We start from the raw sequence: 272,429 nt of genomic DNA, 5'->3' as shown, positions 1-272,429 counted from the left end.
GTCAAAGCTATGGTTTTTCCTGTAGCGATGTATGGAAGTGAGAGTTGGACCATGAAGAAAGCTGACCGCCAAAGAATTGATGCTTTTGAATTGTGATGCTGGAGGAGGCTCTTGAGAGTCCCCTGGACTGCAATGAGAACAAACCTATCTATTCTAAAGGAAATCAATCCTGAGTGCTCACTGGAAGGACAGATCCTGAAGCTGAGGCTCCAGTACTTTGGCCATCTCATGAGAAGAGAAGACTCCCTGGAAAAGACCCTGATGTTGGGAAAGTGTGAAGGCAAGAGGAGAAGGGGATGACGGAGGATGAGATGGTAGGACAGTATCATCGAAGTGACCAACATGAATTTGACCCAACTCTGGGAGGCAGTGGAAGATAGGAGGACCTGGCGTGCTCTGGTCTATGGGGTCACGAAGAGTCGGACACGACTTAACTAAACAACAACAAGATTTTTGACTCAACCTTTACGAAAAGTCTTAAATCCCCCTTCTTACCCCCTCCCATCTTCTCTCATATGTAATGTGGTACACCAGCACTGCCTTTATACACTTTTATTTAAAAAGTGTAAAAAAACCCTTCCTCTACCTCTCCAAAGAGGAGAGGAAGTGTTTAATTTTCCAGTACTGTATTGTAAAGTAGCTTCTTAAGCCATTTTTGTCCCTGATTCTTTGCCATTTGACCCACCAGCCACAAGGGGCACCAGCTGCCTCTGGTTTGTATTCCACAAAAACACCCATTATAATAAATCAATAGGCCTTTACAGTGGCATGATAGCTTAGTTTTTATTTTTGTTATCCTCACCAGGAAAGTGGATCGTCATCTTAAGCAAATGACAGGCTTAAAATAATTCAGCGAACTGCTAACCTTAAAACACTTTTAATTTTGACTTTGGTTTGTAGGTATGTTCAAGAATGAAACCTTAACGCTTTTATTCTTCCTAAAACTGAAAATAATCTCCTTTGAAAGGATGTTCTGGTAGTCTGTGTGTGATCTGCTATCAAAGCAGCAGCCAAGTTACCAACACTTGTAACTTACTCCAAATAGCAGCAAAGTAAATGGTTCTCCAGAAAAGTTGCTGTTTATAGCCATTTTTGCAAGTGTATTTTTATTTATCTTTTGGGTTGTTGTTTTTTTTTTTTGCAAAGAATCCATTGGATATGCAATGGTGATGACAGTAGTACAGTTTATGTAGAACATTAAATTATAAGTAGCTGATACAACTGAGAAACAGTTGTTGCTTTACAGTCATGTTCTGAGACTCTGGTCTGTTTCACCTCCCTTCCTCTTTTCCCCCACCTGCAGTGCCTGTTGAGTGACATTAGATTTTTTTTGTTTTGTTTTGGGTGGAAACCTGCCATGGTTTTCCTGGAGCTGCCTGGTGGTGTCCAGCTGTGCTCGAGTGTGTCAAAGATTTGGAATGTCACTGCATGGCGCATCTGCTAGGTGTGGGTAGCGTTCATCAGCCAAGGTTTTTGGCTCAGTAAGAGGCCAGAGTCCCTCCAACAGACATGCCCAGGGCGGATCATACGTTTGCTGCCAGTCCAAAGGTGGATTCATTCGGAGATGGCTTCTTGCCACACTTTGCCTCTGAGAATATTGGAAATGCTATGCACATTGCACAGGGAACAGCTCAGAGTCCTGGGAAATATACCGGATAAAAGTTACCTTATTTTTGTACTACAATAGAACACAAAGATTCTGGGGGGAATGGGTCCCCTATGGGTACACTTTCCAGTCCGGTAACCCAGCAGGATTTGTGCTTGGAGAAGGGAAACCAATGTATCAAGAAACAAGTTTGATGTCATATATCAATCACTCTGATGCCCACAGATAAAACATGTATGCGTCTTTCACTTCTGTGCTTGTGTTTCTCCATGGAGATAGTTCACACAGTAGCCGAGCCTTCTTAAATAATCATTTAAAGCCTTTTTTTGCTGCACATTTTGAGCAAAAATGGCTATCAGCTGCTTACAGAAGATCAAGAACAAAGAAGAGGAGAGGTCTTTTTAAAAGGTAGGACACAAAAGGAATAAGGAAAGAGGAGGGGAAAGGAAAACAAGCAAACACAAGGACCAGTTCTTAAAGTTGCAAGGTTCGCATAATGATGCACTGCAGGGAAAGTTGGAATTGAGTTGAGCTACTGGCTCAGTGGAGCTCATGAAATGCTTCTGTGGTCCTGTCTCCCCCTTTGTGGCACCCAGATGGAATGGCTGCTGTAGATGGCATTTGACAGAGAGAGGAAGCCAAATGGAGCTTGGTTGATTTTTTTATTTGTTCAGAACTAATGAACAGAGTGTAATGACTGTATACAAATGGGCTTGTTTTTTGGTTACTCATAGTTTTGCCCATTTGTCACTTTTTTTTTGGAGGGGTTTCTACCGGGTTGTGTTCCTCTGGCAACTGATTTCAGCAGCAGCCCCTGAGGACTACCACTTAATTCTTCCAGAATGTATAGACATCCCATCATTGTAAGGCAAGACTTGTAGGAAGACGGCAGCCGCCAGGATGTGACCTCTGAAATAAGCTTGTGGCTACTATTTCCCCAGGGCATGGAAGGCAGGCAGGAAAGAAGGCGTAACAAAATGAATGAAATTAAGGAATGGGCAACCAAAGAAAGAAATGGGGGCATACGGAGAAAGAAACAACGAGGTTATTACAAGAAGATGACAAAATGAAGGTCTCATTCTTGTACACTGCTATTCCCCATTGCTCAGTTATTGTAAACCTGGTAGCAGGTGCTTAATACATGAATTGGCTCCATTCACGAGGGTTGGGTCAAGGCACATGAGGGACAAGGGGAGATCCATCTTTGATCCTGGCAGGGGCTGTTTGTATCTAAGGTGAACAGTCACCAGACACTACAAGGAACATGTGCCTGTGGAGCAGGATGAAGAAGTCCCACCTTACATTAGACAGTTCTCTACGAGCTGTCAGAGGACTGTCCTCATTTTGAAAACATTCTCTATTTGAAGGGCTCACCAGCCTAAATATAGCTTACAAACTGAAGAGCATCAGAAAGGAAAGGGAAGCCTTGAAGCTGCCTACCAGCCTGGAACTCTTGGACAGCAGGCTCAGCAAGAACTCAGGTCAGCTTGTAACACATGTCTTCACTACAGTGAGATTTTTTTCTACTTAAATTAGAGGTTACATCTGTTTTTGCATGTATACATCAACACATGCACCTTTAATGCGCATTTCTGCCTTCTTTGGTCAAGAGCTGGTATAGCTTCTCATGTAGGGATCCTTCAGTCTCGAGAGACTATGGTAACATGATCTGAATAGAGGTCTTGGAACAGCGTCTACTGTGGCTGAGAAGGCCAATTCGAGAGTGACCATCTTTTGCACACTGAAGACAAATCCAATCTGTCCCCTGTCCAGCTCCCTGATTTTGCTGGTTTGGGGACTGCCTCTTTACATTGGCCTGCTGGACAAGGGTCTCTTCAAATAGGGAGAGGCCGTGATGCAATGCCTGCCTCCAGGCTGAACGCTCAGAGGTCAAGGTATCCCATCTGTTGAGGTCCATTTCTAAGGCCTTCAGATCCCACTTGCAGATATCCTTGTATCGCAGCTGTGGGCTCCTTCTGGGGGCGCTTTCCCTGTGCTAATTCTCCATACAGGAGATCTTTTGGAATCCAACCATCAGCCATTCTCATGACATGCCCAAGCCAATGTAGATGTCACTGTTTCAGTAATGTATGCATGCAAAAATTCCAGCTCATTCTAGGACTGCTCTACTTGGAATTTTGTCCTGCCAGGTGATACCAAAAATGTGTCAGAGACAACGCATATGGAACATGGTCAACTTCCTCTCTTGCCATTCCCAAAGGGTCCAGGACTCACTGCAGTACAGGAGTGTGTTCAGGACACAGGCTCTATAGACCTGGATCTTGGTGTATGCAGTCAGCTTCTTATTGAACAATACTCTCTTTGTGAGTCTAGAGAATATAGTAGCTGCTTTGCCAATGCATTTATCCAGCTCGACATCTAGGGAGAGAGTGTCAGAGATCATTGAGCCAAGGTACACAAAGTCATGAACAACCTCCAATTCTTGCGTGGAGATAGTAATAGAGGGAGGTGAGTCCACACCCTGGCCCATGATTTGTGTTTTCTTCTGGTATAGCTTAGTGCATCAGAATATGGGGTTCAGAGTCCAAATCCTCACTGCACTTCCCAGGAGAGGGGCCAGCTGAGATCAAATAGAGCATGTGCGGGTGATGAGGTTTTCTGCCCTGTCACCTAGGTGGCCTTGGACGAGCTGCATGCTCCCAGAACACCACCAGAAGGAGGGACTGGTTAATCACTTCTGAGTACTTTATACCTCAAAACCCTGAGTGGGTTGCCCTAAGCTGACATTGACTTGTTGGCACATAATGTTAGTTACTTGTACTTCTGTTTTGATGCATTTTTTTAAAATCCCTGTGCCACTGTTCTCCCAGGGCTGGGATTCCAGTTGCCATTTCCCCCCACCCCTGCAATGTCTAAGTGGCCAGCTTAGCTAGAGGTGCCAAGAGTCTAGCAGACTATAAGACAGCTCCTGTAAGAGAAAACATTGCTGCAATTTTATATTGGAGATAAATGTCTGACGTAGCAAGGTAACCTTTGAGTTGGCACCTGCTCTTTCCCCTCCACTTTGCAACACCTTGGCAAAAGCGAGGACCTGGCTTTCCTAGTCTGAAGTGTGTCGCATTTCATACAACGATGGTCACACTCGTGCCTCCCAATTCACTCACAAAAAACCCAGCCCCTGCTGTTGGTCCTCTTGAGTCTGCAGCAAATACTTTGGCTCCCAGCGAGTGCCTGCTCAGTAATATTCTTTGTTCAAAATGGCAAACACAAATCTAAATAAAACCCGTGGCCTGCCGCAGCCCCAGCAGTAGCATTCGGCATCAGCTAAATAACATTTTCGAGGGCATATGGTCCTTCGGAAGCCATATGTATAGCTGTTTAGCGATTCTGGCAGAGAGGCGTGGAATGGTGAAATCCAACTGCCAGCATTGCTGAAAACAAAATATGCAAATGCTCCAGTGCTTTTGTTATTCATGACATACCTCTAACACAGCACATACAATATGCTGTCCATTCTGTAACTCGTGCAGCTTCTAAACCACAGTTGCTCCCGTTCTGGTGTTTGTGGGGGAGTTTCTTTGATGAAACATTTGGTATTTCTGGTCATTTGCATTTTAGAAACGCAAATGACAGCACCAAATATTCTGAAATATTCAAGCAAAGGGAAAAGGGGGTTTCATGGCGGGCGAGCACCTGTCTTATGTACCCTAGTCAAGAACAGCTTCTGTGAAAGTGAACTGGTGAGGATGTAATAATGGCTAGACAGATCTATGTTTTAATAATATTAAAGCTCTCGGTGCCTCTCTCAAGCACTGAAAGTGCTTCATGAACATTGCCTGGCTGTTAATACTTTCAACAAGCTTGCACAACAGTGTTATCCAAACCACTACTATATAGATGTGTGTGTGTTCTGTGTTGTCAAGTTGTAACCAACTTACAGAGACCCTTTAAGAGGCTTTCAAAGTACATGAGATATTTAAGGAGTGGTTTTACCAATTCCACTCCCTTAGTGACTTTCCATGGCTGAGCGGGGATTCAAACCCTGGACTCCAGAGTCCTATTCCATCACTCTATCCACTACACCACACTGGGGATACTATACAGAGAATGGACCAATATTCCATCATTCCCAGCTAGCACAAGCCCCCTATTATCCAGGATAGTGGGAGTTGTAGTCCAACAGATCTGAAGGGCGTTGGGTTGGGTGCTGCTGCTGTAGGGTAAACCGGGATTAATGTTCATCCAGAATATCTGTATACTGCTTGTGGTATGAACAAGAGCAAGCATCAGGAGAAGAATGAAAGGCAGCCTCCTCTCAATCCCTCTTGTGCTCATCCTCAGTGCTATGGAGTAAGGATCTTTGTTCCCTGGCTGTGTCCAATAAAAAACAGTGATGTACTTCTGTTATGTACAAAAGATCTAAATGAGTTTGATGCTAACTAGAGTATATAATCTTAGAACTGCAGAGCTGGAAGGGACTCTGTGAATCATCCAGCCCCTATCAAAGAGGCACAGTGAGGAATCGAACGCCCAACCTCCGGCTTCAAAGCCAGATGCCCAAACTACTGAGCTATCCAGCAGTTCATACTGAGCGACCCAGTTTCCTGTCCTAGCAACTATTTTAAAACCACACACCCTGGCATAGACATTTCATTTATTTTATTGATTTAAAATATTTTTACCCCGTCTTTCTCCTTAAGAAGGACACAGGGTGGCTTACGTCATTAAAAGACAATATTTAAAGCTAAAAACAGTAAATGCACAAATACAAAAAAGGGATCAGACAAATAACACTCTAAGAAATGGTAAACAAAAGCAACACCAAAAACACATTAAAAGCAGTAAGGCATAACCTACCATCCATTAAAAAAAACAAAAACCCTACAGAGGCAGCCAGTCACTCAGGGAAAGCTTGCCTAAAGAGAAAGGTCTTCACCTGCTTGCAGAAAAGCAACAAATAGGTGGCGTGCCTGGCTTCTTGTGGGAGGGAGTTCCAAAGTCTGGGAGCAGCAGCAGAGAAGGCCCTCTTCCAAATTATTATAGAAGGAGGGAGGGCCTTTCCATTGTCGTCAATTGAAGCCTCTTCTCCATCCAGTGTGTTGTTAGTTTTTCAAGGAGCAATTTTCTATGGCACTTTCTAACAATATTTCCTGGCAGAATTTTCTAACTGCCTTCACCATGGAAGGACAAAAGCATTAAGTTAGTTGCACCACATTCATCTGCAAATTATTTTATGCCATGCATACATATTTGCAGATCAATGCTAAAAGTAGATGTCTTTCAGGAAAAAAATAAAAAAATGCTTACACACACTCTTGGCCTTTGCATGCAATTCTCTATAAATAGCAGTAGGTGGAGTGAGATGAAAGTTTCAAAATACAGGCCAGGCATCGGATTGGTTGGAAAGTTGCTCCATAATAGCATTTTAAAGATGTTTATGGCTGCAATATTTGTTGTTATGGGTTAAATTTAGAAACACAACCCTCAGTTTTTATGGCTCTGAAAAATGAAAACAGAACAATGAGAATTAAACGTTGCCTTACAGCAGTCATTCCCGGCCTTGGCTCCCCAGATGTTCTCGCACAAAAACTCCCAGAAACCTTCGCCACTAGTTGTCCTGGCCAGGACTTCTGAGAGTTGTCATCCTAGAACATCTGGGGACCCAAGGTTGGGAACCACTGCCTGACAGTCTTGGCTCCATCATGCTGCTGTTGCATATTATAAATTAGGAAACAGGGACCCACCCAAGTGGGAAGGTCATTAGGGTTGTCCTGCAAGCTGCTGCTTGCTTCCATGCTCCCATCATTATTCCTGACTCCTTGCATTTCATATGTGTCAAGGCAGGCACTTTATGTTTCTTTTTTAGTGTTGTGTTGATTGTGAGCTGTGCAAATAGGTCGAGACTGACCTGCTGGAGGGGGCAGGAGGACTAATGGGAGAGCACAGAGAGAGAGAGAGAGAGAGAGAGAGAGAGAGAGACCAAGCAAATTTCAAAACAGCAATTTGAAATATGTGTACTTCATCATTAAAAGCTTCACCCTGTGAAATGCAACGCACACTAGCTTCAAATGAGAGAGAAGTGGTGCATAGGGCTGTCTTAAGTGGCTTTTATAACTTGAATTTCTCCTGCGGAATTTGACCAGGAACAAATAATATATGAGCCCCCCCCCCCAAGGAAACTATATTGGAGTTCAGCTTTGATGCTTGATTGGAAAAGTTTTGATTGGAAAAGCTTTGATGCTTGATTGGAAAAGTTACTCCCAGAATGACCCACTTTTTCTGTCTCCACTAGTTATGGTAGTTGACGGATTCTGGGATTTGTAGTCCAAAAGTAGCTTTTCAGGCTTTGGTCGACATATCTCTCCAAAGGGTAGAGTAACCTTATCTGAGTGGGATTCAAACTTGAAATGGAAAGAAATATTTGTTTCTATCTTCGTTTTCATAGAGATAATAGTGCCTTGATACCCTTGGTGCTTTGGGCGAGTTTATGCTTTTTACTCTTTTTCAGACGCTTACTGTTACACGTCTGTTTTTTTACTTCTTGTCAACCACCCAGAAGGGTGCATTGCACTGATGGGGCTGTAGATTGACCAACCGACCGACCGACTGCAAAATCCTTTTGTTTGCGGATGTTCACACTTTACATATTATTATTTTCAAAAATTGTTTCAGTACTCTTTGGAACAATTTGGGGGAAAAGATTCCTGCCATTATTTACATTAACCTTTTGGATATCTTGAAGATTACTGCTGGAAATTTTTAGTTGATCCATTGCATTATAGATCCAGGCCTAGGTTAAGCATCTGGCTGAAGAGCCAGAGGTTGGCATTCAGTTTCCACACACACACACACACCCCCGTGCATCTCAGAAGAGCCAGCCTGTGTGGCCTTGTGTGCACATTTCTAGGATGCCCATGGAAGAAAAGAATGTTAAATCAGTAGAGCATTCTCTACTTAGAAAATCCTGAAAAGGGTCCCCATCAGTTACTTGACAACACAAAACAACAACAATAGCTCCAGACTTATTTACATACTTTAGAGTAGGCCGATAAGAGCCAATTAGGCTCATCCACAAAGCTTAGTTATCTCACTGATTTCAATGAATTTCTTCTAAGTATGGCTGTGTTTGGATCTAACTCATTATTTACAATGAAGCTAGAGAGTAATGATAATAAGCTTTTGTCAATATTGATGACTTCTTAAAGGTTGCTTCCCGCTTGTCAGATTCGGAGAGCTGTCATAGACAGCCTGACAAAGTTTTGCTGTGATTGCTCAGAAAGTGAGGCAGAAACATCTTGCGCACGTGATGCAGATTGCATATATATTTGTAATTAAGCCTTCTTCTTTGCTCATCCTGTGACATTTCGTGTTGCAACTGTTTCCTTGAACAAAGCATACTTTGACTGGACTGACATGATCAGATAACTTATCAATGGGAGGTACAAGACAGATTGATGGAAATACTTCATCATGGCATATGGAATTCATTTGTGTAGCTGCCGGCTACAATTTTACTGATGCCGTTTAAGATAAGAGAGGACAAGTCTCTCAATGTCTGCTAGTTAAGATGGCTACAGAGCAATGGTTCCCAACCTTGGGTCCCCAGATGTTCTTGGACAACAACTCCCCAGAAATCCTGGCCAGCACAGCTAGTGGTGAAGGCTTCTGGGAGTTTTTGTCCAAGAACATCTGGGAACCACTGCTATAGAAAACAACCAAACTCAAAGGCAGTAACATTAAATAGCACTCATCAGAGGAGCTTGGAAAAATTATATATATATTTTACTACAACTTCCAGAGTCCCCCTACCAGACAATTTGGGCATTGTGATCCAAGAAGCAACTTTTCCAAAGTACAGTCATTGGAAAGAGGACTACAGCATGTGAGTTTACCAGAACCATCTCACTGGATACTGTGATACCTGTGTGCCATGTGCTGTCCAACTGATTCTGACATATAGTGACTCTTATAGTATTTTCAAGGTATTTGAGCTGTTTAAGGAGTGGGTTAACTAGTGCCACACTACCCAGTGACTTTTTATGGCCAAGACAAGATTTGAACTCAGGTCTTCTGAGTCCTAGTTCAATGTTTTATCCATTACTCTACATTGGTCCTACTGTAGTATATAATTGTGGATAAACATACATAGGATTCGTTGGAATGATCGTCGGTAACAAAAGAGGATGTCTATTGATCTGTGTATCTGTCTCTGCTACAGACGTGGATGTCTAGAAAACTGAAATGTGGCATGGATATTGAAGGAATGCTACAGGTGTGCAGCTTCGGGTTATTCTACCTCTGTGCTTTCTAATTGATTAATTCATATTAGTTGACAAAAATCTCGGAGTAGCCAGAAGTACCATCTTCACTCTCTAGGTGGCAGGCTTCTCTAACCTTCCCTAGCCACCAGAGAGGTACCCTTTCAGGGCCCTCCAGACTCTGGAGCAAGAGAAGGAGGCAGGGGGTTGTCTTATCTGGAAGAGGAGTCTGAGCAAAGAGAAATTCTGATTAAAATGTGGGACAGATAGAAAGACCAAAACTAAACTCTTCAAATAGGAGAGAGAGAGAGAGAGAGAGAGAGAGAGAGAGAGAGAGAGAGAGAGGATCCTGCTTCCTGGACATGTGGAGGAGGAGAGTGAGCAGAAGTGAGCACTGAGATAGAGGGAAAGACCAAAAGTGTGTGTGTGTGTGTGTGTGTGTGTGTGTGTGTGTGTGTGTGTGTGTGTGTGTGTGTGTGTGTGTGTGTGTGTGAGAGAGAGAGAGAGAGAGAGAGAGAGAGAGAGAGAGAGAGAGAGAGAGAGAGAACAGACAGCAAGAGTAGATTCCCTGGGGTGTGGTGGAGACTAAGAGGTTTTTAAATGAATATTTGCTGATATCTAATCATTTAAATTAATTTCAGCAAGTATGCTTGCATTTTAAGACAATGATGCGCATCTGGGCAGTGGGAAAGGACAGGACGTCTGCTGTTTCAACTTCAAAATGAGATCTGATGGGAGGCCAGAGATACAACAAGCCATATATTCAAGCTTTGAGGGGCAATCTATTTTTTGGCATGGCTGCTCCACACACCCCTCCTTTCCCAAACACCCCTAAACACACACCCACACCCTCCTGTCATAGTTTCTCCTCTCAGACGGGAAGCTGTACGTGGAAGCGGGGGGTCTTGGTGGGTTGGAGAGAACTGATACGCACCATCTCCACAGAATGGAAACGAAGGCATAACACTTGAATGCCGCAGTAAGTTAGACAGAAGTTCCTCCATGTGTTCAGCTGTGCCTTACTATAGGATGCCCTGTTTATCATTAGTGCAGTCTGTATTGCTCCCCTTCCTCTGCCACCTCCACCCACAGGTTCTCGTATCTAATGCAAATTATGATTTCCCCTTGTTTCATTGGCAAGGCATAGATACTTGCTTTTAAAGAAGGAAATGTAATGAAAGCTGAGAATCTCAATGTACTGAATTTTTCAGTGTATCGTTGCTGTTGGCAGTTTGGTGGGATTCTCCCATCATCCACACAGCTTGCAAACAGCACTTTTGTGCTAAGCTGCTACACAGTGTATAGCATTCCTATAATAGAAACACACTCTGGGTCTACATCTGCTGTGGCTCTTAATGAATCATGCAGGGTTGTTATTGGCTGCCTGAAACCTATTCCCATTGAAAAAGTCTGTGATTTGGCTGGCATTGCCCTTCCCGAAGTACAAGAGGTCCTAGCAAATAATGAACAACATAAGGTAATACAGCACTTCATGGACATCAACCCCCTACATGACAGTTAAATTTGAGGAAAAGTCTTCTGCACACATCTCAAGCTCCACATATCAAACCAGAAGAGGCTCGGCTAAACCTAAGGACAGCAGAAACAACAAACCTTGCCGACTGGATGAATGCTGAAGAGTGTGTCCCACCAGGACAAGGGTCTAGCTTCATTGTCTAATGATGATGGCCACTGGAAAGAGTACGGGGGCTTTTCAATTTTTAAAAGGAACCTTTTGAAAACTGAAAATTTGGAAGGTGGACGGACAGAGCACAGAACAGCCCTCCAAAATTCAAGAGTAGATGTGTGCAGCCCCTGGATCTCTAGAAGCTGTCCACCATGATCTATCCTGTATTTGGTCACTCTGGCTTCAAGAATATCATAGAAGCCCTTCTAGAAAGCCTTGCTGACATCAAGATACATTATATCCACAGCATTCCCCTGATCTACCAATCTTCTAATTCCGCCTTTTTTTAAAGGGATAGAGATGATTAGCCTGGCATGGCTTATTTTGAGAAACTGCTGCTGGCTCTTAGCAATCACTGTGTTCTTTTCTAAATGCTCAGAGATGGACTGTTTACTCATCTGTTCAAGAATTTTTCCTGTGTCAGGATCTGGCATCTGTAGGATCGGGGCCAGCTGACCCAGGAATGGCCCGGTATTTGCAGGGCCAGGCCATGACCTGTGTAGCAGTTGCTGGGACACTCACAAGGCTCACCTGGAAACCTGGAGGGAAAGCCTATTTATGGAGTGGTTCTCCCTCCCAGAACTTGCCTCAACAATAAAGGTCTTCGGTTGAGCTTTGTCTTGCTGCTCCTGAGTTCCAGTGTGCCTTTTCCTGCCTTGGTCCCTCCTCTGGCATCACTGTGTCTAGACTTCAGTGCTCTTTCCTTGGTCCTTTCTTGCTTCTGTTGGTCTTCTGCAATTTGGTGCCTTGTTCTGGCTCTGAGTTCCTGGGACTTGGCTCTCAACCTGGTGCTCCAGCATCTGTTTGGTCAGTGAGTGTCTTTGGACTTGATATTCCTGTGTGGTGGACTGGGTCCTGGTGCTCTGGTCCATGGTGAGAGGCTGCCTGTGATATCTTGGACTTTGATGTCCTGATATTGATGTTAACCCAGTTGGTCAGTGGTCTTTCTGAAAATGGGGACAGTTGCCCATTCCCCATCTTCAGAGACCTCGTTTGTTCTCTAATAATCCTCAACAATTTCAGACAAAGACTGTGGCAGAGACAATTTCAGCTTCCTTTAGGACCCTTTGATGTAGTTCTCATGGCCCTCAAGACATGAATTCCTCTAAGTAACTTGGTGTGTCACAACACTACCTCTTGGGTTGAATTATTGTGTTCCTCCAAAAGTTTTTCATCTACCAACTCCATTGCTCACTGGCTATGCTGTCTAGAATTGATGAGATTTGCAATTCCATGATGTCTGATAGGCTGAGAGTTCTTCTCCCCATCATAAACAAAGCCTCAGCTATTTTCTCCAGTCATGTTTAGGTCATAATTGCTGTTCTCTGCGAACGTTAAGCCTCTTCTTACGCTGTAAGGCATTTCCTGGTTAATCCAGCCCTGATTGCACCATCGTAATACAAAGCAGCAGAACAAGACGAGGAGGCCTCCGATGAGGAAAGGACATTGCCACAACTCTGGTGTAATTAGGAATCATCATCATAATAAAATACAGGAAATTGGCACATCTGCTTTTCAGGCTGTTGATCCAACTGTATTGCTGAATGCACACCCTGGCAAAAAGCTGCAGTTCAATGTGCTCAGCAAAGATGTCTCCACATAAATATTTACATAATTTTCCTCAGATAGCAATGCTAGAAGCAGTGGTTTTCTAAAAAAACCTTCTCTTCCGTCCCCTAATTCTGAGAATGAGGAACTGATCTGATATTCTCTCCTGTTCCTTCGCTCTCTTTCTGTCTTTTTTTTTCTCACTATAGCTGTAGGCCAACTGGGTTGGTATGTGTCATGCACTGGGAAGATCCCTGGTCTTAAAACAGCTGTGAGGGCTTCTAGTTTCCTTTCAGGCCAAGTCAGGGCAGTGATCCTTACCAATAAGAGCCTTAAATGTCTTGGGAACAGGATATTTGAAAGCGTGCCTTTTGCCATAGGAGTCAACTTATCATTTAGATTCTTCAACTGACACCATGTTTCTTGTTAGTAGTTAGTAATAATAATAATAATAATAATAATAATAATAATAATAATAATAATAATAATAATAATAATAATAATAATAATAATAATAATAATAATAATATTGTCTCTAGCTCAGTTTCAGCTACACAAAAGAAGAGTATCTTTTGGAGACATTCTTGGCAGAGCTAAGAAGTAATTAATGACAAGTAACTTACCCATAACTTATTATTTTTGAGCAATTCGCAATGTAGCTAGTAATTAATGTTACTTTTTAGGTATAGCAAGTAACACGGATGTTGAGTCTGAGTCCCAAGTCTTTGGTATCACGTCCCAAATCCTGAATCCCAAGTCTGGGGCATTATTAAAAACAAGATTTTCCCCCAGAAAAAAAGGGGAGAGGTGGGTGGGTTCCGAATTGTGAATTGTTTTTCCAGTCATTGGAAAACAAAAACCCTAAACTGATTTGAGTCCTCATTCCCAACATGTAATACCTGATATTTAGGGACAACAGGTAAGAAATACCCAGTTTCCCTGAAAATAAGACCTAACCTGAAAATAAACCCTAGTATGATTTTTCTTGGAAGACTCCCTGATGTTGGGAAATGTGAAGGCAGGAGGAGAAGGGGACGACAGAGGACGAGATGGCTGGACAGGGTCATCGAAGCGACCAACATGAATTTGATCCAACTCCGGAAGGCAGCGGAAGACAGGAGGGCCTGGCGTGCTCTGGTCCATGGGGTCACGAAGAGTTGGACACGACTTAATGACTAAACAACAACACAATGATTTTTCAGGATGCTCGTCATGTAAGCCATACCCCCCAAAATAAGCCCTAGTTAAGTGAAACCCCTCCCTTCACCCTTGTGCAGCAACCAGAAGATGATGGCACGACTGTATTTGAATAATTGTTGATTTTTGTACATGAAAAAAAAAAATCCCCTGAAAATAAGCCCTAATGCATTTTTGGAGCAAAAATTAATATAAGACCCTGTCTTGTTTTCGGGAAAACATGGTAATTGTGTAAAAAAAAGTTATTTTAAGGGTATTTTACAAGCTTGGATGTGTGATTTACTTACTTTGCTTTTAGCTGTTATCTACCTGGCTGTGTGATAGCATAGGATCTATCCTTCTGACCTGCCCTCAGGATTTGCCTTTCAGGACACGGGATCCTGTTAACCTGGTAGCTCTTGACGTCTCTCCGTCTAATGGCAGGGCTGGCTCCAGGGAAATGGCTACTGTTTTTCTATTCTTGTTTGCCTCCCAAAGGCCTCTGGTGGGCCATGGTACGTAACAGGATGCTTGACGTAGACTGGTGTTTCTCCCAATCCAGCCGGGCTCTTGTTTCTTAGTACAACCCTTCAAAAGGACTGCTGGATGAGTTTATGAACAGATGCTGAACATCTGTTCCAGATGTTAATTCATGCAGCAATCATATTGCTTTTGTTTCCATAGCGGGCTATGGAAAAGTTGTATTGAGAGTGTTTAAATAAAATAGAAAAAGGAGATTATCCTGTCCCAATAGCAATGAATGGGATCTATTTAGGTGCATTTGCAGCCTGATCATAAGCATGTTGACGCTTCAAAGGGAGATTCCAACAAATTCAAACGGACTTCCTTCTAAAGAAGAGCCTAGGATTGGGGTTTTGAATGCAGTCATTTCGATTTAAATATACACCATGCTATTGGGATAAATAACACCTTTTCTGGGGCTTGTCTGTGGAAGTAGATTTGTCCATGAAAGCTCACATTAAAATATAGCAGCTAGTCCTAAGAATGACACCATATTTTTGTCTTCTTAAATTTTCTTTTATTTTTTTCTGGGGCTTTCTCCCTTTCCTTTTCCCCCCTTTTCTTTCTTTCTTTCTTTCTTTCTTTCTTTCTTTCTTTCTTTCTTTCTTTCTTTCTTTCTTTCTTTCTTTCTTTCTTTCTTTCTTTCTTTCTTTCTTTCTTTCTTTCCACATTTCCTTGGTGTAAATCTGTCATGAGCTGCATAGTGATGCTAGTAGCAGATGATGAAGTCAGAGATGGGAACATCCAGAAACAGGCAGAGTAAGCATTTTCTCTCCCCCCCTTCTCTCTTTTGCACTCGCTCTGTATTACATCTCTTGCTGATCATAGTTCTTCCCTGCCCTTGAAGCATGGATAGATCATTCTTAACAGACAACTGGATTAGTCACCTTCTGAGGGTTCTTCCCCCCCCCCCTGCATTCCAGACTTGCAGTAATGCCCTACGAATGTCAGTTCCTTCCAGCACTTTGGGGGATTTTCCTACCTCCCATATTTGATGACTAAATTTAAAAAAAATCATCTAGGTGGGCCAAATTTCTCTTCTGGGAGTATGTGTGGGACTCTTCCTTGTTTTCTAGTATTTCCTATTGGGGCAAATGAGGTTTTACCCAGTTCCCACCCCCAGATACTTTCTTTTATAAATTCTTTTTGGTATTTTTATCCAGAAGTGTTTAGGTTTCAGGGAGTCTGGTATCTGTCTGTGCAGTCAGAGGTTGGGAATTCAGTTCCCTGCTGTGCAACCCAGAGGAGCCAGCCTGTGTGGCCTTGGTCAAGCTGTAGAGTCCAAGCATGCCCCCCAGAAGAAGGGGATGGCAAACCACCTCTTGAGTACTCTGCACCCAGAAAACACTGAAAAAGGTTACCATAAGTCAGAGTCAATTTTTTTGTCTTCAAACTGTGGAGCTAGAAGGGATCCTATAGATCATCAAGTCCAGCCCCCAGTCCAAGGAGCCACAGTGAGGAATTGAACTCCCAGCCTCTGGCTCCAGAGTCAATTGCCTAAACTGCTAAGCTATCCAGCACTTCTATGATGGCACACAATTATTTAAGAAGGCATCCTGCGACAAACCCTCTTACTTTCAACTGTATGGAAAGTAAGCTCCAGTGAGTTCAGTGAAGTTTACTCCCATTTCCTCATACTTGTACTAAAACATCTATGACTAGTGGATTTGCATATGCAATGGCCTTGAGCCATTTGACTGCCCAGACTCCAAATAAGAAAACAAATTAGTGTTAGGTACAGTTTTGTCATATATTACTAAGCATTTACAACTCAATTTCCTCCCATCCATAGTTGGTGGGGACATCCACGTGCTGACTGGAGTTTGTTTTATTATGTTTCCCCCAGTTTTGTGAAATGGTCCACCTTTTGACTTCTGCCAACACAGCTGCTCTTTCAGTGTGTGAGGGGAAGTCTGTCTGGTTTTCTTCCACAGACCAGCTGATAGCCCAACTCCCAGCAGCGGTAGCGGTTGTTGCTGTGTTGTGTAGTGCTTATCACTGGTGTAGTAGCTGCTGCATCAGAAAGGGACCAGGGACACATGGATTTAAATATCTGCTAAGATACGAACTTTAACTGGGTGATTCAGGCTAGTCAACATGCTTATGATCTCTCTTTTTCTGTGAAGGCTGTCCATTTTACTAACAGTGGAAGAAATTCAACGAATGCTTTATAGCCAGCATGGAGATGAGATAGGTATACTTCCCCAGTTGAATTTCTACCTGTCACAGAGCTTTGTAAGATTGTTTTACATCTTGTTCTTGGCTCCCATCTTCATTTCCTCTATCACTACCATGGTACTCTATGCCTTCCCTCAACTCATGAAGCGTGTGGTTTTGCTGTGACATCTGATCTAATACCATTGAACAAACATACTCTCCCCCTGTTTCCTGAATAGCTTCCTCCAGCCTCAGAGAACTGAACCCTATTAAAGCAATATGATACAGCTGCAAAAAGATTAATGTCATTTCAGGCTGCATAAATAGAATCTTCATTTTCCATATCATGGTAGAGAAGTGAACATTCCACTTTATTCTGTACTTTGTTGTTGTTTAGTCGTGTCCAACTCTTCGTGACCCCATGGACCACAGCATGCCAGGCCCACCTGTCTTCCACTGCCTCTCGGAGTTGGGTCAAATTCACGTTGGTGGCTTCGATGACCCTGTCCAACCATCTCGTCCTCTGTCGTCCCCTTCTCCTCCTGCCTTCACACTTTCCTAACATACTAGTTGGATGTAATCTGAATTAGCTACTTCTGGGTCCTTTTGGGGAGGATGGCAGCATACAAATATTTTAATTAAACAAAATAAAATGATTTGTGAACTGGAGCCAATTCTGAATGCTACATGGCTAGTTCAAATTCAGTTTTTAGAGCCATGAATGGCTGGGTTCTCTACAACCCCCAAACTTGGCACAGAGCAAGAGTAGGCTTTCTGCTACATCTGTGCCATATTTGGTGCTCACCTAAACTCCAGTTTCATAGTTACAACTTTTTGTTTAGAGCACCTCTTTTTTCCCTTTGGCTTACAGAATGCTGAATCCTGCTGTCAATGCAATATATTGATGCCCTCCTGGTCACCAATAATGAAGATGGTCAATTGGAAAAGTTACTTTTTTGAACTAGAGCTCCCAGAATCCAGCCAATAGCCATGCTGGCTGGAGTAAAAAAAATGAGCAGTGCAGGAAAAAAATGTAAGAGAAGAGGATGAAGGAATGACAGATGTTTAGCCTGCAGAAAAGAGGAGCCTAGAGGCAGGAATCTGGTGGCATTCTCCAAACGTGAGAAGGATTGCCATATAGAAGAGGACAATTGCCTAGAGAGGCCATGTATTCTCTCTCTCTCTCTCTGGAAGTCTTTACATAGAGGCTGGGAAACTATTTGTGGGTGTGTGAAAAGTTTAGGACTTCCTGTATTGTATAGGATATGCAACTGTACAGTTTACAGGGCCCATTCTACCATTGTGATATGGTAAGGGTGAAAAACAACATACTTTTTGAAAGAGGTGACTTAACAGCATACAACCTCAAGCTTCCTGTCTTTCATATCTCAGTCTTCAAGCATATTTACAATTTCCTTTACCATTTTGTTTTATTTCCAGATCTGCGACACTCCAGTCACACTCACATGGCTAGCTGTCAGCTTAGCAGACATGGCATGTTGCATCCATGAGAGTAAAAAGGAAATGAAAAAGAGAGCCAGACCTTCAAGATGAGTCGGTGATTTGCATACTCTTGAAATTATTCCTGTCCATGACTAAGTATTTGGGCTGGTGAAGTCTCTGGCTCCCCATGAACATCAGAGCAAAGTCACTAGGAGCCTTTAGATGGCCAATCAAATCTGCAATACAGTGGTACCTCGCTTAACGATTGCCTCGTTAAACAACGAAAGCACTTGATGATGAAGTTCTTGCGATTGCAAAACAATGTTCCTATGGGGAAAATTCGCTTAACGATGATTGGTTCCCTGCTTTGGGAACTGATTTTTCGCTAAACGATTTAGAAACAGCTGATTGGCGGTTCTAAAATAGCGGCCTCTGTGCAAAATGGCTCCCTGCTGTGTTTTCAGGATGGATTCCCTGCTTTACAGGCAATGAAAATGGCCACCCTATGGAGGATTCTCACTGGACGGTGAGTTTTCAGCCCATTGGAACACATTGAACCGGTTTCAATGCATTTCAATGGGCTTTTTCATTTCGCAAGACGATGTTTTCATAAGACAGCGATTTTTGTGGAACGAATTAACACCTTTTTGCAAGGCACCACTGTATTAAGATTATAGAATCATAGAAAAGTGAAGTTGGAAGGGGCCTACAAGGCCATCAAGTCCAACCCCCTGCTCAAAGCAGGAATACAGTCAAAGAATATCTGCCAGGTGACTATCTAAGTTTTTCTTGAATGCCACCAGTGTTGGGGCACTCACCAACTCCCGAAGTACGTAACTGGTTACACTTATGTTACAGGCCTGCCTTACAAACTTGTTATAAGGATTCAAATTAGCAGTTTGATAATGTATCAGAGGCCACAGCTCCATCCTATGGCATTTGGGGAGTTGTAGTTTGGTGAGGTGCGAAGTGCTCTCAGCTGAAGTCTGTGGGAATGCAGCAGGATTCTCTAACAAAGAATTCGCAATACTTCTCCAAACTAAAAAAATCCCAGGATTTCATAGAGGTACGGCAGTTAAAGTGATATGAGAATGCTATAAACTGTGCCACGTAGCTACTGCAGAGATGGTGCAGTTCATTTTTCATATTCGGTCACAACTTTAAATTTGTCTGTAAGAAGTTCATATCAAGTCCATCGAAAGCACCTGAACCTTTGTTCTCTTGCTAGCCATTGGGAATGGGTGCAAAGAGGATAAGGGAAAAGGTGGCAAGTGTTCAGTTCAGTGTGATGGCCAACCAACAGATGTCTCTTTTTGGAGCTAGAAAAATCGCAGTGCCTGGGTGTCTTATTTTCCAAAGTTGGTAATGCTGGCAAAGCAAAAATAAATCCATTGTTTCCACTTGCTTGCCTGTGAGGTCAGCAAGGAGTAGAGTCAAGGCAGAACGTCAGTTCGTGACTGCATCAGGAAGTGGAAGAGAGCTCAGTTCATGCAACAGTTGCTTTCTCCACTTCCTGGAAGTCATCTTCACATCCTGGATCAGAGCGATTTCTGTTTGCGTTAGGAATGGCAGAAAGAGCTGTCCTGTGCTTTCTAGGCAAAGGAAGAGCGGCCAACCTTTCTCAGGACAATGTAGACTTCAATTTCTGGAAGAAAAGTTCATGCCAGTGAAATATGATGTAGGGTTTGTTGTGATTGACAGGGGGGGGGGAAGAGCCAGAAGGAAGGTGTTCCTATACAGTGGAACGGTAGCCATCCATTCCATCTTGCAACCCACTGAACATTCAGGCACATCATCTACGATTAGTTGAAAAAAGGGTATACCTCTTTTGAAAATCTGGAAAAATTATCCGCAGTGCCTATGAACACTGTTGACTGGTGATATGGGATTTGTAGTCCAAACAGCAACTTCTCGGGGCTCTGTTTGATCTGTGGCAGGATGAAAAGCAGACCACTTGTAGAGTTGTAAAATCTGGGTCAATGCAATGATGATGTTAATGGATCTGGCCTCAAACCTGCCAATAGAATATTTTACTAGTCGAAGAAACACTGTTCATGTTTTCTAGGCACAAACAAATTTGATATATACCAGGTATTAATCAACACAATAGAGAAAAGGTAGCGTTATACCTCTTTTGCGATATAGAAGGTGTACTTGATTTCTCTTTCCCACTCTTGATTATTCCTGCATTGGCAGGAGTTGGACTAGATGAACCTCAAGATCCCTTCCTGCTCCACAGTATGACATGTCTAACTCACATTAAAGACCTCCTGACTTGAGAAAAGGCTCAAAGGCACTTTTCTAATGGCTGACACAGCCCATTGGATGGCCATTGATTTTCTGGTCCAAGGTGCTCTTTACCCATGTATCCACTGGCTGGGGCTTTGTTCCAGCCACTGCCTTCCAACTTCAGCTCCTTATCATTAGATTGGAAAACAAAAAATAATGTTGGTTTTTGCGAGGATAAACAAATTCGTGTTGCTAAGGACCTCTAGGCAGGAATGGTGCATGGAGAATGAAGAATTGAAAATGAGAAATAAACTCTGAAGTTCTAAAGAGGCACTGAGGATAAATTGGCCAATTTCCTCACTTTAAAAAACAAAAACAGAGTGAAACAGATGCTGCAAATTTGTTAAAACAGAGGAAGTGAGTCAGTGAAGCTAGTCCTCATGAAATTACAAAAATCACCTAAAATGAGGATGAGACTTGTCATCACGCATCTGTTCTGCAGCGGTGGCGGAAGCTGTTTTTTTAAAAAACTAATTTGAGGCAGTCCAAGCTCTTCTACCCACAGAAGGCAGGAAGTGAGCAGCCTTAGCGTGCAGTGGAAGCAACCACATGTCCTTCCAGCACACATCCTCTCTAGTTGGAGGAGGAAGAAAGTGATGCTGACAGCACTACTGGCACCTGCAGCCGCATCTCACCAGAAAAGAAGAATTTAAAAAGAGATAACAGTGTGGCAGGTGGAGGTGCCACCAGGCCCCCCCAAAGGAGGACGATATGGCCTGTCCCACACCCCTGCTGCTCCCAGAGGCTGCCTGTACTGCACAGCGACAGCTAGATATTTTATTAAAATGCCAATCTCTGAAGAGACTTTGGAACCAGATATTTAGGAAATGGGGAATCCAGGGAGCTTTATGCTAAGCAGTTAAGCATGGGAGCAAAGACCCTCGGAGTCCCTCCCAGGTCTGGAGGTGAGGAAGAAGATTAATTCATTGGAATCTCCCATAAATCAGCCACCCGTACCATCCGCTCCTCTTAGTCCATATGGCAAAAATGTGGCCATACTGAGGAAGGCCAAAAAATTGACAAGGAATTTGGCTTTTTCAGTGGTGGCCCCTGTTTCTGCAATAAGTTGCCAATTGTTATACACTGGGTTCTTTCTCTCCTTACGTTCAGGAACTTGATGAGAACAGAATTGTTCAAAGCCACCTTCAACGACTGTTATACTATGATTCTATATATAGCAGGTCATATGGAATCAGTCCTTGCCAATATACAGAACAGGAATACAGAGGATGTGAAATACATGATTAGCACAGGCCAGTCAAAGCAGAGATATAAGTGTGAGAAACTCCCATGAGACTACAGGCTGCTGGAGATATGATTGTACTGTATAATAAAAGCAAGAACATTCTGACCATGGAATTTTTTTTTTTTTTTACAACAACTCCCAAAATCCCCCAGCCAGTGTGGTCTTGGGGAGATGGCAGTTCAGCAAATTGGTGTCCATCAAGTAACATTTTCAAGCTTGGCTAGATGGTGAGATTGGATGGATCGGGATAAAAAGGGTCAGAAGATGGCATAGCGATGCACAATGCCATCCTTGTATCCACATGCAATGGTTGGGTAGTTTTGGGGTCAGGAAACTACACCACACCTTGTTTAGTGACCTCGTTTAGCCTGATCAAGATCTTCTTTCCCTTTAAATGGAAAAGATTTCCCAAGATTTTTATGCAGCTAGCTGGATGTCCCTTTGAACAAGTCTACCCACTTTGAATCAACCTCAGCTGGAATTGAACCAAAACAGAGCAATCCACTTAAAAAACAGTAGCCCTTGACAGGGAGCCAGAAAGGCATGGATAGGAATGCTGTGGGGCTGGATTAGTTCATGGAGACACTTATGTTGTGTGTTGGCTGGAAAAATGAGCAAATCACCCTGTCCCCAGTGTGACCCAAAAGCCTGCAAAGCCAAGCACTTTGAAAAGATTCACAAACCATCATCAGTATATCTAAAGGAAATCAACCCTGAGTGCTCACTGGAAGGACAGATCCTGAAGCTGAGGCTCCAATACTTTGGTCATCTCATGAGAAGAGAAGACTCCCTGGAAAAGACCCTGATGTTGGGAAAGTGTGAAGGCAAGAGGAGAAGGGGACGACAGAGGACGAGAGGGTTGGACAGTGTCATCAAAGTGACCAACATGACTTTGACCAAACTCCAGGAGGCAGTGGAAGACAGGAGGGCCTGGCGTGCTCTGGTCCATGGGGTCATGAAGTTGGACATGACTTAACGATTAAACAACAAATCTATAAGATGTTCATTTATATCTTCCTCCTCTTTGAAAAATAACTAAATGAAAAGCCATTTTCCCTTATTAAATCAAATAACAATGGTAAAAGACATATGTATAGAAGATGTTTTCAACACTGCATTAATTCTCCAGGCAAGTGGCTGTATTTGAAGGCCTGTCATTCCAAACTGCATGATTCTCTCTAAACGGTTGGTTTTGTTCATAAAAACTACATTTGAAGAAAGAGAAATGATGCGTTTGATCTCACAAGAGGAGAATTGGTGTTGCGATCCCCTCGAACAAGCACTTCATTTACAATTCCGTGTGAAGTCCTGGGGTATTGTTTTTCTTTCTTTCTTTTTTTCAACCTGTCAAGTCAGTGCAGGGAGAGTATTTTGCAAGAGGAAATGTCAAGGATGGATGCTAAAGAAATCATCTCTGCTAGCTTATCACAGTTGTGACTGTTGCATCATGATTCTTGTGTTTTATTATGTAGGGACAAGAAAGATGTTAATTCTCGCAGTGGAAGCTTAACATGGGGGAAGGGAGAGAGAGGGTGAATGAGTATCTATAAAGCTGTAGATTTGTCCAGTATAACCTATGGGTTATAGTCCTCTTCCACTGTCAAAACCCCCTTGAATTAGGCCTTCACTTCCAAAAGGATGGTATTTTTCCCTAAGGACTGCTGAGCCATGCTGGCCTTTTGATGCTAGCCAAATTGCAGTGAAGGGAAAAGGGGGGAATGAAATTGTTCTAGGTGAGTAGTGGGCAGTTGGCAGGAGATTCAGCTGCTATGGTGGAGAAGTGACAATCTATCTCCCCATCCCCTCCATCCTTCGTAACACAACTGTATAAATAAAATGCCAAGGCCTCCCTACTGATAGAAGGAAGGCACACCACCATGTCTATGGAGGAAAAGAAGGTAGGAAACGTCATGAAGAAACAACGGGGCAGAAGTACACCTCTTACATGTACACTCACTACTGCTAGCATATTTCTGCTACAAAAGGGAAACACAACTGAGTTTTAAAGGGGAGATCCATTGACCCGGGAAGACAAGAAGTCAAACCACAATGAGCACTGGGAGTGGAAATGGGAATATCAGGAGATAAGGATGATGATGATGATGATGATGATGATGATGATGATGATGATGATGATGATGATGATGATGATGATAATAATAATAATAATAATAATAATAATAATAATAATAATAATAATAATAATAATAATAATAATAATAATAATAATAATAATAATAATAATAATAATAATAATAATTTATTGGCATTGTAAGTATATACACAGTATACCCATACAACGAAATTCACAGACACCCAGAGACCAGACACATGCACACACATAACATTCCCCAAACACTCCCCACCCACTAGAAGGCCCCCACTAAAAATACAAACATCTACACTTGACTTGAGAGGGAGCAATATGGCCACAGTGATTTCTTCCTCCTCCCACACAAGCCCCCAAAGGCTGAGAAAAACCCCTGATCCAGCATGCAGAGTAGATTCTTAAAACAATCACTGGGAAGGGAGTGAGTAAGAGACTTTAAAAGGGCAATGGGCACAGTCATCTTTGATCCCTTCTTAAAGAGGTAAGGTAACAAAGAGCTACAAATAACATAGTTGTGAGCAACCAGTTCTTTACTTGGATAACATGGTTGTAATAATGTTCCATTTTGAAAGCAACATAAAACAATGGGAGCAAAGGTTCTTTCTTTCTTTCTTTCTTTCTTTCTTTCTTTCTTTCTTTCGTTCGTTCGTTCGTTCGTTCGTTCGTTCGTTCGTTAGTTATACTCTGCCTATCTAGTCAAACAACCACTCTAGGCAGCTTTACTGGGGTAACATGTTCTAGTAACTTTCAAAAGTTACTTTTAAAAGTGCACTTTAAGCTATTTTATGGCTGCTATTGCAACAGTGTTTCAACTTTTGTGATATTCTTTAATCACTTCTAGTTTCTTAACACCCCAAAGTGATGGGAAATATAACAGCGACGAGTTAGTTTTCAAGCGCTGCAAAAAGTAAAAGATAAAATAGATTTTTTTAAAAAAATAAATAAATAAATCCACAAGCGCTGCCATTAAGCAGGCAAACACTTGAAGTGTTGATATGCCATGTGAAATTAATGGCCTGATCTTCTTGATTAGCAAGAATGTTCCATTTGCTTGAAGACTTGCTTCCTCCTAAATATATTAAATTTCAACCTACGATGGAGATCTTAAGGTTGCCTATGCAGAACCAATTTCCTTGGCCATCCATGGGTATTGTATTAGTTTACTTCTAAGGACCCTGTGAATTAGGGATGTCCTTCACAGCTCTACTCAGGTCTTGTAAACTAAAGGCTGTAGCTTTGTTTATTGAGTTAATCCATCTTATGATCAGTCACCCTCTATTCCTACTGCCTCCAACTTTCCCCAGCTTTATTGCCTTTTCCAGTGAGTTTTCTCATCCTATGTTATGATGTCCAAAGTACAATAGCCTCTGTTTTTTTTTATTTTAGCTTCTAGTGAGGATTCAAGCTTGGTTTGAATGAGAACCCATTTATGTATATTTCTGGTGACCCATGGTATTCCTACAGTTCTTCCTCCAAACCACTTTTCAAATCAGTTACCATATTTGCCGGCGTACAAGATGACTTTTTGGGCCCAAAAACATGCCTCCAAGTGTGGGGGGGGGTCGTCTTGTATGCTGGGTGCACTGAATGACGCGGGCCCGCACTGGCTGGGGAGGAAGGCAGGCAGTCGGTCTGGATGGAGGGAGGGAAGCACAGCCTGCCATGCCTGAGCGGCCAGAGCCCACCACCGGGCTGCCCGCCGCCCCATGCCACTGAGCCAGCCACGCACTCACTCGCCCGCCCCCCGCCCGTTTCCCTCTTCCTCCTCCTTCTCCTCCTGCCACCGCCAGCTCAGCCTCTTCCACTCTTCCTCGCCCTCTCGCTGCCATACCTGAACCACTGCCGGGCTGCCCGGCGCTCCACGCTGCTGAGCCAGCCGTGCGCTCGCTCGCCCGCCACCCCCCTGTTTCCCCTCTTCCTCCTCCTCCTGTTGGGGGGGGTCATCTTATACGGCCGGTCGCCTTGTGCACTGGCAAATACGGTAATTTTTTTCTGATCAGCTTCCTTCACTGTCCAGCTTTCTTAATGACTGTCATTGCCTTCAAGTACAGATGGGTAGGATTGGAATACTTAGCAGCCTTTAATTGCATTGAAACATGACAGCTGATGGAAGAAAGGGTGTAATAAATCTATTGCAGCCATCTAATTTTTGCATCTCAGAACAGCTGCTACATGTTCATCAACAGCCATCTTACATTAAGTAACACCACATTTTTCTTCTCCAATAGGACAACTGTATTTGTTGACATGAGTTGTTGTTTGTATATGCCAGTGTGCAGAATTTTAACTGGGGATAGTTTTCTTAATTAGTATTAGGCATCTGAAACAAATATAAAAACAATGAAATTTTATGGTCATCATTTGATGTCTAAAAAAATTTGATCTTGATTATTAAATTGCTCAAGCCTGCAATATTAACACAGAGAATTTGTTTTTTCAACTTAAGATCTTTGGTTTTATCCCAAGTTGTGTCTCAGATATTCTCTGGAAATGTCAGATATGATTTTTCAATTTCTTGTCTGCATGGGGAAAATTTTCAGAAAAGTAACTTTTTGGATTACAGCTCACAGAATAACTGAGGCCATGAAAACTGGGCTATAGTCTAAAAAGGAACTTTTCCCCAAGCCCTTTACAAAACTATAGCCCAAAAAGTAATGTTCTCAGGTTCTGGTACATCGGTTACTCTGGCTGGGAACTCCAGTGGTTTCGATTCAATTTTCCTCCCCTCCAGTCTTTGATCCAGGGTTCCATTCATTGTGGGTCACCCCTAGCCCTTCAGTATAATACCTATTTTAAGGAATCTCTGCCTACAAAAGATTAGCTTCCAAATCCAATCAAAGTTCCCACTTCTCACATTAAAAACACAGAAAGCCCAGTTCAGGCACCTGCCATATTAAGTCCGAACTCTCTCTAGATACAAAAATATTAAAACAGAGGCAGTCTTGCTTTGGCACATTATGAGAAGGCAGGATTCTCTGGAAAACACAATAACACTGGGAAAGGTTGAAGGCAGCAGGAAAAGAGGAAGATCAAATGTGAGATGGACTGACTCCTTAAATAAAGTTTGCAAGAGGTGAGCAGGGCTGATGAGGACACAACATTGGGAAGATTGCTCATTCATAGGTTTGCCATCATTTGGAGTTGACTTGATGGCAAATAACAACAAACCGTTAGATTGGGGTTGTGGGGGACGAGAGTGCCACTGCGGGTTGAACCGCCGAACCCCTGGGCTGTTGGTGGAAAGGTTGGCAGTTCTAATCCACACAACAAGATGAACTCCCGTTGCTTGTCCTGCTTGATGAGAAGGTAACGGCATTCCATTTCGGCTTACAATTGGGGATAAGCACCAACCCCTAGAGTTGGACACAACTGGACTTAATTGTCAAGGCTTTACCTATTTAGTTTCAGACCCTTAAAATACGTGAATGTGTCTCTATTTATTATTTATTTACCGTATTTTTCCATGTATAAGACTATACTTTTGTCTAAAACCTTTAGACCAAAAATTGAAGCCCGTATTATACACGGAAGTAAGTTGAGAACAAAAACAAGCGAAGGGGAAAGCAGGGATCAAAGCAATCCTGCAGCGCTTTGATCCCTCTCCCCCTGCACTTGCTAAGCCCCACTTAGATTTCTTAATTTTCGATTAGAAAAATGGGAGGTGTCCTATACATGGGGGTGTCTTATACATGGAAAATATGGTATTTAAAATATTTTTGCCCCGCCTTTTTTCTTAAAAGGACCCAAGGTGGCTTACATCGTGAAAAGGCAATGAGTTAAAAAGTTATCACAACTGAGTTTTAAATCTCAGTTTTAATCAGCAAATGATTTAAATGAGCAGTGGCCTCCTGTGAGGAAGTGATCCAGAGCAGAAACAATATTTAATATTTATTTACATAGTACTTCAACATGTGTAGGAGCTTCATCTTTATTTATTTTTATTTTATTTTATTTATATCCCGCCTATCTAGTCTGTTAAGACCACTCTAGGCGGCTCATCTGTATTTCATGGGCTGCCACAGTCATGAGGCCCGGTCAATGTGGCAGATGATATGGAAAAACGGAAACTGCAGGTCCAAAGTCACAAAGATGACAGACCGGGGGTGGGGCAGCTGTGAGCCCTGCACTCTATGTTAAATCTGTATTATTACGTCCCCATTTTGCAGAATGGCAAAGGGCACAACGAAGCATGATAGAGAGTAACTTAAAGTCACCTACTGAATTCATGACACCAATTGAATTTAAATCCAGGCCTTTTGTTGAAATAAATATATTCAGAAAGAAATGACAGATATGAATCCACAAGTGGGTCTTTTCATTGCTAAGAACTTAATAATATTACAGTTCTTAGAAGCCACGAGTAGAAACTTTAGCTGTGAAGCATATAACCAACATTTCTCTTCTCCAGAGCAAAGAGCAAGCAAACAAAAAGGGGGCTCTCCTGGGCCTAATTTTGCAAAGAAGAACTCTGGACTTATGGATGTTCACATTTTTGCATTCAAATCAACAGCAACATTGCATCCACATGACATTTTTTTGCTTTTGCTGTTGTGACAGTAACTGAACACATTGACCTGGGAAACAGAAGCATCATTTTGAAGTAGAAAAATGCACAGGTACTGGAAGTAGTACAGTACTGGAAGCGAAAACAGTGCTACCAAAAGGCTTATCTGCAATGTTAAAAGTCAGTGTGGTTGTTTGAAAGAAAGGCCACAGAGGCAGAGGTGAATGTACCAGCATGACCTCTGTTTCTTTGTCTGGAGAAGTGGGTTGTTCCACTCAGGCCACAAATGCCTAAAACTGTAACCATAAAACATCAACCAGTCTCCGGATTTCCATCTAAAAGAGAGAGGTCTGGCAATTTCCAACTTTCCAAGAACTTTTTAAACATTACATCAAAGAGCAAAGGGCCTGGCAAAATCCATCCTGCCATGTACTTTTGGACTTTTAAAGTTTTTCACACGGGTACAAACGTGATAAAGCGGTGTTTTAAGCCACGAGAGCTCATGAATTCTATAATGATTTTTTTTTTTGTGTGTGTGTATAAATATATGGCCTATTTTTGCATTTGCGTTTTGTTAAGCGATCTGGAACCCAGATCACAGAGTCGCTTCCTCACTCTAACACGTCAAGAAAAGAAGGGGTGGGGGGAGAAAGACAAGGTACTGCAAGATACAGCACGGGCTCTGGGTTGCCCGGATCCGTCCTCCGGGATGGTCATTTGGTACCCTTCTTAAACCGGGGCGGCCTGGATTTTGGCTGCCTCCCCCCACGATTGGCAGAGGAAAAAGGGGGCGCCTCTCTTTTGCGATGGGGAGGCCCTTGAAATGACAGTTCTCTCTCCCCCCCCCTTCTGCTTCCCCTTGAAGTTTCTGCTCCTTGTCCGGGCAACGGACGCCGACCGCAATCCCCGCCTCCGAGGAGACACTGGAGAAATACGGCGTCGGCGGGCTGAGTCTTCTGGGCCGGGCTTCTCCCCTCAAATCCCTTTTACACACACACACAGACACACACCCCGAGGCATCGATCACTGCCCGCGAGCCACAGCAACCGCAGCGAGCCGCCGCCTTCCCACCGAGCCAGGATCAGGGCCGGCCAAAGAAGGGCGGGCGGCGCGCGTGGGCCAGCAAGCCCAAGAAGGGGCGAGCGCTCGCCCCCCCCCCCCAATTCCCCAGGTCGCCCTTGGCAGCTTCGCCCGGCAATCCAGCAGCAACAGGCGAGCGCGGGAGACAGAGAGAGAGAAAGGCGAGGGCGCGGCCCGGCGCGGGAGGGGACTCTGGCCGACCGCCGCCCCCAGCGCGCCTATTGTGTGCCCGGCGGGCCTGGAGAAGGGCCGGCCGGCCGGCCAGCCAGCCAGCGAGGTCCCCCTCGGGCTGCGGGAGGCGGGTGGGGCGACTCCCCTTTGTCCTCGCCCTGCCCGCCTCGCTGAGAGCGCGCCCCCCCCCCCGCCCGCGCGCAACCCGGCTTCTCCCTCCTTCCCTCTCCCCTCCTCCCTTCCGTCCCTCCGTCCCTCCGTCCGTCCCTCTCTCGCTCGCTCGCTCGCCCGCCGTTTGCTCCACCGCCGCGCCTCGCTCCCCCTCGGCAGAAGGCGGGCCGGCGAGGTCCACTCCAGCCGCTGCGAAGAGGAACCCGGCCGAGAAGGAGGCATGAGCCGAGGCCGCCCCCGCCGCCCCCGCCTGGGGCTGGCCGGGCTGTCGCCGCCGCTGCTGCTGCTGCTGGTGCTGCTGCTCTTGCTTGCCCCGCGCGCCGCCCCGGAGGAGCCTTCCTGCCGCGGAGCCTTCGATCTCTACTTCGTGCTGGACAAGTGAGTGGGGAGGGGGAGGAGGGAAGGGAAGGGAAGGGAAGAGCTCGGATCCTGCTCTCCCCCGTCCCCAAGCCTCCGCCACGGCTTCCAAACTTTCGGGTCCGGATCCCCCCCCCCCAGCCCCTTTGGTCGGATGTCTGTGCGCCTTGCAAAGAAACCGAGGAGAGGTCGCGCGGGGCTCAGCCTCCTCGTGTTGAGCTTTAGTGGAAGGAATGCCCTTTGTGCATGCCCAGAGGTGCCCTTTTTGGGTGAGGCCTTTCTAGCCATGAGTGTTGTTAGGCGCCAGTGTCGGACTGGGAGAAGCCCAAGAGCTTTGAGGGATTAAGGCCAGCAGAGGGAAGGGACAAAACGCCGCATATGAAGCCCACCAGGCTTCCCCCTCCCCAGTGTTTCTGACACAGACCAAAGCAGGAGAGTTTGATACCCAAATAGTTAAGACTAACAATGAGGAATTTTTGTTTGGAAAGGGTTGATTGCTGAAACGGCATTTTAAACATTTGTTGGGGAAGACTTTGCAACAGTCTTGCGAAACCATGAAGAACAACAGTAACCATTTAATTTTACTTATTTATTTAAAACATTTTTACCCCGCCTTTCTCCTTCTACGGCCGGCCGTACAAACATCCAAAAGACATGACAGTGGCAGTAAGATAGTAGCCATAATCAAACCACTTCTCAAAGAGATTGGGGTAAGCCCCATCCAGATATTTTCTGGGACGGGTAATCAGGAGCGCCACCTTAGAAAAGATCCTGCACCCGGTTATCATCCTTCTAACCATTCAAGGCAGGGACACCCAAAATAGGACCCCCAAGAATGATCCTAAGGCCCATTATGTTAATAGGGTAGAAAGGTGTTTAGATCTTGGTATGTTAAAAGCAGCCTCTCGAATTGCATCTGGGACGCATCTAACTTTTAGGTTTAAATACTGTTGTCTTGTGCGTACCAGCTGCCCTCTTTGGAATCACTTGGTGTTCCCCAGGTTTTTCTAGAGACACATCCATGTGGTGCATTGTGGGAGTTGAGCTTAGATGTGGTCAGGGCACAGAAAACGGGCAGAGTTCTGCCTTGTCAAAGCTGGAGTGGGTACAGCTGGAAGAAGAAGTGAAGTTGGTGGAAATTGCTTCATGGTACAGTCATTGCTTGCTCAAGTCTCTGCCTTCAGGACTACGACATGCTGAACACCACCTCTCTGGTCGGATCGGCCACCCACCTGTAGCATCTCTTTGTTTTTCTGAATTGAGCTTCCAGTTTGTTCGCCTTGGGTTCAACCTTGCAAATAAGTCTGGCAAAGCCACTCAGCCTTTGCAATTTTTTTTTTTTTAAGCAGGCCCATCAACAGCCTGAGTAGGGCTAATTTTGCTGCTCAAAGCAAAGGTCAAGGTGGCATCCGAGGTAGAGGAACAGGCCTGGCTGGCAGTTGAATTTATTTCAACAGGATAGCATCCATCATTGTGCTTCTTCGGGGCCTGTGGGGCAAGCTGGGGAGAGGAGTAAGGAAGCTGATCTTCCTACAGTTTAAAAAGTTATATATCTTTGGATCACTCACTTACTTGCAGCAGGCTGGTTAGAATGCTGTTGGATTATTCTCTTATAGACTGTCTTTGTCTTGCAATACATTGGGTTTTAGGAGACTCCTTTAAGCCAATCATGGATCCTTATGTAGCCGAAACGGCACCAAACATCTATAAGAATGATGGGTCAGCAGTTTTGCTGGAACCTGAAGATTTTCAAGGGTAGAGTGAAAAACTATTTAGGTTTGATTGGTCACTCTATCTAGGCTTAGGTCCTGCTGATTATATCTTCAGCTCCTGTGCATGTGGCTCTTTTCTTGGACTAGCAGCTGCTTGGAGGACAGCGAGGAAATGGCCTTGTGAGTTTTTTTCCCCTGCTCCCTAACCGATTAGTCCTCCTGCAATTGAGCTCTTAGGGGTTGTGCTGTTATAGCTCTGCTGACTGGCGAGAGGCCGGAAACTTTGATTACTTAAAACCGACCAGAGGTCTGTTTTATTTCCATGTCATCTGAACGCATAACTGTGCTTGCTTTTTGTGGCTGCGCATCTCTCTGCCTCTTGTGGATTTTGTTTTGATTCTGCACAGTCGAGTTTCATGAAACTCTCTGGAGGGGACCTGGTTTTCCTGCTTAATGCAAAGATGCCAGCATCCTTCCTTACCATGAGTGCCTCTTTTGCTTACAAGGCATAAACATTATTACTTGTCTGGCTTAGCTGCTGAGTGACAATGGAGAATAATGTTAACTTTTCCACTTATGTCAGAGCCTAGTCATAGAGTTTATAGGGTTAGTTCCTCAGAGCCAATTTATTTACAATTTTGTATTTAGAGATGATCATCTGTTTTGTGTGTGTGTGTGTGTGTGTGTGTGTGCGCGCACACACAGACACACAAACAAGACATTCTTATACTTTTCTATTCCTTAACTTGAACTGTCCTCCTCCATTTGAGTTCTTAGAAGGTCTGGGCCTGGGGGCTGAGACTTTTCACATGCTCCAGCAGACCAATTCATTGTTAAAAGTGGCAATTTTAATCACATTGGGACACAGTTTAGTGCTAGACTGTTAGGGCACAGTTTGAAAAACAGAACATTTTAGAACCGTCTTCCATAAACTCTATGTAGTTTAGACTCCAACTCCATATCCCATGATCCCCAGGCAGTCTGGGGATAGTGAGAGTTATTATCAAACCCAAATGCATGGTGCCAGGGGGAGGGCTGCTTTAAAGCAGTGGTTCTCAAACTTTGAATCCCCAGATGTTCTTGGACTGTAACTCCCAGAAATCCTGGCCAGCACAGCTAGTGATGAAGGCTTCTGGGAATTGCAATCCAAAAACATCAGGAGACCCCAGTTTGACAACCACTTCTTTAGAAACTTTCCACCGAAATAAGTTTATTGTGGAGTCTACATGTTTGTTTAAGGGTGTGTGCTTATTAGAACCTTACAAAGTTTCTGGGACATGTTCCAGCAATCCAAACTGTGCAATCAGTTCAAACAAGTATTGGCTGGATTTTTTAGGGCACGTGGTTGCCCTGTGTTAGAAAGCTCCAGACATTTTCCCTCCAGCTGCTACATTTTAGGAAGGCCTCAAATAGAGAGAGGAAGCTTGTTTGCAAATGAACAGTACCCACCATCACTGAAGCTCTTACCAAGGGAAACTTGCTAAGTTTCTGTTGACCTCTATTACCCAGTTATGACAGTTTAATAACGCTTTAGGCTCCATGCTGTCTCCAATTAGTCTCCCAATTTGAAGAGATCCTTGTCCAGCAGGCCGAGGCAAAGAGGCAGTCCCGAAAGCAGCAAAATCAGGGAGCTGGACAGATTGGATTTGTCTTCAGTGTGTAAGGGATTGTCACTCTCGAATTGGCCTTCTCAGCCACACTAGATGCTGTTCCAAGTCTTCCATACGGAGCATGATACCATAGTCTCTTGAGACTGAAGGATGCCTAGTCAAAAAAGGCTCCATGCTGAATACTGGGATTTGTGGTTTGTTGAGATTCTTAAAGGTCTCCATAGAAAGCTCTACTCCTGTAACTCAAGAGAGTTATCTGCAGATTTCTATCAGAGAACAGAGATGGCATGAAACCAAGTTCAGAGGTTTGTGGTGGTTTGTATGCGTGGCACCACAAATGCCATGAGTTCCCATTTCCCTGCCTCCCTTGCTGAATCCCCCACTCACTAGTTGGAGATGCTCCTTTCTTCCTCTACTTCAGCTCTTCATCCAGTCTAAGGCAGGAGAACAGGCTTCCCTGCCCCACCTCCAATGCTGATTGGCCACTCAGACAAGGAGGCAGGACAGGCAAACCTGTGTTCCTGCTGGGGATTGGTCAAAGAGCTGAAGAGGAGGAGGAGAGGAGCACGCTCTGACCGGTGAGTGGACCATTGCCTGGGGAGGCAGAGGAAGGGAAGGTGCCGTGCGTATGAACCTACACGAACCTCTGAACTGAAGTTCGTGCCTGTTTCTTAAGACCCCCACCAAACAATGAAGCCCAGGATCCCCTGCCCCTTTCAGTTGGTTGTGGTATAAAGCTAGTATGAAGTTGCAATATAGATATACCCAGAATTTGAAAGTTGCTCATTGTGTGCTGTTAGTATTCATGTTGCTGAAGAAGGTAAGTGATAAGTGATTTAAAAAACTGCTGCTGTCAACTCTGTATTACCTTACTGTATGTGTCTCTTCTCAGAGAGCCTTTGGTGAATGGGCATGAAATATGGTTGGCTGGCAAGGTGCCTTGGTGGTCTGTGGTGTTGGCCATTCAAGTATGTGGTCAATAAAGAGAGAAAAAAAGGTTTTGTGGGTTGTTGTTGGATTATGTTTTTATGCAGCACATAGAGAACTTGATATGGGAGTATATTAATTCAACTCCTTCCTACTCTTGGATCTCTTTGGTACCAAAGATGGGACTTCTTAAAAGGATCTCCAAAGGGAAGCATAATTACCATAAGTGAAATCCTTCTTAATGAAACACTTCCACCGGCACCATATTTTCTCAAACAGAGATGTACTCTCCAAAGGGAAACACAGCATACTTCGAAAACAATGTTAAGTGTCAAATTCTGTCAGGATATGTGCATGTGGCTGCCACCCCAGAAATCCAGTGGTCATATAAATATGCTCCAGAGAGGCACATACACTCTTTGTTGAATACATGTTATTGACGGATACATCAATTAAACACATTAAAGAATCTAAACAATAATCTGTATTAGGATGACATGGCCGTGATCATATAGTATTAGAATGACACATTGGAAAAAATTATGATCCAACTGTAAACTGTCAGAAGCATCATCTTCAAGGCTGTGGAATGATCTCCCCACCTTGAAGGTGGCATTTCAATTCTTCATTCACCTTTAGAAAGGATTTTTTTTTTAAAGTAAAATAAAATAAAACCTGAATAAGGGAGAAGTCTTTATTCTAGCACATAATTTGTTAAGACAGTTACTGTTGTTACTTTACTTTTGATATTATTTGGATTTTGGGGTGTGTGACTTGTGATTAGAGCTGGAGGCAACCCTTAAAATATGGGCTAGGCACACACACCCCTCCCAGCCCAAGAGCCACCTATGAAATTGATATACACTGGTAGAAGAAAATTAATGTTTTTGAAACTGAATGCATTTGAAAAGAATGGAAAGGGAGAAAGATATATTTCCCAGGAGTATTGTGACTGTTTTAGATAATCTACATTTGCTTCCTTCGACTGTCACACGTTTGCTGCTGTTTTTCTCTGCAGGTCTGGTAGTGTCACAGACCATTGGTTTGAAATTGTTGACTTTGTGAAACAGCTGACAGACCGATTTGTGAGGTGAGTTTCTTTTTTTTACCAGGATTAACTCTGAGGGGAAAAACTGCCAAACAGACCCCAATCTCCACTTGCAAACAGTTCGTGAAGGAGTTAGAAATATAGCTCTGTTCTTATAATACCGTTCTATGAGAGTGTCAAATTCTCCAACACGTAATTTGCATGCAATGTATTGCTTAGTATGTATATTTCTTCTGATTTTTCTGATTATAAATTTGTTTTTCGGTCAGGTTTGGTTTATTGGATCACATGTGTCTTATGGATCTGGCTTTAAAAAAGGGAACTTTTTGACACTCCAATATTTGCTGTTGCCTTTGCTTCATTATTTACTGTTAATGTGTCTATAGGTAATCATTATAAATAAGACCAAAGTGTGTCTGACCCTGAATTATGTTTCCACTAGAGATGGGCATGAATCAGTTTGGCCTATTGCATAAAAATCCATCTGCACAACACCACAGGTGCAGCATGTTCTCTCCCCCTCCACTCACAAGCTGATGCACACTGGCTGGGTCATCCTCCTGCAGCAGCTGTCCAGTCCGACCAGGAGCTTGGGCTTGTGTTCCCTGCCTCCTCTGGCAGCTGACCACTCAGATGAGGAGGAGGAAAAGGGATCCTCAGTGCACAGCCATTGGTTGGTCAGTTGCCTGAGAAGGTGGGAAAAGGAAGCTCAAGCTCCTGGCCGGATTGGACAGCCACTGCAGGAGAATGACCTGGACAGCGTGTGCCAGTTGGTGAGTGAGCCAGCCAACCTGGGGGGGGGGAAAGGGAAGGAACACACAGCACCTGTAGTGTCACACTGATGGATTTTTACAACGTGGGCTGAATCAATTCGTGCCCGTCTCTAGTTTCCACTATGGGCAGCTGTAAATTTTCTTTACCATAGTGATTTGTATGAGGCAAAAGGTGGTGATACCCACCTCTTTTTGTCCCACATGTTTTGAAAACTTGAATTCAGTCAGGCTTTCCATTCTCAAATTCCCGTAGTCGCTAAGCAAGTATGCACATGAACTGGTTGTTATAATAATTATGGTATATTTGTGGCTAGAGATGGTCATGAACCATTTGGTGCTTTGGCCTAGTACGGCATGACACCTGCAAAGGTATTTAGCAGGCACTGTGCGCTTTCCTCCCCCACCCTCTCTGTGTGCTCGCCCATTTCCAGGGTGAAGCACACTTTGCTCCCTGCCTCCTCAGCATGACTGCCCACTCACCAATTGTAGTGTGGGCTTCCCTCCACTGATTTTTCCAGCAGTTACCCACTCAAATGAGGAGGTGGGGCAGGGAAGCCCGCGGTGCTGCCTTTGAATGGGCGGTCACTGGAGGAGGTGGAGAAGGGAAACGTGCACTGCAATGAGTGAGTGGGCAGTTACACTGAGGAGGCGGGGAGGGGAGTGTGTTTTGGGTGGGGAGTGGGTGAGCGTGTAGAGGAAGTGGGAAAAGGGAGTGTGTAGTGGCAGCAGAACATGGGTACAGGTGCTACGCTGAACTGGTCTGAATCGCCGAACTGTGGCTATACAAAGAGCCTTTGTGCAACTACCATATAGGTAATAAGGGAGCTGGTTGATTGCGGCTTAGGAAATAAAGAGTTCTCCCATTTTGTTCACTAGTTTTATTTAACCCTTTCTAATCCCACCAAGTGGAACGTTCAAGGCAACTATGGGAAAAGAAGCATGTAAGTAAGCTGTGCTTCATGTCGCACAGTTGTGCCTTTCTGTGCCTCACCTTTCATCAGATCTCAAATGGCTTTTGGTCTGAGCAAATAAATGGCCAGAATCCTATTAGTCATAAATTCATTCATGACTGTTAATTGCAGCGGAACGTTGCTGACATTAACGGGTTGTTGCTTGTATTCATTGTGCATGAACTCATGTGATGAGGCTACAATCTGTGATTTCTTAAGTTGTGGTGCTTTGGTACTGTGATGTATGCTGTTATGTGTCATTGCCGGTATCTTCTAAGAATGGTAGAGCTAGAAGGGGCCCTTATGGATCTTTTATGCCAGTGTAACTTAACCAACAGGACGATTGCCATTGCATGTCTGCTGGAAACACATGGATAGATGGAATTTATCCCAACAAGGCTCACTTGCAGTTAAACCTACATGTAGAGGGAAGTGCTCTTCACAGTTTGGTAAGGTATTGGGGCAAGTGTAGCATGTTGTTGTTGTTGTTTAGTCGTTTAGTCGTGTCCGTCTCTTCATTACCCCATGAACCACAGCACGCCAGGACCTCCTGTCTTCCACTGCCTTCCGGAGTTTGGTCAAATTCATGTTGGTAGCAAGTGTAGCATAACATAACATAATGGAACAATGTGGACAAAGGAGTTAAAATCACACAAATATTCTCGAGTATTCATATTGTGTGGCGTCTTTCATTTTGGCAGTTTCTAGCACGTCTAATTTAGCTGGGATGCGGTGGCGCTGCGGGTTAAGCCGCAGAAGCCTCTGTGCTGCCAGGTCAGAAGACCAAGCAGTCGTAAGATCGAATCCACGCGATGGAGTGAGCTTCTGTTGCTCGTCCCAGCTCCTGCCAATCTAGCAGTTTGAAAGCATGTAAATGCAAGTAGATAAATAGGTACCACCTCGGTGGGAAGGTAACGGCATTCCGTGTCTAGTCGCGCTGGCCATGTGACCATGGAAACTGTTTACGGACAAACACTGGCTCTACGGCTTGGAAATGGGGATGAGCACTGTGCCCTAGAGTTGGATACGACTGGACTAAATGTCAAGGGGAACCTTTATCTTTACCTAGCACGTCTAATTGCATATTGAAGGCAAGATATGTATCTATGCATATCCAGTAGCATTGCACGCTGGCCAATGTGTGCCTGTTACAGGTTTTATTCTTGACTTTGTAAAAGAAAAAAAATCAAATAAAATGTCTTTTCTCAACCTTATGGTTACAAATATGACTTTGCAAATTTGCAGATGGTGCCTGAGGATGTATCTGAATATCGAGGCTTTCAGTGTTCTGAGTAGCAAAACTCCTTACTTTATTCCTAGCAGAAATGATGTATTCCAACCAAATATATACAAAATTTGAAGCCTCCTTTTGCTCTTCTCAAACATGAACAGAAGTCAGATTAATCTCTGTCTGCTTGCTTGTCTGTTTAGCACAGACTGTGCTAGGCCCTGCTTAAAAAGGCACGACACTGGGAACACAGGAGGAAGTAGATTATTGCAGTTAATTGCTTCCTATGGAAAATGTAATACAGTGGGCAATTGTGAGCTTGACCAGCTGTTGAGAAGTCATGTGAACAAGGCAGGCCGAACTGCATCTGTCTTCCTAAGCCAGAAAAAAAGAGATTTCTGTAGAACCAAGAGAGCAATCCAGTTGAACCCTTTCCCTCCAACAATGTAAGCTAATAAAAAAAAAAGATTCCAATCAGTTTGAGGCCAAGTTCCAGATTTTCAGTTACTGGCAAAAGAGGTATTTACCTCTTCCAAAAGAATTATCTGACTGGCCATTCAGAAGCCTTTCGGTCATCCTTTATTTCAGCCAAGAAACGCCACCCTTCCAATTCTTTCCCCCCTCCCCCCATTTTTTGGGTCATTGAATTGGCTGAAGTAAAAGCGAGCGAGCTAAATCTTTTGATCACCAGTTCTCAACAGCTTATTAAGATTTCTTTCCCTTCCCCCCCTTTTCTTCTTCTTCTTCTTCTTCTTAAAAGAAGGAGGATGGCTTAATGGTTGACAAAAGCTGTTCAGCACAGCATATGGTGAAAACGCAGAGCAGGTTTTATTATAAGAATTAGATCATTCCGGTATGAGTTGTGCATCTGTTTCCCATTTTGCTGAGTCTGAGACACGTAGGGCTGCAGTTAACAACACAGCACACATTTCATTCCTTTTTTAAATGCCTGAAATTTGTAGTGGGCATTAAGAAAAATTAAAGAACTCCTTTGCACTTCTTATCAGGATGGGATTCCTTAGCCGTAGAATTAGGAAATTAGGAAAGCTGGGGAGGGGATACTTGGTAAGAACACTGTCCAGCTTAAAACAGACAAAGCAGGAATGTATTGTAGAAAACGCTTGAGAAAGACCATGCAAATTGAGACAGAAGTCTTTCTCCCCTATTTTTTTTGCAAAACTTCCACTGCCAGTCACATAAATCCATGTTTAAACATAGGTCAGAATCCTGTTGCATAGCTACACCTGCAGAACTCAGAGATGTACATGCCACTACAAAATTTGTGCTAAGATGAAAGTTGTATCCTGTAACCGTTGTTGCAGGCAGAGTTGCACAACTAGTTGCACAGGTGGTTGTGCAAGCAGGCATGCAATGTGAACATTTTGGTTGTAACTTCTGCTGGCATTAACATTATGCTGTGCCAAATGCAATAGGATGTCGGTCATGGAGGGACAAGCTGACATGATTTAGTTTTAGAGAGTGTCTGATATGACAGGAACCTCTACTCCGGTGGCCTTCCCTGGTCTCCTTGCAGGTCCCTCTTTTGAATAATACCGTAAGAGTGCTGTTCAGAGTCCCTGTGGGATGACCTCCTAATAGGGATGAATTTTGCTCGTGAGAGTAGCCAGTACTGCTTATTTATAGGTCAGTGGTCTGACCGGTAGCAGGAGTAAACCCAAACAAACACATTCATTCTTTTAAAGATTTTACCCACAGGAGAGTGTTGTGTGTCAGCGGAAGTACAGAGCTGCTGAATTTACATGCTGGATACTAGATATTTCCTGTGTGGGATTTGTGTTTGTTCAGCTTCTGTCGTAAAGGTCAAGATCCTGAGACTCCAGTTCTGGCACATATCCATTCAAAACGCATGTGGGTGCAGCGTTAGTGATTTATATGCCTGACACAGATGTTTTTCTTTTTGAAAGCCCTCGGATGAGAGTATCCTTCATCGTATTTTCCATGAAACCAAAGATTGTCCTGCCGTTAACCCAAGACAGGTGAGTAAATTAGAACATTGCTTATTTTTAAAACTTAAATGCTGGAAAATCCTTTTGAAAGCACCAAGAATGTGGGGCTCTTTAGGCAATTAAGAACCGTGTAATTTACAGATGGTGGAGAATGAGCTGTTCAGTGCCACGAGCATGATTTCTTGTCTCCATGTCATAGATGGGAATCTATTTGCTTGCTTGTTTATATATTAATTTATTTCATATATTTGCATACTGCGCAGTTAGTACCAGGTTCCACTCTGAATGATTTACAATAAAAAGAAATACTAATATAATATAATATAATATAATATAATATAATATAATATAATATAATATAATATAATATAATATAATATAATATAATATAATATACAGTGGTGCCCCGCATAGCGACGATAATTCATTCCAAAAAAATAGTCGCTATCCAGATTCATCGCTATGCGGAACAAAAAAGCCAATAGGAATGCATTAAAACACGTTTAATGCGTTCCTATGGGCAAAAAACTCACCGTTATGCGGAAATCCTCCATACGGCTGCCATTTTTGCTGCCCGGTAAGTGAGGAAAGGGAGCAAAAACACAGTGGGTGGCAATTTTTTTTACCTGGCGGCCATTTTGGAACAGCCAATCAGCTGTTAGAAAAAACATTGGTAAGCAAAACAGCTTATCGATTGTTGCAAAGCGATGTTTCACCATTTAAAACATCACAATGCAATCACTTTTGCGATCGCAAAAAACACATCGCTATGCGGATTCATCGTTAAACGAATTGCTCGTTAAGCGAGGCACCACTGTAATATAATATAATATAATATAATATAATATAATATAATATAATATAATATAATATAATATAATATAACAAATCATCAATAGTAGAATAATAAATAATCAAAATATAATCTAATAAATTGAACAAAAAACAAACAAACAAAGCTAAACCAGATGATGGCAAGACAGGTGGCATAAATCTGTCGAAGATCAAGAGGATACCCATAACAGCTTCTGTGAACATCCTAGTCATGAGCATCTTCTTAAAAGCTAGGATGAAGGGGGCCTGGCACAGGTATACTGGGAGCCCATTCCATAAAGATGGTGCCACAATCAGTAAGACTCAACTTCTTGTAGATGTCTCCCTGACCTCCCTGGGTATGGCAACCTATAACAGTATGGCCTGAGAGGATGAGTGGTGTGGCCGGATGTTCTTAAGGAAATGCACTCCAATAAGGAACAAGGTCCCAAACACAGAAGTTGCTAATCGGTAGAAGTAATAGCTATGTTGGTTGACTGACTTAAGGAAGGGAAATGCAGCTTCAGTTGATACAATTCTATTTTGTCACTTCATTCTTCTGCAGATACAGACCAGGGCTATTGTACCCACCTTGCATAACTCTTGCAAGAATGGCCAGAGCCATACAAATTAGCACACATCGCACACAGTGTAAAGAGTCGAGTGGCATAATAGTATTAACTGGAGAAGCGAGTGGATTAATTGGATCCGAGCCACGTCCCTCCTCATGTTTGATCACAAGTCTGGAGGACTTGGTGAAACAGTTATGGAGTGGGGTTGGGAAGAAAGACACCAGGCACGATAACTGTGAGGGATAGAAATGTGCCTTTTCTGAAAGGCAGAGGCATGAGATTCATGCACATATGCTACACTGAGAAGAGATGTTCTATTTGTGACCACTCAGAACAAACAGACAGCTGCCAAGTTGCCATCAAATCCTTGCCTTCCCCTCTGTTCAGCTTCAGTTCTCAGTGGGTTTTTATATACCTCCCGTAATTGAGCCCTTGTTATGTGATACCCGTCTCGTAAGAATGTTATTTTATTTTATTTTATTTTATAAAACACCACCTATTGAATAATACAAACTTCTAATTCTATTGCTAAATGTATTTCAATGCATAGGCAGCTGGCCTTAGAAACGGAGATAAAAAGAGAATATATTCTCTCAGAGCCGTTGCTGTGTGAGGGTTGGATTGGAATCGGGAGATTCAGGTGATTGTCTCTGATGAGCTAGGAAGTTGACCAGGTGACCTTGGCTTCTCTCTCAATTCTACCTCACAAGAGCAGTGTAGGTTGCCTGGAGCTCACAACTCTAAATCAACCAAATCTTTTTTAAAACCATGGTTCCAAACCTGAAATAAAAATACAGATCACTTAATGCAATAATACAGTTAGTTAGGCATCCTCCAGTCTCGAGAGACTATGGTCACGTGCTCTGTAGGGAGGACTTGGAACAGCGTCTAGTGTGGCTGAGAAGGCCAATTCGAGAGTGACCATCCCTTCCACACTGAAGACAAATACAATCTGTCCCCTGTTAGTAGCTGGGGACTGCCCAGCTTAAGGCAGGCGGTAGTTGCCTAGTGAGGTGCAATGACCACTCCCACCGTTGGAAGTAGCCCCTGGCGCCATGCTCTACGCCAATCGAGCAAACACTTATAACTGGTAACTTCTACTTTCCGTGTTGTTTCGACGCTGTACGCAAAGCTGGAGTGTCCTCTCCAGAGCACGAAGCCTGGATAAAATAATACGGAGGATAGGCTGTTAGCTAACCAGCAAATCCCCCCTCTCTTTGAACTCTATTAATTTATTCTGAAATGCCTACAGTTTTGATTAGCCTGTTCCGCTTCCACAGTTTGTAGCAGAGCTGAGCATTGCAAATTATTGTCAGCCATTCTTTTAACTTCTGAGATTTCCTTGGACAAGGCTGATACTATTTCTGGAATATTAAGAGGCCTATTGGCTAGATGCTTTTTCTTGTATAAGGCAATGCTGACATTGTTGGGAAGTGTAATTTGGAGCCCAAGCTCATTCCCCCCCCCCCCCCCGTAAAGTACATCTCCTGGAATTGCTACCTTCAGAGAACTAGCCTTTTGGAAGCTGTGTCTTGTCTCATAGCCACTTCTACATAGGAGGCATGTTTATTGATTGGTTGATTTAAAAAAACATGTATCTTCCTCTTTCTCCCTAAGAAGGCTGAGTGCACATTACACTAGATAAAACAGTGTGACAGATAATAGCAAATAATGAAATTTACAGCAGCCATGGGAACATTTGATCTTATGATCATAGGAGATCCAGTATAAGAGGAGCAGCTCTTGGTGAACAGGAAACTATCCATTACAAAGGAGAGTTTTTTGGGGGTTTGTCACTCTAGAGAATGTGGATGATGGAACCTCACCTAACTGACTGGTTTAGAACCATCAAAATAATCTCTTTCACTCACACCTGGACACCCAGTGTCATCTCCTGTCCCCTTTCCTCTCGCCAAAGGAGTCCAGTTTTTAATTCCGTCATTTTACGGGATATTAATGGACGGGTGGTAAACTGCTCTTACCACGGAAGTAGATTCTCCTCCCGTCCAGCCCCTCAGCCCCTTCTGATTCTTCAGGCCCAATAGCTAATGAAGGTCTGGGGATGTCAAAGTTTGCTGAGAGGTCTCGGTTGTGTGCCAGGTAAATAAAACTGAACTGATTGTACAAGAGCTATTTTTTGCACCACGAAAGCTGTTTCAGAAAAAAACTGGAACTTGATTTGTCATTTGTTTCTTGGCAGGAAGGCTGCTGAAGCCTGTGGACATGCTGCCACTCATTCCTGGCAAGCACAGAGTGTCTGCTTTGTAATCTGCATTTGTACATAATCAGTTTCAAGTTGTTTTCAATAGACATGGAGTGTAAAATATTTTGGATTAAACAGATTGCATTGACTTTATGTAACTCTCTCAGCTGCCATCTATAGAGCACAGCATGTCTTCCGTTGTAAGCAGGCACCATCAGTATGGATAGAAATTGATTTAGGCAAGTTTTAAAACTCCTCTTTTTAAGTGGAGATCATTGTGTAGCAATGAGTCACTTCTGCTTATGGCAACCCTATGAATAAATCACTTTCAAAGGGTCATGTCATTAACAGTCCTGTTCAGATCTTGGAAGCTAAAGGCAGTGGTTCATTTACTAAAACAATCCATCTCATTTAAGGCTGTTCTCTTTTCCTACTGCCTTCTGTTTTTTCTAGCATTATAATTTTTTCCAGTGAGCCTTGTCTTCTCATGACCTTCCAAAGTAAGTACTGTAGAAGGTTGGGCATCCTTCAGTCTTGAAAGACTATGGTGACATGCTCTGTATGGAGGACTTGGAACAGCATCTAGTGTGGCTGAAGAGGCCAATTCTAGAGTGACAATCTCTTCCACACTGAAGACAAATCCAATCTGTCCCCTGTCCAGCTCCTTGGTTTTGCTGCTTTTAGCAGAATGTGTAAACTGAGGTATTTCACAAATTTAAGCACATATATCCATTGTTTCAATTAAAAAAAACCCTGCACAGTCATAGAGTATGTTTTTTTATTCTGTCACGTAGGGTTTTTTTTTGTACGTTACAGACAAGTATATTTCTCTTCAGGAATCAGAATTTAGAGCCTCTCCATGAGAAGATATTTTTGTTTAGCAGGAAAATGGTGGAGGATCCACTACCTGGCAGTGGTTAAGGGCAGAACCGAGAAGGCTGCTGGCCATCTTAGCTGGGAGATCCTGAGAGATGTAGCCCAGAAAGTAACTTTTCTGAGGTCTAGCTGTTGGAGAATAACATAAATCCCTGCAGTATCTGGGTTAAGGATCAGCAAGCACTGTTTGTGAGCAACTGGTGTAATTCAAGAATCAAGTGTATCCAGCAAATCCTGGACTGAACCCAATGGAACTGGTCCAGCATTGGTCAAAGGCCTAATGAGGGGCTGAAGTATTGCTGCTTTCCCTTGTTTCCAGTAACCTTTTGTTTCTGCTTTTTGTTATCTCTTAGACAACAAATTGAAAGAGGCATTGAGGAGCTACGCATGGAGAAACCAGGAGGTGAAACGTACATGCACTTAGGATTACAAGAGGTAAGTTTGTTCCTCCAGCCCTCTTTTAAGGAAGCCAACTGCATCATTAGCTATTGTTTAATGCATTGTATTTTCTTCAGTCACTTGTGATGGGATGTTACTTACCTCTTGTATGACTGTTTAGGTTTTTGAGAGGTGTGGAAACTTGAATAGAGATGGACACCAATCACTGGTTTGCTCCCCAGCTGAACAGTTGATCCGTGGTTTGGCACCCTGTCCCTTCCATCGGGTGCCCATTCAGCACCAGTGCCCACCGGAGGGGTCAGGGCACTGAACTGCACATCAGCTGCTCAGCCTGGAAATAAACCACGTTGAACCAGCAGTTCATGCCCATCTCTAAACTGGAACTTATATGGCAGGGCTTAAAGTTAAAGGACCCCATGGTGCCGTTTTATTTTGGTAAGCCCTTGAGCTGCTTTCCCCCACACAGTTTTCAATGTGCAAAGGTGAAATTCCTAATACCATGCCTATTTTAACTTGATGGGTGCTTAGTTTGTCACTGATGATCACTAATAATTTTTATTGCAATCTGATTCTGTTACTTGAAATATTGTTGTTCCCTCCGTGGCCCAAAGTTTGGAAAAGTTAACTTCTCCCCCCCCTACTACCGTTCCCAGAGGGTTGTAGTCCAGAAAGTAACTTTTCCAAACTGCTGGCAATATAATTGAGTTAGGAAACATTCTTTGATTTTTCAGGCAAATAATCAAATTGAAGCAGCAGGTGGCTCAAAATCGAATAGTATCATCATTGCTCTGACAGATGGGAAGCTGGAAGGCCTCATTCCACGATACGCCGAAAAAGAGGTGAGTTTTGAATGAAGTGTGTTCCCTCTGCCTATGCTGAACATCTGTACAGGTTTGTTATATGCCAGCAAATGCATAGACTGTTCTTTTTCTTCCTTCTTTCTGGAACAGGCCAACCATGCTAGAGAGCTGGGAGCGAGGGTTTACTGTGTCGGTGTCCTCAATTTCAACCAAGAGCAGGTAGGACAGTCTCTCTTTCATCATTTATGATGCACTGGATGTACCGTAGCTTATTAGAAGCATCTTTGATATTTGCGGATGGCTATATATATTTGAAGCTATATTTGTGTAAGTTGTAACTTGACATCCCTGGGTTGCCATGGCCAGATGGCAGCAAAAAGACATGTACTTCAAGATGGACGGCTAATACTTGTCATCTGTTATTGAATACTCAAAGGCTCTTAGAGCTTTTTCTGCTTAAAAATATGGATTTTACAGATGACGACATCAAGCAGATTGGGTTGGGGGAACTGGGAAACCTAAGTTGAATATATATAACCCTACCTTTCCCCACACTTTTTTCTCTTCACTCTGTTGCTGCTGAAGTTTAAAATTTACAAAAATCACCATGTCCACATACACATGATAAAGACACAGCTGGTAATAATTGCAGATCTGTTTGGTGTTCTTCTTTGGTCTTATGTTGAGGCATGATCTTTGCAACAAAATGAGGTGATAAGAATTCTTAGACGGTAGTAGTGAATATGCCACTTCTAGTGCTATGTAGGAGATGCCATTTTAATACATTCATGCATGTAGCTCCCCTGAAAATCCCTGACGTATTTAGAAGAAAAAGTTCTTGGCTAGCCTCCTCCCTGTTGGGATAGTTTCTACTTGGCAGTGAACCTCGGTTGCTAGAGAGTGTTTAAAAACTGCAGATCTCTACCTTATAGGTTAAAATGGTCCAGGCAATTCTGTCATATCAGCGCTCTGCTGGGTGTGTAGATGAAGGACCAAACCACACGTTACACTGAATGCGTAGTCTGTACTTACATCTTTGATTTTTTTTTTGTGCAGTGATTTTTTTATTGGATTATTAACAAAAGCCCCTTTTCATCTGCCCTTTTCTTTGCCAGCATGAGTCAAATGCTCCTGCTAGCAGTTAAAGGGGGCGGGGGAAGATACAGATACATGCTACACATTTAGCTTTATATGTACATTCACCCTTTACTTGAAGCTTCCTTATACTGAATCAGGTTGACCTAACCCAGTGTTGTCTCTTCTGGTTCATGGCAGCTCTCGAGGCTCTTGGGCAAAGTTCCTTAAAGGAAAGGGGAACATCTGTCTGCTATAGATAAAGCAAAAATGGTTGGGTCAGGATCCAAGGAAGGAGAAGCATTGCAAAGGCAGCTCCTCCACATTTCTTAAAATGTCATTTCTGCAGTTTGAAAGACAAGCTGCTTTTGATGAGCATCTTGTCTGCTGTGCAGTAAAGTAAAAGTCGGTGGCAAGCAAAGGTGTTTCTCCTCCTTGGGTGCGTTTTCTTGCAGAGTTTTTACAAGCTCTAATTTAAAGGTGAGTTGTCTTATTTCACCAGATGTATTTGTATTTTTCTTCCTTAGCTTGAAAGTATAGCTGATTCGAGCGAGCAAGTGTTCCCCGTCAGGGAAGGATTCAAAGCCCTTCGAGGGATAATTAATTCTGTGAGTATTCTAGAAGCCACATCTTGTCTAACTAGCAGTGTTGGGATTTTGCTTGTTTGCCTGCTCTGTTTATTTGCTTTATCATTTTGTCTTGATGAGAAATTACCAGGGCTTTTTTTAAGCCTGAATTCTGCATTTCGGCTTGATGAGATGCTGGGTGAACTAAAATTGCTTCCCTGATTCGCCAGACCTTCACAGATGTATCCTCCAGAGGAGTCGTTCCCAACCTTGGGGCTCCAGAAGTTCTTGGACTACAGCTCCCAGAAATCCTGGCCAGCAGAGCTAGTGGTGAAGGCTTCTGGGAGTTGTAGTCCTAGAAAATATGAGAGGTCATGGTTGGGAACCCCTGCTCTTGAGTCATGGTCACATGTTCAGTATCACGTGAAAACCTTGTATGGAACATTGATGAGGGATCAGCTGGATGCTCCATGTCTGGTTCCTGATCCCGATGTCATATGAGAATCTCCAGTCCTCAACTGAGCTGGAAGTAGAAATGAATTCTCACCATTAGCATTATTTGGTATTTATTGGCATAGTAGGACTTGTAACTATTGAGCTAGGAGTAAAATCACTCGGGTGGTAACACATACAGAAAGAAAGTTATTGTTTATTGTCTAGGAAATATATTCATGGATAAAAGATAGTGTTCAAGGTGGTTTACAAACTTTTGCAATAGATAAAAATCACATTTAGTTAAAAAAAGAAGAAGAAAATGTTGTAAAATCATATAAACCAGCCTGAATATAAAAACCATAAAAATTAAGCAAATGTTCGTGGTTCATATGAGTGTAGATTTGGCCAAAAGAAAACTAAAGCTGCTATTGGGGTGGGGGCAGCAGCGGCGGATTAATACGATTTTGAGATAACAGTGACATCTCAATTTAAATATGAAATTTCCTCTACAATGAAGAGAGGTGGCATTTGCTTATCTTTTTATGGGGAATCTGTTTTGGAGAGAAAACATGCTGACAGTGTTTAATTCATACAACAGACTCTTTAAATTAGTCCCTGCTTTTGCGCTTGGTAAAATTTTTGTTTTGCAGATGGCAAGTTAAGCAAATCTTTTAGGTCTCTTTGTGTTGAAATATGGAACATTGCTTTGGTTAATGAAGATCTGTAACTGTGTCATTTGAAAAACTGGGGGCTATTGCTTTGTTTTGGCTTGTGATGAAATAAATACTTCTGCATTCTCTCTCTCTCTCTCTCTCTCTCTCTCTCTCTCTCTCTCTCTGTGTGTGTGTGTGTGTGTGAAGTTGATTCCAACTTATGGCGACCCCTTTCAGGGTATTTTAGGTAAAGAATGATCAGAAGTGTTTCAGCATTCACCTCTTCTAGGGGCTCCCTGGGACTATGCAGCTTGCCCAAGGCCACATAGGCTGGCTCTGTTCATAGAAGGCACAGTGGGGAATCAAACTTGAGCCACCACCAGATGCCTAAACTACTTAGCTATCTAGCAGAATTAGTGGAGGATAAACTATGGAACAAATTTTAAGTTTGTGCAGAGCAATTAGTACTTGCATATACAGTGGTACCTCGCTAGACGACGACCTCGCAAAACGATGAATCCGCATAACAATGAGGTTTTGCAATTGTTATAGCAAATTGCAAAACAGTGACTCCAATGGGTGATTTTCACTGGACGATGTTTGGGTCCCTGCTTTGCAAACCGATTTTCGCAGGACGATGATTTTGCCACTGATCGGCACTTCGCAAAACAGGCGTTTTTGGGACAGATGCTTCGCAGGGCAGCCATTTTAACAGCTGATTGGCGCTTTGCAAAATAGCTTCCCTATGAGCGATCTTCGCAAAACGACAACAATTTTTCCTCATTGGAACACATTAAACGGGTTTCAATGCATTCCAATGGTGAAACGGTTTTTGCAAGACGATGTTTTCACTAAACAGCAATTTCTATGGAACAGATTATCATTGTCATGCGGGGCACCACTGTATTTACCCTGCAGTGCAGGGATGAAGAAACCATGGCTCTCTAGATTTTCTTGATCCACGAGTTCCATTAACTCTGAGTCATCCTAGTTAGGATTGATGGAATTTGCCTCCTAAAATCATTTGGAGGGCCACAAGCTGCAGTATTTTATAGCATGTGTTTTATTTTTGCTGATCATTGAGGTTTGAATGGATTTGAAACTGTAGTCAGGTAGGTCTGGGAGTTCCTTGATGATCAGCTGATCCATTAAAAAACCCCAGATACTTCAGTGTCAAATATAAGTTGGCTGTAGTTGTTACATCTGTTATATCGGGTATAATGTAGTGGCTAAGAAGTTATGCTCCAAATCATGAAGTCTCTAGTTTAGATCGACTCTCTGCTGAGAAGTTGTTAGGTCATGTTAGATAAGCCAGTCCTGAAGCCTTAGTCCTTGTGTCTGCAATATGGGGAATAATTATATCGACTATTAGGTTGTTTGTAAATAGTATTAAGAAAGTATGTATTTACCTTATATTGAAAGCAATGTTTCATCTAAACTAGTTCTGTCTGACTGGCCTTTTGTAAGATACCTGATGCCCAGTGACACGAAGCCTGGCTGCTCTTCCATTGCCTCAGTAGTGGAGTTAACAGCCATTAGTAGTGGATTCTGGGAATCCAGAATGGGCATGTTGAACAGATCCTTTTCTCAGGTCTTTCCCATGAGAGCTTCAATCCCAGAGCAGTAAAATACGGTATTAGGCCCACACCACCCTTTCTATCCCTGGTGGTAGCATCTGGACACCTATAGTCTTCTTCAGACAAAACATGTGTGCTCTCCTGAACAGCGTCATTCCAACTTTTATGACTCTCCTCCCTCTCTTACCCCTTTTTGTTGGCTTTAAAAGTGTGTATTACCTGTCAGAAATGTTGGCATAGTTTGGATTGTGCCTGCAAGTTCTAATTCAACATTATATTTGAGCCTGACGTACTCTGAAGGATGACTCGGGAAGGGAGGCATCTTTCGGTGGGCAATATCTGCTAATCTTCCAGCTCAGTGGACATGGATATACTGAATTTGGGAAGATGACCCTTTGGTGCAATCCTCATTGCTTTCCTGTCTTAGGAGCCAACAACTGCAGAAATGGACAGTGTCCCTTCAAAAAGAGACAGGCAGCTCCTCACAGGGGGTGGAGTTAACCGCAGGTCCAAACTAAGTTTCTCCAGGCCTTTGTATGTTGCTGTGACAATAGCTCTATTCTGTGTAGCGGACACAGGCTACCGTGATCTGTCCAGGTTTCTGACAGACTGCACCTAGCGTGACCTTCCAATAAGAGCCCACTGCTTTGAAATCAGCCTCTCCTTGGAGACTATAAAACTAGGACAAGGCAAAGTGTCCCAGCCTCACCTTACCATCTGTGGCAGTTCATATGTTCTATTGAATTGGGATTGTTTAAAGCAAGTCTGCTGTAAAGATTGCTGATGAACGTCTTGGGTCCAGACTAGACATAAATATACGGTTGCTCTCATAAATGGCTAAGGAACATTATTTATTAAAAATATTTTTATCCCTTCTTTCTCCTCAAAAGGGTAACCAAGGTGGGCTTACATCGTTAAAAAGACAACATGTAGAAGCTTAAAAACAATGGGTATACAAATATTAAAAATAATTAAATAAGTATTACATTAAACAAGTTTTAAATTAAAAACAGTAATAAAACCAAAACAAAAACACATTTAAAACAACCAAGCACAACTATTCCTTTAAAAACCCCTCTCAGACCATCAGTCATTAAGAGAAAGCCTGCCTGAAGAGAAAGGCCTTTCCCTTCTTGAGGAAGGACAGCAATGATAGGGCCAAGCTAGCTGGGAGCAGAGTCTGGGAGCAACAACAGAGATGACCCTCTCCTGTTGTGGATGCATCCAAATGCTTCTGTGAAGATGGTGGGACCAAAACACCTTCTGTTCTATTTCCAGTAGATCTTGCTTTATCTCGGACACTGCAGTGTTGTGATGTCTACCATCACTTGTTGCACAGGATGGGTGAGATGAGGAATACAGAAAACTGCAGTGTCCCAATACTAGAGTGGAAGTTGATTGGCCATGCTAAATTGGAGATGTGAGTAAATAGGAGAAAGGGAGGTAAATGGAAGAAGGAAATTAAGGTGTTGGATGGAAGTTAGTGTCTTTAATTAGCATGTGTAGACTAGACTCCTGAGTGGATGATTGTGCTAAGGATGGAGTATTGATTCACTGTCTTTCCTTTATTTTTCAGCAAGGTACAGATTCTCTCCTGTCTTGACTGTCTCCTTCTTGTCTTATCGTTATTAGTCTGCATATAGCTGACAACGTCTGTTTAGAAATAAATCCTGCTGAATTCAGTCGGACAGACAATGCAGTCTCTCAAAGATAAGCCAGCTGTAGTAGGTTTGGGATGTGTCCCCTGGCTTGGTCAACACAGTGCGTATTCAAGAACTAAAAAAAGATTCCAGAGGTGCACCAGTCAAAGGATCTGCATGTGCAACTGCTGTGCTGGCTAAAATCAACCAATAGAGGAGCCAAACAACAACAACAAGGAAACAAAAAAGGTTGGAAGAGAGGCAGGACAAGGGAGGGGCTGAGATGCACCTGATTTAGACCTCTTCCAACCCAGGGACACAGCCACAGTGCCAGCACAGAGGTAGGCCAGGAAAAGGATTCAAAGTAATTTCCAACATTCCAACGTTAGTCAAGGAGGAAGTAGGTTTCAGCACAGTTTCATCTGGTTTAGTGTTAGCATAGCTCCGCCATTTTGTCCTCAGCCATTTTGGCTTATTAGATTGATGCCTTTACTCTTAGTTAGTGCACAGCTGTAGTCTTGAGTTTGCTAGTAGAGTTCCATTGCTAATTTCCATTGTGCGTCCAGTATTGCGGACATGATTTGGGATGGAAAAGATAATGCCTGCTTTGTTTGCATTTTCAAGCATGAACAGCTATGTGTCAGATAATTATTTAGGGCTTTTGAGCATTGGAAAATGAATTCCTGAACGTTTTGGTATGGGAACCTGTACAACATTCAGGATTTGACTGCCATAGAACAATATTATGCTGCTCAGTGTAACCATTCAGAACATGTACATGTAATCCTCTAAGTCTGCCAATGAACTTTTGCAAGCTCCTCTGGCATTGTTAACATCTCCTAACTTTTGCAAAGGATTTAAATGAACACGGACTTGTCAGGATAAATAAATGCAAGTGGGAAGTCGAATGAAGAAATGCTGAAGGCAACTTAGTTATCCGATCAGTAATGGTTTACTGATCTAGTCTGGCTGATAATTGTCTGGAAGTACGGCTTCACAAGCAAGTGCGATAAATGTTCTGGCAATGTGAAATTTCAGGCCTCGTGCACACATAAGTTCCGCCCCATCCCACACAGCAATATTTTAGGACGAAGAGTCATTCTTTATAAAAATGGTGTCCAGGTTAAATTAAGTAAGGTTACTCTGGTGAAGTGATCCTTTTGAGCAAAGGGTGCGTGCTTTGGGAAGGGTTGACTTAGGCTTGAAAGGAAGTATACCTGTGGGGCAAGATGTAATTCCTTTGGCTGATTAGGACACTGGTTCTTAACCTTGGGTTACTCAGGTGTTTTTGGACTGCAACTCCCAGAAGCCTTCACCACCAGCTGTGCTGGCTGGGGTTTCTGGGAGTTGCAGTTCAAAAACACCTGATTAACCCAAGGTTAAGAACCACTGGATTAGGAGACAGAACCATTTGGGTACAGTGAGGAGTTGATTAGATCTAAAGAACTTGGCCTCATTCTAACACTATCTTTCTTAGGGTTATTGAACATATTGTTATTTCTCATGTACATTTATGTTTTGCCTTCCCTCCGTTGACCATAAAGTAACATATGTGGCTTTCCCATCGTTATCCTCCTAACAGTTGTTTGACATGGGTCAGAAGGAGAGAGAGAATGATTGGTCAAAAGTCACCCAGTGAGTTCCATGTCTCTGTTAGAATTTATTTATTTATTTATTTATTTATTTATTTATTTATTTATTTATTTATTTATTTATTTATTTATTTATTTATTTATTTATTTATTTTATTTTATTTTATTTTATTTTATTTTATTTTATTTTATTTTATTTATATCCCGCCTATCTAGTCGATTAAGACCACTCTAGGTGGCTTACAACAGTACATACAACAATATATAAAAAACAATTTTAGATAAAGGGAAAACTTTCAACAAGGTAGGTCAAAGAATAGGGAGAGAAAAAGAAGGGGGGGATCAGGAACTAGATCCCTTATCTTCATAGTCCCAGGCCTAGTCATTACATAAACAGGCAGAGAGTAGCCTGCTTCGCAGACTGATTGCAAATACAAAGTAGTGGTGATGAAACCATGCAAGCCTTTCAGAGGCACTTGGAGGATGGTTGTTGTTGTTGTTGTTGTTGTTGTTGTTGTTGTTGTTGTTGTTGTTGTTGTTGTTGTTGTTGTTGTTGTTATTATTATTATTATTATTATTATTATTATTATTATTATTATTATTATTATTATTATTATTATTATTATTATTATTATTATTATTTTAAGTTGTTACCTTTCCACAGATTGCAGCAGATGTCATGGGACGCTTTGTGCATGTTCTGTGTCCTCCCCCCTCTCATTCAGACATGATAAATGTGTCGAAAATCTGTCTCGGCAGTTTTGAATTTGCAGGCATAAGGCCCTGGATGAATTTTTCTTCTTTCCCATGTCAACAAAAAGCCAAGTACAGTGGTGCCTCGCAAGACGATGTTAATTCGTTCCACGAAAATTGCTGTTTTGCGAAAACATTGTCTTGCAAAATGCAGTTCCCCACTGGAATGCATTGAAATCTATTCAATGCGTTCCAATGGGGAAAATAGGTGTCGTCTTGCGAAAATCACCCATAGGAAAACCGTTTTGTGAAGCGCAGATCAGCTGTCAAAATTGCTGTCTTGAGAAAAACCGTCCCGGAAAAAAAAAATGTTTTGCGAGTTGCGGGCCTAGCTGTCAAAATCATCGTCTTGTGAAAAACGGTCTTGGAAAAAAAAGTCTTGCGAAGCATGGACCAAAACAGTGTCTAGCAAAAATCGCCCATAGAGAAAACCGTTTTGCGAAGCGCTATAGCGATTGCAAAAACTCATCGTCTTGCCAATAAACTGTTTTGCGAGGTAATCGTCTAGCGAGGCACCACTGTATATTTACCAAAGTATGCGTTGTGATCAGCCTCATTTTGCATTTGCAGTTCTGCATACCCAGAGAAGGCACTCAACAAAGAGGCTGTAGTTCTTTCAGGCTTAGACACAGCTAGGCATATGCGGGGGTGGATGCCTTGCAAACCGATTGGCCATTATTGAATGCTGTCAGAGGCATGCATGGGTATCAGAGTTTGGAAAAGTCGCTTTTGTCTATTACAGTTTCTATAATCCAATAGTGGCCAGTGAATTTGGGAGTTGTCATCCAGAATATTGGTTTTCAAGGCTCTGGATGGTCATGCCCAAGATGTGTACAAAATAATTAAGCATACGTCAGTTTCTTTCACTGTTGGTGCTACATTTTCATCCTTTCAGTGAATTCAAGGTAGTATACAAAATTCCTTCCCTTCTGTTTTGTCTTCCTGCCTACTTGGTTATGTAGGGTTGACTGAGACACAGTGGCAAAGTTACTGTGTGAGCACAAAGGATAAGTGATGATATACATTTGAGTGTTCTCAGGCAGGGCACTTCATCCTACTGACTCTCAGTTTGTAATTTCAAGCAACAGAAAAGTACATGCTTCTAAGGTTACTATCTTTTCATTGGGCTAGACATTGCTATCTTGAAAGCTTATACACGTTTTTCTTCTTTTCCTGGACAGATTAATAGAGGAACCATCCCAGTATGGACTTTGGAATTTGTTTTGTAATAATCTGGCTGTTCCTACTTTAATTTCTCAGTGAAAGAGCACACGTGGGTTCGCCCCCCCCATAGAACCTGCAGTGTGTTTCTGCACAATTTTTATTTTTACTTAATAATAATAAAAAGATAGGCAGACAAATAGACTCTTACTGCACCTCTTGAACAGACACTGAATGCCTTTGTTTTCCAAGCTTAATAAATGCTGCTAGGCTTAGTTTAGCACAAAGATGGAGAACGTTCAATTCTTCTGACAGTGGGAACTGCAGCTTCCATCATCCTCAACCCAGTTCTGGCTCACACCAGGATTTCTGAAGCTCCTCCCCCTCTTCCTTCTTTCCCTCTTTTCCGTTTGTACCTAGGATCCAGCTGGCAGAGGCTGTGTCAGGAGGACGTGTGTTTACAACAGGCTTAACAGGGTGGGAAGAAAGGGCAGTTTATGGCACTGAAACCAGTGTGTCACTACCTGCTTGAGAAATGATGTCATCTTAAGCTCAAAGCCCCAATGGGCAAAAGTTGAGCTTTTTCTCCAGGACGGAATGGCAAGAGGCCAGGGGAAGTTGAGGTAGATGTCAGTGAGTAACTTAGGCCTGCATCGGGAGTGATGGAGGTGAACAGCTAGCAGGAGGCCTTTCTGCCTCGTCCTTTATGCTGCACTAAAACTCTCTCACAGCCCCACGGCTCTATCTCCAGTCACCTGCTCTGAGTGCAGCTAAGCAGAAAATACAGATTTCAGCAAGAGACCAGGAGAAAAGGACACCAGCCACCAAGAATATCGTCTCTTTTTCTCTCCTGCTTTGTTATTTTCTTTTATTCATCGCTGGAAAGAAAATCTGTTTATAGGGAGCGTCTGATTATTACCAATTACAAACCTCCTTAATAGGAATGTTTCCTGAATGAAGAGGGGATGGGCATGTTTCTGTTCATGCGCCGGAGCAGGCAGGAAACAAGTTATTAAATGCGTAAATAGTAAGAGGAAGGAGAAGGGGAGGGGGGGAAAAAAAAAAGGAAAGGAAGCACTAAGTGAGCATTGAGGAGAATTATTCCGATTATGTCACTGTGGTCTTTAATCCACATGGATAGCCTAACGCTTCAGCTGCCCTTGCGGTAAGATGTACAATGAACATGTTAGAGGTTTCTGTTTGTACAGCAGGAGTAGCAGAGAGTTGCAGTGTAGAGAAGTGTGTGTGTGTGTGGGGGGGGAGTGATTATGAAGTTGAGTTGTTAAACTGATTCAATGGCCTGGAAATGGAATATTTCTCTGTTCCTACCCTTCAAGATCATATATGGCTTAATTTGACATCTTCTGACATATTACAACTCGTATATTGTTCTGGTGCACAGAGGGAAGCAGCAGCTTAACCAATAAGGTCCCAGATTCTCCATCCTTCCCTTCCTCCTGCTCATCTCTCTCTCTCTGTGCACATTTTCCTTATGATGTAGATTTGCCCTGTCAGGTACTCCTGGATGGCTATCAATTACATTACATAATGGATACAGTAAACTCCACTTAACAGAACCCAATTCCAGAGTACAATTCTTGGTCTACCTTTTCTGCTCCTTACCCAAGTCCCATCTGCTTCTTCTTCATAGTGACCGCTTCCAAGGATTAATCCAGGCCGCAGCTTGCCAGAGATTTTGACCCTGCCCTCTTTTTCAGACTCTTCTTGAACAGGCACTGAATGCTTTTATTTTCCAAGCTTAATAAATGCTGCCAGGCTTAGTTTAGCTCAGAGGTGGAGAACTTTCAATTCTTTCGACAGTGGGGACTGCAGCTTCCATCATCCTCAACCCACTATGGCTACTGGTAAGGGATTGTGGGATCTGCACTCAAAAAAGGAACTTTTTGAACCTCTGAGCTACTCATAGCTTTCACCACATTACTTCTGCTTCATTACTTTACAACCAGGAGAGTTTAAGGCCAGGTCATCCTTGTTCCGCATTGGAACAAAAGAAAGAGAGTATGGTTCTGAAACATGTCAGTGGAAGACTATTTGGTTCATTCTTCTTCTCACTAGAATCCAGTGCAGAAATTTCTGTTTTCAAAGTTACAGCAAAGTGACACCACCATATTATGTAATGCACATTATTGCAAAAACAACTTCCTTTTATTAATTCCTCCCCCACGGTTTTGGAGCCACATTTCCTCTTTCTTCCCTCCTCCCCTCTCCCATCGTCAAGAGCTGGGTTGCTTGTTAAACCCACATTGTTTTGCATCAGAAACGAGACTGAGGTTGTTTTGGCCATGCAGTTTTGACTTTACAAATCAATAGATAGAGTCTGCATGCCATGCTTTTGTGCTTTTGATAGACAGAAGTTTCCCATGATGTAGGAATGTTGCTTAATGTGTTGTGGGTTTACCTCTGTATTTTGCCCAGTGTCTATAACATAATCGGGGCTAACCATATGGGCAGTCTAGCTTCCTACTCTATAAGTAACCGTCTTTGGTTGATTTCTCAGACTTTGACACTAAGGGGAGATAGTGGGCAGGACCTTTGTGAACCAAAAGGAGGAGCCTGCAGAAGGTCAAACCAGAACTTTGAAATGTTAATTTTTAATTCTTAACTCTCAGCATCCCCCACTTGCTGACTTTGTATTTGGGATTCTGGGTATTGAATGGGTCCACGTGATAACCTCCATAATTACACATGTATGGAATACCTTGGCTTCTGAATGGCATTTGTCCTAGGTTGAGGGTGGGAAATTTGTCACCCATCAGATGTTGCTATACTGTGTCTTCTGTTATGCAGGCAGGATTACACATGTTTCTAAAAATTCTGACTTCATCAACAAAAGTGCTGCTGGTCCCCACGTCAAAGGGGGAAAGGAGTGATCTTTGCTAACAGAAAACAAATCCAATCAGTTGGCAAATGAATTTGGCCGATGTTGTTGCTCTTCTTGTATCAAGTCTTGTGCAACTCTGGATCACTTCCTAGTCATCTGAACAATTTGATGGGACCTTTCCCCTCCTTTCTTTTGTGCCGCTTAATTAAAAATGTTCTGTTGGTGTAACCTCAGTAATTGCACTGGCTCCCTCTGAGGCCCCAGCAGTTTCGGAGGAATAGAAGAAAATTCCTCCAGGTTATACAAATCTTGGGCTGCCCTCTTTTTGTTTATTGTATGTGGTTCTTTCTTCTTTCGTTATCAGTGCATTGCACAGTCCAGAAACCATGGATGCAGATGAAATATAGGCAGAATCAAAAACCAATTAAAATGTCAAGACAATCAGACTATTTTTGATGAGAAGCAGTCTGAGCTGGAGATTCTTCCAGAAACTTTTCCTTGACTTCAGCCCTTGTCAAGCCGGGGGAGGGGGGGAGTCAGTGTCCATGAAGTGGGTGGGTTCAGTGCTGTTCCAGTGCAACACTTCTGGAAGTGAAGGATCTGCTGGCTGTTCTCTGTTGCCCAAGGGATGCCAAAGTGTACTCACAATGCCCTCCCGCTCTTTGTAGAGGTGCCTTCCATGCCCCCATATGAGTGTCTGATGCTGCATCACTGTCCTTGCCTGTTTTTTGGACCAGTTTCCAAGGGCTGGCCATGTCAGTGTGATGTATCAATAATGAAATCTTCAAGGTTAACATATTTTATTTGGTACAGCCTTTGGTTGACTGAGAGGGACATGGTGGCGCTGCAGGTTAAATCGCAGAAGCCTCTGTGCTGCAGGGTCAGAAGACCAGCAGGCGCAAGATCGAATCCACACAATGGAGTGAGCTCCCGTCGCTTGTCCCAGCTCCTGCCAACCTAGCAGTTCAAAAGCATGCAAAATGCAAAAATGCAAGTAGATAAATAGGCACCACCTTGGTGGGAAGGTAACGGTGTTCTGTGTCTAGTCGTGCTGGCCATGTGACCATGGAAACTGTCTTCGGACAAACGCTGGCTCTATGGCTTGGAAACGGGGATGAGCACTGCGCTCTAGAGTCAGACACGACTGGACAAATGGTCAAGGGGAACCTTTACCTTTACCTTGGTTGACTGAAGCACACATCATCAGATGTATTTATGGAAGCTTATGCTAAATGAAACATGCTAGTCTTTAAGGCATCAGAGAACTCTTTCTGGGGTGTGTGTACTAGAACTGCCTGGAAGGTTCTAGAATTGTAGTCTCCAGAAGTAATATTTTTTTAAAGCTGTGCCAAAATCCTTGACTCTTATTTTGGAAATGTTCATCTGCCGTATAAATGGCATAGAGAATTGCATGGAGAACTAAAGAAAAGGAGAGTGTGGTTTATACAGAGTCAGAACCCCTAATCGATCCTCTGCAATCAACCGATGTGTTGCTCGCTGGGCTTTTGTGAGGAGAAAGAACTTGTCCGAAGCACAGCCGATGGCGAGATAGTTCACTTCTCAGCTCTAGATTTGAAGCCTAATTTGGCATACAGAGACTCTTGAAGTAAACCCATTTGGGAAATCAGTCAGTGAAGTGAGGACAAATAAGTTATTGTGGATGCAAAAACTGGTGGATGGGTGCTGAGAAAGATGAAGGTCGTTCCATTGCAGTAGGGTAGTTCTGATTCATAGCTCTGATTGTTGGGAAATCAAGCAGTCCTCATTTGGAAAGGCTTCATTCTGCTTCCAACAGGAAAACCCAGCTGAGATGCAAGCAGGTCCTGGGTGATCCTGCATCTTTGCTTAAAAGTTGTGTCAGTTTTGCCTTTCTGCGCAAGTACCTTCATATTTCATCGATCAGCATATAAACCAGTAAAAATGATGGTGAGTAAAAACACTCTTCTTCAATGGCCTCATTTGTAGGCTGCAATGGTAGTTGGCATTTGGGTTGATTTTTCATCAGAAACATATTGTTTCTTATAGGCTGGCATGTTTTACCGTTCTTCATCATCTTATTCAGCTCTTTGGCCAGTTCTGTGTGTCCTGTTAATCCCTAGTGGAATTTTGTGTAATGTTTGTGTTCATAGAAACCAAACAGAAAATAATAATAATAGCATCTGCCTGAGTGTCTTATGGGCCTTTTCCCCCTCCTACAGATGGGGTTGCCAATTTTTGAATCATTGTGTATAGCCATAAAACTGTTAATGTAGTAATATGTGTGTGAGTGTTTGCCATTGCTTTGTCATTTTATTGACACAAGATTATCCAAGCTAAATGTCTGCTGTCAGTGCAAATGAGGCTGGCACGCACAGTAGAAATAGCTAGGCTTCTCACCTTTAGTGTGACGGAAGGAGTTAAAATTTTCTTTAAATAAAGCTTGTCCTTCGGGTATAATTGCAGAGCTAGGAAAAGTGACTTCCTTGAACTACAATCCCCAGAATTACCCAGCAATCATAGCCATGCTAGCTAGAGAATTATTGGAGTTCTGTTTCCAAAATGTTAGTTTTCCAAACTTGGGGGTTTAGTGGCAATGAGTTACAGTGATGTGAGTAGCACATGTAGGCAGAGTTCAGACTTGTGAGATGTACTATCTCTTAAGGGTTGGAAATAAGTCCCTCTTCCTCCTCATATACTGGAATATTCAAGTAAGAAAAATGGAAAAAACTGCTGGGTATCTCAGTAGCTAAGGTCTCCAACCATGGAGCCGGAGGTTGGGAGTTTAATTCCACACTGGATTTCCTTAACACGGGCTGGACTCGATGATCTATAGGATCCCTTCCAGCTGTGCCGTTTGGAAATTATTTTTAAAAATCTACATTTGAGTTACTGTATCTAAAGTGTTATCTACCTATCTGCCTATCTGCCTATCTGCCTATCTGCCTATCTGCCTATCTGCCTACCTGCCTACCTACCTGCCTGCCTGCCTGCCTGCCTGCCTGCCTGCCTGCCTGCCTGCCTGCCTACCTACCTACCTACCTACCTACCTACCTACCTACCTACCTACCTATCTATCTATCTATCTATCTATCTATCTATCTATCTATCTATCTATCTATCTATCTATCTATCTATCTATCTATCTATCTATCTATCTATCTATCTATCTATCTATCTATCTATCTATCTATCTATCTATCTATCTATCTATCTATCTATCTATCTATCTATCTATCTATCTATCTATCTATCTCACCTTCATGGATTGCTGCCTTGTCGTGGCGAAGGGGCTTGAGTAACTCAGAGAAGCTATGGGCTATGCCGTGCAGGGACACCCAAGACGGACAGGACATAGTGGAGAGTTCTGACTAAACGCAATCCACCTGGAGTAGGAAATGGCAAGCCACTCCAGTATCTTTGCCAAGAACGCCCCATGATCAGAAACAAAAGGCTAAAAGATATGACGCTGGAAGATGGGCCCCTCAGGTCGGAAGGCGTCCAACATGCTACTGAGGAAGAGTGGAGGACAAGTACAAGTAGCTCCAGAGCTAATGAAGTGGTTGGGCCAAAGCCGAAAGGACGCTCAGCTGTGGACGTGCCTGGAAGTGAAAGGAAAATCCAATGCTGCAAAGAAAAATACTGCATAGGAACCTGGAATGTAAGATCTATGAACGTTGGGAAGCTGGAGGTGGTCAAACAGGAGATGGCAAGAATAAACATCGACATCCTGGGCATCAGTGAACTAAAATGGACAGGAATGGGCGAATTCAGCTCAGATGATTATTATATCTACTATTGTGGGCAAGAATCCCGTAGAAGGAATGGAGTAGCCCTCATAGTCAACAAAAGAGTGGGAAAAGCTGTAATGGGATACAATCTCAAAAATGATAGAATGATGTCAATACGAATCCAAGGCAGACCATTCAACATCACAATAATCCAAGTTTATGCACCAACCAGCATTGCTGAGGAGACTGAAATTGAACAATTCTATGAAGATTTACAACACCTTCTAGAACTGACACCAAAGAAAGATGTTCTTCTCATTCTAGGGGACTGGAATGCTAAAGTAGGGAGCCAAGAGATAAAAGGAACAACAGGGAAGTTTGGCCTTGGAGTTCAGAACGAAGCAGGACAAAGGCTAATAGAGTTTTGTCAAGAGAATAAGCTGGTCATCACAAACACTCTTTTCCAACAACACAAGAGGCGACTCTATACATGGAAATCACCAGATGGGCAATATCGAAATCAGATTGATTATATTCTCTGCAGCCAAAGATGGAGAAGCTCTATACAGTCAGCAAAAACAAGACCTGGAGCTGACTGCGGTTCTGATCATCAGCTTCTCATAGCAAAATTCAAGCTTAGACTGAAGAGATTAGGAAAAACCACTGGGCCACTCAGGTATAATCTAAACCAAATCCCTTATGAATACACAGTGGAAGTAAAGAACAGATTTAAGGAACTAGATTTGGTGGACAGAGTGCCTGAAGAACTTTGGATAGAGGCTCGTAACATTGTCCAGGAGGCAGCAACGAAAACCATCCCAAAGAAAAGGAAATGCAAGAAAGCAAAGTGGCTGTCCAACGAGGCCTTAGAAATAGCAGCGAGGAGAAGGGAAGCAAAATGCAAGGGAGATAGGGAAAGCTACAGAAAATTGAATGCAGACTTCCAAAGAATAGCAAGGAGAGGCAAGAGGGCCTTCTTAAATGAACAATGCAAAGAAATAGAGGAAGATAACAGAAAAGGAAAGACCAGAGATCTGTTCAGGAAAATTGGACATATTAGAGGAACATTTTGCGCAAAGATGAACATGATAAAAGACAAAAATGGGAAGGACCTAACAGAAGCAGAAGACGTCAAGACGAGGTGGCAAGAATACACAGAGGAATTATATCAGAAAGATTTGGATATCCTGGACAACCCAGACAATGTAGTTGCTGACCTTGAGCCAGACATCCTGGAGAGCGAAGTCAAGTGGGCCTTAGAAAGCCTGGCTAACAACAAGGCCGGTGGAGGTGATGGCATTCCAGCTGAACTATTTAAAATCTTGAAAGATGATGCTGTTAAGGTGCTACATTCAATATGCCAGCAAGTTTGGAAAACTCAACAGTGGCCAGAGGATTGGAAAAGATCAGTCTACATCCCAATCCCAAAGAAAGGCAGTGCCAAAGAATGCTCCAACTACCGTACAATTGCACTCATTTTGCACGCTAGCAAGGTTATGCTCAAAATCCTACAAGGTAGGCTTCAGCAGTATGTGGACCGAGAACTCCCAGAAGTACAAGCTGGATTCCGAAGAGGCAGAGGAACTCGAGACCAAATTGCTAACTTGCGCTGGATTATGGAGAAAGCCAGAGAGTTCCAGAAAAATATCTACTTCTGCTTCATTGACTATGCGAAAGCCTTTGACTGTGTGGACCACAGCAAACTATGGCAAGTTCTTAAAGAAATGGGAGTGCCTGACCACTTTATCTGTCTCCTGAGAAACCTATATGTGGGACAGGAGGCAACAGTTAGAACTGGTCATGGAACAACTGAGTGGTTCAAAATTGGGAAAGGAGTACGGCAAGGCTGTATATTGTCCCCCAGCTTATTTAACTTATATGCGGAATACATCATGCGGAAGGCTGGACTGGAAGAAACCCAAGCCGGAATTAAGATTGCCGGAAGAAATATCAACAACCTCCGATATGCAGATGATACCACTCTGATGGCAGAAAGTGAGGAGGAATTAAAGAACCTTGTAATGAGAGTGAAAGAGGAGAGTGCAAAAAACGGTCTGAAACTCAACATCAAAAAAACTAAGATCATGGCCACTGGTCCCATCACCTCCTGGGAAATAGAAGGGGAAGATATGGAGGCAGTGTCAAATTTTATCTTCCTGGGCTCCATGATCACTGCAGATGGAGACAGCAGCCCTGAAATTAAAAGGCGCCTTCTTCTTGGGAGGAAAGCGATGACAAATCTTGACAGCATCTTGAAAAGCAGAGACATCACCTTGCCAACAAAAGTCCGAATAGTCAAAGCTATGGTTTTTCCTGTCGTGATGTACGGAAATGAGAGCTGGACCATAAAGAAAGCAGACCGCCGAAGAATTGATGCCTTTGAATTGTGGTGCTGGAGGAGGCTCTTGAGAATCCCCTGGACTGCAAGGAGAACAAACCTATCAGTTCTAAAGGAAATCAACCCTGAATGCTCACTTGAAGGACAGATCCTGAAGCTGAGGCTCCAGTACTTTGGCCATCTCATGAGAAGAGAAGACTCCCTGGAAAAGACCTTGATGTTAGGAAGGTGTGATGGCAAGAGGAGAAGGGGACGACCGAGGATGAGATGGCTGGACAGTGTCTGCGAAGCAACCAACATGAACCTGACACAACTCCGGGAGGCAGTAGAAGACAGGAGGGCCTGGCGTGCTCTGGTCCATGGGGTCACGAAGAGTCGGACACGACTAAACGACTAAACACACACACACATCTATCTATCTATCTATCTATCTATCTATCTATCTATCTATCTATCTATCTATCTATCTATCTATCTATCTATCTATCTATCTATCTATCTATCTATCTATCTATCTATCTATCTATCTTCACTTTGCTTTTCTCCTCAAACTGGGTGGCTTGCCACAATTAAAAAAAACAATATAAAAACAGAGAATATACAAATATTAAAACAACCATTAAACAGGTATCAGTATGTCTTTAGATATAATCTAGAAAAAGCTCTACACTGTTGCACAGTAGTGGAATTTAAGCAGCTTATCTGTATGTGTTGCGGCTAGCATTTTTTCTCCATACAGTCATCTTTTCCTTCCTCTCCTCCATCTGTAAAAGAGTCTGTGGAGGATGGCATGTATTAGGAGGATATCTGTGCTTTGCAAAACTCTTGTCGTTTTTAAGATCGTGGTGTTTGGAGTATTTTGCACATGTTCCGTATATTGTTAAAGAGCTTTCAATTTAGTGGGTACCATCCAACAGTCCCTATATTTTCAATTACTAAAACAGTTGTCCCGCTGCATGTTTGATCGATTCCACTAATCTGAAAACCAATAGTTCTTTGGAAAAAAGAGATCCAGTTGTTCTGAAGGCGTGCCCAGAATGACTGAACCTTGTGGGCTGTTTCGCACAAGGAACAGATGCCAGGAGAGTTGTGATTTATGGTAGGAGTGGCTGCCAAAATCTTTTGAACTGCATGCTACAGCTAAGCAAAATCAAATGACACTGTGAAATGAATTGACGCTTAGCATATTTTCCTAATTATTAATGTATAATGTGCATTGGTCAAAAAGTCACCCATCTTGGATACACTATTTTATTTCTGGCCTTTTTTACCTTTGGTAAATGCATTGGGGATGCATTGAAGTAGAATTTTCCAAAAGCCCATTCTTACATAAACAGAGCTGCTAGAAGGGTAACGTCACTTATGCTAAACTGAAAGTATATGAGGGAGTTTGTGTGAGAGTGAGTGCACACTGTGTAACACAACAGCGTATTATTCAATGTCTGCTAATAAGAAACCACTTATTTCACATTCAGTATCTCAGTAATCCTTTCAATGACTTTGTAAGGAAGACCTCTATTATTATCCCTATATTGCAAACGGGATAGTGCAGCTTGAGAGAGCCAGTGACTTACCCTGAAGATAAGGTTGGTGAATGCCCGGCTCTTCAACTGTTAATAGACTGCAAATCATCATCATGATCTTAGAACTGCAAAGCTAGAAAGGATCCTATGGATCATTGAATCTGGCCCCTGTTTAGGATGCCCCATGGGGGAATTGAACACCCAACCTCTTCCTCTCCAGCCAGATGCCTAAACCACTGAGCTATCCAGCCACTAGCCAGATAGTCAATGGAGGGAGATGATAGGACTTGCATTCCAGCAGTATCTGGAGGGCTACACATTCCCCATCTGTGTTGATTCTCAGAATTCCTGGCTCAAGTGTGGCTGGGGATCTTTGAAGCTCTTACTTTATGCTGTTGCTTCACATTACACTAGTGCTTCAGCGCTCTTGCTGGACATTAATTGGGGTATTATTATTCATTATCTTCATTATCTTGCGTGCCAACAGCACACAGAAGATTTGAGCAGCATTGGGAGATGGAGAAAGGATGTTGCTATTTGGACGTAGCATTGACTATAAAGTAGAGCTTGGAAAAGTTACTATTTCTCTGCTCTCCACAATGTGAGGGAACTCATGAATGCCCACTCACAGGTTATTATTATTATTATTTTTAGGGTTCTTGCCCATATCCTTTAAAACAACCTTCCTCGACTTGGCTATGCTGCTTGGGGAGTCTGAAAGTTTTAGACCCACGCGTTGGGGAAGGCTGCTTGCAGGAGATGTCAAGCTCAATTAATGATGATTTGCTCAGTCCGCGTCTTCATTCATCTTGATGGCAAGATGCTTGGAATCTTCTTCATGTTTGAGGCCTCTTCCTGGTCTCCCACTCGAGCTACAGTCCTATGTGAACAAGTCTGAAAAAGAAGTATCTGATTAATTGTTGTTAATCTTACTTGCAAAGTAAAAAAAAAAAGACAGATGAAAGGACAGAGATGAAGGGGGGGGGGAAGGAGAGACGTTGCATCTAAAATGACAAGAATTTCAACTTTTTCAAAGAAAGACTGCTTGCCCAGTGTCTCTGGCTGACATAGCTATCGCAAGCCTTTCTTCCAGATACAGTACTTTAAATAATGATCAGATCATGAATTTTTGCTAGGGGTCCAAGTCCCCGAAGGAAGCAAAATGTTCCTTCTTGTACAGCCTGTTACATGCTCAGCAAAATATTTGAAGAAAAAAAAAGATTAAGGGGATTAAAACATGTCTGCAATCTGGAGAATGAGCACAGATTTGATCTCACGTCTCCAATGTCCTCCTCTGGATGTAGCAACTATACCACTGGCTCCCAGTTTTTCATATCTTAGGTTCTGCTAAGTCGTACTGCCAAAGAACTTGTCACGATAGGGAAAAAAATGCCCACTTTTTCTAAGGAAGACAATTATGTGTTTAGAGGCATTCTGTTATTATATTTACTGGTTATGGTAGGTTTAAAGGCCATCAGAGTCACAGTCGTGTGGTTGAGAGTGAGCATTAACACAAAAGAAGTCAATTTCAGTGGTAATTTGTGATGGCATTGTTGGGTGTAAATTTTACTGATACAATAACTGCAAAACACACAAAGATAAGATTTTTTTTCCCAAGTGCAGTAGTGTTATCAACCATAAATGTTACTGCTATGGCTAACCCTCCAACTTAAAAGTAATAATTCTGTAATGGCATGTTAGGAAGATCTTGTGTCCCACCTAGGCCAACTTCTGCATCCCACTGGTGATATAACCACCAGTAGTTGAATACTACCAAAATATACCATTTTGGTGCTGGCCGACGATCCTGAATTCTATAGGGTAACATATTGGGAAAAAAACCTACATTATATCTTGTGATCTTGGTTGAAAAAACTCATGATGTTTCACACTATGTCTGTGCTTATAAAGAGACTTTTCTGTGAGGTTGCAGCCCGGAAATTCTTGGGAAGTGGAGCCTCAGTGCAAAGACTGAGAATGCCCCACATTTGGCACAAACCCACAGGAAATAAAAGAGATTGCATCAGTACTGTCAATGTCTCTACACTGTTCTAAGGAGGTTTACAGCCCTGTTTAGATTTATAATATATTGTAAGAGTACTTTACACTGGTCTGTCAAGTCCTTATGCAGCAACTAACTTCATGTCTTCTTCTGTTTGCATTTTGTTGTTCTCTTTGCATACTGTTGTTCTCTGGCAAATGTTGGGGATGATATTTCAGAGAGACGTCTGATGATTAATAGGACTGTTCAAACTCTGCTGCTTTGGAGGACTGCACATCCTGTAAACAAAGACAAACACATGTGCCTTCTTCCCCAAAGCTAAGAATCAGGGCAGCATTATATATTGCATGTTACCACCTCACTATTTATGTGCTCCTCTCTTTTGAACATTCTGGCTCTGTAAACATGCCTTCTATGGTATGAAGTTCACTAGGATTCTTGCACTGGCTTTCCCATCCCTATCTCAAATAGCTGTTTCTTGCATGGGGTCTGTTTAATCCCCATTGCAACTGATGACTTTTGGAAGATGGGTAGTTTATTTTTTTTTCTGCTAACAGGTTTGTTTGCTGAACAGTTGACTTATCTGTCAACATTCCATAAGATCCCATCGCTTTGTTCAGACGCTTTATGCCGTTTCCACCGGAGGCTTTATGCCAGAAGCACAGTGGGATGTAGGCAGCCCCTTGTAATATGCAAAGTGTAACACAGTGGAATGTATCAAGTTGAGTAGGGCTTAAGGTCCACTCTTTTCCTCATCCACCCTGATAGAAGTCTAGTTTTATCTCAGTGGATCATAATAATTTCAAAGACACTGCTTAAGATGTAATGCAGAAGGCTGAGAGAGTGGCTAAACTATTGTGAATGTATTTTTAAAATTGTGCAGACCCCAGCAAACCACACTGTTTCCCACATTATGTATATCTGCATATTTACCACTGTATGTTTACAAAGGAAACTGAAATACAGAGAGGTAGAGAAATGTTGTAATTCTGCATCAGGGTTCCTGTTGTTGCAACAGGAATTGGTGACAGGCAGAATGAGGTAATACTTATTAAAATTAAAGTGCTTGTGTTTCCCCAGTGGAACTCAGCATCCGATTCTAGCATGGTTTCATTAGAAATTATTTTAATCAGCAAGGATAAGTGGTAGATGCTTTTGCAGCATTGTAGACCAGTTAGGCTGTGCCTGAGAACTTGTTCTTAAGGAACCTCTTTCTTTTGGTCTTCATATGACAATATGAAATATGAATGTCTTGGAAGCTGTTTATTTGTACCCCAGAATGATTGATAATTGGCCAGCTGCATCCCTATCTTGATGTTGGGGCGCTCATCACTTTGGTCCATGTGCTCGTAATCTCGAGATTACACTACTGCAATGCACTCTACGTGGAGCTACCTTTGAGATTGATGCGGAAGCTTCAAATGGTGTAGGATGCGGTGGCCAGACTTCTCACTGGGGTGAGAAAACATCAGCATATTTCCCCCACTCTGGCTGCCTTGAAAGTGTTAATGATAACATATAAATCCCTAAACAGTTTAGGACCTCAGTATCTAACGGAGTGCCTCCTCCCACCTAGATCTACCCAATATGACATTTTACATTATTAACCCCCCTCCCAAACAAGCAGGTCTCTATTCCAGTGGTTCCCAACACTTGAGTATCCAGATGTTCTTTGACTAAAACTCCCAGAACTCTTCGCCACTAGTTGCGCTGGCCAGGATTTCTGGAAGCTGTAATCCAAGAAAATCTGGGGACTCAAGGTTGGAAACCACTGCCCTATTCATTTCCGCACCCTGTGGAACAGACTTTATAGTATCCTTTAGATCAGGTAATCCAGGTGTTCTTGGACTGCAGTTTCCAGAAACTCCAGCCAGCAGAGCTGGTGGTCAAGGTTTCTGGGAACTGCAATCTAAGTACCCCTGGGTTAACCAAGGTTGGGAAACACTGCTTTGGATGTATTGGGAGACAACCACTTTTATCTTTAATCTGTGTCATACTTGGAGGGCACCAAGTCAGAGAAGACTCATTTGAAGTTCAGTGAGGTGTGTGAACAGAAGAATGGGTGAGGATGAAGCAATAAGTGTTGTGTGATTGAACTATGCAGCTAGCAGTGGGGAATCTTTGGCACTCCACATGTTTTGAGCAGCAGCTTCCACACACCTTTACCATTGACCACGATGGCCTGATGAGATGTGAAGGCCAAAAACATCTGGAATGCCAAAGGTGTTCCATGGTTTGGGTATTTAGGCACAGAGTTCTTGTCAACAGCTAGTATTGTTTTTCTACATATTTTTCAAGCCATACTGATTGTGTGATTCAGGGAGTAATAACTTCCTTACCCCCCAGACAAGTTTTCACATCTGTGATGGCCTGAGTCGAAAGTGGGCTGAACCCCTTGATGGATGGATTGGTATGGTATGGTATGGTATGGTATACTGCCCATCTGGTTACTAAGGCGACTCTCAGCGGTTCACCACAAAAATGAGAACAATAATCAACAACGTTTAATTAACATAAAATGCACATGAAATAATTATAAAAAAACAAAAATTGTTGTAAACGTTATAACTTAAAGACATTATAAACGTAAAAATATAACATGAAGCAATTATATTTAATTTGAAGCTGATAGAGAAAAACTATGAAAAGTAGACAGTTCTGTGCTGTGCTCTGTGCTGTTGATGTTAAGTTCTAGAGAGAGGGCTCTAGAGAAGCCGTTTGAGCTGCTTCCTTTGCTCTGAATCATGGGAGACAAATATTGAGAGATGGCCATCCAAAGAAAACCCATGTCTGAAATCTGTATAACTTCTCTATTTACTCACCTGTTCTGAGTGACGGGAAAAGCCGTTCTCTAGACAATTATTAAATCCATGACAGGTTCCTCCCAGGCCAGGTATTTATGGCTGCTCTCCAGTATAATTTGTCAAAATCACTGCATTTTTCGCCTTGGCAAACTTTGTAACTTTTTTTTTTAATTTTGGAAAATTCTTCCTGTTTCCCCAAAACAGATATTGAAGCAGTCGTGCACGGAGATTTTAAACCTGGAGCCCTCCAGCGTTTGTGTGGGAGGTGAGTTTGCTGGAACTGGAAAACAATGAGCAAATATTGACGATTCTTGGGCAAAATGTGGAACTCAACAGTTCCATATGCTGAGTAGGAAGATGTGAGTCAAAGGTTCTTCCCGCCCTTCTCCATTTTGCCAGCGTCTGCATTACAAATTTAAACAGCCATGCTTTTCCTTAAAGACAACCCGGAGTTGTTTATTTGTAGCAAGGTTTGGTTTGTAATACTGTTTATCGCACTGAGACTGTGCTTCTGAAAATTTCAGAGGAGTCATGCTGAATCATATTAAAGTTCAGCATTGTGTTCCTGATTAAGGACTCACAATTCACATTGTGGCCAGCTGGCTGTCTCTTGAAACAAAGGGTGCCCAGTGGGAAGTGTCCAGTGAGTTCCCACAGGATGTCTGCCTGCAGAACATGAATGAAGTGAAGGCAGCTGCATCTTCTCTCTCATGGTTACTAGTAACTGGTACTGAGAGGCATATAGCTTCTGGTAGGGGATGTGCCATACGCCCACTTTAGCTTGCAAACATTGATGACCCCATCCTCATAAATACAGTCGTGCCCCGCTGGACGATTACACCGCTCTATGACGAATCTGCTTAACGTTGAAGTTTTTCGATCGCTTTTGCGATCGCAAAACGATGGTTTAAATGTTTTTTTTGTTTCACGATGATCAGTTCCCTGCTTCAGGAACCAATTTTCGCTTTACGACGATCAGCAAACAGCTGATTGTCGGGTTTCAGAATGGCCACCAGCTGCAGAAAATGGCCCCCCGCTGTTTTTAGGACGAATTTTTCGCTTAACAGGCACCAGAAAATGGCTGCCATGTGGAGGATCCTCGCTGGAAGAGCAGATATTCAGCCCATTGGAACGCATTGAACGGTTTTCAATGCGTTTCAGTGGGGTTTTTAATTTCATTTGACGACGTTTTCGCTCTACAGCGATTTCACTGGAATGAATTAACGTCGTCAAGCAAGGCACCACTGTATGCTTGTTCACGTTCAGAGCCTTTCACCTTGGCAGCCTCCACAACATCTTGTGGCAATGGGTTCCACCGCTGAGCTGAACATTGTGTGAAAGGGTTCCTCTTTTTATAGGGCGTGTGGCTGAATGATCTTGCCTTATAGGATTTTGAGAGCGGAAGAAAAGCACTGCCCCATCCTTTTTGTCCACAGCATGCATGGTTTTAACCTGCTTCTGAGGGAGGAGCTTACAAAACACTCCTTTGAAACGAGTTTGAGAGGCAAGACCTGAAAGTTGGCGAGAAAGGTTTCTCTTTCTAGCACCGGCACACACCAGTCAAACTCTTGAGTCTTTTCCCCAACTGGTTTACCAGCAGATGTTGGAACTTCGTGATACTTAACGGCTGTCACTGCTACTATATTTCTGACATTCGCCATAAAATATAAAAGCCTTGACCTCCTATTAGATGGGGAAACGGTAATAAAACCCTCAGTTTGCTGGCCTCACTAATTTAGTTCTTTTGAATAAAAAAACCCCACACTATGTATTTTGTTTATTCCTTCAGTTCTAGAGTTTACAAACTTATTTGTTGTTTCTCCATCTGCTTTCAGAGGAATTTCAGGTCGTTCTCAGAGGAAGTGGCTTCAATTTGGGAAGGACAAAGGAGAGTGTCGTTTGTTCCTATGTTGTAAATGGAACAACAATAAGTAAGTATCCATAAAAACACCATAAAATCATGTTGTGAAATACAAAACTTTTTCCTCTCTCTCATTCTATGAATTTTAATTCATCTGGTACCTTTATGATTAGTGCTCCTCTTCCTCCTCCTGTTTCTCATTATTATGTAATATACCCCATCAATGCATGCTAACAATCTGCAGAATAAAACAAGCAACTAGTCAGGTTCGTGACTCAAGACATTTATAATCCAGATGTCAACACAGAAACCTAATAATAATATTTATCCAGCACTTCCAGCATGCGGGGTGTTTAATACGGCTTACTGAAGATGTGAAGATTTTTACACTGATAGTGAAATCCCAGGCTTGCCTACTAGGATATAAACTGTTTTAAGTACAGTGGTGCCTCGCACAATGATTGCTTCATACAACGATGAATTCACACAGCGATGGGTTTCTTTAAGGAATTTCCCCCATCGTTTAACGATGTTCTCTATGGGGGAATTTCACTTAACGATGTCCCTTTTTCGCTCCTGTAAAAGTGTCTTAAACTGTTAGAAACCTGTTTTAAAATGCTTGCAATCGTTAGCCCACCTCCTGAACCCTATGCAAACTTAATTTGGTGTTGTTCTGAGTCGTTGTTAATTTTTGGTGATTTTTTAAATTCTCCATTGAAAGCCTTTGAATGGTCTGTTTAACAACGACTCAGAACAACACCAAATTAAGTTTTGCATAGGGTTCAGGAGGTGGGCTAATGATTGCAAGCATTAATCTGTTCCAATTGGAATGGATTTACCGGTTTTCAATGCATTCCTATGGGAAATGGTGTTTCACTTAACGATGTTTTCACACAACGATTTTTTTAATGGAACCAATTAACATCGTTAAGCGAGGCACCACTGTACAGTAGGCTATACAAGTGATTGTTTGTAGGATTGAGCATGAGACAATCTGTTAATCTGTTGAATGCTGAGATGGAGCGTCTGCCTTCAGTTAGAAGTCTCCAGTAGTGGGGCATCCCATGATCAAAGGTCCTATTGTGAGTCACTCCTGACTGGCAGAAAAAAACTCAGGTTTTTAATAAAAGGGTAATACTTTTTCCAGATTGTCTTCTAATCTGGGGAAGTAATTCCAAGCGTTACGATCGTGCAGTGATTTTGCTTATTTGTTTCAGATGAAAAGCCCAGGAGGGTGGAAGCTGATTTTATGCTGTGTCCAGCACCTATTCTCCATGAAGTTGGCCAGTAAGTAATTCTGTGAAGCCCCTCCCCACCCAAGTATGGAATAAATCCATAGTTCCCATCCTTGGTTCTCCAGATGTTCTTCTATTGAAACTTTCAGAAGCCTTTACCACTATTTGTACTGGCCAGGATGTCCGAGACCTGTAGTCCAAGAACATCTGGGGACCCAAGGTTGGGAACCACTCCAGTAAGTATTAAATAAAAAATGTAAATGCTGTCGTGAGCCCAATGAAACCATTTGTATTGCTGTGTGAGTGACTGGTCTGGCTTTGTAACCATCGTCCGGTCTTTCCTGATTAAGGGAGAATGTGGAATTATTCTGTCCGAAGCACAAAGTTGAAAAGCGACAAAGTTTATTTCTTTTCAGAAGGAATTTTTCAGTTTTTCTAGTGGTAGAATTTTAAAACTGGGGAAAAATTGGAAGAACAATACCATCCTATCAAGGAAAGCTTGTGGCCAGGGTTGAAGGGGGATCTTCCTGTGAAACGTTTGGGGTTAAGAATACCCCATCCTGATCCACAAGCGATTTCTGCCTTTTATCAAGCATATTGAAGCAAGTGAAATAGGGTTGGAGACAAACCTATACAGTGGGGTCTCAACTTACGAACGGCTCGACATACGAACGTTTCGACTTACGAACCACTCTCATAGGAATATACGGACTCGACTTATAAACTTAGATTTGAGTTACGGACTCTTTTTTCCCTTTTTTTAATGCTAAATCATCTTAGGTTAAAAGAAAAAAATATCCCCCTCTAGTGGCAGAAGGCGGAATAGCAGCTTCCCATTGGTTTCTATGGACGAAAAGAGCAGATACGGATTAAATGGTTTTCAATGCATTCCTATGGGAAATGCAGATTCGACTTAAGAACTTTTCAACCTGAGAACTGCCTTCCAATACGGATTAAGTTCGTAAGTCAAGACCCCACTGTAGTCTCATATTTTCATGCAAGTGTGCAGCAACAACAACAAAAACAATGTGCCATCAAGTCGATTCCAACTTTCCAGAGTTTCTAGGTAAGAGAATATTCGGAAGTGGTGGTTTCCCATTTCCTTCTCCTGGGGGCACCCTGGGCCACATAGGTTGGCTCTACTCACAGGAGGGACACTGGGGAATTGAACCCCAACTAATGAACTATCCAGCTATCGGTGCTACATTATTAGAGAAACAAAATTGTTTCTAGCAAGAGTTCAAAACTGGCAACACTGTTGTAAAGTGTCAAATGATTTGCAACTGTGTTACTAATCCTTGCTAACTGTAGTTCTATGAGTATTTTGCAACTATGTTACTATTTTTTTGTAACTGTAGTTCTATGAGTCTTTCACTGTAAACCATCCTTTTATTTTCCACAAAATATGTGATTTCTGTGTTGAGCTATACACTTTTTTTCTTCTGAATTTCAACTGGCAGTAATCATTTCGTTTCGTTTAGTCGTTTAGTCGTGTCCGACTCTTTGTGACCAGAGCACGCCAGGCCCTCCTATCTTCTACTGCCTCCCAGAGTTGTGTCAAATTCATGTTGGTTGCTTCACAGACACTGTCCAGCCATCTCATCCTCGGTCGTCCCCTTCTCCTCTTGCCATCACACTTTCCCATCATCAGGGTCTTTTCCAGGGAGTCTTTTCTTCTCATTAGATGGCCAAAGTACTGGAGCCTCAGCTTCAGGATCTGTCCTTCCAGTGAGCACTCAGAGTTGATTTCCTTTAGAATTGATAGGTTTGTTCTCCTTGCAGTCCAGGGGATTCTGAAGAGTCTCCTCCAGCACCACAATTCAAAGGCATCAATTCTTCGGCAGTCAGCTTTCTTTATGGTCCAGCTCACACTTCCATACATCACGACAGGAAAAACCATAGCTTTGACTATTCGGACTTTTGTTGGCAAGTTGATGTCTCTGCTTTTTAAGATGCTGTCAAGATTTGTCATCGCTTTCCTCCCAAGAAGAAGGCGTCTTTTAATTTCGTGGCTGCTGTCTCCATCTGCAGTGATCATGGAGCCCAGGAAAATAAAATCTGTAACTGCCTCCATATCTTCCCCTTCTATTTCCCAGGAGCTGAAAGGAGCCTGGCAGTAATGCAAGGTTGTAAGCTCCAATCAGCAGAGTGGATCTTATTTCTGAGAAAGTAACTCACAGGAGTTTTGAAGAGGTAAACCTCTTAAGGAGGAATTTAGTCTTAAAATATGGCTTAGAAAACTATATAAGTAAATTTCACTTGTTTTACAAATTTGACTAGGGATAATACATGAAGGGCAGCAGACTTTTTTCTTGACAAAGCAACCAAAGCAACTGAGGGCCTGTATTTACCCTCTAAATTTGCTGAAAATGTGGATGCTTTTGTTCCAAATCAGACCTGTATTCCCCACATGATTTGCTTACAAGTAGAATTTGGCATTTTGGTAGTGACAGGTTTTCATTTTCATTTCCAGTAGGCACAAAAAGGGGTCAGTCCCTGGATATTGTTCATGCCAGTAAGAAAGATTATTTTTTTTGTTGCATGAGCAATAAAATAAGTTTTAGATTTGATCTTTCTTTCTTCATTCCTATCAGAGCATCGCACAATTTAAAATTATGAACATATATGCAATATAGGTAAAATTAAAAATAACTTAAAATGTTAAGATCCTTAGATTGGTTTTTTTTAAACCAGAAGCGGGCTATTGCAATAGCCTTATCTTGGCCATTTGCTAGATTTTTTTTTTAATTAGCAGGTAAATATTGCATATATTACAATCTTCAGGGTTTTTTTTGTAGGGGGAGTCAAGGTTAAAACATTTTAGGAAAGAGTTCTTGGAGGCTCCTTCTCCTCCAGTTAGTAAAAAGCTTAGATCAGTGACTCATGTAGGAAGAAGGAAAGGTTGCCATCCAGTAGTAAGCTGCAACTTGAGTAGGCCCATTGAAGCAATGGAACTTGCAAAGGAGGTGATGGACTGTTTCAGTTGGCCTGTTTTATTTGTTGCTTCCTACTGGGATGCAGCCAGCAAAATTCCTGTGGGAGTGCCAATTTCTCTTTCACCCTTTGGGAGAAAATTGCTTTTTGGGATGTCAGATTAGGCAATGTTTTGAACTCTCAGCGGTTTGCGAAACAGCAATTAAATACTAATGTTCATCTGTGTTGTCGACAGACTTGAATTGTTGAGATTTGCCATGAATGCTGAAATGGAGGGATTTGAAAATGCAAAGGCGGGGCATCAAACTTGGGTTGGGGGAACTTTTTCCACTCATTTTTTTTTTAGGAGGAGGTGAGTTTTTGGGGAGGGAGCAGGAACAACAACAGAAAAAGATATATTCTGATTTTGCTAGATCTTTTGTGTCTTTAAGAGGAAAGATTGAGTAGAAGCTGGCTCTCCTCTCCCTCCCTTCCTCTCTCTCCCTCTGCCCACTTCCCTTTGTGCTCATTCTCTGGAGAAGATTCACCCTATCTGAAATGAGCTTAAAATAGGCAAATGTGACCAAACAGATTTAGACAGCACCTTAAAAATGAATCCGCAGCCAATGTGTTTAACTCTGAAAAGGCCTGGCTTGTCATAAATTGTGCACAGATGAAAATAGGGCACATAACACACTCTCTACTGCGTGGTCCTTGGACTTGTGGCTAAATGTCTCACGTTATCGCTGACACTTACAAGCAATTATTAAAATTGTTTGTCAAGAAGTGTATGGCTGCTGAATATACAGTGACAAAAATAAGGCACTAGTTTAACATCTACAGCTTTATAGCAGTGTAACTAAAGTGCTGTTATGGCCTTATTCTAAGTGTCAGTGGCCTGGGCTGAATATTGTGTCTGTCGTCCTGGAAGCTAATTGTTAATTCCACATTCAGACATGGCCTTAGGCTTTTGCTTTATCATAGGCTTCATTTTTTTTGCCTCTTTAGGAAAGAGTTTTCTCTTCCTTGATAGTATTCAGGTTGGTCAGAAAGCAAGACAGGAAGTGGAAAACAGCAGGAAATGGGAAGTTGATGTGAAGTAAGTGGAAAGCTAGTCTCCCTCCCTCTTTGTACTGGAATCCAGCTTTATTTAATGAAACTGAGTGGTAGATTTAGGAAAGATGAAAGGAAGCACTTGTTTACAAAACATGTAGGCAAATAATGAAGCTTGCTCACACAAAATGACACAATGTTCTCCAACTGGGTCAGCTTTAAAAAGAGAATTAGACAGATTCAATAAAAATAATGCTATCAGAGATTGCTAGCAACTATATCTATATTAATTACCTCCCCTAACAGAGGCAGGATGCCTTTGGATACCGGCTGCTGGGAAGCACTAGCAGTAGAGTCTTATTGTGCCTATAAGAAGAGCAATGGTTAAGATGCAATATGGTAGCCAAAACTCTGCTCATGGTCAACATTCGATACCAATGAATCTGATATTTGGCTCAAGGTTGGCTCAGCCTTCGTTCCTTCTGAGGTTGGTAAAATGAGTATCCACCTCAGCCTGTGCTATCAAAAAATTGTTAACCACCAGAGAGGGTTTTAGTCTCTATGGGGTGGTATATAAGCAGCACACTTTGCTATAACGGCTGATGTGAGCTTCCTAGAGGTTCAGGTTGGCTACTGAAAGCTCAGAATGCTGAGGGCTTTGGTCTGAATGAATGAACACATAACACCTTTTTCCCCCCTTCATAAAAATCTGTTTCAGGAAGCAGAGACTCAGAAGAGTGAGTGGAGAAAGGGCTAAGCACCACTTTATCCCACTATTTTCTATGGATATTTCCTTTATAAAAGAAAGAAGAGACCTGCTGAGATTTGCATATCTGTATTTGAGTGTAGAGCTAGATAGAGTTCAAAGCAGGTCCTGCATTGTTATCTGTTCCTGTAAGGAAGAATGAACCCAACATGAGGCCATTCCATTACAAAGGGTTCCAGAATCACCTTTTGAGTTCTCTCAAAATCGTTATGCAATTCCTCTTGAATCATAAACTTATCGGAAGGCTGTAGATCATAATGTAGCCATTGCTCCCACAGAGGTATAGCCTGGGAGCTCAAAAAGGATAATCAGAAATCCCATGGATCTGTGCTTGGCTGGTACCATTTCATATTGCAGGAAGGCTGGGGGATTCAAAGCTTTGAAAGTTACTAATACAAAATGGGAATGTCAGGGGGAAGGACGTCAGCTCGACAGAGCAACTGCCCTCCTCCTCCTTTGTATGTGCAGAGAAAATTTTATGTGTGAGAGAACAGAGGTTCAACTCCTCCACCCCCAGAGTCTAAAATGGTACAGCCCATTAAAGCAGACGCATCATGTGGGGCTCATCTATTTTAGCTCCAAAATGATCACCACAGTGCATCCTGCTAAATGGCAGCTTATCTTTTAAACCTTGGTGGAAATTAGCAGGACATGTTGTATTTTTATGGGTTTGGGATGAGACTGTCAGCCTGCGAAGCGTTTTTTTTTTTTTTTTTTTGCAGCTGGCAAGGCACTGGATTTAAAAGGGCAAGTCAAGTCAAAGAGTTAGTCGCTCGGCATTTATTTTTGAGTCCTCCTTTCGGAAGGGTCCCCAAGGCCCATTGGGTCATCTGCAGATGTTACATAATGGTGTTGACTTGCAAGATTAATCCCAGTTGTGTTTGGATTTGAGAAAGGTTGCTGTTTTGGAAGGACTTGAGAATCACGACTAGTCTGGCCTAGACGTTGCATGGCAAGTTAGAAAGCTGACAGCTATGAAAGCAAATATACATATTTGAACTTCTGACTTTCCATTGGCACAGCTCGTACTGTTGTTGGATAGCTCCCAAGAATTCCACACAAGTGGAGTGAACTTTAGTTGCTAAGTCAGCAGCAAGCTGCAAATGGCTTCTATCTCCCCCGACCCCAGTTCCCATGGGACCTGAATGTTGTCTGTATTAAGTTGCAATGATCACCATGTCAGATTTTACAGCTATGAGAGATGTCCTCTGCATGTAAAAGAGAGAAGATAGAAATATGCTCTTCTAATAAATGCAAGCAGGCTGACAAGAAAAGGGGCCAAACTATCTAAAATAAATTGGTAAAGCCGGGAAACCACAGGGTTGCACTGAACTCTGTCTCGTATTTCTGTTAGTAGCTCCAGTTCGTGATACTGATGAAATACCATCTCTTAACTTTATGGCCTGTTGTGCCTTCAACAAAGTTCATCAGTTTGGACTTTGGGGGTCCTAAGATTTAGAGCTAGGAGGGTTTGAGTACTTAGCTTGCTGAGATGTAGGAATGTGTAGCCTGCATAATTTCATTGTAAGCCCCTCGAAGAGTGCTTTAAGAACTATGGGGCAATATATAAGTAGTACACATTGCTTTGCTTTTTACTCCCTCCCCATCCGGATAACCCCTGCAATTCCCACTGTCAGTGCAGACTTAGGAGATTTGGGGAGTGGAAAGTCAAAACAAGGAGATTCTCAAATCTCAGGTTTTGTGTAGATGAAACACTAGATGAAGAGGGAGAATGTGGCTTTGTAGGTTCTCAGTTATGATAAAAGTGAAGAGGCTATGACATGCACAAACAATGCAAATTTTATGTCTGTTTTCCCTTATTTTTCATAATTTGCACTACCTGGTTCCCTCCCTACGCCCAATTATTTTTCTGTAATTTATTCAGGTTTGGCTGAAGAGGGGAGGGGAACAGAATTGCAGCTGTCAACTAGTAGAAAAATGCCACCCATTTCATTGGCTTTCAGGATTCAGACGGGCATAGCATGCATGCCATCAGCTGTTTTTTACCCACCTTGGATTTGATACCAGTAGTATGTCTGTCTAGGGAGAAATGCTTCTGGGCTATAGGGTGGAAGGAAGGGGGAAGGGATGAGTTTAGCTCCTAACTTTCTCAGGACCCATTAGATATTTACAAGTCGTTCTCTCTGTGGCTCCATTTGATTATTGCCCATGCCATAAAATATTTTTAACCTGCCTAATCTCCATAAAAGGACCCAAGGTAGCTTTCTAATTGCCTTTTCTGCACCTCATTGTCTTCATTAGGACCGCCCATTCCTCAACAAAATACAGCCTCTGAGAAAATTTTCAGATTTTGTCCCCCAATCCAGAAAAAAAGGACCCTCAAACCTTTGAACGTTTATTAGACCACAGCTGGCAAGTCAAGAAGCAGAACTGAGATTAACCCTCAGTCAGACATTGCCTCCCCTAATCCCTGCCCAATTGGAAAGCTGTGATGCTGGCTTCTGAATGATGAGGATTGGACAAGCTTCAAAAGAGACCAAGGTTTAATCTTGTTGACAGTCTTGAACCAGGTGCTTGAAAGGTATCAGGCAGAGATTCAAACTATGTGTTGTAGCCATCTTGCAGACAAGTTGAGTCCATCTAGATGGCAGTAATCCAGAAGAGTGCAGGCCTCTGTTGTCTGGCCGAGTACCGGCAACCAGTTTATGAACTGATAAGGGTTTCTATCCTAGGCACGGTTTACTTCTCTTTATTGATGAAAATGTAAGTAGCTGGTTGCTTTCTCCCCACAATGTGAAGGTTTAACATCAGAGCCTTTAATTAAGTAGTATATTCCCAGTGTTTGTTATTGTTGTTTAGTCGTTTAGTCGTGTCCGACTCTTTGTGACCCCATGGACCAGAGCATGCCAGGCCCTCCTGTCTTCCACTGCCTCCCGGAGTTGGGTCAAATTCATGTTGGTGGCTTCGATGACACTGTTCAACTATTTCATCCTCTGTCATCCCCTTCTGCTCTTGCCCTCACACTTTCCCAACATCAGGGTCTTTTTCAGGGAGTCTTCCAGGGAATCCCAGTGTTTACTTCTGAATAAATTAGTTGTCTGTAGTCACCTTTCATGGAGAGTTAGATGCTCTCCGATATTTCCAGGGATTGCTGAGGATTTTACCTAAAGGGTCACAAGATTGCAATGTTAATTAGGTAGTAAACACACATAGATTATTGCACTCCTCCCTCCCTCCCTCCCTCCCTTCTTAGGAGGATTGTTTGGGGGGAAAGTCATGTAAGCCCCCCTGAGTTTACTGGACAATACAAATGACTAATACAAATAACACTAAACCACAATTAATGGCTTATTCTTGTCTTGTAACGGCCACTGTACATTCTTCCTCAATGCAGTCCCTCTGACTTTAGGTTGTGAGACCTTTCCACTAGGCCAGACAGCTTTAAATGGGGATGTATTTGTCTTGCAGGTGATACATCATAGCACGGTTCATATCTTGTACTGTGTACATGCCCAAGAGTTCTCTGCAATTTCAGTCTGCCGCTTCTTTTCATGCAAGCGTATTAATGCATATTTTTATCTCTGTGGCTCTGCTTTCAGTAGAAATTTGCACATTCCTTTTTAAGAAGCAGGGTAGATGCTCAAGTGAGATCTGTGTAAGGTTTTGTTTGTTTTGGAACCGCAAACTGATTTTGAAACCTCTCTATGTGTGTGTGTGCTTATTAGCACACAGCAGCATCTGGCTTAGAAGAAGAGCTGTCAGATGCACAAACCAGGCATGCTTTGGGAACATGATTTGTTTTGCAGACACATCTGTCCTCATGTAAGGTCAGAAGAAACTGCTAGCCAGGGGGGGTTTGCAGGGGAGGAAGTGGTTCCACAGAGCAATGCTGTTGGAGCTGGGAATACTTTACTGTTCTGAATTACAGCTCCTTGAATCAGATAGCAGAGTCAGTGGCCATGCTGGGTTGAAATAATGCTTTCAAATTCTGAGTTCTATACAGGTCAACTCAGAAGTAAGGCTCGTTCAATTTAAAGAGACTTACTCCTGGTATATTGGATTGTGGCCATCTGTAGTCTATTTCTGCTCTCATATTTCCTTCTTCCGGTCCTTCTGCTACCCTTCTATAGAGCTTGCCCTTCGTGTTCTCTACTTTTCTGTTTCATTGGCACGGATCTGAAAACCAACATATTAAAGCCTTAATTTGTATTTAGATTGCCTGTGTGACAGAAGCCATTTAAGTTGGATAGGAATGCTAATATAGCTGCCAAGGGGGAAACCGTGCCCATCTCTTGTAGCAGAAAACAGACAAGAGTCTTATGGCACCATAAAGATGGCTTTGGATGCTGGGTTCCAGTTTGTGAAAGCGTATGCTGCCATGAACCTCATTGCTACTCTGGCAAGCAAAGCATTCTGGAGCAAGTTAGGCTCGCTTGTCACAACCAGGGTGAAGAGTGCATGTTTACACATGACCCATGAGGGTAGGGTGCATTGTGTGCGCACTGAGATGCTTTCAGAAATCCTCTCTGATGAAGCTCCTTCAAAAGTCCAGAACCTTGTTGAATTCAAGAAGGCAGTGTAAGAAGCTTGAAGAAGCTTGCAGAACAGACATGCAGCTGAGGAAAAACGACTGGCTTGAGACCACAAAGTGAGTTTGGTTTGAGGCACAAGGATTTTTGGAATTATAGGTCAGCTCTCTTAATTGTTGTGCCACAGTATCTTGACTGCCCCAATCTGTCTCTTTCTGTCCTTTCCTTTTCTTATTGCTTATTTGCTGATGCACCACCAACCCACAGACACATACAGAAAGATAGAGAATTAACTGAGGTTGAGCCAAAAGTGTTAAGAGCTTTTTGGAAAAAATACTAGAATAATGGAGATGGAAGGAGCCTATGAGGCCATCGAGTCTGGCTCCCAGCTCAATGCAGAAATCCAACTCAAAGTATATCTGGCGTATTTGTTGTTAACTTTTTCTAGACGACCTCTAGTGCTGGACCACTGGCCAAATCCAAATCCTTCATGTTGGCACCACCTTTGAAGCCAGTTGTCCACCCAGAATATATTTCATTCCCTTTCTATTCCTCTTCTGAGTACTGATAGGATGCACAAGAAGATGATCTGGGGCCCAAAGACCTTGTGTTTCCATCCCAGAGCTTCAAAGTCTGATGTGATTTCTTCATAGCTCTTCTTGGCTGTGTCATTTGTTCCCACATGGATGGGAAGAAGGGGACATACTTCTGTGGGTCTTTATGAGTGATGACAGTCCTTCCATCACATCCCTAATGTGTCCTTCCAGAGATACATCATCCCTGGCAGGTCCGTGGATCTTCCCAGCATATTTCAATTTCAGTCTCACGCAGTAGAGGTCTCCTTCTACAACTACTCTTCTTGTCTTCTTTTTTGTAGGGTGGGGAGTTCAGTGACTTTGCTTGCCTGAGCCTCTGCGTCTCTCATGCCCTCCTATGGGATGTCTGGTCTGTCTTCCTCTCCAAGCTATCTTCAAGAATCTGAAAGTGGTTTCGCAGTTACGTTGGTGTCAAGTGTCTTCTCCGTCTTTAGCTTCTAAATGTGACAATATCCATTTTTTTTCTGCGACTGGGGTCCTAACTTTTGAATGATAGTGACTTCTATTCAGTAAAACAATATTTAAATAATTCCATTATATTCTACAAGGTAACTTTCAGTTATTTATTTACTTTCCTGTCGGTTTTATTCTTGGTGGTGAGAAATCGCCTCTGAGAACCAATCAAACTTTTGCTTTTTGAAATCTAAAGACAGGCAGGGAATGGGGCCACCATACAAAGTGACGGATGTTGAGTTCGTTTGCCTAATTAACTTTTGGCTAAGGATGCCGAACCCGTTAAGAAGCTAGTTAGTATACATCCCAAATAAACACATCTGGTCCTAAGAACAGTGGGGGTTCTGCCTGGATGTGGGTGACAGATGTGATGATGGTTCCCTCTGTCCTCTCCTTTAAATAATTAACAGCGTGCTGGTGGACGAGCCCTCGAAGCCAGCTGCATCGTCTCTGAGCGCTTATCTGTGGCCATGTGCCCCGTGCTCATTAGTCTGCTCCATCTAGTGCACTTTCTCCTCTTTGCAGCTCCGACAATGGTGTTTCATCCAGGCAGGAGGGGGGGGGAAACCCACCCAAATAGATCACGTTCTTTGAAATAAACCTGGGCTCTTGGCTCCTTGGGTTTGAAAAGGCATCGGTGGGGGTGGGGGGGTGGGCGGTGGGTGGGAGGAATATAGAGCAGACCACCCCTGTGGGAAACATAGCCAAATGTCCATTAGTTTGAGAGATTGATCTCTTCTCCCAAACAAAGGGCATTTCAGCTAGTCCTACCCAGATGTTTCATTATTTGGAGGTGCTGGGATGAGACTGCAAACATCTCTCTTTTGAAAGCAGTGGCATCTTGTCTGAGGACTTGTTTCTTTGGGTGATGTATGGCTACCCAGCCCGGAACAGCTGGGAAGTTGCTGTTAATGGCAGTGATGATGAACGGAGGAGAGGGGCAGAAAGCGCTAAAGAGGAAGGAAGGAAGAAGAGGGAGAGAGAAGAGAAAGACGACAAGTCTCTGTGTTTGCTTGCTTGTTTGTCATATTTATATCCTACTTTTCTTTCCCGCCTGCCTGAGCTCATGGTGACATATGCAGAGACCTTCCATCCCGTTTGCCTTCTCTCAGCAACCCTGCGAACTAGGTTGGTCCGAGAGCCTGGGACCAGCCTAAGGTCACGGTGTGATTTTCATGCTTGAATGACAATTTGAACCCAGTTCTCCTGGAATTGTCGCCCACCAGTCTAACCACGGTGCCTCATTGGCCAAAGCATAAGTTCAAGAAAACCAAACAGAACTGCTGTTCATTTGCACTGTCAGTACTGGGGGGAGGGAATGGCAACGGCACGAGGGTAGATTTGATGTAAATCAAATTGATTTAAACAACAATTTAAATCATGTATTTTTTTTAAAAATTGGTCTTTTTCAACCCTTTAACTAAAAACATTATTATTTAAAAATTTAAATCACGATTTAAATCAATTTGATTTTTTTTTTAAAAAAAATATATCATTGATTTTTATCCATCCTGCCCTCCACTGCTTTTACATATTTAGCAAGTCTCTGCTTTTTCATGGCCTTCCTCTGAGAGCTGAATTTTGTTGTGGTTTAGATATTCTGGCTTGAAGTGGATGTAAGCTAGGAGATATCGCTTGACAGTTTTAAAAAGTCCCAATTCACAGAAATGATTCTTAACAGCAGGCTTAAATGCATACTGCTCATAGGACAAGCCAAAAAAAAGGGAAGAAAAGAAAAGAAAAGAAAAGAAAAGCAAGCTAAAACACAACAAAGCCTGCACAATGGAATACACCCATCATTTATTTTTGCCGGGCTCATTCCGTAGCTATCCAATAATGATTGGTGAAATAGTTGTCATGGACTTCTTGTGGTGATCTGGGCTGCATTTACAGCCTCCTTTTACCCCCTTCATTTTTGCACCACGGTCAACAATAGCGCAGCTGTCTTTCTGTCTAGTTGAGATCTCAAACCTGCAATTTGGCAAGAGGGAACAGAACAAATTGGATAACTACCAGCAAGCCTGTTGCAAAGGAAAGAAAAACAGGACTGAATTGAACTCTACAACTTGTTTGATAGAAATGATTTAAGCAGGCATATGGTACAGTTAAGCGTGCTTTCAAAAACATTGGCCTGCTTTGAGTAAGATATTTATTTATTTAGCTGTTTTAGAAAGGGGGAGCAACTGAGCTTCTTTGTCATGTGGAAGAAGGAAGAATATTATTTGGGGAAATCAGGGATTAAGTTGGGAAATTTGACTAAGGAAATAATGAACACTTAGATTTAGCACCTACGCCAGCATGTACATGTGTGTCTGTGCTGATTTCTTAGAAGTGGAATGGTGAGATCTATACTGTACTCAGTTGGAAATAAGTGATGCCAACCAGGCAGGAACAGACAACCTATTTGAACAAGCCCTCTACTTTACTTTTAGTGTTGCCTTGTTTGGCAGCTAGTTATGCACAAACTCCGAGTGTATGGGAATTTATTACAAGTGGCCCAAATTACCGTATTTTTCGCACCATAAGACACACTTTCCCCCCACAAAACGGGGGGTGGAAAGTCTGTGCGTATTATGGAGTGAAGAAAACAGATTATATTTTCCTGTTTTCTTCTCCTAAAAAATTGGTGCGTCTTATGGAAAGGTACGTCTTATGGAGCGAAAAATACGGTAGCTTAAAAGAGAAAGAAAAGAAAAATAGCATGAGCACTCTGGGTCATAGTCTTAATGTGCAGGTGGGACCTGTAACAAAATGTTGCAGTGTGGACTGCTCTGATTCCGGACAATCATGGGAGCTGTGCATACTACATTTGGGAGGCTCTGTTTGGCCCTCGTATTCTCCTCCCCCTTTTTTTATCCTGCAGCGATCAAATCAGCATTACATTGCTCTATCATTGTGATTTTTTTTTTCAAGAGCTTTTTTAAGGGTTTCCCCTGGTTTTGGAGTTGTATAAATATATAAATGTGGGTTTTTCCTGAGCATACTGGTAACTGCTTCTTGTACATTTTCCCCTTGTTATTGGAAAAGAAGCATTTCAGTGATATCAAAAGATGAGCCTTTGTATTTTTACAATGAAACCACAATGTTAAACTTCCCTCCCTCTTCTTCAACAAATGTTCTTTTCTTCAGTTTTCCTGTCAGTGACCCTGGCTTATGTGCTGCTTTAGATACAGTAACCAACATCCAGAGCAAATGTTTACTTTTACTGCAGCAAACAACTGAAATCACACACACACACACACACACACACACACACACACACACTCGTGTGTACATGGACACACACACAAAGAGAGTACTGATAATCTAGAATAAAACTCACATATCCTGTGTTCTGTTCAGTGGTCTATTTGGGGGGACCACTCTCTTGTCAGTGGTGTGAAATCCCTTGAGGGGCATTTTTTAAATTTCATGTAGGCTAAGGTCATGGTTCCTCTTACTTCAAGGGAATGTTCACAGGAGAAAAAGAGACACCCAGTATACCTTCTAAAATGAAGCTCGTATCTCTTCTCCAACTGCCGCCTTATTTCCCCAAGAGTATGCCAACCTGCCTTGGTAATCCTGGGTCAGACGTGTAGTTTTAGAAGAGGTAGCCAGCTGTTGTTGGTTTGTGCAGGCATATCAGGCAAAATCCAGAGAAACAAAACGAAAAAGACAAAAACATGTGGCACCTTAAAGACTTAACTTTTATATTTCAGTGTGAGCTTTCATGGACAAACCCACTTTGTCAGACATATGGGGAAAAAAAGAAATGCTGGATGAAATACTAATTACACAAGTAAAACACCCTAAATATTCATTGGCTCTAAGAGTGTCGGGTATTTGGTTACATCTCTCATGGCTACATTTGGTGTTAGGTTGTAAATATTTCTTCAGGAGACAGAAAACAGATTCAGACTATTGACCAACTACATCTAGGATTAGAACTGCTGTGGGTCTGCCACGCAGAGGCTGTCTGCCGTTCCTCTAATGGTGATCATTTTATTCCACTGGAGCAGCCAAGGTTTGGATCTGGGACTTCGCTATGAAAGCCACATATCCTCCCATGATCTCAGCTTTTTTCTAATTTTTAGTTGAGAAAAATTGTGGCGTAGTGGATAGTGTCAGACTAGGACTCAGGAAGCTTGGGTTCAAATTCTACTTTGCTATGGAAATTACCATAATTGGAGGGTGGCGAGTGCGAAATCACTTAGGAAACATCACACGTACCTTAACATGGCTTTTAGAGACACTATAAATTGGAAGTAACTTGACAGCACTTAATAACAATTACCACCAAGTTACTTTCCAAGCTCTGTTGTTCTGTTATTGTGGGCTCTCAAAACTCCCACTTTAAACCAAGGTTGTTAATCCAGTTGGCTAGGGTGAGTATAGATTAGCTCCAAGTGACCAGCCTTCAATCTTTTGTAAACTGGAAAAGAATTTATTTCCATTTCTCTCCATCCTTCTACAGCTATGGCAAAAGTGCAAATAATTGCTACTTCTTCTTCCTTTTTATTACAAGCATATTTGTGTCTGTATTTATGAAGAAATACGGTAAAGAAGAAGGTACCATCAGGAAGTCCTGTGAAATTCCATGATTGAGACATGGTGATTGCGAAAGCAAAGCTTTGTGTGGAAGCATCTTTAGCTAGTGTGCATAAACAGGGGAGGCAATTAAATATTTTTTATGGGCTCATGACTTCAGCGGACTTGTTTACAGGGTTGAACTGGTCGAAAGACCCAAGATTAGTGGCTGAGCAGCAGTTAACGAATCAGCATAGTTGAAAATTGGCTAATATCTGCTCTGTGCACTTTAAACCTCTCCTCCAACCTCATCTTCAGGCTGCATGACTGCTGTATACTGTGGATTTCATGCAGCATATTTCTGATTTATTTATTTATTTTAGTAAGCTCAGATTTCTCCATGAAAACCCAAACTGTAACTCAACAGGGTGTTTGCTAAGGTGACTTACACAAAATCAATTTTTTTTAAAAAATTGTAAAATGTCCCAAATCCTGAAGCCTTGTTACAATATTTTAAGGTGAAACCTGTCTGCATGAATGACCCTGTTTAATTCTGTGGAATATAGTTTTGGGTATGCATGCATAGACTCTATTATTTCTCCCCCCTGACCCAAACACTTATTTTCTTGTGAAAAAAATGTTGGTACCTCCATTCCAAAAGCCTCTTTAGTCACCTTCACTTCAATAGCTTTTTGAGCAGTTGCCAGTTTAATCTTCACTGCGTGGAAATTGGAGGTAAATTATTTATTACTTCCAACAAAATGTCTTCCTTGGTTTTTATTTAATTTTCCCCTATCTTTTTTTAATGGGTAATAAAATGGCAATCTTTTATTAGATCCCCATAAAGAAAGAAGCAAAATGAATACTTTGCAAATAGGTTACAGTGGATTGAAATGTCAGCTGTATTTCATAAGATGGCAAAGCCCTTCTTAGACCAAAAAAAGAGTAAGACAGGTGGCAGGAGGCCAGATTCCATCTCTTGCATTTTTGAGAAGCCAATCCAGGCGCAAAATGACTAGCGCAACCACTGATGACTGAGATTCGTTTGTAGTTGCCAGTGTTGGTGCTTACCAGAAACGGATTCACCATTGAGAGGATACAGTTTGAAAACAGAAATTTGGTTTGGCACAAAATCGTTCGTTCGTTCGTTCGTTCGTTCATTCGTTCGTTCGTTCGTTCGTTCGTTCCTTCCTTCCTTCCTTCCTTCCTTCCTTCCTTCCTTCCTACCTTCCTTCCTTCCTTCCTTCCTTTTAGTTCACAGATAGTGTTAGGCATGAACCAGAGACTTTGCTTGGGCTTAGTCACATGCTCTCATACACACATTATGTAGCAAAGTTTGGAAAAGTTACTACAGAAGATCACATTCCACAATTCCTCTACTGTATGGGAGATTGTAGGAGCTGTAATCCAAAAAAGTAACTTTCCAAGCTTTTTGAGGCATCTCTGCACGTAGCTTACATGTTCTATGCCGCACGCGAGAACAGTTTTGCGATCTGCTTGGCCCACAACCCCCTAGTTTAAAAAATGTTTCTTAAGTACATATTTTTCAGCCACAAGGCAGCTTTTTCACTATTTAGCTTTTTAATTGAATCTGTTTTTCAGTTGAGAAAAATATGTATAGCAATCTTTATAGTACATAAACACAGCATTGATTTTTAAAAAGAAAATTAAAATATGCAAGTTAGCTTGTTTGGTTCATTTCCTTCCCTTTAATCCTGCAACTTTCTGAATGTATCACTTGGACTGCCAGCAAATCTGAAAAACGGTCCTTGATCCTCCTGAAATCACTCACTCCTGATACAGATACATTACTGGGTGCCTCACGTGCAAATATATGTAATGCATATTGAACTGACATAGAGTTTCAGTGATTTCCTCTCCTGCAAAAAAGGCTGCCATCCTATATCCATTTCCTTTGACATAGCCCCTTTGAACTCATTGGGGCAGTTCTGAATAGATGTGCATAGGATTGGGTGGTTAATTATGAAACATGTTGCTTATCTCCCCTAGAAGCTTTGCTGAATAGTAGTATAAATTTCATGTGAGAATTTTAAAACAACAACACCCAGGTGTGTATACATTGGGGTAGATTTTTCTAACAATGGATTCAACAACTTCGATCAAATTACTGAATCATAAAGGCACTGGTTAGGCCTCCTCTAGAGTATGGTCCCCAGTTCTGGATACCACACTTTAAGAAGGCTGGTGATAAACTGGAGGAAGAGGAAGGCAACAGGGATGATCAGGGGACTGGAAACCAAGCCGTATGAGTAAAAACTGAAAGAACTGGACAAGAAGACAAAGGGGAGATGCGACAACACTTTTCAGATACTTGAAAGGTAGTTCTACAGAGGAGGAACAGGATCTGTACACAAGAATCCCAGAGTGCAGGACATGTAACAATGGGCTCAAGCTACAGGAAGCCAGATTATCAGGAAAAACGTCTTAACTGTTAGAGCAGTACAAAAATGGAACCAACTGCCCCAGGAGGTGATGAGTGCTCCAGTGCTGGAGGCATTTCAGAGATAGTTGGGCAAATCATCTGTTAGATCTACTTTGATTTGGGTTCCACAATTGAACAGAGGGTTGGACCTAATGACTTATAGGCCCCTTCCAACTCAGTTATTCTATGACCGTATGGGATGGAAGGCCATAAGAAGATACAAAACATGCTGGGTTGGATCAAAAACCTATCTAGTCCAGAGTTCTATGCACACTACAGATGCTTTAAGGATCTGTGCGGATACCTACTGCAACATCCTGTTCTGTCCACAGCCTCGTGTAAGCTGCATCAATACCATCACTGACAGATTATTGTCCACTCTGATTAATATCCCCAACGAAAGGGGAAACAACACTTCCTGATACATTGTTTTCTGCTGTCAAGTACACCATCCTCTTAGCAATTCTTATTAAAACTGTTATGGGACTTTTAAAAACAACAACAACAACACTGTCTTCGTATACATATGTTTTCTACAAAGAACTGAGTCGCTGGACTTATTTCCTAGAGGTGCTGATGGGGCTTCCTGTCGAAAGAAGGTTTAATTCACTGAGGTATGATGGCACTTCCAGAGGCTTGGAAATTAACTTTTTTGGACTACAGCTTCTTGAATACCCCAGACAGTGTGACTGTTGGTATCATTATTTGAGTAGATTTAGTGCTTAGAGAAATTATTTCTTTAGACTACAGTTCCCAGGATGCTTTGTGGTCCAGAAGAGGAACATTTTCAAGCTCCTGAAATCTATTTCAGCAGTTGTACCAATAGTGTGATGCAAATTAAAGAGTTTTCCATATTTCATATCTTCTGCAATCCATTTTCAATTTTGCTCTGCTGAATACACAACCCTTTATATTTCTCCCATGTGATATCATCCAAGGTAACCTGTAAAATAAGCACAGGGTTTCCCCCACACAGTTTCTTGATTCAGGATGCTTATTAAAAAGTTTTTATTCATCAAATATATATCTCACATTTCCCTTGCAAATAGTGCTCAAGGGGCTTAGCAGCAATAAAAAGATCAAGTACAGAAGTCTGATTGAAGCATAAACACAAATAAATTAAAATGCCATTAATGAAAAGAATAGCATCCTTCAGTAAAAACCTTCTTCAGCAAACAAGTCAGCTTTAAGTCATAAAGCCTGACTGAAATTAATCTGAACTGTACAGTAGGTAGATCCACGCCAATGAAATAAAGAAAAGAGTTGCCTACACCTCTGAAACAGGACATTAGCAGAGATGGTATGATTATTGTGCGCCTTGAAATGTTTATCTTCATGAAGACGATCAGGGTGACGGGACTACAGCACCTCTCTGACAAACCCTGCATCTTTCAATCCAGGCACTATTATTATTATTATTATCTTTAGCTTGACGTGTTCACCAAATCTGTAGTTTGAGATGTTTGTCAGATAGCCCGGCAGCTGAAGACACACACACACAGAGAGATTGTGCTTAGTAGAAGCATATTTGGTTGGCAGAAGTTGGATTTTTGCAGAAACTTAGCTGGCATTTTGCCCACTGGCCATAGTTTAGAGGCAGGTTAGATTAACGGATGTCTCCACTACAGGTGTAAATTGAGGCTGAACGAGTCTTTAAAGCTACAGTCCTCTATGTACATTCCTGGGAGGGAAGCCCACTGAATTTAGTAGCATTTGCTTCAATCCTTAAAAAAACACTTACTAGGGGATCAGCCTCATTAAACATGGTAGGACCCTCTTCTACACAAATGTGTGTCCAGCGTCCCATTGTGTAAGTTCACTCACGTAATGGGAGTGATGTCATCATCATCAGCAGATTGATTAGCTTTTGACTTCTAAACCATCTTTCTCCAACTTGATGCCCTTCAAAATTCTTGAACTACAACTCCTATTATCCTCAGCCAATATAGCCATGTTGGGAATGATGGCTGTTGCAGTGAAACACATCTAGAGGATACTAGACTGAAGGAGGCTAATCTAAAACTGTGATATTTTGTACACCCAAATCAAATATGAATACATATTATCTCTAAATTCTGTGACAAGAAAAACATCTGGAGCCTCCAGAAAATTTGGATTACAATCTCAGTGGGTGTGTTGATTGTGAGATACATAGAGTTGTGATCTAAAGAAAGCACTAAAGTTGGGGGTGACTATAATATGCAAAAAGCTTTAATTTTCAAAGAGTTCAAGGGTTAACACTGGATTGTGCCTAAAATGAAGCTTGGGTTCTGGACAAGTAGCAGGCACCTCTTGGATAGTATCTGTGATGTCCTTGATATGGAAATAGGACATTATTTCTTTGGCTAACGAACCAATTTTGTTTTGCTTAACATTTGGGGTACCCTGGACTTTTGTAAAGGATACATCGTCTAAACAATCCTTTGTGCTTCTTAGGGAAAATTTTGCATGGTGTTACAGCAATAAATTTCCATTTAGATCTGAAACTTGCAATGAGTACCATATCTGGAGTATTGTCAATTTTTAAAATCTGCTCATATACACAGCAAAGTAAACTAAACTTTGTGTTTGGATACATGAGACGTTCGAGAATGCTGAAAGGATTCAGGAAATAATTGCATCCAGCTTTTTTCCCAAATAGGCTCCATGCTCCAGGAAGAATCTATAATCCTTGCTAGCTGGAGATACTTGCTACCTGGAAATTCAGTTTAGCATTTCATATAGTCCAGTGGTTGGGGTCTCAGATGTTCTGAGGACACAACTTTGAGAGTCCCTAGCCCACACAACTGGTGATCAAGGCTTCTGGAAAATGTATTCCTAGAATATCTGGAGGGGTGGCACATTAGGGAACTACTGATTTAGGGAAACATTGCTATTGTTCTATAGCAGGGCTTGAAGATTTGTGGTTCATCAGGCTTAATTAAGGTCCAGCTGTCATAAGCCGTAGGCAGTACAGCCCACAGGACTGTTGATGTTTGTTGTTCGGTAACATTTCTCAGCCTTGTTCTGTGGGTTTCCCTCCTATCAGAGTGTATGTTTCAACAAGAAGTGTATGGGATCAAAATTTAAAACCTGTAAAGTCTATGTATTTCCCTAGGCAGAACCTTGTTCTTTGACTATGAGGGTCAAAGAAGTCAAAAGCTAGAACAGTGGTTCCCAACCTTGGGCCATCACATGTTGCTGAATGGTATTGATCAGAATTCCCAGTCAGCATGAGCCATGCCCCAGAGGATTATCATTCAGTAACATGTAGGGATCTAAATTTGGGAAATACCAATCCAAGCAAGAAAAACAACCAGCTTGGAAAGCTGATGAATACATTAGACCTCTCCTGGGAAAGTGTGAATTGGAATTCAAACTCAGTAAACACAACACAAAGAGGAGACCTTTGGTCTAGATGGGTGGGATAGAAATCCAACCCACCCACCCACCCACCCACTCACTCACTCACTCCCAGAATCCCTGAGTTAACACTTGTTCAAATTTCCACTTCCCTAAGGAACTCTGTGTTACACCCAGTTTTGACTTAAGCTGATTCCTAGGTTTGATTTTGGGGTTGTTGTTTTCCCCAGGATAAAACAGAGGAAGCCCCATTGTGTTGTTTCAGGGAAAGGATGTGATTTAAATGGGACAGACAGATGATCATATTTGTCTATACACATGGAAGCCTGTTATCTGATCTCATAGTTGAGCATTAAGCGTTGCTAGAAACTGAGCGAACCTTTTGTGGAAGGAATGGAGGCGGAGAGCTTCTGATTTATAATCCAGGCCATATGTTTGGGGTTTTCCAGGGTTATTTGAAGAAACAAGAAACCACTTTATTATTTATGTTTCTTTGATTCCTCCCTGCTCTTAGCAGAAAGCCTCAACTCTATATAATTAGTGGGTTTTATGCTGTATATCTGTTGTTAGAGTAGTAATTAGTGTGTTTATTGGCATTCCTGACTTTTTCATATATGTGAGTGAATACTTCACAGCTACGCGTAGAGCTTCGGGTCTGGCGATTCCACAAATCTTCACTGAAAGCTTAAAACTTAAAAAGTTTGCTTTGAGATCAAAAGCCATTCTTTTATCTACTTCAACATTAGCACAAAAAACAAAGCAAAAACTTCACATCATCAAATTGGACTTGCCTTGGATAGCTGAGTGGGTTAGTTCTCTGGCTGCAGAGTTGGATTCTCTCTAGGGAGAAGAGCCAGCCTGTGTGGCCTTGGGCAAGCTGCACAGTCCCAGAGCACACACCCCCCCGCCCCCCCCCCAGAAGAAGGGAATGGTAAACCACTTCTGAGTTTTCGCTGCCTGGAAAAACTTGAAAAGGGTCACCACGAATCAGAAGTGACTTGATGGCACAGGATTATTGTGACAAACCCAGACCTACTGGGATCTGCCACACAGTTACACTAAGCTGCCACCAACCATTCCCTATAAAAAGTCACACAGACCAGGGATGGATTTTCAAACAATAAAAGAATAAGGTTTATTTTAAATACAAACAGGGTAAATAAACAATCAGGTGAATAAAATAAAGTAACGTGGCTTATTCTCACACACACAAGCATACAGTTTGGTTCACCTAGAACCTTTAACTTAAAGCACAGACCCTGAACCCATCAGTTCTGGCTAACCCACAGACACCTGAACTTATCAGGTTGGTACTCTGACACACAGTAGTACCCTGTCAGACACCCAGACTCCCACAACAGCTTCTTCTTCCCCAGCTGCTGCTTCGTCCCAACCCAGTGTCTCACAGTCTGTCTCAGCATCTCCCTCACCACACAGGCATCACATATTTATACAGTACAGCCCCTCCTCCTGATGTCCCGCCTTCCACTCCCCATAGGATGGAACTTTCCCTCCAAACCCATGACAGACAGGTAACATCAGTGCTGTTATGTAACACCTCCCCTCTTTATAAGTTGTTTTGTAGGGGGAAAGCTAAGGTGCTTTTCACCAAAAAACAACCTAGGTAAAATACACAAAAACAGTTATACATACCATATAATACTTACTTATCCTTACACTCTAAGTTAACCATAGCAATTATGCATTTAAACATTTACCATATATACAATACATCCATTTACCTTTATTCATACAAACCAATTCAAAAACAGGTACATTTTACTTTTTGTCATCATATATACACATAGTCCATGTTCTTTCGCCGTCTTCATTCTTCAGGTCTTCTTGACAAGGCGTCAGCAACACAGTTCACTGACCCTCTGACCACCTTCACTTCAAAGTCATAGTCCTGTAAGTTCAAAGCCCACCTCATAAGTTTGCTATTGTGGCTTTTCATTGTCTTTAACCATTGCAATGGTGAATGGTCAGTGCACAGAATAAAATGTCTTCCCCAGATGTAAGGCTTGGCCTTCTGGATCGCGTAGACTATGGCCAAACACTCCTTCTCCACGGTTGCCAAATGTCTCTCACCTTTTTGAAGTTTCCTACTCAGGTAGGACACCGGATGTTGGTCACCATTCTCATCCTCCTGGCACAGAACTGCTCCTACCCCGCTGTTAGACGCGTCGGTGTAGATGATAAACTCCCGGTCGAAGTCTGGAGCACGCAGGACTGGATAGTTGATTAACGCCTCCTTCAACCTCTGGAACGCCGCCTCACAGTCGCTGGTCCACGGGATGCGGTCATCAGCCTTCTTCCTCGTCAGATCGGTCAGCGGAGCCGCCATCTCGCTAAACCTCGGGATGAACTTTCTGTAGTAGCCCACCAACCCAAGAAATGATTTGACCTTTTTCTTGGTGTTGGGTCTAGGCCAATCACGAACAGCTTCTATTTTGGCCTCCAGGGGTTTTATCATTCCTCCCCCTACCATGTGACCCAAGTATTTTATTTCTGGGCTACCCAGCTGACACTTGCTGGCCTTTACTGTTAGCCCTGCTGCACTTAACCTCTGCAGCACTAACTCCAGGTGTATCAGGTGATCTTCCCAGGTATTACTGAAGATCCCTATGTCGTCAATGTAGGCCACTGTAAAGTCACTGAGCCCTGCCAAGGTCTGGTCCATCAGCCTTTGGAATGTGGCTGGTGCATTTCTGAGACCAAAGCTCAGGACTCGAAACTCATAGAGACCAAAAGGGCTGCAAAAGGCAGTCTTTTCTTGATCCCTGGGATCAATTCTTAATTGCCAATATCCCTTTACCAGGTCCAATGATGAGATGAACCGACAACCCCCTATGGTTTCAATCAGGTTGTCTAGCCTGGGCATTGGGTAGGCATCAGGAGTGGTTACACGGTTTAATTTCCTGTAATCAACACAAAACCTAATGCTCCCATCAGGCTTGTCCACAAGGACTATCGGAGAGGACCAAGGACTAGAAGAGGGGACGATTATGTTCTCCCTCAGCATTTCGTCCAGCTCCTTCCGCACCTTGTCCCTATAGGGTCCCGTTACTCGGTATGGGGATACTGCCTGCGGGGGTGCATCCCCTGTGTGGATCCGATGCATCACTCCCTTCACTATCCCCGGCTTGTTGGAAAACACCTGTTGATATTTACTAAGCAGCATTTTTAGTTCTTGCTGCTGGTCTTGGGTGAGTGCAGGACTGACCTTTACCTCCTCTGGGTTGTATTTTACTTCCCCTCTACCCTCCCAGAAGGGTAATTCAGCTTCCTCACTTTCAGCTGCTTTTATCGCGAATAAAACCCTCTGTTCCCCTCTGTAGTAGGGTTTTAGGGCATTCACATGAACCACCCTCCTTGCTTGGTTCTCCTCCTGCTCTATTAGGTAGTTCAGGTCTGACATCTTGGAAATGACCCTATATGGTCCTGCCCATTTGAGCTGCAGTTTATTCTCTCTGCAGGGCCTAAGCCAAAGCACTTCCTCCCCTGGGTCAAAGTGCCTCTCTCTAGCTTTATGGTCATACCATGTTTTCTGTCTGACCTTCTGAGCTTGCAGGTTTTCTGCTGCCAGCTCTAGATTTCTCCTTAGGTCATTCATCAAGGTGTCTATGTATGTCACAACGTCTTGTGGGTCATCCTGGGTGATCTGCTCCCAATTTTGTTTGATCAACTCAAGGGGCCCTTTCACCCCTAAGTGTGCAGCAGACATGTCAGAGTGACCCCTTTGTAAGATCATGGGGCGATACTTTTCAGGTACCACCAGCTGACTTCTGATCCCATCTCCCCCTTTTGAGATATTCCCCAGGGTTTCTCTATATAAAATCCCCTTTTTCTCCAGAAATCTCACTGGGGTTTCAGGTGTTAGCTGGGCGTCAGTCACCTGTTCAAAACACTTTTGGAGAGTGGCGTCTGCCTTCTGCTCCTGTCCAAATCTGCTGTCTGTGGTTAAGGTTTCCACCACAGCTTCTGAACTTCCCCCACCTGCTTCCGTCTCTGGCTCATCATTACCCCCCTGAACTGTCCCTGTGGTGGCTTGTGAGCGTGTAATCACTAGCACCCGTTTCACATGTTCAGCCAGGTCATTTCCCACGAGCACGGCTGCTGGCAGAGTCGATGAAATCGCTATCCGCCAATCTCCCCTCCAGCCTTGAAAGTTGACAGGTACCTCTGCTACTGGCAGAGAGATTATCTGCCCCTCAATCCCTGCCACCTTCATGCTCTCATTTGGGATTATAAACTCCCTAGGAATAATATCTGGATGGCACAGGGTTACCTGGGAACAAGTGTCCCGCAGCCCCCTATACTGACGGTCAAGTATTCCTACGTCCACCCCTGCTGTCTCAAACAACGGAGAATCTGTTTTCACCAGCAAGCAGCGCTTTACCTCTATAAGAGGACCATTTTCCTCAGCCTGCTCAGCATAGGTAGCTGTTCCAGACTGAGTAGCCATGGCAACAGGCTCCCTCTGTGACACTGAGCCTTGCTCTTTCTGGACACAGAACACAGCTTTTGGCTTGGTTCCACTAGACTCCTGAGGCACCATTCCTTTTAGCTGCTTTAATTTCTCACAATCTGAGATTAGATGACCCTTTCCCTGACAGAAATAACATTTTCTGGTGTATTTTGATTCTCTCTCATCTTGTTTTGGTTTTCCCTCCAAAATCTGAGGTCTTAGTTTCATGTCTGAGGGCTTCCCTTCACCATGGGCCCCTCCCCCTTGCTGGCTTTTCCCTTTTATTCTCAAGTCCAGCTCCTTTTGCTTGGCCTCAAACTCAGCCCTGATCTGTAAAATTTCTTCCTCAGCCCTTGCTTTTATCTCTTTTACTTTTTCTTCAGTCTTATCTCTGATTTCTTTTAATTTAATGTCTTTTTGCTGAGTATATTTTTCAAGATCTTGCTCACTTTGTCTGACCTGAGCCTCATACTTTTCCTTCTTTGACATTTCTTCCCCTGATAAATTGTTAATAAACTTATTTAGGAACTTCAATTCCAATTGTACCAGTCTAATTTGGTGTTTCAGTTCCATCTCTTTTATCCTCATGGCCATTCCCCTTTTCTTGGCATCTGCCTCTGCCTGACAGATTTCAGCTCTTTCTTTTCTTCTGATTTCCATTTCCCTCACCCTCAGTTCATGCTGTTGGGCTAGGAGTATTTTTCTGAGTTCTGGGTTCTGCTCTCCTGTGCTATCACCTTGCACTGAGCCAAATTCATCCTCAGAACCTTGGTCAATCTGGGGGTCTTTCACGTCCCTCATGTCTGCTACTTGGCTTCGAGTCAAGGGCATACCCCCCCCTCAGAACAGGCTGCTTTAAAAAGTCAAGCCTCAGAATAAAACGACCACTTTTTTCCTTTTTGCCTCAGAACCAGCTCTCCCTAGAGATTGCTGCTGTTCTTCAGCACTAAACTTGCAACAGTATCGAGTCAGAGCCTACCCCCCTCTGCTGGGCCTCTCAGCTGGCAAGCTAGCTCGCTGTTGCTACGCAGTTTTTCCTCAGCTTTTTCCCGCCAAAATCAGGCTGCCTCAGAGCACCTTAATCTAAGTCTCCCCAGTTGGCACGTTCTTCTACTAGTGCACCTCCCCGTGAGGTACACCTAGAAGATTACCTACGCGCCTCAGACTGTCCCTGACTAGACCCCCCTTGCTCTGGGCACACCTGCCAAGGCTTTGCTGGACCGCTGGACAACTGGACCAGTCGTATCCCACACGCTGGACACCAATCAATGTGACAAACCCAGACCTACTGGGATCTGCCACACAGTTACACTAAGCTGCCACCAACCATTCCCTATAAAAAGTCACACAGACCAGGGATGGATTTTCAAACAATAAAAGAATAAGGTTTATTTTAAATACAAACAGGGTAAATAAACAATCAGGTGAATAAAATAAAGTAACGTGGCTTATTCTCACACACACAAGCATACAGTTTGGTTCACCTAGAACCTTTAACTTAAAGCACAGACCCTGAACCCATCAGTTCTGGCTAACCCACAGACACCTGAACTTATCAGGTTGGTACTCTGACACACAGTAGTACCCTGTCAGACACCCAGACTCCCACAACAGCTTCTTCTTCCCCAGCTGCTGCTTCGTCCCAACCCAGTGTCTCACAGTCTGTCTCAGCATCTCCCTCACCACACAGGCATCACATATTTATACAGTACAGCCCCTCCTCCTGATGTCCCGCCTTCCACTCCCCATAGGATGGAACTTTCCCTCCAAACCCATGACAGACAGGTAACATCAGTGCTGTTATGTAACAATTATATATATATATATTATTGTGGGTGTGTCTACACCACACAATGATATTAGTTCCATACCACTGTAATGGTTGTGGCTTCGTTCAACAACATCTGTTGTTGTTGTTGGTTGTTTTTTTGTTTTGTTTTGTTTTTTTGCTTTTGTTCACAAGGCCTGTTTGGCAGAGAATTCTACGTATTTCACCAAACTCTTAAGTCCCAGGGTTACACAGGTTGGATCCATGACAGTGAAACTAGTGTCAGACTGATATAAACTGTGCAATGTAGACACATAAAGATCCAGTCCCTACCTTAATGGTTAAACTCGCTGTACTTAGAGCAGGGTGTCCAGCTTGGTAGTTGCTTTCTACACATTGAAAGTGATGCGTATGCGGTGAAGACATTGGTGCTCTGTTCATAGAGAAGAATGCCAGTTTTCCAAGGTCCTTGGTTACATGTAGAGCCTGCATAGGAGCATTAACGTTTCTGCTGCAGATTCTAGCAAGCAGTGACAGAAAACAGCATATGAGTGAATCCCCATGTTTCCTAGCTCTGTAGATGTATTCCGAGGGGGGATTCCAGAATACAGGAGGCTGGGGCTGGTTATGTGTTCAGGACCGTAAATGGTGGAAAGTGCTTCTGATAAAATTCCCTGTAAGTAGAAAATCAGATGTCGGGGCAGAGTGATCTCTCTTGATATTATTTTTTTAAAAAAACATGGAAAAATTTTCCCCATGTAGGAACTATTCAATTAGGCACTCCTCTGTTTTTATCCTGATGTAGAAGTTGATGTAGTACAGAAAAAGTTCTGTCATCTCTGTCTGGTCTCTGAGCAGCAATTTGAAGCTTGGCTTCCCCATGCATAATGAGTACTACACCCTAGCCATTACCACCCACCCCACGGTGCTGGACTTCGAGACCTCATAATCAAGCTGTGTAGCAAATTAGTCACACCCACAATCTCTGGCTTGCCTCCTACATTCCCTGTTGTATTTTCACTGCCTCTGGCCAGACAACTGAGCAAATGTACTGTCAAAATGTGTGTATAGGATTCCCCCCCCATGTGTGTGTGTGTGTGTGTGTGTGTGTGTGTGTGTGTGTGTGTGTGTGTGTGTGTGTGTGTGTGTGTGTGTGTGTGTGTGTGTGTGTGTGTGTGTGTGTGTGTGTGTGTGTGTGTGTGTGTGTGGGCGCGCGCTGTTTTATTTCCGGACTATTGTATTTCTCTTGTTTTTAATGTCCTCTTAGAATTGCTTTTAATTACACATTTTAATATAATATTTGTTTAATTCTTTAATATTGTAAAATGTATTGTTTTTATACCATTTATACTGTTTTTTTTTTAAATATTGTCAAGTTGTCTTGGATCCTTTTCTAGAAGAAAGGCAAAAAGGCAAAACTATTTTATTCGATTTTTCCCCCTCAGAACACTGGACGTCTTTGTCAGTTTGAACCAAGGACAGTCTCTCATCTCCAGTTCTTTGACCATTACTGCAACAACATGTGTAAGTACATGTCTGACAAGAGTCAGGATTAAATTATGATGATCTGGGAGGTGATGCTTCCTTTCTAAAATGGATTGTTCACAGGGATTGTCTACAGCAGTGGTTCTTAACCTTGGGTGACTCAGGTGTTTTTGGACTGCAACTCCCAGAAGCCTTCACCACCAGCTGTGCTGGCTGGGGGTTCTGGGAGTTGCAGTTCAAAAATACCTGAGTAACCCAAGGTTAAGAACCACTGGTCTACAGAGCTGGCTTTACCATTAGGCCTAAGACACACTGACCACATCCCTGCTGTTCATCCCTGTTAGAATAGACCCGTGGACATAGTGGCAATTGATAATCAGTGAATTCAGTAGGTCCGTTCTCTGTTTTAGACCAGCAAGAGTAAACTGGCCACTAGCTGTTATATACATATGAGGTCAATTTGCTAGGAAGTTGTGCAGCTGTCCATGGAGGTCTCCCTGCTGAAATATATCTCCGTTGCTTTAAAGATAGCAACACCTGTGTTGGCCAGTGGAACAAAGTACAGAGGTTTCCTATAATCTTGGCCTTACAGAACAAGACCCCTAAATGTATTGTGGTAGAAAAAGTCCAGCCAAAAGTTTAGGTTCTGCATCTGAAAAAAGGAAAATGTCGTACGAATTATCAAATAAAATAAATAAATAAATAAACAAACAAACTCCTGTTCCTCTGAAGATGCCGGCCACAGAGACTGGCGTAATGTCAGGAAGGACCACCTTCAGAACACGGCCAAACAGCCCAGAAAACCTACAACAACCACTGGATCCCGGCCGTGAAAGCCTTCAAGAATATATATATAAAGAAGAAATGGGACTTACCTGTTTTTAGTAGAAGCTAGCTCAGTGAGTTAGCTATCTGGTGGCAGAGCCAGAGGTTGGGAATTGAGTTGCCGTGGTGCCTAGTTTGCATGGCCCTGGGCAAGCTGCACTGTGCCAGGACGCCCTCAGAAGAAGGGAATGGTAAACCACTTCTGCATTGCCTGAGAAGGGTTGCCATGTCAAAATTCACTTGACAGCAATTTTTGGTAGCAAGGTGGAAATTGTGTTAGGATTTTCAGTCAAATCCTGTGCTTGTCTTTGTACATTTTGATGACTGAAAAAAAAATGGAAAGGAATATGTCCCGTTTATTTTTGTGAACTCCCACGTTTCCAAATATATAACATGAAACGAATCCCTTGGTGACCAGAATCAGCAATCTAACTTTTGGTTAAGCATCCTTATTCATTTGGTGTTTCACTGTGGTTTCTTTCATTCATGAACAAGAAACATGTTTGGAGATTTTCACTGGCACAAGGGAAGGGAAGGGAAGGGAAGGGAAGGGAAGGGAAGGGAAGGGAAGGAAGGAAGGAAGGAAGGAGGGAAGGAAGGAAGGAAGGAAGGAAGGAAGGAAGGAAGGAAGGAAGGAAGGAAGGAAGGAAGGAAGGAAGGAAGGAAGGAAGGAAGGAAGGAAGGAAGGAAGGAAGGAAGGAAGGAAGGAAGGAAAAGAACCAACCAACCAACCAAACAAACAAACAAACAAAACACCACCAGCAGTTCTATTGTTGGACATATGATGGTGAAATAGCTCCCACAAATTTCAGGCACCCAATACCTTAAAAAAAGAGGCTTTCTAATTATTTAAAGATTGTGCACAAATGAGTATTTAGCAAAATCCTATCCACATGTACTCGGAAGAAAACCCCCTCAGGTTTGGTATGACAGGTTGAGATTAGAGATGGGGATATGCGCATTCATAAATGAATATGAATATCCCCGTCCCAGTTGGACCTAATGAGGTTCCAGCCCCCGGGACCATCCTGTCCACTCACATGTCGCAGCATCGTGAAGGTCCCGCTCTTCCTACCAATGTCACCTAGAGCTGCTCTGTCTCCCTGCTCGGCTGGCCACTCCAGGCGGAGGGTGGGAGAATGAGTCTCCCTGCGTGACTGCTGAGTGGCCAGCTGAGCAAGGAGAGAGTGGAGCTCCATTGGTGGTAAGAGCAGGACCTTTGCAACGCTGGGATGCATGATTGGACAGGCCAGTCCCGGGGCCGGCCCTTATTAAGTCCAGCCGGGATGGGGATATTCGTATTTATTTACGAATATCCCCATCTCTAGTTGAGATTCAGTGTGTAAAGACTTACCTCCTGTACCAGTAAGATGTACAGACACTGCTAAGAGCAAATAAAAATTACATGAGGGAGGAGACAAATGTAGGCTGTTTATTCATACTTTTGAAATTGGTTTGTAAGCATTTCATTCGTGGTATTCTGAAATTGATTGCCTCAGGGCCAGACTGCAAGTAAACATAGAACCTCATTCTTTTAAAAACAAAAATCATTATTTCCTGAGTTCTAGCAGATTCACACAATTATGCCAGATTCTGGTGTATTCTCACAGCCTGACAGTTCAGATTTCTCAGTCTGAAAAGCTCAACATCAGTGTTATGGAGTTAGCTTTTTACCCCATAAATTAGAATCCTGAAATGCAGATGCTTGTTTTGAAGTTTATAATACAAACAGAATATTACCAATTTTTTCCTACCATTTTTTTTGTATGGTACATATTTGGTATATCTTCCAGTCTTGAAGAACTATTTCTTGTTCAGTGCTAGAAGAGAGCACAGTGCATAAAGAAAGAGACAGACTGAAAGGGAGATCAGTAACTTATAATTGCCACAAATAAGATTGTAATGATTATCTCTGCCTCTTTTTTTTCCATAGGCAAATGGCATTGTGGCCTTGATCGTAATACTTGTATTGTTACTCTTGGTAGCTCTTGGCCTTATGTGGTGGTTCTGGCCTCTGTGTTGCAAAGTGGTGAGTGAAATAAATTCATAAACATAGGAGTCACCGTGGAAATCCTGACAACAGATTTCGGAATTTTTTTTTTTTAAAAAAAAACATTTCTGTGTGGGGATAATTTATGATACTCTCTAGGTCACTGTTTCCCAGCTTTGGGGTCACCGGATGTTCCTGGACCAGAGTACTGTAGTGAATCAATACTGCCAATTTCTGGACTACAGATTCCATAATGCTTCATTTTGGGACCTCCACCTGAAAGACAAACATCTAAATGTACTTCACCTGGGAGAAAGGCCTGAGCTTGGAGGCTGTGCAGCCTAGTCCACCTAAGCTTCCCCTTCAGAAAGGACATTTCTTTCCTGAGGGCCTGTTTGTGAGGCAAATAATATTCTCATTCAGCAAGTAAAATTGATTAGTGAAGGCCTCTCTTCAGTTATCCTGTGCTGCAAAGCTAAACCAAGGGAAACCTGTTGTAAAGTCTAAACAATTTAATAGTAACAACAACAACAACAACAACAACAACAATGACGACGACGATGATGATAACAATGTGTTTCCCCAAAAATAAGGCAGGGTCTTATATTAATTTTTGCTCCAAAAATGCACTAGGGCTTATATTCAGGGGATGTTTTATTTTTTTTCATGTACAACAATCTACATTTGTTCAAATACAGTGGTGTCATCTTCTTCTGGTCACTTGTTGTTGTTGTTTAAGCATTAAGTCATGTCAGACTCTTCGTGACCCCATGGACCAGAGCACGCCAGGCCCTCCTGTCTTCCACTGCCTCCCGGAGTTGGGTTAAACATAGTCTGATCACTTAAGTAGGGCATATTTTGAGGGTAGGGCTTATATTATGAGCATCCTGAAAAACCATACTAGGGCTTATTTTCAGGTTATAATGATAATGATGATGATGATGATGATGATGATGATGATGATGATGATGATGATGATGATGATGATAATAATAATAATAATAATAATAATAATAATAATAATAATAATAATAATAATAATAATAATAATAATAATAATAATAATGCATTCCCTCCCCTTCCATTCTGCCTTTTTTTTTTGGCAGGCATCAGTTTTGGCTTCTAGTGTGTCAAATGAATTGGACATGCTGTTTAATTGTTGGCAGGAGCCAGTTGGTAATTTTTTTTTAATTTTTTGCTTGATCTGGAGTCCATATACACCACCAGGTTGTGGGTTTTCAGTTTTTCTTCTCTCTCTCTCAATCTCTCTCTCAAAGAGGGTTCACTGTTGACAGTTCCTTCTCTCTTCCCTGAATGTTAGAACATATGAGTGTGGCAGGCTGGCTCCCGACTCTGGTGCTGACATTTCTTAATGCCCATCTCGTTCAAACATTTGAAAAGTGTTAATGAGCAGATCAAAGGGACTGTTGCCTGAAGCGACTCATTTTTTTGGGTTTTTTTGTTTTAAGAAATAATAATAATATTTTTTTTTTTAAAAAAAGAGGAGAAATCGGCTGTTCTCCAAAATTAAGCCCTAGGGGTTTTTTTTGCTGTTAAGCCAACGCCAACAGCTCGTTCCTGACAATGATTTTAATAAAGCCAAACTAAATAAAATTGGAGATGGCTCAAACTCTGCATATGGTAAACAAAATGGAGATTTGGTCTCCGGAGCTCTTGGGACAGTATTTAAGGAATCTGAATTAAACACAGAAAGCTGGCTGTATTGCAATATTATGTCTTTTAACATCTGCAAGCTCTCGTGTTGCAGAAGCTGTGCGCACTCTTTTCTACCCAACAGATAAGGACGGGTCCCTTTACATCTTTTAAATTTGGAAGAAAAACTAGATCCGTATGAGTTCATAGGACAGTTCCTTCCATCTAGGCATGTGTGCCATTAGGAATTACGTGCCATAATGCTAAAATGAATTGGCTAAGGCAAAGCTTGGAAAACTAACAATTTTTGTATTACATCACCTAGAATCTCCTAGGCAGCATGACTGTTTGGGGAATTCTGCCTGGAAGGATACTGGGAGCAGTCTAAAGAAAAGCAACTGGGAAAAAGAAATCCTGATGCCATTTTGTCCCCAAGTTAAGGAAGTTATGCTTGAATTCCTTGGGCACACGAGGCCACTGAAGGAATTGAGAGCATGCTAGGCCACTTTTTAGAGCACAGGTGGATGGCTGGCAACTGATTGGACATGTGACCTTGACCTCCATTGTTGCAGCTCCCTCGCCAATTGCGACTGACACAAGCCACACCAACAAAATCATGGCAGCCTCCAACGGCAGCGTGTCGGATTGCTTGGGGAAATGTTCTTTTCCTGTGGTGGAATCCTGTGAGGTGTCCTTATCTGTGATCTCGAATGACTCTGGGGGTACAAGAAAGTGCTCCAGGACTTACCTGCCCCCATAGAACCATTTGAGGGTCTTAGATTTTTAGTGCTATTCATTTTCATTTGTGAGGATGGCAGTGGCTTTGGTGCCCGTGGGGAGGAAGGCAGGGTGCTGCTGCTGAAGGGTTGCAGGGCAGACATTGCATTCTTCCAGCAGCCCAAGGAAGTCAGGAGTGGGCTCGGGTTGTTATTACTGCGTTTATTTAGTTACACAACGTATATGCCGCCTTTCTTCCATTATTGACATCTAGTGGTTAAGATATATTGGGTACCAATCCATCAATAAACCAGGGTGGACAACATGGAGCTTGTGGACTGCATGTAGCCTTCCTAGCATACTTGGCACACACCCCAGCATCCCTATGTCTCACTTTATAAATGTTTTGGCTCAAGAAGTTCTCTAGGGAGCATGGGGAGCAATTTTGCCACTTTAGGTGGGGCATCCACACCCCACCAAAAGTTACTGTTTTTAAAATTGGCCACTAAATGGTACAAGGGGTGTTTTTCAATAGAGAAAATGTCAACCCATATTTCTAAGCATATAATGGGAGAGGGGAGGAATTGTGGGAGCAGCTGTGGCTCAAGATCCAGGGATGGGCATGTGTGGTCCCTGGACCTCTAGCAGTTGCCCAGTAGAGATGGACACGAATTGCTTTGTGCCAGGTCATCATTTGCATTCCCTTCTCCCACTCACCCTGGCTGGCTTCCCTACTCACCAGCTGGTGTGTTGCAGCAGGAGCTCATGCTTCCCTTCTCTGCCTCCTCCAGCAGCCACCCACTCATGAGGGGGCAGGGCAGGGATTTCTGCAGCACTAGCTTGGAGTGGCCAACTACTGGAGCAAGGAAGCAAGAGTGCCTGCTGTGATCGGATGGTCACACGAAGAGCAGGGGAGAAGCAGCACGTGTTGGCTAGTGAGTCGTGAATCTGGCCGGGGTTGTGGGAGAAGGGAACATGTGCCACCTGTGGTGCCATGCCCATGATGCATAATGACCCAGCATGAAGTGATTCATGTCCATCTCTATTGCCTAGCCCTGTAGTAAACACTAGAAACACTTGGGAAGAGACGACAGCTTGTAATGGAATGGCAATGGAAAAAGCGAAAGCTGATAGCCGAACCCAGAACATGAAGTTCTTAAAGGACAAATCAGAGGATATCAAGTTCAGGATCAAGGCAGCCGAGGAGCAGCTTTCTGCAAGTGGGCTGGATGCTTCCCTGACTCATGAGTCTCTAGTGAAGCTTTTGGAGAAATTGGCTGAAATAAAGAAGCAGGCTGTACCTTTGAAGAAGAAAGTGGAATCTTACCTGGACCTTACACCTGTAATTTTCTTCCTTCCTCATCCCTTCTGTGTCATATCATTCTGCAACTTCTTGATGGGCTGAAGAAAGATCTACTGGGATGGAAAGGAAGAGAAGGGAAGACCACTGGGGTGGGGGAGTGTGGGAATATTCAAACAGGGAACGGAGTGGTAAGGCACTGAGTTTTAAGAAAGTGTCCCTTTTCCCCATTTGATTATTGTTCTCTGTGCCTTTTTCCCATCTGATTATTGTGGTTTCCTCTTTTTTTTTTTAGTGAAATGTTGTTATGATTTCAAATTGTATTAGATCTGATCTGTTATTACCCACCCAGAGTAGTCGGTACGACTAGATGGACGGGCTATAAATGTAACAAATAAATAAATAAAAATAAATAAATAGCTTTGTGGTAGAGCAGCTTATCTTTCACTTACGGACAGTCATTTAAGATGCCCAGGAAATATGTCTTCTCCTAAGATGCTGGAGAGCCAATATTGGGTTAAGTGGACAAAGGCAGATCCATGTTTTCCTGCCAAAGGAACTCTTAAGGTTGACACATAGGCAGTCACACAAGGATTCAGTAACTAAAAATGGTAGAGGAAACACCCTGCAATTTCCTTTTAAGTATCCCCTTTGCTGTAGCTTCACACATTGCCAGTACTTTCTCTATATGCCACTGCTTCTATAAATAGGATAGGGTTGCGCTCACATTTTAATGATGGCTGGTTTCCTCCAGCAGCACAGTTTACTTGGGTATAGTGTGCAGAATGTTTAAGGAATAAAGTTAGCCCATAATACAGTGGTCACCAAACTGGAAAAGCTAATCCATAACTGGCAGAGTGGGGAAAATGTACACTTGCTCTAGTTTGGGGTGGGGGAGAAGCAAAATGAGATTCCCATTACAAGTCATCGTGTAGGCTTCTTTGCTTGTATTCTATGGAGCAGTGGTCCCTAACCTTGGGCCTCCAGATGTTCTTGGAATTCCTGATGCCCTTTTTCTTTCCTCTTTTATTGTCTCTTTTATTTTGTGTAAGGCTTTTACTATTTAAATTGTCTATATATTTTTAATTGTACTATTTTATGATTGTTAGCTGCCTAGAGTGGTCCTGACCCGACCAGATAGGCGGGATATAAATAAAATAAAATAAAATAATATTAAACAAACAAACAAACAAACAAACAAACAAACAAACAAACAAACTCCCAGAAGCCTTCACCACCACCTTTGCTGGCCAGGATTTCTGGGAGTTGAAGTTCAAGAACATCTGGAGGCCCAAGGTTGGGGACCACTGCTATAGAGTATCTGAAACATCTGTTATATTCTGGAAGAATAGGTGGGCTTGTAGCAAGATTTGCTGCCAGGATGTTCTGTTTCCATATAACTTCAAAAGATCTTTGCCATCTCTTCCTTATTCTCTGATTTGTTTCTTGCTCAACAGGTCATTAAGGATCCTCCTCCACCACCAAAACCAGCCCCACCAGTTGAGGTATGTTACATATTATGAAACTGCTCAAAAATGGTTTCTTAGGCATTTTTGTGCTTATTGTAACTATGGACTCGGAGATGAGTGAGGCCACAGCCATTTGCCCCATCTACCATCTATAGTAAACTATAGGTTTTATTTATTTATTCCTGCTGCAAGAATGTGTTGGTAGACCACTTCTTACATTATAACGAAGAGATAATTCAGTTGAGGGCAGCCAATGTCAGCGATGTGTATTTCTGCCTGAAGATGGTGTCCTTCACTGCAGCTTTTCCCATCCTGGCATCTTCTGAGATGTTGTACTATAGTTCTCATCATCCCTAATGAGTTGGCATAGCTTTCTGAGGATAAAAGAAATTGCAGTAACTTATAGGGATGGCCTCTGGTTACAGAAGGCTACTCTGTTATATCATCATGATGTTTTGGTGATGGCATACTTATGGCTTTTCCTTAAACTGAATGCATCTCTGCGTAGTGGAGACTCCTATGTATTAGCTCAGCTCTTTTTTGCACTGTGATCACAGCTGTGCTGACCTCCAGAGCCCTGTTGCTCTTTGGCTTCTCACACAAACATCTGTAATCATATATTTTAGATATTTGAACAAGTAGCAATAAATCAGAAGTTGATAGTGGGGGTGGTGCAACATTCCTGGATACATGGCATACTCCATTAGACAGATTGGTTCTGCAGAAGTATGCAGGTGAAGTGGCTATGTTGCTCGCCTGGGAATTGGATTGTAATAGACACTTCAAAGTGCATTCCGCTGCAAATTGATTTTCTTTGCACATAACCAGAATGCTAGGTTTATGTATTCTCTGGGTGAAGGCGACAGTAAGTGGCGGGGAGAGATGACTTTCTAATTCAGAGAACATCTTATTCCCTCTTTTTTCCTGAGCTTTACATGTCGAAGCATCTTCTGATCATACCCAATATCTCACACATCTATATTTTTTCTTACATTCCATTTTTAAAGAAAGCTTACTTCCAAATTGCAAGAAATACACTACTTAGTCATGTACACTCTCAGAGTAGTTTAGGCGGCCCTAAAACTAGAAGGACTTCAGCAGGCTTCACTATCCCAGCAACTTCCAGATATGTTTGGCTCTGATTTCTGTCATCTTACAACCCTTATGGCCAGTGGTCAAGGATAATGACACGATCTATAGGATTATAGCTTTGCAACACTTGATTCAAATTGAAGGGTTGCAGGATGAACTTGCAGCCGCAACCATGACGGCTGGTTCAGAAATATGGGATGAATGGAGAAGAAGGTGTTCTCTCTTAGAGGAACAGAGGCAGAACTTGGGAACATTGCTTTCTGGGGCTCTTAACTCCCTTTGTCACGACAAGGCAGCAATCTCTGAAGGGGAGATCCATGGGGTACGGAACTGAAATTGAATGGGGTGAAGTGAATAGGAATGCAAAAATAAAAATAAAAATAAAAATAAAAATCTACCCATCTGATTAGTCCCAATTAGAGTAGGTGTATTGAATCAGTAGGATTTACATAGATGTTGATTTACCATTCAACACTCGTTTTAGTGGCTTTGCTGTAGTTGACACTAGCAAGTGGGCACAGTTCTAACAGACAAATACAACTATTACCTGGAAATGTATTCTTAAGCTCTGTTCTGTTCTTTGTGTGTGACAATTTTCAAACTATTTTTACCTTTTTTAAAATCATCATCACCATCTTAGAACTACCGAGCTGGGATCATTGAATCCAGCCCCTGATATTTGGGAATCAAATTCCCAACCTCTGGCTTCTTGGCCAGATACCCAAATAATAAAGAGTTCAGCAGATTCTGTTCACTGTTATATTTAAAGACCTGCACAGCTGACAGAAGGTTGCATTACATAAATGAAAGAGAATGCATTTTATTCCTCCAACCAACCATGTGTTTCGAAAATGGTGTGTGGTTTGAGGAGGTTCCTCAAAAGCCACTGAGATGCCACGTATATCATTAACGAGTGTTCCACTTCCTCTAGATTGCTCATCCCGTGTCAGTTCTTTTTTGTTCCATATCCCCTTTCCTAATAAAAAACTTGGTTTCGGGGGACTTGAACTTTAGATATCTGCCCTAAGAGCAATTTGGTTCCCTTTCAAAAACCCAAATGTAAGCCCAAATCTATGTTGGATTTTTGCCTAGGAAGAAGAGGATCCTTTACCTTCAAAGAAATGGCCAACGGTGGATGCATCCTATTACGGTGGGCGAGGAGTTGGAGGAATTAAAAGGATGGAGGTTGGTATCTCAGAGCGTTAAACACCACTGCAATAGGATCAAAAACATGGAAGAATGGCTCAGCTTTGCATTTAGAACATGCTGTATTGTTATTGTCACATAGCATGTTGTGAGTTGCACTGGGTAAATGGGTGTGGCTGGACCAGAGTCTTTGATGGAAATTTTGGTGTTTGGTGCTTTGCTGCTCCATAAGTTAAGCTTGGTTCACATGAGAGTAGCATAAGCAGAAAGAAGAGATTGGAATTCCTGGGTCTTGTTCACACTGAGCTCTGTTTCATTCTGCCCGGGAAATGTGGTTGAAGGCACTATATGTGCTTGAGGTAGGTGTGTTCATGCTCAGTTGTTTTTCACCTTTCCAGCAGCAAAGTTTTGTACCCTGTAAGTGCGGTGCCCTTGGTCAAAGTGATGATTGTCCTCAACTTGTCACAGTTCTAATTTGGGCTACTGTGAGTCCATCACAAGCACAGATGCAGGTTTTATGTCATCATTGGTTTTGGGAAATCTTCTTTATGGAAAGGGATCTAAAGCCAATCCCTGAAATTCCCTCCCTCTAAACTAGAACTGGGGAACTTCTGACCCACTAGATGTTTTGGCCTTCAACTCACCTAATTCTTTGCCTCTGATGGTAATGTAGTGGGCTTCTGTCTGACACATTAGCCAGAATCCTATTAGCTGTGTCCACCAGCATAACTTTGTTGGCTGTCAATCCCGGCAAGTTAAGAATGTAATGCGAGTTCCTTGAAAAATGTAGTGGATCTACAGAATAAACGTATACCATTTTGACCAGTTTAACTGCAGTGGCTCTAACCTCTCAAACCTTGAGGGTTCATAGTTTGCACTTCTCTGGACTACAGCTGATAATTCTGTGTTGCCCAGGAATTTTTTTTTTTTTTTTTGGGGTGGAATGATGCCAGTTAAAGTCGTATCAGTCTACTATAGCTATGCAGAGTAGTTGCATCCAAGGGTGGAAATTCCTTTGAGTGTCCTTCTGATTATTAGGTACTATGGATAATTAGTTGAAATAGGCTACTGCTTTTATGTCCTATTTGTTGGTTTTGTTGGGGATCCACTAATAGAAACAGGTTGCAACAATTAGAATTTGGGAAAAGTAGGTTTTTTGGACAATAGGGTGCTATCATTCAGTTTTTTAAAAAGCTTTTTTGAGTTCTGCCATGGACTGGTGAACCATTAGTACATTTCAGTTGGGCTCAAGGATAAATGAACTATTTTTTTTTTAATTTGTAGATCATGCTTGCTTTGATTTTTACAGACATTGATACTTGTACCATTTGATAAGACCGTATTCAACAGCATGGATGGCAGTACGAAATTTTGAAGCCTGAAAAGAGGTTTGGTTTAGAAAGAGGTCCCTCTGTACACCAGTCTGATGTATTTCCCATGATTTCAGCCTTCAAAGAATGTCTCTTTTTAATCTACTTAATAATTTTAGGCACCTCCCAAAAGATATGGGGAAAAAATGAGTTCATCTGCTTAATTTCATCAGAACTTTGGAGTGAGGAGAAAAAGAGAAGGGCCTCTTTCAGCAACTGGAAATGCAAAAGAGAACAAGGCTTTTCATAGCAATTTTTATTTTTATCCTTTTGGAGAAGATTGCATTGTTTGAAGACTGTTCTCATAGTGGTCCAGCCAAGTGTTCTTACAAGGATGACATTTGTACCAGATGCTTTCCCTCTTCTGCAATGTGGTTTAGTAGTCAAAAACATGACAACATCAGCCCTTTGCCATATACGGATTTCTGTAAATAGTCCCAAAATTTCCACTGCTTGTGGACATTGGAGTACTTGTTTTGTCCCAGCGTTGTATCCTTGTAACACCCCGTGTTCTTTTTTTGATGAACCATGATGCAGAAGCAGAAGAGAGATGTTGGCCCGAACCCTAGTGCTGTTCCTGTGAGGTCTGTGTAACTTGTCACAGACAATTGTGGCTAATTGGCAAGATGCTGGGGTTTGTCTTAGTCCCACACCTGATCATGTGTCTGATAGTGGAAGTGAGATGCATCCTGACATCTTGTCAGTGAGTTACAATTAGCCATTGGAAATGATGCAAACCTTATATAAACACCGATATGATCTTGATTGATTGATTGATTTGATTTGATTTATATACCACCCATCTGGCAGTCAAGGCCCCTCTGGGTGGTTCATTGTGATTGTTTGTAGGCTGGCCTCACTGGAATGCTTATGGTTATGCTTATTAAATACAATAAGTATACACTAAACTCTAGACCCATCCCTAATCATTGTGTTGATGATAAAATCGCTAATTTTAGTACATGGATCGTCATGGACTACAATTATTGGCCAGTTTTTTTCTAAAATCCTGGTGCTTGAAGGTTGAAGAGGATTATTCTTGATAACAATAGAAGGTATTCTATGTGTTTTTTAATTCCCTTGGTTATCACATGACACTGCCAACTTCTAGGTGTACAGATTCTAGAAGGATTATTGAGCATAGTATTTTGGCTTTTACCCATACGTAGTAGTTCAGCTGAGAGGACATTGTCAGTAAAGTAGAATACTGTATGGTAAGCCTGTTTTAATCCCCTGGTGTCCCAGTCAGAACAAAATGGTTTACTAAACTGAGAGTTTCAAGATGTAATTGTGCCTGCATGTACCTGGGAATATGTCTGATTGAACTCAGTGAGACCTTCTAGTAGACATGCATAGGCTTGCACTGTCTGTGGGAATTATCAGATAAATGATAATTGACTCAGATAAATGACTTCAGTTATAAAGTTAATTCTACATAACAAGTGGATTGAGAGTATCTTGCACTCTAAGGCTGCTTGGATAACGGTTTTGCTTTCTACAGGTTCGTTGGGGTGACAAAGGGTCCACTGAAGAAGGTGCCCGGCTAGAGAAAGCCAAAAATGCTGTGGTAACCATTCCTGAAGAGACTGAAGAGCCATTTCAACCTAGACCACCCAAACCGAAGCCTACTTTGCCGCCACCTCAGGAAAAGTGGTATACGCCAATTAAGGTACCGTGGCATCTTCCCTCATTGAACACAATGTTTGCATCAGAAAAGAGAGATAAGAAACTCTTCAGGAAAGGGGTGGCTTGCCTCCAGATGTGGTTGGAGTCCAGTTTCCAAAAGGTTTGACCTGCATGGCAAGTGTTCAGGAATAATAAGGGTTCAACAGCATATGGAGGACCACAGTTCCTGGCCCCTGATTTGGACAAAGGCTCAAAGATCTTTACAGTGGTGCCTCACTTAACGACGTTAATTCGTTCCAGCGAAATCGCTGTAGAATGAAAACGTCATAAAGCGAAAATAAAAAACCCATTGAAACACATTAAAACCTGGTTAATGCATTCCAATGGGCTAAAAACTCACTGTCCAGCGAAGATCCTCCATACAGTGGCCATTTTCAGTGCCTGTATAGTGAGGAATTCGTCCCTAAGCACAGCAGGGAGCCATTTTGAGCACCCGGGGGCCATTTTGAAAACCCAATGATCAGCTGTTTTGATTGTCGTAATGCGAAGAATCAGTTCCCGAAACAGGGAACCGATCATTGCGCAGCAAAATTCCCCCATTTAAAACATCGTTTTGCGATCGCGATTGCGATTGCAAAAACATCATCGTGAAGTGGATTCATCGTAAAGTGGGGTAATCGTTAAGCAGGGCACAACTCTATTCTTTATTTGATCTTCATCTCTCCTCTCTATGTCCTCCCCCTCTCTCTTCGTATATGGGTGTTTTAAAAGCCTTTCAACTTAAAAAAAAGGTAAAACACCAGAACTCAGAATTTCCCACTTGTTTAACACATTGTGAAGAACCATTTACTTAATCACACCTCGCTGGCTCAATGTGTTCCCATTAAGCAGAATTTATGCCTAATAGCATCCCATTTAAGGATCTCTCATTGTCCTACAGTGTCGTTTGGCTGACAGTAATCCCCAAGACATACAGTAGCCAAGGACGGTTAATGGGTTTAAAGAACTGCTTCTGTGTGTATGCCAGCTCATCAAAAGTCTTCCTGGCCTTCTCTTTACAGGGTCGACTGGATGCACTATGGGCTCTGCTGAGGCGGCAGTATGACAGAGTGTCTTTAATGCGACCGCAGCAAGGAGATGAGGTTTGTGCAATTGTTAATGTCTGAGGCTGCATTGCCATGATCAGAAGTCTCTGACTGGCAAACATGAACAGCAGAACTTCATGGGCTTCATTTTAAGATATTAAAGGTAACGGGTAGAGTCTTCTAGCAATGGAAGGATGGGTGGGCATTTTCCAGAAATGAGATTTTTTTTCTTGGACTACAACTCCCAGGGCTGTGTTAACTGTGATACTGTTGGAACTGCAATCCCCCCCCCCAAAATGTGTGACTTTTCTCATCTCTGGCATCTTCCTCACCACTATGTAGATATCATGTATGAAGTGGGTGCTGTGCTTAGGTACCAAATTGCCATACATATACTTTATTTTTTAAGAGGAAATGTGGCAGTTGCGATGACCCACCTCACGGAAGACAGGCATATCACATTCATGTTTTGAGCATAGTGAAGAGGAGCAGAGTCAAGAGAAGAACTCATTTCTCCACTGAATGCCACTGTACACGGCTCTCTTACCTGATTCTGGAAGCTAAGCAGGGTTGGACCTGATTAGTACTCAAGTTGGAGACAGAATACCTGGGATCTCCAGGTATGGCTCTGAAAGAATCTTGTCTGAAACCCTTGTAAGTAGCTGCCAATCAGAATTGACAGTATTGGCCAAGTGGACCAATGGTCTGGAACATTGGTAGGCAGCTTCATCTGTTCCTACAGATTCTCCCATGTTGGTTGACATCACATGCTGCTTTTTGAAACACTTTTATCTTCTTCCTCATTTATTTGATGTCTAACTTGCCATTCACCCAAAAGTGGGATTCCAGTGACTTGCAAATATTTTTAAAAATAAATACAAATTAAAATACAGAGATCTAGACAGTTAAAACACAATTAAACAAACTAAACACACATTAAGAGCTTAACAAGTCTAAGAAGCAGTCCCCTGAGTTTTTGGTGTCTGCCATTTTGAACAGCTACCAGTGGGACTTCCATAAAAGCAGAGACCAGGCCTTCTTATGCTCTTACGTTGTAGGCAGAGAGTAATTAGTGGGGTCCTAAAAGTAAACATTCAGTTCTGCACTTGGAGCCCGTGTTCCTGAATCTGAGATTTCAAAGAAGGCTATGGAAAACCCATTAAATGGAAGACTATTGTAGGTACGATATTACACATACATGCAGGGAATATTAATCAGGAGGGTTGGAGTTAATTATCTGAAATTTTTATTACTTGGACTTCACATAGCAACACTTTTGAAGGACACCTGGTGGATATTATTGCACCTTGCTGTTTTTATAATGTTTAATTTTCTCTGAAACCTGTAGTAGTAGTATAACGTTTTGGTAAAAACTGAAGGCACTAGGGTGGGGGTGGGGTGGGGAGCTGAAAATACTGTAAGAAAGTAGAAATATCCCCAGCATTTCATTGGTGGGCTGAGGTTAAACTTGATTGTGTCATTTGGCTCATAGGGAGGGTGACAGGAGCATTCAATTCAAATTCAGAAGGAACTAAGCATGCAAATACAGAGTGCACTCAGATTTCTGGGAGAGTACTGTACATTTTTCCTCATTAAAGATTTGGTGTTTAGTAGAACTGTTCTTTAATTTGAAACTACTAAAGAATTGTTGATTTTTTTCAATGTTTGGATTTAAAATAAGAATATCCTGCAGAAAACTGCTTGAAATTAAAAAAAAAACACCCAAAATTTAAAAGCTCTCCTATTCTAGCTTTTTTTGGTCTGACGGTGTGTTTAATGAGATCTAAGCTCCAGTGCCAACCTAGCAGTTTGAAAGCATGCAAATATGAGTAGATAAATAGGTACCACCTCAATGGAAAGGATATGGCATTCCGTGTCTAGTCGCACTGGCAACGTGACCACTGAAACTGTCTTCGGACAAACGCTGGCTCTACGGCTTGGAAATGGGGATGAGCACCAGCCCCTGGAGTTGGATACGACTGGACAAATTGTCAAGGGGAATCTTTACCTAAGCGCCAGTGTTTAGTTTCCTCCCTGCTAGAGGTGCCAAAGTGAAAGGACTTTCTTTAGACCATATCTGATAAACTTCTAAACCAGCACAGTGTTGGTTGTCTTGAAGTGAATTCCAATGTATAGCGGCCCTATGGTGTCTGATGTCTGCGACATATACAGGGAGCGGCTTTACCACTGCTACACCTCGGTCAGTTTCCGTTGCCAAGTGGAGATAGGAACGGAGCTTTCCTCAATCCCAGATCTGCATTAAGCAAGCATCAGCTTGTGTTTAGTTTGGCTTGAAAAATTGGAGGTGGGAGAGATGTAGGGAATATATAATTGAATGTACAAGTCGGTTGTTTGGCTTCGGGGCGAAGTGTTGAAGTCACTTACTGTGTTTTGGGTGCATCTTATGGTATTGTAGATGAACAATTCCTATCTGTTCAGGGTGGAGGGAAAGCATGTTTTATTCATCAGTTCCATGATTCAGGGAAAGCTGCAGAACCTCCTGTGTGTATGATTGAACAAAAACCCCACCTAGACACCCCTGTCATGTTCAAAAGCAATTGAAACAGAGGGTGGTGTGTTGTTGTTGTTGTTTTTGGCATGTTGTTTGTATTTGTGGAAAGATCCACATTTGTATTCAAGATCTTGATCCCGTGAAACTGAGTTAGGGAGAATGAGAGAAAGACCCCTTTTCTCCTAATTTCCTTACTGCCACTCTTCTCTGAGAAATGCCAACTCCTGATAGCAAAGCTGGCCCTGTTTGAGGGCCACCTGCCGTTGTTCAGAGAAGCTTTGATTGTGGATGGAACCCCTCGGAGTCATCAATTTTTCAGCCAGCATTCGGCGAGGTGAGGGAGGTGTGTACAGGTGCAAGCTAGCAGGTTGTCATAGACATCTGTTCCGAACAGAGGCCTAGCTCCACACCAGCCTGCAGCGAACCTTCTGGATTGTCAGCAGATGTAGTTAAGGCTGGAAGAACTATGTTTTTTTGGTCTCGCATTCGCTGCCCGAGGGGGGGGGGCTGAAACACGAAAGGTAGAGTGGGGGGACGGACACAGCTGCACTCCCAAACATGCCTCAGGCACAAATAGAAGAGATCTAATGCAGTTTGACTCTGTGGTGGTGGGGAGGCGAGCAGAGAGAACCACTTCAGAGACAACTTAACGGGGCAACATCTGCCACCAAGTTTCCCCGGGAGTGACGGGGGACAGGAGGCGCGGATCGAAGTCCCCACATCAACAGCCCGCATTACACCGTGAACTCTTTTGAAGGCCTTCCATCAAACGTGCCGGAGTTCTCAGCAGGAGGAGTTTGTGTTTTTGTGGTGTTGTTTTTTCTTTTCTTTCAAAGCAGCATTTTGTGGTGGGTGTTGATAGGGTTGGGCTTTGTTACGGGAGGGGGCACATTAACAAGGTAATTTATAAATGATGCATCACCGCACACTCTTGCTGTTTGTTTAAAGTTGAGAGAGAAAGAGGGAAGAAGAAAGAGCAGCAATACTTTTGGGGTTGTTTTGCTAGAAAAAGCTAGTCAATCCTCCGAAGTGCTTCTTGAATTTAATGGAGGTTATGTTAACCTTCAGACCCCATCAGTACACTGAGGCAGATGCTAGAGTGCTCAAACGCAAGGACACCTTGTTGTGCTGCTGCTGAAGTGAGGCATAGGATGTGCTTTCTTCTCTCATTTAACATTTCTTTCAGGGTTTGTACAGCCCTCATAGACAGAAACTTGGCGCAGACTTTATGGCACTCCCTTATCTAAGCTGATTTGTACATTTCAATCTACGAGGCTGAGATTGGCACACGGACTCACAAAAAGATACCAGATTTTTCCAGGGCCTTGTTTGTTTTCTATTTCTCTGTCCGTCTGTTTCCTTTTTTTTTCGTCATTGGGCTTTGCCTGTGTTTGAAACTTATAAACCCTTATGATCTGAACGAATAGATGATTTTTAAAATAATGTCAAAAAAAAAAAAAAACCCACACCACCTTTAGCTGTGCTTTGAACTCAAAATGGATGTACTCTATACGCTTGCATAGTGTCACATAGGGGACTTGTTGTATCCTCACAGAAGGAGTGTTAGAATTAGAGTTACATAAGAGCTGGCTCTCGGAGGCATCCACATAGGTACGCACCCCGATAGTTTTAACTCAGGTAACCTACTCAGAAGAAAACAACATGGCAACAGCCATGCTGGTAAGCATGAGATTTTTGAACTACAAATCCCATAACCCTCCAATTCAAGTTACCCCTGACAGACCCACATCTTATGCCTTATATATATATATGGTGGGTGTTTTTTTTTAAACTGCTTGAATGCTGGCTGGGTGTTTTATTGTTGTGTTTATAATTGTGTTGTTACTTGTTGCAGTTTTTATGTTAGGTCTTAATCACTTTTTTCCATTCTTAATCTATATTTTGTTGTTTTTAGCTGCCTTGGCTATCATTTTAGGTATCAGAAAAATATGTTTTGTGGATGAATGAATGTTTTTCCATATCCTTTTGCAAAGTATTCTGGGTTGTTGAGTTCAGATGGAATAGAGCACAGTGGAGGATAAGGTGTTAGTGTTAAAGAACAAACTCCTTATTGTATTTTTTTTTTTTAAAACATGAACATAAAAAGAAGATTTGACAAATTATAACCCTGTCATTGGTACCTCCAGATAATAACTTGTTAGTATAAGTCCCAGATTCAATCATGCCTGTTGATTACTGTGTTCACAGATTATTATTTTGTTTTGTTTTTACTATTGAACTCAACCGCACACATAATATCCAAAGGCTGTCCAAGCATTTATGTGATTGTGAATCACAGATGGAGTGAGACAATTCAACTTTTCAAAAATCATCCATTCCCTTATTTTACCTCTCCCCACACTCCAACTAGTTCTCTCATTCCACCTTCTGGATTTTGAAAAACAGGAGAGCCACACAAGGAGTGGTTGCCTCAATGCAAAGTTTGCAAATAGCTTTTTATCATCGCTTCTCTGATGGGACATCACAAGGTGGTGTATAAAAATTCCTTTTGTTCTGGATGCTGAAGCATTCTGGAGATGACCAAGAAAAGAAAAGTGTGCTGCTTATCATCCCATAGTGCTTCAAGCACTCTCTGGGTGGTTTACAAGTTAATTATGCAGGCTACATATTTCCCTCCCCCCAGCAAGCTGGGTACTTACTAACCTCGGAAGGATAGAAGGCTGAGTCAGCCTTGAGCCGGCTACCTGGGATTGAACCCCAGGTTGTGAGCAGAGTTTTGGCTGCAGTACTGCAGTTTAACCACTGCGCCGCGAGGCTCTTCTGACAGAGAGAGCTTCTGGGGAAATACTGTATGGAGAAGTGTTAATTTAGGATTCATCTATCCATCCATCCATCCATCCATCCATCCATCCATCCATCCATCCATCCATCCATCCATCCATCCATCCATCCATCCATCCATCCATCCATCCATCCATCCATCCATTCATTGGTTGATTTCATTTTATTTCATTTCTATACTATCCCATCAGTTCCATGCACTATTCCGGGCAGATTACAGAAGTTAAAACAAACAACAATAATGTATTAAATGAGCAATTAACAAATGTACACAATGATTGCAGGGTAAGTGCCAGCTGTACGATGATGCAGATGGGCAATGATCTACAGAATGACCTGGAATAATAAATTATGGGAACCTCTGCTTCTATTTCTGTGTAAGTGGCTGATTTAGAATAAGAATTGGTTTAGGATTCAGCCTTGCAGCCACTTCCTATGAGGTTTTATCCTGGCACTGTTGGGCAGCTTGTCTTTTGGTTCTGTTTTGGGGACCATCCACAGCTGTAAGCAGTCTTTGTCATTGGCATCATGCTCCCATCCTCTTCCACCTATCTCTACATGCTGAATCGTACAGCCAGTTGGCCTCCAGCAGGGTGGACTCAATACATTTTGCTGGCAGAGACAGGGCAGCAGATGGGCATATATAGAGAGAGCTATTAACTTAGTATATAGTAATATCAATACTATGGGTCTAAGCTGCATCATATTGTTAGGATATCCTTAAGCATCTTAAGCTAGCCAAGTGATTTTGACACATGAAGCAGAACAATCTCACAAACACTTCTCATCCCTGGCACTTGAACATCTAATACAAGTTAAGCAACTTGCAAATTAAACTATTTACTGCCTTTTCATAACACTTAAACTCTGATACCTGAGATGGCTGCCACAATCTGCCCAGAGGTAGAAGTAGCCTTGAATTCAAGTTTGGCCATGGATGCCCTCTGGTGAGTTCATAAGCAGTCCCCCATGGGAGAATCTTCTATCATTTATCCTTTTTGTTCCCTGTCCTTAATTTGTGACATGCCAGGTAGTTAGTATCCATTAGGGTTATCCCATGTTATCTTTTTTACAATGGTGAAGAGTTCATTAGGCTAAGATGGAGTGGTTGAAAACCCAGTAACTTGATAGCTGACAGGGAGTTCAGAATAATTGATGTGACTACCGGTGAAGCTTTTCTTTATTTACTATTTATTTACATGCGTCCCACCTTTTCCCCTTGAGGGACCCAAAGCAGCTTTTACTCCATGTGTCCAGCCAGTGGAGAGAGAGAAAAAAGGCTGAATGCATTTGCTAATCCCAATTAAAGCAGACTCATTTAATCAATGGGGCTTAAATAGGTGATGTTGTAACAAATTCCTATTGATTCAATACGTCTGTTCTAGCTGGCACTAGAGATTTAAAATTTCTGAAAGTTTTGAAGCCACATTATTTTTCCTATTTAAAAACAGATATTTTGGAAAATATGAGCAATGTTTGTCTTCCTGTGAACCCTAGATTTATTTTGCTGCTTTAGCAATATCAAATGCTTCATTCATAACTTCCATAGAATTTAATCCTGTACTGTTTGTTGTATTTATGAAATTTTAAAAACACAGACTCCTTAGAATTCCATAAGCAAGTCTGTGCATATGTCTTATATTAAAGAAAGAAGTGTAATGTGCTGTGCCCAATCTTATCTAAGGAAATGTATTCCACTTTTCATCATCTGAAAAATAAGGGGCGGGGCACATTGGAACAAAAACCCACACAATTTGTAATAATTGGCAGATTAGACGAAAATGCTTGCATTTAATTGGTATGAGGCTCCCAGGGAGTGAAATGCATGCTATATCTATATAAATAGGCTCCATCATAAAATGCAAGCTCGCTGATTTCAACACAGTGATTATGACCTGTTGGGGGGGAACTGATGTGGTTTATGTTAATACTGTGTATGTCATTAGTCCAGTTTACAGAAGGGCTTTGCTACCCTTCCAGAAACAGCAAGTAGAAAACTGACAGTTTAATTCCGTTGCTCCTCTCCAGAGGAGACGTGACAGCTTTAACTGTCTTGTGCACCCAGATTTATGAACTAGTCCTACGCTCTTAACCAGATTAGTTCCTTTTCCATTAACTGTGGAAAATAGGGCATCTGTCCGAGCGGCTGGTTGTAAATTCGATAATGTCTGCTGTGTTAATCTCTAAGCTTTTCAGATGGAGAAGGCAACAGATAACAGGATTATAGTTTCACGAACGAGGGTTTTCACAGCCTGAGATGAGGGTCCCGGGCTAAGAAGTAGGGGCTGAGGAGGAGAGGGACGGATGTGCTTATAGAGAATGGAAAACGGCTTCTGCCATTAATCTTAATTGATTGCCAAGAGGTTTTAATCTGGGTTATTAATTAGGAAAGTCCTTTAATGCACTGTCCGTATAGGAACATCAGATGCTCTTTTGTGAATTATGATGTGTTTATGTAGATACAGAATTTATTGACTGACAATATAATAAGAGCTCATGTTGCCTATGAAGATTTTTGTTGATTACAGACAGACAGACCCTTGCAAGTGTATAGCTGCTCACATGCAAATAGCGAACAGCAAATTTGGTGGATGTTGACATTCACAGGCGAATGCTGACAAGCCCAGATGAATTTCATGAATGTCTGAAAATAAATATGTCTCTTTACTTTTGGGACACATTCCAAGCAAATGTTGGCAATTTCTGTGATTGCAATTGTTAAAATTCACTGGTGTAGTTCTTGAGTTGTCAGAGCGCAGAACACAAAATGCACATATATAGAGGATAGAATTGTATAAAGAATAAATAATTTTTGGGGTTCTTCCAGGTTTCAGGTACTCATACGCAGAGCTGTTCAGTCATAGCTAAACGGAGATAGTAGCAAAAATGTTTCAATGTGATTATAATTGCAAACAAAAAAAAATCAATTTTAATAGGGAACTTGATGCATTTCCTTCCTTCCTTCCTTCCTTCCTTCCTTCCTTCCTTCCTTCCTTCCTTCCTTCCTTCCTTCCTTCCTTCCTTCCTTCCTTCCTTCCTTCCTTCCTTCCACCTACTCACAATATAAGCAGCTCTATGCAAACACATGGTCAAGCGATTTGAACAAAATACATGTTCTCTTTATGTATGGATGGAAGGGAGCACATATATTTGCAAAGCCATCAACAACCCTTGTGAAATAGAGTCATTTACATAAATATCCATATTTATTTCTCTGTCAGTAGCTCACAGTAACATAACTTGGCACAGTTACGAGTATACAGAACACTGCATGGAGCATCTTGGGTCCCAGATTGGGCACATCAGCTTTGCTAATTCAAAATGTTCTGTTGCAATGTCTTGGCATTCAGATTTTCTCCTAGAACCAGAGCAGTCTCAGGGCAACTGAATATCGCCCTTTAACTGAAATATTTCTTCTATCTATATCTTAAGAGACTTCAGAGATGGATAATCTCTAATATCCAAATGATAATCGCAGGTAGATTTCCAAGGAACAGAAAGTTACTTCTCTGTTTCTGAAAGATAAGTGTTTATTTTACTTATTATTTTAAAAAATGGAATCACTATAAATTAAGTACTTGTAGTATAAAAATTAAGATTGCCGGAAGAAATATCAACAACCTCAGATATGCAGATGATACTCCTCTGATGGCAAAAAATGAGGAGGAATTAAGGAACCTCATAATGAGGGTGAAAGACGAGGGCTGAAAAAAATGGTCTGAAGCTCAACATCAAAAAAACTAAGATCACGGCCACTGGTCCCATCACCTCCTGGCAAATTGAAGGGGAAGATGTGGAGGCAGTGACAGATTTTAGCTATTTGGGCTCCATGATCACTGCAGATGGTGACAGCAGCCACGAAATTAAAAGACACCTGCTTCTTGTGAGGATAGTGATGACAAACGTAGGCAGCATCTTAAAAAGCAGAGACATCACCTTGGTGACAAAGATCCACATTGTCAAAGCTATGGTTTTTCCAGTAGCAATGTATGGAAGTGAGAGCTGGACCATAAAGAAGGCTGACCGCCAAAGAATTGATGCTTTTGAATTGTGGTGCTGGAGAAGGCTCTTGAGAGTCCCCTGGACTGCACGGAAAACAAACCTATCCATTTTGAAGGAAATCAACCCTGAGTGCTCACTGGAAGGACAGTTCCTGGAGCTGAGGCTCCAATACTTTGGCCATCTCATGAGAAGAGATGACTCCCTGGAAAAGACCCTGATGCTGGGAAAGTGTGAAGGCAGGAGGAGAAGCGGACGACAGAAGACGAGATGGACAATGTCATTGAAGTGACCAACATGAGTTTGACCCAACTCTGGGAGGCAGTGGAAGACAGGAGGGCCTGGCGTGCTCTGGTCCATGGGATCACAAAGAATTGGACATGACTTAATCACTAAACAAAAACAAAAGTATAAAACACATTTCACTTTGGTCCATTTTGTCATTATCCCCACCCACCTATGACAGAGCACCTGGGACCAGCACCATCCCTGTGATATTCCTCTTCCCCCACTTAGGAAGACTCCCTTCCTAAAGGTATAAAAAGCTACTATAAATTATAGTTACACAGTGAAAGTAGTAGAGTTATCTTTCATTGGCTGGCATCTTGTTGCATACTTCACATGGGCAGTAACCCCTTATCAGCAGTGGCAAACCACCACTGATTAAAGGTCTCCTTCAGAGATTTTGGGATGCACACCACGTCGTGTACGAGTCAGAGGAACCCCTCAAATCATCATTATTCTGATGCAATTGCCATTGAGGATGACATCATCACCGATGCACACAGCTGCAAAGCATGTAAGGCTATTGAGAATTTGAGCTTGATAACATGTTTTGGTAGTCATCTGGGTGAATCAGGTGGCAGGTATTTCCTCCTCCTGTCCCATAGGTCTCATGGCTTGAAACATGTCAACAGATCATTCGTGACTTGGACAAGTCACAAGTAAAGCTTGTAATTATTGAATTTCCCCCCTAGTTGTTGATATCATTGCCTTTCCAAAAGCAGAATTGGTGCCATGGATTTTCAGTCGGTTTCTGATATCCATCATTTTTTTAAGTCGAGCCCAGTACCTTAGAGTCCTGCAAGATGGAAGTGGGTGATAAACCTGTTTATCTATAGTTCTTCACACGCAGTCTCTGAAGGAGAACTATATAGCAAGAACACATTTCAGAAAGAGGAAAGTTTTACAAGTGAACTAAATGGAAGTAGTTTGTTTCAGGTAGGCACTTCATTAAAAAGCATTGCAATTTTACTTCCTCTTCTCCTTTTATTGGATGCCTATAACTCTCTGTGATTTTATTATTTTCACAATTATTTTTGCATGCTCATAGCCCATATTAATGAAGTACGGTTTCATTAAGATATTAAAAGTTGTGGGTGGAGGAGAAATATTAGGGTTGAGTTATTAACGTTTCAAAATTACTGAGTGTGCTCATTAAGTATGATTTTTTTTTAAAAAAAATCTAGAAATACCTCTTAACTTTTAGAGGATTCATTCTTAGATTGTTCTTCAAATATTCCTTTTGTGTCTTCCAGGAGTAATTGAGGCATATTTTGTAAATCTGCTTTTGTAAATATGAATATACTTTTTTTAAAAAAAGAGAGAAAAGAAAAGCTGCCAAAAATGCCAAAATGTTGTGAAGGAAGACATCAGAGCTGGAATGTTCCTGGAGAACTAGACTTTATTTTCACCAGAAACTGGGCACTGTGATGGGATTTGTGCTGATTTAAAATTTACCCTTAACAGTTAAAACTAACCCCCAATGGTTAAGGAACTGAAACGTCCATTGTCTTAAATCCTGTTGCACAGCTTTGCCTGCAGAATGGGAGTGATGTTATCGACAGATTACTACGGTTAGAAATCTTCTCTTTTTTGCGCCTTCAGGATGCACACAGGTATCAACAAAGCTGTACATGCCCGAAAATGACAGAAGGAAGACTTCAATCAGTGGTAATTTGTCACTCCTAGTGACTTAATTTCTGTTGTGTGGGCAAACTCAGCCTAACAGGATTTTGAACACTGGTTGATCTACCAGTTCAGGCTCTGTTGCCTTATTTGATAACTGGTGAGCTCACCTGCCGAGGCAGAACCAGGCACCAATACATGTCTGCCTCACATCCTCCTCTTTCCATCCTCAACACAGGCAGCAAAACACAAGCATGTGTGAAGAATGGGTTATGACAGATCTTCATGTCCATCTTTTTATCTTTATTTAAGCGTGTCACTGTTCTTAGTGCTTAGATTCTAACCATGCTCCTTCTTGACAGATCATGTCACTAACTTAATGCAATTTAAATGTAAGATGTGCTTTTTATTTAAACAAAGAGAAGAGAGAATGAGTGTATTAATTCAATTACAGGTGGTGCAGCATTAATGCTGCTGTCTCTTGTCACTAAATATATATAGATACATATGACTCATCTCGTGTTAGGTCACCCTGAAATGGATTTTTTCCCCCAACAATGGCTTGGCAGTGGTGGACAAATGCTAAATGAAAATCAATTGCTTCCATTTAAATGGGCGAGCCCTGGTGTCTTTATTAAATAGTCTGTAGCAGGCAGCTAACCTGATGATAAGGAACAGCTTAACCTTTAGCCTTTGAATGCTGTTTAACATAACCCTCTGAGGGCTGTGACCTCATTATTCTTCCTCATTTTTTTTAAATAGGAGTCTGTGATGAAAGGACTGCCCTATGAGAAATGAATATTGTGATGTTTCCATATGCTTACTGGATCATTTTTATTTATTTTATTTTATTTTATTTACAGTTATTCATTCTTTTTTTTAACCCACCAGAGGTTCCAAAGAGATGTACAATAATATAACAAACGAGAAGCCATTTTATTAAAAATTCAGTTTTAAGGATCAGAGATTTACAGAACAATGCCATCTCAGCTGCTCTTCTGGAGAGGCTCAGGGATATGGGCAAAATGTGTCACGGAAGTAGAAAGACTGGAAAGGCTCAAAGGGGAGACTTTATTTAATTTACTTTCTTGGAAAAGGAGATGTTAGTGTTTTATTAGGGAATAGAATTCTCTTCTATTAAAAAACAGCAACAATGGGAACTGCTGCAATCAATTCAGTACAGAGTAGACCTTGAGCCTTTTGGTGTGGTTTCAAATTTGGCTCGCTGTGTCATCAGCCAAGACATCTTGTCGGTTTCTGGAAATGTGAATAACAACAGCTGACCTCACAAGAACGCAGAAAGGGTGAGGGAGGTACACAATACTGTATCTGAAATGAAAGCAAAACCTCAGCATAACATTTTTAATATAGTGTTATTTACTCTTTTAAATATTTCAGCAGTTTAGCTGTTTTTAGCTTTTGATAACATGTGGGGTCCTTTTTCAGGAAATAAATAAATAAATAAATGCATGTTTTAGTTTTAGCAAGTATTGATAAGGTATACCCCGTTCTTCTCCAAATTGCCTAGGAGGATTGGGACATCCTATTTACCTGCTCACTTTGAGCCTCCATCTTTAGGATCACATCTCCCTTGATGGGCCTGCCCGGGTATCTCTGCCACTGCTCCCAGACTCTGGAACTCCCTCCCACAGGAGGCCAGGCTGGCCCCATCTTTGCTGTCCTTCTGCAAGCAGACAAAGACCTTTCTCCCCAAACAGGATTTCTCTCAGTGACTGGCTGTCTGAGAAGAGTTTTATATCTCTGTAAGACTCCTGGGGAGGTCAAACACCCTATTTAGGGGGTCCGACACTCGGACATGCAACAAAATGTTGCAGTGTTTCATATTTCTGTTTCTGGCCATCCAGGATAATCAGTTACCTTTTTTAATCTCCCCATCATTTTTCCCCCACCTCCTCCAATCAAGAGTCAGCTGGCACATCCTTCCTTCTGTTCATGCTCAGATTTACTGGATTGCCTCATCCCCGGTCTTCATTTAATGCTGCTTCTTTGCAATTGTCACCCCTGAACATTTTGGTATTGCCCTATTCCTGCCTATATCTCCTCCTTGTGCATAGATGGCGAACATATCCACACATTAAGAACAAGTTCGATAGCACATGCGACAGATACTCACGAATCAAAAGGATCTAATCAACGGCTTGGCAGCACCAATAAATAAATAAATAAATAAATAAATAAATAAATAAATAAATACTGTCCTGTTTCACTCGAAAAGAAGGCAACCAGTGCTGTTATGCTCAGTGGGTTGGAGTGCAGGGCTGCAGAGCAGTGGGCTGCTTTGAATCCTCAGTATGCCTTCTAGAAGAGGGGCCAGCGGAGGTTACCTGGTAGGGTTACTGGAAACTGCACAGTCTTGGGCAATTGGCACAGTCTCAGCATGGCAGCAGAAAAAGAAAGAGGCAGCCTGTTTTTACGTAGTGGCGTGGTGGCGCTGTGGGCTAAACCGCAGAAGCCTGTGCTGCAGGGTCAGAAGACCAAGCAGCCGTAAGATCGAATCCATACAACGGAGTGAGCGCCCGTCGCTTGTCCCAGCTCCTCGCCAACCTAGTAATTCAAAAGCATGTAAAAAAATGTGAGTAGATAAATAGGTACCACCTCGGTGGGAAGGTAACAGCGTTCCGTGTCTAAGTCGCACTGGCCATGTGACCACGGAAGATTGTCTTCGGACAAAACGCTGGCTCTATGGCTTGGAAACGGGGATGAGCACCGCCCCCTAGAGTCGAACACGACTGGACAAAAATTGTCAAGGGGAACCTTTACCTTTACCTTTTACATACCTATACATCTCCGGGAGGAGCAATATAAGGAGGAATCAGCTGGATATTAGTAATTAGTTAAATTATTGACTGGATATGAAAGCATGTTTTGCTTTAAAAACAGACTCCCTGTTTATCTTATACAACTGCTAGCGTGAGGGTCGCTAATGTATGTGGACAACAAATTCAGTGGTAGGAAAGCCAGTAAAGTAGCTGATAATTCATGTAACCCACAGCACATAACCTGCCCTTTCTTTCAGTCCATGCTCAGATAAGATAAGTAGCCTCACTCAGAATACAACACAGTTCGTATTTTGCTTATCTTGGAAGTTTAATATCTGAAACCTCTTCAAGTGATGAAGTTTAGTCCTGCTTATCTTGGAAGTTTAATATCTTTAGTCCTGCTTATCTTGGAAGTTTAATATCTGAAACCTCTTGAAGTGATGAGAGGGTTTTGTGAGATTCCTGGTTTTGCTGCACTTTATTGTATCCTGAATTTTTGAGAATCAAAGTAGTGTCATCTGTTAAGGTTGCTAAAGCATTACAGAGGAGCAAAAAGGCCATTCAATATTGCTGATTTCTGCTTCAGACCAGCGTCACATTAGCAAAGGTAGACACTAAGTCTCTTCAAGTTCAGCTTATCAGGAAACAGGCTGTGTACATTAGGGGCAAAATCTTCTTTTGTTCCTCCTGTTCATGCAAGGGCCCTTTCTGTGAGCTGTTAAACAGTTTTCAGGCTGGTACAAGAATACCTCTTGGCACAAGCTTCATGCAACAGATTGTTAAATGAGAGAAGGAGAAGGCATGAACAAGATTCTGCCCTTTGGTGGAAATCTGCAGCACAAAAGCCCCTTGCATGATTTTAACACTCTTCCGGGAGAAGAATGAGAATCAGAGCTGGGTAATATAACTTTTCTGGACTACAGCTCTCAGAATATCTCAGCCAGCACGTGGACTGGAGGATCCAGCGAGCCATTGTCCAAAAACTAACATTTCCAAGCCCTAATAAAAATAGCTACATGTAAAATATGAACTACTTAAGAGCAATGGAGGATGAAGCCATCAGGAAATAGGATGTGCAAAGCAAAGGAGCAATAGACAGGTTTATGTCATGTTGCACCAATGTAGGAAGGAAGGTAGTTTTATGTGGCATTATAGTCTAACATAAAACATGCTTCAGGTTGGAAGGATAATAAAATGATGGGCAGGTAATGCTGGAGATGTGCAGATAAATGATCTCCAACGGTTGGAGCTTTATATCAGAGAATGATCATACAAGCAAAACTGCCATGGGGTTTTAGTGTAATCACCAGACTTATAATTACTGAAGCATGCATGCTCAGTGCTTTGCAATGTTTCCATTAGTAAGCTGCTTTAACACCACTTTGAAAGTGCTGATAGCAATTACTACTATAGAATCATTTATCTCAGTTAACATATGGATATAAATTGTGCCCCTTTATGTGTGGGCAGCCAATTGGGCCAAGAGTGGGCAGAGGAAGGCATACAAACCACATGGGACCCCACATGGGACACACACAGAGGTCCTTCTGTAGGGTAAAAACTTTCTTTTTAAATGAAAAGATGCCTCCAAACCTTGAAAAATTCAAGACAGAAGTAGGTTTTCATCCCATGTCTTAAAATCAATTACAGAACTGCTGTGAGTATCCTGGAATACTAAGGTAGAATATTTCTCTCCCCCCCCCCGGTAGCACTGCAGACACTCCAATTAGGCAATTAGTTCTGTAGTTATGCATTTTGAAATGTGTGTTTGCGTGTGTTTAATAGAACTAATTGTGTATAGCTGTTGGTAGTTCTGTCAATCACATTATTGCATTCTTGTCATTGTCTAATACCATCTTCCTTCAGTGGATCTTCTTTTATGTGTACCTGTACAAACACTTGTGTGAATTTGACTGTTCCATAAAGTTAAATAGGGACATGGTGGCGCTGTGGGCTAAACCGCAGAAGCCTGTGCTGCAGGGTCAGAAGACCAAGCAGTTGTAAGATCGAATCCACGCGATGGAGTGAGCTCCCGTCGCTTGTCCCAACTCCTGCCAACCTAGTAGTTCGAAAGCATGTAAAAATGCAAGTAGATAAATAGGGACCACCTCGGTGGGACGGTAACTGCGTTCCGTGTAAGTCGTACTAGCCATGTGACCACAGAAGATTGTCTTCGGACAAACGCTGGCTCTATGGCTTGGAAACGGGGATGAGCACCGCCCCCTAGAGTTGAACACGACTGGACAAAAATTGTCAAGGGGAACCTTTACCTTTACCTATAAAGTTAAATGGTTTTGCACCTTCAAACTTTATTGACTAAGAAACGGTTGTAAATTGTCTTGCTCTGTTTACACGGATACTGAGAAGAGGCGTCATTCCATCTGCCAACGTTTGCATCAGGAGAAGGGTTGATGGGTGGGTGATCTTTCATTAATGCCACCATTTTCAAATTCCTGTTCAGAGGTCAGAGTTAAAAGCGTTGGGTCATTGTGTTAATAGACACCAGGTCCCAATGATAATGTGACATAAATATATCTGAGCAAATGGAGAAAGGTTGCCTGTGATTGATACACTGGTTGGAGTGTTCCAGAAAGCAGAAAATGGCAGTTCCTATTATGTTTTCTGCTGTTGCCAAAAATGCAGCCCATAATCAGTGAATGTTTTGTAGAGGTTACTGGGAAGTCTGTGATACAATATTTCTTTCCTCAGAACTGCTAGAGAGAGAGGCATGTCTTAAAATTCCTTAAAGCACTTCAGCATCAAAGTACTGTCTAATAAAGAAAAAGCAAGACGTTCTCTACAGAGGCTTATATTCTACGAGTCCAGAAATATAGGAGAAAGGGAACAGAGGAGAGATGGGGGAAAGTGACAGGCGCACGTCCACCTCTGGCATTTCTTAACATTTTGCCCCTTCTGTAGAATGTACAGTATGTACCAAACATATGCATTGTTTTTCCATCCTCTATACCAACCTGTAATATACAGTATTTCTGGCACTTTAGGATGCCAGGAAGGTCCTGTTTCACATGTCTCTGCCCAAACTTTTCAGCCTTTTAGATGTCAATTTGGCCATCGCGCCAAACTGCGGTTACTGGTAACCACTGTGAAGAACCCACATTACATTCTGAGCTTCCAATCATAATGCGAGGCAAACTGTAGTTTACAGCTGTCTCTGTATTTCCATTTCATTCACCTTGACAAGCTGACTCCTGTCTCCATGCTAGTAATGGCTTTGGTTGAAGTTTATCTGTGGCTTGTTAATGGCTGATAAATGTCAGGTTCTCTTGCCAATTGGTCCACTTCTTGTCTATGGTTCTTCTGCCATGCAAGGGACATTGTTACGAACTCTGGAATTGGAGAAATTGGAGATGGAAACAGCAGCAGTTGTTAACTTTGAAACCACACTTGGGGAAGCTGTTTTTCTTTTTTGTTCCGTTCCGCCTCTTCCCAACGGCTGGACCAAAGCTATAGATAACACACTTGCAGGTTGACTAAATGCGAGCTTTCCGCTCCCCCTGTCGAAGGACCCCGGCTTTCCTAAAGTGACAGTGGTAGCAATTAAGACACAAAAGGAAGAGGCAGCAGGTTCGTTCGGGTTGCGTTGCCTGACTAGGAGGAAGTGAGAAGCAATGAAGTCAGTGATGGCATGTGACATTTTCAGAAAAATGATGCAAACACCAACTAATGAAGGTTAAAGAGCCCAGGAGAGGGTGCTAGGAATAGGAAGAAGGGAGGATTTGCAAACAGGATCTTAGAACAGAAGCTTATTAGTTCAGATAGGTTTCCCCAGATATTTTTTTACAAGGGAGAGCAGGAGGAAGCTTAAGTGGAGGCACATAAATGTATCTGTTTTCTCACATTCTGTTATGCATGTAGAAGGGTAGTGATCATGTTGACAAACAGTGGATGTGTAAGTCCTGACCTGCTTCATGCAGGTCTGGCAGTAAACAAGACAATGTGAGAATTCTTGTGTTTGCAAGGTAGTGAGATTTTTTTTTTAAAAAAAGCAGCAAGCAAACAAACACAATGCATCTCTGTTAGGGACTGACAGCAGTGATTTTTGGATATTTGAGATTCTCACCCTGTTCTGCAGACCCAAAAAAGGCTTCCCCAGGACAGAAGAGATCCTAAGGGAGCCTAGGAAGCTGGAGGCAGAGTGGATAGGAAACCTATTACCAGAATATGGCCACAGGTGATGATATCATTAGACTTGAATGGTGTAACTGAAATCATTGGATTTTAGTGGAAATAAAGATGTGAGGTGCACAAAACTTTCTTTCTTTCTTTCTTTCTATAAAGGTGGTTTATAACATTTAAAAACAGGCATATAAAATATAATAAGTAAATTATTTTTAAAAGCTGAGACAAACAAGAAGACAAACCTATTGAAACACTAGACAGACAGACAGACAGACAGACAGACAGACAGACAGACAGACAGACAGACAGACAGATAGATAGATAGATAGATAGATAGATAGATAGATAGATAGATAGATAGATAGATAGATAGATAGATATGAAGAAATCTAGCTCTATTATCCTGCAAAGTGTCCAAATTTAAATGCCCAATGCCTGCTTAAAAAGGAATAATTTTGTCTGCTGTTGGGAAAGATGAGAGAACTTCCCCTGGCTGCGACTCAGGCTAAAAGAGATTAAAGAGTATTGCCCAGAGTAATGAATCCATCAGAGACTGGAAGAGAGCAGGAGCAGGGATGAGAAAATAATACGGTGATTCCTCATTTCTATATGAAAATATGCATTTTACACCTCTCGGACCTGGCCGCAAGGTAACATGTATTTTGGTTCAGAAAGCTGTTCATTTCAAAGGTTCACATGCACTTTGGCAATGGAAAAATGTGTGTGAAACCATATGTACAGTTGACAGATGTGCCTGAGTAATGTGCATATGTCTTTGGAAAATGTATCAAATATGTGCTGTTCCAGATGATTCATTACCATGCATGGAAAAATGCATACTCTGGGAAAAAATGTGTGGCAAAATAGTTCATGCAGGAGGGAAAACGAAGCCTCCCATCCCAACACAGAATAGAGATGCAACATGAATAACCGAAGAACTGAGCTTCATGCTCAGAAGTGGAGTGTGGAGGAGTTAAGAGAGAATGGGGGGAAGGGAGGAAACATCCCCCCCCCCACCATGCAGAGAATTAAATGGTGCCATTCTCTGCCACAAGGTGTGGGGACAACTGCCAGCTTGGTTGGCTTTAACAGGGGTTAGATGAGTTTGCAGAGGTTAGAACCATCAGTGGCTAGTTGTCAAGATGGCCGTATATTTCTCCTCAGTTAATCGGTTATATATCATTACTGGAGGCTGTGATGGGGAGTGAGGGGGTGGAGAATACAGTTGTGCTCATGTCCTACTGATACCTTTCCATGGGCAACTGATTGGCCATTGTATGGACTGAATGCTGGCCTACGTAGACCTTCAGTCATACACAGCGTATGTTTTGATCTTTTGAGATAGAATTCAGAGAAAAACAACAGAAGCGAGACTGCTAATGTGGGGGCTGCCAGCCCTCCTTCCCATAGTGTTTAGTGGGCATACCCTTCTAGGAAGTCCAGGGACCATTCATGAAGGTGGTAGAACCTTTGCTGTTTCTCCCCCACAGATGGTATTCTGGTTCACACCACCTCTGGATTTGTTTAAACTTTTGCTCAAGCCATCTAAGAAAGATGCCTTCACCACATCTCGTGTCAGGGGATTCTGGATCCTTAACTAACACTGCTGTGTGAGGATGTATTCTTCCCCCCAACTGCTTGATGGTCCATTGGGTCTCTTCCAGCTCTGCCGTTCTAAGGTTCATATGACATGGCATGGCATGATATTGTATGATATCGTATGATATGATATTTATCTGAAAAGAAGTGTGAAGGGCATATTGGCTTTCTTAAGGTGCTGAATTCAAAAGAGTACTTTTCATTGCTGGGAAAGGTTTCTTTATTGGAATACAACTCCAAGAATTCCCTTATGCAACGTGTTCCCGTGTCAAGGAAACCCAGTGATCACCCTGGCTGGGAGATTTGGGAAAGTGTCATCTCCCACTCCAAATCTCCCCAAAAAAACCACTCTTTAAAAAGGCCAAGCTATGATGCTTTCTGTAGCATCTTATATTCCAGGAGAGCCGGATCCAGATATATATATCATACTGGGAAGCCATATGGGCTATAAAGGGACATTGGGCATCCCAGGGTAAGGTTTGAAAGGTTTTGTTCTCTCCCCCCCTCCCCTTTCTTTCTAAAGAGCAATTAATATTATGCAATTTCTTTTTTTTCCCTGGCTGTCCTGAGCTTAAACTATGCCTGGTTAGGCCTCGGTGGAGATGGGATTATGGCAGGCAGGGTCAACGCTGCTGGGAGAGAGACAGCTGCTAGAGCCGACTCCAGCCTTGTCAGCATTAATGACCTGCTTTTGACACCTCATCTCAGCCGTCCTTGTTTCACGTGCGATCTACTGTTTTCTAGTAATTACTACCTGTCATCCTCCATTTAACGGACATCCTCCTCTTAAGTCAGCCCGGACAGGTAAGTGACATGTGATAGTAGCTAAAACAATGTCCGTTAATTTAACAGGCTGAAGGGAATTTCTACTTGGTCATTTATTGCAGTAGTTGCTTTTTCTCCTACCATTTATCATGTACAGATCTTAATTTTGAACCAGCGAATTGCTTTACAGTCAATGGCAAGATCTCATTCTCTTCACTACATCCTATTCTGTCTTTACATACAGGACATGAATGCTGGACAGTGATGCACCACCTGTGACCATATATTGCATACATTGGTAGCTCGACTTACGGACTTAATCTGTTTTGCAACGGCGTTCATACGTCAAAAAGTTCGTAAGTCGAAGTACCATTTCCCACTGAAATGCATGGGAATGGAAGTAATCTGTTCCAGCATTTCAAAAAATTACCTTCGGAGGTCTCAAAGGGCTTTCCCCCCCGACATTGTAGGAAGCCGTTTGAGACCTCTGAAGGTAAAAAGGCAGGGAGAAAGGGTGGGAAATTTGAATTTCCCACCCTTTCTCCCTGCCTTTTTGCCTTTGGAGGTCTCAAAGGGCTTTCCCCCCGACGTCGGGGGGAAAGTCCTTTGAGACCTCCAAAGGTGACAAATGGCCCCGTTCGCAAAAAATGGCATTGACTTGCGAACAGAGCCTCAACCTCGTTCGTAGGTCGCGGCTCCGTTCGCAAGTCGATGCCAATTTTTGCGAATGGAGCCATTCGTAAATCGAAAAGTTTGTATGTAGGGACGTTCGTAAGTCGAGGGTTGACTGTATATGGCTCCGTAGGAGAGACCCAAACTCGGTTCTCCCTAAAAGGGTTGACCCACAGTGGTCAGGCAGCTGTTCAGATGGCAGGCTTAGTTACACAATTCTTATTATATTGAGTGGTACAATAATGGTGGTGGTGATGATGATGTGCATGATTCTGTACCTCTGTGATGATCTTCCTGTTGGTAGTATGCAAAGGGAAACAAGGTTTCTCTCATTGCACCCTTAGGGGATGAAAAATTTTGTGTGCAAGCTTGCCTATAAGTTCTTTGTCCAAAGAGGGGGGAATAGGACTGCAGTCAAAGTATAGAAAAGTTACTTTGATCAGCTGCGACTCCCAGAATCCTACCACCAGCATGGCGACCAGCTGCTAGATAACTCTGTGGTGGCATTGATGTGGATCAAGTGGGAATCAGGCACTGTGTGTTTGAGGAGGAGAGTGGAACTAAAGGTCACGTCTGGTTATAAGGAGCCAGACCTACGGCTGTGAGAAGGGCAGATTTGTAAAGGAGAATCCGTCTGCTCATGAGATGCCTGCATTCTGGGACATGGGAGCTGCGAGCTACTTTACTGCCTGGGCTGGACCACAAGCTGGTCTCTCAGAAGGGATTGTTGATGCCATGGTTGTCTCTCTTGCAGATTGGTTCAGTTTGAGCAGAAGGGAAGGTTGAGTAAACAGGAAATGAATCATTTGGGTTCCTGTCATGGACTAGCACTGTGAGGACTAAGTGCCTGAAATCTAGTAGTTTGTGGCTCACAACTTGTTTTCTCCAGGAGCAGGAAAGCAGGATGGATGCAATCTTTCCTTCCTTTCTCCTCAGTGATCTATGAGAACTTAAGGACATCTTGTTGGGACCACATTACAATGCTCAGGTCTGCTAGATCACACCACTCAGTCTGTCAGGGATCCACTACCCGCCAGATATTTTGTGGTCAGTTTTCCTTTATCCTGGCCACTGGCCAAGGGATGGCTTGATTTGTTTTTCAGTAGCATCTTGAGGTTTCCTCACCCCCAAATCATACCAGAAAGCAATGATTTTGGAGGACTTTTAAAGGGAGAGAGCAGTGTTCCACAGTCAACATTTCACATCAAGAGAAGAGTGTTTTCTTTCAGTTTCCTTATTGAGAGGTGCAAGAAGAAAGTAACCATTACCAAATTCCCTCACACTTTGAGCTTATCAAAATCCGGAACATTTTTTTATTTAGACTTAAAAGTGTGACTCATCTCAGAGGCTAATCAAGGAAAGCGTATCCCCGAAAGGCTGCCGACACACTTTTAATTAAGAGCACTATGATGTACCTCATAGATGCAGGATGCTACTGGTGTCCAGAAAGAATCCTTGTTCAAAAATTTTTAAAGATAGTTCAAGAAGAAATTACTGGTATCTATTAATTATCAAACTACTTTGCAGCCTAGCAAAGTAGCGGAACCACTAGAAAGTGACCTTGCTTAAAAGAGGGAGAGGGGGAAGAGAGAGAGAGAGAGAGAGAGACATTGGTGCCTCTTGAGATCAAGTGGAGTGATGCGTATCAGGAGAAGACACTAAAGATTTATTGTCTGTGGCAAAAGAAACACAGATCTCTGCTTGTGCCGTAAGTGTTTTTGACATCATGTGCGGCAAAGAATGATTGGATAGTGTAGGTTATGAACTGTTTGGCTGAAGGAAAATAACAGGCATTTTCATACTGGTTCCCTCACTCTCCACCTCCAGGATTATCTTACTGTTTAGTCATTTCAGGATCCAGAAATGTTATTATTTCATAGTAGTAGTGGTTTCTTACCCATCTTTTCATTCACAATGACAGTAGAATTCTTAGGCTTTAAAATGATGTAGATGAAAAGCCAACATTACGTATATTTAAGCAACACACTTAACAAATCAAGGTGGTATGAAAGAAGAGAGAATGCCGTGAGCTAATCTTCATCATCATCTTAGAACTGCAGAGCTGGAAGGGACCCTGTGGATCATTGAGTCGAACCCCTCTCAAGGAGGCACAGTGGGGAATCGAACTCCCAACCTATGGTTCCATAGTCAGACATCCCAACTGAATCTCTGGCTCCACAGCCAGATACCTAAAGTTTTCGAAAGTCCACAGACATAAGATACCTTCAAGAAAATCTATTACAGTCCACAGTATCCGTGTTAAAAAGAATAACAATAATAACAAGTCCTGTTCCAGAAGGCTTTTAATTGAAATAATATCAACTGTGGGTCCTGATGGCAATTTCAGAGTATATATTTTAATAGTGTTTTAATTGTTTTATCTTTTTTATTGCATTTTAATTGCTGTAAGCCGCCCAGAGAACTTTGGGTAGTGTGGGTGGCATATAAGTTAAATAAATAAATAAAATAAGTCAATTCTGACTAAAAGCAACCCTTTCCAGAGTTTTCTAGGTAGATAGTACTCAGAAGGGGTTTACTATTCACTTCTTCTGGGGCTACCCTGGGGATTGTACAGCTGGCCCAAGGCCACCCAGGCTGGCTCTTCTCCCTGTAGGTACAAGTGGGGAATCAAACTCCCAACCTCTGGCTCTGCAGCCAGAAATCCAACTCTCTGAGCTATCCAGCCAGTTTTGTTCTAAGAACAAAAGGCCAAATTGCACCTCTTCACCACCATCATCTCCACTATCATCATCTCAATTTATTAGATGTCCTTCTAAACAAAGAAGACTCAAAAATACTTCAGATACACAGAAGATAGAAAAAAGATTTAAAACAATATGTCTGAACTGTGGAACGATAGGTTTCCCCTACAGAATAGCAAATCATCAGCATAACCAATTGGCATAATGCCTTTCTTAGACAAACTAACGACCGCTAATCATATCCCAGTCTGGATATAGAGAAATATCTTAATGTGGTTCTGAAAGAATGATGACAATGGAGCCAGGCTGTGGGATCCAATGTGGTCTTCCTCGGATCTGAATCTGGCCCTTTAGCGTTTCCCACATGACCATGCACTATACTCTATCATACAATTTTGTGTAGGGGGTGGGTGAGTGGGGTTTCCTGTAGGGCTTTTTGATTGTTTGGGGTTTTTTTTTAGTGTGCAATTAGATGCAAGGTGGAGCAGCTGGAAATTGACAGATGAGACTTTGTAGAAGTAGAGGGGGAACATCTCTGAAATTGAGTCTGGTTTTTGAGTGAAGCTCCATAGCTGAAAGTCTTTATTATGCTAAGAGTGTGTGGCTACCTCAGGTTTTTAAAAATATATATTTTTAAATTAACAGTAGGTAGAATTGTCATTCTGTCTCAGAACCTAAATACACAAAGTCTCAGAAGTCTTTCATTAAGGTCTTCATGTTATATAGTTTGAATAGCATGTCATAGACATATTATTTATCATTGCAAAATAACATATTCCACACTCTGTATTTTTTTTTCAATGTCTCTGAGGGGTCGAAAACAGGTTTGGAAAAAAAATTGGGGAGGGGACTGTTTCCCCCAATTTTTCCAGATTTTTTCCCCCGGATCTTCTCCTCTCTACCCCTGTCACAATCCTGACCAGTCAAGTAGTTGGAAGGGGAAATATTTCTCTGTTTTTCGAACTACCACTCTCAGAATTCCCCAGCCACTGTGGGAGTGGTAGACCAAATAATGTAACATTTCTAGGCTCTGAAAAATAAAGGGAAGAAGGTCCTCCAGGTGTTAATAGAAGCTCCTCCTTCAACCTTGACTGGTTATGAGAGAAAGTACGAAGCCTCCACGAATTTGAAACCCAAATGAATCTGTGTACGACACAGTAAACATAGTACGTTGTTTGATCTTTAATTAAGAGGTGACTCCACAGTTTCTGAGGCTATGGTTCTTTCAGCTAGATTTTCAAAGTTAAAGCAAATTGTCATGAAATTAGGCTGCAGATCCCTAACTCAGTTAAAACAACATACTTGGAAGTTAAGTTTGAGAAACGGTTCGAGCCAAAACATCTCTACTTAGAAGAAAGCACTACGGATCTGATTCCCTAGCAAGTGTTTTAGGATGACCTCCTTAGCCTTGCAAGTAAAGTCAGTGCGGCTCTGGCTTAACAAACTTATAACTTGTGGGTCTTAAAGGGTGTTCAGAATAAATTATAACCTTATTAATATAACAGTCAATTATTTTTCTAGTCCTGTGAGCATGCAAAGTTGGATATAATAATATGATTGATTGCAGGGATACGGGGGGGGGATTTATTTTCCAATACATGTAAATTTATCTCCCCTAGATTTGTTCAGTGGATTCTTCTTGCCATTTTAGCCACTGCTTAATTTTTAAAAAATGAACCATGAGGTTTATAAGTTTGCCACACATTTTCCCTGAATTTTTACTGCTGGATACCTTTCTGGAGAAAACAAAACAAAACCTGAGAGTGTACATACTTTCTAAGCAGGTAGCTTCACCAGCTGTATCCAGTTTGGTTTCTTAAATGCAGTGGGAATTAAGCAACTTTATTGCAAGCAGGATTATAGATCTGCACCTCCCCAGACGTTTAAGAAGAGAGGCTTGTGTCACACACACTGTTCCGTGCTTGCTTGCTTGCTTGCTGTCTTGTACTTATATCCCCCCCTTCCCTCAAATGAACTCAAGGTGGCAAACCCAGTTCTGCTCTTCCATACTTCATGTTCATAACAGTTCAGTGAGGTTGGTCAAATTAAGCTGCTCAGTGCATATTGTGGCTCCTTGGGGATGAAAAGTTGGATTTCTTATAACCTATTGCAGTGATGGTGAACCTTTCTGAGCCCGAGTGCCCAAACTGCAACACAAAATCAACTTATGTATTTCAAAGTGCCAACACTGCAATTAAAACCCGAATACTAAGGTTTTAGTTTAGAAAAAAAAACTGCTCCTGCACAGCAAGTGTTAAATGCTTGTCTGTTTTTTCCTATGGGCGGTATTAACAAAGAAATACTTACCGGTCCTCCAATCCCCCATTGAGCTAGACCAGTAATGGTTGTCATTGCACCCCTCTGCTGGACCACTGCACCAGCAGATGGGAGTGCCGAAATCTGGGACAGGAGGATGAATAAGTATTCCTTGATGGTGACTTATGGCTCCTGTGCCCACAGAGAGGGCTCTGTGTGCCAGCTGTGGCACGCGTGCCATAGGTTCGCCATCACTGACCTATTTGAATCCTCCAAACAATGCCAAGCCAGGATCCAGTTTTAGAAAGATTTTATTCGATTTTAATGAACAAGACTGGAGCTAGTTGTGCGTGAAAATCCAGTTCATACCAAGAGCTCTTGCCTAGAGAATTATTTTTGTGGATTACAAAACACCCCAAATGGCCATGCAGGTTGGGGAAAGTTGTGGTCCAAAAATGTAACTTTTCCAAGCCCTCCTTATAAGCTCTTGACTGGCCACAGCTGCAAACAGAATTGTACAGAGATCTTTCATCAATTAGAATTCTTCTTTGTTCCATTAATGGATCAGTCCTGATTTCTTAGCTGCAGCAGTAGAGCTGCATCATCTATAGTTCGCTGTTCAAATTGTGTTGCCTCTTGCTTTGGAAAAATGCAAAAGCCTGCAGATTTCAACCAAAACAACTTAATTTCAATAAAGGGACAGAGATAATTAAGGAATATAAATCTTTACTTAAGTAAATGGATAATTTGAAAGCAACCAAGAGAGTATTCTCGAAGGCTTTCACTGCCGGGATCTGATGGCTGTTGTGGGTTTTTTGGGCTCTTTCTTATAACAAAGAGCCCAAAAAAACCACAACAGCCATCAAACCAAGAGAGGTTTAAAATTTATCCTAATTACTCAACACATGCAACTCCATCTAAATTTAGGCACACAATTAAGCAGTTAATTATGCTGAAAATGCAGTTGAACTAGCTGCATCCCTCGGCCCAATTAGTTGTTTTGCGATCATGGAAATACCTGAAAATGCCCCACAATCTCCCATTTGGGGAACATTGCACGGCAGACAAGTGAAGTAATGTAGGGCCATTCCTTCAGCTTCCAGTGTTCCGGTACAAGAATGAAGTAAATTGGTCAAATTTCAGAGGTTTGTATTCTAAACACTTCTAGATTTTGCTTTAAAAGACTGGAACAATTCCTGCTCCATCTGATTTGATTGGTGATCTGGATCCAGATCAGTTTGCAGTTTGCTTCACTTGGTTCAGGAACCAAATCTGGCTTTTCAGCCTTGATCCAGACCTCATATAGAAATTGGAATGAAAATGCAAAACACTTAATAGTGAGCTCATGGTTCCTGCACATGGAAAAATAAAATGAAACAAAGAAATAAAAAAAGACAAAAAAACTCCTCACCCTTAAAGTGCAAAGGCTTATAGTAAACTTCTTGTTTTTTAATTTATGTTTTAATGCAAAAAGAAGGCAATATAAGAAGGAGACATATATATTCTTCTTATGAACAGAACCACCATGGGGGCTATACTTTAGCCAATGACCCTCCAGATCAATATTCCCTCTGGAGGTTTCAGCGTTGAGAGAGATGGATGGCAGTCTTGTGCCCGCACAAAAACAGAAGAATCAAAAGCCTAGAGGATTCTCCCCAGAGCAATGGATATGCTTAATGTATTTAAGAGCTTAAGAGCCATATTGAGTCTAAATTGCAAATGGATCCCATCCTTGTGGATAAAAAGTTTCATCTATGGCTTTTGACAAGTCATGAGAAATAGCATTTCAAGCCCCCTTTTCTTCTCCTGTCTTCCTAGCAATTAGTAGAGTGCAAAATCTGAAAAAAAAGAAGTTTACAAAATAAGAAAGTCTCCCTGAATTGACTGCACAAAAAAAGAGAGAGAGAATAGAACTTTGTGAAGCCAAGAGACCTCATTATTCTGCTGAAAGTTCCCTTGCAATTCGGTATTGTTTCAAATCTGAACTTTTTCTCATACTCCAGCATTATTTTAATGTCCGTGTGATTTAATCATCTTTTTCATTAATGATTGCAGTCAGAGTAATTATTCCTGCAAGATGCTAAATCTTTTAACTCCCTTCATGCCATTCAAGCTTTGTGTGTGTGCAATAAATGCATCGTTGCTTCCCAATTGCTTTGTGTGATCTGTTCTTCTGAGAAAGAGGCATCAGTTTGTATTGGTTTGTGAAATTCTCAAAGGCATCATGTTTCTTGCCTGGATGAATGAGATGGTTTTTGTACCTGTGGCCCTTCCAGTTGGCGCACTGCCTGTTGGACATGTGTGCTTCTGAGACAGGGGTGAGTCTTGAACTTCTGAGTATACAGCAGAAATGAAGTTGAAGTGGGGACTCCAAGAGCTTGCAAAAGTTTATCTTTTTTGGACAGCACCTCACCAAGGTCCGGCGATGGCGAACCTATGGCACGCATGTCACAGCTGGCACGCAGAGCCCTTTCTGTGGGCACACGAGCCGTAAATTGCCATCAATGTTCCTGGATTTTGACACGCCCCTCTGCTGGTGCAGTGGTCCAGCGGAAGGGTGCAATGATGGCCATTACCAGTCTAGCCCGATGGGGGATTGGAGGACTGGTATTTCTCTGTTAATACCATCCTGCGGGTGGGGGGGGGGAGAGAGAGAGAGAAGCATTTAACCCTTGCAGCACAGGGCTAGTTGTTTTTTTCCCCCTAAACTAAAACCTCAATATTCAGGTTTAACTGCAGTGTTGGCACTTTGAAATAAAGAAGTTGGTTTTGTGTTGCAGTTTGGGCACTTGGGCTCAAAAAGGTTTGCCATCGCCGCGTCTAGTTAGTGTGGCCACCATCCATGTTGGCAGGAGCATGGTGGGAGCAAAATGAAAACTTTCCCAAGCCATCGGCGGGGTTGAGCACCAGGCTTCACCCCCAGGCTTCTTTTATTTTTAAGTTTCCACCCCACTGTGCATAAAGAGTTTCATTTTTCTGTGCATAATGCAATGTTTCTCTCTCTCCCATTTTTATAAAGTGTGACGACAGAGTTTATCCCACCTTGCCCCCCCTTCTTAGGGGGCTTCTCTCTGTTGTGCTTTTAACACACAGGTTTATATTTAAGCCTCCCATCTAGGGGCTGCTCACCGGAAAACGTTTGAAGGCGCCTCCTGCTCTGGTCACAAACTGTCTGTGCTCCTGCTTGATATTTGTGCAGAGATTTCTTACTTGGCAAAGATGCCAATAGAAGAATGGACGCTCCTTCAGCAGAAGCCAAACATATTTATTGAACAACAACAACAAAAAAATTGTTCCCCATTTTATAGTCCTGACAGGGCTGTCAAAGTGCCTTACTGAATGAAATTCCGCTTACACTCCACAATTTAAAAAAAACACAATTGCCAGCAAAAGTGGAGGAAGCCTTTTGAAACAGCTTGTGTTTTGCAAGCATCATCCAAAGCAATTTTTTTTCCCACGTTAACCTCATCATTGGAGTTTAATCTGTGCTGCCCTTTGGGGAGGGCAAGGGTGTCGGGCATGTGGCTGTTTTTATGTCCAAATGGCAGATTTTCAAAGAAGTGAGCCCGTCCCTGTTCTGACAGCTTACGTCAATTATAGCTGATCAGCCTACCCTTAACTCATTCCCCTTGTACTGAGGTATGGCTGTGCATATGGTGAGCTGCTAGAGGCACAGCTGGAGAAACTATTTCCCTGTACCTAGGCTCAAGAGAGAAGTGGTGGAAGGTTTGGTTTTGGTTCGGCTTGATCTATGTTTTCCACTCAACGGCTGGAATGCTGTTAGCGTACGTTCCACAGTGTTGAGGTGATGTTGTCATCAGCCTTATGCCACAAACTTATATAAACAAGATTTCAATCATTGCATTAAATGATGGTGATGATGGCTGGATTTAGCTCCTTGAATACCAGGTCACTCCAAAGGACCCCGGATATTCATAACATTTCATTAGAACATGTGCTTTTCCAATTACACCTATCCTATATGGGTCACTCCTGTCCAGAAGTCATTTCTAGAGAGGAGCTCCAGAATATTGATCATGAGCTCCGTCAACTTGTTTCAAAATCAGTACAGTGCGACCTGTTTTCAGGTTTCCTCGTGTGTACCAGATGTGCACAGATTCTGGTTCCAGGGTGCTGAATTAGTTGCCGAGCCTTCATTGGCTTGAACTGGAGCCAGGCTGGAATGAATATAGTCATAATGGAATAGCAAACAAACTAAATACACTCATTTTAATGGCTGGACTGCCTGCTCAGATGCACACAATTGCCCTTCCCAAATGTTCTTCCTGTAAAGGTGCAGTTGTGCCGTTTTAATGAAGAAGAAAAATACTACTTATTAAAACAAGGAAAACTGTTATCTCTTGAGCCTGCAGTGCTGGGAAGAGGAAGGGTGAATGGAAGAAAACATTTCAGTGGCTTGTTTTGAGTTGTAACAGCATCAATTTTACACCCTGTTAGGCTACTGGCGCCTCGTGGCACGGTGGTTAAACTGCCATACTGCAGTCAGGACCTTGTTCCCAACCTGAGTTCAATCTTGATTTTGACTCAACCTTCCATCCTTCCGAGGTCGGTAAGCTCGTTGGAGGTGGGGACAATGTGTAGCCTTTATAATTTAATTGTGAACTGCCCAAAGAGTGCTTTAAGCAGTATGGGGTGGTATCTAAATGATTCTTACAGCCTGTAAGAATGACAGGAATCATTCATCCCAGATTTTTTTTCTAGAGGTTATATAAAGTGAGAGATGCTACTGGAAATTGCAGCTCTACGTACTGGCTCTCCTTGACATGCTTTTAGCCTGAGGTCCAGGGATCTCCAACCTTCTCCAACAGCATGACAAGGAGGAGCGCAAGTCCACTGCCAAAAAGGTTGTACCCTCTTCTTGAATTTTTCATGAAAGTCAAAGAATATGAGAGTTGGGCTAGGGTTCATATCTTCCTTCTTGTGATGTAGCTCTCCAAAAGTCTGTCCTCTAAATGTTATTAGCAAGCACCCAGGGAGAACCAAGGTTTAAGAAAAGCAGGTGGAGAACATGCAGATTTGCATGGAAGTCCAGTCTTTCTTGAAGAACCTTTTCTAGGCACGCATGAAAGAAGTAGTGAGATAAGAGGATTCCTTTCAGGCATACGTAACTGTTCTCAGAAACTAGGAGAAAGAAAGGGGAATCGTGTCAAGGGACCCAATCCTTCACTCTACCTTCTTGTAGTCAGGCACCAAGGCAGAGAGACCAAGCAGCTGGTGAGTGCAATGATCAATGTGTTCTCTCCTCCACTGTCGTTTTCTTTGCTTTAACACAGAAGCTTTAAAAACTTAGCAAGGACTGAGCTTTGGAGAAGGTGCGAAGCTGTGTAAGCATTAGTCATGAACCAAGGCTGCTATATTGGACTACACGGCTATGACATTTTGGATGCTTCCTTCCAAGTGAGCCATGCTGAAGATGCAGTTTCCTTCTGGAATCCTGAGTAGGATTAAGCTTTGAATGCTAAAAACGCTTCTCTATTAAATGCTTGTGGGTAGGTGGCCCATTCCATATCCTTGCATAGAACTAAGTGCCACCGAAATTGTGGTAGAATTGTGCAGCTGGCTATTAGACAATGAAAATTGGCTAGTAGTGAGTCCAGCCACAGTTTGATGACTCTGTTCAGGTCTAGCTGTCAATACCCTAAGCATTTTCCACATTCTGTCCACAGTACTGGGCATGCAGTACACTGAAGTAGGTATTAAAGTGGTAAAGTGAGAATGTTGACATAGGATTCTTGTTTCTGATACTAGATATGTGTTTTAATGAGTAGCTCCACCTATGCAATGCTTTTGTCCCACAGGCTTCTTTTAAACAGGATATTTAATAGTATAGCTAATACTTTTTCTGCTCTGTCTCCTGTTCAGGCACAGGTTTAATACATTTTTTCTTGTCCACTCCCACTGACACGCAAAACCCATCTTCTGCTTAAGAATCTGTCACATATACTCCACCTTGTATTTAACCTTTTCGCTAGTTCAATGGTTCCCAGCCTTGGGTAACTCAGGTGTTCTTGGACTGCAACTCCCAGAACCCCCAACCAGCACAGCTGGTGGTGAAGGCCTTCTGGGAATTGCAGTCCAAGAACACCTGGGTTACCCAACATTGGACACCACTGAGCTAGCTGTATATGTTGACCAGCAACTATCTGAAACATATTGTATAGAATGCCATAGAGGTGAGCAACGAAGTTGTCATCAGAAGGTGGAGTGCACCCTGTTGGGTGGGTGGGTGTTTGGGATGTCTTCTTCTTCTGCCATCCCCAGGCAGATGAGTTAAAAAAAAGTGGGCTAGTTACTTTTGGGGGTAAACGGAAATGCCCGTTTCGTCTTAGAACTTGGTTTGTTGATTTGGGAGCAGCTAGCTCATGCAAATCTCGACATTAACCTCACCAGTCGCGCTATATATTTCTGCAAATGCACTGCAGCTATTTGGAACCTCTTCTGGGTTGGCGTTGGCATCTTTTTGCTAGATTACATTTATGCATTAGTACCATCTGTGCCTCCTGCACCTTCTGTGAGTCAGCCTTGGCCAAATGACTGGCATTTATCTGGAAGTGCACTTCAGATAAAAAGGGGAGGGGGAGGGGGAAGAGGGTATCTCGAGTCTTAAAAAAAAAAAAAGCTGGCCGGCTGGTGGCACACACTTAATGGATCTCAGGGAAAGAATGTGCTGGTGAGCACAAAACAGCTGCAGCTGGTGTCCCATACTTTAGTTGCACTTTGCCATTGTGTGCCTACATACCCAGACGATCCCAAGCTATTTATTTTTAATACGATGCAAACAAAGGCAACAGTCTTCCCTTCATACGCCTTGCATATTTGCTTGAAGGAATAGCACTGGCAAGGATACATTGTCCTGTGTGTCAAATGGTATCTTAGGCACCGGTGGCGGTCCTTTGCCCGGTTTCTTGTGGTCTGTTTGACAGCAGTGAATGTAATGGAGGGAAGCACTGAAGAGCCAGATGTTTCTTTGTTGCTTCTGATGCTTGCCAAAGAGGCTAGCCGCTGCTTTGCTCAAAGTGGAAGAAAAAGCTTGCCCCTCGGTGATGCAGGGGATACGGGACCGCTTGTCCAATCATATGGCACAGTCCCAGGGTACCACGGGTGTAACTTTATATTACACCAGCAGGAACAGGATACCAGCCATTGTGTTGTGTGGGTACAGTCTAAATTCTGTTCTACATTAGTCCATAAGCTGTTAGTTTATCTAACAGGATTAAGTCATAACCTAGTTAGTTTCTCTTAGAATTCACTAAGACTGAACTGCTCAGGTTTCACTAAACAATCCCCTGGATTATTGCCCTGTGTTCATTTCAAAGCATCCTTAGGTACAGCATCAGTAGGATGAAAGGGGGAAGCCGTATTTCCCGAAGAAGTGGAATTTTGCACAAAGCTGTATTTTGCACAAAACATAGAAAATATTTAACTCACAGTGCAATTTTTTTTCCCATAAGTCATATATTAAAAATAAATGAAGCACATTACTTACATTACATCTGGGTTGCTGAAGATGCAAAATCTAGATGGGATTTGAGTTCCCTTGCAATCTGCCTACCGGTTTTACTCTAGAAACTATATAGGCCTTTATTAAAAAGCAAACATCTCTCAATGGTTTAGTTGTGTGGCTGTGAGTTTGACAGGGGCTAGACTTGGTAATCCATTGGGTCCCTTCCAGTTCTGTAGTTCTAAGTTTATATATTGCAATGGGATACACTCTGTTGTCATCTGGGTGATCTAAGAGAATTTGAAGGTGGTTCTAAGCCTATTTTAAAGACCTTTTAAGATCACCAGTGTACAAAAAGCAAGCAAGATGATCAGAGGGCTGCAACGACGACCATATCAATAAATGGTATGAAAAAAGGGAATGTGCATGAAAAGGGCACAGAGTAGCAACTGGTGTGAAGGCAATTGTTAGGGGAAAGTTTTTGTTCTCTCTTGAGAACAATGTCCACTGAAGTGGAGCTGTAGGAGGTTGAATATGGTCAAAAGAAAGTGCTTCTTCACACACCACGTGGTCGGTTCACTGATTGAAGATGACATGGTGACCGCCAACAGATTTATGAAGGATCAGGGTGTCATTTGTAACTAGTCAAGATGACTGTATGTCATCACTGTGCACTTCTTGAGTTCCAGTTGCTGGGGTGCATGAACAGGAAGATGCTGTTGATTTTGTGCCCTGGTTATGCACTTCACATATGTTTGGCCTCTCTGGGAAGAGAGTTATTAGACTTTATAAGCCCTTGGTCTAATTCAAGAAAGCCTCTCTTTCACTCTTTTCTGCTTTTGTTATGTATTTATTTTTATTGTAGCTGATTTTATTTCGTCTACATAGTCCTTTGGTAGGCATTTGACATCATTTTGGTGTTTAGGTTTTAGAGTTTGAAGGTTTGAAGTTTTCTAAAGGCTTTCCCAGTGTCGGGGTTAGTGCGATGGACTAGGACTCTGGAGATCGGGGTTCAAATCCCCACTTGGCCGTGGAAACTCACTGGGAGAATGGAACTGGTAAAGCCACTCCTTAAATATCTCACTTACCTTGAAAGCCCTGGTCGAGTTGCTATAAGTCAGTTCTGACTTGACAACAGAACACACAAAGGCTGTCCACATCTGTGTTTCCCATCATTTCTCCTGCTATGCAAAGGACCTTTGATTTCAAAGGACTTTATTGAATGGTGTGTTAATGTAGACTATATATTGTATGCAATGATTCTATAAACTGTAGATTCTGAACAGGCTTCTGAGTTTGAGCACCCCATGAAAGGTTGAGTAGCACTTAGATTATTCATCCTTAATTGCCTCCGGATTATTCAGTTTAACAGATGGGAAATTTTTGGCCTGGACACTGTCATAGCATTATTGGTAAGAGCAGTAAAAGGGCCTCTAAAGCAGTTATTTTCAACCTTTCATCCTTCAGATATTTTAGACTCCAACTTCCAATCTTTGATCACTGACCATCTTTGGCTGAAGCTTGTGGGATTTTATTTAATTTTTTATTTCTAAAGTTTCTCCCAGTATAGGGCCCCAAGGCAGCATGCAAATAGTTTTAAAAGTACAGTTTTTTTTTAAATATGAAGTTAAAAAAAGAATGAGACATATAAGCCAAAATCTAGTTGCTTAACGTAGTAACTTGCAATGTTGAATCAGTGGGGATTTGGCAAGTCAAATTATTTTTTAAATACAATTGATTCAAATAGACCTACTCTAATTGCAATTACTGTGCTAAACTAAATCACAGTTAAAGTAGGTCCATTTGAATCAATGGAACCTATGAAGGAATTGACTCATTGACCCCCCCCCATTGATTCATAGTGCGATTTGCTACACTAAGCAACTAGATTTTAGCTGCTATATAATATTCAAAACTGCAAATAAATACAATTTGAAAACTTGCAGCAAAACAGAGATTCATGTAGGAAGGAAAAAAGGTATTGCATCCTGCAGTAAAGCTCAACTGTGTTCAGCTGTCAAAAGCCTGCCCCAAAAGGGAGGTTGCCACCTGAATGGCAATAGGGAGAGAGCCATTCCTGCCTTCAAAATATGTATGAAGTTCAGGACATCTGGAGGACCCAAGAGTGAGAAATGCTTTTGATGCTGGAAAGTGATGTGTATGAGTGTGATAGAGCCCAGGCAAAGATGGTTGTGTGGAGACTGAGTCGTAAGGAAATACAGTGGTGTCCCGCATAGCGACGATTGTCCGTTCCAGAAAAATCTTCGCTATCCGGATTTGTCGCTGTGCAAAAAGAAAAAGCCCATAGGAATGCATTAAAACCCATTTAATGCGTTCCTATGGGCAAAAAACTCACCGTTATGTGAAAATCCTCCATACGGCTGCCATTTTCGCTGCCCAGTATGCGAGGAATGGGCGCAAAAACACAGCGGGCGGCCATTTTTTCTGGGGGCCATTTTGGAACTGCCGATCAGCTGTTTTTAAAACATTGCTATGTGAAAATCAGTAAGCGAAACAGCTTACTGATCATCGCAAAGCGATTTTTTGCCATTAAAAAGATCGCAATGTGATCGCAAAAACCAAATTGCTATGCGGATTCGTCGTTAAACGGGGCACTCATTAAGCGAGGCACCACTGTATAACAGTATTTTGAAACTGTGAAACATGTTTGCTGTTAACATGGTTCAAAGATTATGGGCAGATATCTTAGGCTGCGCCGTGCCCTCTGGTACCCAGTTCTTCTCTCAGAGCGAAGCAGTTTTGATTCTAGAGTCAAGATGGTTCTCTTACAAGGCCACGCCCCTTGAGGCCTACCTTTCGTAACAGGAGTCCATTTTGAGGTCAGTCAAGATGGCACCCAGATTTGTTGAGGCTCTGGTGGTTTTTTTGCGAGTCAGCTCCTGCTTCACCTCGCCCTTCTGAAATGAGAACAACCTCACAACTATCCTTTCTGGCAAAGCTCGAATTCTGACAATGTTCCAATAATAAATTCGTTGTTGTGTGCCATAAATTCCCAAGCTTCTGAACCGTCGTCCTTGCCTTGGAGAGGAAAATGGTTTGTGATTTATACATCAGGCCTGATCCTTAGACCCTTCCATCTTATTCCCCCATGAGTGACATCTGCTTCACACTGTTTATGTGTCCACGTATGCACCTGCAAGCGCGTCTCCTGCTGAGCAAGTCAGCTTTTCATTTTGCAGGGCACCGTGCAAGCATTCATTTCCTGTCAGTGAAGCTGCTTTTAAAACAAAAAGGTGTTTTTATTACAGCTGGATTTATTCTTCTCTTTTGATATTCCATCGCAGAAAGTGCTAAGTGGTGTGATTTACACCAGTGGTTCTTAACCTTTGTTACTCGGATGTTTTTGAACTGCAACTCCCAGAAACCCCAGCCAGCAGAGTTGCTGGTGAAGGCTTCTGGGAGTTGCAGTCCAAAACTCCTGAGTAACCCAAGGTTAAGAACCAGTGATTTACACAACCATTGGGGCGTTTTGCTGGGAACCTGTGTAATTTCTCTTTGGATCTCTTCAGTCTGAGCTGAAATACAGTTGTGTGTCTCCTGAAGGGTGTGAACCAAATTTCCCCAGCTCTCTCTCTCTCTCTCTCTCTCTCTCTCTCTCTCTCTCTCACACACACACACACACACACACACACACACACACACACACACACACACACCAGGGCTTACACGGGTGCAGGGGCAGCTTCCTGAATGGGAAACCAAGCTCCAGATTTTGGGAGTGAAGGCTCATTTAAAGGCCACAACCCAACTTCATGTGAGCATCCAACAATTACCTGGAAATCCATGAGGGCCCCTCAATGAAAAGATGGACATTGGAGAGAGAACTTGCCTGCTACTGTTAAACTCATCTCACAAAATGCAAGTTCTAGGTATGAACGTTTATCCCTTCCCGGTGCTTCATATACCAGCTCCCTGAACTGCTAACCCTTGGCTACACTGTCTAGAACTTCTGGGACTGGAAGTCTGAAAACATTTGGAGGCCAAAAGCTAAGAGCCACTAGGACATACTTTCAGTTGCAGAATTAGGCTGTGTCCAACGGAAGGCTGGAACTAGGAGGAATGGCACCAACTCATTAAGTCAGGTCTAGATCTTTGAAAAATTACTAGACCAGAGGAATTGTAGTTGCTGGGAACTGTAGTTCGAAAAGTAGCTTTTCCAAGCTCCACGTAAGACCAAGGAACAAGTCAGAACCAAAGGACATGGTGAGAGAAATGAGAAGCACATTGTTCACAATGTTCTAACTGTGATTACACGCCAGATTTGATGCTCACTGTGGGAACAGAATGCTGGACAAGAGGGGCCTTCTCTGAGATTCAGCGCAGCTCTTGTGCTTAGCAGGACTGAAGTTTCATTCTCTATACAGTACCAGCCTGATCTCAAAAACTAAGCATGGCTTATGGTCATGGGCTATTGGAAAATCTGAAGGACCATTACTGTCAGTTAGATTTGCCAGGGCTGAGCGACACAGTCCAACATAGTGTGAGGCACCTTTCCATATTCCTGTGTCTGTCTGCTCCAGCGTCCTCTTTTTAACCACGTCCAAACAAATGCCTCTGGGGAAGCTACACACAACACCAGGTGACAGCTTTTCGCTATTATATATCACCCACATTTGGTATTTTATTTACCTGTTTGTATGACTTACAGCCCATTTTGCTTCTAATACTGAAAGTGAACTTGTTTATAATGATATTTTTAAAAGGTACAAAATAAAACCACAAAACGTATAATACAAGTGGTGCCTCGCTAGACGCTGGTAATCCGTTCCACTGAAATCACTGTTTAGCGAAATCATTGTCTAGCAAAAAGCATTTCCCCATTGGAATGTATTGAAACCTGTTTAATGCGTTCCAATGGGGAAGAATCGTCGCTGTCTAGCGAAAATTGGCCATAGGAAAGCCGCTTTGCAAACCGCTGATCAGCTGTTTAAATCGCTATCTTACGAAGCTTAGGTCCCAAAAACACCTGTTTTGCGAGCGTGGGGGAAGCTGTCAAAATCGCCATCTAGCGAAAATCGGTTTGCGAAGCAGGGACCAAAAATTGTCCAGCGAAATTACCCAATAGGAATCACTGTTTTGCGAATCGCTATAGCGATCGCAAAAAGTCAATGTCTAGCGGAAAAACTGTCATGCGGGGTAACTGTCTAGCGAGGCACCGCTGTAATACAATTTTTTTGAAGGGTAAGTTTAAACTGTGACTGAAATAAAAAGTAGTTCAAAAGCACCTCAGTGAAATATGTTCGGTACTTAGCATTAAAAGTCCCTTCCTTAGTAAGTAGTCTCTTCTCAGAAACCCACCTTAATAAAACAGTCTACCTGTTGGTGGAGGGGCAACAGGGAGGGGACCAGCCTAGCTTCCCTTGGCAAGGAGTTCCACAGCCTCACAGAAACACTGTCTCTAAGCGTATCGGCTTCATCTATCTTTCATGGCTAAAAGCTGCTGAAATTGTCTAACCCCTTATGTTACACTGACACTTTTTGCACGGTGGCGGCTACAGCACTAAGAATATTTTGCCTGAGAATCAAGACTTGCTTTCTTCTTTTCCCATATGCTCTATGCTAAACATATGCTCCAGTGTATATTTAAAACTAGCAAAGCACTCAGGGAAAAAAAAATCCACCATCAAAATATGTTTGCTTCATTATTGAAAGCTGCCATGTCCTCGTCTACTTCGGCAAAAGAAACATTTTATAAAGGGAGGAAAAAAATGATTCTTGACAGGAATTTGTGGATATTAAAAACCCAGCAACCCCCATCCCCCCACAGTCTTTTAATAGCTGCAGAGAAAATGAAATCAGAAACCCTCATTCCATCTTATCAGAATGAGCTGTACAGAATAAATGGATAAAGCTGTCTGGTTGGTGAGTCGGTAGAGTTGCCACCGGACTGCACAAAATGACGTGCTCTTGTGCGTTGAACAACCAATGGTTCTTCAAAAAGTCAGCAGATGAATCTGGGCATTAGCATCTTGCAGATGTCTGCCCATAAGCTATTATAAAAATAAAAGATTTAAGGGTCAGCTCTAAACTGGCCAGCCATGCACATGGGACATCTGGAATATAGCTGCAGAAGTGACTTTGCTGGATTACACTCCCAGAATCTCCCAGATAGCTTGCCCACTAGGCACGCTGGCTGGAAAACGATAGAATTCATACTACAAAGCAATCTCTTGTCGAGGTTTTGATGAATATATTGGTGTTGTGTCTCTCCCACACACAGAGTCATGCTTAGTATACAAGCTTTTTAAACCGGAGAAACCTAAGTTCGGATATCTTGGCTAATTTATGTCCCACTGATTTCATTGGGTCTCCTTCTGGATCTTCCCAAAGTAGACCTTATGATGAGAACAATTCATAAAGCTGTAGCTGTACTGCAGCAAATAGAACAATAAATGTAACATTAAATAGTAAAGCAAAACATCAGGATCAAATGCAACCACAGGAAAACAGTATCAACAAAAGACAAGGAAGAATTCGTTATCTTTGATTACAGTGGACCCTCGACTTACAGATGGCCCCACTTACAGACTTTTTGAGTTACAGACTTCGCTGGCCGCAAAATTTAGGCTCAACTTGCAGCCGTAGAATCCACCTACAGACCAGGAAAAAAACCAAAATGGAATAAAAACAGCCAGTTACGAATTAATCGGTTTTCAATGCATTGTAGGTCAATGGAACCTTGACCTACAGACTTTTCGACCTGCAGCCACCATTCCAATATGGATTAATTCCGTAAATTGAAGGTCCACTGTATTAAGACACAAGCGAGATTGCTTTCCAAATTTAAACTTTGGTTTATTTCATGAAAAACAATAGGTAAGTGTAGAGAGGCATCTCCTTATGAGCCATTTCTCACCAAATCCTGGCCACCATTCTCTCTTGAATTGTTCTGATAGTTCTTAATCATCTCATAGGCATCCTTCAGTCTTGAGAGACTATGGTAGCATGGTCTGTATGGAGGACTTGGAACAACGTCTAGTGTTTCGACGCTGTACGTGAAGCTGGAGTGTCCTCTCCAGGGCATGAAGCCTGGGTAGAATAACATGGAGGATAGGCTGTTACCCAAGCAGCAAATCCCACCCTCTCCACGTCACTGAAATAGTCCAATGGAGAGGCAAGAGCCAATACAACTGGTCCCAGTGACATTGCAGGAGTTCAGACATCTTGGCTAATTTATGTCTCACTGATTTCATTGGGTTTCCTTCTGGATCTTCCCAAAATAGACCTTATGATGAAAACAGTTCTTTCATCTTATATGGGGAAATGCATAAATGAGGCTGTTGGTTTTAAATGGCAAATGCGGACAAAAGCTTCTGATTTTAAAAGTCTCAGGGAGAAGAATATGTGGTAGGTAGTCTGATACCCTTCAGATTTTTGCATTGCAATGCCCAGCAGTCCCAATCAGCATTGCCAGTGGCCAGAGATGATGGACCTTGTTGTCAAGAATATCTGGAAGATCCCACATTAACCAACCTTACCCTGAGGTATCAGAGCCAGTTTCAGAATTCAGGTTGGTCAAAAATCACAGCACCCTTGCAACTGCAACATCAAACCCTTGACAACATCTGGGAACTGAAATAGGAAAATTGTTTGTCAGGGATGTCATCCAAAGGCGAAGGGAGCACATTTAGCTGTCATTTCTGATCTATTCTCCAAGTGTCCACCCCACTAAGACTGCAGGTTGGCGTGATGGGTCAGTTTGGTTGTTCCTGTGGCATTGTGCTGCGTCCACAGTTGTAGCTGATGAGGTGCTGACATTACGCTTTTCCCGAATAGATGTGTATATAATAATAATAATAAAAAATAGGGCACGCCAGAGGCTTTGTGTACAGAGATAGACTGCCTGTGTGTCTACAGCTTTATATGCTGCCATAAGGAGAGAGAAGGGAAATGGTGGGTTGCCTGAAATTTCTAATAACCTTCAGCTGTATTCTGCACAGTTTGGCTAGTAACGTGACTTAAAGTCTTAAATTAACAGAGCATGGTTTTCTCCTGCCCCTTCATTAAAAAGCAGTTGGCAGTTAAGTAATTATGTGTAGTGCCAAGAAGACCAGTATCACATTGTTTGTGGGATTGCTTGACCACAGCTGGCTGAATTGACCCAAACATGGATATAGTGTGGGATGAGATAGTCCTTTGGAGTGTATGTATACTACACAGTTATTATAGTTGGATTCTGTCATATGGAATTCAACATCATCATCATCATCATCATCATCATCATCATCATCATCATCATCTTAGAACTGCAGAGCTGGAAGAGACCCTATGGGCCATCAAGTCCAGCCACTGTCAAGAATGAACAGGGGGAAATTGAACTTCTGGCCGCTGACTCTGTAGCCAGATGCCTAAACCACTGAGCTGTCCAGCGGTTCTCTGGGATATGTAGGGACTTAGAATTCACTGTCAGGAATCTCTAACGCACTTCGCCAAACAACGAATCCCAGAATTTCAGTAAAAGATACGTATTTGCCGGCCTACAAGGCGACCGGCCGTATAAAACAACCCCCCCAACAGGAAGAGCCTGGGCGGGCGGAGGCAGGAGGAGGAGGAAGAGGGGAAATGGGGGGTGGCGGGCGAGCGCGCGCACCGCTGGCTCAGCGTGCGCAGGGTGGTAGGCTCTGGCCGAGGGCGAGGAAAAGGGCAAGAGGCTGAGGGGGGCGGCAGGAGGAGGAGGAAGAAGAAGAAGAGGGGAAATGGGTGGGGTGGCGGGCGAGCGAGCCCAAATGAAGTGCACCCGGTGTACAAGATGACCCCCCCACTTTGAGGCATGTTTTTTGGGCCCAAAAAGTCATCTTGTACACAGGCAAATACGGTAAATGGTTATAACTTGGGGAGTGAAGCTGCCACCAGAATTATTTCTGGTAGAATTGTTTTCTCACCTTCAACCCGAACAACAAGAGGAGAAGCAGGAGACATCTGCCAAACTTCTGTTGCTTAGTGTAGTGAATGACATTAGAGTAGGCCCATTGAATCAATGGGGATTTAGTGAGTCGTCTCCTCCATAAGTTCCATTGATGCAAATAGGCTGACTCTAGTTGTAACTTCCTTTAGCATAGCACGTCAAAGTGAGAGTAGGCCCATTTGAATCAACAGAACTTATGGAGGAGATTACTCATTAAATTCCCATTCACTCAATTGCCCTACTCTAATGTCATTTACTACCCTAAGCGAAAAGATTTTGGTCATCAGTTTTGAATCTTGGCAGTAATACAGCCGCACCAATGAGTAAAGAGGAACCAAAGAAGCAAAGAAAGAAGTAGATGCTCATGTTTTCAGCAGAACCTTTAAAAAATGCAGAACCTCATATTCAGTCTTCCTAGTACAGTTAAGTTATATTAAGTTTTGAAAAATCGAGAACACAAGACTTAGGCTATGCATGTGCTATACCAAAGTAAATCCCATACTTCACACTTCAGTCAAGACTTTAAAAAAACCCTACAAGGGACTATAGAGCCCAGTGTCCACAAAGACCACCCCTAACATCTCCATGATTGTAGTGTAAGGATGAGGGAAGCTGTGAAGCTCATTCTCCATTGCCTGTTCAGTGTCTTCCTTAGTACTGATATGTTTGATGTCCCCTTTCCCATGTTTAATCACACTGCCTTGCTTTATTATAATATTTTTACTTCCAGAAAATACTGTATTTTATATGTAGGGTCCGTGATGGGGACTGCTCTATCCCATGGAATCCCAGCCTCTTTGCTTCACCCTATAGTTATCCTGGAAATACACCAACAGCCGCAATTTAGTTTGCATTTTAGTGTGTGGTCCAATGTTCTGCACAGCCCTAGTTAAATTTATTATAGAGTTAGATATATCTACATTCCATTTTTTTTTCTGCAATAAGCTCAAGGCGATGCATGTAGGTCTCCACATCTCCATTTTATCCTAAGAACAACACTTGGAGGCAGAATCAGGCAGAGAGAGAATGTGTGCCCCAAGGTCAGATAATGAATGTTGTGGCTGAGTGTGAAATACAACCTGACATTCCCAAGTACCAGTGAAGCATTCCCATCACTATTCTACACTGATAGACAAGGACTGTCTAGAGCAGCGGTTTCCAACCTTGGGGTCCCCAGGTTCTTAGAATAGAACTTCAAGAAATCCAGGTCAGCACAGCTAGTGGTGAAGGTTTCTGGGAGTTTTAGCCCCAGAATATCAGGGGCCCAAGGTTGGAAACCACAGATCTAGAGCATTAGGGTGTACCTGATCTTCAATCATGCCAGTTACAACAACTGCCCTGCGGATACTGAACAAGCATTGGGTTTTCCTGGAAGCTGTTCCCAGTGTTGTTGTTTTTTCTTGCACATACGCTGGACTTTACAATATTTTTTTGGATTACTGCTCCCAGAACACAGTTCTGTGTAGATAGATAGATAGATAGATAGATAGATAGATAGATAGATAGATAGATAGATAGATAGATAGATAGATAGATAGATAGATAGATAGATAGATAGATAGATAGATAGAGGGACGGACGGACGGACGGACGGACGGACGGACGGACGGAGATAGATAGATAGATAGATAGATAGATAGATAGATAGATAGATAGATAGATAGATAGATAGATAGATAGATAGATAGATAGATAGATAGATAGATAGATAGATAGATAGATAGATAGATAGATAGATAGATAGATAGATTTCCCAAGGCACCAAAGAAATTGATAACCCATGCCCAAGTCATCTCCCCTTGATGACAAAACCAGGATGGAGAGATGGTTAGTAAAAATCATGACATGCTGGAAAGAAATGTCAAATCTTGTTTGTTATGACAGAATAATGGTGAACAACAAAACAAAATACGTGTAATTTGGGAGGGAGGTATTTGGCACTTACTGTAAGATTCTTTTTTGGAGGTATGTGAGATAGAGGATAAGTCATTGAAAGAACAATGTATCTCTGGTAACATAAGAACAGCTTTTGTTGGTGAAGTGACAGCTGGATGACAGTGGCATCTAGAGGGCTGTTGTGTGCAGAAGCTGCTCAGAGGTGTCTGTTTCTCTTTCCTCCTTCAAAGAGTAACCCAAATTAAAGCTGTTCACTGTACAGTATTGTATACAGTACTTCCTTCTCCCACTGGATTTAAAAATCCTGCTCCTATTAAGGATCCCTTAACTAGTTCAGGTGCAAAGCTATTGTCATCTTCCTTCATAATACTACTGTGTTCAACAATCATCTACTGAGAGTGTTTTCTGCCTTTTTCATTTGTCATTATTTCGTTGCATTTACAAAATAGTAATTCAATCTTGGTTTGCTGGGTTGCAGGCATACAGAAAAAGTTAACTTCCAAAAGGCAGATTTGCCTTTTTCTAGGGGGTAGAAACGTGAAAATTGGAGGACTGGCAAATAAATATAAAGTACAATAGGTTATATTGTAGTTGCTAGTCAATCCCATTGTCTGTGCTATCCTAAGTGTAATTGTATAAGTTGTGGCAGTGAATTGGCAATAATTATTGAGTTGCTTCTCACATTTCCAATCATGTACCAAGTTGCACAACTAGCACATGACTGGGAAAATGAGTGTCAACTTGTAATTTAGCAATAGTTCACAGCCATGATTTATGCAATTAAACTGATGTCAATGTAACTCCATAGTAGAATGACATCCTTGCCATTTTACAATCCTGTTCCTCTCACCAGCAGTGGCTTGATTTTTTTCCAGGTAATTGAGGGGATAAGAATACTTCCCAGTAGATGGGATGACTAGTGATAGGTCTGTGAAACTTGTACTTCTAAATACAAAGGTACAACATCTGTGACATTACTGCATATTACTGTTACTGATCTTCGTCTTATTATCATTGTAGTTATTATTAGTTTCCCTGGGGGTGCTAGAAAACGCTGCAAAAATGCCCTCAAAATAAATTTGCAGACCCCCCAAAAAGCATTGAGGAAAAAGTAAAGTAACATGTTAATGTCACTTACTGCATGGAAAAAAGTATTGGTGTTACCAGTTGTTGAAGTATTTGCAAAAGGAATGTTATTACTGTATATCCTTATTAACCTCCAAAAATGACAGATGACAAGTAGCATAGCTGCTTGGAATAGCAGTGGCGCTGCAGATTAAACTGCAGAAGCCTCTGTGCTGCAAGGTCAGAAGACCTGCAGTCATAAGATCGAATCCATGTGACGGAGTGAGCTCCCGTCGCTTGTCCCAGCTCCTGCCAACCTAGCCGTTCGAAAGCATGGAAAATGTGAGTAGATAAATAGATACTACCTCGGTGGGAAGGTAACTGTGTTTTGTGTCTAGTCACACTGGCCACGTGACCACGGAAGATTGTCTTCGGACAAAACGCTAGTTCTATGGGTTGGAAATGGAGATGACCAGCGCCCCCTAGAGTCGGACACGACTGGATAAATTGTCAAGGGCAACCTTTTCCTTTACCTAAGTTCTTATATAAACAATGACTTGATCTATGCATCTCTGGGAAGGATCAGTTTTGAGTAAAATAGCAAGTGGTTAATCTTAGATACAAAAAGAGGTAGTTCATGAACATTTTCTGTTTAAGAATAGGAAGAAATACATATTGCTTCTTTCCACCCCACTACTCAACCACCCATCCTTACAGTGAAACATTTTGAGTACAAATGTATAGAGCCTGCCATTTTAAATAATCCTGTTTTATTTTTCTTTGCCCTTTGCATGTTGGGAGAGCTTGGCAAAAGATCCAATGCTATGGCTTTGGTGCGTACGGCCCGTGTTCCCTCAGCAGCCCTGGCATTCACAAGGTTAAATCACTGATCAACATGCACTAGAGGGCTTCTGCTCTGTGGCAACGGGGTTGATGCCTCCATATGTCCAGTTACAAAATAAGCACTATTAGCGGGGATCAAAGAGCTGCCCATAATAGCATTTTCTAAAAGCAGCCTGTGAACTAAAAACCTTGGCGAGAACAGTCAGTTGGCATTCTTGAGCCAGAGCAGACCCAACACATTCCTGCTTTTCATTACCCTTTCATGCTCTCAAACTGTGGTATCAACTTCAGAATCCTGGGGTATTCAGCCACTGTAGCTTTTGTAAACCCAACTTTTCCAAGCTTTCTGTGTAATAATTATAGGATGTTAAACACCTCAGTTTCGTCCGTTCTGTTCACCTTGTCCCTCCAAATGTTTCCATACTCAGACCCAGTGGAATCGAAAAATTCTCTAGCCAAAGGTGTATTAATATTGCTTTTTTCCCCTTCACTTTCATTTTCACACACTTTCTACTTCCTTTCCCTCGGGCCTTTGTTTGTTTGTTTTATATTTGACAAGGAAATGTGACTTCTGTGAAAAAAAATGCTAACAGTAGCCACATCAGCTGGGAAATTCTGAGAGACATTTCTGGATTGGGCAGGGCAAAAGTCTTCCTTCTGAAGCGCTGGACTGACCTTCCATGAACAATCCTGTTTCTTTCTTCTTGTGTCAATCATGTTGTGAAACAATAGGGCAAAAAAACAAACATCAACACCCCCCCCCTGCTCTTAAGGACACTTGCAGACAGTTTCAGCCCCATATATTCCTGAGAGCATTTTTTTTCCTTCTGGGCAAAGAATATGTAGGAAGAAATGTCCATTCAAAACTTTGGGCATGTTTCAAAGTTGTAGAAGCATTGCCATTGACTTATCCCTTTCCCAAATAAATATATCAATCCACTCCCTGTGTTTAAATACATATATATAGTGTTTAAACTAAACTTCAGGTGTCCATGGATATTTACGAGGTGAATCCAATATTTTAAAAGTTATAGCCATGAAATACATCCTGTGGAAAGAGTCAGCCAAAGCTCAAGGTATTGTTAATGCCTCCAGAATGTTAACGTTGCCTTCACTGGAAAACATGACGCATACTTAAGTTCAGAAATAGGTTGGTGTTGCCAGTTTCTAGATACTGAAAGCACACGTTAAGGAGAAAATGCTGGCTCGTAAATCTTAGAAATACAGTTTTTATTGATGCAACACTGTTATGCTGACAGTACTTCGTTCTTTACTACCGTATTTGCCGGTGTATAAGGCGACTGGGCGTATAAGACCACCCCCCAACATTCCCACTCAGAATGTAGAGTTTGTTATATACTTGCTGTATAAGACTACTCCCTCTTCCGCCTGCGTGATTCTGCTTTGGCTGCATCATGGGGAGAGTTCTTTTTGCTTCTTTTGGTTCTTTTTCGGAGAGAGCCAGGGTTTGCTGGAAGAAGGAACAGCAGCGAGGTGGCAGCCATTTTGGAGAGGCGGCAGCCATTTTGAGAGGTAGCAGCCATGTGGTCGCATCTCAAAATGGCTGCCGCCTCTCTGCTGTTCTGACAGTCAGCTGTTTGGCGCTAGAGTCAGGCTGTTCCCAGGCTAGGAGCGGGGTTCTACTCGGTCTTACTACCAGGTAAGTGACTTCGCTGGGAAAGAGGGAGGGTTTGCTGGACATGCACCCTGCGTACAAGACGACCCCCCCACTTGGAGGGATGTCTTTCAGGGCCAAAAAGTCATCTTGTACGCGGGCAAATAGGTACTAGTAAACTGTCCTGAAAGTGTGGGTTCTGGCCATGCAGTGTTGTTAGTGGGCTTGAGAGATACAGCTTCAAGAACATTGCTCGTGAATCCTGCACTGCATGCAATCTGCTTGGGCTCTTACAGTGCATTTAAATTCAATTGGATTTGCTTTTGAGTAGTCACATGCAATTGCACTGTTTTGTGTCTATACAAAAGAAGGAACTGGAGTAGACCCAGCAGATCAACTGTTGATAAGCCAACACTTACATAAACCCCATGGAGTCAATGGGTTTACTCTAGTTAGGATTAGCAATAGGACATTGGCCAAAGAATGCTGCGGGCATCTTAAAAGCTAAAATGTCTTATTTGGCTTACGTTGTTGTGGTTGACAGTCTGCTTCATCAGATGCAAGTAAGCTATTATCCATGAAAGCTTGTGCTAATTTTAGGTGCCCTGAAGATTCAGTTTTGTTTTAATATAATAGTGTGTATTCCACAGAATTAACCTTGATTTTCAGCAAGACAAGCAAAATGTTGTCTTTCAAAATAGTAAAAACAACATTTTTAAGTGTGTGTTTTTTCACAGGCAAATGTATAGCAAGTAATTTGAATTTTATAGGCATCTTTATTGCTATTCCAATTAAGGCTGTAGTGCTATGCCCACATAACATAAAGCACATCAGAAATGAGCTAAATTGAATGGAATTGGACTCACTTCTGAGTAGACATGCATTAGATTGCAACCTGGAAAAAAATGCAACCTTGTGTTTATATAACAAAGTATATAAACAGATGAATCCAACATTAGAAGAGAGAAATCCTTTAATACTAAAAACATCTGATTGTCAAAGCAGATGCTGCTCATGGTTCTCATAGTTTCCTCAGTTTTGTAACTGATCATCGGCAGCTAAGCATCTCCTTTTTTTTAACGTTAGTGTACTTGCTTAGTCACGAGGATCTGCCTGGATCACATTTCACATCACATCTCCAGTGGATTTCAAGGGAAGTGGTATACCTCAGTTGGGTTGGAGCAGCTGTCTGCCAAAGACAGATAGTGCTTCCTAGAACAGGGATCAACTGAAATCATCCAGAGCATGTGTAGTTAATGAAGTTATATGTCCTGCCCACATGGGTATATTGAAGAGTCCTTATGAAGACGAGAAAGAAATTGAGAGCACATAGTTATTCCTCATTGCTGGATTTTGGTTCCTAATTTGGCCTCTTGATGGCATTAGAAAGATTAATAATAGTAATTCTATTGTTTATACCAGTGGTTCTTAACCTTGGGTTACTCAGGAGTTTTGGACTGCAACTCCCAGAAGCCTTCACCACTAGCTGTGCTGACTGGGGTTTCTGGGAGTTGCAGTTCAAAAGCATCTGAGTAACAAAGGTTAAGAACCACTGGTATATACAGTACATCTAAGAGAGAACCTGTAAGTACAGTATCATAATAAGTATCATAGGAGTATGCTTTCTGAAGACAGAGAAGGACTAAAGCTGTTTTGAAGACATCAGTTGATACACCTTACTTTCTTTTTTCCTTTTTTCTCCTTTCTGGTCTTCTTAAATGTTTGTAATATCATACGATTCTGCCAGAAAAGAATATTTGTCTTCTGAAACGTATTTGGCCCTTCCAAGCTACCCTGATCCGTCACAAGATTATCATGGGATGGTTGCATAACTCATGTTTTAATTACTGTAGCCCTAAGACACTAATTTAGTTCAGTTTTATCCTGACTACATATTGGTATTGTTAAGGTTTATGACCCAGTGATTTACAAGGCACAATGCATCTGAATTCAAATTGGATGCATTGATTGTTTAATTGAGTACGAGGGAATGCATGTAATTTTAAGCCATCACATTGTTAGAGTGTGGTAATGCACTTGAGAAGATAACCCAGTTTTTCTCAGGTTTTTCTGTTAATGCTGACTTTTGGGAAATCAAAAAGAGAGGATTTATCAGTTTCTAAAAAACATTTTTAAATGCTTTTAAGAATTTAAAAAGTACAGTGGTGCCTCGCTTAATAGGCGCCCCATTTAATGATGAAATCGCATAGCGACAAACTTTTTGCGATCACATTGCGATGTTTTAAATAGGAAAAAATCGCTTTGCGATGATCGGTACCCTGTTTCGCTTACCAATCATTGCAAAGCGATGATTTTCTAACAGCTGATCGGCGGTTCCAAAATGGCCACCGGGAAAAAATGGTTGCCTGCTATTTTCTGGGATGGATTCCTCGCTTACCGGGCAGCGAAAATGGCCGCCGTATGGAGGATTTTCGCTTTAAGGTGAATTTTAAGCCCATAGGAACGCATTGAAGGGGTTTCAACGCATTCCTATGGGCTTTTTAATATCACATAGCAACGAAATCGCTTTGCAGCTATTTTTGCTGCACTGATTATCGTCGCTATACAATGATCAGTAACTGTATCTGTTAATGGCTCTTCAGTCCTGCTTTGCAAACCTGTTTTAGAAAAGATAGAATGAGGAGTTTCGTGGCATTGGAAAACTTGCTGTCAGGCACCAAGGAAGTAGAGAGGGTTGTGAGATGTTCAGCTACAGTATAATAATTTTCTGCTTATCTACTCTCTGCTGATATTTACGTTTGTTTGTTTACCTATTTGCTTATTTGTTTATTCCTTACCTGATAACCAAAGATCTCTGGATGGAGTACAGACAATAAAACAACATAGAAAAATGTACAGAAGTTTAAATCCCACTATGTCAGAGTCAACCCATGGTCATTGGGTTCCAAAGCTCAAGTGAAGGGCAAAGATTTAATGGTTTCTTACATCTAGACAGCTGTTGCTGGAAAATGATGCTCCATTAGATTGATGCTTGCTTTGATGCAGTATTCTTATACTTAAAAAAAGACAAGTATGAATATCAAACGTCGTACACTGAATATAGTGCCTCTGTTATAGTTACATTGGAACCTAGAGCAGTGGATTCTAGGTAGGGTTTGGGAAAATAAATTAACTGCATCATTAGAAGTTGCTCTGGCTTTCTATGGCAACTTTTAATGTGCCTTATGCAAGTGTGCATTATAAGCTGCACACCTTGTCACATTCTATTACCTACACATGCAACTTGTTCTTTACTTTGCTGGCATAGAATCTTGTTACATCCATGGTGATACAGCATCCGTGACCTTCAAAGTTAATTAGCACTTTCAGTGTGTTTCCCAACATTCTGCTTTCTGCGGAACTGGCTCGCAGCTCAGGAAAAGATAGCCTCATCTACGTACATTTTGATTTAATGTCACTCATCTCCAAGCCCATTAATGGGAAGAGGAAAAAATAAAAGTTGAGAGTGCATAAACAGAATCCTGTGTTCCCATCTCATAAACTTTTCAGTCAGTTCTTAGGGAAGGTTGCTATTTTGAACAGTTCTCCTAAGAACACCCCAATGGCTAGTGACCAGACATACTTTTTCAAGGTCTGCTCACTACTTTATCTGGTAGCTTGATAATGGAAAGTGGTAAATCTGTGGAGGTTTTCAGAGGGCATGTAACTCAGTGGTAGAGCATATACTTGCACAGAACAAATTCCAGTTTCAGTTTGTTTGTTGATTTATGAGCACTTATAAACCATTAGGGATTTCAAAGTGATGTGCCATAATGAAATAAACAGCAGAAAACAACACATGAAGTCAATTTACAGTGGCCTCAATCCAACAACTAGTTCCAGATGGAGTAGACCCATTAAATCAAATGCTGAGTGGTTAATCAACACTCAATAATTCCACTGATTCAGTTGATCTCCTCTAGTTGAGACTAGCAGTTGAACTTAGACCAATATTTACAGATAAAATACATCTTAGGCTAAACTACATTAACTACCCTATTAATTTTAGTGGGTCTGCTCTATGTAAGACTGACAACTGGAATTATCCCTGATAGCATGTTGAAATCAGTTCCATCTCTTGCATTTCCTGGCACCTTCCTCAATTGCCAAATGAAAAGAAGATAGGCAGATTTTTGTTCACTTAGTTTCTTATCCAAAGTTGGCATTTTTGGCATTTGGGGGACAATGTTAAAAAACCTCTTAGCAAATGGGCTCCATCATGCATTCAGATGAAGCTGTAAATGTTTGCAGATTCATAGAATTATAGCACTGGAAGGTACCACAAGTGTCATCAAGTCCAATTGCCTGCTGATGCAGGAGGTCTACAACTGAAGCATCTCTAACAGATGGCATGCAAGGAAAGAAAGTCTATCACCCTCCAAGCATGGACTGGTCACTGTCTCTCATTTTGGCCTACCTCAAAGGGTTGTTGTAAGGCTAGAGAGAGAAGAAAGAATCATGTATGATTTTTGAGACATTGGAGGAACCGTGGGCTAGACATGTACAGTACATAATTTAGAGCTGTGCAGATTTGTATTTTTAGACTATGACCCAAGAGAATTCCCCAGGCAGAACGGTTAGTGGGAATTGCCTACGAATCCTGGACAGTTCTATAGTAAATCATATATAAGAATATAGATTTAACAAATACATACAGGTGAAACAAAAGCCAGGAATGCATGAGCTCAAGGCTGCTCTTTGATTGTAAAAGCAAATCATGGTTTAATGTTATATTCGAATGCAGCTAACCATTATCAATATTCGGGCACATTCCATCAATGTTAAGATGTGTTGTTTTAGTATCAACAGTAACAAGAACAGCTGTATATTGTATATGCGTCTCTGGCCTTCGGTAAACCTCTGTGATAGCACATGAATACTGGCTAGCTGAGATGATTTTTTTTCTGAATCCAGATATACCACAGAGAGTCTTGTGGCACTTTAAAGACTGACAGGTTTCACTAGACATAAGCTTTTGTGGATCATAGCCCACTTCTTCACGGCTACCCCTCTGAAAATGCACAATACATTTATGTATCTCCCTACTTTTATGACATACACAAGTGGATGCTGACAATCACATCTAGATGACTGTCAACAGTTGCTGTGGTGTCTTTGCTTTGTAAAGGCCTTGACAGGATTCTGAAATTGTCAACATTCACATGTAAATGTCAGCCCTTGCCAACTTTCAAGCATACACTGTCACGTTGGCAACTCAAAATCTGAAGAGCTCAAAAGAGAATCTGAAGAACTCAGACTTTGTCTCCTTCACTTGCTCCACATGCTATTCAGAATCAAACTTCAGATTAGATTAGGGTTTCCAGCTTCCAGAAAATATAGACCAAACATATGTTTATTCATATATGAATATTCATTATACATTTGCTTTGCTAATTTGGAAAGCTCTACTCACTTCAGCTTAATGCTGTACATTCCCCAGTTAACGTGTGAAAATGGAAAGAGGCATTTCTACCAAAGCACTCAAGAGCTCTTGTCTGTAGAAATCAAGCACAGAAAGATGTGATGTATGACAATGTTTTTAAAAGGCTTTTGGGCAAGGGGATATGACCAGCTCAGTTTCAAAAGTGGTTTGCTACATAACATGGAAGATAACTGGCCATAATCGTGTTGTATAAGTTTTGCTTGTGGAACAGTGATGACATTGACAGCAGGGGGAGATTTTTGGTAACTAAAGACTTCCTCCTTCTGCCCCATGATCCCCACAGCTTCTATGCCATGAAGGACGGAAGGAGAAGGTGTTTAGTTTCCAAAGTTCTCCCCCGTCAGTGACATAATCACTGTTCAGCAGACGGAACTTGTGCAACAGGAATTTGACTGTTGTTTCAGGAACCTTGGGACCAAAGGCCACTTAAGGAAAACTAGGTGTTATGCAGTTCTTTGGATCTTGGCTTAGAGTGAGGCTTTCCACCTACATTTGCTAGCACACCAAGCAAAGCAATTACCCCGAGACTTTAGGAATGTAAATTGAGACCAACATTGAAAACTGTGGGCAGAGTATGTCCTTTGAGGCATTGCTGAACTGCAACTCCCAGCATTCCCTACCAGTGGCTTTGCTGGCTTCTGTATGACTGATGGGAGGGACAGTCTAGCAGTTGCTGCCCTGGGAGTCACTCTGCCCACCTCATTTGTGATGAAGTCCTCTCAGTTCTGTTGAAAAGATGTTTGAACTTTTCGTGGCTGATTCTCAGTGACACCTCCATTTAGGTTGTCCTGAACGGAAAGACAAGATACAGCCCGCTCCCTGCTTTTAGAAAAGGAAACCACAGGGTGGATTAAAAACTGATGGTCCCAATTCTCTTATTCTCCTTAAAAGTACTTCACACAAAATTCTTTATTCTCCTTAAAAGTACTTCACACAAAATTCTGTGCATGAAAGTTGCACTGAGAGACAGTTGAGAGTTTGATACCCACACACACCTATGTTCAGAACCGAGATCTCCTCTTCTGTCTGAGCACAGTAATCCATAACTTGGAAATAATTGGTTAAAAATTATTCAATGCCAATAATTTTTGACTGCAGTTTTGAAAATTGTCAGTTTATCAGTTGCGAACCGTACTATATTTAGGCGAGTTGATCAATGTGCATTATTATAAATTGTTCCTTTTATATTGTTGTAATTTTTTAAATTAACAAATAATTGTCAACTTCTTTCGATCAGTGATTTGGGTAACAAACTGATTCAATATTTTTTTTCTTAATGTTTGAAAAATAAGAATGCAACGCTCTGTAATAATTTCATATCACAGTCTTAACAGCAATGCTGGTGTTACGGAGATCTGAGCTAGTCTCAGAAAATAATTTCTCTTGGAGAAATTATTTTTTGGACTACAGCTCATCATTTCTGAGAATTCTGGAAGCTATCATTCAAAAAAAGTTTTGAATGTTCTGCTTATTTTATTTTATTGAGCTATAGCTGTTGTTTTCGCATGTGCAGATATTTTCACATAAGAGCAGATACACTTTTCTCATTTGAATTGACTGCAGTGGTGCCTCACTTGATGAGGATAATCCGTTCCAGCAAAATCGCTGTAGAGCAAAATCTTCGTCAAGTGAAATAAAAAAGCCCATTGAAACGCATTGAAAACTGCTCAATGGGCTAAATACCTCAGTGTCCAGTGAAGATCCTCTTCATTTTCCGATGCCTGTGCAGCAAAAAATCCATCCTAAAGCACAGCGGGGAGCCATTTTACACAGTGGGCGGGCATTTTGAAACCCGATTATCAGCTGTTTTGATCGTCGTAATGCGAATAATCGGTTCCTGAAGCAGGGAACCGATCATCGGGAAGCGAACTTTACCCATTAAAACATCGCTTTGCGGTCGCTTTTCCTCATTGTCAAGCAGATTTGTCGTTTAACGAGGTACTCATTAAGTGAGGCACCACTGTATTTGGGTTTATGTGGACCATGGAATGCAGCTTTGGGGTGTATATTAAAAAATGGAGCAGTAGTTCTGTATTCTGTTTTTGTCTGTGCACATTTGAGATGTAAACTCTAAAAAGGAAAATGTATCAGTTGAACAGACAGAGAAGGCAGAAAACTTGTGCAGTTTTCTCTACATGCGGGATTTTTCTCAATAAGAGTTTGTCCAATAATTCAAATGTGACTTAAAGCCATGGTTCCCAAATGTGGAATCCCAGATGTTCTAGGACTATAACTCCCAGAAGCCCTAACCACCATATTCGTACTTATAAGTCAAGGTTTATAAGTAATGGTATTCCAAGAACTTCTGGGGCTTAATTGTGGCAGCCACTGACATAACGTGTTCAAGACTTATGGAAATGGACTTAGACTTAAAAGGGAAACCAGAGAGATGAAGTACAGTAGTTCCAGCTGTAGGTTGGCACTAGCCATGTTCCAGAAAGTGATGTGCAAATTATGTTAATTGTATGCAACTAATAAATGCAAATCAGCCACATTTTCCTCAGCACATGATACATGCTCATTGTGGCTTTCACTGCTCAGCAAGCTGCTTATCCCCCTGATTTTAATCAAGGCCTTCTGCTGGGTGATGATGCAAATCATGATTATATTAATCTGTCTACCTTAGAAGATATGTTTAAAGAGACATACCCATTTGGGTTACTCTAGTGAAATAGGTATTAGAATTGCTATCAGAGACATTGGGTGGCAAAGATTCTGTCAGTGTGTTATACCCTTGAAGCTGCTGAAAGACTGGAAGATATACATTACTTTAAAAAAAACTTTTGTAGGCAAGAACATGCTTCATTGGATGCATGAGAGTACTTGTGTGAACCTGTTTCATTATTCCAGGATTCAAAGAGAAATCCTACAATATATTTTGCTGGATCACGTTGATATGGACAATGACTGTGTCAATCCAATACAACTATCCTCAGACTTGCTTTGACGGCACATAACAACAACAAAGTCACAATAGCATATTAGACCTGCTCTCCTGCCATTAACCAGAAAAAATACATTGGACTCAACACGAGTTCGAGTTTGGAGAGTGTCTCATTGTTCATTGTGGATCCTAGGTAGTTAAAGTTCCCAGAATATGCTGGCCATGCAAGCTAGAGGATTCTGGACATTGTAGTCCAAAAAGTAACTTTCCCAAGAACTGATAATCCAGTAGTGTGTAGAAAACAATAGGAGGAAGACAGTGATTAATAATAGATACTTAAATTGTCTTAGTCATGATTTGCAGAGAAGCAGTTGTGATCAACTACGGCAACAAAAAACAACAGTGAGTCTTGTAACACCTTAAAAGACTAAAAGATTTATTACAGCAGATGTTTTCATGGAATAGAGCCACTTCATACACCTGGTGTAAGTGGACTCTAATTCAGGGGGAAAAAAATCAGTAACTATACATTTGCTAGGTCAAAATCCTGTTGAATCTATTTCAACTAGAATAGAACTGTTGATTAAATCAGTGTGATTCCTGTAAGTGTTGAGTGACCCTTTTAGCAGTTGATTCCATGGAACTGGTACCTGGATTTAGGCCTTAGTCTGTAAGATGCGACAAGTCTCTTTGTTGCGTTTTCTCTGCATTGTTATGGCTTCATATGGAGTCCTGTGATGCCAAAGAAGAACTGCTGGATAGCTCAGTGGTTTAGGTCTCTGGCTGGAGAGCCAGAGGTTGGGAGTTCGATTCCCTGCTGGGCATCCTTGGAAAATGGCTGGACCTCAATGATCCATAGTCCCTTCCAGCTCTGCAGTTCTGAGATTATGATGATTGTTACTGAATGTCTGTTATTTCCACCATAAGTGACAGAAATCTCTTGTAACTCCTGTAGATAGTCTAATCGGTCATGGTGTTTTTAAGAGCCAATCAAAGACTTGGCTCTTTAGGCAGGCCTTCCCTCCTGTCAATATTTAACTTTTACTTCTTACTTTACCTTTTCCTCGCATGGCCCATCTTGAACAATACTAATACAGTGATGCCTCGCTTAGTGAATCCATCGCTAAGTGAAATAAAAAAGCCCATAGGAACGTATTAAAACTGATTTAATACATTCCTATGGGCTTAAAACTCACCCTTCTGTGAGTTTCCTCCATTGCGGTGGCCATTTTGGATGCCTCGTTAGCGAGGCAAAACAGCTGTCGCCATTTTGTTTTAGCGGCGGCCATTTTGGAACCGCCGATCAGCTGTTCGCTATGCTTTGATCCCGTCCGCGCAATCATCGCATAGCGAAAAAAGCCCATAGGGGCCATCGCTGAACGAACACTCCAGCGATGGCTCGGGACCCCTCGTTGTGCGGTTTCATCGCATAGCGAAGCACTCGTTATGCGAGGCACCACTGTACTATTGATTTAAATTGTTTTAATTGTTTTACAATGTGTTTTCTTGTAAGCCTCCCTGAGTAGACTCTGTCTAGAAGGGCGGGATATAAATCGAATAAACAAATAAATGGTCTAGAAAGAAAAAAAACTACATTGTTTTGTTATTGCATTGTTACATGTATTTCATTTGGATGGACTCAATAAGCACTGTATTGTTTTCTGTCTTTCTAGGGACGATGCATGAACTTCACCCGAGTGCAGTCTCAGTGAAGGAAGGAAAAAAAGCAGTGGGGAAAAAAAATCTACCCCTTCTATATTGAAACCAAAGGAAGACAATGAAACACTTCTGTGAGAACCCGCAAAAGAACTTCAGTCTCTCAGACTGGGCCTTGGGTCCATTTGGTTCCACCACAAGCCACCTAACTGCTGCACTAAACTCTTCTGTCCGCCATTTTGTTTTCAAGCTTGTGACCTCACATTATATTCCTTACAGTATTATTCAATTCGTGGTGGAGACACAAAGAACGTTGGCTTCTCATGCCCAGAGTTCCCTGGGAAATCCAGTACTGAAGCTGCAAGCGAATCGCCAAAGACCCGGCTTTGGTTGTTCCGCTAGTTGAACTATGGCTCCTCAAGCCTTTATGTGACTCAAGTCAGGAGCTGCTTTGTTTCTTGGATGTGAAGACGGCACTTGTTATTTAAATAGGAAAGTATTTGCCACAGGCATAAGACTGAAATTCCCACCAGGCTTGAAAAAAATGTAAGAGTTCATTGCCTTGCAGCGATGTCATATCACTAAATCCTTCCGAGTCCCATCTTCTCTCCCGCCTCCATCGGGTTGTGCCTTACGGGAAACTTCTGACTAAAAATCTTGTCACTTTAACACTGAGCCGTGCGCATGCATGACAAAATGTAGACACAGCGCCTCAAGGTATTGGTGGCAAGCAAGACTTTGCCCTTTAGTTTCTGAAGACACCTTTCTTTCATTATGCACCCAGGACAGGATGAAAAATTAATAGAGCGTTATTCTCCAGGAAGACAGCCTGAAACCAGAGGTCTTGAGTGGAGATCGAGAGAACTAGTGCTTCAGGGTCTTGGCACTGTGGCTAATATTCCCCCCCCCTTCTCAGTGTCCAGCATTCAGTAGTGCATAGAAATATTACCCTCTGTAAACATATCTAGCAGTTCTATTATTATTATTATTATGAAATTGGAGGGGGGAAGGGAAACCCAGCCCCACAAAGCTGGTATCTCAGGGTCCGTCTCTTTCTCCTCCTCCCTCTCCATATCTCCAAGGGCTTTCAGCCTCACAAACCAGCAACTCTCTTTGCATGAGAATTTCAAAGTTTAATTAATATAATTAAAGGCAACAGCAAGCAGCAGCCTGTGAAGGTTTTGCTCATCTTTTTTATGCCTTTTGACATTGAATGACCTATTACTGTATGCGCATTACTCAGTTTTTGAGGGGGTACCATGCCTTTGGTGGAGATTTAGCACTGGGGCCAATGAAGAAAAGAGGGAGGGAGGGAAGAAAAGGCAGGAGACCTCCTTCCCTCAATTTATAAATTAAATATACAGGATTGCCGGCCATCAGAAAACGTTGACAAAGTATGTATTATAATAATTTTTTTTTTTAGAAAAAACCAGCGTTGTGTCACGTCGGCGGTGCCAAATTATGTTAGCGTGAGTGGAAACACTGTGGGGGAGGAAGGAGGCAGCAGCTGAAGAAAAAAGCTCAAATGATCCAGTCACTTTCGATACTGTACTTCAGATGCAAAATGGATATTCGAGTCGAAACCTGACAAAGTGCGCCTACTTTGATGGCAACCGGTATAGACAATGACCAGTGGCTGGGTCAGTGGGATGTCTCTCTGCGAGCAGGGAGGCTTATCAAATGACACTAAAAATAAGTTCAGCAACCATCACGTTTGAGGGGAAAAGGCGAACATTTCACGTTTGGTGGGCATGCATGTGCGCAAAACGGGAAAGAGCGAGAGGGGGATGAGTGCTGGTCTAATTATCTCCTTTGTTGTTTTTCATTGAAATCTCAAGGGACTTGAAATCATTCCCTTGGTCGATGGCCAAATTTACGGCTCTTCCCAACCAGGACTTCCACCACGACGCCTCTCGCTTGCATCTGTTATTGGCTTGAGATTATTTACGCTACCAGTAGCAATGTCGACACCCCCCATGAGAGCTCGCATGAATAAAACCCTCTACCTTAGGTTCTATTACAGGTCATTTCTCTCTTTTATTTACACCCCTCTTTCCATTGCCATTGCACCAGTCGACTGGAATTGCATTCTCCTCTAGCTGCTGGCTGCAGCCAGTAGACACACCTTCCATCACATGTGTTCCAAGAAGGCATGTCACAGGCTAACTCAGGGGATTTCTGCTCGTACAATTATTTAAATTCGTCAGATGCTACAGCATGGGAAATACGCAGTGTTAGCAATGTGAATAAAACGGGAAAAGGTACCACCACCATGCTTTCCTGCACACTGTAGCAGGAGAGAATTCTACTTTTAAGACAGGATCTTCAGACCATCAGGAAAGGAATGTAATGTCATCCGTTTCACGTACACAGAAGTTGCACACATGTAATTTCTCCGCAAGTGAATATTTAGTTTACTGCAAATCCTTGGTTAAGTCTGTGTGGAACCTGATATACATATTTTTTTTGCTCATGGTGAAAAGCAAATAATGTACACTTTGCTAATTTGCTGCTCTGAATTTATCTGCATAGATGATACTTTAGATCTAGATACTGAACAGTCCACTACTGCATTAGAAATAAATTCACATTCCATATATATAAAAAAATATTTGAACCAAGATGTTTAGAAAGACAGTTAACTTTGTACTTTCCTTTAAAACAGTATATTAGATACTTTTTTAAAAGGGGGAAAACAGTAGCTATGGCACTTGTGAGAGCAAAGAGTTTCATAAAATTAACATTTAAAAGAAAGTGGTAATATATTTGTAGAATTAAAAAGACCATATTTAAATTTGACCGTATAGTTCAATTTTTTAAATGTAAGAAATAAAAGACTCAACTTTTTGATAATTTATTATTATAGTGATTTATGCAGAACAGCAACAAAGGTTTCTCAGGGTCTAACATTGCTTTGATTTCATTATTTTATGAAACTCTTGTTCACTGAAAATAATAATTTCACAGATACATATATTTGAATGTTGGTTAAAACGGGACATAATGTAAGGGAAGACCTACTTTTCAATGCCTCTGGTTTAACAATAGCACAGCAGTGTTTACCAAATTTATGCTTCCACACAAATGAACCAAAGTATTGTTAATTTAAAATGTTTATTAAAGTTATATGTTTATTAAAGTTATATGTTTACAAAATTACAAGTTGTCTTTATTACTATTCGGATTTCACAGAATAGTTATTGGGATCATAATACTTTGGGAAAGTAAATATGGACTTCAATCCTGCAGCATCAGAAGGTGATTCTGAAAGCTGAATTTGGGGAAATAAATAGCCATTGATTTTTCAGCACATTCTCAGACTTGCACAAGAGAGACCTGAATGTGACAGAACTAAAAACATCAGAAGGGACCTTATCCTGTGTGTGCATTGGTCTGTGTATGTAGTTTTGTACTGATGCCTCAGTTTAGTTCCAGTCTCTATCATGGTATTCCAAACTCCATACTGTGGATTTGCCTATGTAATATGTGGAGTTTTTATGCAGAGTTGTTGCTATGTGCCATTAAATTGAAAACGATTTATAGTGACCCGGATGGGTCTTTCAAAGTAAGTGTGATATTTAAGGAGTGTTTTTTTTACCAGTTCCACTTTCCTAGTAAGTGTCCATTGTTGAGTGGGGAATCAAACCCTGGAATAAATTTGTTAAGGTTGTCCCAATACTTTTTTTCTGTGTTAATTATAAAGTTAAGTTTAAATCCAAAGATATGTGATTATTCCATTCTCATGTAAACGTAATGGTCACAAAAGATCTAAAAGGTGTCCTTACTTAAATTCTGCTGAAAGCAGTACAATACTAGTGTGTGTATCCATATAACTAACATGAATCATTATTCATATTTGCTGCATAGTACTGATTCTTGGAAGAGAAATGAAGGGTAATAAAAGCTAGCTGCTTCCTTCTCTGTCTTAAACACCTTATTTTACTTCCCCATTTTTTGTAACATATAATCTTATTATAACAATATGAAAGCTCATCAAAACATTTCAAATGTTTCATTTTTCTCTTTACGCTAATAGTCACCATAGCTTGGTAAATCTGACAGATATTTTGAAATGAACACAATATTATTTATCCTGTCAGTTGTAACTTAGAATATATGCTGTTAAAATGCTTTCATTGTTAAACACTATCATGTTCACTGTGGAAAGAAGAGTTTAGTTTTGACATTTCGGTCACAATGTCCAACTGGTTACAGAAGACTCTACATATAATACAGCTTTGTAATCAATTATTTAGGGTTATCCTATGAAGAACATAAAGGGATGACTGGGTACTTTTAAATATGAGGTGTATTGTGTTGCTTTGGCATTATGTACATTTTAAAAAGAAACAGATGAAAAATAGGGATGGCTAGAGAGTGAATTCCATGAATCCACCTACCATGTGTGGCTTCTCATGATGCCATGTTTAAAACTGCCGTCCTGCCATCAAGTCTCTGTTCACGACTTGGTTTCGACCCCAACAGGCTCAGGTAGCTGGTTCAAAACCGACTCAACCTTCTGTCTTTCCAAGGTCAATAAAATGAGTACACAGCTCACGGGGGGGTGGTGGTGGTGGTGGTGTTACTCTGCATAATTAAAATTATAAACAGCCCAGAGAGTGTTTTAAGTGCTAAGGGGCAGTATATAAGCAGCGCAATTCACTTTGCTTTTTCTTCAGAAATTCATACTTTCCATTCCGCCTCTGCTGATCCTCTCTACTCATCTTGAACAACAGTTTGTGTTCTTCTCCAGCTGGACATTTTGGCCCCAGTCTGCTGCTTTTAACCACAGGAGCCCTTCAATACAGCCTTCAATCCCCTTCTCCCTTCTGTGTCTTCAGTTTATCGCATGCTGTCAAGTTGGAACCAACTTACAGCGACCCTAATAGGGCTTTCAAAGTAAACGAGCTATTTAAGAAGGGATTCTGCCACTTCCACACTCCTAGTAAATTTTATGGCTAAGGAAGGATTTGAACCCAAGTCCTAACCCATCACTCTATCCACTACACCACACTGGGTATCCGTGTCTTAAATTATAACATCTGTAAATTCAAATCAGCCAGCCAAGGAGCCCAAGATTATTAGCTTGAACCTCAGTGTGATCCTCCTTCTCTTACTCTCTCAATTTCTTCCAAGTGAATACATACCCAAACACACAAAAATACAATTCTAGTGTCATCATGTCAGTCTTCAGAAGCTAAGTAGCACCAAGCTGGGTTTGTTTTAGGATGGGCAATCACCAGGAAGGAAAAGGAATCTGTAAGTACAGCTCGGGAAAGAATTCTGCCACTAACTCTGGAAAACCATTACTGTCTTTCAGAGTTGGCAATACCAATGATCTGACTCTGTATGAGTCAACTTTTAATATTCCTATATTAATGGTTTCAAGTGCTTTATTTTACTCTAAAGTGGGGATGGAACAGAATTCGGATGGTTGAGGGTTTCTTTCCTAAATTATCCATTTTGCATTTCTCAAGACTTGGTGCAGGATAAAAGCTCATTTTGCCTTAGAAATCTGCTTATCTGCAAGACTTCCACTATGATTTGGAGGAATAAAATATCTACACAATCATACATGCATTTTTTTAAAAAAAAAACAAGGAAATTTCTGCAACTTTAAAATATGCACAAACATAGAAAGTGCATGCAAAAAATTTGCATTAGGAAAAAATATGTAAATATATGTGTACATTAAGGGAAATTAAAAAAAATGCATGAATTGAAGAAAGCAACCAAGTCTTGCAATCTGATAGGAACAAAGACGAGACAGGAATACAGGTAAGGTTGAAAGTAAAGCAATGAACTCAATATAGACATCTTAATATAGACTTTAGAATAATACCCCTATCCTAAAGTAAGTATGTGGCCACAGTCCATATCAGGGCCAATGTGGGCAGGTGGGGGGGTATTTAAATGTTTCTGCATCTCTTTTTTATTAAAAAAAATTGTCTGCAATACGCAGATTTTAACACACAAAAAAAACGCTCTATGGTATCACCCCACAGACACGTTTACAACTTCTATGCAGGGGAAAGAACACATTTATGGATTAAAAAACAGACAGGGCGGTTTAAACCTCCCTCTCCAATGTGTGATAGATCCAGTTTGACTAGGCTCACATAATTTATTTAGCATAAGATGCTGCATACTAAGATGCAGATCTCTGTAATAAGCACAGTGGAAAGAACTTGGAATTAGAAAAAGCTGAATATGGGAAAAAGCAAAAGTGACAAGATTTTCCCATCAAGACTTAGTTCTTAAAAGCATTTGAGCATGTAACTCTTATAACTCTGCCTTTGTCTTCCATCAACAATGAGATTTTTTTAAAAAAAGAAAAAGAAAGGAATTTTGGAACACGGTGGTAATGACAGACAGATGTAGGCACTGGTCATCTCGCAGATTGACTTCTGCAATGCTATCTACGTGGGGCTTCCCTTGAAGATCACCTGGAGATTACAACAGGTCCAGAATGTGGCAGCCAGACTGGTGGCTGGTGTGAACACATCACCCCAGTTCTGGCTCGCCTATGCTGGTCCCCGCCCACACCCAACCGACCAGTCCACTCATGGGTCACCACATGACATGTGCAGCCGTAGCCAATGACGGAAGCAGCCCAGCTGGCTTTTCCCCACCTCCACATGCAGCCAATCACTCTGGCGAGGAGGCATTACGGGGCGTCTTCTTGCTCAGCTGTTGAGCAGTTGGCTGCTTGGAGAGGTAGGGAAGAGCTGGCCGGGCTGCTTCCGTGAGTGGCGCAACGACAAGGATGGCAGCATGAGCCACATGGCACCCCATGACTGGACCAGCCAGTTCTGGGACGGGGTGGGGAGACTGGATTTTGCCAGCACCTGTGGGGCCAATATTCATATTCTTATCCCCAGGGATAAAAATATAAATATCCCATGTCTAATGCTCACACATAAAGGCAACCACAGTTTGGGACCACAATACTTTTCAGAGCATCTTTCCACAAAGTTAACTACCCACCCCTACCAAATCCTCCCAGGCCATGTTCTCCAGGTGGCTCCTCCAAGGGAGGCCAGAAAATCAGCCCTAAGGGACTGGGCCTTTTTCACAGTGGCACCTACACTTTAGAAGAACCAGCTGCTGGTGGAGCTCCACCTGACCACCTCCCTCCTAGCCTTCAAAAGGCTTCTGAAGACTTTGCTTTGTAGAGAATCCTTTCTATACAATCCTGACCTTACGCCCCCTGTCCTGTTCCCTGCATTTAGAGAATACACCTATTATTGGTTGTATCTTGTTTTTTATTTGATTCAATAATTTGATTTTAATTTCGATTCTAAATATTTTATTACTATGTTGTAAACCGCCCAGGAAAATGCTATGCACTAATGGAATGGAATGGTATGGAATATAGTGTAGTGTAATGGAATGAATGAATGACTTGGAATGTATGTATGAATGAATGAATGAATGAATGAATGAATGAATAGTCTACTTCTGATCCAAAGTTTTAAACAAGAGCTGTACTCAAACCATAGCGGAACATGGGTGGATTGGACATAACTGTCTTATTTCCAGAGAAAACCTCATATAAAAAAGATGCATGTACCCCAGTTATGCACATAAATACTATCCAATTCAGTGGCAGTGACTTCTTGCTATGATTTTTGAATCTCCACTTTGGAGACAATGCAAAAACATAAACATGGGGTGAAAGAGTCACCTGTGCCTTTTATATCCCAGCTGGTTGCTGTAACAGCTAAAGTCACTCACAAAGCGGCTCCTGACAGCCAGCTCTGAAGGATGTGTTTGCTTCTTTAAGAGGTCTTCTCCATGGACAGGTTGGCAACCTCATTTCCTCTTCCTGCCCCCTTGGGCAGTTGCAAATACAGTGATTTGATTGCCATGGCAGAGCCAAGCTCTGTTTCAAAGAAAAGAGATGGTTCAGACTGGGAATAACAGAATTTTGACAATGATATGATCAAGGTGACATCAAATGTCAAAATGGAGCATGGTAAAAATGGTATCAACTAATGGAAATTAAATCAGGTAGAAAGGTAGGTATCAAAAATTATATAAGTGCTTAAGCACAGCCAGTTAATGCTGCATTTGCTAATGAACTTCTCCTTAATATCTATTGTGCAGTTATAGAATTTGTCATAATTTCCAACAAGACACTTATTCGACCTGGCATGCCCTATTTTATTTTGCAAATCTGTTTTGCATTGGCTCAATTAAAATTGTTATATATTTTTGATCCTTCTGAGGTGCCATCTGTTTAATAGTACTAGGGGTTCCTACGATAACTGTTGTCAATTTTATTGTGCAATCATTATTTAATTGTAATGAAAGGGTTTGGCTAAAATCCAGAGAAAAATGGATATGTCTAATCAATGGGACTTAGATGTTTAGGCTTCGCCGTGCCCTTACGTCTTGTTGATTTTCATGGAGGTCCATCTTGGAGAACCCTAGCTTTTGATTACTGCCAAGTAGCATTTTTGAGAGTTTCAATGTTCCTGCTGACAACTGCGTCTTTGATAGAGGAGATTAGCTTTATGCTGGCACTGAGAATAGAATTTAAAGGGCCATAGGAGAAGAGGACGCAGGCTAGCCCATTCCTTCTCTGTTGTCCTATTGCTCACATCAAGCGGGGTTGTTGACTATAGGTCTTCAAGCACTCAAGAAAGAGAATGCTTGTTAGACCCAGAAGCCTGCGCTAGCATGTTCTTGTTCCAGATTTTAACTGCAGCACCTCCACTATTTCATGGTTTTCATAAATGTTTTTAAAAGCAAGGCAAAATAAGCAAACTGTGTGGTGTTTATATTTCCCGACACTGCTTAAAGCTCTTGAGTGGTTTATAATTTAATTATGCCGGCTACACATTTTTTGCCCCCACCCCACCCTCATTTAGGAAGCTGGGTACTCAATTTACCAACCTCGGGAGGATGGAAGGTTGAGTCAACCTGGAGCCAGGCTAACTGAGGCCAGGATTGAATTCAGGTTATGAGCAAGGCCTACACTGCAGTATTGCAACATGAGGTTCCTTAAAATATTTTGAAATGCAGGAACATTGCCACAAGGTATCCAGCATCTCCGCCTTACGACATCCCCGTTTTTGAACCTCTACGTATGTGCTTATGCACATCTCATTTTCTGTGGTGCCTGGTTATTAAATTTGAACTCACACCTCCTTCTCCTTGGAATTCCAGGCAAAAGAGACATGATTCTTTCCCCTGCTGCCAACACAACAACAACAACAACAACAACAACAACAACAACAACAACAACAACAACAACAACAACAACAACAACAAAATACATTGGTGCTTCACAGTACTATATTTCACAGATTGCACTTCATTCTGTTGCCTCAAAATTAGTGGATGCGATCTCAGGGTGCTCACTGAAGACTCGGGCAAGGCACCCTTCAGCCTTTCCTCCACCACATAAGGCATGGCTGAGGAAACCCATGTCCTGGCCCCAGATTCAGCCCCCAGGTTTCCAATCCATGCATGTTCTTCTCATGACATCATTATTTGGTGCGTTCCTTGCTTTGGTAACCAGGGATGTGGTGGTGCTGTGGGTTAAACCTCAGAAGCCTCTGTGCTGCAGGGTCAGAAGACCAGCAGTCGTAAGATCGAATCCACGTGACTGAGTGAGCTCCTGTCGCTTGTCCGAGCTCCCGCCGACCTAGCAGTTCAAAAGCATGTAAAAATGTGAGTAGATAAATAGGTACCACCATGGTGGGAAGGCAATGGCATTCCATATCTAGTCGCGCTGGCCACGTGACCACAGAAACTGTCTTTGGACAAACGCTGGCTCTACGGCATGGAGACGGGGATGAGCACCGTGCCCTAGAGTCAGACACGACTGGACTAAATGTCAAGTGGAACCTTTACTTTTTACCTTGTTTGTGATAGTCCACTTGTCTGAGGTGAGTTCTGTTGGAATTTTTTTCCCAATCACTTCTCATGCTGCCTGTGGTCTGAGGGACTGGGAGGGAGTTTTCTAGGCTGGGGGACTGTCCATCTACCCAGTACTAACCAATTTTTCCCTCCTGCCTCTGAAGTCAAAGCCTCTCCACTGAGTGCTACTCCGTTCCCTCTTTTTAGTCTGTCGGAAGTCTATTTATTAGTTTGAGGTAGAGCTGTTCACAATTGTAAGTAATGAAAACTTTTTATATTCTTTCTCCTACAAATGTCTCAGAGTGCGTTCCTGAGTCATTAAGTGCCAGTGAATGAGAAAGGAGTGAACTCTGGGGAACTTGAAGCTATTCGCTTCTGTGGGTTTGTGTACTTCTACGGCATAGTGCAAGAAATTCTAACCAGAAATTCAAAACTCTACCAGTCGCAAACATCAGATGGGGAGTGGTCTCAAGGACAATCCCTTGCAGCATGGTTTGAATTTTGAATCCCAAATGTCAAGCAGAGTGTTTTCTAATTGCTCTGTGACTGTCCATTGAAGCAGTGAAGGTAAAGGTAAAGGTTCCCCTTGACAATTTTTGTCCAGTCGTGTTCGACTCTAGGGGGCGGCGCTCATCCCGCTCTTCAAGCCATAGAGCCAGCGTTTTGTCCGAAGACAATCTTCCGTGGTCACATGGCCAGTGCGACTTAGACACGGAACGCTGTTACCTTCCCACCGAGGTGGTCCCTATTGATCTACTTGCATTTGCATGCTTTCGAACCGCTAGGTTGGCGGGAGCTGGGACAAGCGACGGGAGCTCACTCCGTAGCATGGATTCGATCTTACGACTGCTTGGTCTTCTGACCCTGCAGCACAGGCTTCTGCGGTTTAGCCCACAGCGCCACCACGTCCCTTGAAGCAGTGAACATCCTCATTATTCCACAATCACCATAACAATCCTTTGAGGTATTAAAGACAGCTTTTTATCTGTCCAAATAAAATTCTTTGTTGAGTATCCTATTGCTGGTGCCTACTAGAGCAGCCCCCCCCCCCCGTGTTTGAAAGAGATTTACTTTATTATTGACTTACAATTTAGCAACTGATTTATTTATTTATTTATTTATTCAATAGGACCATTCCTGTTGGGACCAGCAATAGGGTACCAGCCCATATCTTATCTGATTTAGAGAGCTAATTTTGACACTCTCTCCTTTTAAGCTGATTACATAGCACATACTTGGTATATCAGCACCTGAAAGCATTTGCAATACTTACTGTGCTACTGAATCAAGTGGGGCTGTTGAATAAAGGTCCCCAACCACTTGAAGAATTAGGTAAGCTGAGTTTCTAAGCCTTTTTGTGAAAAATTTAATTCCTATGAGCTCGAGAGAACATACCGCGTTTCCCTGAAAATAAGACAGGGTCGTGTATTAATTTATGCTCCAAAAAACAAACAAACAAACAAAAAACATTAGGGCTTATTTTCAGGGGATGTTTTATTTTTTTCATGTACAACAACCTGCATTTATGCAAATACAGTCATGTCATCTTCTGGTTGCGGCTGAAGGGTGGAGGGTGGGGTTTCACTTAACAAGAGCTTATTTTTTGGGGGGGAGGTAGGGCTTATATTGTGTGAGGGCAACAGAAGGGGACAACAGAGGACGTGATGGCTGGACAGTGTCATCAAAGCGACCAACATGAATTTGACCCAATTCCGGGAGGGAGTGGAAGACAGGAGGGCCTGGCGTGCTCTGGTCCATGGGGTCACGAAGAGTCGGACACAACTTAACGACTAAACAACAACAACAACAATCATCATGAAAAATGATACTAGGGCTTATTTTCAGGTCTTATTTTTGGGAAAACAGGGTACATAGAAAAGTGGTATGCATCTATGAAAATCTAAAGGTACGCCTCCTTTTATATTGGATTTGTGGCAAACGACATGTAACTTTCTGCAGACCACTTTGAAAATTCAGTATACTCCAAGCATTCTGTTTGCGCTAACGGGCCTTATTTAGGCACGAGTCCAGTAATAAGTGAGAGAATCCGGCGACAGGTACAGCTATAGTGAGAACTAGCTCAGCGCAGGTTATTTTTGTATGTGGACAAAATTACCCTGTTTCTAACAGCATCACGGCTTTCTAGCACTTTATTTAAGACACATAGACCCAGGAAGTATGGAATGAGCTGGTTTCCATTCCGGTATGCAGAACATTCATTTTCCTTCCAAAGAATTGAAATAATGTGTTGGGAAGGTCACCTACATTTGTTAAGCACAGGGGAGCAGCTGCAGAGCGACTCTTAGATCTTTACATCTGAAGAACTGCAGAATTCGGGAGGAAGGATCTTTGAGCCCTCATCTTTGCCGCGGATCCTGCCAAATTTCAGAATGTGGCTGTTCTTGAAAGGTGCAAGCATTTGGAGAGTATTTGGAACGTTATTCATAGACATGAAATATAGCAACACAAAAGTCTTTCTTCCTTAATCTGTAGCTTCTTAACTGTATCACTTCAGACTGCAGATACGGAATTAATCCTCCACTAATTTATTTTTTTAAGCCACAGGGTGTATATATATTATCCTGCTGCAGAAGGCCATGGTTCTATCCTATGGAATCCTGTGATCTGTAATTTAATGAGACACTTAGCACTGTCTACCAGGGAGTTGTAGTGCTGTCACCCCCAACGGGAAATGTAGCAGGGATTCTAAATCCTTCACCAGACTACAAGTCCCAAGATTCCATAGGAAGAACCAAGACGGTTAAAAGCGGAGTTAAGCTGCTATAACTGTGAAGTATTGATTACTTAGATTAGAAGACAAGGCTAGAACTCCCTGACATGCTTGCTTACTTCATGCATGGATTTTCAAATGTGAGGAGCATGTGAATCCTCAACCGCGGTGTTTGGAGGAACAGTCCACCCTGTAAACGTCTACCTGCAAGTGGTACAATCTAATCCAGGAATTTGGATTATATGGGAAGGCAATTTTCTATCTTTAGAACCCACCAAGGGCCACGCCAACCCCAAGATGGGATGGGGAGGGAGAAAAACATTGTTGTGAGTTCACTTTCTGTTGTGGATTTATTGGAGGGTTTTAAGGTTTGGAGGACATTTGCCAAGTTTTATTGCAAAACTGCCATTATTAAAGACTTCCAGGAGCTGGAAATAACTTTCTCTTCCTCCTCCTCTTCTTTCTTTCTTTTGGTAGATTGAGGGTGGGAGGCCTCTGAGGGGTCCAAAACAACTTTTGCCCCATGGAAATATAGCTGTGGGAACATTCCCAAGGTCAGACCCAGATCTTGGTTTCCATTTTGGGACAAGTTTCCCAGGAACCAGCATCCTAAAACTAGAAACGTGCCAACTAGCAACTCTTCAAGAGAAGGCCTGCTTAGCTTCAAGCCAGATGTTTGCCTGTTTAAGGCTTCCTCTTCTGTTGGAAAGGGTGGATCCTGGAAAACAAAATCTTGGCCCAGAGGTATATAAGGCTTCAGCTGAGCTCCACACCATGTTAGAACAAGGTGCTTGCTTGGAGTTATCCTTGTTACTCTCTTTTCTGGATTCCATTTTTGATACTCTCAATCACCTTGAGTATGAGAGCTACATATCTAAGAGTGATGGTAACAACGTTTGACATCTTTGTTTGCTTTTTCATATTGACCCAAATTCTGCTGTGAAATAAAGGCAATTGTGAAAGAAGGTGGAGTATACAATTTGTAAATACTATTTTTTTTCAGCCCTCTGTCATGTGGCCCAGTGCATGTCTGAGTATGCAAGTTGACAAATGCTGCTTATGTAGACATCACTTTAGAGCATGCAATTTTGACAGGATTATGATCACTGTTGTTTTATTGCATGTTGATTAGAAGGCGAAGCTGTTGAGAAGAAAAGTGGTTTCTGAGTCCAATAAATAAAGCTCATGTAGGTCATCCAGGGACGCCCTTTTGACCATACCACTGGGTCCAAGACAGAAGGGCTCAGGGGAAAGCAATTATGTCCATAGCACTGGGAGGTGTTTCCACCAGACAGAATTCTAGACCTCCTTATCTATTAGTAGGAAAGTTACATTGTACAGATCAAATTAAATACTTTCGCCAACCTAACTGCGTAAGCCAAATTAGCTGAATTGCGATGCTAAAGGGATTTCCGTTTTCCTTGTTAGAACAGGGAGGCTGGGCTGTTGCTAATGTAATGGTTGGTCTGATTTTATTTGATTAGGCAAATTACGAAACAACTGTGTGAAATTCATTATTGCACTAATGCAATCTTGGAAATTGGAGTCTTACTACAGCTTTGGCCTTAATGTGTTTTATCATTATCCTGAGTTGCGAAGCCATTGTAAAGAAATAAATATCAATCAACAGAAGAGAGGCACATGCACCATACTTTTCCAAGGGCCAGGATTTTCCAGGGGCAGTCCTATGTGCCTTAGCCTTTTTTGGGAGGAAGGCTTCCTGGAGACTTAAGGTTACTTCTGTACACACACAGAGGATCCAAGGATATGTGATATGTGTCCGACCAGCAGTCGTAAGATTGAATTCATGCAATGGAGTGAGCTCCCGTCGCTTGTCCCCAGCTCCTGCCAACCTAGCAGTTCAAAAGCATGTAAATGAGAGTAGATAAATAGGGACCACCATGGTGGGAAGGTAAACGGTGTTCCGTGTCTAGTCGTGCTGGTCACGTGACCGCGGAAACTGTCTACGGACAAACGCTGGCTCTACAGCTTGGAAATGGGGATGAGCAAGACCCCCTAGAGTCGGATACAACTGGACTAAATGTCAGTGAGAACCTTTACCTTTTGCCTAAGTTTAATTATTTTCTTTCACTCTATTTCCTTGGAGTCTCCCATTTGACCCGGGTCCCTGAAGCTTGTCAGACAACAATACAAAGTACTATTTAGGACTGTCTATTTCACTTCTCCTTTTGTTCTTGCTATTATATCAATATTCTTATTGTTATCATGTCATTTATTAGTCAAAATCCTGTTGCTTGCAGTAGTAAATCACACCTGAGTAGGCCCAAAGAATCAATGGGGTTTTGGTGAGTCAACGCCTCTCTAAATTCAAGTGATTCAAATAAGCCTACTCTATGTAAAACTTCCAATGTTGAAATTAGAGTGATTAGGCATCCTTCAGTCTCGAGAGACTATGTGAACGTGCTCTGTATGGAGGACCTGGAACAGCGTCTAGTGTGGCTGAGAAGGCCAATTCGAGGGTGACAATCCCTTCCACGCTGAAGACAAATCCAATCTGTCCCCTGTCCAGCTCCCTTATTTGGCTGGTTTCGGGACTGCCTCTTTGCCTCGGCCTGCTGGACAAGGGACTCTTCAAAATGCGACAGGCCATGATGCACCACCTGCCTCCAGGATGAACGCTCAGACGTCTGTTGAGGTCTATTCCTAAGGCCTTCAGATCCCACTTGCAGATCTCCTTGTATCGCAGCTGTGGGCTCCTTCTGGGGGTGCTTTCCCTGCAGTAATTCTCCATACAGGAGATCTTTTGGAATCCGACCTTCAGCCATTCTCACGAAATTAGAGTAGGTCCATTTGGATCAATGGAACATCTGGAGGAGTTAACTTGCAAAATCTTTATTGATTAAGTGCAATTTACTACACTAAACAAGAGGATTTGGGCCATTATTATTTAAACAAAGAGAAACAAACAACAACGATCCATAACAAGACCTTAAGCATAAAGCCAATAGTGTGGATGTTTCCCCTCCCTGGCACACAGTTCTTTTATGTGACGGATTGCAGACTGATTGAGAAATCATCTGTGTGACCAGCTGCAAGACCAATTCTGTGAAGGGCAGCTTGCTGGAGGAGAAAGGCTATTCTGACCTTGTTCTTAACCAGGCAATTTTTCTCGCTTTCTTGTTATGTGCCATCAAGCCACCCCCAACCCATGGTGATCCAAAATATTGTTTCCTCAACTGTCTTCCCAGCTCTTGCCAACACAAGCTTGTGGCTTCCTTAGGGAGTCAGTCCATCTCATATTTGATCCTCCTCTTCTCCTGCTGACTTCCACCTTTCCCAACATTATTGTCTTTTCCAGAGAATCTTGCTTTCTCATGATATGCCCAGAACAGGACTGCCTCAGTTTCAACACTAGCACAGGTAAACTGTGGGCCTCTACTCCAACTGCTTATCTTAAAGTTACCATTGACTTTTAACTACAAGTGTGCGTGCAAACCCCTTGCTCAAAATACATTTTAATTTTGCTCCTATCAATCTCTATTTTCTTTCGCAATATCCATGAAATATAACGCAGAGGATGAAAGCCATAAAAATAATTCACCTGGGTTGTAAGTGAGTGAAAGTAAAATGGCAATAGTAATATATAAGCATTTTAATAAAGAGCAGGATGACAAGGAAGGAAAGCAAGCTTGCCTTGATGGATTTATCTAACTACCTTCATTACGAAAAGCCAACGAGAATGACACGCACACCTTCCCTATAAGGGTACAGCAGAAAGCTGGTGTAGCTTTCAACAGAAATATTACAAATGGGCCAGGCTGCTTTGCTGTAAAAACTAATCTATGTTCTTTGCAAATGAGCCACCTCCCTCTGCAGAAGGATAAAAAGGGAAATATTTGAGGAGGTCCATATTTCACACCTCACCAGTTCATTAGTTCTGGATGGAACTTTCTGACTCGGGGAGGTAGCTGTCAATGAGGACCTGTAAATGAGCAAAGGAAACCATCAGCCAACTTTTCCTGATCCTCCAACTGTAATGGTATGATGGAGACACACATTTTGCTGCAGTGCTGGCTAGAAAACTGATCAAGTTTTGTTCTCCTGAGCAATGATATGTGCACAGTCCCCAAAAGATCTTTAGGGGGAAGTCTGATGAAAGCAATGATATTCTTTGAGACTCAAGGACCACACCTCCACACCCATGAACCTTCCCTAGGTTTTAAAATCTTTAGAAGACAGTTTTATAAGAGCTGAAGACCTGGGAGGGACCCTCTGGATCCTCAGGTCTAGCCCCTGTCAAGAAGACACCGTGGGGAATCAAACTCCCAACCCTATGAGAAAGGATTCTGTCCTTAATGAAGGCCAGTGACTCTGTTTTGGGGGGCGGGGAAGGAGTGACCGCTCAGGTTTTTAGTCAAAACTTTGAAGGATTTATCCAATTTTGGGGGAAGTTCAGCACGTTGAATAACTCCTGCAAAGGTTAAAACCTGGAGCAGATTTGTTGCCCCCATGAAACTGGAGTCGCCAGCTTCTGCTTTCTGGTGGCTCCTCCCAGGTTGGGGAGCTCCCTCCCGAGGGAGACCACGTCTAGTCCTTCCCTTGCTGTTCTGCCAAGAGTGTTCCTGAAAGCTTTTGGGCAAGGAAAGTTTTTTAATCGTGTGTGTGTGTGTGTTGTGTTTCTAACCTTTTAAACTTGTGCTTTTAAATGGTTATATTCAGTTGTTATTTAAATAGATCCTATCTTTAATTGCTTCTTTAATAGCATAATTGATTATATTTTTTAATGGCATTTTGTCTTATAAATATTTTGCTTGGATCCTATTTATTGGGAGGTCCGGATTACCTGCTGCAGAAAAGCAGTGTCAATAAAGGTGAATTTTGGGCAGGGACGGAGGCAATTAAACCCTCCCAACCTCTTCTCATCATTCTTCATTGACAAGGGCTTCTGGTGCATCATTCAGAGGGTGCTCTGCCAGGAAGAAAGGACTGCTGGGGTTTTTGTAGGTGTGAGTCTAAGGTAACATGTAGTTTGCCTCTGGCAAAGCTCTCCTGAACAGCTTCCAAATAAGCTAATGGAAGAGTTGAGGAGTTCAGCAGCTGAAGGATGCCGAGAAGAATACTGCCGTTCTTATTTTAAGTGAGCGATGACAAGGTAATATTCACACCCGCTAATCCTCCCCTGGTGTCTTTCCCTCCTCGTGGACAGTTCAGCCAGAGTGTGTATCTCAGATCTCTCTTTGCTGTCCTCCTGCGGTTGGCGGGAGCCTCTGAAGCTGGCTGCCCTCAACTGCTTGTGTGCTGGGCTTGAACTGTGTAGAACAGATGCACCTCATGGGAGTGCTAGGAATGGAAATGCAACATATGACACCTGGTCAAATTACTGTTTGCTTCCTCTTCTGTCACAGAGATTCTGCCCCGCCCGAGCCCCAGGAATATCTTCGATCTGCTCATGGCTCTTTTCCAGACTGAGGAAGAGAGGAAAAACTCCCTGCTGCTGACGAGCACCTTTTGAAACAGTGACACAACCGATTTTCCACAGAGCTCAGCGCAACTCGAAAGGTTGCTGCCTCAAATGTCCTGTTTTTGGGAAGCAGAGGACGGAAGCAGATCGTCGCCAGCAGTAAGCTACACAATTATTCCAAACTAGATTCTGGATTAGTAATGCTCACGCTCTCCCAAGGGTCAAGTTACAAGTTACTCTTCCTGAGTCTCACTTATGCTTTACCAGTACTGTTTTGCCATCTTCCCTTCAATTTCTGATGAGTACAGCTCTTACATAGCCAAAAATCATAGAACAATGGGAGTTAGAAGTAGCCTATAATAAGGCCATCCTGCTCAATGCAGGAAGCCAAATTAAAGTGTATCGTGACAGATGGCTGTCTAGTTTTCTCTTGAATGTCTCAATTGTTGGAGGTCATTGGTTCCATTGTTGTACTGCTCTAACAATTAGGGTGTTTTTCCTGATGCTCAGTCAAAATCTGGCTTTCTGTAACTTGAGCACATTATATGCCCTGCACTCTGGGATGATTGAGAACAGATCCTGTTCTGTTCAGGGAACAAATGATTATCACCAATACATAAAATTGCCTTGCATAAGCTGCCTTTGGCCCACATGAGAAGAAAAGTGTGATGTTGAAGGAAAGAAAGAAAGAAAGAAAGAAAGAAAGAAAGAAAGAAAGAAAGAAAGAAAGATAGAAAGAAAGAAAGAAAGAAAGAAAGAAAGAAAGAAAGAAAGAAAGAAAGAAAGAAAGAAAGAAAGAAAGAAAGAAAGAAAGAAAGAAAGAAAGAAAGAAAGAAAGAATCTAAGGCTCTTATTTGCTCATGTCTTAAAGCAAGTTGGGTGCTATCTGGGTTTGTTTACTGTAATCCTGTCGTTATGTATGGAAGTGAGAGCTGGACCATAAAGAAAGCAGACCGCCGAAGAATTGATGCTTTTGAATTGTGGTGCTGGAGGAGGCTCTTGAGAGTCCCCTGGATTGCAAGGAGAACAAACCTATCCATTCTAAAGGAAATCAACCCTGGAAGGACAGATTCTGAAGTTGAGGCTCCAACTCTCAACTCCGTGAGGCAGTGAAAGACAGGAGGGCCTGGCGTGCTCTGGTCCATGGAGTCACAAACAGTCGGACTCGTGTTTAAATGACTAAACAACAACCAAACTCTGAAAATATGGGATCCAGCTTTATAGACCAGATAATCCGTTCCATAGAAATCGCTGTTTTGTGAAAAGATTGTCTTGTGAAAACTGTTTCCCCATTGGAATGCATTGAAACCCATTTAATGCATTCCAATGGGGAAAAATCGTCATCGTTTTGCGAAGATCGCCCATAGGGAAGCCATTTTGCAAAGCGCCAAAAAGCTGTTAAAATGGCTGCCCTGCGAAGAATTGGTCCGGAAAACACCCGTTTTGCAAAGCGCCAATCAGTGCCAAAATCGATGTCTTGCGAGAAACGGTTTGCGAGGCACGGACCCAAACATCGTCCAGCAAAAATCGCCCATATGAAACACTGTTTTGCGAATCACTATAGCGATTGCAAAACATCATCGTCATCCGGATTTGTCGTTTTGTGAGGTCATCGTCTAGCAGGGCACCACTGTAGTCCTATAACAGGTTGCATTCTACATACATTTGTTAAGTGTTCAATTCAACTTTTAATGAGTTGGTGCCACACTTTTAAATTAGTATTTGTTTACAATTGTTTTAGACTCAATTGTGTTTTATATCATATTGTTTGTGTTTTAATTTTGACACTTTTAAAAGTTAATCTTGTTTTAAGTCTCCTTGTATTACAGTTTTTTGAGTGAAACAAGGTATTAAGTTAAAGCATTAAATAAAATAAAATTTCCTATCCCTATTTTTAAAAATATAGTTTCTGTAATCTAATCCTAACTCATTAATTCTTCTTTGTCTAGTAGCATGTAGAAATCCTGCCTATGATTTCATTATTTTTCAATTTTAAAATAGATGTATATCACCATGAGCAGGTTCCACCTGCCCAGAAAACCTAAAAGTAGGTTGAATTTATTTTTTATTATTTTTATCATTATTTTATTATATAAACTATTTTAAATTTTGAATATATACAGAAGGATATACGTCTGAGGCAGCAACATTGGTTAATTTGTGTTAGTACCTCAGAAATCCCAGTTGGGTTTTAGTCTACTCAATTCAATAAAAATAAATAGCTGAGGCTCCAATCCTTTGGCCATCTCATGAGAAGAGAAGACTCCCTGGAAAAGACCCTGATGTTGGAAAAGTGTGAAGGCAAGAGGAGAAGGGGACGACAGAGGACGAGATGGTTGGACAGGGTCATCAAAGCGACCTATATGAATTTGACCCAACTCTGGGAGGCAGTGGAAGACAGAAGGGCCTGGTGTGCTCTGGTCCATGGAGTCACGAAGAGTCGGACATGACTTAACAACTAAACAACAACAACAAATCGTGCTTAAGTGACACAACACTATAGTGGGAAAGTATCTCTTTTAAAAAATTAATTAAAAATACAAAAATACCTTGTTTCACTTCAAAATAGATAGAAGATACCGGCAGCTAGAATTTTATATGCTAAAAATTGGAAAAGATCAACGGTACCGAAACAAGAAGATCTTATTGAAAAGATACGGGAAATAGCCGAAATGGACATTTTATCAGAAGTCATGAAGGACTATCCCTTGCAAAAGGCAACAGAAAGATGGGATCTATTTAACAAGTGGACAGAATCAACAGGCAGCTTGTGAACAGTACATATTGAAAGGAGAACTGAATCTAGAAGGCAGAAAAGAGTAAATAGAATAATTTAAAATCTTGATATGGCAATAGGTACAGAATGGATGAAAGTATGTTATTGTCTCCCCTCTTCCTCATCAATCCCAATTCCCTTTTCCTTTTTGTTATCCCGTATATAAAAAAAAAATACAAAAAAAAAATAGAAGATACCAACTGCGGTCAAAGCCAGACCACACCCATCTCTACACATCTCTACTGATGTGTCGGAAGAACGCATACCCCAATACCATGTTGGAGCAATCTAGGCAATCCCATAGCAAGAAACCTCTGTTTATTTGGACCAGTCCCTAATAGATACAAATGAGTAGTAAGTTCCAAACCTAGAGCAATCTGGGATCGATTAGTTTTCATCAGGAACATTGGGTAATCAACATATTTTAGAGCAATCTCAACCGGGGGACTACAGAGCAGAATCAACTCCCATCTAGGCCAGAGACAACAAATTACTGGAGGACAAACAGGATGCAGCCGGACACATCCTGCTTCATTTGCAGCTGCCAGGAGGAGAGTGTGCAGCTGAAAGAGGGCAAGAACAAACCGGAATGACTTGGAGTCGAGGATCTGCTTCCAATATTTCTCTCCTACTCATTGAGTGTCAGGAGAAATCCAAATCTCAACACAAAGGAACATTTTAAATTGGTGATGTAGTTGCAAATGGAAAACACATGCAGCAAGGAGGAAAATGGAAAGTGTGCCAAATACAGTCTCCATAGATCCTGAGCATTGTATTCCGAATAAAGTGACTACATGCAATGGAATTTTTTTTTTAAGCAATGCCAAGGATTTTGCATGCAGCAGTGCAGGAGGAAAAAAGTTCTCCTCCCTCCCAGCCTGTGCCTTCTCTACCTCTGTGACATCAGAAGTGTGTTACCTGGGTTTTTGTCATCTCTGGTCTCAGATTTTGTTCTTGAAATGGCAAGGATTGGGGTGCTGTTTCCCTAACCTACTTAGGAGAGCCTCAGACTACCTGTGTCACAATGGATGCGTGTCTTGAAGGGGCCGCAGTGTGGAGGAGCAAGAGGAGAAATCCATTCTAACCAGGTGTGTGTGCCTAAATCTGGGTCTATCCTATTAGTGATATAGAAGCAGTTTGAAAAAGGTGACTCTTCGAAGCTCTGTGTATTAATACAGCTTATGAAATAGGCCACCATCAGCCTCACCAGAGCAGTAAGCAACAGTTTACAGTCTCTGCTGTTTTGCATGATCTGCAAAATGGCGATGATGGCAACACTGATGACGAAAAGATTTTAAAGAATCTTTTCATTGCCTTGTCGTAGAGGGCTTGTCAAGAAACCTCTTGCAGTGGAATCACGTCACTGCTTTTGGCTGCAGGCAGTATCTTGACCAGCCCTTCAAGAGAAGACAATGATTTCTAAAATTTATATTATAAATGATCCAGCACATCAACAGTAGTCTATATGCAGTCCAAAATATGTTTTCCACTTTTCCCGCTCACTGACAATCAGGGGAAGTGATTAACATGCCTATATCCTGAAGTGACTCACTTATTAAGTCACTTCATGATATTGGCAGGAGCTATTTCCATGTGAATGGTTCGGCTTGATTAGATCATTCTTCATCAAGCCCAACTATTCCCAAGCAACCTGCACTAGCTCATTCCGGGCTGCTATTATTGCCATATCCCAACTTTGCAAGTGTTGCAAGATTTACTGAGATTCAGAGCTCGGAAAAATTCATTTTGGGGAGGGTCGTTTTCAAAACGTCCGAGACATGCTGCGAGTCATCGTCCCAAAGAGTAACTTTTTCCCATTTCTGGAAATATCACAAGTGAAACACTTGGAATATTTAGGCAAAATCACGTAAAAAGAAGAGTGTGCCATCAAGTCAACTCTGATTTAACGGCAACCGTTTTAGGATTTTCTAGGTAGAGAGTATTCAGAAATAGTTTACTTTTCTTCTATGGGTGCCCGACTCCTTAGAGTCTATGGTGGATTGACACACACAGGCATACCCCTCTACCTCCATTTCAAAAGAAGCTGGCCGTCTAGAACTGTACAAACATCATGTCCCAAAGTCCCTTCTGTTCTGTGTTTTTTGGAGGTGGGGGAATTCACAAACAGACACCCTGCCTGCTTCCCATAGCTTATTAGTTTTGCCAAACCCCTGCTAGATTTGTCCATCTTTTTCCACAGCTTGAGATGAGGTGAAATCCTCTTTTGAACTACAGCTCCCAGTGGCCATGCCGGTTTTGAGCATGCTGGGAACCGTAGTCCCGAAAAGACCTGATCCAGGCTCTGTCTTTTCCTAGACTATTCCACCACACCCGCCAAAAATAACAGGAAGCCCAAAAACTTCCCCACCAGGTATACGCATATGATGATGTACAATGGTGGCATTTTCATCCATACTGGTTTGGGAGTTCTATGGCCTTATTTTTCCTTCTTGTCTCCTGTCTCCTCACTCGACAGCACTTTGTGTACTCTTCGTTGTATTGCTGTCACAGGTGCAAAGGGCAAGATTCTGTTTTTAACTTTGCTTCCCCCCCAAAAAAAAATGTTTGCTGTGAATGGATTTTAAATACGACCAGTTGAAACATAAACATTTTGAGCACCGTTTTTACACGAGCGACCCGAAGCAAAGCCACATCCACATACTCTGATATTTTCTATATTTGAGAAAGGATGATGTCTCTCCTTGCCCGAAGCGTGTGCCAGATTACTCATAAACCTGGACCATATGCCACTGCCATTTGTTGATGGGACCAAGCTGTTTTGGTAGCTATAAAATCCAAAGGGATTAAGGGAGTCTCGATCCACGCTGGAAATGGAACAACAGTGCCGGGGCAGCTGCTTTCTCTCCCCTTTCGGCTTCTCAATTTAGGTCAGCATTCAGCAGAAAACCCTGCTGAGGTAAAAGAGAGCAGCTAAAATAGTTACAGCAGACTGCGGCAGAGAGCTAGCTTCTGCTGCCCCCTTTATGGTATAGGCGGCTTGTATGGACTAGTGCCCAGGTTGGCATGCACAAAGGGCAGATACTTTATTCAGAACCCTTCATATTTCAGTTTGTCTATTTTATTAAGTATAAAGATGCCGGTTGACAGGCTGTTATTCCCACAGCAGTGATTTGTTCCACTTCCGGTCTTCTCTTTTGCCCAACATGGGTAGGAAAAATCTCACCTTGAAACCTATTTTCCTTCCAGGTGATTTATTTTTATTTATTTAAAATGGTCTGACTTCAACTTTCTCCTGAAAAGGGGCCTAAGGTGGGTTACATCCTTAAAAGACCATTTTAAAAAGCTAAAAACAGTGTGTATAAAAACATTTTGAAAGACTCAAACAAATAATATACAAATCGTGTGCCATCCATTCTGATTTAGGGTGACCTTTTTGGGGTTTCCAGGTAGAGAATACTTAGAAGTGATTTACCATTCCTTTCTTTTTGGGGGTGTCCTGGGATGCCACACGGGGTGGGCACCATAGGGAATCGAACTCCCAACCTCTCGCTCTGCAGCCAGATCCCTAAACCACGGAGCTATCAAACACCACATGAAAAATGGTAAACAAAACCAACACCAAAAACCCATTCCAAGCAACAAGGTACAACACTCCATTTCAAAAACCCTCTTAGACAATGAAGCACTTTTTAAAAAGAGTCTTTGCCTGCTTGCAGAAAGACAGTTAAGATGGGGCCAGCCTAACCTCCAGTGGGAGGGAGTTCCAGAGTCTGGAAGCAACGACAGAGAAAGCCCTCTCCCGTGTACTGACGAAATGTACTTATGAAGATAATTGGGACTGAGAGAAAGGCCTCTCCTGATGGTCTTAACACTTGGGCAGGGAGATACAGTCTCTCTCAATCTCTCTTATGAGATAGCTTGGATCCAAGCCGTTTATAGGTTAAATCCCGCCCCATATATAATCCTCCTTGTCTTTGTCACACTTGTGCAACTATCATTTGTGGTTTCTGTTCTTTTCTTGCAACAGTTCCTGCTGGTTGTACAGGCCAGTGTGGTTTTGTAACTATCATCTGGTATTTTCTTCCCCCAGAAGTAAGTGGTTGAGGGGCTATATAACTGGCCACAACAATCCTGGTATACACACCATGCAAATACTGACAGAGATTCTATTTTTTCCCCCCACATATTTTTCCACGAAGTATTGGAGCGTCGAGAAAACTCCATTTCTCTCGCACCCTCCAGGGCTGGTTGTCAGTAGGAAGAGGGACCGATTTTATAAATTAAGTTTATTCTTTGCCAGAATTGGCATTGTGCTCTATATTCAGGTTGGAAAGAATTTGACAATTAACAAAGACAAACCATCCAAATGGGGGAGAAACAGCAATTGGGATTTTTGTTTTCTCCATCCAAAACTATAGGTTAAAAATCTGGGTCTGAATCCTCCTGACATGTTTGCTAGGATTCTCCCAAACCTTGCTGCACCCCTTGCATGACAGAACACAAGGCCCCATCCTTCAGTCTCAGAATCTGGCCTTAAAATTTTAGGGAACGAGATGCCGGTAACCTGACAATTTTCTGGCTCAACTAGTACTCACTGGCATGTTAGTCGTGAATAACCACTAGCTCTTTCTTTGTGAGAGACTCCTCAGCTTTAGCACATCCACTACAGGGAAGCACATCAGGACTGTCGCGCTGTTTGCTGCATTTCACCACGGCAAGTGGGCGACTATTTCATTGTCTTTCGTTTCTGAACAATCCTGAAATATTTTTGCTGGTGGAACAAAAAAAATGCCCTGGAGCAATTCTTTCCCACTAGACCATTTTTATTTCCAAATCTCAATTTTTTTCTCCCTGCCCCCTTCTGTCCAAGTGGCAAACCTTGCTGGGGTTTGCAGATGCGGTGCTGAGTTCTGATTATGACTCCTGGTAGCAGTTTTGATCTGAGGGGACGTGGTGGCGCTGCGGGCTAAACCGCAGAAGCCTGTGCTGCAGGGTCAGAAGACCAGCAGTCGTAAGATCGAATCCACGCGATGGAGTGAGCGCCCGTCGCTTGTCCGAGCTCCCGCCAACTTAGCGGTTCGAAAGCATGCAAAAATGCGAGTAGATAAATAGGGACCACCTCGGTGGGAAGGTAACAGAGTTCCGTGTCTAAGTCGCAATGGCCATGTGCACGGAAGATTGTCTTCAGACAAAACGCTGGCTCTACGCCTTGGAAACGGGGATGAGCACCGCCCCCTAGAGTCGAACACGACTGGACAAAAATTGTAAAGGGGAACCTTTACCTTTACCCTAGCAATTTTGATCAAGCTACTCCCCTTTTAATATTACAGGGGACAAAATACATTGTTAGTGGAGGTTAAAGTGTGATTTCACTGCTTTTGTTCTTTCTAGTAAAAAAAAAAAAAGGAAACGATTTTATTGTTTTTATGCTTGAGCCTATGCTGCCTTCTTGGCAGTAAGTATGCTAAATTATTTAAAGACATTGTTAGCAGACAATAGATGTACAGTATTTCCGTCCACCTCAACCCCCCCCCCCATCTGTGTAGTGTCCTGGCTCCCGCTTGCATTCAATTTCATTATTCTAACGGCACCCCTTTAAAAAAAATTTACTTGGCTCTGCAGGATAGTTTTATAATGAGAGAAGAAAGGTACTTAATGGATACATGAGTCAGAGATGAACAGCTTCTCAGGACTAACAAAGCAAGAAAATAGTCTGCTTAAAACAAAGCCTGCCCACATGTTTCAGTGAAGGGTAACTTTTAAACATGATGTACTCAAAATCTATGTCAACCCCCCCTTCGTATTTTTTAAAGAAAGAAAGAACTTTCATGCAGCCCTTTGTACATTCAGCAGGCACCGCTTAGCTTGTCAGTAATGAAAATATGGGGTGTTTGTAGTAAAATATCTTACAAAATGATTCATCCCCATTAAATGTGTTTTTAGGGGCAAAAAAATTAAAAATCTCTTGCCTCCCCACCGCTTGCTGAGATGCTCTCGATTACAAAGCAAAATACATGAACTGTGCCCAACTTTTAAAAATTGATTTTGGGAGAGATGCCAGGCCAGATGGTTGAAAAACCTAAATACCATTGATTTATCTCGCTCACATTGCAAAGCGGTACTAGAGACAATGGACCTTATCAGGAGGAATGAGAATAAACAACGGAACGCAGACTCGATACAGAATTAACAACCAAAGCTTAGCTGATTTTATTATGCTATGATTAATTCAGAATTTACGAACACGCTAACTAGCAGCGGAACACGGTTAGCTTTACTTAATGGAACTGGAGGCAGGATGCAACCGGCAGGTTGGCTTCAATTGGTAGATAATCACCAGAGAACAGGATGGGGTAAACATCTGAAGTCAAGGTGTAGGATACTCAGTGGAACAGTGAGGGTGGGGTGAGCTAGGACTGGAAGGTTTAATTGTTTTAATATTTTGGTGAACTATTGGAAGTGACTGGGATCAACTCATTTAGATGATGCCTGTCTTTGCATGGGGAAAAGCAGAGAGAGGATCTCTTCAGTTTTCCTGGACAGTCCTTCATCTGCTTTGACCTGTGCTGACCTTCCTTCAGCCTTAGATCGCTGTTCTTAGGGTTGCTGGTGTCCCTTCCTTCCTACTTCTTTCTTTATTTCGTCCTTCCAAGGAGGAGACATAATGTCTTTGTTTTCCAGAGATGAAAGGGGCAGCCAGGGCTCCTGACTAGACATGGGAACAATTTTTTTTTAAAAAAATCAATCGCCACATTCATTAAAAATTACTGATTTGGCAAATATTCGTCACTTTATATTCACGAGTTCCAGAGACCCCAGCGAATATTTGTCCGTTTTTATTCATCTGCCTATGGGCCTGTCGATCAGCCTGCTGGCACCTCCATCCATCACCATCCAGTGCGGTGGCCTCTGTAGCCGTGGCCTGCCACAAGGGACACGAGCGACCCTTTGCAAAGATGACAGCTGCAGCTTCTCTTAGGCAGGGAAGCTGCTGTCACCATCTTTGTAAAGTTCAGCCCGTATTCCCTTAAGGCAGGCCACAGCAGTGGAGGCCATCCCAACAAGCGGTGGTGGATGGCAGCTGCAGAGGCCCTTGTGGCACAGCCCACCACAAGTGGTCCAGAATCGAGCTGTGCGGCTCGTGAGTGGTGGGGCCACTAGGGAACACATCAGTCCGATTCTGTTCAAATTACGTGGGCTACCAGTTGCTGCCCAGGCCCAATTCAAAGTGCTTGTTTTGACGTATAAAGCCCTAAACGGCTTGGGCCCTGGATACCTGAAGGACCGCCTCCTTCCATATGAACTTACCTGGCAGTTAAGATCTAGACAGGGGGCTCTCCTGAAAGAGCCGTCCCTCAAGGAGGTAAGAGGGAGGGCTTGTAGACAAAGGGCCTTTTCGGCAGCTGCCCCCAGACTATGGAATGCCATCCCAGTTGACATTCGTCTGGCGCTGATGCTGATGACATTTCGGCGCCAGGTCAAAACCTTCCTGTTATAGAAGGCTTTTAATTGAAATAATATCAACTGTGGGTCCTCCTGATGGCAATTTTTAGAGAACTGTATTTTTAATTGTATTTTAATTCTTTTATTTTTATAACTTTTATTTTTATTTAAATTGTTGTAAGCTGCCCAGAGACCTTTGGGTAATGTGGGCGGCATATAAGTTAAGCAAGCAAGCAAGCAAGCAAACAAACAAACAAACAAACAAACAAACAAATAAAATCCTTCGTAGTGGTTGTTATGTATTATTTCTGTATTCTAGAGCTTTACATTTTTACCTGTTCCCACTGTTCTGTTCCCTGTATGTTGAACTTAAAACTAACATTTTGGAGAGCACAACAACGTGACTTCTGGACTTCAGAAGTATAGAAACTTTGTGAAATGTTTTCCCCAGTCAACCCTTGCAGTGGTTCCACAGTATATGACATGGTTTTATGTGGAAGACACACTACCTGTTTTACATTATTTACACAGACTCCCCTTCAGCCCATTCCCACACTCAGAATGTCCCAGACCAGACAGAGTTTTGGTTCCTGCCCAGACTTCGCCTGCCCTGCCTCTGTGACATCACGAGGACCTGCCTCCTAGTCTCATCTTTTGGGTCCTGAAATCTCAGGGAATGGGACCTGGCAACTCTAATCACCTATCGCACACTCTTCCTAGCGCCACCAGGTAGAAAAGGAAAGCCGAGGAGCCAAAAGGAGCTGATCTCCAAATTGAGCCAAGGGCGTGGCCCCACGATGGTGTAAGACAGGGAGAGAAGTCCTGTAGACAGAACCTCTGAACTGGGGCCACTGCCACCCGCCATTGAACAGGCATGTGGAGAGAGGAGGGAGGTGACAGGAGTGGCAGCAAAGATGATGAGGAGCCATGGCTGGAGAAGACATAGAAGGGGTGCAGATGATGCCTCGGGAGAGTGCTTGGTGCTCCATGTGGCCTCCACAGCCTGGCTGCTACTCAGCCAGTTATATTCTTCCAGTGCCTGGTTCCAAGAGTGCGGTCACAGCCAAAGCGTTGTTGGAAGGGGCCGTGTTGACCCTGAGGATACCCTTGGAGCTCAACGTCATTGAAATGGCCAGACAAGAAGTGGTTGGAGTATGAAGACAAATTCGGGGCACTCTGGTTTGGGGTGTGGGCATCTGTGATGTGGGTGGCCCCCTGCTTTCATCCCAAGTACTGTCACTTGAGGCAGGTGCCCCACTAGGGCTTAAGATAGGGCCGACCCTGGTGCGGCCCTGCTCCTACTGGGGTTTTTACAAACTTGCATGCTGCTTGGAGAAGGTGTGGCTGGGAGGGACCTTTTTCTGGGTGACTGTCAATCTATCCAGCACTAACCAATCATTCCTTTCCTGCCTCTGAATTAAAAGAGAGCCCCGTCGCTCTGCTCAGAACTCCCCCCCTCTCTTTTGTCTGTTGAAGTCTATTGCTTAAATCAGAGGTTGTCAACCCCTGGTCCATGACCCGGTGCCAGTCTGTGGCCTGAGCCGGACTGGGCCGCGGAGACAGACCTCCTGTCCCTCACACACACACACACACACACACACACACACACACACACACCTCCTCACAGCTGCTTTGTGCAGGCGCTCCTGTGCATGTGCGAAGGGGTGAGGGAGTGCTCATGCTGGCGCTGGTGGGTGCATGGGAACTCCCCTGCCGCTTTGCACATGCGCCCAAGAGAGTACCCGCATGAGCACGGGGTGTGTGTGTGCTCCACCTTTCTCAGAGGCTCAGCCGGTCCGCAGTTCCGAAAAGGTTGGGAACTGCTGGCTTAAAGCATTTGTGTTTGTTCATTTGCTGTTTGATCTGTTCGCACATGTAAATAAAGGAAATGTTTTTTATTCTTTCCACTACTAATGTCTCAGAGTGAGTCACTGAGACTGTAAGAGCCAGTTGATGAGGGAAAAAAGGTGGACTAATCTAGGGGACTGAAGCCAACCCCTGAACTTCTGATGTCCAGCTAGAGGAATTTAACCAAAAATTCCAACCACTGCAGCAGTTCTTCATTGCTCACTGCAGACCTAAAGTGGCTACTGGTTGGTGACAGTGGAAGGAGAATAAAGAGCAGGTGGTGGCCTAGCAGGAATGATGGAATGACTCTGCTTCCTGTCTCTCCTTTCACTACAGCACTGGCAGTATGGATGATGGGTAATAGTTGGGAGAATGATCATACAAACAATCGAAACCTTTTTAAGAAAGCATTTGCTAGGTGTACAACTGAGTGCCTTTAACCACTCAACCTCCTCACAATACACAAACAATCTTTTAATTACCTTACCTTTTCACTATGTTTGCCAGGCAGCTAAATTACCCTCCGGTTCCACCAGCTCAGTGGAGTGATCATTCATTGCTGGTTAATGGCTGTTAGCACTGGGAGGAAATAGATTTTTTTCTGATGGAAATGTTTTCAGGCCTGTTATTTGTGAGATGCAGCTGAAAAGCGTGTATATAATGAATTTAGCCCTGCCTCACTTCATTTGCCATGGCTAACATATACAATAAAAAACGGAGTTATATGCCAGCGCCACCATGCATGAACATCTCATTATAATAGCAGAGTCTTTTATTTTTATTGGAAATTGTAGCAACACCGTGGTGTGTTAATGTTCAGCGCTGGAACAAAAAGTTGCAAATTCCTGTATCAAGGAAACTTCACCGAGATAATTTAAAAGGAAAGGAGTATTTTTTGAGGTTTCAACAAACGAACACAAATTTATTTATTTATTTATTTATTTATTTATTTATTTATTTATTTATTTATTTATTTATTTATTTATTTATTTATACCCTGCGTTTCTCCCTAAAAAGACCCAAAGCGGCTTACATTACCAAAAGACAATATAAAGGCTCACAATAGCATACAAATACTAAAAAGGATCAAATACCATACAAAAAAAAATAAGCAACACCAAAACACATTCAACGCAGTGAAGTACAACCATCCAGCAACAGAGAAGGCCCTCCTCAGCCGTGTCCGCACCAAGCACACCTGTGAAGGTGATGGGACCGAGAGAAAGGCCTCTTCTGATGATAACATTTGAGCAGTTATAAGATTTTTTTGCTCCATACAAGACTGATAAGACCAGCCGTTCTTCTTTCATCAGCGATAGTGTCATCAAGCAAGCAGACAGTCAGACAGAAAAAAACAAACACCCTAACAACCATCATGTGTTCTTTACGTAACGGTATCCTGTTGGATTTTTTGATGTTCAGAAGAGAAGCAGCTACCATATTTTTCTGTGTATAAGATGCTACTAAAATCAGTACACCAAAAATCGAGGAGTGTCTTATACACGGAAGTAAGCTGAGAACACGGAGAGAACAAAACTGCCTGTACCTTGCCTCTGTAAACAGGCTTCTTTCAATCACAAGACTTAGCTTCCTACAGTCAGGAGACTTAGCCTCCTCCAGTCACGAGGCTTATGGAACTGACGTCAGCTGATGCCGAACAAACCAATTGGAACACACCTCGTATGGAACCTGTAGGCTCAGATACAACAGGAACTCCTAATGTCCAAGTGTTCTGAGTAGAGTTAGGGACAAATAAAAAAAATGGTGATTCGTTTTGATCCGTTATTCATCAAGGTTAACGGATCAATGAATACGAATATACAAATATTCTTTGACGAATCGATTGATTGATCTGTCAATGTGTCTGCATTTTAAACAGCTATAACACTAGCCCCCAACTACCTAGAGACACCACATTTGCAGGGAAGCTTCCCCAGACGCTTTCCTACAACTCCTGAAAGTTTGGTGAATATTGTGTCATGGACCCCTGAGTTATATAGTCACAAATAAGACCCCCCCAAGGAAAGCTACCCCCAGGCTCTTAAGAGAATCCAGAATCACAACAGAGCTTCCTATGTCTTTCCCCCACATGCTTGCCAACTTAGGTGAAGATTGGATATCAGACATTCAAGTTATTCACCCACAAATTGGGTCCCCCCCGGGAGAGTTTACCACATGGCACAGAAGCCCATTCTGCCTACCTGCCGCTGATCAGAACCCAATAAGCAGTCACCCCCACACACAGCCAGGTACCTCAACAGCCTACCCCCACACCTCCTCCCTTTCCATACCTTAGTCCCCACCCCACTCCCACCAACACCCTTACCTTAATAGCTGCTGTCAAGGTCTCCATCTGGCCCCCGCAGCCATGGCATGTAAAAAGGGAGACTGGCTGCCCTTTGCAAAGATGGTGGCTGCGGCTTCATTTAGGGTAGAGAAGCCGCAGCTGCCATCTTTGCAAAGGGCAGCCAGTCTCCCTTTTTACATGCCATGGCTGTGGGGGCCAGAAGACCTCAGCAGCAGCTATTAAGGTAAGAGGGTGTCGGTGGGGGTGGCATGGTCTGGCGTGGGGCCTAAGGTAGGGAAAGGAAGGGGGTGGGGGGTAAGCTGTGGTATTGGGTGGCTGTGTGGGGTGATGGCTGCCTTTCTGCTGCCAATTAGCTGATTGGCAGCCAGTAAGCAGAATGTATTTTTTTAAATACGATGAATAAAAACAGGTAAATATTTGTCCCTTTTCATATTTGTGAGGGTCTCTGGAACCCACAAATATGGATCGACAAATATTTAATGAATTGGCTATATTCATCAGAAAAACCAATCCTTTTAAATATTTGTCCCCATCTCTAGTTCTGAGCCCACAGGCTGAATACTCAAAGCTAAGTTTTCTTAATTTGGGGGTTAAAAATTGGGGGAAAGGGTGTCTTATAAACGGGTGTATCTTATACAGTGTAAATGGAAAAATATGGTACATCTATTCAGAGAACTCTGTAACATGCAACCAGCACTTCACCAACCAATTTCAGCGCTTTCTGTGGTTTCCATTCTGCAGACATAAAATCCAACAACATACTGGCCTTTTGATTTTACACAAAATATAAGTTCTTTGTGCAAAGTGCAGGGTTTTCTTTCACACAAAAATCCAATTCCATGCTTTTTTTGCAAAAGGAATGGCAAAATGTAAAATAATAACAATAAATGGACAACTCTCATCATCTTTCTCCCTAAGTTGGTAAAGATGCAGACTCCAACTCCCATCATTCCTCACCGTTGGCTAGGTTGGTTAAGAGCAAGGATTTGCAGTAAACCCATTTGGGGGCCCACCCTTTGCCCACTCCTGATTTAACTGGTGATATTGCCTGCAACTACAGCTCCCCGCATACAGAACATATGCTGTACCACTGATCTTTAGCCCCAGCCTAGAGATTATTATTGGGAAGTGTCTACATCGCAAAACAACACATAGAAGTCAACCATGCCTTCAAGACTAACTTCTGCAAGATACAGTTCCAATATATCTGCAGTACATAGTTATATCCACTTGATAATTCTTTAACTTTTACTGCTTCTGCTTCAAGAACCTTGGCAGACGCCATTTGGTGAAGTACTTAGAATTTTCTGTTAGAGCGCTCTAACACTGTAGCGCTAGAGTTCTCCAGCACAGAATTCAAAGTGCCGAAATCCCAGGATTCCATTGGACAGAGCCATGGGACTGATATCACATGAAGTACATATATGCTGCTGAAGCTCATATAACACGGTGCTATTCCTGGGAGAAAGGAGAGGAAGCAATGGCTTCGGGATGTCAGCCTTTGCTTGTTTATGACTGATTAGTCTTGGGACGATCAAACCCTGTAACTCTTTTCTCTTTCCTTCCTTTTTTCAGCTGCCACCCAGTGCTGTCACGTCCGAAAATATGTAAGCAAATAAAAATGATGTTTAGACAAAGCATTTGAGGAAACTGCCATCGAAAGAAGCGCAATAACCCGAGTGCCATGTGTTCATTGCTCACATAAAGAAGCCAATTAAATACGTGGCGAATTTGCAGCCCGGAGCACACCTGCCCCCACCACTATTCCTAGCTAATTATGGCCATCTTGTAAATGGGATGATTCATAATGGAATTGTCAGGGTGCAGGATGGACTGCAAGTAGGGCAATAACACAGCCATTATCCCTGGCATGGGGCCGAGCTTCCTGCTCATGTACAGATGCGTGGAGACTCTCGGAACCTGCTCAAGAACTGTGAAATTGAATTGTAGCTCAATAGAAGATCGAAAAGTTTGGTGAGCAGTGAGCCAAATGCTTGTGAGCTTCCCTTTCCATGTCGAGATGAGCATTTACCAGGAAGAGAGAAAATGAGCCAGAAGGTTTCAATTGTTTGTTCAATTTCGGTCCACGGCTTGTACTCCAAATACTCTTTTGAAACAACGGTGAAGACGTTAAGGCTGTTCCTTCAGTCCCTGAAGCTGACCCTTGCCATGATTTAAAAAAAAAAAAACTTTTTGTACTGTTTTGATGGTTGGTTCAAAAATGTTTCGAATTTTGTCCCCATGAAGTGCGATTCTCTGGGAACAAAACTTTGTTCCTTACATCTTGGTTTAGTAAAACAAAACAAAAGAAAAAAAACAAACAAAAAACCCCACCCCACAACACCTTCCAGCTTCAATTTACAGTAAGGTGAAGGTAAAGGTTCCCCTTGACATTTATTCCAGTCATGTCCAACTCTAAGGGGTGGTGATCATCCCCATTTCCAAGCCGTAGAGCCAGCGTTTGTCCAAAGACAGTTTCCGTGGTCAGATGGCCAGCGCGACTAGACACAGAATGCCGTTACCTTCCCATGGTGGGAAGGTAACGCTGAGCCCTGCTCAGGCATTAATGCCAAATAGGGTACAGCGACTCATAGACTACTCGCATTTGTATGCTTTCAAACTGCTAGGTTGGCGGGAGCTGGGACAGGCGACGGGAGCTCACTCTGTCACGTGGATTCGATCTTACAACGGCGGGTCTTCCGACCTTGCAGCACAGAGGCGTCTGTGGTTTAACACACAGCACCACCACGTCCCACTCAATTTACAGGGGGCAGTGCTAATCCAGGAAGGTCCTGGGGCTAGAAAAAAGGAGTCCAAAAATCCTTGGCAGTTTCCATCTCTATGGAAAGCAAATCTCTTAGTCCACATGTTCGGTTCACACTAGAGATGGGCAGGAACTGGTTTGTCCCAGCCCCTACAGGTTCTGCTACTCCCCTCCTCCACCTCTTCAGCCAGTCAAGCTACTCACCAGGCCCAGCTTGCTTGCTTTTTCCACCTCGTTGGCTCATCTTCCAGTCACAAGCAAGAGCACAGACTTCTCTGCCCCGCCCTTTTGTCTGAGTGGCGAGATCAGCCAAGAGACAGCTGAGCTGTTGCCGAGACTGGAAGATCAGTGGAAGAAAATGGAGGCTGGACCTGGTGAGTGGCTGGCTGAGCCAGAGGAAGTGGCGGAGAGGAGCAGTAGCACCTTTATGAACTGGGATGAATATCTAAGCACTTAGCATGCCAACTGGGCATTTTAGGAGTTATGATCTTTAAAAAAAAAAAAAACTTAGAGAAGATCACAGTAAGTGTATAGTTGGGCGACATCTCATTTGGAACTAAACCACAGAGCCCTGCTCAGGCATTAATGCCAAATAGGGTACAGCAGACAGGTAAGGGTTAAAGAGGCTACACACATTGACACCTTCTCTATGTGGAGAGGGCTTCTTCCACCTCCCCAGATCTTCCTGAAGGGTCCTTAATTCTGCAGGACATTCTGCTTGTGTGTGTTTGTTTTGTAGCATTTTTCTCTTGTTCCTCAGCGAAAATGACTTGGGAAACGACTCAGAGATGAGCAATTAAACAATTCCTGCCCTCAGGCTTATTCTGTAGAAATACATGAGGGGGAAAAATAGGAGAAACAGCAAATCTTTCCACAGAGCGAGTTGAATGGCCTTCTTTACTTTTAACTTTCTCTGGCTTTATTGGGATGTTTGTGGATCTTGGCATCTGTACTTCCAGCAAACACAAACAGAACCGCTGTTAAAGATTTCCCTGCTCAATGCAGATAGATTGGCGTACGGTCTGGATTGCTGTTGGTACAGTTTGGTGTGGACACATGAGGGTGTCCACATGTGTTTCCACTTAGGTAGATCCATCCTGCTCCTTTAAGAGCTGTTGCACACCTTTCTGGCACAGTGGTGGGGCATGCATTCTTTTTGGTAGGATTGACCACAATCCTAATTATCTCATTGTGTAGCCTGTGCAGATGGTTAACCTGTACCCAAATCAAACTGTGGGCAGCATTAACTTAAGGAGACAAGCCTGTGATGTGTTAGGTGGATTGTGAGATTAAAAAGGAGGGCGGAAAACCCCCTCCTCTATTTTTTTCCCTAACCTTCACCCCAATGTTTTTTTCTCATGCTGCAGCTCAAGTGAGATTATGCTTAAAGATAAGAACCTTTCACATGCGGAACAGAACAGGCCAAATTTCTCAGTGTGGACAGGCCAAGAGATTGCAAGTCAAGCCAAAAACTCCGAAAAAGTGTAACAGGGAAAGAGAAATGAAGGAATAGAGGAAGATGAGACCCAGAGTTGGGAAACATGCTTTAAAAAAGTACTTCATTAAAATTATGGTTGGAAATCAAGTAGTTAGTCATCATCATAGGCAAAAGGGATGAAGTTGGAAGAAAATGAGCAAAGTTGATGAACAAGAGTCACGAGCAGGGTGAAGACCAGAAGGGGAGGGGGAGGGGACATCCCCCCCCCCAAATATCAGGGGACTTGTTTCGGTCTCGGCAAATGCAATCACATGAACGCGGTGCCTGCAGGTGCTTAGAACACAGTGGCAGGACTCATGTCCCTCGAAACCAATGCACATATTGTAAAAGGTGAAATCCTTGCATGAATTCCTTTTTATTGCCCAGGTTAGTTTCCAAACCACTCCCCCAAAATATGTTTGCAAAGGTTTTCCGTAAACTCCAAGGAAAAAGAAGAAGAAGAAGAAAAGGAAGCAACAGCCATGTTTTAATTGTTGATTTAGGTTTTAAAATGATACATACACTTCAAAGTGGGAACAAGCGGCTTTTGATCATAAAAGGCTTGCTGGGGAACAGTCTCAGTGGTGCATTTAATTGTTTGCAAATATTCAAACAGAGCACTCAGCGGTACTTGTCGCCTCTCACTGGCACCAAGAGTCACGCGGGTGACACTTTCAAGAAACTCAAACCTGTGCTTTGTGACTCCAGACTTGTGGAACTGTCCTGGGATAAAACTGTCCTGTTTTCAATCTTAGAAATTCTCATCGTTAAAAAAAACAAAAAAGTAACAGCAACTCAATGGGATCAATGATGTCTGTGCCATGTTTACCAAGCAGCTGTTTCTCCAAATGGAAGATGTTGGTTTCAGTGGTGCTGTTTAATAGGAAACAGCCTAAAAAAAACCCCCAAGTGGCCAGTCTCACCCTGTCCTCTGAAGCTTGAGGTGTCTGGATAGCTCAGTGGCTTAGGCATCTGGCTGCAGAACCAGAGGTTGAGAGTTCAAAATGGCCACCGGGTAAACAAAATGGCACTTTTCTGGGCCAAAGCCATGTAATTTTAGAGCCCAGGTTTCCTAACCTTATAACCCCTCTGCTTTTACATCAAGGCTGGGCAATATGGGGCCTTCCAGATGCTGATGGGTTACGACTGCTAGCATTCCTCACCACTGACGACACCACTTATTTCTGCCTTCTGAGAGCTGGAGTCCGATTAACATCTGGGAGGCCACACTTCCCTGTTGCAAAGCACACAAGCCATTTTTCTCTCTAGCCTTCCTAAAACTCCAGGTTGCAATACTACACTTTTCAACACCTTGCACGTTCCTGAATAGGGATGGGCAATGTGTGACCCATAGACCATGTCCGGCCCCTAGGGGACCAAATGCAATCCTCAGCACCCTGGACCCTCCCAGCATCTCAACACCCACTCAACCCCTTTTTAAAAAATTGGAAACTAAATCTTCACTCAGAAAGTTACCTTATGTCATCCAGGCTGTCCTTTCATCCCCTGGGGATGTTAAAAGAACAAAATGTTATTTTAAAAAATTGGCTACTAGAGGGTGCAAGGGTATCTTTCGATTTTAAAAAAAGTTTTTAAGAAACTAGGTGTGGGGGTGTGGCTATTTGTCTCGTGGAAAATGCTCCAATCTTAAAATCATTAAATTGAACTGAAATTCTCATCCATCACATTTTCCACACAACACGGAGGACTGCAGCTTAAGTTAACACGGGTCGGCTGTTTAGCACCCAGGAGTATCTGAGTTGTCCTGTGGATGTTGGAAAGGTATACACCTCTGTCCATTATGAATCATTTCAGCCTAGAGAACTGTTCCATGGAAGTGAGCTATGCTTTGCAGGTCAGGAAATCATGATGTTGAACAGAGCTGTGCTTTGCAGCCTGAGAAAATGGGCTTTGAGTTTTATTGTCCACTAAACGCTCATAAACCTGAGATACTGTATGCTTTGCATACTTGCTAGGGAAAAAAATCCAGATTGGTTTAGAAGTTCATTTGGCACCTTTTGAATACACAGTGGAGGTGAAGAACAGACAGAAGCCACGAAATTAAAATACACCTGCTTCTTGGGAGGAAAGCGATGACAAACCTAGACAGCATCTTAAAAAGCAGAGACATCACCTTGCCGACAAAGGTCTGCATAGTCAAAGCTATGGTTTTTCCAGTAGTGATATACGGAAGTGAGAGCTGGACCAAAAAGAAGGCTGACCGCCGAAGAATTGATGCTTTTGGATTGTGGTGCTGGAGGAGACTCTTGGAGAACAAACCTATCCATTCTGAAGGAAATCAACCTGGATTGCTCACTGGAAGAACAGATTCTGAAGCTGAGGCTCCAATCCTTTGGCCATCTCATGAGAAGAGAAGACTCCCTGGAAAAGACCCTGATGTTGGAAAAGTGTGATGGCAAGAGGAGAAGGAGACGACAGAGGATGAGATGGCTGGACAGGGTCACCGAAGCGACCGACATGACTTTGACCCAACTCCTGGAGGCAGTGGAAGACAGGAGGGCCTGGTGTGCTCTGGTCCATAGGGTCACAAAGAGTCAGACACGACTTAACAACTAAACAACAACAAAAACATTTGTCACTATCCATTTTGTTTTGCTATGGTCTCCACTTAGCTCCATCCCATGATGGGACTGACTCCCTGAAAGGCATCCCAAATTAGAATTTGGTCCCCAGTCCTAAAAATAAAAACTGTTTCGTGGTGGACTTCCTTTTCATGCACAGCAGCCAGAAATTAAATGTCAACTCTTCTTAGTTAATCCTTGATGCAGATTCAACAAAATCTTGGTGGACTTAGGAAAGATGCCAGCATTTTTAAATGCATATTTTATTTTGACCATTCATCAGACAAGAGTACATTTGCATACCTTCAACAGGTTGCTAGCCTTTTTAAAGAGCAATATTCTTAACTTGAAGCATGACAGAATTCCGCTCAAATCCCCACTTTCAGTAGCAGCACTAAGCAAAAGGGTAAATCTCACGCATAACAGTTTAAAACAACATTTAATCCTGGCAGAAACTTAACATAGCTTTCTGTCTCTTGCAATCACAGAGAACACTAGAAAATATGTTCTTTTGAATAAAAATGCATGTGAAGTCTTGTCGGGGGAAGGAGGAAATTTATATCTCGTGCTCTTTCTGGGAACCAGCTCCTAAAGGATATTTATCAGCAAATTTAATGGGTGGGCACATTGAATACCCATTGGACAGGAGAGTGCTTTTTATTTGCCCTGATGGACTCACAAGCGAAAGATCATTGTTGTCACACAGAACCCACTAAAGGCCTTTATTTTTATTTTTGGAGAAAATACAATATTCTCACGCACAGCTTTGCCAATGGTAACGGCTGCGTATATTGTCCTCCCCTTCCCGCTCTTCAAAATGACTCTACAGTAAATAATCAAAGATTAAAACCTTAAACCGGGAGAACTGATGGGGGGAAATGGTTGAAAATTTTATCTCAGATTATAAAAACCCCGGAATGATTTACCTTTGCAGACAACTTCATGGCAAAAATTAATGGCCGCCTTTGGCCTGTGATTGGTGAGGATGTGCCTTTAGAAGCATCCTCATAGGGAGGTGATAAAACGGGAGCATTTTGCGACTACCTGACTTGTCAGTGGCATATCTTTTACTGTTTGTTACAGAAACATCACAGTCTGTGAGCGTATTTATATCAGGGATAGCAACAGCACAAGTAATGACATTTCCCCCTAATTCCTTGTTCTAAAGAGAGTCGTGTGACAGTCCCTGAATGTGGTTTGGAGGCCTGATAGTGGTGTTGGGAGGCATCCTGCCTCAGTCTGGAGCACTCTGTGCCCCATTGAGTTCAATTTGTGAGCTGGATCTGTATCCATTTGCCAATTCATGAAGCCAATGCATTGGAAATGCAAAAGGGCTATAACATGGCAGGTGTTGCGCTGAGGTAGGTGAAATCTGAACGATACCCAATGTGATGTAGTAGTGGATCGAGTAACAGACCAGGACTAGTCGGGACCCATGGGTTGAAATCCAAGCTATGGAAGCTCACTAAGGGGCATGGAACTGCTAAAACTGCTCCTTAAATATCTGAGGACGTGTCCTGAAATTTCAGCAAGTCCAAAATGCAGCAGCTAGGTTGTTAAATTGGGTTGGCTACAGGGTTCACTCGCCTACATTGTCACAGCAACTTCACTGGCTGTTGATCCATTTCCAGGCAGAATTCAAAGTACAGTGGTGCCCCGCATAGCGACAATAATCTGTGCAGCAAAAATCGCTGCAAACCGATTTTGTCGCTATGCGGTTTTAAAAAGCCCATAGGAATGCATTGAAACCCCTACAATCCGTCCCTATGGGCTGTAAACTCACCTTTAAGCAAAAATCCTCATTACGGCCACCATTTTCGCTGCCCGGTAAGCGAGGAATCCGGGCGAAAACACAGCAGGTGGCCTTTTTTTTTTTAACCTGGTGGCCATTTTGGAACCGCCGATCAGCTGTTAGGAAATCATCGCTATGTGAAACAGGGTACCGATCACTGCAAAGTGATTTTTCCCTATCTAAATCATCGCAATGCGATAGCAAAAAATTCATCGCTATGCGGATTCGTCGTTAAATGAGGCATTAAGCCAGGCACCACTGTATTGGTTCTACCCTATAAAGCCTTAAATGGCTTCCATCCAAGATATCTCAAGGACGGTGTCTCCTTTTAGGAACCTGTTTCGGGGGTTTAGATCATCAGAAGAGGCCTTTCTCTTGGTTCCACTGACTTTAGAGGTGTGCTTGGTGGCAACACAAGAGAGGGCCTTCTCTTTTGCTGCTCCAAGACTTTGGAACTTCCTCCCACAAGAGTCTAAGCTGGCCTCATCTTGACTGTCCTTCCACAAGCAGGCAAAGACCTTTCTCTTTTGGCAAGCTTTCCCTGAGTGAATGGCTGCCTAATTGGGGCTTTTAAACGGATTGTTGTACCTCTCTGTTTTGAATGTCTTTTGGTGTTGCTTATGTATTTTGTATGATATTTGTTTGATCCTTTTTACTATTTGTATACTTACTGTTGTGAACTTTTATATTGTCTTTTAATGAGGCAAGCAGTCTTGGGCCCCTTTAAGGAGAAAGACAGGATTAAAATGTTTTAAATAAAATAAAAACTAAAAAAAGTTGGTTCCGGCAAGTGCGAAATTTGAAGCTAATACAAGGCATTAAAGTGGGAGATACATTTCATGAGTTTCAGGCCACTCTTTTAAAAGGTTTACATACTGGGTGCCTTTAATTTAAAATGAAAACCTGAGTAGGCTAATGCAATCTGTGCCCTGCCCAATTGAATTTGTGCCTTGGATTCAAATCAACCTATACATTTGATTTATTTCCCCACAAAACCAGATCTGATCATTCTGCTCCAATCTGCAGAATTCAATTCAGAATTTGGGAGAATCTTATGCACAGTTTTGAGTAGCTGCCATCCATTGTATTTTCCCCCACTTTGCCTGGCACTGAATCACAGAACATTCTTACAGTAAGGCTCCTTCTCATAATGCACAGAGATGAGTCAAGTCAATTCCATAATTGCTCCTCCTCCTCTTGAAACTGCCAGTTTGGACTTCTGTGTCATAATTGCCATTTTTAACAAGGGGAATCGTTCATGAAACAGGCCTGTATAAAATAGGAAGCCAAGAGTTTTTCCTCAGTGTTTTCAGCTAAAGAAAACTTCGTTGTTGTTGTTTAGTTGTTAAGTTGTGTCCGACTCCTGTCTTCCACTGCCTCTAGGAGTTGTGTCAAATTCATGTTGGTTGCTTCGATGACACTGTCCAGCCATCTTGTCTTCTGTTGTCCCCTTCTCCTCTTGCCCTCACACTTTCCCAACATCAGGGTCTTTTCCAGGGAGTCTTCTCTTCTCATGAGATGGCCAAAGTATTGGAGCCTCAGCTTCAGGATCTGTCCTTCCAGTGAGCACTCAGGGTTGATTTCCTTCAAAATGGATAGGTTTGTTCTCCTTGCAGTCCAGGGGAAGAAAATGTAGATAAGGAATAAAGAAACTGTGAAAGCTTAAAAAACAACAACAACAACAACTGGCCACAATGGTTGAAAGATTCTGTGAGACAGAGTTCAAATATATAACTTTCCTAAACTCTGGGAATAAACCCCACAGTTAATGTTACGAGTTAATGTTCCTATTATGGTCTAGCTAGCAGTGAATGTCTGACTTTAGGCAGCTGAGTGAATTACGTAGCTGTCTCAGTTTATGCAAGCACATCTACATAAATCTACGTCATCGGGAATATTAGAGATACATTAGATTTTAATACATATAATGAGTAGATTGAGCCATGAAACTCACTGTGGAATATAAAAGGTGGTCTTTAAGTCTTTCTATTTTATGCTTTTTTAAAAAAAATCTTTTCCAGTGAGTCTTTTTTCTTATGATACATAAAAGTACAATAGTACACTATCATCAATTGACCCATGTTGTCTTCCAATGAGGATTCAAAGAGTTGAGTCTATAAGACGATTTTACTAGTTTCTATCATTATGTTCATGGGTTTCCCTGCTCCCGGAAATGGTCACCCCCTATGGTGGATCTTCGCTGGATGGTGAGTTTTTCAGCCCATTGGAATGCATTGAACGGTTTTCAATGTGTTTCAGTGGGCTTTTTTATTTTGCTTTACGACGTTTTCGCTGTACAGCGATTTCGCTGGAACAAATTAACGTCATTAAGCAAGGCACCACTGTATTTGGGATGGTGATATTGTGTGAATAATACTTGGTGGCAGCTTGTAAAGAGAATACACATCCAGAGGGTGAACCTATTTTTAAAGGATAAACAAGGAGCACTGGGTGGACGCGACAGTCAGTTACAGTAGACCCATTACAATCAGTGGAACTTAGGGAGGAGTCAATTCACCACTGATCCAATGGACCTACTATTGCAACTTAACTCACTAGAGATGGGATATTTTTTAATATCTTGGTCAAATCCCATAATTCCTTATCCTGGGAGCTCTACTTGACTTACACACATTTTGCAGATACCTAAATATGGCTCACCTGGGAGAAAAGGCCTAAACTGGGAAGCTATGAGGCTCAGCTAGGCCTAGCTGTATCTTAGTTTCCTGTTCATTCCCTAGTGCTAGCTGGGAGCTTTGTTTCTGAACAGGAAGCTAGGCAGAGTGAGACCTAACTAAATATGAAATACCTAGTGAGGTATAGCGGATACAATGATGGATTAAGAGTCAGATGATCCTGATCTGAATCTCCACTCAGCCATGAAAACTCACAGGGATAGAACTGGTAAAACCACCCCTTAAACATCTCACTTACCTTGAAACCACATTAGGGTCATTTATGACAATGGCATATAAGACGCCATGTGTAAATCAGGTGGAACTGGCAGAATGGGGAATTATGGGATTTGTAGTCCATTTTTTTTTAAAAAAATCCCATTTTACGCATCAGGAGAATTCCATAATGGGGTTGAAGGGGAAATAGTTTCTTCAGAACTGCTAAAGGTAGTTAAGAATGAATATAGAGGAAATTCAGGTGGTACATTTGGCGCCCAATATAGTGTATTCTGTCATGTGAGTTGGCCAGAAATATGGGTTAAAAGTAATAGGCACTCTGAAACTTGAGAAAGTTGAATAAATGCCCCCCATCCCTAGTTTTTCTATTAAAGATTGAGAGTTTATTTTCAAAAAGCAATTTATTATCGTTCCAAGCCTTTTTGTTAATTATTTTAAATGATTTTCCTTTCTTAGTATCTGAAAGTAATAGAATAATTTACTTCAAGTGACTTAAAATCAGGATGCTATAAGCTGATGTCACACCCTGTAAACTATGAAAAGGAATGACAAAGAATTGCAGTTACATGGCAGAAGGACGGAGGCTGGGGGAAAAGGACTACAGCTGCAATGCAACCAAGGAGGCAACATTTATTTTGCCAACTACATGGCATTAGCACTAATTACAAGGAGATCCAATGTTTTGGCATGTGCATGCAGTATATCTTGTAGGGCCAGCTGGGCTTGTGTGTTTTTGTAGCAATTCCACTCATATTATTCTGCCTTACTTTTTGGCTTTTGTCGTCCCTTATACTGGTCCTTTAGGGTTATCGTTGGCCATGTCTAGGTAGCGTCACTGAGGATGCACAGAATAGAGCATGGTGCGGGAGTGAGCCCTTCTCCTTGTGTCTGCCTTCTGCTTGTACCCATTAAGACTGCAACTGCAATACAATTTGAAAATTGTATTTTTAAAAAACCATTTTTTCTCCTACTTTTGCGTGAAGTGCTGAATCTAGTGCTATAGCGCTAAACTAATAGAACACTCACTCAAATGCTGACTGTGTCTTATCCGTTTAGCACCATTTCATCTGCTAGATATCAGAGAATGGACTTGAATGCTGGTGAAGACAGTGGCAATAAATGGCAGAGCAGGGTGAGGGGAAAGGGGGCGGTGTGATGTGTGGACACTTGAAATGCACCATCCTCAGAAAAATGAAACAGTTCTGTGTGAATTGCGATAATGATTTAAATGCCAGGTTGCAGTATGGAGAATTTTGCATTAACATACATCTCTGTGGTCATGCCCTTAGTTATACCTTAGATATTGCTAAGAAAAGGAATATAATCATAAATAACTCACTATTTGTAACAAGTTACTTCCAAGCTCTACACTCTATCGATTCGTGTATTGCCTATGGAAATTATTACAAGCGTGGTAGTTTCTGAGAAACAAATGGAGTCAATTCTTGTTACAAAGAGATTTAGCAGGGTTACGGTTGATGCAGCCAACCCTTCAAAAACCCCCTTTCCCCCTGAATACCTCTCCACTTCCATTTGATGCAAAGACACAAAACTCAATTAGTTATTAATTGGTGCATGTTAAAATTCATTAAGTCTGCATATGAAGCTTAAGCTATAATTAACTTCCTTGTCTATTTTTTTTTAAATTCAGGGATAAAAATCTCCTTTGTTAATAGGAAAGAAGGGTAACGCACGACCCAGGAGAGGTACGGCTGGCCAGTGGAGACCGTATGAGGTCTTCCATGGTGCTAGCAACCTGACAAGCTCACAGGGAATTTCAAAGATCATTTCTCTCACTGGGGCTCCTGAGGATTTGCTCTCCAGGTGGACGTTGAAGCAGAAAGCCAAATCACCAAACCCTAGGAGGCTTTTAGTTCACATTCCCAGTGTTTCGCTCTAGATGACATATGTGCAGAGTTCCCTCCTCCCCTTTGTATTTATTCTGCATGGATGCCCATTTAAAACCTTACCCAAAAGGTAATACAGTATAGAGTCATAGCTTGCATATGCAACAGCATAGAGGCAACAATGATTTTAAAGTGAAATGAGCAGGGAAATTAATTTACATGTCAGGTTCCTGGGCTAATGTTCCATTGCCCGTGGATGGCATTTACATACATCCGTGTTGCCTTTCTGCTTGCCAAGGTGGAAGCCTAACACAGGGTCCCTTTTTTCTGATGCAGTGGTGAGAGAATTATCTATGCTTGCCAGGGTGCAGACATGTAGCACTAAGCATGTGGCTATTGATGAAGAATAATCGCTTTGGAGCAGGGGTGTAAAATTAGATGTCCTAAATTCTTCATTCTCATCTATCTAGCCTTGCTTGATGGGACGAAACACCTTGCTGAGAAATTTTCAAGGCCTGCAAGATGCCTTGGTACAAGGTGACAGGCAGGAGAAGAAATGCTATTTTTATTTGTCAAGACGTCTATAATTTGCACATAGTATCTCCATGACGAGGTAGCATCTTTTCCCTCTGAGAAGCAAAGCATATACATAGAAGGAATTCATTCATTAGGCATCCTTGAGTCTTCAAAGACTATGGTGACGTGCTCTGTATGGAGGACTTGGAACAGTGTCTAGTGTGGCTGAGAAGGCCAATTCAAGAGTGACAATCCCTTCCACACTGAAGACAAGTACAATCTGTCCCCTGTCCAGCTCCCTGGTTTTGCTGCTTTCAGGACGGCCTCTTGGCCTCGGCCTGTTGGACAAGGGTCTCTTCAAATTGGGAGAGGCCTGATGCACCGCCTGCCTCCAGGCTGAATGCTCAGATGTCAGGGTTTCCCATCTGTTGAGGTCCATTCCTAAGGCCTTCAGATCCCGCTTGCAGATATCCCTATATTGCAGCTGTGGTCTCCCTCTGGGGCGATTTCCCTGTACTAATTCTCCATGGTAGAAGGAATGGCTGATGGTTTAAAAAGATGTGAACAGTACTTCCTATGCTTCCCAGCCTTTCATATTTGTGGGAGTCTCTCCACCCAGTTAGGAATGGAAAAACAAGACAAAACAGGACGTGACCTCAGAAGGAGAAGGAGAAAAGAGGGATTAGAGTATCAATCAATCTGTAGATTTAGAAATGACAAGACAGAAGGCTGAAACAACGTTCTGCCTTCCCAACATCAGCCTAGCTATATGCAGTAGTTCTCTGTTCTAACAGGATGATGGTTATCATCCTGTCTGGGAATTGATAGATCTTTAATCATTTGGGAAATGACCTGTTTGAAGATGTGCCTTGGGATCTGAAATTCTGGATAGTTTAGTGATTTAGGTCTCTGGCTGTGGAGCCAGAAGTTGTGAGTTCAGTTCCTCACTGTGCCTTCTTGATGGGCTTGACTCAATGATCTATAGGATTCCTTCCAGCTCTGCATTTCTAAGGTTATGATGATGATCATGAAGAAGAAGAAGAAGAAGAAGAAGAAGAAGAAGAAGAAGAAGAAGAAGAAGAAGAAGAAGAAGAAGAAGAAAAGGCCAAGATATTTAGTGCTCTGAAGCAGAAGAGCCAATGATGTCCTCCTCTTCATACTAAGGACAAAATACTGAAAGCAAGTTATTTTGGCACATGATGTAGAAAAATCTCACAATCAGGGTCATTCCATCTTTGTCAGTAAAATTACAGTCCTCACAACATGCGGTGTAAGGGTTGAAGCATTGAACAAAATTTTGGGGGTGTGAGTTCAGATCTTAAATTGGCCATGAAGCCCACTGGGTGGTTTTGAACCAGTCATACACTCTCATCCTGACCCACCTCATGTGGTTTTTGTGAATTGGGTGGGGGGGGGGGAGATTCATGGGCACGGCCCCACTATCATTGGAGGAAAGGCAGGAAGGAAATGTAATAGCAAATAAATACAAGTTGAATCCTTTCCATGGTATCCAAAATCTGCGGCCTAAGGTGGTTAGCGGCCTCATTCCCCCTAATGATAGGACCAGCTCTCTTACCTTACAGAGTTCAAGCATTTCAAACAAACCTCCTTGTCTTCTCCTGGAAACAATCTGATCCCTTAATTTAAACCTTCAGTTGTCTTCATGGTTTCTGACATGTAGCCGTCTGGCATGGCGCGCCGAAAAAGCTCTATGATGGATTTCCAGAAATTCCGAGTGGAATTCTATATCGCATTTGCACTGAAGGATGAAATTCACCTCAGCACTGAAGAAACCAAGCGGCCTGTAGAGTCCCTTTGGCTGGTCTCGCTCATGGCTGAGCTCTCAAAATGGGCAAATTATGTTTCGGCTCTTTCTGTGTGTTTCTTTCTGTGTCTTTCAAGTGGAAGTAACCAGTGGCGAGGGAAAATTAGGATGCTTCCTGGAGAAGTGGGCCAAACCAGTGGCCTAGTTTATTGCGTTTGTTTACAGTCGGGGAAAGAAGGAAGCAAAGCAACCAACAGGAGGGGAGCGGGAAGATGGAAGGAGGAAAAAAGGAGTTTTGAATGTTTATTCCCAACTTGTCTTCTATTCTCTGGTTGCCGGCAGAAGCTTCAGTGACATGTGGAGACAGATTGAGGGCCCGCTCAACTTTCCTTTCTCGCTCATCTCACTGGCCCCAAGTGACCTGAACATTCGTGCATGTCAGCTCCCCTTATGATCTCTTCCTAGGTTTCCCCTGGGTAGAGCTACCTGGCACGACTCTCAAGGCATATTTCTCTGTGCGAAATTGTGGCAATTTTTTTAAAAATGCCATTTGGCAATGAAGTAAAACACCCTGTGGAAAATTGGCTGCTATGGAGTTGTTAAATATATTACCATTAATCTGCTACACATATATTTGTTTTTAAGACACCCAGGTTCCAGCTCCTTTTGTTGCTAGCCCCTGGTACAATGTTACCTGAAATTTGTCCTTGCTTTTATCTTTTGCAGAAAAGACGGTGGGTGGATGGTCTGGGCAGTAGAGATGGGCGTGAACTGCTAGTTTGGCGGTTCGTGCCAGTTCGTTTATTGGCCGAACAGGTGTTCGGCAGTTGTTGTGGGTTTTCCGGGCTGTTTAGCCATGCTCTGAAGGTGGTTCTTCCTAATGCTTCACCAGTCTCTGTGACTGGCATCTTCAGAGGACAGGAGTCAGAACTCTGTCTGTGCTCTGTTGCAGTTAGTTGGAGAGTAGGAGAAGGGGACGGCAGAGGACGAGATGGCTGGACAGTGTCATCAAAGCTACCAACATGAATTTGATCCAACTCCAGGAGGCAGTGGAAGACAGGAAGGCCTGGTGTGCTCTGGTCCATGGGGTCACGAAGAGTCGGACACGACTAAACAACTAAACAACAAATATTTGGTGTTTGGTGCTTTCCAGCCTCGCCTCCTCCACTAGATGCCCACTCAGAACTGTTTGTCTGATAAATGAACTGGGACAAATCATCAAACCGGCAGTTCATGCTCATCTCTACTGTGCAGTATAATTTATTCTGAAAAGTCAATGGAATACATGGTGGTGCATATCAGTATTCAGTCTTTTCCCCTCAGGTCTCTACAAATTTAAAGTGGAAATACCTCACAGTGCTGGTACATAAACTTGTAAATGCACGAGGACACAAAAGACCACCTTCTGGTCTCTCAGCAAGTAAACGTTGCTAACATATTTAAGGGTTTAGTTCAAGGTTTGTGTTGGCTGGAAATGATGGGAGCCGTTAACCAAGGAGAGGCAGGCTGCTCTAAACCCTGGCAGAATATCTTCTCCAGCTTGGAGGGGGGGGCAGCAAAGAATCCTGTGGCAAATGCTTCTGTGGACTGATGGGGGTGTTACTTGGGAAAAGCCTTTTTTTTGGTTGCCTTCATCTGAGAAAATGCTTGGTTGGTTTTTACTGCAACAGCCTAACACAGCTACCCTATTGTCAACCACCCCCCATGATTGTTCTAGCTAAGGAACCTTTGTACTTTTTGCCAAGAGTCAGGTCGAATATTGGCAAAAAGGTTTCAGATTTTGTAAGGAAATGATTTGTGTACCAGCAGATTCTCACCCCAAGACTTGCAATGGCCACTCTTGGAAATTTTCAGCAGATTCAAAAGCCAGTGTCCGCTCTCCATCCTTCAATAGATATTCGTAACCTCCTGTATCTGGTTCTTCTAATTTGTGACCTGTCCTGACTGCATCCATAAATGACAGACTGTACATTCAGGCAGAGTCACCTCTTTGAAGTCTCAATCCTTAGCAAATTTGGGTTTGGGATTCCTGCACTGAGCGGGATAGCACTATAGCCTTATAGGCTCCTTCCAACTCCATTAGTCTGTGATTAGGAAGGAAGGAAGGAAGGAAGGAAGGAAGGAAGGAAGGAAGGAAGGAAGGAAGGAAGGAAGGAAGGAAGGAAGGAGGGAGGGAGGGAGGGAGGAAGGAAGGAAGGAAGGAAGGAAGGAAGGAAGGAAGGAAGGAAGGAAGGAAGGAAGGAAGGAAGGAGGGAGGGAGGGAGGGAGGGAGGGAGGAAGGAAGGAAGGAAGGAAGGAAGGAAGGAAGGAAGGATGGATGGATGGATGGATGGATGGATGGATGGATGGATGGATGGATGGATGGATGGATGGATGGATGGATGGATGGATGGGTGGATGGATGGGTGGATGGATGGATGGATTCATTCTGCTGTGTTTCTGCTGAGGAACATTTCGGATTTCAAACAGCAACCACTTCTCTGCTGTGAATAGCAGCTGCCCATCAATCGATAGCTGATAACAAGAGAGTACAGATTCTGGCACTGTATCCAGGGAGCTCTGTATGAAATGTTTTGGCAAAGAATAGATTTTTGATGTGCTGTCTCTTGTAAACAAAGAGATTACCTTATCGAGGAGTCACGGCCTGCTGTAAATCCAGGTGGTTTCATTATGCTATCAAAATCTTAACAGGGGCAAAAGATCAGCAATAAGATCAGTGTTTCTTTTCCCAAGAGCAATGAATAATACAAGCCGTGCTTGCTAAAATCATTGCTGTTTCGTTTTGACTGGAAGCTGCGAGCCACCCTCTGAAGCTTTGCCAAACTTAAGAGGTTACAACAACATGGCTTGTGATTTTGTGTGAGTCTGTGTATGTGTTGAGGGGGAAGACAGTGATAGACACAGCTGGAGAGAATGAACGCGAGAATCCATTTGACAGCAAGTAGAATGCGAAAACCTGAAGGGCCAACTTCCCTCTCCAGAAATAAACTCCAGCTTTGTTAAGATTTGATAAAACCTTGCTAATTAATTAATAATTATTATGTGATTTCATTATTATATGATTATATGATTTATTTATTTTTTTTGCAGCCCATGGGCCTGTTGGATTATTGCACCCATTGGCTCTCGTCTGTCATGGTCTTGGGATGTTGTGCTTTCTCTACCCATGTTTATTGTTGCTTTCTATTATTGTTGTCTTTACTGCTCAGTGTAGTAATTTCACTACTAGTTGGTGGGACAAACAAACAAACAAACAAAAAACCATGCAAACTTGTTGAAAACCAGCCCTGACAATTGCTTTGTGAAGGTAGGCATCCTTCAGTCTCGAGAGACTATGGTAACGTGCTCTGAATAGAGGTCTTGAAACAGCATCTAGTGTGGCTGAGAAGGTCAATTCGAGAATGGCCGTCCCTTCCACATGGAAGACAAATCCAATCTGTCCCCTGTCCAGCTCCATGATTTAGCTGCTTTCGGGACAGCCTCTTTGCCTCAGCCTGCTGGACAAGGGTCTCTTCAAATTGGGAGAGGCCATGCTGCACTGCCTGCCTGCAGGCTGAATGCTCAGATGTCAGGGTTTCCCATCTGCTGAGGTCCATTCCTAAGGCCTTCAGATCCTACTTGCAGATGTCCTTGTATCACAGCTGTGGTCTCCCTCTGGGGCGATTTCCCTGCACTAATTCTCCATACAGGAGATCTTTTGGAATCTGACCATCAGCCATTCTCACGACATGCCCGAGCTGATGTCATTGTTTCAGTAATGCATACATGCTAAAAATTGCTTTGTGTTTAGGTGAGAAGTGGTTAATTGATGAAAGAAGGAGTCAGCTTCTGGGATTTGCCCTTGCATTGCATCATTTTGTGAATAATAGCTTGCCATCTTTTTCTCTGCTGGCAGCAATACTGGGCCATTTCCTGGCTTTTTGAATCATGGGTACAGAAGGATAATTTCCTTCATTCATAAACCAGAGGTTTTTTGAAGAATTGAATTTATGTTCTGGCCTCCAAAGAGCTCTGAGCCACCTTACCTAAGGTTCCCAGGTGGTCTCTCCAGCAAACTTCTAAGACTACATCTCAGTTTCAGCAGAAAACCGACATCCTCTTCCTCTGGATTGTATACAAAGAGTTTTTCTGGAACAGGTGAAATCCCTTCTTATTGAGCATTCCCTGTACTAACTCAGCCAATGTCTCTGAGTGCTCACAAGCCAGGCACACTGCTTTGGCTTTGGCAGTCACTGTCTCCAGCAGACAAAGCAGTCTTTACACGGACATTCCCGTCCTTGTGCTGTCACAGTTCCTGTTGGTGTTGTGGGCTGTCCAGCTGCTTCCATGTTATGGTGGCCCCAGGAATGAATGACCTCCAGAAGGTGCTATCTTTTTACTGCTTTGCTCAGCTCTTTCAAACTCAAGGCTGTTGCTCTCTTCATTGAATTAACCTATCTCTTATTTTTGTATTGCCTTCCACGTTTCCTCGTGGACAAGAAATTCTATTTCAAACAAGCCCTGAAACAAACTGGACATGAAATTCTATTTCAAAATACTGAAATACTGGACAACACCAGCAATCATTACGTCAGACTGCACAAGGAAGCCATTGAAATCCACAAGCACAAGCACAGTTTCAACAAAAAAGAGGAAAGTATGAAACTCAGCAAAACTTGGCTCCCAGCTATCAAACATACTACGTGCAAAAGGTCAACGAACTCTACCCACCCACAAGGACAGGGGATCACTACACACAAAAGACCAGCTAATGACACCCATCAACCACAGGAACAGATAATCTCTTCCCCTTAGCACAACAATACACCCACAACAATACACACTAATCACCCATCTACAGGAAAAAGACAAAAGCCTATCTCACAGACATAAATACTGCTCTCCCAGGCCAACTACACCAGAGCACAGGTTGCTGTCCTCTGAAGATGCCGGCCACAGAGACTGGTGAAACGTTAGGAAGAACAACCTTCAGAATACGGCCAAAGAGCCCGAAAAACCCAGAACAACCATTGATAATGGTTGCTCTCTGTGTGTTTTAACTGGCCCCAAGGAAATGTGAACAGCATTCTATTCTTGAGGAATATTATTGCATCTAGAGATGATTAGATTTGTGTCTGGGGCATTCTGGGAGTTGAAGTCTAATTTAGCAAACCTCTACTTGCAACCTAAGTCTTGCAGATTGAAGGTGGATGTTCAAGTGTGCTGTTGCTGCTGCAGAACTCCATTTGAAAAGCTTGGGGGCTGAATCATCTCCCCTCCCTTCCATGCACCTGGACTTTTTCATCTTCCATTTCCATTTATGGGAGAAATGACACATCAAGTCCTGGTGCGGGGGGGGTACCCTATCAAACTCAGCCAGTCAAGTAGAGCATGCAAATAAGGGTGTCAATTAATAACTCTAAACAATGGAGAAGCAGAGCCCGGACAAGTGATGGCAGAGATTCCAGAAGCATTGCAAACCAATTATATCAGCAGAAGACAGGGGAAAGAGTAAAAGCAAGAGTGAGCACAAAATAAAGCTAATCAGGAAGGCTCTCCTGTGCATTTCAATGAGGCAATGTCCTTGCCCAGCTGCTGAAAAGAAGCAGGACTTTTTAAGATCATAAATATTAGTTGGTCCAGTACGGAAGATGCAGATTCTGCTCAGTACTTGGGCTTCAAGCAGAAAGAAGTTTTCAGTTTGCTTCTTCTTGGGAGCATTGACCCACAAATTCTATCATTAGCAACAATAATTAAAAAGGGCTCTAAGATGGAGTGTATGGATGATTGCCACTAAAAGGAACATTCTCATTAATTTATTACAGATTTTTAACTTGGCTTCATTAGGACATTGTGGTTGAAGGCCGTTTAGGACTCAAGGGATGTTTCCAGCTTGCACTTTAAATTCCACACATGTTGGCTTCAGAAGGGAGAACCGGACTTAGTTGTCTTTCATACAGCCCTGAAAAACGAGGTCTGGCTTCATGAGACCCCAAATGGGAGGTGTGCAACATCTTACTTGAATCCACCTGGGATTCCATTCAGAAAATAATCCATCTGTGCAGTTCCCAGTATTGGACGGCAGGTTTTGCTTGCTGGAGAAGCTTGAGGAATTTTATTTATTTATTTATTTATTGGATTTCTATCCCGCCCATCTAGACCAAAGATCTACTCTGGGAATTGATTCTTCCTCAATTGCAGTATGAGCCCAAACGGGAAGGTGGTTGCCTTTCGAATTTTGCACTTCCGTGAATTTTATGATGCAGTTCTTAGCTGAAGGAAACATTCCAAGATCCATGGGGAGGGTGAATGTGTGATTTAGGAGGGAGCATTTTTAGAATGATGTATGTTGAGGGAAAATACATTTAGAAATGAGAAAATGGGTCAAGACACCCTTTTTTTTGTCGAGGATAAGAAAAAAATCTGTGAATGTTATATCCTTAAGGGAGGGTGTATCACATAGCGGATAAGATCCTGCTGTTGGAAGGATCATCTGACTGGTTTGAGAGATATTTTCCTTGCATCAGTGGGGTTACACTCCATCTGAAGGATTGAGTTCACCGCTTGGGTGTACTCTTGGACCTAGCTGTCTCTATGGAGGCATCAATATTTGCTGTGTCAATGGATGCCTTTTATCAAGTTTAGTTGATTGCCCAGCTATGCCCCTAACCTGGATAAGAAATGCTTAACAACAGTGGTTCATACTGTACATTGGTAATCTCTGGAATAGACTACTATAACACTTTCTACAAAGGGCTGACCTTGAAGTCCATATGGAAACTTAATCAAACCAAAATGCAGCTGCCAGACTGATTGCAGGTACCAGCAGATGTGGACATATTTCCCCAATCTTGGTATGCCTTCATTGGATCCCTGCTAGTTTCTGTATTCAATTCAAGGCACTGAACATGATCTACAAGGCCCTTAATGGTTTAAGTCCTTGATATCTGGTGGAATGTCTCTCCTATCCCAGCAGTCCTTAATGTCAAAAACTGTGATACCCAAAGAGGCTAGCAGCAGGAACTGAGTGTACTCAGTCATGGACCCTTTCTCCTGGAATAAGCTTCCAACAGAGGTTTTGTAGTTGTCATCCCTCCCAGTTTTTTGGAAGCCAATCAAGGCATTCTGCAAAGCCACTTTACCCATCATGGTTCTTAAAATCAAGAAGAGAAATGACCATGGAATAGGCTACTTGTATCATTAATGTGTCACTAGGGAGAGTCATTTACCTTCGCGACTGAAGGAAGCCACTATAAGGCTTATAAGAAACCAAATTTAGCAACAGATGCCCTTAACAACTATAGGCCTGTTGCCAGCATTCAATTCCTGGGGAGGTTGATTGAGAGTGTGGTGGTTGACCAGCTGCTGGCATTCTTGGAGGAAATGGAAAGCCTAGATCCATTTCAATTGGGGTTCAGGCTGCATCTTTTGCTCTGCATTGAAGAGGTTGCAGCAATTGTCTCTACATCTTATCAAGTGAATGGCATTGGTCCTCCTGGAAGATGATCTCTTGAGAGAGGTGGATGGGGGAGTATAACTTTGCTGGTCCTCCTGGATCTTTCTACAGCTTTTGGTATCATTGACCATGGTATCCTAGGACTTGGGAGCTCCATTTTTGCTGATTTCAGTCCTTCCTTGAAGGCTGATCTCAGATGGTATAGCTTCCAGAAGTTATGTCCACTGCTTGGGATCTCTGTTATGGGGTCCCCCTGAGGTCCGCCATTTCCAAAGGCTTATTAATATCTATATGAAACCTCTGGGAGAAATCATATGGAGTTTTGGAGTTCATTGTCATTAATACACAGATGACATACAGCTCTATCTTTCCTTTTCTTCGTCTGCAGGTGACACTGTACAGATCCTTGAGTGCTGCCTGGCATTGATAGTGGATTAGATGAGGACCAATAAACTGAAACTGAATTTAGATAAGACCCATGACATGAGGGAGGACCTAGTGTTCAATCTCCACCTTCAGATCATCCTTTCCCTGTCCTGATGTGAACACTTGGTCAAGAGTGTGGCCTGCAACTTGCATGGGTCCCTGGAAATGTTAGGACAGCCTATGGCTTCCATAAACTCCAGACCTACAATGGTCAACGACATCTCCACATGTACGTTGAAGTCCCCCAGAAGCAAAAGTCTAGGAGACCTCCACACAGCAATGGAGATCAGAGATGGGCACAAACCAAACCGTGAACCAGAAAAAAAAATGAACTGGGCTAAATCATGGTTTGATTCATGTATCCTGTTTTACATGGTGGCGCTGCGGGCTAAACCGCAGAAGCCTGTGCTGCAGGGTCAGAAGACCAGCAGTCGTAAGATCGAATCCACACGACGGAGTGAGCTCCCGTCACTTGTCCCAGCTCCCACCAACCTAGCGGTTCGAAAGCATGCAAATGCAAGTAGATCAATAGGTACCACCTCGATGGGAAGGTAACAGCGTTCTGTGTCTAAGTCGCACTGGCCATGTGACCACGGAAGATTGTCTTCGGACAAAACGATGGCTCTATGGCTTGGAAACGGGGATGAGCACCGCCCCCTAGAGTCGAACACGACTGGACAAAAATTGTCAAGGGGAAACTTTACCTATCCTGTTTTACTGGAACAGAACAAAACACCAAACTCCCCCCCCCCCGTGCTTTGTTTTGCTTTGGCAAAGTGGGATGCCTGCCCCTTTCTCGCCTCTCCCTTCTTGCCTCCCTACCTTGTCTAGAAGCCACCACTGCTGTCATCCTGAGAAGCAGCAGGTCCAGCTCCTTGCACAGACGCCAAGCCTGCTGCCTGTGTGCATGTCAGCTGATAAGGCCTATCAACAATTAAGTAACTAAAGGATGAGCAATAAATAGCAGGGCAATCAATTAATAAATAAGTAGGAACTAAGCCAATGGTTCATTTGCAGTCATCACTGTGTGTCTTCCTTATATTTATGTGCATTTCCCTGCTTTATGCTATAAAGAGCCAGTTCTATGTAGACGGTTAAACGCTGATGTATTAATATACCCCTTTTGCCAGCTCCTTCAACATGGTATGAATAGTCTGTCATGTTTTGAGGAGGCAAGTGGGAAGCGTCCATTCTCCGCAGTAGCTAGTTGAAGTAGGTGTCATTGACTCTGACCCATAAATTCTTAATGTCAGGGTTGTAAATGTCAGGCCAATGAAGTGTGCTTAGGCAAGCAGACTCACACATGCCTTACAAAAATCGGAAACCTGTCCCAGTTTGAAGATCTGATTGTCTGCAATAGGATTCCCCCTAAACCATTTGTTGGTCAGGTATGCACACACACACCCTAATGGCCACCCAGAGTTCCAGTTCGTATCACAAGATGAAGCAGAGAAGAGGGCAATGTGATGTCCATCTCTCCTCTTGTGTCTGGGGCAATCTCACAAAGCACGGAATTGCTGGGTCCTTTTTCGCAGCTTCTATGAGCCTGTCCAGGCTTTAAGATCACCAGAGGAGGCCTTTCTCTCAGTCCCACCTCTCTCACAGATATGCTTGGTGGGGACACAGGAGAGGGCCTTCTCTGTCGCTGTTCCCAGACTCTGAAACCCCTTCCCATGGGAAGGAAGAAAGGTTGGACCCATCTCGCTGTCCTTCTGCAATCCGGTGAAGGCCTTTCTCTTGAGGCAGACATCTCCTTAGTGACTGGCTGCCTGAGAGGGTTTTTTTTTTTAATGGACTGTTCTGTTCTGTTGCTTTCGAATGTGTTTTTAGTATTGACTTTATTTGCTGTTTTAAATATAATACTTGTTTCATTCTTTTTAAATATTTGCATACTTCCTGTTTTTAGCTTTTAAAATTGTCTTTTCAGTGATGTAACCCACCTTTTAGGGAGAAAGGCTGGGGGAAGATATTTTAAATATATAAAATTAATAACAATAATAAATTCACCTGTCTCTGTCTAGTACTTCTGAGCCTTGTCTCTTTTTAGATACTATCCAGCAATTGACAGCAATAAGCCAACAGAAAAGGGGAAAAATCTTAATAGGGTTCATTTAAGAAATTTAATAAGCCTGAGATGAAGATCCAGCAGACAGAGGTTGTTATCTTGATGCCATGTTGGAAGAAAAAATGTATATTGATATTATGTTTTAATTGCACTTGTTCTTATTTTTTATTTTTCTGTTAGTGCTCTTATTCCATTTTTAACAGAAAAGATGAATGTAATTTTAATACTTATAATAATAGCACAGTATATGTGTGTTTTTGTGATGCACACATGCATATATATATATTATATATATTTGTACATGTATATGTATATATGATATTTAAAATCCATTTTATATCTTTCTTCAGGTGCACGACCCCTTCAGTCACTAGGTGGCACATTTCCTTGACCAAAACATAACTATCACGCAACAATAGCTTTTGTGTAAAGAAGGGATTCTATGAGAATCCAGCTTGTGCAAAAGCAACTTAGCAAAAACAGCAGCTCTGAGAACAATAGACTGAATAGAAACCTCTGGGTCCAGAGTCGCTGAGGCTCCAAAACAGAAACTTGCAAGAGAGGAGGCAAAGAGAGTAACAAAGATTGTATCCCAGAGCATGGAAGACTTGGGAAGGAAAAAAATTGCAAGGCAGGAAGCAAATGGGAAAAGATGCCTCTTCTAAAGCCTTGACACTCTAGAACAAAAACACACAAAACAGAAAACAAACAGAAGAGTAATGACAGGAGATAGGAACCACCTCTGGGCAGAAGGTGACTCTACCGTTTCTTATAAATTGGATTTGTATTGTGGTTCTGATTTATTAATTATAATCAACGGCCTTTGAATGTCTTCAACCCACTGCCATGTGGTCAGGCAGGAAGAACAACCTCCATATACAGTGGTGCCTCGCAAGATGAACGCCTCGCAGGACGAAAAACCCGCAAGACGAATGGTTTTTGCAATCGCTGTGGTGCCTCACAAGACGGCTTCTTCTATGGCTGTGCTTCACAAGATGAATTTTTCGCAAGACCGATGCCTCGCAAGACGAAAATAATTCATTCGTCTTACGAGGTTTCCCATAGGAATGCATTCCAATGCATTCCTATGGGAAACCGCTTTTCGCAAGATGAAAATTTCGGAAGATGATGCTACTCGCGGAACGAATTACTTTCGTCTTGCGAGGCACCACTGTATATATATATTTTACAGTCCTAATAGGGCTGTGTCCTGTCTCTTCCGATCATGTCAACATGTGATGTTTTTCAGTGGAGTTACTTCATACATCTAGTGGCCAGTTAAGTGCACAATAAACAGGTGTCAAGAAATGCAATTGTGTGTACGCATGTGTGAGTAAGGCCTAACCACTAAGATGTGGTGACTCAAGACCTTACTCAAAAAAGCAGATCATAGTATTCTGTGGGGTTTTTTTGTCCAAAAATCAGTGTTATTTTGCTGTTCCCCCTCGCCCTCCCTTTTGTCATTTGTTTCGAGTTATCTTTGGCTCTGTAGAGCATAGCTAATTTCCCCAGGATGCCATGTAATCCCTCAGACAAAGTGATCCCTGTGTTGTGCCTCCAGCTGTGGTGAGCAGGTGAGCATCTGCCTTCAGCACAAACCCCCATGCCACTTCATAGGCATTTCTACCAAGCCCACTCTCTCACCATTCCAGCTGGGATCCATCTTATTCCCAGGGGCCCAGTGCTTCTCTCTGGAGTGTCTATATTATGTGTTCTGTCACTGAGAAAGAACAAACCTCAGTCATTCTTTCCTCTCCCAAAGGACTTAGAGAAATCCTTTTTTTAAAAATCCTACCAGGGAAGGCGGTGAAAACCGTCCCTTTCCTTTGCTTGAAAAGCTGTCCCACGCCCTATAACCTCCTAGGCATGAAGCACTGTTTTAATTTGTTTGTTTGTTTGTTTTATTTGTATGCCATCCTTCTTTGGAAGGCAGGACAGAAAACAGCTCACAATAACATTTCATTGTTGTTGTTTAGTCATTTAGTCGTGCCCGACTCTTCGTGACCTCATGGACCAGAGCACGCCAGGTCTCTCGTTGTCTCATGTGCTTCCAGAGGCATCTGGTGGGGCCACTGTGAGATACAGGAAGCTGGATTAGAAGGACCCTTGGCCTGATCCAGCAGGGCTCTTCTTGTGTTCTTAACAAGTCATCAATAGTGTTGTTGCTTGTAGAAAAGATCTACAAAGCCTCTTCATTTTAAGAAGCCTAGAAATGAGCATCAAGACATGGTTATCTCTCACAGCCTTCTTTCCTATAGACTTAAGCACAAAGACAAGGTATTTCATGAGTACACTTTTAAAGCCCTAAAACTAAAAGACAGAGGCAAATATATAGTATAATTGGGGAGAATTTGCCCTTAAATTATCTTGCACATGCATAGATTGCAATCCTGTCCTCTACTTAGAAAGCTACCGTATTTTTTGCTCCATAAGACACACCTTTCCATAAGACGCACCAATTTTTAGGAGAAGAAAACAGGAAAATATAATCTGTTTTCTTCGCTCCATAAGACGCACAGACTTTCCACACACACCCCGTTTTGTGGGGGAAAAGTGTGTCTTATGGTGTGAAAAATACGGTATGTAAACACATCACCAATGGAGTCCTGACTAAATAAGTTACCATGTTTGGCAAAAGCCTAGTGGCTTCTCCACCCTTTTCCTCCCCTGGTGAATTCTTTGAGACTCACCCCTGGCTTGACTGTAGGACACACAACTCAGTGCTTAGGCCGTTCTCTTGCTTCTTATTTTCCCTTCTTTAAAAAAAAGTTTGAAACTTTGCTCTTTCATCTCTTTTTTAATTGGTATCTATTAAAGTGCAAAGAAAAAGATCCCTGATGATAAATTCTAAGAAGCACAAGTGAGAAATTTTCCTTTTGGGCAGTCCTGGGTGCACAGGGCCTACTAATAATTAACAAATTGAGCAGGTACTTAAGTTGCAGCCCTCGTCTAATGGAGCAGGAGACAGGGAAATATTAAAGGAGAACTAACAGCTGGCTTGTTAATATTTTGAGAGCCAGCTTCTTAGATAAGAGACAAATAGAGAGGTCCAGTGGTAATTACAGCCTGCTTTAAGATAAACAGGAGCAAAACACCTCATGAATCAATATCATAATCATGTGCAGTGGCTATTTATCTACAAAACTGTGTGTTGCTGATAGCCGTTGGCCAAGAGTGGCTCAGATGGTATAATGAACAGATGGCCATACCTACTGTGGGATTTAGGAAGTTACTTCAACAAAGTAACTTCTTGAAGTTATGAAGCACAGCAACTGCATTGCTGCAACTGCCATTCATACTACAAGGATGAAAATTTTACTTAACTGACCCAGCTTTGGATTGGCCAAACTACTTCAAGACTTTCTGTGAAGATCTGCCACTATAGTTAGATTTAGGCATCCTTCAGTCTCGAGAGATGATGGTAACATGCTCTGTATGGAGGACATGTAACAGCGTCTAGCGTGGCTGAGAAGGCCAATTCGAGAGTGACAATCCATTCCACACTGAAGACAAATACAATCTGCCCCTGTCCAGCTCCCTGATTTTGCTGGTTTAGGGACTGCCTCTTTGCCTTGGCCTGCTGGACAAGGGTCTCTTCAAATTGGGAGAGGCGGTGATGCAACGCCTGCCTCCAGGCTGAACTGTCAGGGTTCCCCATCTGTTGAGGTCCATTCCTAAGGCCTTCAGATCCCGCTTGCAGATATCCTTGTATCACAGTGGTGGTCTCCCTCTGGGGTGCTTTCCCTCCACTAATTCTCCATACAGGAGATCTTTTGGAATCCAACCATCAGCCATTCTCACGACATGCCTGAGCTGATGTCACTGTTTCAGTAATGTATACATGCTAATAATTCCAGCTCGATCTAGGACTACTCTATTTGGAACTTTGTCCTGCCAGATGATACCAAAAAAGCGTTGGAGACAACACATATGGAACGTGTTCAGCTTCCTCTCCTGCTGTGCACAAAGAGTCCACTACAGCTAGGAGTGTTAAAAATGCTAAAGTGGCCATCAGAGTTATGCCTGAGCCAATTGAAACTGGATGTGGCCTAGGCCTAGATCTGATGGCCAAGTGAAACTGGCCCTCCAAATGTTGTACTCCAGTTCCCATCATCCATAACGAGGCTGGTTAATGGTGAAGCACAGTGAGAGGTCTCCCAACATCCGGCGAGCCAAAGATTCTTCACTGCTGTTCTAGGCAGAGGTTAGAAATGTAAATTTTCCAAAGTCTCCTTCTAGCGGTACTAATGTCCAGCTGGGTGGACATAAATCATTACAGAAGACAGTCTCCTATCTGAAGTATTTTGAGAAAACAGTCCTCTGTCTGAAGATTTCTTTTTTCTAGTTTTTCTAGTCCCAAGAGTGATTCCACAATTGCTTTGTGTTATGTGTCTTCAAGGGATGTGGTGGCACTGTGGGTTAAGCCGCAGACGCCTCTGTGCTGCAAGGTCAGAAGATCTGCAGCTGTAAGATCGAATCCACGTGTCGGAGTGAGCCCCTGTCACTTGTCCCAGCTCCCGCCAACCTAGTGGTTCAAAAGCAAGTAAAAATGCGAGTAGATAAATAGGTACCACCACGGTGGGAAGGTAAAGGTGTTCCGTGTCTAGTCACGCTGGCCATGTGACCATGGAATATTGTCTTCGGACAAAACACTAGCTCTATGGGTTGGAAACAGAGATGAACAATGTGCCCCAGAGTCGGACATGACTGGACAAATTGTCAAGGGGAATCTTTACCTTTACCTATGTGTCTTCAAGTCAGCTCTGACTCATGATAACCCTAACAGGGTTTTCCAGGTATGTGAGATATTTTAAGGAATGATTTGACCATTGCTCCCTACAGTTCCCAGGGCTGACCAGGTCGCTGACCCCAGGTCTCTTGCACCCTAGTCTTTTATTCTATGCAGTGCACCATAGTGGCTAAAATCCTGTTGCACAGCTCTGCTCTGAAATAATTGAAATCTATTGACTTGAAATGTATTGAAAATTAGACTTTTCTTAAAGCTGCAGTAATTACTTCTAAATTGGCCCCTATACATAGATACTGGGATGTGCACATATTATGCAAATCTTTTTGATGACACTTCTCTTCTTCTTTTTTTCAAGTGCCTTACATTCAGAGGTGGAGCTTTGACTGGAGAGGTTTAGCCAGCCTCCTCTCATTTCACCTTTCCAAAAATCACATTTGAACCCGAGGCCATTTGTTTTCTGCAATGAATTCTGAGCAACATTCACTTGTTTCACACTGAGCTGTGATGGATGTTGCCATAGTTCTTTACATTGCTTTATGGAATGTTATTTTTATGATAGATATTTTTATTGTTTCATTGCATTTTGTATGAGATTTTTTTTTATTGTTTGCCACTTCATGATGCTTGACTGAGAGGCAAGTAATAGGAGGCTGAGAAATAAATTACCAACTTTCACCAGAAAGTCACTGTCATTTCCGGGTTAGCCAGTTATTTTGGAAGGTGGCCCAACCCATTAGAAGCCTAGATTTCAAATACTAACGACCAGATAGGCGGGATATAAATAAAATAAAAAATTAGTGGCCTGTGTTAGTTGCTTCTCATTCACCGTTTTAAAATCTCTCTCTCTTCTCTGCAAACTGGATGGCTATTTGTGTCTTCTTCAATTGAAAGAAAGACATTGTGATTTATGTACACATGTACAAATTGACTGATTGATTTGTTCCTCTGTAGTTGTTATATACTGCTTTCCTACAAAGCCTCAGCAAAATGATACATAACAACAGAAATGAAAACAATAATGCATAAAAACAATGGAAACCCATTTTAGAGAGGCTAGTGCAATCTTTCCATTAACCAACAGACTTTGAAAGCAGATCACACTTTCCAAAAATCCTCTCAATTCTTCTTTCTTGGAGTTGTAATTTCCCATTAAGGCCGGAAAAAAACAACAGAGAAGCCACCTTAATCAGACCGAAATGGAGAAATCTGCCAGCTTTGTTTTATCCTACATACACAAGTTTAAAACTCCAGTTTCTTCCCAATCCCAGTGGCGCCATTTGCAAAATTTGGTGAATTCTTTTTGAGAAACGGGAACAGACCTTTCCCTCCTTCTTCATTTGCACTTTGCCGAGTTAAATGGAAAAAGTTGTTCCTAGCCTGCTGTTCACTATGGTGGACCTGCCTGCCATGTAAGTTGTGAAAACACAATGTTGTGAGGGAGGAGTGATGATAAGCAATAATTGAAAGCAGTCAGCTCTTTCTTTCTTTCTTTCTTTCTTTCTTTCTTTCTTTCTTTCTTTCTTTCTTTCTTTCTTTCTTTCTTTCTTTCTTTCCTTCTTTCCTTCTTTCCTTCCTTCCTTCCTTCCTTCCTTCCTTCCTTCCTTCCTTCCTTCCTTCCTTCCTTCCTTCCTTCCTTCCTTCCTTCCTTCCTTCCTTCCTTCCTTCCTTCCTTCCTTAGATTTATGTGCCATACTGATGTACAGTATATGCTTTTTTAAAGAGCAGGACAACAAGAAACCCTGTAAGTATTTGTTACAACCTTACTCCACAGCATGGATAATTTTAAAAACCTCTATTAAGCTCTCATTATCTTTTAGCCCTTTCTGCTTTATGAATGATCCCAGTGACAAGCATATTGATGACAAAGTTTACACAATACATTAAGTTCTATGGAAGTTGTTCCGATCACAGTTCTCTTTCCTACATTTTCATGTAGGAACTGGAGAACGAAAACAGGCAACCTCTGTGGCTACAGCTTCACCAGCCAGAATCCTATCGGTGTTCATGTAAGGTCTGCATAACTTTCCATGACTCAATGATGCACTGCTGAGGTGCATCTTCTTTCCACAACTGCATGCCTGACCAGACAGGTGACCAAGATGGCCTCAGGACTTGCCACAGTTAGTTGTATCCTACTATGCAAACCTTATAGGATGAGGATATGGATAAGGTTTTAGGATCATGGCATGTCGAACAAAAGTTTTGTGTTTAGTGGCCTAGGCTGTGGTGACAATTGAGACACTGGATTTGTCACATTCAACCCTACCAGTTGGACAATCATACCTTTGGCTCTGATGAGCGTGGAGACGGGAAAAAGAAATTTATACTTTATGACTCGTATCTAAAACAAATTTTATTGGAAACTTTTATGTGAGTCGGTTTCAGTACTTTTTATAGTGAGGAGTTCTGAAAACTGCCATAAAATTTTGCCTTGGGGGTTATGATTACATTTGTATCTTTCCCCACCTTAGATAAATAAAAAAGACAGTTTTTACTGTAGATGCTTAAATGGTTAGAATAGCGTTTGGGCTGTGATGAACCTTTTATAGGCAGGATGTTATAAGAATTTATTTAAAAAATAACAATAAAGAAATACAACTTAAGATTTTTTTTTTGATAAAGAAATTCTAGTCTTTGGTGGAAAGCTCAAGACACTCTGGAGGGGGTGGGATGAACTAGCATCTTCTCCCTGGGTAAATGAAGGCTTGAATAGAGCCCTCCCTCCCTTTAAGCCTCAAAATGTAAATACTAACTTCTGTTATTTTACCTAAGAAAAAGAAACATTGGCTTTAGGAACTTCCAGAAGCAAGCAGTTAACAAAAGAAGCAATAAGACAATTAGTATCCCCTTGATGACAGGAACAGAAGGGTCAAAATCCTGTTGGGTCCGTTACGCCTGCATAAGTTCCATGGTGCAAACTGCACTGCAGAAGTGCCACTAGTTAATGGGTTATCCTGTGTATCTTACACACCAGCTCATTCCACTAGTGTGTGTGTTTGATGAAGGAAACAAGACATGGGGAAAAGTGACAGTTTTGCTTGCCCCCCTCCCCATATGTTTTTTAAATTCCTGTTTCTTTTTTTTTCCAATTAATGAAAACATTTGAGGAGGATTTTTGGGAAACTTTCACAAGCGAACTGAAAAAAAAATCATGCTCAGAACAGGAAGATCTTTCTTGCTCCATTTATTTTCTGAAGTTGTAAATGACAGCAGCTTTCAAATACATGCCAACAACAAGAAAACTGTGCATAGGATCATTACATGTTACAATTCCCATTCAAACCACATCTCTGTTTTCATGGGATTAGGACACTTCTGATTTACACCCATTCAGAAGACAGTGTAGGCAGGCAGGTCTGATTGCAGGTAGACATGTCAAGGAGGTATTTTATGTGTTGCAATGAGACACAGTATTCATGCCTGGGAAAGCAGAAAAATATAGAATCCTTGGCCGTGCAGATACATGAATGTTCATATTAAGACCGTTCAACTTGACTGTATGTAGGTTGGGCTACAGCCTAAATGTATGTATGACTTCCTTTGAGGTCTTGAATCCCACATTTTTGTAGTCAATTAAAGGCTATGAACTTTCTCTCTAAGAAAAAAAGGGGGGCGGGGCAAGCTCTTTCAATCCAAAGACCACATTCAGTTCCAGAGAAGTTCTTATGGGTTCTTGGGCTTGCATTAAAGAGCAGGACCAAAAATCCTAACATACTTTAGCATACTGCCAGCAAGCTGTTACCATCAGTAATTCAAACACACACACACACACACACACACACACACACAAAATACTCATCCTCAGTGAAAAAGCCTGTCTCAACATGGCAAGGCAGTTTGCCAAGAAATGGCAACCCCTCCCCCAGGGGAAGGGGAATCTCTTTTCCAGCACAATAACAAGATGATGGTTATGTTTCTTCATCGAGATTTCTGCAAGCGGCGCATGATTGTGCAAAATGTCTCCATGCAGAACTACTCTTTTATATCGGTGAAGCTTAGCGAGCGTAGAAAACTGGTTGATTGTTCAAGCTGAGGCGAGAAACCCATCTCATGCTTTTAACATTGAAAATTCTATACTACTTGCAATCGGAACAAGAAATATTCCTGAAAATGTGATATCTTTTGTCAAGACTTCCAGAAAAGATCTTGCACTCTCACAGGGGAGAGACAAAAATGCTATTTCATGTTCTTGTGTACAAGAGAACAAGGGAGGAGTTATATCATGAGAAGCATTTTATGTTTTTTGTTTTAAGGGGGGGGGAAGCATCCAAAAGTAGGGTAACCACTGCATAATGATGTCATGGTGAAGGGATGTGGCCATTTGGAAGTATGCAGATCAGATCAGATTAAGAAGTTCTTCACCTTTGTCACAAAGAGTTCAACATGTGGGAAGGAAAGCATCCGAGGTACAAATTGCGCAAATGAAAAATCCTGCAAGCTAGGATAGACATACCATTTAGGATGTGAGACAGACAGTGCCGTAAGAGGACAACAGTGGTTTCTGAGATGGTGAGAAAACAGCCAAAAACCAGAAGTTGAAGACATTATGCATTAGAGGTTTGCACGAACTGTCCTTCCGTGCCCGGAAGAGGCGGGGCTGAGAAGCTGTGCCACTGCCCCTGAGTGGGTGGCCCGTGGAGGAGGCGGGGCTGGGCAGCCAGGGCACCTATGGAATAAACTGTGTGGCCATACTGTGCCAAACCTCCGAACAGCGGCTTGTGCCCATCTGTATTATGCATCCTCAAAGAAGCTAATTTCACCGGTGGCAGTTTTGACTACTTCTGCCCTTGGTAAACCCTTCTGGCGTTTGTGCGAGGAGTGATATTTCATCTGTTCAGAACATTTTTAAATTGGCCACATCGTTCTTCCTTTCTTCTCACCTTTCTCAGTGGTCGGTCTACATTTTGGGGGCTGTGAAGCTTCAACTGTTATGGAGGTTCCTTCCCAACCAGTCGAGAGTTTTGGTCAACCACCGTTATCTTCTCCACAACACAGCACCACAATTTTTTCTTTTAAAAACAATAATTAAAAAAGAGCACACTAAACTTGCTTCTGGGCCCCCCTGGAATTAGGGGCCCTGAAGCTTAAGCTTCATTTAATTTCATAGTATACCCACCCCTGGCCTCTCCTCAAGTCGGTTTTGCACTTTTCTTGTAGACTGCATTTGGATATGTTTTAATTTGCTTTTCTGAAGCATTATTGATTTGATGTTTGAGAACTGATTCTTTTGTATTGATTGTTACGTACTGTATTATGGGTTGAAATGTGTGTGAAAGAGGGTGAGTAGTAGAGATTTTACAGCTAACACTTCAGGAGGTGGACCTGATCCAGGGAAACTCACATTACAATATAGCACTTAGTCTTTAAGGTGCCCCAACGTTTTTGACTTTTTTCTTTTGTTGTTTCCTGATACAACGGCATTCTTATTCACATTTAACTGGGAAAGGGGTTGTAATTTGATAGCAAAGCATATGATTTCCATACAGATGCTCCCAGATTTAATCTTGGAATTTCCAGGCGGAGTAAGGAAAGATTTGTGCCTGAAATCCAGGGGAACCCCTACCAGTCCTGACAAGACCAAGCTAAATGAGCTACCGATCTGTGTAAGAAAGAAGCCTATCTTCCTTATTGAAGTTATTTCTGAAAAAAAACATACCGTATTTAAGATGTTTGGTAGATATATGGAGGCTCCTGTGATATATATGGTTTTAAAAAAAATTAAAAATACTTTTGCCATTTTTTCTTAATGAGAAGGAACATCCACGATCCGTTTTTGTCCTGGCATTGCTTTGCCAGAGACCTGGGGATGTTTTAGTTAACCTTTCATTTCTGCTCGTTAAATAGAGTAGCTGTCACACTGCTTATTAAATTCATTTGGGCGGGTAACAAAAAATCAGTAGAAAGTGAAATTACCTATATACTGCTTTCTAAAATGTCATGACTAATTAGTACAGAAGGCTATAAACTATCTCAACAAATACGATGATCACAGATAGGGAATTATTTTACATAAAAGAGAAGCCCACTGTACTTCATCAGGCTCGGCTCTGACTGAAACTTCTGAATATTCTGCGTTTAAACACACACAGAGGGAGATTAAAATAAATCTAGAATAATGCATTTTGAGAGAAACTATATTTCAGAAGTCATATGCCGAGAGAACATATATTTAAGAATGTGTATTTGCTTAAGTAATTCCGAATTTTAAAAATGCAGCTGGCCACAGAATGTGGGGCGGAACGGCAGGCTGGATGAGCGCAAAAGCAGGTTAAAAATCAGAGATGGGAAATGTTGGGGTGGGTGAATTTGGAGTACAGTTTTTAGAATTTTTGAAACACAGTGAGGAGGTTAACATCTAAAAAGAAGGGAGAGTTGCTCTCAGACTGTTTCACTACTCAAGTGATTATTGCCATCAAACCTCTGGAATGGTCTGAGAGAAGCCAACCTGAATAATATCACCTCAGCTCTAGTGGCAATATCATTACAGGTGTTTTAAAAAAGATTCTATAGGAAGCATGATCCCAATGATTCTGCCCTGTCTTACAGATGCCATAAACAAATATCAAATTTGCTGACTTTATCAAGGAAGGGGCTTTATGTTGCTGCCAGCAGTGAGGGATGGCAAAAATCAGTCAGGAGATCAAGTTTTATTTCCTCTGATGAAAGAAAAGGTCTGAAAACTCAGTGGTAGGATCGGAGAAGAAATCTTAAGGCCAACTTAAATAATTCACACTACCTGCACATTTAATTGGGCAGCTAGCCATGAAAAATTTTGCATTTTATTTCTGCAATTTAAAAAAATGCATGCAATAGAACATGCATACACATTTGGAAAGTACACCAAATGCATATAGTGATGGAAAATAATGTACAGATCAGAATCAGGACAAAATCAGGGAACTCCTAGACCCCACTGTGACAAACCCAGACCTACTGGGATCTGCCACACGTTAACTAAGCTGCCACCAACCATTCCCTATAAGAAGTCACACAGACCAGGGATGGATTTTCAACAAATAAAAGAATAAGGTTTATTTAAAACAACACACAGGGAAAATAAAATGATCAGGTGAATAAGATATAGTAACGTGGCTTATTCTCATTCATACAGACACACAGTTTGGTTCACACAGAACCCTTAACTTGAAGCACAGACCCTGAACCTATCAGTTCTGGCTAACCAACAGACACCTGAACCTATCAGGTTGGTACTCTGACACACAGTAGTACCCTGTCTGACACACAGACTCCCACACCAGCTTCTTCTTCCCAGCTGCTGCTTCGTCACATCCCAGCGTCTCCTCTTCTCCACACACGCATCACATATATATACAGTACAGCCCCTCCTCCTGATGTCCCGCCTTCCACTCCCCATAGGATGGAACTTTCCCTCCAAACCCATGACAGACAGGTAACATCAGTGCTGTATGTAACACCTCCCCTCTTTATAAGTTGTTTTGTAGGGGGAAAGCTAAGGTGCTTTTTCCCAAAAAACAACCTGGATAAAACACACAACAACAGTTATACATACCATATCATACTTACTTATACTTACATTCTAAGTTAACCATAGCAATTAGGCATTTAAACATTTACCATATACATTACATCAATTTACCTTTATTCATACAAACCAAGTTCAAAAAACAGGTACATTTAACCTTTGTCATCAATATATATATATAGTCCATGTTTCTTTCGCCGTCTTCATTCTTCAGGTCTTCTTGACAAGGCGTCAGCAACACAGTTCACTGACCCTCTGACCACCTTCACTTCAAAGTCATAGTCCTGTGGGTTTAAAGCCCACCTCATAAGTTTGCTATTGTGGGTTTTCATTGTCTTTAACCATTGCAGTGGTGAATGGTCAGTGCACAGAATAAAATGTCTTCCCCAGATGTAAGGCTTGGCCTTCTGGATCGCGTAGACTATTGCCAAACACTCCTTCTCCACGGTTGCCAAATGTCTCTCACCATTTTGAAGTTTCCTACTCAGGTAGGACACTGGATGCTGGTCACCATTCTCATCCTCCTGGCACAGAACTGCTCCTACCCCGCTGTTAGACGCATCGGTGTAGATGATGAACTCCCTGTCGAAGTCTGGAGCACACAGCACTGGATACTGGACGAGCGCCTCCTTCAACCTCTGGAACGCCGCCTCACAGTCGCTGGTCCACGGGATGCGGTCATCAGCCTTCTTCCTCGTCAGATCGGTCAGCGGAGCCGCAATCTCGCTAAACCTCGGGATGAACTTTCTGTAGTAGCCCACCAACCCAAGAAATGATTTGACTTTTCTCTTGGTGGTGGGTCTAGGCCAATCACGAACTGCTTCTATTTTGGCCACGAGGGGTTTTATCACTCCTCCCCCTACCATGTGATCCAAATATTTTGTTTCTGGGATACCCAGCTGCAGTTTGTTCTCTCTGCAGAGCCTAGGCCAAAGCACTTCCTCCCCTGGATCAAAGCGCCTCTCCCTGCCTTCCTGGTCATCCCAAGTTTTCTTTCTGACCTTTTGAGCTTGCAGGGTCTCTGCTGCTAGCTCTAGGTTTCTCTTTAGGTCACTCCTTAAAGAGTCTATATATGTCACAACGTCTTGTGGGTCATCCTGGGTGATCTGCTCCCAATTTTGTTTGATCAAATCAAGGGGCCCTTTCACCCTTCTCCCAAATAAAAGTTCAAATGGACTGAACCCGGTACTGGCTTGTGGCACTGATCGATAAGCAAACAAAAGGGATTGCAGCTTCTGGTCCCAATTGTTTGGATTCTCTGCCAAGTAAGCCCTAATCATGCGCATTAGAGTCCCATTGAACTTCTCAGTTAACCCATTACTTTCAGGATGATAGGCAGTGGTTTCCTTGTGCTTAATTCCACAGATTTGCCATAAGCGTTTCATGAGCTTTGATGTGAATGACACTCCCAAATCTGTGATTATTTCTGAGGCAAATCCCATCCTGGACATATACCCCACCAAGGCATCTGCCACTGTGTTAGTTTCAATGTTAGTCAAGGGTATGGCTTCAGGGTACCTCGTGGCATGGTCCACAATGGTGAGAATGAACCTGTTCCCCCTCTTTGTGGCCTTGGGCAAAGGTCCCACAATATCCACCCCTATGCATTTGAACGGAGTGTCAATCACAGGCAAAGGGCACAACTTTGCTTTGGTCCTGTCGCGGTTATTCCCCTGCCTTTGACACACATCACATTGTTTACAGAACTCCCTGATCTGCTTCCCTATGTCAGGCCAGTAGAAATTCTGTGTGATTCTCTGCTGTGTTTTGTTCACCCCTAAGTGTGCAGCAAACATGTCAGAGTGCCCCCTTTGTAAGATCATGGGGCGATACTTTTCAGGTACCACCAGCTGACTTCTGATCCCATCTCCCCCTTTTGAGATATTCCTCAGGGTCTCTCTATACAAAATCCCCTTTTTCTCCAGAAATCTCACTGGGGTTTCAGGTGTTAGCTGGGCGTCAGTCACCTGTTCAAAACACTTTTGGAGAGTGGCGTCTGCCTTTTGCTCTTGTCCAAATCTGCTGTCTGTGGTTAAAGTTTCCACCACAGCTTCTGAACTCCCCTCTGCTTCCGTCTCGGGCTCATCATTACCCCCCTGAACTGTCCCCGTGGTGGCTTGTGAGCGTGTAATCACTAGCACCCGTTTCACATGTTCAGCCAGGTCATTTCCCACGAGCACGGCTGCTGGCAGAGTCGATGAAATCGCTAGCCGCCAAACTCCCCTCCAGCCTTGAAAGTTGACAGGTACCTCCGCGACTGGCAGAGAGATCACCTGCCCCTCAATCCCTGCCACCTTCATGCTCTCATTTGGGATTATATATTCCCTAGGAATAATATCTGGATGGCACAGGGTTACCTGGGAACAAGTGTCCCGCAGCCCCCAATACTGACGGTCAAGTATTCCTACGTCCACCCCTGCTGTCTCAAACAACTGAGAATCTGTTCTCACCAGCAAGCATCGCTTGACCTCCGCAAGAGGACCACCTTCCTCAGCCTGATCAGCAGATGCAGCCGTTCCAGACTGAGCAGCCATGGCAACAGGCTCCCTCAGTGACAATGAGCCTTGCTCTCTCTGGACACAGAACACAGCTTTTGGCTTGGTTCCACTAGAATCCTGAGGCACAATTCCTTTTAGCTGCTTTAATTTCTCACACTCTGAGATTAGATGGCCCTTTCCCTGACAGAAATAACATTTTCTGGGGTATTTTGATTCTCTCTCATCTTGTTTTGGTTTTCCCTCCAAAATCTGAGGTCTTGGTTTCATGTCTGAGGGCTTCCCTTCACCATGGGCCCCTCCCCCTTGCTGGCTTTTCCCTGGTCCCTGAGAGTACTTGCTGTAGGTTTCTTTGGGTTTACCTACAGATTTCCCCTCACCCAAGGGCTTTCTTATTTGGGAAATAAAATCTGCGATCTCGGCTGCTTCTGCCACAGATTTTGGTTTCCTTTCCCTCACCTGGAATTTCAATTCCCCATGCAGGACTGAATAGAACTGTTCCAGTGCTATCAAGTCTTTAAGCTGCTCGTAGGTCTCTGTCCCCTCCTGAGATAGCCATTTCTCAAGCAGCCTCACCAATTGGGCCCCACTTGGGTAAAAGTCTGCTCTGGTTTTTTGGTGATTGACCTAAATCTTTGTCTCAACTGTTCCGCATTTATCCCATGTCTTGCAAACACCAGTTTTTTAAACTCTGCAAAATCTCTCATCAGTTCCTCAGGCATCTCAGCATAGACCTCAGCCAGGCTACCACTGATTAAAGATCGCATGATGGTCATCTTCTCAGTTTCCCTCACTGAGAAGTCCACAAACGCTCTTTCCACTAAGGAAAAGAACACCTCAGGACAATCTCCCTTGTGGTACACAGGGAATTTCTTCAGGTCAGCCTTAGACAATTGGCCTCCCTCAGAATCCCTATTGTTATTATTATTCTGATTCATCAGTTCCAATTTTCTTAGCTCAAACGCCATTTTCTCTCTCTCCATTCTTTCTTCTCTTTCCATTCTCTCAATCTCAAATTGCCTTCTTTCTCTCTCTAATCTTTCCTCCATTTCCCTCACCCTCAGTTCATGCTGTTGGGCTAGGAGTAATTTTCTGAGTTCTGGGTTCTGCTCTCCTGTGCTGTCACCCTGCACTGAGCCAAATTCATCCTCAGAACCTTGGTCAATCTGGGGGTCTTTCACTTCACCCATTTCTGCCATCTGGCTTCGAGTCAAGGGCATACTCCCCCCCCCAGAACAGGCTGCTTTAAAAGTCAAGCCTCAAAATAAAACGACCACTTTTTTTTCTCTTTTGCCTCAGAACCAGCTTTCTATAGATTGCTGCTGTTCTTCAGCACTTAACTTGCAACAGTTGCGAGCCAGAGTCTACCCCCCTCTGCTGGGCCTCTCAGCTGGCAAGCTAGCTCACTTCTATTTCACAGTTTTGCCTCAGCTTTTTTCCCGCCAAAACCAGGCTGCCTCAGAGCACTCTAATCTAGTCTCCCCAGTTGGCACGTTCTTCTACTAGCGCACCTCCCCGTGAGGTACACCTAGAAGATTACCTACGCGCCTCAGATTGTCCCTGACTAGACCCCCCTTGCTCTGGGCACACTTGCCAAGGCTTTGCTGGACCACTGGACAACTGGACCAGTCGTATCCCACCCGCTGGACACCAATCAATGTGACAAACCCAGACCTACTGGGATCTGCCACACGTTAACTAAGCTGCCACCAACCATTCCCTATAAGAAGTCACACAGACCAGGGATGGATTTTCAACAAATAAAAGAATAAGGTTTATTTAAAACAACACACAGGGAAAATAAAATGATCAGGTGAATAAGATATAGTAACGTGGCTTATTCTCATTCATACAGACACACAGTTTGGTTCACACAGAACCCTTAACTTGAAGCACAGACCCTGAACCTATCAGTTCTGGCTAACCAACAGACACCTGAACCTATCAGGTTGGTACTCTGACACACAGTAGTACCCTGTCTGACACACAGACTCCCACACCAGCTTCTTCTTCCCAGCTGCTGCTTCGTCACATCCCAGCGTCTCCTCTTCTCCACACACGCATCACATATATATACAGTACAGCCCCTCCTCCTGATGTCCCGCCTTCCACTCCCCATAGGATGGAACTTTCCCTCCAAACCCATGACAGACAGGTAACATCAGTGCTGTATGTAACACCCACCACCTACAGAAAACTGAAATGGGACCCAACCAACAAAACCACAAAACAAACAAACATGCTGATCAGGAGTTCCTCCCTGTACCCCAACGTCCTTCAATGAATCTACAAGACAGAAGCTTTCCCACCAAGACTATACAGACTCCCCCAAAATCCACAAAGAATCAATCCCACTCAGGCCCATTGTATGTGCCATTGGCTCCCCAACATATGAATTAGCAAAATAACTAGCCACCCTCCTACAGACCCTAAAAAGGACAAAAAGCTGATCCCAGAGCTATAAATACCCAACTATCCAAACAAACAGAGTTCCGACTCCGGTCCTCTCAAGATGCCGGCCACAGAGACTGGCAAAATGTTAGGAAGAACAACCTTCAGAACACGTCCAAAGAGCCCAAAAAACCCACAACAACCAATGTACAGATCCTTTATATCATATAAACTGTTGGAGTTTTTATAACCTTGCATGCTGTGTATGAGGAGATGTGGCTCAGAGGAATCATTCTGGGCTGGGATGACTGTCAATCTATCCACACCTCCTCATACACTCTTCCTTCAATTGGAAAGTCAGTTGTTTTCTTTGCTGTTGATCTAGTCACAACTCTAAGCTATGAAACATTTTTACTCTTTCTCCTACAAATGTTTCAGAGTGAGTTACTGAGACTTTAAGTGCCAGTAAATGAGAAAGGAATGGATTCTGGGGGACTTGTGACTATTCTCCTCTGTGAGTCTCTGTCCTTCTACTATGTAGCAAAAAACACACCAAATTTTAACCAGAAACTTTGCAACATGAACATGTATATACTGTAAATCAGCAGAAATATGCACAAAATGACAAGTGAATTTTCATCTTGACTTTTGAACACGTAGACTGGAAAGTAGGACAGAAAAAAATCAAGACTGGATAAATGAGGGGTTGAAAGACAGTGAAATAAACAGATTCGTTTGTTCTTACCCCATACAAGAGGAGGACAGGGCTCAGACAGCGCTGTTGCTTTTTCCCAAAATATACTTTTGCCCTTGTTTGTTGTTTAGTCATTAAGTCATGTCTGACTCTTTGCCCTCCTGTCTTCCACTGCCTCCCAGAGTTTGGTCAAAGTCATGTTGGTCACTTCGATGACACTGTCCACTGTCCATCACTACAGGAAAAAACATAGCTTTGACTCTGCAGATCTTTGTCGGCAAGGTGATATCTCTAACTAGAAAACCCTGAAAAGGATTGCCATAGGTCTGAACTAAATTGATAGCAGGGCATGTAAGTACTATTAGGCGATTCTGTTCTTCCAGTTAAGAGTGAGACTTTTTTCTTCTTCAGCTCTCCATACTGTGCACAAAATATATGCAAAGACTCGCATCTCCACTGAGAAGCAAAATACGCACATTAATCACAGAAGGACTATGTTCAAAAGCATCAATTCTTCAGCAGTCAGCCTTCTTTATGGTCCAGCTCTCACTTCCATACATCGCTACTGGAAAAACCATAGCTTTGACTAGGCGGACTTTTGCCCTAGGACTCTGTTAAAACAAAGCAAAATAACTCATAATAGGTCATCATCTTTTCCAAGCCTGAGTTGGAATCCTAAGAGCAATTTTATATGTTCCAAAGAGAAGGAGGGGTAGAATACTGTATGTTAGTCATCTTTTTAATTTAGTTGGTTGTATTTCTGTTTACTTAGTCGGCTGTATTCCTTCTTCTCTGTGGCTACACTGCTATGCATTAATGCACTTGTTGAATGAGAAGTGGCTGTCTCTTCCTTTCAGCTACATCCAAGGTATCCTCTTGAAAAATTGTTGCAAACATTAGATGTCAACATACCTCCTTGCCATGGGAATGCCCTTCTCCTGATTTCCCTCTTCAGCTGCTTCTGCCCTTCTTTCCCTTGTGTAATGAAACCTTGATTAATATATACGTCCCTTATTCCTGGAGTCTATTACAATTGGAAAAGAGCAGAGCCTTTAAAAGAATACCTTTGAGGATTTCACTAATGAAGTGGCAGGAGATTTTGCTGAATAGACAGTTCTTAACAGGTTCGCCAATGCCTTTAAGAATAAGAAGTGTTTTGTCCCCTATCATTCTGTTTCTTTTTATTACTATCACTTCTTTCTTCTTCCTGCCCTCTTTTGCAGCACAATTAAGAAGCTGAACTACCAAGCCAGGATGTGAAAGAAATTAGCGGGCATAAGAACATGTATGGCCTCCACATTCAATGGCCTACTCCCAGTTTGCAGACCCAGATAGAGTAGACCCACTAAACCAGTTGCAGAATGGTCAGCCAATGCGTATGTGCATCCCAGTAGCTAAAATCATGTTAATTATGCCTACGAACATAAGGCCAGCAGCATAATTCTCCGTGGTGAGCTGACACAAGTTAAGAAATCAGTGTGGGCATTTCCTGTCTCGCACTAATCATGTGATTGGTATATGACAGAAAATATGTACTCTGACTTCTTAACTTACTGCAATTCCACACTTTGCTAGCATTACACCAATACAATTATTCAATAAGATTCCAGCCATTGGTGTAATGGGTTTACTGTAGTTGGTCGATCAGCTGAACTCAGATTTAAATATCCAATCTGAATGCTGGGTCCTGTCAAGTGAATTAGAAAATAATGTTGCATTATGTGATTTTAAGTATCTACCAACAGTCAGCAATGGAGTTTATTCAACCTGTTCCCCTTTCCTTCTGTAGCATGAGGGCTGAATGGGGAACACATGGATAGAGTCCTTTGCCTGGTGCCAACGGTCTGTGATTCACCACGTCAATCAGCTGCAGTTCTGCAAAAAATTAGATGAGGGAGGAAAAGGGGCAGCCCCAGCAATTACCTGAAAAATGGGGTAAAGTGATCTTTGACCTAGAAAAGTATTCTTTAGCTAAGATTCTGGGAAATATAGTCCAGCGATTGTGCTAGAGCATGAATCTCTTGCTATAGGGATCATCTCTCTCTCTCTCTCTCTCTCTCTCTCTCTCTCTCTCTCTCTGTGTATGTGTGTGCGCGCACGAGTGTGCACTTGTATGGGTGTGCACGCATTTCCTAAGTTTTGGGAAAACTGCATGGTCCCAATCTGCAATGCAGGAGAGACTGGTAAACCACTTTTGCAGAAGCTTGTGGAAGATCTGCAAACCCAGGGAGGGTCACTGTAAGTTGGAATTGATTTAATGGTACATTATTATAATTAAACCCTTGTAAAGACCCTCCACAATCTTGGCTTGCTTTTCAGTTCTCCAGCTTTGTTGGACCTGGCCTTTGATTCTGAGTAACGGTCTACCCTAATCAGGCTGTAATTTTACTTTCCAGATATAGCAATGAGTAATGATACTTTTAGTTTTAAAAACTGACTTTTCAAGTCTTCCTTCCTCTCTCACAAAGCCATGGAACACACAACAGTGCATAACACAAAGAGAACAAGCATTTGCAAATGTATTGTACATTTTGGCATGCAAACCCCACCCCCACCCCACCTTTCCACAATGTCATCAAAATTTTTTGACATATCTGTATGCTCCTCTTGTGATTAATGAAAGCAGTCGTTGGTCAGAATTCTACTGACATTTGCATAAGGCTTGTGTAACTTGGCACAATTAATTGCACCTAACTGATCATTGCGGCCAATTGATAATCGCATGCCTGGACATACACATGATTGCACAATCAAGATGTGCTAGGCACCTAATCAGTTAGGCACAATTAGCCAGATCAGTAAGGTTCAAATGCTTACCTTGAGGCTTCATGGGTGTCTACTTGTGAAAAATATATAAACAAACACTTACAAACAGAGGAGTTCTACAAGAGTGATTTCTGTGTCTTTCTATAACTTGTTCTTCTGCCTGATTTCCTTGAGCCGGAAGCTTGGATCTATCTCTTTGTAAAACTTTGTTGCGAACTGTGGCTGCATCTGTCTTCTATTATTACCACAGGTTGGCACATTCAAAGAGCAAAGCAAGGCTGCCAACTCTATTAGTAACCTAGTTTTTCATAATTTACGATCTCCCAACCTCTCTACAACCGGAGAGGTTTGAAAACACAGCAGTTTTGCTGGGTATTTCTGGGAAGAGGCCACCATGGCAGCGCCAATTATTAAAACCGCTCTCTCACATTAAAGCTATAAAGATTAAAAAACTATTGCGCACTTGTCATTAAATATGGATGGAGATCATGTAATATGTATTATATTGAGAAAGAAATGCCAGCCGCAGGAGCTTTAGCAGAAGCTGGTGGAAGAGCCGCAAACCATCAAGTCCCAAATCGGCACAGGCTTTGTCTACGCCGAAGAACAACTGTTGTCATGCAAAATAAACACAGATGTTCCGACAGCTGACTGGAACATCTAGGCAACAGGGTGCACCCAGGATGGTGTTTGGGAGTAGGAGCATCATCACACACACACACAAAAAAGGCAGATTGCTCTCCTTCAAGAACTGCACCTTACCTTCAACTGAGGTAATGCAGTCATTTCAATGGCATTTTGTGCGGTTTTCATTTTCTTTGTTGCCAGTTGCATATTTATTTTGTCGGTCCTCAGGCTCACAACACATTCAAATGGCTCCCGACGTTAGTGGGTCTGGCATGCCACCAACCCCTTTAGTACCTCATTGGCAGAGTCTGTGGTGTAGGTTTTGGAAGACTGCATTGTTATGAGCACCTTAGGCCTCAGTTTGCTTCCACAACACAATCATTCTCCTTTCATTTCCTCCTCTGACTCTCTTTGGGGTTAAGGAATGAACTCATTTCAGAAGCAATGTCTGCACATCCCATAGTCTCTGCCATAAAAAGGCAGGAAGAAGTGGAATACATTAGTTTAGGGGCTAAAATTCAACTAAGGCTTCTCATCTTTCCTCTGTTCTTTGGTCACATTCATTAGTTGTTCTCAATGTGGGCCAAAAAACAGAGGAAGGATGGGTGGACTAAAGGAGGTAGGGAAATGTCATGCTTCTCCAGGTATGCAGCCAAATCTCAAACTAAGCAGCATAAAGTAGGAGAAACTGTACTTTTTTTGTTTATGTGATATAGCTTTAAAGCTTGGATACTTGTCTTCTTTCTTTCTTGTCTGAAGCTTTTCTTAATCTATGCATTTTTGCAAGCTGTGCGCCCTAATGTCTGCCTTTTTTAAAAACATGCTCTTGCTAAAAATGCACACATTCTTCATGGTGCAGCTTTTTGACTGGAGGACTGCATCCTAGAAATCAGAGAAATGCAAGAACTGAAGGACACATCCTGTGTTTGTTCAGAAAATACACATCAAGTTATTTCCTATCGAAAGCTAGGAAGCTCCTATTTGTTATGAGCAAAACAAATCTCTCCCATGTTCTGTTCTTACCACCACTATCTGGGGGGACAGAGAAGAAAAGAGTTCTTCAACCTCCTTCTAAGTCATTAGTTTGCAACCTTGGGTAACCCAGGTGTTCTTGGACTACAACTCCCAGAAACCCCAGCCAGAACAGCTAGTAGTGAAGGCTTCTGGGAATTGCAGTCCAAGAACACCTAGGTTACCCAAGGCTGGGAACCACTGTTCTAAGTCACTGGTTCTTAACCTTTGTTACTCAGATGTTTTTGGACTACAACTCCCAGAAGCCTTCACCATCAGCTCTGCTGGCTGAGGTTTCTGGGAGTTGCAGTTCAAAAACACCTGAATAACAAAGGTTAAGAACCACTGTTCTAAGTAATCAGGTATATTAAGAGAAAACAGCCAACTACTCATGAGCAAGACAACAACACATTCTAAGGAGGGTCAGGCCTGCTTAGTATTTGGATGATGGGAGCCCACAAGGAAATACAGGGATTACCTAGTAGGATGAGGTAAAATTACCTAAATAAAATGAGGGATTACCAGGTAAGCTCTCCTGCCTTGGGCAGAGGGTTGGAGAAGAAGACATCCCAGGTCCCTTCCAACCCTACTATGATTCTATGATTCTAAGAATCTTGCCTCAGACGCTAAAGAGATATTGCTGAACTAGATGGACAAACGGTATGACCACTAGAAGGCATCTTTTCATGCTCCTACGTGCTTCCTCCAAGATACATGTTCTTGGGCGTGTAATACATTGACTTCTCTCTTGTCCTTTAGCCATTTACTAATGGTTTGTTCCAGTGGCTATTCAAGTGAATGGCAATGCCTGTATTGTTTCACAGATTTGAAATTAACGGCACTGAAGCATGATAAGATCAAAGACTTTGATGTGACTTCAAGCACAAATATCAAGTGAAGGCTCAGTAACATGTGGAAATATATGCTCCCCCTGAAAACAAATTGCAAAAGCAAACTGGTTTCCCCATATAATTTGCATTAAATGTCACACATGCCGCAGCATGAAATTTGAAGGCTGTGAGTTAAATCAATTTACCACCCTTAGATTTTTATTTTCCCACTTTCCGATGATGAGTTTTGTAGCCTCAAAGCTGACAGAATCCTGTTTATTGAAGAGTAAGTTGTAGCAGCTCAATAATGAGTATACTAGACATATAATAATCATAGTTGGAGATTTATCATAAGAAGTACTACAGTCTTCTTCGTTAAAGCTCAGGGTTCCTCCAGAGGAGCAAACAAAGGCATGTAGAAACTGAACGGTCCAATCCTGTATTCTTCAGAGGCAAAAAGTAGACATGGATCAGGTACAAGAACTGCTGAATAGTTCAGTGGTTTAGGTAACTGGCTGCGAAGCCAGAGGTTAGAAGTTTGATTCTCCACTGTGCCTCCCTGATAGAGATGATGTGATTAAAAGTATACTTTAAGAATATAAGAATGTCTATATTGAGTCAGGCCCCTACTCTGTCTAGGCCAGTATTGTCAACTCTGACTGGCAGCTACTGTTCAAGCTTTGAGGCAGGATTCCTTCATTATGTTTTTATCTCCTCTTTATCATGGTGTACTTTGAAAGCAGATAGATGTGCTTCACTGAGTGTGTGATACCCTATCCACCTCTGGATTTATTTTCCATAAGTACAGTGGTGCCCCGCATAGCAACGTTAATCCGTTCCAGGATTAACGTCACTATCCAGAAACATCGCTATACGGAATGTAAAACCCCATAGGAACGCATTTTAATGCGTTCCTATGGGGCGAAAACTCACTGGTAAGCAAAGATTCCCCATCCGGCCGCCATTTTCGCCACCTCGGTAAGCGAGACCAGGGCGCGAAAATGCTGCGGGTGGCCATTTTATTCTTCTGGTGGCCATTTTGGAACCGCTGATCAGCTGTTTTTAGAACATCACAATGCGAAGATTGGTAAGCGAAACGCTTACCGATCATCGGAATGCGATTTTCACACATTGGAATCATCGCAATGAGATTGCATTTGCGATCGCAAAAAACGCGTCACTATGCGGATTCGTCATTAAACGGTGCGCTCGTCGAGCGAGGCACCACTGTACTTGAGGCATAACAGAAAACTGGTCTATCAGATATGTTCTAGGAGAAAGTTCCAGGTCAGCTTTGATTTAGGTCTCAATAGACGGCAGATGACTGGATGATGTGACCTTTAGGATCCATTCCACTTTTGTTGCTAACTGAATATATTATTCTATATGAGAGGTGGAAAGACAGAGCTAATGAAGTCATATGCTATTTTAATGCTCACTTAATTGTTACATCTATCATCCTCAACTATTGATTCATTTGTCATGTTTAAAGTTATCATTCCTTGTCGAATTCAAAAAGGAAATCTATGTATTCATCTCACAGAGCATGGAATCTAAGCCTCAATGAAGGTTGATTGGTAGGCTTTGCAGTGTGATCGAGGTGATAGGACCTTTCAGTCTTTTGCTGCTCCTACAATCAACTGGAACTGGGTTATTCAGGAGCCAAAGAGTGTCCGCCATGAGTTATTGGCCTGAAAATTCTGGTATTGGAAAACTGGAAACCTTCAGCATTATTATGGTATTAGACACCATTACAGCCCAGCAGCAAAAAAACAAAAAAACAAAAAACAAACAAACAAAAAAACCTGGATCTGTATATCATCCACTTTAGGTCCCCTAATCATTTTTCCCCCTGGAAGAAAACATGGATGAATTGGGAAATCAAATGAAATTCATGGATTCCCTGTCTCCACGTTGTGTGGGGCATGTTATTGATACTGATATTGTTAGGGGCAGGGCAAGCCAAGTGCTGGAAAAGCAGGAAGGTAAAAGCAAAAAAAAAAAAAAAAAAAAAAAAAAAAGATAAGATCTGGTAAGGTATAGAAAACAGGAAGCCAAACAAAGCAAGAAGAAGCTGCCATGTTCTTAAGACATCATAACAGCAGCAGTGATCTCCTGCCTCTCCATTCCAAACAGAACAAAGCAAAGCAAAACACAAAAAACTAAAAAGCTCCAATATAATGTAAGAATAATAAAAAAAAAAAAAACCCACTGATGAAACCGTTAATTGAGCAGGTTCAAGACTGTGTTGTTTACCAACTTGATTACGTTTCATGATTCCTTTTATAGGTCTGAGGAAAGGCTAACATGGAAGACACTAAAGATACCTGAGTGGCTTCTGGTAAAATTGCATTACAAAGTAAGACTTGTATTTATTTTACCAATATCCTGCTAGGATGCCTTCTAGTGACCTCTCAGGAACTTCCACTTGGACTGTTGGCAGTCCACACCTTTTGGGTCCCTTACAGAGCCCTACTAGCTCACCTTCATCAGTGAAATTAGGCTGTGCCCTTCTGAATATTTCTACATTCGTGTGGCCCAAGAGTGACATATGGACCACATGTAGGCTCCCTCCTTTTAAGGCCCTTTTAAGGCCTAAAAACACCCAGAGAGGATGGAATTATGTTTACATGCCCATTTGTCACAGGAGGCCAAATTTGTAGGTGGGAGAAAGTTGGAGCAGGTATTGGAGATGGTGTGGCTCTCTAAGGTCCAGGGAAAGGGAGTGTAGCCCTCAGGCCCTCAGAAGTAACTTATCCCTCCTCTAAACCCTTTGGATTTTAAGGATCTTGGTATGAGTAAGTTGTGTGCTCCTTTTAAGTGTACAGTTCTGGCTGGCTGTAAATTACTTTGGAGGTATGTTTAAAACCATTTTAAAATTGTATTCTCGAAGGCTTTCACAGCCGGGATCTGATGGTTGTTGTGGATTTTTCGGGCTCTTTGGCTGTGTTCTGAAGGTTGTTCTTCCTGACGTTTCACCCCTTGCAGCTATGGGATTTCAAAATACTGAAGTACTGGACAACACCAGCAAGCATTATGTTAGACTGCACAGGGAAGCCATTGAAATCCATAAACACCAGCAGAGCTTCAACAAAAAAGAGGAAAGTCTAAAACTTAATAAGGCCTGGCTCCCAGCGCTGGAAAATACAGCCTGGAAAAGGTCAACGAACTCTACCCAGCCACAAGGACCAGGGATCATTACACAAAAAAAAGACCAGCTAAAGACATCCATCAATCACAGTGACAGATAATTTCTCCCTCTTATCACAACAATACATCCACATCAAAAACACACTAATCACCATCATCACCCTATCTCCTGAAAAGGACAAAAGCAGTCCCACAGCTATAAATACTCAGCTACCCAACAAACAGCAACAGAGCATGGACAGAGTTCCTACTCCAGTCCTCTGAAGATGCCAGCCACAGAGACTGGTGAAACGTTAGGAAGAACAACCTTCAGAACACAGCCAAAGAACCCGAAAAACCCACAACAACCATTTTAAAATTGTTTTACATTTCAGTATACTGATGTGATGCATATCAATGCAAATTTGATATACACATGTGTTGCCCACATGTGAACAAGTGCTGACAGGCAATAGCAAGGCTTTTATTGTCCCTCCTGTAGTTCTTTATCTGTATCTGTAGATGGCCTTGGACCGTATTATACTGATAAGAAAGCACATCTTCAAACAGAGGACTAACCACTGACAACCTTTCAAATAGAGGACTGGGCTCTGTAATGTAAGACACCTGGCCATTGTGACTCTTCTGTTCCCAGGTCCATTGCATTTTTTCCCATGGGAAAAAGTGTATTCCTCAATATACTGAATGGTAGATCTGAACACTTTCCGAGATAACTATAGCTTCTAGGCTTGATCAGATGAATATATTCACAACAATAACATCTGGACCTCCAGTACTGGCAGCAAATGGAGGAAACCATCTCCAAGATGTTCCATCAGAAGCTGGCAAGAGGCTGTCAGCTGGCATGCAGAGAAGAGCAATATCACTTCTACTTCCTGCGGATAGTCATAGAAACATCAGAGCTCAAAAGCTCTCTAGGACATTGTGATGGTTATGAATACCGGTTCTTAGTCATGAATTGTTCCAATGAAGCAATTGTGGATCCATCTGTATAAGGATATTGGTAACACATGCAATTATAACTAAAACATGAGTAACAGGCAATGGGGAATTTGGGGCCCCAATTCTGTCATTAGAGGCTATTTGTCTCTTCACTGAGTCCAGAGGGTGGCAAGCAGTGAAAAATTTCATCTTTCTCCTTTTAATCTTGATGTTGGTCTATATATGTTAAGCTTGTTGGTTTCATTGTAATATGGTGGTTATCCTATATTCACTGCCTTTGTTTTGTCCATATTTATTGATGTTTCCCACTGGCTGAGTAGGTCAGTGGTTTAAGTATCTGGCTGTGGAGCCAGAAGTTGGAAGTTCAATTCCCCACTGTGCCTTCTGTGGGTACAGCCAGCCTCTGTAGCCTTGGGCAAGCCCCAGAAGAAGGGAATGGTAAACTACTCCTTATTCTCTACATGGAAACCCTGAAAAGGGTTGCCATAACTCAGAATTGTCTTGATGCCACAGGATGAGGATAATGATTATATGTGCTGTTGACTCATCTTTGACTTCAAGTTGAGTTGCTCTCAGTTTCAATACATAAGCATCAATTCACCAGTTGTAAGCCAGTGTGGTGGTGTGAATAGACTGTGGAACTGAAACTCAGGAAACCTGAGTTCAAATCCCCACCTGGCTATATAAACTCCTGGTATATGTGTGTGTATGGCCATGGTAAATCACTTCTTGAGCATCTCGTGTACCATGGATCCCCTATTAGGATCTCCAGAAGTTGGATGTGAGGTGACACCACAGAACAGCAACCCTGATGTTTTGCCAGACTCCTTCACCCTTCTTCTTCCTCCCCTCAAATGTGATGCATTTTGACAAGCAATGTTTATTGTCAAATCCTTTGAAGACAGCCTGCTGTGGAAAAGCATACATAAACTAAGGCTGGCATCCTGTTGGATGCTGGTGGAACATAAAGGTGGTGCAGCAGTGTGGCATACCCCACTTGTGGAAGACTTGCACTTAGGTAAGTAGAGATCAACATTACAAAAGCACAAGTATCTATTAATCCACAGAGTTTCACAGATTTGGAAAAACCAGAATCCTGGTTTAAGTAATTTCAAAGACTTCCCTTGGACACAGATCAACACATCCCTAGGATATTTCTTCCTATTCTTCGGTGTTCTTCCCTGATGTGTGTCTAATCCCTTGATTCCCATTGTTCCTGAGCTTTTCTCTGAGCTTTGACATTAATGTGTTCAGAGCAGTGACGTTGTCTCCAACTAGGAGCATGCAGAGGTGCGTTTTGGGTGGGTATTTTGGACGAAAACCTTGCTACCCGGGGAATTTGTGCAATGCAGAAGACCCCAAATCTGCATACGTCTGCATTCAATACACTACTGTTTGTGTAACAATCTTACTAAACAGTGTGACTTCTTAAGTGTGATGAGTAAAGTCTACTTGTTGCTTTGAACTCATTGTTGAGAAAGGATCGTCTTCTCTAGGGAAATGCAATATTGTTTTGCCATTTTTAAATATTTTTAAGTGAATGCTTAATACTGATTGCACTTTTATCTTGTCCCATTTAGGGCTAGGTTAATATAAGCTGTAAGTGGGATGTGGTGGCGCTGCGGATTAAACCACAGAAGCCTCTGTGCTGCAAGGTCAGAAGACCAGCCATCTTAAGATCAAATCCACACGACGGAGTGAGATCCCGTCGCTTGTCCCAGCTCCTGCCAATCTAGCCGTTTGAAAGCATGCAAATGCGAGTAGATAAATAGGTACCACCACAGTGGGAAGGTCATGGCATTCCATGTCTAGTCACGCTGGCCACGTGACCATGGAAATTGTCTTCAGACAAATGCTAGCTCTACAGCTTGGAGACGGGGATGAGCACCACGCCCTAGAGTTGGACACGACTGGACTAAATATCAAGGGGAACCTTTACCTTTACCTAATATAAGCTGTGGCCAAAGCAGAGCTTGGAAAAGTTACTTTTATGGATGACCACTCTCTGATTCATAATTGGCAGCCATGCTATATATAAGGTTGTGTAAGCTATGACATAGCTCACAGGCAAACTTTGGAAAAACTACTTTTTTGGAATTGCGCTTTCATAATGTGAAGCCTTCTGGTTTGCCTTCTGATTCCAATCATTCTTCGATTCTCTCTCTCAGTTCCTGACAGGCTCATAGTAGCTGCGTACTGTCCAGAACAAGCCTGAGCTATATGGGGAAAAAGGAGAGAGGGGTGAAGCCCTCTTAGTGTCCACTGACGTGGTGTTTGATACCATCAGCCATGATGTCCTTCTGGAGAGGCTGTCTGAATGGACAGCCCACTCAATGGTGTTTTGGTGAGTTTTGTTCCTCCTTTGATTCCAAAAAAGCGGTGATGGGAGACTTAAGATCAGGCCTACTGAGACCACAGCAGGGTTTCAGCACCGTGATATTAATAAGCTGCTGACACCCACCTCTATCTCTCTTTTTACATCCGAGTCAGATCAGGTGGAGGAGATACAGGACGTGGATGTGCTAAGCGACCTGATCAGGGCCAGTTGAGATTTGTAGGGGAAAGATAAAAATCAAAGTGGCAAAATACAGCAGAAACCTGTTCAGTAAAAACGTTACTGAAATGAGTCAAGGTAGCAGTTCCCCCTGGATTTTATGTCCAGTAGAAGCAAGCCACTGCTGAGAAATCTGGGAACCATAGTGTTAATCTCTATATGCTGCTCCGACAGGGGAATATATACTGTTAAATCTTGGGAGTTATTTAAAATGCCAGGGAGTATAATAGCAGTCCTCTGAAATAACCATTTCATCTGCCTACATTACTCTAAAATTAATGAATAATGAAGCGATGCCCTTCACATTCTCTTCCCTTTCCATTCCAAGATATATTGATCAGATGACATTTATTTAAGTTTGGGATAATGTATTAATTTCAAGATAATTATTCAATATACTTTTGTCACTGTTGATATGCTTCAATGTCATCCAGGGGCCCGGGGATGAATAAACTGTTATCTGACATTGGTGGACAGGGTGCGAGGGATAAATGCAATTTTTCTCCTTGGGAAGAGGAAAAAAATATCAATGACTTTACTGTGGGGAGGGGTTTTTTTGGAGCGGGAGGAAGAAGGAGGAGGAGAGGGACAGGAGGAGGAAGCAAGGGGTTCTGGTGGTATGGAGGGTCGGAAGAAAGCAATTTTTTGAAAAGCGAGGGTGGCTGTGGAGAAACAGAGATTTCTTTGGCTGTCACAGAGGTCAGACTGATGCTCAGCAGAGCTGACAGAGCCCATCCTTAGTGGATGCCATTGCAATATTAACACTCATTTGGAGCAGATGTGGCTAAAAGCATGAAACATTGAACAAACAGCTGCCACAGATCCAGTGCCATTGCTTGGGCACTTATGTTCTATTAATGCACAGAGTTTCTATGGCCAGCAGGGTTGCTGTCGTTCTCCTCTCTTCTCCGTACAGCAGATGGGTCAAGCGATGGCAACTCCAAGATGCGCTGCATCCCCTCGCGCCATCCGCCTCCCTGGATGGAAACGGGGGAGGGCCCCCCGAGAGAAATCCCCTTGAGCAGCTTGTTGTGAACAAGCAATGGCGCTTCTCTTGCTCCTGGTCTTATTCTTGTGCCAGCTGATTTTTTTCAAGCCCTTTTTTCCCCCTTTGGTTTTCAAATTTATGGCTCCCACCCACTCCCTCTAGCCAACTTTGCAGTGAGGAAAATGGAGAATACTCAGTCATTGTATCATATCTCGAGTCCTCCCCGCAATGTTTCATGTCAATATAGTATATCCATAATACCTCCCACGAATTGTAAACCATCCCTTTAAGACAGGTCAGTATTTGTTTCATGGGAGTGAGGAGAGAGAGTGGCTTGCCAGTAGGTCACCTCCTGGGTCCACAGGTGAGATTTGAGTGAGGACTTCAGGCCTCAGAGTTTCCAATCTTGCCATTGTGCTGTGCTTGATTTGAAGGAACAGATTAGCATCCTTCCAAGGCTCAACATGTAATGTCTGTGTTTGCACAGGGGGAAACGCCAGCCTTCTCTTGGGTTTTCTTGCTCCATTGTCATCTGAAAGGCCCCACTGATAGGCAGAATGAGGTAGACACCTTGGGTATCATTTCTGGCAGGGAATAGCACCAAGGAGGTTAGAGATATATGCATAGCACATACCCTGCACTACATCCTTGACGTTACATTTCAGCCTCAGTTAGGTACAGGCAGCAAGCATTGAATAAGATTCAACTGCCAGTCTTCTGGCTTCTATAGATGGCATAGGACAGTCCTGTTGTTCTTTGGTTCAAGGAGCAAAATATCATACGACAGCCCTGGGTCAAGTTTCCATCAGCTAGTTCCGTCTCCAACTCTGTAGCCCAATATCCTGAAAGTTTGTTTCCCTCATGAAGATTCTCCTCCGCTCCCCTTTGTATTTTTCTAGGGCAATTTGCTTGCAAATAGTGCACAACCAAGTGGTAAACCCAGTCAAAAAAACCTTAAATTTTTAAGAAGAACAAGTGCTGAACCTGGGAAACTATGATACTTTGATTCTGACAGATTCAGATAGCTGGCTTAAGCCTGACTCAGCTTTCCATCTTTCCAAGGCTCATAAATTGAGTACTCAACTTGCTGGGAGTGGGCAATGAGTTGCTTTCAAAATTAAAAATGGTAAATGTATTCGCGAAGGCTTTCATGGCCAGGATCTGATGGTTGTTGTGGGTTTTTCGGGCTCTTTGGCCGTGTTCTGAAGGTAGTTCTTCCTAACGTTTCACCAGTCTCTGTGGCCGGCATCTTCAGATGACAGCACTCTGTGCTCTGGCAAACCTCCCGGAGAGTGTTTTAAATACTACAGGACAGCATATAAGCAGCACTCTTAGCTTTTGCTGTGTTTTGAGCATTTCCCCACCTGTAGCAGGTTTGTCTTCAGGCTGAGCACTAGTTGCTAAATTGGGTGGACAACCCGTCATGCAACGAAGGGCATGAAGGACAGGCAACCGGAAAAGAACTGCTGATGTACCATTTGCTCATAAATGCACTGCATTTTTCCCCTCTTACATCAGCTCCAGTTTTGAATTAAATATGTTCATTTTAGTAATAAGCAGAGAAAGCTTTTGTGAAATGGTCAGTTGCTTTTTTAAATAGAAGAAGGCATAGGCATAACTAACTCGATCACCATTTTATGTAGCTTATTTGTCTGAAACCTGAGTGCTGAACCCCTTCCAAATGTACAATTCTTCTATTTTTCATCTGTTCCATGTATTTTTATGTATTTATTTATTTTACTGGATTTCTACCCCGCCCTTCTAGACCAAAGGTCTACTCTGGGTGGCATATCTAAAAAACCGCAAAATAAACTCTATGACCTCTTCCTATAGACATCCAGTGGTCCACCAAAAGAGAGAAAAAGGTGAGCACAAAAATCCTTGAAAATCAAAAGTAAGAAAATAACCATGTTAGGGTGGATGTCTATTTATTCCTCCCCAACATAAATGCTAGAGTACCCATTTGAAATGTTTTTACTTGGAATTTACAATATAAGATTTCTTTGCTTGGTTTCTGAGTCTGACAATGTTGCCCCACTCTTATGTATTTGGTGAGTCTAAAAACTTTTTATTGATAGATTTATAAGGCATGCTGGAAAACACGCATACATTAATGTTTCTTGCTATTCTCGCTCTCTCTGTGTCTCATTTGAAAATACCACCCTAAATGCAAAGAAATATAATGACCCATCAATTTCTAAGAAAGAGGAAAACAGGCATTCCGAGTTTAAGGCGTCTAGAATTTTATAGTAAAATTTCCAGTTTCCGGTTCTGAGCCGAAATGAACAAGTCAAAAAGTGACAAAAATGAAAATACTGACCTGTCTGAAATTCAGTACACCTTCCCAAACTGCAAAATTGTCCTAGAAAAAGAGAAATTTTCTATATGACAAGCCTTCTTGGTCTGATTACATCTGACAGATTTAAAGTGCACCCCTTTACTCCCACCCCAAGAGGGTTTGATCCTCTCACTTAATAGGCCTTGTAGCTGTTGAAAATCACCTTGTCATACGCAACAGTGTTGTGGGCTCATATTGACATTGCCAAGCGTTGGTAACGGAGGCACAGATGAATAAGACTAAATAATTAATGGAGAAAGCAGAAGCTTCACCCACCCTCCCAGAGAACTTCTGTTCCTCACAGTACCATGTGACTACGAGATCGAATGTTGTCAGTTGCTGATATAAACCCAAAGGCCACTGACATTTATTAAAATGATTACTTGCCTCGTGTGAGGAGAAATGAAAGGCCCCCATCGATTCATCAAAGTGAGCCCTGAAAATATGGGAAAAGACCAGCAAGCTGTACTATCCAGTGGCCTAACCCCTACCATAAGGAGCCCATTCTTCCATCTGATTGAAGGCTAAATTTGAGCGATATGGGAGCCAGTGAAATGAAAACTCGATCAATCCTTTGTGCTGTAAAGTGCATCCGTTGTTGCTTCACCTCAGTCACACAGAAGAGAGTAGGTGTCGAAAGACAAACTCAAACACCTATTTGTCTACACAAAACACATTTTTGGCCCCCCATTGGGAGGCTCAGTGCTTTCATTAAAGCTGTTTTTGGGGATGAGAAGAGAGGGTAAGAAAGAAGGTGGTGCTGTCGGGAGACTAAAGCCGTTCTCAGTCATTCTAGAAGCATGATCCCACATGTTTCAAAGGGAGCATTCTAACCCCTTTGTTGTTGCTTCAAACACACGAAAGAGACAATCTGAACAGAAGGAGGCGTTCTATCCATGTTGCCTCTTCACGTGGCCAAAACCCAGTCCGAGTTCTATGTAGCGCAGTTCTGATGCATGTGGGCTTCACATGCTTGGATAACAACTAAGACTGGTCTCAACAGAAATGGAATGCCAGGGTTGTGTCATGCGTCCTTGAGCTACCACATTTGGCCACACTAGGCAATACAGTTAACATGTCATTAGAAGGAATGCTGTCTTAAGAAAGAAAGATTGTCTGTTTACCCTAACTGAGTCCTGTCTCAACCTGAATTTGGAAAATGGTTCTGCTTTTATTTAGCAACTGGTCAACTAAGAAATACATGTCTGGGATATCAGATAGGCTTTCTCCGATGTTTCAGGCATGTAGCACTGAAATATTTACCTATCTGAAGATATCATGTTGGACGATGAGGAAAGAATGCTTTTGTACTGAGCTGGTTTCTTTGAGCCAAGCTGACCATGCTCCCTCTGTTCCTGATTTTTTTAGAACACTAGTCAGTGGTAGCTGTTTACTCTCATTTAAGGGATGCTCTGAATCCACTCCAGGGCATAGTTTGCATTTTGCAGGACCTGTCCAAGGTGCTGAAATAACTAGTTTTGGGTATGGGATTCAGCACCTTGGATCTGCATTGTCTAGGAGTTGGTTGAGAAACTGCCCACAGCTTAATCTGTGGGTGCACCACATCAGCATTGGTATAACAATAATAATCATGTGCCGGCAAGTCCATTCTGACTTATGGTGACCCTTTTGAGGGTTTCCTAGGTGGAGAATACTCAGGAGTGGTTTACTGTTCAGCTTGCCCAGGGCCACGCAGGCTGGCTGTTCTCCCTGGAGGCATAGTGGGGAATCGAACTCCCAGCTTACCTAAAGCACTGAGCTATCCAGCCAGCCTGGGGAAAAAGCTCACTTCCCCCTCTCTGCCAAGGAGCAGAGGAAGTGTTCAATTTGCTGATATCCTGAAGTGGCTTGCTTATTAAGCCAGTTCACGATAACATGGAAACCAGCAATAATTCATGGGCTTTCTTAAGGGAAAAAAAATGAGACAGTTCCCAAATCATTAAATCGCTACTTATAAAAGATAAGAAGGGAGAAAAAGGCCAAGCCCACCTGGCTGTCTATCTATTATCCTGCACTGCTTCACATTTTTATTATATTTTATTATATTTATATTATATTTTATTATATTTTTATACAGTATATCAATCCTGAGTCAGAATCACATGTGGTCCAAAAGACAACATACAACTCTGATCCCCCAAAACAGCTCTCTATCTGGAATAAAAATTCCACCTTTGAATTCATACCTTTATGGTCTTGATATTGAAGTGGGCCCAAGACATAGTGGTGTCCTTCTAGTTTAACGCTGCAAGGATGATTGGCATCTTTTGCTGCCAGTGGTCTATTTTTCCCAGGTTCTGAAATGACTTTGTTCTTAAAAAAAAAAAAGGAAACCCCCCCCCCCAAAAAAAACCAAGGACAACAAATCACCTTTTGATGTGCTGGGTATCAAAGAGAAACATCAAAGTCAAGGCAATTTGCATCTATCAACAGTAATAAGGGCCATGCCATCACTTCGGTGGAATCTTGGCTCTTGTCTGCCCTTAAAGTGCAAAGGCTACATCAAGAAGTGATTAACATATAATTCCTGCAGGCGGGGCAGCCAAATGAGCAAAAGTGCTAATAGCAGCTCCCACCAAAGCATCACAACATACCTTCACGGCTTCCGAATTGGATTTGTCAGCTCCTAAATTGTGTGTGTTTCTAAACAGTTAGCATAGTTTACTGCCTGAAAAAACTATCATATCAGCCACCATGAAGGTGGCAAATTGCTTCCTAAAAGATAAGTTAAAGGAGAGTGTTGTGGATCCTGAGATTCAATTGCCAGGATGTGGGAGGAGATGAGTTAATAACGTGGTGGCCCTAGTTAAACCCATCCCTTGTGTCTTGTCTCCTTATTTCCAGGATCGGTTGGCAAATCCCTTCCTGGTTAACTGAGATCTCCAACCTCTGCCACACACTCCTCTTTCCCCTTAGAACCAAGCATGGCCAGAAGCCAAATTTCCTACTCGACTGGGTCAGAAGATCATTTTTGGCTTGATAAGATTATTTAGCATATCAAAGAGATGTGGGGATGGTTGCACCTGTTTCCAGGTTGAATTAGCGTTCCTGCAGTCTTCTGTCTTTGTTGATGGCAGTGTCCTTCTTATTATGTCGCTTCTGCCTTAGGGTGACCCTATGCATCATTCACCTTCAAGAGGTCGTATCATTAACAGTTTTGTCCGGGTCTTACAGACTCAAGATCACAGCTTATAGGAGTGGAAATTCATATCTTTTCAACAAAAAGAGAGAGTTTTTTCCCCAAGAGGTCCAGGGTCCACAACAATTCCTCGGGGGCTGCAAGGGACCCAACTCAGCCTTTAAGACCCCAGCAGCTTGGAGAATAGAAAAACACAACTCAGAAGTATGTTACTACTTACAGACTCCAAAAGCTGGCATGACCACTGGGAAAAGAAAGGAAAGAGGTTTGGGGAAAGCTGCTCCCTTCTTTCTGCCCTTCACAAATGCTTGTGACCTTAATGGGGAGACCTTAATGGGAAGGGAGGAGGTCCTGGGATAAGTGGAAGAGGAGTTTTAAGGAAGCCAGAGGATTAAGAAGGACTGACGGAGAAGTGAACTGGGATTCTTCTTTGGATTGACAAGAATCGATGACCTTTCAAGTCCCCTCTTCTCATCTGATGGACTGCTGAAATTTTGGAAGCGCCTTTTGGGTCAAGAGAACTTTGCTGCTCTCTCTAACTTTGAGTCACTGCATTGAGAGGGATCTGCTTCAAATCTTGGAGATCACATTCTTGACATTGTAATTAACATTTAGTTAGGTGGGTAGCAGGTTTTGCTCAATATAAGGTACGCCCATAGAAGCACCTCCCCTCCTTATAGTAACAATTACAAAAATCATCAAATATGTCACAGGTTTTCAAGACAAATAATATTAGGCCTTGGTTGACATAGGGTTAGATGGTTCCCTCTTGTTTCAATAAATTAAAACTGTTGGCATTACAGGGCTTTTTTCAACGACAGGAAGTGACCCAGAAAAAGTAAAAAAAAAAAAAAAAGAGTAAGGTGTTAGAAGTAAAATATTTCAGTACAAGAAACTAGGGCAGGGCAGTAGATAACTCTTGATCTTTCTAAATAACTGCTCCACTGATGTGTAGATTGTTGCCCTTACGTGCAGAATGTTTTTGTTCAACCTTTCTTTAGGGAGAGGGTGGTCAAGCATGGGATGAGGTCTCCATAAAACCTATGGACATACCACCAAGCGGTAGGGTTTCTAGATCAGCAACTTTCTATATGATTTCAGAATTCAAACCTGAGAAAAAGAGGGCAGATCCACAGGGTGGGACTTGTGATGTCACAGAGGCCGGGAAGATAAGCTGTGAGAGAGGGGAGGTCTCCCCCGCCCCCCAGGTTTTGTGGTGCTGCCGCCACCACCAAGGACTGTGCAACAAGAAGCCTCATGAGCCACAACACTCATGTTCAAATCCCTGCTTTGCTCCAAAATGGGCCCAGCGCACGCGCGCACGCACGCACGCGCGCGCGCACACACACATACACACACACACACACACACACACACACACACACACACACACACACACAATGGGTCCCCAATTTTTGAAGCCAGCTCACACACAATGACATTATTTACCTCCCATGCTGTTCTCCTCGAAAATGATCTGGAGACCTGTTCCTTGGGACTTCAGTTAGAGTTTTGAGACCTGGCAACTCTGGAAGCCAAATTTAAGGGCCTCTGTAATACGTAACAATTATTTTGCTTTTTTCCTGTTCTGTCCCTGAATGGATTTCCTCAAAAAGTAAACATAAGGTTTTTAAATTCCTTTTCAAGCTTTACTACCACTATGAAGGCCTATATAACAACCTTAAATTCATAGCACTGGACAGCTGCATTCTTCTAGCATCAAAAGCAAACATCCAATATCCATTTTTGCATAGTTTCACCTCCTTTTTTTTTTTTTTTTTTTTTGTCCTGAGGATTTGTTTTGAAATGCCCTTTCTCCAAATTCCTGGAAACGCCTGGAATGAAACAAAATTAGATGAACTTCAGGGCTCCTACAGATAGATATTGCAATCTTCACAGTTGCGGCAATCTTAAAAAAGATTTTAAACAATGCTAATCCATACATAGCTGGTTGTTACCAAGTGAGGTGATCCTCCCTCACCTAGGAGTGTCTCAAATTACAAAAGTAAACCAGGCGGTGGGAAATCATTTTTCTAGCAACGTTGATTCACGTTTTCAGAAGTCCACAACCTGATCCCCTCCCCCCCAGCAATATTTTGCTATAACAACTAATTACATATAAATGAATCCTTCTTAACTGATCCAGCACTCAGTCTGCTTTTAATTACTAGGTTTCAGCAGTGACAGATGGCATTGAGTGTGATGAGTTGACCCACAAGGGTTAGATGGCTGTCACTAGAGTGATTTGGTTTTAACAGCCAAAAGTAGGTTGAGGTTATTGTGTTCAAAGACATAACATAAAGTTGACTTGATGCATGCTGTTACTGAAAAGATATAAAGATTTTTTTTTTTTAAAGAATAGAGCAGGGATTGAGTGAGATAAACGATTGCCTGTTAATGAACATCTTCAGAAATTCCTGAAGTGGCCTTCCTTTTTCAATGTTTTGTTCCGGTCACTCTTCGCAAAAATGTTTACAAAAATGTTTAAGTTGCTCTTATGTGACCTTACTCTCAGTTATGAGCAATTGCCCTAAGAAGGCTCACAGACCAATCAGACTGTCTTGCTGATCCATGTGGTTCTATTTACCATTGACTGGTGATATCAAATACTATAGCATAGAAGTGTCATGTTTACTGCATGATTCTGTGGGATTACATAGATGCCTAAGAAGGCGGGGGTGTGGCAGAGTTTTGAAGTTCTTTTTAAATTCCTCTAGCTATAGGGCAGAAGTGAAGGGATTTACAGAACAAAATACTGTAGCTTTAAGTTCCCCACCCTTTCCCTCATTAACTGGCTCTTGCAGTCCGAATAATTCACGTTGAGACATTTGTAAGAGAAATAATAAAAGCCATTTCCTTACAGGTCAACAGATCAAACAGCAAATTGACGAACACAATGGCCTTCAGCAACGGACTCTAGAGGGAAAAGAAGCCCTGAGCAGAGAGGTGGGGCTATCGCTGAATTCAGGGACAAGAGGAAATGGTTGGTTAGTGCTGGATAGACTGACAGCCCAGAAAGGTCCCTTCCAGCCACACCTTCCTTAGGCAGCATGCAAAGTTGCACAAACTCCAGCGGGGCAAATTATAACATCATAGAGTTGGGGAAGCAGACTTCTGGTCTGTCCAGTGTGAATCCGACTTGAAACAGGAAATCCAGACCTAGACATCCCCATCAGATACATTCCATCTTCTGCTTGAAGACCTGCAGTGAAGGAGGACCCACCCTTCTTCTAGGTCAGGGGTGGTCAATCGGATCTAGGCCATTGCTAGACCTCTTAATGTTTTGAACACTCCTGACTACTAGCCATGCTGATTCAGATGTTCTGGGAGCTGCAGCCTAAAAGGATAACGTCACCCAAAAGGGTAATTTTTTTTCCTCCTGACCAGCAGACAAGGCCAGAGGGTGTTCCCCTTTGGCTAGGATCCCACCCCTCAAAATCTTCATCTAGCATATTCAAAACACTACTATGAGGAGACCCAAGGATAGATTTTCCAGTAAAGCTAGATGATCAATTAACCTGAGCACAGACCTGCTTTACCTCATTTCCATGATGGCCCGGTTGCTCTTGTTCATTATTAGCTAACAAGCTATACTTCTCCCACCCTAACTCCTAAAGATATACGAGAAGCTCTGTTGAATTGTTCATGGACTGTCCTAATCATGAAAAATGGTATTCAGACTTCCAAGTCCTTGATCAAAGGGGAGTTCAACACTTCGTCCCCGCCCGGTCCTCTGGTTTACTCTCATTTTGTGCTGCTTGCTAAAAATTCAAATCTTCAAAAATTCCTCCAGTTTAAAAATGTGGGATACTCTCTATCTACCCTTCAACATGCCAGGAAATGTTGCCAGTGAGGAAAAGGCACTAAACTTTACTCAGTAAAGGGCAGCCTGAATATTG

The 272,429-nt window shown here is 42.4% G+C and overlaps 1 protein-coding gene across 1 annotated transcript; it reads left to right on the top strand.

The window, feature by feature from the left end:
- The first annotated feature begins 29,746 nt into the window (after window positions 1-29,746).
- On the top strand, window positions 29,747-177,567 carry ANTXR2 (ANTXR cell adhesion molecule 2). The gene is made up of 17 exons (XM_073002039.2): window positions 29,747-30,307; window positions 35,554-35,625; window positions 40,460-40,531; window positions 45,319-45,400; window positions 46,096-46,203; window positions 46,315-46,383; window positions 47,766-47,846; window positions 71,036-71,096; window positions 72,667-72,762; window positions 73,910-73,979; window positions 102,174-102,252; window positions 104,972-105,067; window positions 110,156-110,203; window positions 112,352-112,444; window positions 115,277-115,444; window positions 116,463-116,543; window positions 174,429-177,567. Exons 1-17 carry the CDS (start codon window positions 30,150-30,152, stop codon window positions 174,465-174,467), a joined length of 1,473 nt encoding a protein of 490 aa, XP_072858140.2. The 5' UTR covers window positions 29,747-30,149; the 3' UTR covers window positions 174,468-177,567.
- Window positions 177,568-272,429: the final 94,862 nt, after the last annotated feature.

Source organism: Pogona vitticeps, chromosome 5, assembly GCF_051106095.1.
Source record: "Pogona vitticeps strain Pit_001003342236 chromosome 5, PviZW2.1, whole genome shotgun sequence".
Taxonomy (NCBI): domain Eukaryota; kingdom Metazoa; phylum Chordata; class Lepidosauria; order Squamata; family Agamidae; genus Pogona; species Pogona vitticeps.
The sequence above is the reverse complement of the archived record's forward strand: the minus strand, read 5'-3'. Positions and strand labels throughout refer to the sequence as shown.

Coding starts and splice junctions, on each gene's coding strand:
- ANTXR2 (XM_073002039.2), top strand. CDS start 30,150: ATGAGCCGAGGCCGCCCCCGCCGCCCCCGCCTGGGGCTGGCCGGGCTG. Junction 71,097..72,666: donor CTCCAGCGTTTGTGTGGGAG/GTGAGTTTGCTG, acceptor ATCTGCTTTCAG/AGGAATTTCAGGTCGTTCTC. Junction 72,763..73,909: donor TGTAAATGGAACAACAATAA/GTAAGTATCCAT, acceptor TATTTGTTTCAG/ATGAAAAGCCCAGGAGGGTG.